Source organism: Ammodytes marinus (genome assembly GCF_949987685.1).
Source record: "Ammodytes marinus genome assembly, chromosome: 13".
Taxonomy (NCBI): Eukaryota; Metazoa; Chordata; class Actinopteri; order Uranoscopiformes; family Ammodytidae; genus Ammodytes; species Ammodytes marinus.
Window position 1 is genome coordinate 3,596,887 of NC_137217.1, and position 268,354 is coordinate 3,865,240.

General features: G+C 41.0%; 2 protein-coding genes across 2 annotated transcripts in view; both read right to left on the reverse strand.

Moving 5' to 3' along the window:
- LOC307259099 (single-minded homolog 1-A-like) overlaps window positions 1–312 on the reverse strand; it is a gene marked incomplete at both ends in the record, with an annotated part of 19,197 nt that extends 18,885 nt beyond the window's left edge. The window contains one exon of the mRNA XM_080038833.1: window positions 138–312. Coding sequence (XP_079894959.1) covers window positions 138–312 — 175 coding nt within the window. The remainder of the gene's footprint in view (window positions 1–137) is intronic.
- Window positions 313–8,078: 7,766 nt separating this feature from the next.
- On the reverse strand, window positions 8,079–210,911 carry ascc3 (activating signal cointegrator 1 complex subunit 3). The gene is made up of 42 exons (XM_080039406.1): window positions 210,852–210,911; window positions 209,753–209,896; window positions 201,628–201,778; window positions 199,334–199,908; window positions 195,160–195,277; window positions 174,281–174,485; window positions 171,652–171,787; window positions 171,004–171,129; window positions 149,986–150,189; window positions 148,104–148,244; window positions 123,864–124,028; window positions 113,777–113,953; window positions 112,729–112,800; window positions 108,636–108,770; window positions 93,161–93,352; window positions 89,722–89,946; window positions 86,196–86,315; window positions 84,772–84,936; window positions 83,174–83,260; window positions 82,089–82,262; window positions 80,006–80,231; window positions 79,114–79,268; window positions 76,356–76,454; window positions 75,504–75,672; window positions 66,074–66,294; window positions 58,019–58,104; window positions 57,736–57,902; window positions 56,342–56,487; window positions 50,687–50,807; window positions 49,056–49,198; window positions 42,607–42,744; window positions 41,602–41,722; window positions 40,879–41,011; window positions 39,589–39,714; window positions 32,008–32,119; window positions 31,487–31,621; window positions 23,277–23,501; window positions 13,544–13,695; window positions 12,736–12,886; window positions 10,413–10,619; window positions 9,786–9,961; window positions 8,079–8,912 (listed from the first exon to the last, which is right to left on the reverse strand). Exons 2-42 carry the CDS (start codon window positions 209,840–209,842, stop codon window positions 8,762–8,764), a joined length of 6,618 nt encoding a protein of 2,205 aa, XP_079895532.1. The 5' UTR covers window positions 209,843–209,896; window positions 210,852–210,911; the 3' UTR covers window positions 8,079–8,761.
- Between the last annotated feature and the right edge of the window lie 57,443 nt (window positions 210,912–268,354).

Genomic DNA, 268,354 nt, shown 5'->3' on the forward strand with positions numbered 1-268,354 from the left:
TTTCGTTGTATAAAATGCAATGCAAAATAAGGAATTCTATCTCTCCATCTAGTCTTCATTTAAAGGTTTTGAGAACTGTGTAGCAATCTATTTGTATTAATACCATACTATGTAGTCCAAAGGCGCACCAGTGTTACCTTCAGGGAAGACTATCCTCATCTTCAGGTAGCTGGTGGTGAGGCGGATGATGGAGGCTTTGTCCAGCTGTGAGGTGATGGCGGAGGGCAGCGGTAAGAGTTTGGCCAGTTCATAAAACTCACTGTTCTCCTTCTCCCGTCGCGTGCGGGCCGCGTTCTTCGATTTCTCCTTCATCTTTCCAATAACGCGTCCTCTCTTTAGTCAGAGCCCGTCCGTCTCATCGCTGTGTGTCTCCAGACATGGAAGTATATACCCCCTCTAAACTCCACAGCTGGGACCGGCGGCTGCGCATGGACACATTCCCATACCTCCAAGTGTTCCGGTGGTTTTGAGACGAAAAGGGTTCGGCTAATTCCTGGATGGATCTTTGAGTATTATAGGCCTATTTGTAGCGGCGGCGCTCTGGTCGGCCCATGGGATGGAGCGCTCAACGCACACTAGGGATCCATCAAGCCCGGTGTTAGTGTGGAGACATCGGGGGGCCTGTAGGATGGAAAAATGCATCAGTCTGGAACACTCACAATTACGCACAATTACCAGTGAGGGACATTTGTTGGAATCTTTTCAGACATTTAGTAGCTGTGTTTTTTTCATTTGTATAAATAACCTAGGCCTATTCTACAAACAGTAGGCCACATATCCACATCGCTTACCTCAGCGCAGAAACAACCGGCCCCTTTTTTAAAGTGTAGTCCAGGAACAGTGTGTGTACAAATCCCAGGCGCACAGTTCACATAATGTTGGATCCTCCTGTAGTGGTTTCAGGTCAAGCAAGCAGGTCCTCCAGAGCCTCCAAAGGGGCTGCGAGCTCCATGGCCCCGCCCACATGAGGAAGGTGCGCTCCTATTGGTCCATTGGATTGCTGTCTGTGATGACGCGCTCCATGGGGAACGGGGATAGGCTGATGGAGCATGTTCACCTCTGCCCCGAACTGGATCGTAAAGCCCCCTCACACGCTCTCGCTCTTTCTATGGAAGAACGCGTTCAGCAGCAGCGTTCATTCAAAGATGTGTCACATTGGAAGATTTATTGTGTCAACAAAAACTACCCAGTCAAGATTACCTCGAGGCCGTGCTTTAACAATATGCAGGGCTGCCTCATTAAGGCTTTATTATTGGCCTGGGTACTTGGCCCCGAGGACTTTACATTTTCATCATTTGTAAAACTGGTTTTGTTGCAACCAACAATCAAACCCAAATATGGGCTTAGAGTCGTCACAGAGCATTTAGTATTTGGCAGCACGTTTTGACCTTTTTCCAAAACAAAGTTATATGCGTGAACTCTGCTGTTAGAAAGTGTGCCAGGTCATATTTGAAAGGCGTATGGCTCTCTCTCTGTCTCTGACACACACACACACACACACACACGCACGCACACACACACGCAGGCGCGCGCGCACGCACACACACACACACACACACACACACACACACACACACATTTGTTAAGATGTTTTCGGTTGATTCTTGAAGAGTAAAGTGTGCCTCAAGCACAAAGCATCAATGATTGTCTGTGTTTACGCACCAAACGGGTTCGCTTTAATTTTGGTTCGATGTTTCTTCTAATAGGCTATAAGAAATACTTCTAATACAGCACTGCTGCTACAGCAAGCAAAGCGCATAGAATGTCTAGGCCCATTCTGAAGACACATCCAGGACTAATTGGCTACAGCGGCCAACAGCTTGGACAAGTCAACTTCCATCACTTCTAAAGGAAACATCACCGCGATCTGTTTCTATGTCGTCACAGTGACATAGCCTAGTAGTTTGTTCATATGTCATACTGATTGTTTCATGTCGACCTTTGCACAGTGATCATACCTGCATTATACTTCTCCAGTGTAATAGGCTCATAATAATAATTCTTATTGGAATTGTGTAACAGTTGTTATGCTGTTGCAAAGCCAGCTTTCATTGTAGGCTACAGTTTTTTCTCTCCAGCCCATACAGAACAGAGTTATAGTGGCAGAACGGGCTCTCTCTCTGTGCGCGCGCGCATGTGCTCTTGTGTGCGTGCATGTATGTGTGTGTGTGTGTGTGTGTGTGTGTGTGTGTGTGTGTGTGTGTGTGTGTGTGTGTGTGTGTGTGTGTGTGTGTGTGTGTGTGTGAGTGTGTGTGTGCGCGCGCAGTGCAGCAGTGAGCGCGGGCCGGGGCCAGTAATGGGATCCAGCCTGCGGTGAGCAAATCATCCGGGATGCTGTAGGCGCACGGAATGGTTGACGCTGGTTTAACCTTCGCTTCAACTGCGAACGCACTCACTGGTAATTAGGGCTGCGTCTGTGGAAAATATGATGAACGAAAATAGGCTACTCCATGTGATTTAGTCGAGTCAGAGCACAATGATCCTATGTAGATATATGGAGTGATCACAACAAGCTGATTGTACTGTCAGAAGATACAGGCTCCTTCACCGCTATCATATCAACCCATACAAGCAGAAATAACAAGTACTCTAACCAACTGTTCATTGCAGACATGTCAACGTGTGTTTCTGAGGTATAAATGTCGCCTCGAGGCCGGGGATCGGTTTGAACTGAAATACTTGATGTCACAATAGATAGTATAGGCTATAAAATGTCACACACAACGTTTCCTTACGCCCGCATGGCAGCTGGGGGAGATGACTTTGTACTTGGACGCCACTTTATAGAACTAATTATTTTTTATACTAAGACAGTATATTTATTTGATTATTAGCCTGGTAAGTGGTTATCGTATCCAAGGCTCCTACACACACACACACACGCACACGCACACGCACACGCACACACACACACACACACACACACACACACACACACACACACACACACACACACACACACACACACACACACACACACACACACACACACACACACACATACCCATTGTGCCTAGAACCCCACCAACCTACAGTACACGCTGGAATACTGTCTGTGCTGCACCAACAGTAGCCTACATTCGTTGATTGAGGCCAAGCTTACGTTTAAGTTAATTCAACAAATATTTATTTCATGTTCCCGATTTCTTTAGATGCCAATATTTATGAATGACTAAATTAATTGTCAAATGAATCCAGCATGTAAATAATCATAAGTTGCATCACTAGAATTCAATTTGTGAGAATATGTAGCAAGTGAGAATAGTATAACATTAAATATTACAGATATAAAAAAGAACTAGATTTTGAAACAGAGTCCTTCAAAACAGGACTTGTTAAATAAAATGAAATACAATGAGTAGGCCTGGCCTGAAGGCATGCAGCATATACGGTTTTTATTGTGTTTAAGTGGAGCATATTTCCGTAAAATTCATCCACTTGACACAACGTGATTGCCACATTCCAGTTTAAGACCTTCATTATTTCAGTGTGTTTTGCCTATATACATTTTGTACAGTTTGGATATTATCAAATGACCAACTGACCTTGCGCATACGGTCACATCTGATGCATTAAGAGTCTGCTGCTTCAAGGCAGGGTTATAGAAATACTGAGAAGTTTGAAGTGTCCACCCACCCACCTTACTCAACTCAGAATGTTCCACATCCACAGTAACAAACACTTTTCCAGGAGTAACAAAACACAAACTTATGAATAAATAAAAAATAAACCCATTAAAATATTTATATACTATCTATGTTTAAAACAAGCTTTAAAAAGAATAACTTTTCATTTTGTCCAGTGTCATTTCAACATAAGGGTAAACGTAAACATAACACTTTCTCTTCACACTGCCAAACACATTGACAAAATTCCATTACCATTATGTCAACATTAACCCTTAGGGCAAATACTTAGAAATTCTAAATTTCAACCACAGTGTTATTGGAGGATATAACAAGACTATATTTTCTTTTGCAATTTTTTTTTTAATATTTATGTCGCAAATCAAGGTCAACAGAATTACCATAGGGGAGAACAGGGGAATCTGAGGCATCGGGTAATGTGAGCCACCCCCTGTATCTAGGCAACGGAAAACATTTGCGGTCATGTGAGATATATGTTTTCAAGCCCCTCTCATTTCCCCATGGCCCTGAAAGAGAGGACCTCATGGTACTGTGGTAAGCATGTTTTTTTTCACCAAAATAGGTATTTTGCATGTAAAAGTACATTTTCGTGCTGTCAACTTAATCATCTGTTGTGCCAAAGCAAATGTATTCACGTAGAAAAACTTCTATCATACGTGTTGATGAACTACCAACATATGAAACCATGTAATGCTGATAACTGATGATTAGCCTGAAATGCTAAGAGAGGTAGTTTTTTCTCACATTGTGGTGGTGGGGGAAAGTGAGCCAAATACTGTGGGGGAAAGTGAGCCACTGTCTCACTTTCCCCCACCATGAGGCAAGGCAAGGCAAGGCAAGTTTATTTATATAGCACAATTCAGACACAAGGCCACTCAAAGTGCTTTACAGGGGCAAGATTAGAATACATAAAACATTATAAAACATTTAAAAGCGAATAAAAGAAGCAAATAAAATAAAAATTGCAGGTTAAAATGGAAACAAAAAAGTCTTCAGACTCGATTTAAAAGAACTGAGAGTTGCAGCAGACCTCAAGTTTTCTGGGAGTTTGTTCCAGATTGTTGGTGCATAATAACTAAAAGCTGCTTCTCCTTGTTTAGTCCTAAGTCTAGGGACTGTAAGTAGACCTGTCCCAGACGACCTAAGGGCTCTGGACGGTTCATAACGTATCAGCATATCAGTAATGTATTTTGGCCCTAAACCATTTAGTGCTTTATAAACCAACATCAGTATTTTGAAATCAATTCTTTGAGTGACAGGAAGCCAGTGTAAAGACCTCAGAACTGGGGTAATGTGATCCACTTTTTTGGTCCTAGTGAGGACTCGAGCAGCAGCGTTCTGAATTAGCTGAAGCTGTCTGATAGATTTTTTTGGAAGGCCAGCAAGGACACTGTTACAGTAGTCAAGTCTACTAAAGATAAATGCATGGATAAGTTTTTCTAAATCTTGCTGAGACATAAGCCCTTTAATTCTTGATGTTTTTTAGGTGGTAGTAGGCTGATTTATTAATTGATTTAATGTGTTTCTTGAAATTCAAGTCGGAGTCTACGATTACACCAAGATTTCTGGCTTGGGGTGTGGTTTCTAACATAACGGATGTAAGCTGTGCGCTGACTTTTAATTGTTCATCTTTGGCACCAAAGACAATTACTTCTTTGAGGCACAAGTTAAGTTTAGTCTTAAACATATTTTAATGTAATATTACATAACATATGTTTTATTTTAATGTCATGCACATTGTAGAAAAGCCATCATGCCAAGGAAATACACCAGGAAGACGACCTGGGGCAACCACACGGAAAGAGCACCTTCTCATCTTTCCCTGTAACCTTCAGGGCTGGAATGTAGAGTAGGCCTAGTTGTAGAGTATGACAGGCTGATGTTATAATCCAGTTGGGTCTTCTCCTGTGTTCTGAGTCCCAGGCTGTTCTCGCTGGTTCTGATTTTCCTACGCTTTGACCCCCAGACACTAGCTGGCTCTAAGGGTCCTGTGTTCAGACCCCCAGACTGTGTTCTAATCTAACTGGTTCTATCTTTCATTTGAATCTTATTAAAACCTTTTGAATTCTAATATGTTGTATTTGATTTTGTTCAGAGTTACTTTCAAGTGTTTAGAACATTTGCTTTGCTTAATTGATCAAACCCCATCATTATTTTACTAGTCCGACATTAGTTCTGGCATGTGTGGCTAGCTTTCAGGATTCTTACTGTTACAATATGTGTTGTTATGGTAGTTTCAGAGTGGAAAAAGTAAGTGGATCAGTTTACCCCACAGCTGGGGTAAAGCGAGCCACATGACAACTTTTTTTAAAACAATCATATTTTCACTGCCCTTTGTCTTGAAAAAATTCTGCCAATGCCCATTTCTAGGAAACATCCTGAATGAATGGGAAATGTGTAAATTTGAGTGATAAATAATTTTAGCTCCCTTAGAGGGGAGCAAATGTAAAAAGTGACTCAGATTACCCCGTTCTCCCCTATATGGTTCCTTGCCCGTTTAGGGTTAAAAAAAAAATCCCCAAAGTGTATATATAGAAAATACAAGAAAATACACTTATAAAGTAAAGGAACATTTATTTAGTGATATAAAACACATACATATATTTAGTGATACTAGAACTTGTCACAAGAATGTTTGTTACAATGTCTAGGCCAGTCATTTAGGCAGCTGCTTCATTGTACTTGATGAAGCAGTAGCACTCAGCAATGAGGCAAAGGTAGATCCTGCAGACCCTGCAGACTATTTGACCTCAAGTTTCCCCTACTGCTGCAGTACTTCAAGGTGTTGCAGTTGGTTTAGACAGGGGCATGGAACGGACAGGTTACACTGTACAGAATGATCTGGGGTGTGGCTGTGGTGTCCCTGGACAGGCGCAGGGACACCAACAGAGAGGCTGAGGCTGCCTGGAGATGCTGAGCTCCTTCAGGGGTAAGCTGTGAACCTCTTCTGGCTGCCGGAACACCTGTATCCTGAATTTCTTTAGTTACAGGCCATCCACACCAAGAGCCTTGCTGTCCCGCGTGTAGATGACCCCAGCATTTGTGAGGCTGTCATACATTGCAATTGTAGACAGCTGCTAAAGACGAGAGTTTTTGAGTCAATATCAAGTCCACTTTGTGTTCTTTTTTAAGGAAAACCGTAACAGTGAAGTGTAAATCTACTTGAAAACAAAGAATATCGACGTTTAAATTGTAAATATATATAATTTGATTGACCTAAATTGAAAATATAAATGAGTGAAAAATAGTATAAGTAATGGTGGTACCACTACTTTCTTCTCATAATTCAACCAGAACAATGAAATACATCACAAATATTGAATACCTTTATCAATTTTAGCAGTAATACCGCCCACAGCAAAAATAAATACCTAAATATGCCATTTAAGTATAATGTAAACTGTTGTAAAGTCTCAAAACTGTCCAAAATTGGGCGTATGGCTAAATATGGACATATGGTCACATGTCCAATTGTTAGGTGAATAAATATGGTGCCTCTATTTTTCATGTTAAAATTTCTACTAACACTACACAAACAACCCCTATCTCAACATCTAACACAGCTATTCAACCATATAATGTGTGAGTTTCAACAACTTACCTTTGTTAGTTTTCATGTTGGCCCCGTGAGCATGGAAGCTTGTACAGGCCGATCATGGTACTGCATGGACTTTTGTGGCACAAACACCAAACACCAAAGTTTGTCGAAGTCACTTGACTAACTGTGACATAGCCTGGTCTCTCCATATTGGCTGGGAGAAATATGTGTTAATAGATAGGTTTGGTGAGGCTTTTAATGTAGTCAACCTAAGTTACCATATATGGTTCCTCGCCCTATAAAGGGAGGATTCAAACTTGTTTTGGGATTCTTGACGGATTTATCTTCCACAACATGTCTTCTTTCATACTAGTTTAAATCAAAGGTCCAAAATGTACATTTAGGACTAAACCTTGTCTGTTTGCATCTTTATATTTCCATTATCTCAACATTAGTTTTTTTGCAATAATCTGAACCAAAAACATTACAAAATGCGTTGCTCATATGTTAATTGTCTGATTCATGATACATTTTGTTCTTAGAAACAAGCTGAAAATGCAGTTTTAACACCCATACGTAGTATTTTCATACATAGTATTTTTTTGAATCTATACAATTATCAAAGGATTTTCCCAAAACATGTTCTGTAAAAACTTTGGACTCTGATATGTTGCAAAAAATGAAATAAAGATTTTAACTCTGGCTTTATCCAACATCTAGATTCATTAAAGAGGTGCAAATGTACCCTTATCTGTATGTCTACCATGGCTTTAGTGTAGTTAGTAAGCAAAGATACTCTATGTGCTAATGTGTTGGTGGAAGCATTCACAGGACAAAAAGCACAAGGAGGATGAGGAAGTTGGTCTTTGAGTGAAAGAATGCTTTTATTTAGAAGCTGAACTTCTCAATCCAATGCGTTTACCAGCAGTAACACAAACTCACTGAAACACACTGTCAACATGTTCCACCATTGCTCCCCTGTAGAACTGTAAATCAATCACAATATTTTAGGATATGAACACCGTGTCAGGTTTAAACAGAAGTAGTCTGGTAGTGTCACTGTCTGCCGTGGACTGAACACACTGCTGCTCTCCCTCACAATCTTGTCAGCTGGGGACAGCTAGGAGGAGCTGACAGAGATTTTTTTCCCACGAGTTTTCAGATTTTTTCTGTATTTTTTTTGACACATTTCCTCCCTTTGGCAAATCCTTTGCTAAATGTCCAATGCGGCTGCAGCGGTTGTTATGAGATGCTTTGGTTCAGAGATCTCTGTGAGGCTCTATTTCTGTCCTATTGTTTCTGACGTTTTTTATTGTTTACTTCAGTAAGAGCTGAAAGTCACTGCCAATGTGAGACATGACTCATTAAAACAGAAGTACATAAGGATAGCTCATACAAAGTTTGTACAGCTAAAAAAGATTAAGGGAGATTTCAACACGTCATTGTAAAATAATCACTGGAATGCACTTGATGGTCACATTTCAGTGACACCTGACAGTCTAAAAGGTGGCAGAAAGGACTGTGCTGTAGATTGCTCACACTGCAGACTGCTGTATAATTGTTACGGTGGTGTGTCTCAGCGGCTGAGGGCTAGCTTAGCCACGGAGTCAGACACCTCTGTGTTGACCTGAGCAGAGATGCTAGGAGCCGTTACATTGAGGTGGATGTCGTACTGCTGGTCCAGGCCCAGGTAGCTGTCACTCATCAGGTACAGTGTGTAGATGCACCTGAAAGCACAAGGGAGAGATGGCTCAGCTAACCATGAGCATGGATACACAGGGCTGAAAGGAAAATAAAGTGGCTACATTTATTCCACACACAGTATACAAATATATATACAGCTCCAGAAAAAAAATTAAGAGACCAGTCTGGATTTTTCTTAAATCTTCACCTCTACCTAACTTAGTGAAAATGCTCTTAATGACAGAAAATGTATCGGAATTAGGTAGAAATGCTGTCAGTAGTATTATAAAACCAAAATGTTCATTCTACTCAAACATTATGCCTATACATAGTAAAACGAGAGACACTGAACATTTGGAGTGGGCTCTTATTTTTTTCCAGAGCTGTATATTGGGTACGGATATAAGCGAGCCTAACTGCTCTAAGCCGCTCCCATTTTCGGTACTCCTCCGTTGGGGTACCAGCCGCCTGAAAGGGTGCCGAAAAGGTGGAGCTACACACTGCCGTCCGTTGATTGGTCGAAAGAATCATATCCGCCGTGTGTAGTCACCTCGGCAAGAGTGAAGAGAGTCTTGTGTTTTGGCGAAAAATGTGAGCACAGCACTGTTTATTGTGTGGTGATTTTCCTCATCATTAAATTAATCTGTTAGTTTAACCCATATTCTGGCGGCGGCTATCGCAGTCCAGCCTAAACCCCGCCCTACCAGTAAGGGTAGGGTCGGCGGTGGAAACACCACAGAGATTCTTAAAAGCGAGCTGTCCCGCTCTGAGCCGATCCGACCCGACCCGCTCTACTTGGTGGAAACAAGGCATAACTCAATGATTGTGTCAGGCTAAGGGTGCAGTTCAACTTGTCTGACCCATCCCCTATATAAGGAGTGTACGGTGAAAGTGTGTGTGTATGTACGGCTGCTTACTTTCCAGTCTTCTCCGGTGTGTAGAAGGCCACAGACACAGCTGTGTGGTTGCGTACGTATCCCACCCTCTTGACAGCCAGCAGCTCCCTGCGATCCACCTCACCCATGACCAGGAACCAGCCCTCATCCTTGGGCTTGGTGAACCGCGGAGCCTGGGCCTTGCTGTCCTGCTTTCTCTGGACAAACGAACACACACACACACACACACACACACACACACACACACACACACACACACACACACACACACACACACACACACACACACACACACACACACACACACACACACACACACACACACACACACACACACACACACACACACAACGTGGTAAATAACCAAGTCCCAGCAAGCACACGGGAGCCTTAAGTGATTTTGTAAAGTTAATCTTTTGACCTGCTGCCCTTGACTACCAGTGTTTGAGCTAAGCTAACCTGGGCGAGCGACCTTTGCCCATTTCTATATTAAAAAATGCACACACAGTTACAAGAGCGGTTTTTGTCGCCTTTTAAGCCAGAAAATGAGTAAAAAATCTAAAAAAAACTCAATGTTGAACTATTCCTTTAGGGTAACTGTAAGTGAAGCCGATTTAACTGTCAGATCCTACTCTTCCACACACTGACCCTCTGTTGGCCCACGTTGACTCTTCTCAGTGCCACCTGCAGCACATACTCCTGGTCAGCGTGGACATCCATCCAGCTGCTGTCCTGTCTCAGGTTGAGTCCTCCTTGGGGCAGGGGCCGCTCTGTCTGCTGCTGGCTCTGCTGCCACCAGCCCTTCACACTCAGATGGACCTCCAGCACAGGCAGGCCACTCACAAAGGACCAGGCCTGAGCAGGGAGACAGGAGAGGGGGCAAGGGTTAGCAAGGGCATGCCCCCTTATGAAAAACATTTCTTACCACTGTTCAACATGGAAAGGATCACATATGATGGGATAGTTTGCCTGGCTCCACCTCAATGTTAAACACACTCCCTGTGTTCACTTCCCAATACTTCCTATTTAGTATGGTTGAAACACATTTAGGATGTCCCAATTATTATGGTCAGTTGCAGCATGATTAAAAATACCCGGATGCCCTACTACATCCGGTGGAGATTTTTAGTGTTGAAATCAGCATGCTATTTGGGTGATTCCGACCCACAATCCAGTGTTTGGAAGTGACGTCACATCGACGGAGCCTCTGTATGAATACAACCAGGTATGCAAATATACTGTATAAGCAAGAGGCAAGATCAAGGTGCAATGTTATGATGAAATAAATAAGTAAAGGTATGTCCCAACAGTATGCATACTGCATGCCATCTAGAGTATTTTTATGATCAGCAGTAGTACTGTATGTAGAATAGAAAAAAGTAAAGAGTATGCGATTTTGAACGCAGCCTTAAATAGAAACCAGACCAGTGGAAATGGAACGGATGCCAACTATCTCAGTTGGACTGAATATACTGTAATTTGCAGTCTGCAAACACGTGAATACGTCTAATATGAGACTGTTACGTACAAGATATCAGAGAAATACATAATGGAATGAGTCCAAGATTTATTTATTATAACTATGATTTCTTCCAGTCATTGGTGTGCACTTATCACTCAAATCAGCTTGTTGAGAAAGGCTTTTAGTTGGGGTCCATTTTGGGTTCACACTGGCAAATTCATCACAAGTGACAAACAGCAAATCATTCTGCACTGTACTGGCCCATGTGTGTGTTTTAAACATCTCAGTTGATGAGAACCAACGTATACATTAGTAACGAGAATACACACACTTTACCAAGTCACTGAGGTTACCAGATGATCATGCTCAAATACATAGATATGAGATACTTTAAGTAGTATTTTAGTGTTTGAATTGATGTCAAATCACACAGTAACCAGAGTTGGTCCTGTAGTTGGTCTGCCTTGAGTTCCTCACTATTGACAAGGAAGCGCTTTTTAGGTTTGCTATGGTCAGCTGTGCTACAGTAAGTCTCAGGAGCCACTTCAGGGTTTTTATGGAGAATTTATCATTTGGTTCATTAAACCCAAAACCTCCACCTTAGGGAAGACACAAGACATACAAAGATTAAAGGTATAGGGAGAATGACATACCTGATTGGTGTGTGGGTGTGTGTGTGTGTGTGTGTGTGTGTGTGTGTGTGTGTGTGTGTGTGTGTGAGAGAAAAAAGGCTCTCCGTATCACCCGGCAAAAGCTATTTATGTGAGGATTACTGTGACTGAGCCAGTCAGACAGGAACGCTGCTGCACATCTAATTATTTCATTATGACGGCTGCCTCTGTGTGTGTGTGTGTGTGTGGGGGGGGGGGGGGGCAGAGTGGGGGGGGGTACTGATTGGGTGAAAGCACAGGGCCTGCCTCTGTGCCCGGACACTCTCATTACTGCTCCAATTAGCACTTCAATTGGAGCTGTAAACCCTTTCAATGGGGCCGTAATTGGGGATCCTGGAGGTAACTGGGGGGGCGGCTGTGGCGAAGTGGATAGGGTGATGGACCCGCAACCATAGGGTCGGTGGCTCGATCCCCTGTCCCCCGCCACATGTCCAAGTGTCCCTGAGCAAGATGCTGCTATCGGTGTATGAAAGGGTGCTCTAGTTGTAAGTCGCTTTGGTTAAAAGCGTCTGCTAAATGACATGTAATTTAATGTGATGTTATGTAATGTAACTGGGGCCAGAGTAGCAAGACTGCCAATGGCACTTCACTGATAATGGTGTGTGTGTGTGTGTGTTTGTCAGATAGTGTTTGATCTCCATGCACTAAACATGTAAGAAGGCCTATTTTTAAGATCATTTAAAATATACAGTATTAAAGTGCTCGCAATTAAAAGTATTTTTTCCCGTTATTTTTTTATTCTGTATGAAACCAACATTCCCCCAAATCACATCGTTGAATGGCCTGTCATTAACCCCATAATGTGCTCTAGATGTAATCCTGTGTGTAATAATCTTACCTGTGAAATCTGACTGGGTGTGAGCTCTTGGCCGACGATAGAAGCGAACACACTCTGCTGTCCGTTGCAGGCGGCGATCAGCTCAGGGAGGCCTTCGATTGGCCCGTTGAAGCCTCCACGCTCGCCCCGCCCCTTCCTGTCTGACCACTTCCTGTGGAGTTAAGAAAATAGCTTATATAGGCTGTGTTCGTAAAGCCATACTAACGTCCTCCCTCCTACATACTCAACATGTATATACTCTATACTGTCAAATTAACAATCGATTGTGTATGCGAGGTTCGTAGAAACATTCACACTGAAGTATACTCAAGCAATAAAGAATTTCTTCTTCTTCTTAGAAGTTTCTGGCCGTTTAGACGCTGTTTAGCGTATTACCACCGATATTTTGTTAAAATGCCAATGAACTGAATTTTTTTTTTTTACCATCATGTGAAAATTTCATCTTGTTAAAACTTGGTATCGAAAAAAAGTATGGTTCAGGAACCGGTATGGGAGTGAAGGTATGGGTATGGAAAAGGGAAACTTGTTAACGCTGGCCAACCCTATCTTATGCTGCGTCCACACCAAACGCGACAACCGCGTGATAATCACCGCGGGACCTCACGTGAAAAATTTGCATGAGATTAATATTTTCAACTCACGCGAATTTTGCGTGTTCGCGCCGCGCCAAACGGACCATTCGCGCCGCGCGAGAAGCATTCGCGTCTATTTGCGTCTGTGCATTGACTTTGTATGCAAAGTGACCGCCCCTTCCGCCCCAAACGCGTTTGGTGTGGATGCAGCATTAGGCTGTGTGCTGTGTGTTCACCTGAAGAGGTAGAGATGTTGTTGCTCCACATGAGGCAGGGTCAGTAGTGAGGAGTCGTGCAGCCAGCGGCCCTGGATGATCATCTGGACCAGGTTACAGATCCCCAGGGCCGTCACCAGCCAGCCTTCATTAGCAGCTACATCCAGCATGGCCTAAGGGGAAGACAGTATGACATCAGAGATACACTATATTATCATATGCCGTCCCTAATTCACACTGCAAAAGACGTTTTGCTTTGTTTTTTCCCCCAGAAATAATTCATCACTTAACAAAATGGTAAATGGTAAATGTACTTGACTTACAGTATCTCACAAAAGTGAGTACACCCCTCACATTTCTTCAAATATTTCATTATATCTTTTCATGGGACAACACTGAATAAATGACACTTTGATACAATGTAAAGTAGCGTGTTTACAGCTTATATAACAGTGTAAATTTACTGTCCCCTCAAAATAACTCGACACACAGCCATTAATGTCTAAACTGCCGGTTACAAAAGTGAGTACACCCCTGAGTTAAAATGTCCAAATTGGGCCCAAAGTGTCAATATTTTGTGTGGCCACCATTATTTTCCAGCACTACCTTAACCCTCATGGGCATGGAGTTCACCAGAGCTTCACAGGTTGCCACTGGAATCCTCTTCCACTCATTCATGACAACATCATGGAGCTGGTGGATACTGGAGACCTTGCGCTCCTCCATCTCCTGTTTTAAGAAGCCCCAAAAATGCTCAATAGGGTTTAGGTCTGGGGACATGCTTGGCCAGTCCATAACCTTTACCCTCAGCTTCTTTAGCAAGCCAGTGGTCGTTCGGAGGGGTGTTTGGGGTCATTATCATGTTGCAGTACTGCCCTGCGGCTCAGTTTATGAAGGGAGGGGATCATGTTCTGCTTCAGTATGTCACAGTACATGTTAGCATTCAATGAACTGTAGTTCCCCACTGCTGGCAGCACTCATGCAGCCCCAGACCATGACACTCCAACCACCATGCTTGACTATAGGCAATACACACTTGTCTTTGTACTCCTCACCTGGTTGCCACCACACACACTTGACACCATCTGAACCAAATAAGTTTATCTTGGTCTCATCAGACCACAGGACATGGTTGCAGTGATCCATGTCCGTAGTCTGCTTGTCTTCAGCAAACTGTTTGTGGGCTTTCTTTTGCATCATCTTTAGAATAGGCTTCCTTCTGGGACGACAGCCATGCAGACCAGTATGATGCAGAGTGTGGCGTATGGTCTGAGCATTGACAGGTTGACCCCCAACCCCTTCAAGACCTGCAGCAATGCTGGCAGTATTCATACGTCTATTTTCCAAAGCCAACCTCTTGGTATGACGCTGAAAACGTGCACTCAACCTTCTTAAACTGGGCCGCAGGGCAGTATTGCAACATGATAATGACCCTAAACACACCTCCAAGACGACCAATGCCTTGCTAAAGAAGCTCAGGGTAAAGGTTATGGACTGGCCAAGCATGTCTCCAGCCATAAACCCTATTGAGCATCTTTGGGGCTTCTTAAAACGGGAGATGGAGGAGCGCAAGGTCTCTAATATCGACCAACTCTGTGATGTCGTCATGAATGGGTGGAAGAGGATTCCAGTGGGAACCTGTGAAGCTCTGGTGAACTCCATGCCCAAGAGGGTTAAGGTAGTGCTGGAAAATAATGGTGGCCACACAAAGTATTGACACTTTGGGCCCAATTTGGACATTTTTTCTTAGGGTGTACTCACTTTTGTTGCCTTCAGTTTAGACATTAATGGCTGTGTGTCGAGTTATTTTGAGGCGACAGTAAATTTACACTGTTATACAAGCTGTATACTGACTACTTTACATTATATCAAAGTGTCATTTCTTCAGTGTTGTCCCATGGAAAGATATAATGAAATATTTGAAGAAATGTGAGGGGTGTACTCACTTTTGTGAGATACTGTATATAGCGCTTTTTAGCTGATTTTCTCAGCCCCAAAGCCCTTTACATTTCTACCACATTCACCCATTCATACACACACAGACACCGATGGCAGTAGCTGCCATGTAAGGCGCACTCTGAACCATCAGGAGCAATGTGGGGTTCAGTGTCTTGCCCAGGAACACTTCGACATGTGGCGGGGAGACGGGGGATCGAACCTCTGACCCTGCACTCCAGTGGACGACCAACCTACCTACTTCGCCACTGCCGCCCAAAGACACAAGAGTCTCCAGTATGAGGCAAGCTGATACCACAGACCACAGATTTGTGATGTAGTGATTATGTGCACGTTCTAAGATACAGCTAAAATCAGAGCTTCCTCCATTTTCAAATCAGTACCTCCAACTTCACAGAGACTGCAGGTGTGATTAAGATGTCTGGACCTGGACAAGAGGACAGGACTACACATGTAAAGGCCAGGACACACCGGCCAGATAATCGCCGTCGTAGTGTCGGTAGGGGGTCGGGACACGAATCTGTTTGGTGTGTGCCGTGACGTCGGCCGACGTAGAGGTCGTCATGTTCAATCGGCGGCCGACTGTCTTTCATTTGGAGCAATTTGATTGGTGGAGGGCTAGCGAATCAGTGAAGCCCGGAAGTGAGGCGGGTAGCACAAACAGCTAACAACAGCTAGCCATCGTTTTAATGTGTTTGTTCGTTTCGTTTTGAGAGTACTCGCATGCATCAACCCTTGTTGACTGCTCGACACCATGCTCGACACTCTCTGCTAAAAATTGTGCTCTTATGGTCCATAAATATAAATACGTATTTCTATCTATGTTTATGCTCTATAGAGCTGTCCCATCATTTCCGGCTTTCGTATTTTTTCGGGCCACAATACAGATTAGCGCCGCCTGCTGTTGTGGAGACATTACGTCCCGTGCAAGCGCGTACGGAAAATAAGCAGTCGTCTCGGTGTGTTTTTTGGCCGCGACGGGAAGACTGGAGCTTCCTGAAACGGCGACTCCATTTTTTGGGTAGTCGGAACGAGTCGGACTGGTGTGTCCTCCTGGCCTTAACATGAAGGCTGTCTACAGGAAAGGACAGAGCAGACTCTACTTCATGGGGAAGCTTGGATCCTTCAATGTACAACAAGATGTTGTATATCTTAAACCAGTCTGTTGTGAATAGTGCAGTTTTCCATTCATCCATCCACCCAAGCATCCATCCACCCATCCATCCATCCATCAAATCATCCATTCGTCCATCCACCCATCCATCCATCCATCCATCCATCCATCCATCCATCCATCCATCCAACCATCCACCCAAGCATCCATTCATCTATCCATCCAAGCATCTATCCATCCATCCATCCATCCATCCATCCATCCATCCATCCATCCATCCATCCATCCATCCAACCAACCATCCATCCATCCATCCATCCATCCATCCAACCATCCACCCAAGCATCCATTCATCTATCCATCCAAGCATCTATCCATCCATCCATCCATCCAACCAACCAACCAACCAACCAACCAACCAACCAACCATCCATCCAACCATCCACCCAAGCATCCATTCATCTATCCATCCAACCATCCATCCATCCATCCATCCATCCATCCAACCATCCACCCAAGCATCCATTCATCTATCCATCCAACCATCCATCCATCCATCCATCCATCCATCCATCCATCCATCCATCCATCCATCCAAGCATCTATCCATCCATCCATCCAACCAACCATCCATCCATCCATCCATCCATCCAACCATCCACCCAAGCATCCATTCATCTATCCATCCATTCATCTATCCATCCAAGCATCTATCCATCCATCCATCCATCCATCCATCCAACCAACCAACCAACCATCCATCCAACCATCCACCCAAGCATCCATTCATCTATCCATCCAACCATCCATCCATCCATCCATCCATCCATCCAACCATCCACCCAAGCATCCATTCATCTATCCATCCAACTATCCATCCATCCATCCATCCAACCATCCACCCAAGCATCCATTCATCTATCCATCCAACCATCCATCCATCCATCCATCCATCCATCCATCCATCCATCCATCCATCCATCCATCCAAGCATCTATCCATCCATCCATCCAACCAACCATCCATCCATCCATCCATCCAACCATCCACCCAAGCATCCATTCATCTATCCATCCAACCATCCATCCATCCATCCATCCATCCATCCAACCAACCAACCAACCATCCATCCATCCATCCATCCATCCATCCATCCATCCATCCATTCATCCATCTGAGGGTATCTCCTAACACCCTGATTGGTCAATCCTTGTTTTAAAGTTGTTATGCAGTATGAGGTTACATCAGAGAGCAGAAGAGTACACTTCATTTCCTTGTCCTAACAACACGGATGAAGCTCAGTGATGTAGTAACTTCTTGTGTGTCATGACACCAAGCTAATCCAACTCCATTTTAGACTAAATGACTACATATGGTCAGCACTGGAAATATGAAGCCACGATGCTTTACAGTTACTGTAGGTGATTGAATGTAAACCATCATCACCATAGTGTTCACCAACGTTGATAGAAAGAACTAGACACATTGACTTCGCTCAGCTTATTCTGGTCATTTCAATGAAATGAAATGATTTCTGTCAGGTCTAAATGAACAAAAACAAGTCTCAAAAGGAGAGTCACATCCTAACCCTCTAACCCTAACCCTCTAACTCCTTTTAGAGTCCACACTCAAGGACAATAAAATAAAGCAACAACAACTGTATGTAAAAGCTTCAAGAAGACACAAGTTACTTCATGTAAATATCAAAAAGTAACAATAGGCATCTGATGCAGTTTGCAAGTTGACAGCAGGACGGAAACAAAGAGGATCAAATCATAAACTGAAAAGTGACTGTTAGAATTTGTCTAGCCTTTCAAAGAGGTTTGAGGTGGCTGAACACAGCACAGACCAGACCTAGCAAAGGTAATCAAAATGCTAATGTAGTAGCAATTAAGACTGATTTACATTTCTCCGTAGATGCTTAAGCAAATTGACGAGAGAGTGTGGCTGAAAGGACAGCGGTGCTCGGGCCTAACAGCAACAGATTGAAGTGATGAAAATCATGTTAACGTGGGAAGCTGCTCCAGTACAAAAGGAAAAACATTCACTCCGATAATGCAGAAATAATCTTGTTTTAAAAGCATACACTTGCCCTGTGTTCCAATACCCATACTTCCCTACTATTTAGTATGCCAGAAAAAGATTTAGGATGTCCCAATACATGCATGTCAATTGTAGTATGCTGTAAATAGATAAATGCCCCACAAACTCCAATAGCATTTGAGTATTGGTCTTTATTCTTAACATTTCTTGACATAATGAAAAAAATATCCTCTTTATCTTTTGTTTTTTCTCTCCCGTGGCCCTTAAACTCTTGTGTAATTTAGTATGTAGTGTAGTAAAAAGAAAGTATGTGAATTGGAACACAGCCTTGGTTTGTTTTTATCTAAATCTTAGCGTATAATAGTTACTTGGCATGGTTTCCTTCGAGTAGAGTTCTTCATGGGTCCCCTCAGTTCCTCCAAGGACCTGAGCCCAAACCCCAGTCAGACTGGGTCCACACATTGAATGAGTTCTAATGGGATTTCATTGCCACAGGGTCTTCGGTCTGTTTGGCAATATGTTTGACACCCCACAGGATCAGAGCTGTTACCACTAACTTCATTCACATGTGTGTGTTATCATACCAGATGAATAGCCCTGTTAGCTGTGTATTGGTGTGTACTGGTTACACACATTCATGCCCTAAACCTTCAGTTCTACCTCATGCTTAGGAGTGAGCTGTGTAGACCACACTCAAGGCTGTCTGTCTGTCCTCTTCCAGTTTTCCCTGGTGGAGACGAGACGGTGTGGATCAGGTCCTCTGGCAGTATCTGAAGTCCTCCTGCATCCACACTATTCACATTTCATATTTTAATTTAGTATTACCATGTAAACATCTGGTCAACGATTGACTCCTTTATGATGTTCTCTACTTGACATCTATTGCAGCATGTCCGTCCTGGGAGTGGGATCCCTTACTCTGTCAACTCTCCCTGAGGTTTCTCAATTTTTTAAATCGCGATAAAGGGTTTTTTACTGGGAGTTTTTTCTCAGCCGAGCTAAGGGTCTAAGAGCAGGGTGTCGTACTGTATGGAATGTAAAGCCCACTGAGGCAAATGTCTATTTGTGATATTGGGCTATACAAATAAAACTGATTTGATTTGATTTGAAAGACTGTGCAGATTAGCACAGTAAAGTGAAGGATTAGTAATACTCTGGTACTCCATTTGAAAACAGTCAATGTGAACCTGTCAATTCAAATGTTGTCCAGGGACAGATAGTCTGTCCAGCTATTGCATTCCCTACAATATGTGTAATGTAAGTCAAAACGAAAATATACATTAATCCAATAAAAAAGGCCGTAAAAGAAACTAAATAGCAGAACCATTTCAGTAAACGGTAGCAGCAGGACACCAGAGAAGTAACCACATCCATGAGCCATGCATTATCACTGCCAGATACACAGCATGGAAAATCACAAGCATATGTATGTACACACACACACACACACACACACACACACACACACACACACACACACACACACACACACACACACACACACACACACACACACACACACACACACACACACACACACACACACACACACACACACACACACACACACACAGCAAGTCTGAGCTGTGGCCAATGGCTAACAGGCGGTGAGACATGGTCTTAACTTCAAACAGTACATGCAGAGAAAACTGAAATTTAAAACACCAGATAGCATTTCACACCTTAGAAGCAAAGTAACCCGGATGGAAGATCTTTGATTGATAAAGTAATGGGGTTGTTGTTATCCATGTTACTGTCTAAGATAAGTTAAACCAGGGGCAAAGCACTGTGTTCTTTAATACCTTGTCTCCTGCTACCTTCCATATGAACAGTGAGCAGCACAGCCATTGTGCCTGCCAGACATAAACCTGGGTGTTAGATCTAAACTTCTAAGCATCATGTTATTTATGAGATGGATCGGCAAGTTCAACCACAAATCATCCACTAATCTTCAACATTCCCTTTATTCTGTGTGTCATCCATAGCACAGCAACACTTCACAAGATGTGCCCTTTTTTCATGTGCTGTACATTATCAGAATTGTGCATTATAATGTGAAACAGCCAATGAAATGCTTGTATTTCATGGTAACCCTGTGCAGGTGAACAGGTGTAAACCCCTTGGCCTTAGCTGTGCTAGGGAGGTGGTAATGAGTTGAAAGGATTGTGAAGTGATTGAAAAAGCTAATAAAAACTTTGATCTAGACACATATTTTTTGTAGTTTTTAAATTTTTGTATTCTGCTAAGCTTGATTAAATCAAACCAGGTAGACATTTGTCCATATAAGACATTTGACTTACTGAAAAAGGCTAAAGTCCACAAATTAGCAGTGAACAAATCCTACATTTCATTTTCCTTTATTTAACCTCGAAAGATCAATTGAGGGGTGACCCTCTTTTACAATGACGTCGAGTTTGTACAGATACACAATATACAATGAGAATACATAACAAGTTTACACACACACACACACACACACACACACACACACACACACACACACACACACACACACACACACACACACACACACACACACACACACACACACACACACACACACACACACACACAGACAACAACAATTTAAAACATTCAGATCAATTGAATGAGAGACATAATAGCCTAATTAAAACAGTTACAAGTGTAGAGGGGCTGATTCAAAATAATAATTTTAAATTGGTTAACAGTTATGAGTGTATTTATTTTAATTGTATGTTGTAGGCCGGGGGTCACTAACAGGCGGACCGCGGTCCGGGTCCGGACCCAGACGCCGTCCTATACGGACCCGGACCTGTAGTCAATCAATTATTTAAGTATTTAAAATTTTGACGGGGCGCTTCTATTTTGACCGGCGCAGCTTTTCTAGACTTTACGGTACTGGTTTAGCGAATCAGGAAATGCTTTCGAGTTAAGCCATCCCGCCTCCTGCTACTCAGGCAGCCAATCGAATCTGTGCATTCCCGGCTCAGGCTGGCTCACAGACAGAGACAGTGAGCTATCATGCGAGAGATGACAGAGAGAAGTGCAAGAATTACGAGAATTTCAGCGAAATAAGTCAGATTAGAGTGAGAAAGACAGCGGGAGGAGAGTGAGAGACAGCTTTCTCTCTCGCTCGCCCGCTCGCTCACCGGCTCCGTGTGTCGCGAGCGAGTTAACGAGCGATCAACAGCTGAGTTTTTTCCTATTATTTACTATCTATGGTTTTTTCCTCTTTTGTAAGACTGGTGAAAACCGGTCAAGGTGCAATCATGTGGACTCTCTATTACCCTGATGTAGACCTATGTGTGAATGACACAGACATAAGATTGACATAATCACCAATCGCCAGCAGCACTGCATCTACTGCCCACAACAGCAACAGGAAAAACATTATTTAAAAAAAAAATTGTATGTAGTTTCAATTATCTACATTTTAAGTTTTACATATTCTTAGTAATGGCAGAATTTATAAATACAGGTTAATTTTTTAGCAAAACATTTGGCAGTAGCCCCCACTAACATTAGCGAAAGCTAGTGGTCATCCGTCCCTCAGTCCAGTTATCTGGCTGCTAGCAAGTTATGTTGTTTTGTTAATTTTTCTATTCATCTTAACTATATTAAATGTTGACCTTTTCTTTTATTATTTTCCCCAGAATGCTCCGATTACATTCTAAAAACACACAAAAAAAATTACTGGGGGGGAAACCCCCAGACCCCCTACAGGGGTTTAGTTTCTGACATGTCACTTTTTCAGAGCTTTTCAAAATTGCAAAATAAAAATCCAGTATTAGACAAAGTGGGAGATTACTATGTTAAACAAACATAGTAGGTATAGTGAAGTTTAGAAATGATACATTGAAAATATTTCTCAAAATTATTTAATTTTTCAAAAATGAATTATATATTTTATCTTTATTTTAAGATTATTATTATATTTATTTTCACCATTTTATTTTTAAATGCAGCCCTTCTCTATGAAGAGATTAGTTTCAGTTGAGTCACTTAAATAATACATATATCTTCAGTATTATATATCTATAATTATTTAAAAGTGAGAATAAATATTGTTGAAATGTTTTTGAATTGTTCTTTCTATATTGATCTGACAGTCAGTTGTTAATTACATGCAGACGTTGATACAACTACTAGGCTACTTCACTATATATCACACTGAATCATAACGCAAGTTAGACATTATGATGTTCCGGACCTTTGCTTGAGGACATTTTCTCTAACTGGACCTATTTGAATTTTAGTTGAATACCCCTGTTGTAGGCTGTTCCAGGAGTCAGGGGCACTATGGCTAAAAGCGGTTTTACCAAGCTCAGACCGGGCATAGGGGACATATAACATGAGCATGTCAGTTGAGCGGGTTTGATAAAGCCCATCTGAAATAAGCAGCATTTCTGTCAAATATAGTGGTAGCTTTCCACTATAGCGTACAATTGAAAAGAAATACATTTTTTGGGCAAGCATTTATATATAAGGCAAAACTATTTTTTTCTGCTGGGCCCCACGGCAACAGTACAAGGCAGACTTCTGCTCCCCAAACTCCTCATAGTGACTGCGCTGATCAACACCTACATAAGGTAACACTTGCTGGTTTAGGTTTGCTCCATCAGAAGCAGTCAACACAGCTACACACACAGTGAATCCTACCTGACAGATTCGGATGGTGTTGTCGAGCGCTGTCTTGGTGTCGGTGCCGTAGTCGCTGCAGGGCAGCTGGGCGTGGCTGAAGTGTGCCTGCAGCAGCAGGTGTGTCTTGGTGTGTGCGCTGTCGTAGGAGTGGGGGTTGACCTGTAGGGGGAGCCCCTGGGCCAGCTGGCTGTTGAGCTGGTCCTCATTGTGTCTGACGGGCAGCTCAGCATACTCCTCTGCATCCTGACATTCAGACAAGTCAAACAGGAAGTCAATGGTTAATCCCATCATCTGTACTACTAACAGCTGCATTCACCTCCCCACCTCTTTCTGCTTTGTCCCTGGCTTGGAAACAGCTGTTCCCCTTTCTCCACAAAGACTGCCGGGAGGATTGTGACCAGACGTGATTAAGTTAAAAAAAAACAGCCCACCTGCTTATAAAAATCTACTAAGGGTTGGGATGATATTCTGAAATTCTTCAATTTCTTTGAAGTACATTTTTTAAGGCGAGACACGGCAGGCAGAAATATAGTAGCTTTGAGATATTTGCTTCAATAATAGTAAAAATGGGAAAAGGTCCAACATGTACATTTAGGTGTTTATGAGTGTCTGTTTGTGTCTGTATAGTTCTCCTTTACAACCATCTACAGCCATTATCTCAACATTTGTTGTTGTTGTTTTCAATACTCTGAACCATAATTGTCAACTTTTAAAGCACTTACATCAACTAAGCTTTCCATAATCATTCATGGCACTATTCTGAAGGTTACTACAGAAGGATTTGTTCGTATATCGTTAATTGTCTGTGCATTGTATTTTTGGTTTTATAAAATGACAAAAGGCTGTATCCAAAATCTGTTCTGTAAAAACTTTGGACACTTTTATGTTGCAGAAAATCAATTCATATTTTAAGTCTTTAACTAACATCTAGACATTTGTTTTTAAAGAGATGAAACATTTCAGATACTTAGTTAGATATTGTCAATTTTGCATATCTATTCATACATTTCTGAAAAAATTATATTACAAAAAATAATTGTTTTAATGTACGTAATCAATTGACAATGTTTCATAACGATATCTATACATTACAAATGTAACCCTATTCACCTACAGTATCTCACCTTTAGTGTAATAGGGCTTCACTAGGTAGATAACATTATGATTAACTGCCCATGGATCTGGCCTTTGTGCTGAGGCTGTGTGTTGAGCTTTGTTTGTGGCTTGTTACACGGGGAAGGAATGCAAAGACATGTATGGCTCCTCTGCTCTAATTCACTCCAGTTCAACTGTGGATAATGTAGTCCCATCAACAGGCATCGCTGAAGGCATTTGTCAAGAGCCTACACCCCCCTCCCCCCCCTGGCTTGAACCGGTAAGGCTCCATCCATCACTGACTGAGGCCAAGGTTTCAAACACCATGATATAAGAAAAGGACCTGAGAGGGTTGAGGGGCTGGGAGAAGGAATCATCTCTGAATGATGTATCTTTCAGCGTTGTTGTATCTGCATATGGATGTGCTGAAGAGAAGGACTATAGATCTTTAAGCAGACATAATCCAACATTTCCACACCTACAGTCAAGCCCGAAATTATTCATACCCCTGACAAATTTTGACTTTAAGTTACTTTTATTCAACCAACAAGTTTTTTTCTTGATTGGAAACGACACAGGCTTCTCCCAGAAGATAATAAGACCATGTACAAGAGGCATCATTGTGGAACATTTTTTTTCCAGCTTTTATTTACATTTGAACAAAAAGTGGCATGCCCAAAAGTATTCATACCCTTCTCAATAATCAATTTTAAAAGCCCTTATTGGCTATTACAGCAATCAAACGCTTCCTATAATTGCTGGCCAGCTTTTTGCATGTCTCCACTAGTATTTTTGCCCATTCATCTTTTGCAATGAGCTTCAACTCTTTCAGTTTGGAGGGTCTCACTGCTTTAGCTCCCTCCACTGATTCTGAATTGGATTGGATTGGAAAGTCAGGACTCTGGCTTGGCCACTGTAAAACGTTAATGTGTTTGTCCGCTAACCATTTCTTCACCACTTTTGCTTTAAAATAAAAGCTGAAAAATATTTTTTTCCACAATGATGCCTCTTGTTCATTGTCTTATTATCTTCTGGGAGAAGCCTGTGTCATTTCCAATCAAGAAAAAACTTGCTGGTTGGATAAAAGTAACTTTAAGTCAAAATTTGCCAGGGGTATGAATAATTTCGGGCTTGACTGTAACTCTCACTGTCTCTAGTAACATTTACCCACAACAGAGCAGGGACAAAGGCTATGGGAGAAAGGCTGGAGTATTAAAGCAGGGATTGGAAGGGAAAACAGGGGGTGTGCTGAAACCAGGTTTCTTAAGTGTAGTACAAGTACATTATTATGCTGCAATGGTTGATACTTAAAAGTTGTAAAATTGTTGGACTTTGTGAGGAAATATGTCGTTGCCCTCTCCTTTCCTCTGATTCCCTGATCTGGATAGATTCTGGTTGGTCAACGGTTACTGTGACCTACATTGTGAGGTCTCAGTGACCATGTGCCATAGTGTAGCTTCTTAGGAGCCTTACCTTCTTTAAAGCATTGCCCACCACCAGTGACAAACACAACAGAAAAATACAGAGACAAAGACAGACTTGTCTGGTGGTGTATCGCTCAGAAAGAGAAATGTAGGGGGAGGTAGGTGTAGCTCATTAGTGGGCAGTTGGGCACGCTACTGCAATTAGGGGAGGATGCCACTGGAGGAGCATGCCAGTGCTTTGTAGCTAACACAGGGGGAAATGGCTGGGGCAGGCTGGGGGTGACTGGCCTATTGTATGGCAGCTAGTTAGAGAGGGAGGGAGCCAGCCAGGCATAATATGCTTTGGTCTGCTTCCAACTACATGTGTGCAAAGGAGAGTGATGTTGACTGTCTGCTAGTAGCCCCCTCCCATCCATATGTTATCATTATTAAAGCTGGGTTCAAGCACTGCATGGACTTCCATGTGCCATATGGTGTAAAATAGAATGCTACAAAAATAAAAGCTAAACAACGTCTGTTAACATAAAGGTAATCCATATAGTGTGAAATAACAGCTTTAAATAGAGATTCTTTTGGCCACAACCTAATTGAGAGTAGAAGAACATGCTGTATTTCATGGGATGGGGAATCAACAAATAATGTATCCTATTCATTTTTTTTATATAGAAAGCCTGATATATCATATTCCTATATACCATAGAGCTCCATTGCTAACCAACATTAAAGGTGAAGTAAGCGATTTATTTATGTTAATATAAGTGTTAAATCGCTCTTTATTCATACAGTGATCACTTGTATAGTGTGCACATTTCATAAAGCCGATCGCTCAGTCAACTGCTCTGCATGTAATCGGCAAATAAACTTTTCGTGGATCCCACTAGTGATAACCAATAAGAAGAGAGAACACTACAAACCGGCACCCGTCTCACTGCTGGTACACGTGCAGAGCGACATATGGGTGAATGTGTATGCCCTACAATGGCGGAGCAGCTAAAAATCCTCCCCAATGTCTGTTTTGATGTTTTTTATCATGTTTTATCACACTTATGGATCTGAGATGATGCTAGATAACTCGCTGCTTGAAGACCGCAGTGCATTAATGTGGTGACGTGGGGACGAGGGAGGGGACTGCTAACTGCAGTCACTGACAGGAAGTTATCTAAACTGACCATTCCGCTTACTGAACCTTTAATAAACCCTAACTACAGCACAACGTGTGTTTACATTTGCCACTGAAAATAGACTAAAACATAACATTTCTAAGAATGATTAAAACTTACATTTAGTCAATGCCAGGGGAGAATACTGGTGTAACTATTTTTCCCCCCATATACCCTTACAATTTGTTTTCCAGTCCAGAAAAGCTAATAGACCCTTGATTTACTGAACACCAACAACAGTGCAATTGGGATCTAAATATCTTTGGAACCCATGTTTTTTTGGGCCCTTTTTTTTCCAAGTTTGAGAAATAGCACAAATAAAAAAATAGCACACCAGGCATGAAAGACCATTCAAACACACAGAGTTCACTCAGGACATCTGGCTCTACCAAATCAAGCTTTTATGCAGCAATTCCAAAGTGCAGTTGTTAGATGTTTAAAAAACACATGTCTTCAGCAGGAACTGTTGGCTTGACATGCAGGGTAGGGAAGTCAGAAAAGTACTGAGAGATGGACCAAAACACTGTTGGATTTTGGTCTATTCATTGGTTGTGCTGATACTATGAAAACATAAAATATCACCAGGCTAATCCTTTGACAACCCAGAGAGCACAGAACTCTGGATCAATACAGATTAAGGAATACATGTTGCATTGATTTCATTCAAATAAGTGCAGATTTTCATTAGGTAAAACAAATCTTATAGGGGAGAGTAGGGTGAGATGTGCCACTTTTTACTCAAAGTGACTTCAAAGTGAGGCCTTGACAGTAAAGTCTCCAACTCAAATATGTACATATATTTCAGGGTGTTGTGCATCCCTGGCAATAAAAACTTTGGATTTGGACTAAACTGTTTAAGAAATATAGCTTTCGGAAAGAAAGTTGTCTTGTGGCACAACTTGCCCCCGGTGTGGTGTAAGTTGTGCCACAAGAGAGAATACCATGGGGTAAATTGTGCCATTGATATATATCTCATAAACTGTAATGCAAGACAAATCCATAAGACAATTACTTATTTAAGGTTTATTTAAAGTAAATAAAGTAAATATTTTACAAAGATTGAAGGTCAATTTTCTTAAACAAGGCCTAGCAGATCTAGGTGGTTTTGCCTGCAAAGCTCACAATGACAAAGTCACCATCATCATCTTTCTTGCCATCTGAACTCTCATCAGTGGTGTGGTTAAGTGGAATGGAGATGACACTCTCTTCTGAGCTATTGTAGACAATCACTTTCTTTTGGTGACCAGCGTATACAGCCATGCCAATGGCACAACTCTCAGAAATTTACTTTGCACTAGCTGCTCTGCCCTTGTAGAACCAACTGCCACCTGGCATATGCGATTCCCTCTACATTTCTGCCTTTAAATCAAGGCTCAAAACCCATCTGTACACCCTGGTCTTTCCTCCCCATTAACTATATTACCTCTACACTACTAATTTTTGTTTATATGTGGATGTCTGGGCGTTATGTATTTTATTTTGGTTATTCTTATTTTAATTACATTTTTTACCTACTGAATGGTGAATGCACTATGTTCAGCACTTTGGACAGTGCAAACTGTTATAAATGTGCTTTTATAAATACATTTGACTGACTTACTTACTTATAACTCACCCCAGGCCTTCTGGCACAAATCACCCCAACCCCAGAATTTTGGATACTAAGCATGATGCAGCATTTTAGGGCTGACATCTTGCTAACTACTAGCCTGGCTCCGCCCGCCTACTTCCGGCCAAATTTAATTTTCCCTTCAGTAGTCAGTCTGGGTGTACAGTGCATTTCCCAGCTTTCGCCGGAGAATCTACAGTCGTCCAATCAGCGAACAGAGCGAGTGGCTGAGAACGATGACGTCGAAGTCGCGCTCCAGTTTCAGTTGAATGCTGCGTTCCTTTATACTCGGAAGAAGGAGATTTCCGACTTGATAGTTCCGAGTTCCGACCTGTCTGTGTTCCAGTGCATCTGCTCGCGAAAGTATGGACGCCTAAAACCTTTCTCGTCCAAATAACTAAACGTTAGGCTCTAACAAGTTACTGTTGCCAGGTACCGGTAGATTCATAGACTACAATATGTAGTGAAGTCGGAAATTTCCGAGTTCCCTGTCCAACTGGAACGCACCGTCAAAAGCGGCTCATGACACACGTGACGACCAAACGTGATGCGATTGGTTGGCTAATCCAGAGTGGCACTGGGCAGATCCAATAGTTTTAAACTTCGACAGACACCCGCCTCCAAGTGAGTGAACGTTTGCCAATTACAGCACTTCCAGACCTTCTGTACAAATGAAATGAAGTATGATGGTCTGGTTGGACCAGGCTAGCTAACTACAGTATATAGACACAAAGTGTAGCATACTAAAACACAAACACGTGTCAAATGTTTTCAAACGTGTCTATAATTGTTCAGACACAATAATCAAAACACCTTGATCATGGAAATTTTACTTTGAAAGGCAAAAAACTGTTTTTTGAGCTTAAATGTGCTTATATCTTATTCCATGTTTCTCCCTTCTTTACAGAATGAGTTAAATGGATGGCCCTTCTTAAATATGTGGTCACATTTCCAATTTCTTTTATGGTTTTCTAGAAACAAGGGGTGGCACAACATCCCCACCGGCACAATTCAGGCCACTCTCCCCTACAGCCCCGGAAAAAATTAAGAGACCAGTCTGGATTTTTCTTCAATCTCCATCTCTACATTACTTATTGAACATGCTCTAAATGACAATCTTTTTATGATGCATTTGATAGAAATGTTGTCAGTAGTTTATATTATAAAATCTAAATGTTCATTTAACTCAAACATATGCCTCTTAAGAGTAAAACAAGAGACACTGAACATTTGGAGTGGTCTCTTAATTTTTTCCAAACAAAACAATCCTAAACAGAAGTAACTAGTGTCAGTATCTTCAAACCTGACAAGACTTGGTTGGACCTTACACTTTTAGCAATTTGATTCTAGAAAAAAGTAAAGTTAATTTTAACTTTAAGAAGATCTGGCTTTAGAACTCAAAGGTTGCCAAAAACAAGATATATTTTTTCCAGTAGTCACTATGGATGATTACAAACAGCTGTATAAGCCCATTAGAAGGCAATGGTAAAAGTGTCATCCTCATCCCCCATAGTGAAAGGTGTGAAAGCACCATGTCTTGACCTTGCTGCTGGGATGAACCAGGTCAATTCAGGGAAGAGGGAGAGGTCAACAGATCACAGCTAAGCCCCAGACTGGAGAGAGGTAATGAAGCTCAGACAAAGGTGCTAATTTGATATGAGGGAGAAAAGTGTGTGCGTGTGTTGTGCGTGCGTGTGTTGTGCGTGTGTGTGTGTGTGTGTTTGTGCGTGTGTGTGCATGATGTCTCTGATAAATGGAAACAGCACACAGTTTGTACTTTCTTAAAACAATCAAAACTAAGTTCTTGTTCATATCCAACAACATTAATATGAAAAGTATTGTACTAAAAATAAGTGCAGTCTTATTTGTAATTTGCGCTTGTTAATTATGTATTTTTTGACAGCTATTTAATTGGAAAATACGGAATTCTAGCAAAAATATCCAAAGTCGAATGATTTTCCACTGCAAGAGCAAAAGTGAAAGAAAAAGTACAGACACTCTAAATCACCGACTGTGGACACAAAGACAGTAAATCCAGGTTTTTCTACAGCTAAAGGCGACTTAGATTGAAGACCGATTTGTAGTTATTTATTCTCCTTGTTTTTCTTTAATGCATTCAGTGTCTTGGTCATTTTGACCTGATGGTGAGGAGAGATGACCTAGTCAGCACAGTCAGGAATACATCTTCCCTGCGTTCCAATGCCCATACTACCACACTATTTAGTGTGTCAGAAAAAGATTTAGGATGTCCCAATACATGCACGTCAATTGATGTATGCTGAAAATACATAAATGCCCCACTAACTCCAATAGCATTTTGGAGTATTCGTCTTTATTCTTGACATTTCTCGACATAATGAAAAAAAAACTTCTTTATCTGATTTTTTTCTCTCCCGTGGCCCTAAAACTCTTCCGTTATTTAGTATGTAGTGTAGTAAAAAGAAAGAGTATGTGATTTGGAACGCAGGGAACGTGTGGATCTGGACCATTCTCTTTTTCTAGAGGGAGGTATTGTTAAAACACAATGACCCCATTACTGTATATCTGTCCACTCACAACACAATGAGTCCCCAGCATCATTTTAGTAAGGAAAAAACATGGAAAAAAAAGTTGTGGCATTGATAGGATGGACAAATGGTATATGGTGATAACTCATTTCCCCACTTAACCTGTCATTTTTATTTAATTAAAGCTTGTCTCCTAAATGCAGTTCTTTACATTTATTTGTTAATTTATTTTTATTTTTTATTTGTCTGCCTGTTTTTGCTCTTTGTCGTTCATTCAAAATCTAATGTCTAATCTTGATGTATTTGTATGACCCTGTTAAACACTTTGAATTGCCTTGTGTATGAATTGTGCTACAGAAAGGATCTTGCCTTGCCTAATTGGTAAGTGGTGAGACCAGCAGTTAGCTGTATATGTTCACAATGTGAAACTCACAGTGAGAACAGAGAGCAGGTCAGGGATGGGCAGCTCATCCCTCAGTCGCTCCTTAAAGGTGCGCACGGTCTGGTGCTTCAGGTAGTAGTAGGAGGCGATGCGACCATGAGTCAGTGGCTCAATGCTCCGATCGTCCTGCAAACAGTTACACACAAACAAACCATTAATATATATATTTATAAACATAATTATTCATATATGTGCATTATTATAGCTTTTTATCATATATACTGACATGTTAATAACATAATACTAACTATCCAAGCTAAATGGATCTGTTCAGGGGTAGGACTAGATAGGTTTTTTACTTCTTCCTACCCCCTTTCGAGCATGTAGAAAGTGTGTCTGATTTTTTTTTTGTTTCTTTTTTTTTTCATTTAGTTTTTTATTTATTCATCTATTACTATTTAAAACATGTATTGCTTGCATATTCGAAATAAAGACAATCAATCAATCACGTTCAACTCATTTGTGTCATGTTACAGACTAAAGGAGTTCATTTCAAAATAATATACACACACCTCTTTTATCTCTATGCAGTGAGAGCACTCCAAGTCCAGCAGGCTTTTCTCCACCAGGCCGGACAAGAACTTATTGACGGACTCGTGGCTGATATCTTCCAGGTTATAATAACTGCACAACACATGAGGGGAAGATGAAAATCAATCATGTCATAGTAGAAAATACAGAGCGAATCCTGTTTGTCAGTGTGTGTGTGTGTGTGTGTGTGTGTGTGTGTGTGTGTGTTAGTTCTATTCAAGTGGGAACTTGTGTTGTTTTTTACACGCTTCATGCTTTGCTTTTATCCCCTTCTGTCTACCATAACCTTGGGATAGGCAGGCTCAAGAAGATTTAAATAGTGTTGAACATATTGAAGATGTGCTGAGTGATGATTCAGAGAGTACAGGCAGACACATATGGTGCGGGTTAAACTCCACACTTGGCTGTGGTTAAATGCACACTACAAAGTAATCCCGGTTGAGGGGCCATGCAACCTAACATCATATTCTGCTTTTAGAAGAAGTGTTGAAGATGGCTCACGGAACAGTTTTAAAAATGAATGGAAATCTGTGTGAATCCGCAAAAATCGTTCACTAGAGCAAAACTATTGGTAAACATGATGATTTTACACACATATAAAGCTATAGTGCGTAACCTATGTCCCCCTCCCAATGAGGAATTCTGAGTTGTTACAAACACACTGTCGGCGCATCTAAATGAGCTAGGCCTTCGGTGATCGCGAACGGATTTGCACCAGTTTGTAAACGCTGCCATACTGAGAAATACAGAAAGGGCTTAGTGGAGCTGATAGGCTCAATCCACTTTGCGTCAACTCTTTTGACAATGGCTTTAATGTAACTGACATTCATTTATACAGAAAACTTCCGCACTGTAGCTTTAATTGGTAAAGTAAATCAACTGGGTTTGCCCTCATCTGTTGATGGAACTCAGTCGCTACAGAAATGACAGAACTGCTGATGTGAAGTAGTTGTAGACATGTATACATCACTCAGCATATTACAAGGACACTGTTACAAACTTCCATTTTCCATTTAGAAATCGTGTTAAAAAACCAGAATAATACACAACATGGGGATAAGAGACTTAACAAGGGGTTCTCTCTCCACCATTATGTAACACTAATATTGAAACCTTAGTGATGATGGAACGTCATTAGGACTTAATGGAGAACCCAGAGAACAATGGTAGGGTTAAATGGCTACTGTATCTAGGCCATTGTAACCAGCAACAATGGCTAGACACAGTAGCCATAACATTATCAACGGGTGTACAAGACTCTAACCGTTAAGAGTTTTGTACACCCTGTGATGTTCTGAAAATAAAAAGCTAAATGCCCAGCCCCTTGCCAGCAAATGATTCCCAGCTTGGACTTGTTATTATCTGAAATAAGACAACCAGTGGCTGAAATGGGTTCCATGCTCAGCTCTGGAAGTAAAGAGTTACCACATGAGGCTCAGCAGAAGGGCAATCAAAGACAATCTTCATTAGCTCACCATGCCAATATGTCTGCATGCTGTGAGTGAAGGAAACCAGGCCATGGCCATGGTGTGTTTGGAAAAAACCTGTGTCATTTTTGGAACACAAGTAATGTAAACTACGTCTTGGGTCAAGTTGGAGAACCTTTCATCACATCACATCATTGTGCCCCATGGTAGGGTCCTTTTTTTTAACCTTTATTTATACAGGTAAATTCCATTGAGACCGGAGACTCTATTGCAAGGGAGACCTGTTCCCATTCCCACGTTACCATTCACACACATTTATACACCTATAAGGTGGGTGAAGTGTCTTGCCCAAGGACACAACAACCATGACTCAAGTGGCAGGGCGGGAATCGAACCACCAACCCTTCAATCATTGGCCGACCCGCTCTACCCCTTTCTCTTCATCCAGCGCCACTGCTCATTATTCCTGTGTAACTGCTAATGTTCTACTGGTCTCTCTGTTGCTCTTGCACTCCAAGCTATAGCCTCACTTGTGAATAAGACTCAAAGAAAGCCCTGAATTTGGGCCAGCAATCTACTGTTATCCTGCAGCCTGCCAAAGCTTCACAAACAGGAGGCAATAACTGCGCCTTATCCCTTCACACATCACAACCATAGACAGTAAATAATATGGATGTAGCATCCAGGCTGACCTCAGTTATTCACACGGCATCCAATAATCCTGGTTTGTGCGCGTCGCCATTTTGTGAGGGGGAGGGAGATAGCTGACATATACCTCCGAGGCAAAGTGAGGGACAACGGGCGGAGAGCTGTCACTCAAGAGATCGCGCCAATACATTTTAACCTCCAAAAGAATAAAAACTAGCGTGGGCCAAAAAAATACACCCCCCTCAGTGTTGTCATTGAGATATGACCTAAACATACAGACTAAAATGGTTTCGTGGCCCAGGCTGTAAATAGGTTTAATAATGCTGTGAAAACGGCATGTTTAGAGATGGCTGTCTTCTGCTCCCAGCCCCCAGTGGCACTTCTGGTTACTACAGTTGTGGTCACTTCCTTATTGGATGCTGGTAAAAATCGCTGAGGTTGGGGCTTGATCACAACATACAGGCTCACATCATTCACAAACAGCACAGAAAAGGCTTTTGTGTACTCTGCCCCCACTGTGTGGAATACGCTGCAGAAAGACCTAGGACTTGTTGAATTCATTTCGTTGAATGCCTTAAAGTCGAAAATGAAGGAAATTGAGCTAGACTCTCTAAGATGTCGGTGTTTTTAATAGGTTTTTTTTCCTGGTTACAGAAATGGGTCTATTTAGGATTGTTGCAGTGTGAATTGATTTGCTTTATTTTTTAGTGCTATTTTAATTTTGTCCCTGTGTGTTTGTCTGTAACTGTTTGTCTGTAACTGTGGTTCATTGTGCTGCTGCCTGTCTTGGCCAGGTCACCTTTGAAAAAGAGATTTTTAATCTCAATAGGTTTTTTTCCTGGTTAAATAAAGGTTAAATTAAAAAAAACAGATGCAATCCACACCACTGCACCTGTATGCCCTTAAAATCACAAACTGGTCGCACAGTTGCACAATTTCAGAGGAACACTTGCGGGATTCTTGTTGTTCTGAGTTTGTTCTTGTTCTGAGTTTGTACCTTCATGGTTGAATGCACTTAATGGAAGTCGCTTTGGATAAAGCTAAATAAATCAGCTAAATAAAATGTAATGTAACACACTAGCTGAGAAGATGCTTGTATGCAGTCTGCATGCTTGTATCCATTCATGTCCATCACAGTATCAATGTGGTATGATAAAGTACTGTCTACTTTTCCTTAGGAAAGGCTAACACATTTTACACGACACTGAAAAATTGTCTACCCTTTTAGCATGTATTTTGGTAGTTAGTTACTTGATCTTTATTGTAATATATTTGGCAAGCTTACTAAGCGTATTATATTTTGTTAAACTTTGCTTGTGTTCTAGTATGTATCCCCCTTTTTTAATATGCTCCCTCTTGTTCAGATTAGCAGCTCAGTGAAAGAAATGGGTGTAAAATATGTTTTCTTCTGTTGAATGTGTATGTACATTCTGGGACAGTATGTTATGCTCAATAATTGGTGTAGTTATTGTAATTCAATGTTGGTTTAATGTTACATTGTTTTGGTGGTTGAAAAAAGAAAAAATACAATGAAATGAATATGGAATTTAAATGGGCTACATTACTCAATGAGCCGGGTGAAACAATTAAGGCCACAAACGGAACATGTTGCGAAAAAGGCAGAGCTTAAAGTTCTAAAGGGGAGGCTGTGGCGTAGTGGGTAGGGAGAGGTTCGATCCCCCGTCTCCCCGCCACATGCCGAAGTGTCCCTGGGCAAGACACTGAAGTCCAAATTGCTTGGCAGCAACTGCCATCGGTGTATGAGTGCGTGTATGAATGGGTGAATGTGGTGAGAAATGTAAAGCGCTTTGGGGCTGAGAAAATCGGCTATATAAGTCAAGTCCATTTACCATTTAAAGAAAAAGGATCATAACAGGGATGAATATCAACGTGACAGTTACATTAGGCATTTGGTAGAGGAGGAATAGTAGATACCAGGTCATTTTGCTAGTCGTCTGCATAATGCATGCATCCAAGGCCCAACTCTGACAGATCTCCCACTTCTTATATTATATCAACGCATAATGATCTATTCATGATCATTATAGATAATCATTTATTGTGCAGTTGGGGGGAGCGGCCATTAGAAATCCCTAGCCTCACTGTTTGAGCTGGAAGCAGCAGGTTGAGACATATTTAATGTGTGTTTAATGTTAAGCATTTATTTCATTCTCAATCACTCCACATGTTAACAGCACACAGAGTTGTGAGCGCTTGCATGTGTTTATTAGCCAACACATTTCACAGGTCTTTATCTTGGAGACGGGGCCGGCCCCTGATTAAGTCATGGCCATTAGCGTCATCACCATTAAGGGCTCCTGATGGCACAGAGAGCTGGCCCTGCACTACTTTATGACACCCACGGGACCAGGTGTCTGTTTTTATGGGCATTTATGTGTGTGCTGTAGGGGAATCAAAGAGTGAGAGTCAGTGGTGATGGATTAGCTGTCCACGTATAAAACACACAGCTGCATGGCCATAATGGTGAAAGGGGATCTGCACATTCAGAGGCAAAATGCTAAGACATCTAGTCCCATTTGATGTAACATGAAGCTGAATGTAAGGGGGCTCCAATATACAACTGTTGTAAAGAGCATGCAGTGAAGGCATCATTTCTATGTCATTCTGGAAACAAATCGTTTGTCCAATTGAATGGAAGGCCATAAAGCATAGAGATTTTAGCACATTTAGCAGCACCAAAACAAAGGCAAGGGTCTTTTTTTCCCTCTCTCTGGCTCTACCTCAAACAGGCCAGGCCTTAAGTAATGTGATGCAAACACTGTCAATATTGCTACTAGGGGTGTGAACGTTTACAAAAATTTCTAAACGGTTACGGTTAATCTTTTGTGTACACGTTTAAAGGGGGGGGGGGGGGTCGACGTAATTTTTTTTTGCCGATGCTGTTGGAGTGACAGTGTGCAGTGAGAAAGTCAGGCAGACAGATAGACAGAGGCAGAGAGGCCTTTATTTCAGCATTTTGCCTTTTGACTTCGAAGTGATCCTAACTGCCTAGTGATAATCTGTCATTAGACTGACTCCCGCTGATCGGACCAGCTGTTTGAGACAGAGATGAAAAGGAAAGTGAAACTGAAGGTGGAGCAGTTAAATAGTTCAATGAATAAATATTGTAACAAACACAATAATGTATTGTGTTATCTGCTTTAGTAGCACACAGTAGCTCACATCGCCCACCACTCCTTGAAAAAATGTAATTGTAATTTTCCAAACTAAAAAAAAAAAAAAAAAAAAAAACGGTTTTCGTTTATTGATTTTTCCTAAACGGTTATGATTTACCAAATGGTTACACATGTACATGTGCACATCCCTAATTGCTACACACCTTTATAGTATTTGTATTCTTTCTTTATAGGGGAGAGTGGCCTAAGTTGTGCCGGTGGGGAAGTTGTGCCACCCCTTGTTTCTAGTAAACGGTGGAAGAAATTGAAAATGTGACAACATATTTAAGAAGAGCCACCCATTTGACTCATCCTGTTAAGAAGGGAGACACAATGAATAAGATTAAAGCACATTTTTTTACTTTGCCTTTCAAAGTAAAATTTCCATGATCAAGGTTTTTTGATTATTGTGTCCGAACAATTATTGACACGTTTGAAAACATTTCACACATGTTTTAGTGCTTTAGTATGCTACACTTTGAGTCTATACAGTTAGCACGATGTCAGCCCTAAATTGCTGCATCATGCCTATTATCCAAAATTCTGGGGTTGGGGTGATTTGTGCCAAAGGGTCTAGGTGAGTTATAAGTAAGTAAGTAAGTAAGTAAGTAAGTAAGTAAGTAAGTAAGTAAGTAAGTAAGTAAGTAAGTAAGTAAGTAAGTAAGTAAGTAAGTAAGTAAGTAAGTAAGTAAGTAAGTAAGTAAGTAAGTAAGTAAGTAAGTAAGTAAGTAAAATGTATTTATAAAAGCACATTTATGACAGTTTGCACTGTCCAAAGTGCTGTACATAGTGCATTCAGTAGGTAAACAATGAAGGTAAAATAACATAAAAAAAAATAAAAGACATAAAGCCCATACATCCACAAATATAAACAAAGATAGTAGTGCAGAAGATAGTTAATGGGGAGGAAACACCAGGGTGTACAGATGGGTTTTGAGCCTTGATTTAAAGGCAGAAATGGAGGGGGAATCACATTTGTCAGGTAGCAGTCACAAGCACGGAGCAACTAGTGCGAAATACATTTCTAAGAGTTGTGCCAGTGGCATGGCTGTATACGCTGGTCACCAAAAAGAAAGTGATTGTCTAGAGTAGCTCAGAAGAGACTGACAACTCCATTCCACTTAATGACACCACTGATGAGAGTTCAGATGGCCAGAAAGATGATAATGGTGACTTTGTCATTGTGAGCTTTGCAGGCAAAACCACCTAGATCTGCTAGGCCTTGTTTAAGAAAATTGACCTTCAATCTTTGTAAAATATTTACTTTATTTACTTTAAATAAACCTTAAATAAGTAATTGTCTTATGGATTTGTCTTGCATTACAGTTTATGAGATATATATCAATGGCACAATTTACCCCATGGTATTCTCTCTTGTGGCACAACTTACACCACACCGGGGGCAAGTTGTGCCACAAGACAACTTTCTTTCCGAAAGCTATATTTCTTAAACAGTTTATTCCAGATCCAAAGTTTTTATTGCCAGGGATGCACAGCATCCTGAAATATATGTACATATTTGAGTTGGAGACATAACTGTCAAGGCCTCACTTTAAAATCACTTTGAGTAAAAAGTGGCACAACTTAGGCCCATAAATTATTGTGACCTCCGGATAGTGTTTCTGCTTTTTTTAACAAGTTATGTTGTGTTTATCAACCATTTGGCCCAAGCTGGGATGACAATCAAACACTTTCAAGCTCACAAAATCGTTTCATCCTAGCCTGAGAAAGGGCAGAAAGAGTGTTTTATGGTCTCAATGTCAAAACCTTGGTTGGGTCGCCAATCTGCAGCGTTCTTTGTGGCTGCTGGCTCTGAGCCAGGCTCTTTAGATCACCGTTAGCAGAGCCGTGGCTGTGTGTAGACACCTGAGCCTTTTTTTCAGGTAGTGGATGGTGAGTAGATATTAGCTGCTTTTGACAACAAGTGTTTTGGATTACAATTGCTTAGTATGCCTTTAATCCAAAATGAGTGTCAAGCTTCACAGACATGTACCAGTGCAGTACTATATACTGATAGGCCTCAGTACACTAGGCCTGATGGTACATGACATGTGGGTTGACAGCCGTGGCAAATACCAACAAGCTTGGAATGTTCTGGAATGGTCTCTTGTCTATGGAGCAGATGTTTGACTGAAGAACACAACCAGGGATGAGAGGGGAAGGCCAGTGTGGAATGTGTGCATGAGTGTGTGTGTGTGTTAGGGGGTTTTCTTTAGTTTTGATCTTCTGCTGATAGTAATGATATGTGGTGTGTGTGTGTGTGTGTGTGTGTGTGTGTGTGTGTGTGTGTCTGAGCAGCTTTAGTCCTAACCTGGGATTCATGACCAGCCGTCTGAAGAAGTAGGTCCAGGTGATGTAGTCTATGGCGTCCTGTTTGGAGGAGATGGTTCCTGCAGAGATCTCAGCGTTCAGATGGTCCGACAGCACACTGAGCAGGCTGCAGATAGAACACACAGTCACACAAATGTCAATTAAACATTGACATTTGGTTTCAATGGGCATTTGAGATTAGGGGGAGTAATAATCAGGACTCCATTTTTACATTTGAATTCTCAACACATTTCCATGGCTTTTCCATGACATCTTACCCAACGTCCATAACCTCACAGCTGTGTCATGTTCATGCTGCACATGTTTATCATTTTAACCACACCATAACACGTATACTTATTTTCATTTATTCTATTACATGTACAGTATCCTATTTTACATGTACAGTATCCTATTTTACTACAGTTATCGTCCCGACGTCACCACATTAATGCACTGCGGTCTTCAAGCAGAGAGTTATCTAGCATCATCTCAGATCCGTAAGTGTGATAAAACATGATTAAAAAACCATCAAAACAGACATTGGGAAGGATTTTTACCTGCTCCGCCATTGTAGGCGAATACACATTCACCCATCGGACGCTCGGACGTAGCGTTCTCTCTTCTGATTGCTTATCAGTAGTGGGAACCCCGAAAAGTTTATTTGCCGATTACATGCAGAGCAGGTGACTGAGAGATCGGCTTTATTAAACGCGCACACTATATTAGTGATCACTGTATGAATATAGAGCGATTTAACATTTATATTAACATAAATAAATCACTTACTTCACCTTTAAACAACCGATGAGGAACCTTTAAATGTATGTGAAATAGTCTGACTTCTCCTTTGATGAGATTCATACATGACCTGTAACAGTAGATTTGGTTCCATCTATTAAGATACTAAACTGGAACTTTGTCCCCCTCATGTGGTACCGCTGTCTCTTTCTTCTGCTACAACTCTTATCTCCCTCTGTCACACAAAGTCAAGCCAGTTTCCCTTTACCTCTGCTCTCATAACTGACAACAGTGTGCACCACAGATGTCAACTGACTGAATGCTAGGTCTTGTTTGAACTATTTGAAACGGCCAAATAAAAAGATGAAGGTCCATTAATGGTGTGTAGGAAAGTTGTCTAGCATACACAACAGTTTGAGGGGGGATTCTTTATGGTGCACCATAAAGTAGTATCTACACACAGATATACAACTATAAAGTTTGGTAAATGAGCCCCACTGTCTGAGACATGGTAATAGCATTAAGCATTAAAGCAGTAGACATGTGTTACCTGGACTCAACAGGGAACGGTTCGTAGAGGAACTTCTTGTAGAAATCCTTCTTGATGTCGTGGACCAGGATCACCGCTTTGCCCTGGTCATCAAACTGAGGCCGGCCGGCTCGCCCCATCATCTGCAGAACATCTACACACACACACAGACACACAGACACACACACACACACACAGACAGACACACACACAGGCACACGCAGACACACACACAGACAGACAGACACACACACAGGCACACGCAGACACACACACACACACACACACACACACACACATTACAAAACACTGTTTGTCCGTCCCATGTTCCATTATTCTTTGAGATTCTCCAGACAAATAGTTGTATTTGATGGTGCTTTTCATGGCACTTCAAGGTTCATCCAACATGATACAAAATCATAAAACATACAATAAACTCAGCACCAGTAATACATCATCAGCACAATCAACAATAAAACATGTGGTAAGCAACAGAGCATAGCTCAGAAATGACTCTTCTACTTCTCTAAGTTTAAATAAATCAATCAAGTGATGAGAAGTAAAGCCTTATATACAGTATAAACAGGTCGAGAAATTAACACAATTGATGGCTTAACATTTTTGTTTTACCATTCACGTTTAATAAGGGAGAATTTTTTAAATAATGAATTATTTTACATAATGTCAGATTAAAAAGCATGGTCAGTGCCACTGATAAACTAGCCAATGAACAGGACTGTGTACCTGTAATGGGGTAGTCCACATAGCGCCTGGTTTTGCCATCATAGTATTCGGTTCCCTTGACAACCACCAGGTGAGCGGGGAAGTTCACCCCCCAGGCCAGAGTGCTGGTGGCTATCAAAACCTGAGGAAGAAAAACACAAGAACTCACTGGAATGAAAGAACATAGGAGGAGACTTAAAGACCTACTTCACCGGTGGAAATATGACGGTGTATTGAACTCTGAGATCCTATGTAGTATAAATGTGCAAAACTGATAGAAATCGGTTAATCCTAGCCTGAGAAAAGACACAAAGAGTGTTTTATGGTCTCACTGTCTAAACCTACATTTTCCCTTGTGTGACATCAGACATGGTAAAATGTAGGGTTAGGATTAACAGGACAGCTGGGCCAAAGGAAGACTGAGGGAAGACTGAGGGAAGAAAAACCTAATTTATATTATATTATAATAGCAATTTTATAATGATAGAACGCAGGTTCCGTATGGGTGAAGTATTCCTTTAAATACAATGTATAAAGAAGGAAATTAATTAAACAAAAATAGTATAATATGAGTAGGTGTTGAGGAAAACACGGTTTTATTGGTGAACTGGTAATGTAAAGAGACAAGAGACTCTAAAACGAAGCGCTTCAGGCAGAGGCTGAAAAGAGGAGATTCAGCAATGGCACTGGTTTTGTCTAACACTACACCATGAGAACAGTTTCTAATCCAAACCCACATTACAATTTTGAACCTGAAAATGAGTATAACGTGACCTTTTAAATAGGGCAATGCATACACTTTCATTGTGTTGACTGGGTTGCCCACCTTGCCGAAAAAGTCATGACAATTATGCCACAAATTGATTTCAGAACAAACCTTTGACATTTAGATCAAGCACAAGGGTTAAGAGCATTTAAGCAGTATATCACTGATTAGTTATGCATTCAATCTATGTACAACTTATATTAGAAGTAACCAATTGTAGCCAGCAGGTATAGGTAGTCAGTAAAGGTGTGCGGTCGTACCTGGATCTTACTGTTGACAAACAGCTCCTCCACAGTCTTCCTGTCTCTGGCGTGAAGGCCTGCATGATGCATACCAATCCCAAAGGCTAGCGTTAGCTTCAGGTTGGAATCCCTCACTGTGTTGATGATATCCTCTATCTATAGACAGACCAATGACACACACAAATACAATGACTAAATGACAGAGCACAGGGCTGAAGACAGTTTAACATGGTTTGTCAGGTCAACTATGTCATATATAAAATGCATTTGACCTAAATGAATAGTTCACCATTTTAGAAAACATGATTATTTGCTTACTAGACAAGAGTGAGATGAAAACATTGATACCACTCTCATGTCTGTACAGCACAATACAAAGCTACAAACAGTTGCATCTTAGCTTAGCTTAGCATAAAGACTGGAAATAGATGGTCACAGCTAGCCAGGCTTTACCAGCACCTCAAAATGCCACTAATGAACACGTTCTATCAACTGGCATGGCTAACGTGTAGCTAAATAGAAGTATGGAAAGACTTTGTTGTGCTTTCTTTGTGAATGTCTGAATGTAGTGGACTTATTGTTCACCAGGAGCAGTAGCCTCCAGAAGTCTTCACTGAAAGCCAATCAGCATACTTCTTCTCCAAATGCCAAACTTTCCCTTCAAAGCATTACTGTTTGAAAAGGTTTGTTCTCATTATCAGAGCCCAAATAACCTCAGCATGAATAACAAATTATTGAATTGTGTTCTCTTAATGTCCCATTTAGTACAAATGTAAAATGAGTAATGAATAGCCAGGAACAACACCTCCATATTTGCATGGCTCTGCTCTGTTTCCAGTAGGATTGGGACATTTTGTCCTATACTTTACAGATGGAATGTCCTCGAGCTAACACAAAGGCAGAGCAAACAGGTAACGTCAGTGAAGCAGAGCTGCAGGAAGAGCAAAGAGAGATGGACACAGCAGTCTGCTTTAGGCAAACAACTATTTTTAGTGAGATAGCAGCTTACACCTAAAAGCAAATAGTCATTCACATAGAATGACTATTTGAATTCAATAAAAACTGTCTTATATATCATACTAATGCAGTGCCCATTCAGGGAGTGCCCTTTCTGTTGCTTGGACTTTGATGCACATCTATTTGCAATTTTACGGTAACAGCAAATGTTCTTCTTTTTGGGACTGGTACCATATAAGTACAGACAGACATGCAACACAGTCCGACTGGCTTGACCGGGTTTTCAAAGATTTTTACAGGACTGTTGATCCAAACACCTTGACTCTGCACTACCTTGGGTTCTCCCTCTCTACACTACCTTGGGTTCTCCCTCTCTGCTTTGGGTTCTCCCTCTCTGCCTCGGGTTCTCCATATCTACCTTGGGTTCTCCCTCTCTACACTACCTTGGGTTCTCCATCTCTACCTTGAGTTCTCACTCGGGTTCTCCATCTCTACCTTGGGTTCTCCCTCGGGTTCTCCATCTCTACCTTGGGTTCTCCCTCGGGTTCTCCATCTCTACCTTGGGTTCTCCCTCGGGTTCTCCATCTCTACCTTGGGTTCTACCTCTCTACCTTGGGTTCTCCCTCTCTACACTACCTTGGGCTCTCCATCTCTACCTTGAGTTCTCACTCGGGTTCTCCATCTCTACCTTGGGTTCTCCCTCGGGTTCTCCATCTCTACCTTGGGTTCTCCCTCGGATTCTCCATCTCTACCTTGGGTTCTACCTCTCTACCTTGGGTTCTCCCTCTCTACTCTACCTTGGGTTCTCCCTCTCTACACTACCTTGGGTTCTCCATCACTACCTTGGGTTCTCCCTCTCTACCTTGGGTTCTCCATCTCTACCTTGGGTTCTCCCTCGGGTTCTCCATCTCTACCTCGGGTTCTCCATCTCTGCCTTGGGTTCTCCCTCGGATCCTCCATCTATACCTTGGGTTCTACCTCTCTACCTTGGGTTCTCCCTCTCTACACTACCTTGGGTTCTCCCTCTCTACCTTGGGTTCTCCATCACTACCTTGGGTTCTCCCTCTCTACCTTGGGTTCTCCATCTCTACCTTGGGTTCTCCCTTGGGTTCTCCATGTCTACCTTGGGTTCTCACTCGGGTTCTCCCTCTCTACACTACCTTGGGTTCTCCCTCTCTACATTGGGTTCTCCATCACTACCTTGGGTTCTCCCTCTCTACCTTGGGTTCTCCATCTCTACCTTGGGTTCTCCCTCGGGTTCTCCATCTCTACCTTGGGTTCTCCCTCGGGTTCTCCATCTCTGCCTTGGGTTCTCCATCTCTGCCTTGGGTTCTCACTCGGGTTCTCCATCTCTGCCTTGGGTTCTCCCTCGGATTCTCCATCTCTACCTTGGGTTCTCCCTCTCTACCTTGGGTTCTCCCTCACTACCTTGGGTTCTCCCTCTCTACACTACCCTGGGTTCTTCCTCTCTACTCTACCTTGGGTTCTCCCTCTCTACACTACCTTGGGTTCTTCCTCTCTACTCTACCTTGGGTTCTCCCTCTCTACACTACCCTGGGTTCTTCCTCTCTACTCTACCTTAGGTTCTCCATCTCTACACTACCCTGGGTTCTTCCTCTCTACTCTACCTTGGGTTCTCCCTCTCTACACTACCCTGGGTTCTCCCTCTCTACACTACCTTGGGTTCTCCCTCTCTACTCTACCTTGGGTTCTCCCTCTCTACTCTACCTTGGGTTCTCCCTCTCTGCCTTGGGTTCTCCCTCTCTACCTTGGGTACTCCCTCTCTACCTTGGGTTCTCCCTCTCTACACTACCCTGGGTTATTCCTCTCTACTCTACCTTGGGTTCTCCCTCTCTACACTACCTTGGGTTCTAAGCAACACACCAGTCATGTGAAGTAGATTGGATGAACAGTTGGCCAAACTCAAACAAAATATAGGACTATATTTTGAAAAATGCATGCGTAGTATCAATGAAACAAACTAAAGTGCATCTTTCAAATATTCCAACTAATCAATTCAGAAATAGGATATATGAAAGAATATAAGAGAATGGAAGGGAAGAGTGAACATGAGCCCTGAGAGACGGAGCTGCGGTTTGAGGCAGTAAAGAAAGAGCTGTCAGGTCGTAGAGAGGGGGGGGTTGGAGCAGTGTGTGTGTGTGTGTGTGTGTGTGTGTGTGTGTGTGTGTGTGTGTGTGTCCCGCTGAGAGCCTGTCAGTCAAACAGCAGGGAGCTGAGCTGCTACACGGGCCAGTGCAGAGAGGCAGACAGACCTATTAGCATTGAGACAAGGGATATGCAGGGATCAGGACTTTCTATGGCTCCATGTGTATCACTCAAATATTTATAACATATTCTAGTTGAGTTATTAAATGCTATCCATGTAAACCAGTCGTACAGTATGATTAAAAGACGAAGAAGAAAAAAAAATTCACCAATTATTTCTGCCAAATGATGACAAAGTGAAGGCAATTTCATCTGGAAGATCAGCGCTCAACCTGTACGGAGCTATACGACAGTGAGTGTTACAAAAGACCTATGGCCCAGTGGCAACCATTCACAGCTTAGAGGGTGATGGCAATTGTTTTTTTGTCAATGTAAACTACAGTACATTATTTCCATGTCTCAAAAATACTGATTATAAATTCTCAATCTCCATGTTACACATTTAAATCCTCAAGGACTTAGAGTAAATGACTAACCTACCAACCACATGGTATTTCATACATCCTGTTGAAACACCATGTGAACCCCCCCCCCCCTCCAGGAGGAGGACACAGACCTTTTTTTCCCGGCACAAATTGGCTTAAATTTCATCTGTAATTACAGTAAAACCTTCCTGAGAAAATGAAGCATCAGCACAACTCAAGCAAGACCAAGAGGGAGAGCAAAAGGCAAAGGGTTTGGAATATGTGTGCGGCCTATACAGGCTGTGGAAGAACTTGGTGTTCACTTGTGCTATAGGGTTAGGGTTAGGGGTTAGGGTTATATGTGCATACCGCATGTACCCAAAGTGTATGTTTAGCTTCAAGACTATTTCTTGGGTTTTACGCTCTTTAAACTACATGTATTGTATTGGCCTCTTGCCAAACAAACGTGGGTGAGCTCCACTCAGTGTGCAGCTCAACACAGCCTGCCCATAACAGATGTAGCACTAAAGCTGCTCTGGCCACCTTTGTAAATTAGGGCTGTGTATTGGCAAGGACAATATGATATATCACGGTACATTGCGATACGATGCGTATATTCTACATAGTTCAATGAAAAGGTAAAAAAACGGAGCTGAAATACAAGCGGCTGTCTTTAGATCTGGGTGGTGTTAATACATCACATCACATTATATTGATAATTAAGTTCAAAAACTTTAATTCAAATTCAAAATCCAGTAATCTGAGGCAACTAGCCGTACTGCGATATCTACATGAGCGGAAGGGTTGGAGTTCACAACCTGTTTAAAACCAACCTATTTTTACCCACACTAAAATATCGATACTGGAGCTGAGGAATCGATACAGATATCATAAAAATAAATATCAGGACATATTGCCGTATGGTTATATTAGCACAGCCCTAGTGTCCATGTGGTAAAATGGTAAATGGACTTGACTTACAGTATCTCACAAAAGTGAGTACACCCCTCACATTTCTTCAAATATTTCATTATATCTTTTCATGGGACAACACTGAATAAATGACACTTTGATACAATGTAAAGTAGCGTGTTTACAGCTTATATAACAGTGTAAATTTACTGTCCCCTCAAAATAACTCGACACACAGCCATTAATGTCTAAACTGCCGGTTACAAAAGTGAGTACACCCCTGAGTTAAAATGTCCAAATTGGGCCCAAAGTGTCAATATTTTGTGTGGCCACCATTATTTTCCAGCACTACCTTAACCCTCATGGGCATGGAGTTCACCAGAGCTTCACAGGTTGCCACTGGAATCCTCTTCCACTCATTCATGACAACATCATGGAGCTGGTGGATACTGGAGACCTTGCGCTCCTCCATCTCCTGTTTTAAGAAGCCCCAAAAATGCTCAATAGGGTTTAGGTCTGGGGACATGCTTGGCCAGTCCATAACCTTTACCCTCAGCTTCTTTAGCAAGCCAGTGGTCGTTCGGAGGGGTGTTTGGGGTCATTATCATGTTGCAGTACTGCCCTGCGGCTCAGTTTATGAAGGGAGGGGATCATGTTCTGCTTCAGTATGTCACAGTACATGTTAGCATTCAATGAACTGTAGTTCCCCACTGCTGGCAGCACTCATGCAGCCCCAGACCATGACACTCCAACCACCATGCTTGACTATAGGCAATACACACTTGTCTTTGTACTCCTCACCTGGTTGCCACCACACACACTTGACACCATCTGAACCAAATAAGTTTATCTTGGTCTCATCAGACCACAGGACATGGTTGCAGTGATCCATGTCCGTAGTCTGCTTGTCTTCAGCAAACTGTTTGTGGGCTTTCTTTTGCATCATCTTTAGAATAGGCTTCCTTCTGGGACGACAGCCATGCAGACCAGTATGATGCAGAGTGTGGCGTATGGTCTGAGCATTGACAGGTTGACCCCCAACCCCTTCAAGACCTGCAGCAATGCTGGCAGTATTCATACGTCTATTTTCCAAAGCCAACCTCTTGGTATGACGCTGAAAACGTGCACTCAACCTTCTTAAACTGGGCCGCAGGGCAGTATTGCAACATGATAATGACCCTAAACACACCTCCAAGACGACCAATGCCTTGCTAAAGAAGCTCAGGGTAAAGGTTATGGACTGGCCAAGCATGTCTCCAGCCATAAACCCTATTGAGCATCTTTGGGGCTTCTTAAAACGGGAGATGGAGGAGCGCAAGGTCTCTAATATCGACCAACTCTGTGATGTCGTCATGAATGGGTGGAAGAGGATTCCAGTGGGAACCTGTGAAGCTCTGGTGAACTCCATGCCCAAGAGGGTTAAGGTAGTGCTGGAAAATAATGGTGGCCACACAAAGTATTGACACTTTGGGCCCAATTTGGACATTTTTTCTTAGGGTGTACTCACTTTTGTTGCCTTCAGTTTAGACATTAATGGCTGTGTGTCGAGTTATTTTGAGGCGACAGTAAATTTACACTGTTATACAAGCTGTATACTGACTACTTTACATTATATCAAAGTGTCATTTCTTCAGTGTTGTCCCATGGAAAGATATAATGAAATATTTGAAGAAATGTGAGGGGTGTACTCACTTTTGTGAGATACTGTATATAGCGCTTTTTGGCTGATTTTCTCAGCCCCAAAGCGCTTTACATTTCTTACTACATTCACCCATTCATACACACACTCATACACCGATGGCAGTAGCTGCAATGCAAGGCGCCCTCTGAAGCAATTCAGGGTTCAGGGTCTTGCCCAGGGAAACTTCGCCATGTGGCGGGTAGGTGGGGGATCAAACCTCCGACCCTGCACTCCAGAGGCGACCTCCCTACCCACTTTGCCACTGCCGCCCTGTGGTGTTAGCATACCTCTCTCTCGTCCTGGTGCAGCCACTGTTTGGGGTTGTCCTCTGTGGCCAGGTAAGCGATGAGGTCCAGGGCCGTCAGTCGGGTCTGCCGTCGGGATGACACAAAGATCAGAACGGGCTTGGCTGGGGAGTGGCTGCGTATCGCTGTGAAGAAGGTAAGCACAAAATAATGGCCATGTTTATTATTGAATTATTTGGGAGAAGGGAGTAATTTGCTCCAGTAAACACATGGCCACGTTTAAAAGAAGAGGTTGGTGTTATTCTACATTTTGTTATTACTGTTATAATACAAAAAAGGACTCAAACAAACAAGGTGATGCCTGTCACTCATGACATTGTGACTTCCATAGCCTCCATCTGTGGCTCAGTCCCAAACCAAATGGGATCCTATTGAAGATGTTGAACTTGTAACTTTGAGGTAAACACAGATTTGAAATATCTATCTATCTATCTATCTATCTGTCTGTCTGTCTGTCTGTCTGTCTGTCTGTCTGTCTGTCTGTCTGTCTGTCTGTCTGTCTGTCTGTCTGTCTGTCTGTCTGTCTGTCTGTCTGTCTGTCTGTCTGTCTGTCTGTCTACTGCATATTCTTCCATAAAGATGCAATGCATTTTAAAATAAGCAATTCACATCCAATAATGTCTGTGTCTCTTTATTCTTTTTGGATTCTGTACAATGATGTTCATTTCTGTAGGGATGGGGCCCATCCGATACAATATCAGTATCAGGTTCAATATGGCTGCAATCTACGTACGTAAAAATCTAAATTATTTAAACTATGAATTAAATTAAAATGTTCAACCACAGCTATGTGATAAAGCACATATTGATATTAGAATTTATCAATTCAAAAGTTGAGAGTTCTGATGTGCTTCTGTATTCAAACCGTTCAAAGCAGTTCAGATAATCCTATATACACTCAACAAAAATATAAACGCTTTTGTTTTTGCTCCCATTTTTCATGAGATGGACTTAAAGATCTAAAATTCATTCCAGATACACAATTGTACCATTTCTCTCAAACACTGTTCACAAATCTGTCTAAATGTGTGATAGTGAGCACTTCTGCTTTGCTGAGATAATCCATCCCACTTCACAGGTGTGCCACATCAAGATGCTGATCTGACATCATGATTAGTGCACAGGTGTGCCTTAGACTGTCCACAATAAAAGGCCACTCTGAAATGTGCATTTTTTTGCTTTATTGGGGGTCTGGGGACTCAGAACCAGTCAGTATCTCGTGTGACCACCATTTGCCTCATGCAGTGCAACACATATGGGACAGTATCGGTATCGGACGATATCCAAAAGCCAGATATCGGAATCAGATCAGACTGAAAATAGAGGATCGGTGCATTTCTAAATGTCTGTACAGGGATGTTCATTTTACATCAATGGTACAAGGATTGTTTATTCTGTTACAGTTTCTGGGATTGTCGGTTGCAGTATTCTATTGAATAGGCGGTAGAAGTAAAGGAAACAGACGTGATCACACTCAGCTCAGAAACCTACTCATACACTTTCTGTTGATTCATTTGAATTATGTTTTGAATTTATCACCAGTCTGTACAGGCATACATGTGCATAAAGCATGTGTACAATGAGCTGTATCTGTGTGGATGTGGAGCTCTTACCTTGGAAGGTAGGCTTGTTCATGGTGGCCATGCGGGGGCAGTAGTGTTGTCCTGGGAAACCGTGGATGTGAACCTCCAGCGGCACGGGGCGAACAGATGGACGGAAGTTAAACAAACCCACCTGTTAGACACAGAGAGAGAGAGAGAGAGAAGGAGGGAGGGGAGGAAGAGAGAAAAAAGAGAGAGAGATTTAATGTGAGCAGCTGGCAACATGGAGCCCCATCTGGCTGTAATGTAATGTGTGTGTGTGTGTGCGTGTATGATGCTGTCACTGAGGCCATCGCTTGCAGTACGTCGGGCTTGTTTAACCTTTGATGTGTCTGCTGGCTTTAGTGGTGTGATACGCTGATACAGTGCAGTGTGTGTGTGTGTGTACAACCATTATATTCTAAAGTGTGTTAATAGGATGTTGAAAGAATGTGCTGCATTATTTTGTGTGGTGTGCTGCTGTGTGTTGTGTGGAGGGGGGGGGGGGGGGGGGGGGGGCGCTGCTCTGGCTGTCAACACACACACATCTTTAAAGTCAAGATAATGGATTGTGGAAAGCTCAGTCCATACAGCCGCTCAACAGATTTATGGACGGCTGACAGTCTAACGCCAGCTCTTTACAGCTCTGGCAGCGGAGCAAAAAAGTCAAGCTAGCCAATTGTGAAATGTGTTTGTAATGGTGCAAATATAGGATTAATCCCTACAGAGTAGAATTTCATGTTGTAATGACCGGTAGCATTTGCCCCAGAGAGAGAGAGAGAGAGAGAGAGAGAGAGAGAGAGAGAGAGAGAGAGAGAGAGAGAGAGAGAGAGAGAGAGAGAGAGAGAGAGAGAGAGAGAGAGAGACAGAGAGAGACAGAGAGAGACAGAGAGAGAGAGATGGCTAATGTTGGCTGTAATGTTATATGTACATACTTACATTGTTATATATACATACTGTTCTGAATGTTCTCTTTTGATATTATCTGTATTATTTGTAATATTGTAATGCTTTGGCAATACTGTTTGTATACCACAAATGTCATGCCAATAAAGCTTTTTGAATTGAATTGAATAGAGAGAGAGAGAGAGAAATGGTGGTCACTGTTGGACAGGTGAGGTTGAGACAGAGATGCACTTTCTCCTATAATGTACAAAATGAGAGAGAGAGAGAAGGATAAGGAGACCGGGCACATCTTGCTGCCCAGTATGTATTTACATGCCACAACCTGAGGGACAGTGAATGATTGAGGCGCACACGCACGCACGCACGCACGCACGCACGCACGCACGCACGCACGCACGCACGCACGCACGCACGCACGCACGCACGCACGCACGCACGCACGCACGCACGCACGCACGCACGCACGCACGCACGCACACACACACGCACACACACACACACACACACACACACACACACACACACACACACACACACACACACACACACACACACACACACACACACACTTTAATATTCATACAGATGTAAATATGGTTCATATTGTTTTATTTTGACACATATTGTGTATTGTTTGAATATTGTTTGAATGTTTGGATTTATTTGATGCTTTGGCAGTATTGCTTTAAAAAAAAATACTTTCATGCCAATAAAGCCCATTTTGAATTTGAATTTGAGAGAAAAAAAGAGAGAGAGATAAAGAAGAAACCTGCTGTAATAATAGGAGTTATTACTAATATATTGGAGTGATAGTAGCTTTTCAGGAGGATAAATAAGTGTTAAGCATTTTATATATACGTATAGATATAGATATATATATATAGATATAAACTAAACTAGTAAACCCCTCACACTGTACAAGGATTGGGAAACATTTTACAAAAAGCAGAGTGTATGTCAAACACTTTGTATGTAAACTTGCATTCTGGTATGGTAACTATGCATACTAACACAGTACTGTATGTTCTCAATTTTGGTTTGCTTAACATTTCTTCTTCAAAGGCAGATAATTGCAGTGTGTGTGTACTGCGTGAACCTAACTTAGAAAAGCCAATTGGCACGCATGTTAATTAAACACAGTCCACAGTCACAGCATGTCATCACTTTGTGTTTGTCTACAACACGATCTTTACATTGCTTCACTTCATTTAGAACAGCCCCTTCCAAGACCCTTACTAGCACAGTCTGACACCATTCCTATCCCTGTCTTATCCTAAACATGTGTGACTGTCAGGAGTATGACAAGAGAACTGAACCCACCCAACCAGGGATTAACTGTGCTCCTCACTTAACAGTAACAGTGGGTGTTCTGACCTTAGCCATCTTAACTTGCAACACACACACACACACACACCAGGGATGGAAATTAACACCCGCCACACGCCAAATGCGGGTAGATTTGCGTGCTGGCGTGTAAATTGTGTCACTTCACCCGCCACTGTGTCGGGTAATACTTTCCAGTCAGGTCCGATCTAATTTGCATATTTAATACATTCGTCATGAACATGATGACAGGGCGCTACACAGTTCAACAGTTTCTTTTTGCCTTTCTAGTCGAACTGAACTACGGCGCGATCCGCTCCGCTAGGAAATACTATCTGCGAGTTAACGTGTGGAGGCATAAGTCGACAAATCAATCGACTTACTTTGCCCCCTTTTTTTCTTCCCACAGCAGAGGTTGAGGTGCTGAAAATAAAGTGAAAACTGCGCTTTTCCTTTAAGCAGCAGAGCTGCCGCCGTTGTTACAGTATTTGCATCAAAGCCCTAATGGTAATACAAATGAGATGCTTTATTTAAACGCTGTCCGTGCTTAGAGGTGATTTTAATTGTGTCGGCTGAAACAGAAACTAACGGAGGGATTCGGCTCACATACAGTCCCTTGAGTCGCGCAGTCAGTTTGCCGACATGGCTTTGTATTTAAGGCTCGAGACATACAATCAGATCGCATACAAACAGGGAAGCCTTTCCCATCGATATCGCTAACGGGGAGAATATCCCCGGTTATTATTTGAGCCTCAAACCACAGAGTTCTTCCCCGTGCGGTGGCTCGCGCACTCACTAGTGATCTCACGGTGAAACGCTGCTTTGCTCGGACGAAGGCATCGTGTGTTTCTAGATGATTTAACGTCATAGTCTCAGACGAGCGTTTAACATTATGCTGCATCTTTTGCACTGCACTGTTTTTTATCAACAGTGAAAAAATGGTCCCACACCGGACTCTTATGTGTAGCTGATTACATCATGCACGCACCTTGCAGAAGTGACGCTCCTGCAGCGCGCTCACGACCAGACGTGACACGGTGACATCTCCCATTAATAAAACGGCATAACTCCCTGATTTTCAGATTTCTATTTTTAAATTCGACTTGAGCGCAAGTGGAAAACCGGTCAATGTGTCGACACATTCACATCCCTAATGCATATGGAGAAAGTGATAAACAATATCAACATTTCATATCATTAACTAAAAAGAAAAAAGAAATCTAAAGGTAACTTCAACACTGTATTATAATTATTGACTAAATGATGAAAAAAAGGTGTCTGCAGGGCCAGTGAAAATATACAAGGGGCCAGTAAAACTCGGATCTATTGGCCAAGCGGGCCAGTTGGGAAAAAAAGTTGCATTGAACCCAGAGTATATATGGAGTTCAATTATACAATGTTTTGAAATAAAGATGGCGTGTATTGTGTATCATATATAGTAAGAGTGTACCATTTAATTTGCAGCTCAGTTCCTTGGTAGCACCTACTTACAGTACAAATGACTTCTGATGGAAAACATTTGTATGAAAAACACTTTCATTAGCTATTCTTACTATTGTATTGTTTAACATTAACGCATATATTAAAAAAGATATTGCGTATAAAAAGTGGCTGGTAAAAAAGATGAGTGGCTGGTAGATTTTTAAATCTACCTGCCACAGTGGCTGGTAGGCAAAAAAGTTAATTTCCATCCCTGACACACACACACACACACACACACACACACACACACACACACACACACACACACACACACACACACACACACACACACACACACACACACACACACACACACACACACACACACACACACACACACACACACACACACACACACACACACACACACACACACGCACACACACACGCACACACGCACACGCACACACACAGGTGAGATGAATGATCTTTCAGAACAGATTAAGAGCAGTGATATATGAATGTGTGAATGTCGATAGTTAGCCTGCTATCGGTGTATGGATGTGTGTGTGAATGGTAACGTGGGAAAGGAAAACAGGTCTCCCTTGCAAAAGAGTCTTCGGTCTCAATGGGATATACCTGTATAAATAAAGGTTAAAAAAAAAATATATATATAGGAATATAGGAGGAATGTGTCTCAAACACAGTAGGCATTCTTTTACTTGTACATCAAGTCTTAGTGCTCAGATCTTTTTTTTTCTATTCAAATGAAAATGACACAACCCACTTGCCCACAAAGCATTTATGCTAGTGGTTGTGATTTTGTCTCTGCTTTTACATCAAATAACGTATAAAACCAAAATGATCCAATTAAAACTAAGTATGTGGCAGATGGTGAATGATGCATTACGGGGCATTTTAAATGGTCTTGTGTGAGAAACAAAATGTATGAAACATTCTACAAAACATTTCTGATGCTGCACTTTGATTTTGCGGGACACATTTTTGCTCCGTTCGATGTGACGCCACTTCCGGTTGCGCACTGGATTGTGGGTCAGAATCGCCCCAAACAACATGCTGATTTCAACACTAAAAAAATGCCTACCGGATGTAGTAGGACATCTGGGTATTTTTTTAAATATGCTAAATCTGACCACAATAATTGGGACATCCTAAATCTTTTTATTTTTTTCGATCATACTAAATAGCCGGCTATTTTAGAATGGTTAAAGTATGGGGTATTGGAACACGGGTTTTTGTTTCATTTCCCTGCTCTTCTCTGCTACATGCTGACAGGCCAGTTCATCCATCCGCATCACTGCAGACATTCCTGATGATTAGAAACTAAGCAAGTACTCAGACTGCACACAATCACAGAGATAAACTGCAGCATTGACCCCAAGGCAAGAGTATCTCTTTATCTAAATTGCTATTATTATTATTATGATTATTATTATGATATATTATATGTTGAGGAAAGCATGAAATGAAGCATAAAAACACAGAGTTTGACACAGACTGTGGTTTTTGGCTTCATTGCAGCATTGTTCTTTTTTTACACGATGACAATCTGTCTGTTCCTGAAAGAAGAAGGCTTCTGAAGATGATCCTACTACCATCAGAGCTAAGCACACATGGTCAGAAGGTAACAGGAGAACACTGAGCCAAGTCTTTTTCAAACCATCTCTGTCAGGGTTGCAAAGGGGCCAAATAAATATCCGCTACATTTCCTGAGAATTTCCATGGGAAAAAAGCTGGGGAATTATGGGAAATGTATGAAACTTACCTGGAAAATGGAGGGTCATTTAAATGAACTGTTTCATTATCCAAATAAATAATACAATTTAAAACCCCCCAAAAAGTCCCAAAATTCTAAATAAAAAGAGCCCCCTTCTCACTGAATGTCATCCACAGGCTCAAATGTGTGGCTTCAATTAGTCTTGTGCTCTGGGCTCAATAGGCCAGGGTTGTAGGACACCCTCTGTGCATGTGTGTGTGCTGCTGTGTGTGTTGATGGGCAATGGTTGACCCTCTGACCTCTTTGATGCCCAGCCAGTCAGCCAGGTCTCGAGCGTTGGCCAGGGCGGTGGAGAGACCCACCACGCGCACACTCTTACTCGTGTGAGAGGAGATGAAGTTAGTCCTGGACACTATCACCTCCAACACTGGGCCCCTGTCCTCACCTGCAAAAACAATGGCACAGTCCAATCAAAAGGGAGTATGGAACCCTTCAATTTATCTTAAAATAAAATAAAATAAACACAAAATGAACAGTCACGTGTTTCTGCCTTCACACTGGTATGAGTTTTCTGACATAGAAAAAGTGGAATCTGAATCAATTTCTTCAGGGAACAAAGTTGAAGAACATTGGTGCAATCAAGATTAACATGGAAGAAGAAGAGCTTGTAGGATGAGGGGTGTAATACACGTAGGTTGCGTTCAGAATCGCATACTCTTTCTTTTTTCTATTCTACATACTACATCCGACGATAAAAATAATCTAGTTAGGATGCAGTAGGCATACTATTGGGACATACTTTTCTCTCTTATTTCATCATAACATTGCGCCTTGATCTTGCCTCTTGCTTTTATATCCGTCGCATCCCCGTTTGTTTTCATATGGAGGCTTCGTCGATGTTACGTCACTTCACGTGCGCACTGGATTGTGGGTCAGAATCACCCAAATAGGATGCACTTTTCAACACTAACAATCTTGGCCGCATGAAGTAGGACATCCGGGTACTTCTAACCATCCTAAATCTGGCCACAAGAATCGGGACATCCTAAATCTTTTTTCTACATACTATATAGTAGAAAGTATGCGATTCGGAACGCAACCATAGTCTGGTGCAGGTTTGCTGTGTCCCCGGGATCCCACTGGCTGTGTGTGCGTTGTGTTGCAGCATGGCATCAGTTTTGCTCCGTGCGCCCACGTCTGTCAACACTCACCGGCTCTGTTATCAAAGAGGACACGGCCAGCACCACCGGACAGCTGGAGTCGCGAGACAGAGGAGTTCCCGCGGTGATTAAAAGTGACGGGCAATCGCGCTAGATAACATGATTCTGCATGTGGTATTTACACAACATCAAACGCACGGAAGGTTATTGTTCCCATCAGAACGAGTGAAAGAACAGTGGACATGCTTGTATGTGTCTCTGTTTTGAGATTGTTACCTGCAGTGAACACCGAGTGTCTTATTCTGAAACTGTACAGGATGTTTTATTGTTTTGTCGGCGTCTGTGTTCCTGTCTCTCTCTGGATGTGTTCTGTACTAAATTGATGCAGAGCATAGACAGCGATCCTGACGTCAATGTATATGAGACTGTTCCCCTCGACCCAATACGTCCATGTGGCAACGGACACTTAAAAGAAAGTGTGAGTACAGGCCACTGGCGGAGGGGGCACGGTACGGGGTAACTGGGATCCTCACCCAGCAGGTGGATCTCATCGATGATCAGAATGGCCACTTTCTGAACATAGCTGCGGTTCTGCCAACTCCTGCTCACTCCATCCCACTTCTCTGGGGTGGTGACGATCAGGTCAGCAGCAGCTATGGCTCTCATGTCTGGGGTCACATCACCTGTCAGCTCCACAACACTACAGACACACAGACACAGACAGACACACACACACACACACACACACACACACAAAAATGTAATTGTGCTTCAACATATAGCATAACATAAGTGTGTGACGTTATCTTGACTTACTTCTTGCCCAGTTTCTCCTCTATCCTGACCTTCCAATCCTCTATCCTCTCTCTGACCAGGGCTTTGAGAGGGGCGATGTACACCACCTGAACACAGCAGCATACAACAACTCTCTATTAAAGCCTGTTCCTAGGCTGGATGCACAGTTGGAACTACAGTCAAAACCGAAATTATTCATACCCCTGGCAAATTTTGACTTAAAGTTACTTTTATGAAAGCAGCAAGCTTTTTCTTGATTGGAAATGACACAGGCTTCTCCCAGAAGATAATAACACGATGAACAAGAGGCATTATTGTGCATTATTAACATTTGAACAAAAAGTGGCATGTCCAAAATGATTCAAACCCTTCTCAATAATCAATAGAAAATCCTTTATTGGCTATTACAGCAATCAAACTCTTCCTATAATTGCTGGCCAGCTTTTTGCATGTCTCCACAGGTATTTTTGCCAATTCATCTTTAGCAATGAGCTCCAACTCTTTCAGGTTGGAGGTTCTTCTTGCCATCACCCTGATCTTTAGCTCCCTCCACAGATTCATAATTGGATTCAAGTCAGGTCTCTGGCTTGGCCACTTTAGAACGTTAATGTGTTTGTCAGCTAACCATTTCTTCACCATTTTTGTGTTTTGGGTCGTTGTCCTGCTGAAATGTCCACTGGTGCCCAAGGCCAAGTTTATCTACAGACTGCCTGATGTTGTTGAGAATCTTGATGTATTGCTCTTTTTTCATGGTGCCATTTACCGTGTGTCTGTCTTCCACACGTGCGTGACTGTTTACTCGGCACACGCCCACTCCAGAGATCGCCAACACCTCTCTTCCTCTGCACTCATCTCAGGTTACCATTCGAGTCTCCAGCACCCCCTACTGTCCACCTCCGGCATCACCATGTACACTATTGGTTACTTCACCTCCCCATATTGTTGCTGTTTGTGTGACTAACCCCACAAAACGTTCAAGAAACACTTGTCACTTTAATACAGCAAATTTCTCAAACCTGGTATCCATTCCCCTTCAGCCACAGTCTGCTGTAGTATATAGGGCTGACAATGCTTCGCATTCAAACACACTAAGTTTGGCCTTGTTAAACATCAGATCTTTGTCAGGAAAATCATTTTTAATTAATGATTTTATTACCAAGCACAATCTTGATTTTATGTTTTTAACTGAAACTTGGTTGGACCAAGACAACAGCTCAGCTGTTCTTATCGAGTCAACCCCCCCAAACTTCACTTTCATGAGTGAGGCCAGAGTTCATAGGAAAGGTGGTGGAGTTGCTATTTTATTTAATGAATCTCTACAATGCAAAAAGATGTCTTATGGAAATTTTGTTTCATTTGAATATGTGGCTCTCAAGTTAAATTCAGCCTCTCGAGCCATTTTTATTAATATCTACAGGCCACCAAAATACTGTGCAAGCTTTTTTGATGACTTTGCTGAACTGCTGTCTGTAATCTGCATTGAGTTTGACTGTGTATTAATCGTTGGTGATTTTAATATACATGTTGACAAGCCTGAGGACAGAAGTACTAAAGAACTGTGCTATGTCCTGGAACACTTTGGACTTTCCCAGCATGTGAACCGGCCTACACATAACAAAGGTCACACCCTGGACTTAATCATTTCAAAAGGTTTGGACATTGCAAAGGTTTCTGTAACTGATGTGGGTCTTTCCGACCATTCATGTTTGTTTTTTGAAAGTACAGTCACTATACACAAAGGCGACCAAACAAAAGTAATCAAGAAGCGGTGTATTACTGAAAACACCAGTGAGGAATTTGTTCAAGCATTTTCTCAGACTCCACTCATCCCCTGTATCTCAGTTAATGTGTTTGTGGATAACTTCAACTCAAAAATTACAAATATTATTGATGCCATTGCACCTACTAAGGTGAAGGCCGTCTCTGGTAAAAAAAAAACCCATGGAGAAATGCCCCGCAGGTCAGACTAGAAAAAAGAGAGTGCCGTAAAGCAGAACGTAGGTGGCGAAAATCAAATCTCAATGTTCATTATGACATCTTCAAAGGAAAACTTCGCACTTTTAACTCGGAACTGAGAAATGCAAGGCAGTCTTTTTCTCTGACATCATCACCAAAAACAAGAACAATGCACGTGCCCTATTTTCTACTGTTGACAGGCTCACAAACCCTCCTGTGTCAGTAGCATCTGAACTTCTCTCCACGAGGGCCTGCAATGAATTTGCCTCCTTCTTTACTGACAAAATTCATGAAATTAGACAAGCTGTCATCACATCAATACCGGTTTCAAGATATGTTTTATCCCTGTGCCCACTTGAAATCAATCCAAATGCCATGACAGAATTTTGTCTGATTAACCAGAAAAACCTGGAGGACATTATACAACACCTGAATTCCTCCTCCTGTTGCCTTGACATTCTACCCACAGGTTTCTTTAAAACAGTTTTTAGCTGTATGGCCTCAGATGTCCAAGAAATTGTCAACATGTCCCTTCGGACAGGTGTATTCCCACAGGCCCTGAAAACAGCAGTCATCAAGCCACTCCTAAAAAAGAACAACCTAGAAACATCAGTCATGAACAATTATAGGCCCATATCTAACCTGCCATTTTTAAGCAAGATCATTGAAAAAGCTGTCTATCAGCAGCTAAATAACTACATGGCAATGAACAACTGCTTTGATGTTTTCCAGTCAGGTTTTCGTCAACACCACAGCACTGAGACCGCTCTGGTTAAGGTCCTCAATGACATCCACTTAAACACAGACAGTGGCAAAAGCTCTGTATTAGTTTTATTGGATCTCAGTGCTGCGTTCGACACAGTTGACCACAGCATATTACTAGATCGACTAGCAAACTGGGTTGGACTTTCTGGAACTGTACTAAACTGGTTTGAATCATACTTAAAGGACAGAGACTACTATGTATCAATAGGCAATTTCACATCCGAGAGAACAAATATTACATGCGGGGTCCCCCAAGGTTCCATTCTTGGGCCTCTTCTGTTCAACATCTACATGCTCCCACTAGCTCAGATTATGAACAAGAACAAATTATGTTACCATAATTATGCAGACGACACACAAATTTACATAACCATATCACCAGGAGACTACAGTCCGATACAAGCACTGAGTAAGTGCATTGAACAAATCAATAACTGGATGTGCCAAAACTTTCTTCAATTAAACAAAGACAAAACTGAAGTAATTGTCTTTGGTAACAGGGATGAACAATTAAAAGTCAGCGCACAGCTTAAATCTGTTATGTTAGAAAGCACACACCAAGCTAGAAATCTTGGAGTAGTCATAGATTCAGACTTGAATTTCAAAAAACACATTAAATCAATTACTAAGTCAGCCTACTACCACCTTAAAAATATATCAAGAATTAAAGGGCTACTGTCTCAGCAGGACTTAGAAAAACTTGTCCATGCATTTATTTTTAGTAGACTTGACTACTGTAATAGTGTCTTTGCAGGCCTTCCTAAAAAGTCAACCAGACAGCTTCAGCTAATTCAAAACGCTGCTGCTCGAGTCCTCACTAGGACCAAAAAAGTGGATCACATTACCCCAGTTCTTAGGTCTTTACACTGGCTTCCTGTCACTCTAAGAATTGATTTTAAAATATTGATGTTGGTCTATAAAGCCCTAAATGGTTTAGGCCCCAAATACATCGCTGACCTGCTGATCCCATATAAACCAGTCAGAGCTCTCAGATCGTCTGACACTGGGCTACTGACAGTCCCCAGAGTAAGGACTAGACAGGGAGAGTCAGCCCTCAGTTTTAATGCACCAAAGCTCTGGAATAAACTTCCACGGGACTTGAGGTCCGCTTCAACACTCGGCTCTGTTAAATCAGGTCTGAAGACTTTACTGTTTCCGTTTTAACCTGTAATTTTACATTTTTATTTATTTTTATTCTTTTTAAACTTTTTAATTATTTTATGTTTTATTTATATTCATGTTTCTCATTCGCTTTTTTTTTAATGTATTTTTTTAATGTGTGCTCTATTCTTGATGTGTTTTTGTTTTTGCATCTGTAAAGCACCTTGAATGGCCTTGTGTCCGAAATGTGCTTTATAAATAAACTTGCCTTGCCTTACTGTGATTAGGTTCCCTGGTCCATTGGCTGAAAAAAAACCCCAAAGCATTAGGTTCCCACTACCATGTTTGACAGTGGGATGGTGTTCTTAGGGATGAGATGACAAATGTAGTAACCATTGTGGCCAAACAATTCAATTTAGTTTCATCTGACCATAAAACAGAAGACCAGGGGCCTCGTTTATAACGGTGTGCGTAGAAACCATCCTAAAACATTGCGTCCGCACAAAGCCAAAAATGTGCTGCGCAAAAAAAAAATTCAGATTTATAAAACTGTGCGGCGCACAGTTGCACGCAATCTTCCCTTTATAAATACCCACCTGCGGTGAATTGTGCGCGGACGATCTCCACCCCGTGTCCTCCCACTTCACCTCCCAGTTTCATCCCACAATCTACCATACATGGCGAATGCTAAATAGCTCCTGAATATGGTGATGCTCTTAATAAGCACAGCATTTTGACTGACATGAGGAAAAAAGGGAGGCAACCGGCCGCAAAGAAAGCGACTGGGAAGGAAGAAAGCCTGTGACGTGCGTGTGCTGCAGTAACTGGCACACAAACACACACGCGCGCGCTTATCACATATCATGCTTGGCACAGTCGTTAGTCTTTGTTAAGCAGTTTCGCCCACCTTTGTACTGTAGGCAATATCACGTATTAGCGTACCTGTAGTATGTAGCTTATATAAAATGGTGTGACAAGTGAAATAATGCCTATATTCTATTTGAGAGAATTGTTTATCTCCCGTGAGATCCACACATTTCCAACAACGTCAGATTATAGTTTAATCTTCCAGGGTGAATTGTTATGGGAAAGAGATGCGTGTAATGATTTGCTAAATTCATAACATGATTTTATCTAAAGAAATATACAGTTTTAATTAATAACTGTTGGGCTTAACTTTGTACAAAACTACTTTTTACACACCTCTTAAAATTTGCTCTCCCGCTGGCCACTCACGGAAACACCTCCCGACGTATAGGATATTATTATAGAGTAGCGCTATAAGATTCAACTTATAAAATATAACCAAAACATGTAGACCTAGGCTACTTGATAAGTAATTCAACCTACATCACAACTGCATGCCATAGACTACAGTAGCCATACATTCGCAACTATAGGTAGCCTAAGCTTATACATTTTATTGACAAAATTTTGGGTGCCAAGCATTTCACAGTCATTTGTCTGTGTTTTTCTGATGACTGAGCTTTATTTCATGGTGTTGCCATTGACTGTCGCTGATTCCCCGAGTCAGGAAAACCTTGCGGTAGCTCTACGCATGGTCGAAAGTTGGCGTGGGAATAGGCAGACTTCTCCGCAAAGAATGTTTTTATAAAGACCAACAATTGCCATCGCACATTTTGCTGCACATTTCTGCCCGTCTACGCAAGGTTTTTGTGCTCCGCGAGCTTTATAAATGAGGCCCCAGAAGTCTTCTTCTTTGTCCAGATGAGCATTTGCAAAGTCCAAGCGCGCTTTTGTGTGTCTTATCTGGAGAAGTGGCATCCTCCTTGTTCTGCGCCCAAGGAACCCAGCAGTGTGCAGTGTCCGTTGGATTGTCTGCCATGAAACTTTGCCTCCAGCAGAGCCAACATTAACCAGGATGTCCTTGGTGGTGATCCTGGGATTATTTTCCACCTCTCTCACTATCCTCCTGGCCAGTACAGGTGTAACGTTTGGCTTCCGACCACGTCCTCATAGGTTTCCCATCATGCGGAACTTCTTGTATTTTTTTAATAATACGACAACAACCCAAAACACAAAGCAAAAGTGGTGAAGAAATGGTTAGCGGACAAACACATTAACGTTTTACAGTGGCCCAGCCAGAGACCTGACTTGAATTCAATCGAGAATCTGTGGAGGGAGCTAAAAATCAGGGTTATGGCAAGAAGACCCTCCAACCTGAAAGAGTTGGAGCTCATTGCTAAAGAAGAATGCTCAAAAATACCAGTGGAGACATACTAAAAGCTGGTCAGCAATTATAGGAAGCGTTTGATTGCTGTAATAGCAAATAAAGGCTTTTCTATTGATTATTGAGAAGGGTATGAATCATTTTGGACATGCCACTTTTTGTTCAAATGTAAATACTAAAAGCTGAAAAATATTTTTTTTTACACAATGATGCCTCTTGTTCATCGTGTTATTATCTTCTGGGAGAAGCCTGTGTCATTTCCAATCAAGAAAAAGCTTGCTGGTTTCATAAAAGTAACTTTAAGTCAAAATTTGCCAGGGGTATGAATAATTTCGGTTTTGACTATACAGGTCCTTCTCATATAATTAGCATATTGTGATAAAGTTGATTATTTTCCATAATGTAATGATAATAATTGAACTTTCATATATTTTAGATTCATTGCACACCAACTGAAATATTTCAGGTCTTTTGTTGTTTTAATACTGATGATTTTGGCATACAGCTCATGAAAACCCCAAATTCCTATCTCAAAAAATTAGCATATTTCATCCGACCAATAAAAGAAAAGTGTTTTTAATACAAAAAAGTCAACCTTCAAATAATTATGTTCAGTTATGCACTTAATACTTGGTCGGGAATCCTTTCGCAGAAATGACTGCTTCAATGCGGCGTCGCATGGAGGCAATCAGCCTGTGGCACTGCTGAGGTGTTATGGAGGCCCAGGATGCTTCGATAGCGGCCTTAAGCTCATCCACAGTGTTGGGTCTGGTGTCTCTCAACTTCCTCTTCACAATATCCCACAGATTCTCTATGGGGTTCAGGTCAGGAGAGTTGGCAGGCCAATTGAGCACAGTAATACCATGGTCCAACCATTTACCAGTGGTTTTGGCACTGTGAGCAGGTGCCAGGTCTTGTTGAACAATGAAATCTTCATCTCCATAAAGCTTTTCAGCAGATGGAAGCATGAAGTGCTCCAAAATCTCCTGATAGCTAGCTGCATTGACCCTGCCTTTGATAAAACACAGTGGACCAACACCAGCAGCTGACATGGCACCCCAGACCATCACTGACTGTGGATACTTGACACTGGACTTCAGGCATTTTGGCATTTCCTTCTCCCCAGTCTTCCTCCAGACTCTGGCACCTTGATTTCCGAATGACATGCAAAATTTGCTTTCATCCGAAAAAAGTACTTTGGACCACTGAGCAACAGTCCAGTGCTGCTTCTCTGTAGCCCAGGTCAGGCGCTTCTGCCGCTGTTTCTGGTTCAAAAGTGGCTTGACCTGGGGAATGCGGCACCTGTAGCCCATTTCCTGCACACGCCTGTGCACGGTGGCTCTGGATGTTTCTACTCCAGACTCAGTCCACTGCTTCCGCAGGTCCCCCAAGGTCTGGAATCGGCCCTTCTCCACAATCCTCCTCAGGGTCCGGTCACCTCTTCTGGTTGTGCAGCGTTTTCTGCCACACTTTTTCCTTCCCACAGACTTCCCACTGAGGTGCCTTGATACAGCACTCTGGGAACAGCCTATTCGCTCAGAAATTTCTTTCTGTGTCTTACCCTCTTGCTTGAGGGTGTCAATGATGGCCTTCTGGACAGCAGTCAGGTCGGCAGTCTTACCCATGATTGCGGTTTTGAGCAATGAACCAGGCTGGGAGTTTTTAAAAGCCTCCGGAATCTTTTGCAGGTGTTTAGAGTTAATTAGTTGATTCAGATGATTAGGTTAAGAGCTCCTTTAGAGTACCTTTTCATGATATGCTAATTTTTTGAGATAGGAACTTGGGGTTTTCATGAGCTGTATGCCAAAATCATCAGTATTAAAACAACAAAAGACCTGAAATATTTCAGTTGGTGTGCAATGAATATAAAATATATGAAAGTTCAATTATTATCATTACATTATGGAAAATAATCAACTTTATCACAATATGCTAATTATATGAGAAGGACCTGTATTACTACAGCGTCCACTGTTGAAGCATCGCTATGAACTAAGATTCCAGGTGGTGGCTGCTATATATAAATACAGAGACAAGTCATCACATTGCCTTTAAACAAAGACCTTAGCGCCTGGGTACTCGTTGAAGACCCTGAACATAGCCATCTCTGCTGCGATGGTCTTGCCCGAGCCGGTGGGGGCTCCCAGCAGCACGTTGGTGTCGCTGTGGTAGAGCGTGTGGAAGATCTGGGTCTGGATGGGGTTGAAGTGAGTGAACTTATACAGGCTCTCGTACTCCGGCTTCCCCAGGGCAGTCACCGGCAACGGCTGCAAGTCCAGCAGCTCTGAAAGGGAACAACAGGTGAGAAGGTGAGAATGATTTATTTATTCTTTGTAGGGCCACATTAGTGTCTGTTGATGAAGTGTATTGTATGCCCTTTGTTTTAATTCTGCTTTTATCTGTTTTCAGCACTTTGTGTTTTTGAAAAGTGCTATACAGTGCTGTTTGAAAGTATGTAAACCCCTAGAGCATTTTGGAATTGTATTCAGTTTAACCATTAAATCGTTCATTTATATCAATACCAGTATTTTTTATATGAAATAACAGATCAACATTTTTATTTTCCGGAAATCAATTGTTAAAACAGATTAAAAAAATGATTTGCCAACTTCTGTATGTGCAAAAGTTTGTGAATTAATTATGGTTAAATAATTAGGGCTGTCAAGCGATTAAAAAAAATTATCTAATTAATTACAGGCTCTGTGATTAATTAATCTAAATTAATCGCATACTTTTATGACACTTTTATGCCTGTTTATAAACAGCTGTATAGCCTACTACAGTTTGTTTCTCTCTCTCTCTCTCTCTCTCTCTCTCTCTCTCTTTCTCTCTCTCTTTCTCTCTCTCTCCGTCTCTCGTAACTTCTGTCTCCTCCCCTCAACCAGGTTTCAACATGAAATTAAATTAGGAACTAGCGCCGAATTTTATCAAAAAAACAAGCAGACTAAATGACGACACATCTCCCACAACAGACAGCGCTGCACTGCCACAGATGCGCATAGCCTATGCCGATTCATTCCCCATTGTCGTACTCATAGGCAAAAATATTGACACACACACACACACACACACGGGGCGGGTGTCCGTTTATGCGGGAGACGAGACAGCTAGCAAACAAAATTGAGACACACGGAGGAAGATTGAGAGATACTGTTTTGAACCTACATTGTTGCACCCACTAAATCAATGCACAGACACTGCGGAGAATAAAGTAAGATGTCTTCCTACCTTCATGCTTATTTGCCCGAAGCATCCCATAAACCGACCATAGAGCCCTCGGCCCCTTTCCCCTGCTTCTCTCCCTTTTACCCGTGCGGGCCGTGTCTGCAAGCTACAGGTGCAGCAGCGCACCACTTTTGCACCGGGTCAAAGGGCGATTAATCTGCGTTAATTTTTTAAAATCGCGTTAATTTTTCTGTGATTAATTAATCGAAATTAACGCGTTAATTTGACAGCCCTATTAAATATAAATACAATTCCAAAAGACTCAAGGGGTTCACATACTTTCAAGCAGCACTGTATAAATGAGGTGTATTATTAGTGTAAGATCAAACTGGATTCATTTCAGAAAATACTTTTTGTGGCAGGCAAACATTCAAACATACTGTAGTATGTATGTCAAGAAGATGAAGTGAAGGGAAGCTCACTCATAAGCATGTTGAGGCTGAAGCTTTAGTCACACTACTCGTTTGTACTTCAGCAGTGTGAACTGGGCTGTGACACCTACCGTCCCATAAACCCTTAACCCGTACCTTTATTGTGCTTGTCGACTTGTTCTATTTGTTTGTGGTGTTATCATGTTGCTTATTATGCCAAGGTGGTTTTTGTACTAATCACACACTTCGCCCCCATACGGTACGGAGTGTGAGAGTAGCATTTTTTTAACCTGTCTTTCCCTGTTGTTCTCTTTATCCTTTCCTACTTTTAAGGGGCGCAGCGCACGCTAGACGACTCTTCAGTGTATCCCCTCCTGTCTCCCATGTTTGGTTACTGTCACTCTATGTCTCTTGGCGGGGTCTAACTGTAAACAGATTATCGTTGTTCTGAAACATGTGCAATGACAAAATAAAGCATCTTGAACTACAAAACATCTGATTCAAAAACTAAGTTCTCCTTTTGTTTTTAATATGGTTAATACTATGGAAACGGTTTTGAATCCACACATGTCAGCATAACTAAGTGCTAACAACCACAATATACAATATGTCAAAGATACTGTAAGTATTCTGAGGAACTGGCCCTATGAATACACATGTTCTAATGTGATTCATGCTCTTCCTATGTCTCCATTTAACTTTGAACACCAGATTTATTTTTGTTGTGTATAGAGGAACATGATAAAAAGACGTTTATATATATATATATATGTACGCTGGCCGTCCTGTAATTTGGTGTGCTCTTGCTGAGAAGGGAAACGTGGTCAGACATTAAAAACCCTGCTTCCTTTCTTACAGTGTGGAGGAGTGGATGGGTGGAGTATGGGAGGATGACATGCTTTTGTTCTCCAGTCTTCATGGGGCTGGTCTGGCTTGTCTGTTTAAGCAGCTAAGCCATTTGTGGTGGTGAGTGAGTCGCCATTTTGAAGCTGACTGGAAGTTATAGTTGGTGTTTTAAGGGAGTGTATTTGTTTATTTATGCCAGTGTTAGATGCCAGTTTAGTCAAAATATGGACAATTTATACTACAGAAAAAAAAGTCTCATGTTAATTGTTAACCTATTCAACGGCAGTGTTTGCCTTAAAGAACAGCTCTAATAACCGATACATAATGGAATTTATATACAGCTCTGGAAAAAATGAAAAGACCGCTCCAAATGTTCAGTGTGTCTCGTTTGACTATTTATAAGTTTATGTTTGAGTAGAATGAACATTTTGGTTTTATTCTATACACTATTGACAACATTTCTACCAAATTCCAATGCATTTTTTGTCACTAAGAGCATTTTCAATAAGTTATGTATAGCAGTTATTCTTGAGAACCGGGACAAAAGGCCGTCTTCCATATGTAACTGCTGTTATGTTTAAAAATAAAAATATTTAAAATTGTAGATGTTATTAGGGATTAAGAATAGAATGTCTGGAGCACAATTATCCCCTTAAATTTTATTTTATCTTTATTATGTCAAATATATGACACTTGTTATCTTCTCATGACGTCCAAAACAGTGTTTTTTTTTTTAATTTGCCGAAACATAGGGTTTGTATTTTTTCAACATTGCACCCTGTTTTGTCCCACTTCTCAAAAATCATTGATAGATGAAGATCTAAGAAAAATCCAGACTGGTCTCTTAATTTTTTCCGGAGCTGTAGCTGACTTGTTATAAAAGCCTCCCAATGATACGTCAGAGAAAAACACTTTTCATTTGAAGCAGCAGACGCAGAAAAAAACAATCAGATAACCCTGACCGGGACTATGGTATTATTTTAAGACATGAACAGATAATATAAACACACATCTTTTTTTTTTTTTTTTTTTTTTTTTTTTTATACTTTATTTTTCGTTTTATATATGAGCATAAAACAACAAACAAGCAAACAAAAGAGGGCTAGGACATGACAGTACACACATTTGGAAGCAGGTACAAAAAAGAAAAGCATAGGTGCAGTATACAATACAAATATTTCTCACATTGGAATGGAGTGAAATATAATCAGGAGTCTTTATGTTTGTAGCGATCCCATTTTTTCCAGTATTCCTCTCCTTTATCCTTTTGAAGCCGCAGCACAAAAGTCAAATTCTCCATTGCCTGGATAGAGTTTATAATGTTTGTTAAGAGTCTCATGGTAGGAGGATTCTTCTGGAGCCAGCATTTAGTAATTGCTTTTTTACTTGCAACCATGAAAATCTTCAGGAGGTAAGTGTCTCCTTTACTGAGACCTTCAGGGAGTTCTCCAAGATATAAACAGTTAAAAGAAAAGTCAAATATTATGTCCAGAGTCTCCACAATTAACTCTCTCACTTCCCTCCAAAAAGGTATAATACAAGGACAAGACCAAAAAACATGGACATAGTCTGCAGAAATCCCACCACACTCCCTCCAGCAGGAGACCTGCGTATCGCTAAATTTTGATGTCTGGTTAGGGGTAATAAAAAATCTTATCAAATTCTTCCAACAAAAATCTCGCCAGAAATAAGAGTTTGTGGAAGTGGATTGATTTTTCCAAATTTGAAGCCACGTTTCTTCTGGAATTACTATATTAGCTTCTTTTTCCCAGCGCTGTCTAATATAATCTGTTGAGTTTTTATTCAATAAAGTAAAGCTTTTGTATAGTTTTCCAGTGATACCTTTGGTACTTTTGGAATCATAAGCATCTATAAAAATTTGAATTATTTTCGAGGGTTCAGTTAAATTAGGGGTCTTCATTGATTTCAGAAAAAAGTGGCGGATCTGTAAGTAACGATAAAAATCTTCTTTACCCAACTCATAAGATTGACGCAAATCCTCAAAAGATTTTAGGTTTCCGTTCTTTATTATCCTACAGAAGGAGGTGATTCCTCGCTTAGTCCATTGTTTGTACCTATGGTCCTGTATAGCTGGAGGGAAGTGTGGATGGAATGCAGGCCAGCTCAACACTCCAATTTCTCTACAGAGCTGATATTTCTTTACTACATCTGACCACATTTTCAGAGAGAAACTAGTACAATGATTATGTAGCTGGTGAACATCATTAAACCTGCCAGGGCAACCCAGAACTGACTGGATAGGTATTTCAATTAAAGACAGCTCAATATCTTTCCACCTAGCTTCATAAGATGGGTTACACCAACATACAAGATACCTCAGCTGAGCTGACAGATAGTAATCTTTAAGACAAGGCAGGGCCATGCCACCCCTCTCCCCCGGCTGTTGTAATGTTGAGTATCTCACCCTTGGTCGTTTATTGCTCCAAATAAATCTTGAAAAATGTTTATCCCACTCTCTGAATTGTTTTGCAGGAATCTCTATTGGAAGTGCTGAAAATAAGTATAATAATCTTGGGAGAATATTCATTTTGATTGTCCGAATTTTACTGCCGAGGTCGAGGGGGAGCAAGCTCCACCTGCCCAGATCATCATATATTTTCTTATTTATCTGTTTATAATTAACATCATATAATTGTGAAAGGTCTTTAGTCAGTGAGACACCAAGATATTTAAGTTGTGATTGGTTCCAATTAAATTGGTGGCTGTCCATCAATTGCTTTGAGGGCGTAAAATGAAAGGTCAAGACTTGGGTTTTTTGCACGTTCAGTGTATAACCAGAATATTGCCCATATGTTCCCAGGATGTTCATAAGCAATGGGATACCAGATTCAGGATTTTTAATTGTGACAAGGACGTCGTCCGCATATAGAAAAATTTTGTTCTCTACACTTCCCACATCTATACCCTCCAGAGCAGTCTCTTCTCTGATAGCCTGGGCAAGGGGCTCGATAAAAAAATTAAAAAGTAGTGGACTTAATGGGCAACCTTGCCTACATCCTCGTTGTAGCATTATTTGATTCGAAAGGCTCCCATTAACTTTTATCCTCGCTGTTGGGGAGGAGTACAGCATTCTTATGCATTGTATAAATGAATCACTAAAACCAAATCTTTCCATAACTTGAAATAAGAAATCCCATCCTACCGAATCAAATGCCTTCTCGGCATCAAGGCTGAGAAGGACTGCGCTTGATGTTCCTTTTGAAATTTGATTAATAATGTTTAGGGCTCTTCTAATATTATCGTGTGTTTGCCTATTACTTATAAAACCTGTTTGGTCCTCATCTATCAAGGAAGGCATTATTGTGTTTAATCTTTTAGCCAATATAGCTGCGTACAGTTTATAGTCTATGTTTAAGACACTTATTGGTCTATACCCTTTGCAGTCCATTTTGTCTTTTCCCTCCTTTGGTATTACTGAAATAAATGCCTCGCTCCATGATGGCGGGAGAGCCCCACCCCTGAGAGTGTAGTTGAAAGAAGCCTTCAGTAAAGGAACCAAGAGTTTTTTCATGCACTTATACCACTCCGGAGGAAATCCGTCACAGCCTGGTGATTTATTGGCTCTAAGATTTGAGATTCCATTATCTATTTCCTCAGTTGAGATTTCACAAATTAACTCCTCGTTTTGATTTTTACCTATTGAGGGGAGATCTAAAGAAGAGAGAAATGTTTGGATTGTAAGTCTGTCTGATTTGTCTGGCTGTGTATATAGTAGTCTGTAATATTTTTCAAATGCACTCTGAATTTCCTCTAATTTAGTAGTTACCTTATTTGTGATAGGATCCCTAATTTTGTGAATTGAGTTTTCTGCTTGCTGTTTTCTAATTCTCCATGCAAGCATTTTAGACGCTTTAGGCCCAGCCTCATAATATCGCTGTTTCAAAAATTTCATTTTTTTTTCAATTTCCTCACTAAGAATTTTGTCTATCTCCTGCTTAACAGGCCTCATTTGCTCACGTAAAGAGGGGTCGTTGTTAGTAGTATGAAGTTGCTCAAGATTTTTTAATTGCTTCTGCAAGTCTGACAGCTTTTTATCTCTGATCTTTTTTAGCCTAGCACACTTAGCGATGATTTTTCCTCTAAGAAATGCTTTTGCTGCATCCCATAGAATTGCAGGACTGACTTCTCCATTATCATTATGTTCTAAATAAGTTTCTACTTCCTTGGCCATTTCAGTTTTAAATGAATTACTATTTAATAAACCAGTATTCAGCCTCCATAAAGTAGTTTTAGGATTTCTATCTAAAGTAAATTTCAAAGTTAAACCTGAGTGATCAGAAATATCTCTCTGTCCAATTGTGCAATCTTTCACCTTATGGAAATCTCTGCTAAACATGAAGATATAATCGATTCTAGAGTATATATTATGCCTTGCAGAGTAAAAGGTAAAATCAATATCGTGTTTGTGTAAATATCTCCAAATATCAATTAGTCCAAGGTCTTGCAGAATTTTATTTATTTGTTTTTCTAAGAGATTCTTTCTTCTCACTCGATTTGTTGTGTCTAATTTAGGATTAAGAAGTAAATTAAAGTCCCCTGCACATAGACATGTGCCACATGTTTCTGCAGCAATGAGGTTAAATACCTCCCTGAAGAAAGAGATGCTGCTACCAGGGGGTGCATATACGTTACACAGTGTAACTTCTTCCTGCTCTATTTTTCCCTTGACTAGAACAAATCTACCCTCTTTGTCTTTATGTTCTGCGATCAATTCAAAACAAACAGAATTCGGAATAAGAATGGCTACTCCCCTTTTCTTTCCTGTCCTGTGTGAGGAAAAAAAGGTATTTCTAAATCCAATTTTCTTAAATTTCTCATGTTCTATAGCAGACAGATGCGTTTCCTGCAGAAAAACTATATTAATTTTTTCTCGTTTCAACTTTGCAACTATTTTGCTCCTTTTGATGGGATTGTTTATGCCATTCACATTCCAAGACTGTATATTATAATACTGCATTCACATTAGTCACCATAAACATGTTTTCTTGTACCTTTAAGAATTCAGTCAAAGCCCTCACAACACAAGATATAACATTCACTGAACATGTGATAAACTTACAGAACAGGTCTTCCAGTTCGGAGGTTCTCTTGAAACCTCTTTAGGTTGAGGGGGGAATGCCACTAAGTGGGGCCCCTCAGCAGTACTTCGGAAATAAAATATGAGAAAATAAAACGCTGAAAAAAGTGGTGGCCTATTATGAAGGTCAGCTGCATCGAACCACTGCTATAATGACTTATATTTAAGGGAGGTCACAGGTTCCACATGAGTCTTTACTGTGCCTTTATGTTTATAGCTTATTTAGCTTATTGTAACATTCAATTAAGGTATTGATTGCTTAAGAACCATGAATTTACAGGTGGAGATAGATTAACATATCTCTATGAGGAAGGGGCGGAGAAAATTACTCATCCATTATTATGGCATCCTGGCTGGCTGGCCTCTGAAACACCTTCAGCTTCTCGCGTGCGGTCTCCTGGTAGTTATGCGCGTTCCCTGCTCGCCCAGTCCCTGCTGTACTCCACGGTAGAAGTTTGTTGATGGTCTCCACGGTGATGTCTTTGGATCTTCTTAACGATAGCGGACCCACTGTGAATCCACGTCTCTTTAAATCCTCCGCGGCATCCTCGGCGTTGCTGTACGTGACCGTGCCTGAATCGAAGTGCACGCGCATCCTCGTCAGCGGAGTTTGGAAGCGGATCCTTTTTTCTTTGAGCACTTTTTTGATGGGAGTGTACTCTTTCCTCCTCTGCTGTACATTCTCGGCGTAATCGTGGTCAAAGTACACTCGCTTTTCTTGAACACAGATGGGTTTCTTCCATGCAGCGTGGAGGATTTTCTCCTTAATATTAAACTGTAGGAACCGTAGCACTGTAGAGCGCGGGGGTGCGCCCGCAGGTGGCTGTGGGCCGAGCGACCTGTGTGCTCTCTCGATTCCCAGACTCCCCTCTCCGCGGAGGCCCACGTTGTCCCCCAGTTCAGTCAGAATCATATGTTCCACATACCGTAGCATAGAAGAGCCCTCTGCGTTTTCGGGGATGCCATAAATCCTTAAGTTGTTACGCCTTGAGCGCCCTTCCAAGTCCGTTATCTTCTCCTGGAGAAACTTTTGATTGTCAAGCAGTTGGATAAGAGTGTCTTTAACGCCAATGTCCCATTTCTCCTTCCCTGTCATGTTCTTCTCAATTTCTCCCAGTCGTTCCGCCACCTCCTCTATTTTGCCGGTAGCGGCACTCACTTGTTGGTTAATTTCGGTAGTCAGCTCGTTCAGTTGCTTTTTCATGTCTTCTTTAAAGCTTGTTCTTACTTGCGACAGTTCTTTTTTCATTTCTGATTTAAGATCCCGCATTCCAGCGGCTACCACCTCACTCACCACTCTCCTCAGGGAGCTGAGTGTGGCAGGTGCAGTCTCATCCTCCGTGTCGTCGCCATTTTCACTGCGAGTTTCGCTACTGCTAGCATTGCCGTTGTTTCGAGTTTCTCGGTCGGTTTGACTCTGAGACCTGTCTCCCTCCTTTTTCTTTTTACCCCCACCCATCATTCTTTGAGTTTAACTCACTTTAGCCGTGTTAAGAACTTGAATTACGGGGTATTATTTATGTCGATGCAGGAGCTCCTTTCTATGCTGCCATTCTAGTTGCCGGGCCACCGGAAGTCCATAAACACACATCTTAAACGGCATCTTCTTTCATTTGGATGTGTTTCTTCCAGTCCCAGAGTAGGCAGTGGCTCCTAACAATGGACTGCACCAACTGTAATGTAACGCTGTCAAACAGTCCACCAACTGGACAGACTAACAGACCTAGGATCAGTATCTTTACATTGTAGTCCAGAGATGGAGTCAAATCCCTGTTGTCATGTCCTAAACATATGTGTGTGTGTGTGTGTGTGTGTGTGTACCCGTATGTGTGTGTGTGTGTGTGTGTGTGTGTGTGTGTGTGTGTGTGTGTGTGTGTGTGTGTGTGTGTGTGTGTGTGTGTGTGTGAGTGTGTGTGTGTGTGTGTGTGTGTGTGTGTGTGTGAGTGTGTGTACCGGTGTGTGGGGGGTGTCTCTCTGGTAGGATGAGGTTCTGGAAGTTGATGATACACACTGCCTCTGCCCCCAGCCAGCGGTCAGACACTGCCTTGATGTAATACTGGGAGGGGAGAGGCTCAAAGATAGGGATGGTAAAGACTATGTGCTGGGGCTCCTCTGTCACCACCTGTATGGGTCGGATATACAGTACATTTGTTGACAAAATCAAACATTCTCCAGAATTGCTTACCCCAGCCCAGTCACCAGACATGAACATCATTGAGCATGTCTGGGGTAGAATGAAAGAGGAAGCATGGAAGACCAAACCAAAGAATCTTGATGAACTCTGGGAGGCATGTAAGACTGCTTTCTTTGCTATTCCTGATGACTTCATCAATAAATTGTATGAATCATTGTCGAACCGCATGGATGCAGTCCTTCAAGCTCATGGAAGTCATACAAGATATTAAATATGGATCTCACAGCACCACTACTTAATTCACTGATGTTATGCAACATATTTTTGTATTTGAAGTAAATTATTTGTTACATTTTCACATTACTCTCTGTAGGCGACAACACTTTTGTCCTGCCAACATCTGACCTTTCTGTGTTCATTAAATGATCAATATTTCTTCAGTGAAGCAAATTTATTTTAGTTTATTAAACATAATTTGGGAGGGTTTAAGCTTTCATAAGAGCCATTTTTTTAAAACCAATGGATTAATTAAAAGTCAGTTTATAAGCTGTTGTTTCTACAAAATTGATAAGTGAAAAGACTTTTGTCTGGGACTGTATGGTGGAAACAAGAAGACAGCAGTCCTCATGTAGTCTTTAAGGATCAAGCCCAGACCTAGGATCAGAACTGACCTGTTTCTTCTGCAGGAGGAAGTACTCAGAGTGGTAGATGTGATCGTTGATGGGATCCTCCACCCATAACCACCAGGGCTCACCCACTGACCCATGGACCTGAAACAACATCTCAATCAGACACTGTCCAACACACAGCTGCACTCATGTCACATGAATGATCAAAGGTTACATTAAGAAACAGAAAAACACACAAAACAAACAATTCAAAACTATACAAACTTACATATATATGTGTGCCTTTTTTTGTATAGAAACTGGTGTTTAATTAAACTATTAACAATCACCAACCACCATATAGTAAAGCTAGGCATGTGTAATAAAGGAATACTAGTGATTTCTGGGTTTCTGCTATATGTGTGCATTGGGCATGCTGCTTCCCACCGACTTCCCTTTTACCATAGACTATACCATAGTTAACACAGGCTTTATATATGTATGTCACTGAAGAATGCACCTTTTTGCTTATCAGTATCAATAGGCATTCAATCAATAGATTCAACATTTTCTCAACAGGCCCTTGACTATTGGCATTATCGTGTAAAATAACGTCTTTGGATCTTTTCTGTTTTGATTTAAATCATTTCACTTTAATTCATTTTGACCCCCAGGCAATAATCCAGTCCAGACAGGACATTTTTTTTTCCAAACACTGACAATTGGCGCCTCCCACCTTCCAATAGAAGGGGGGTAATTGAATAATTCCAATTTGTGGACATAAAAAGGTCAAATACTTGTATAATGGAAACATTACTTTTAAGGCCTATTTACAATACTGAACTTGCTGATTCCTGTACAATGCTATCTACCGTGAAGTCCCTATTCGGTCCTCGGCTCACCCATCCTGTTCCCAGCTCATTACTTTAGTTTCACTTTGATGTTACCTAAAACTGACTTCTATTCTAAAATGGTAAATGGACTACTGTAGACTTACTGTAGACAGCACTTTTTTTAGCCGATTTTCTCAGCCCAAAAGCGCTTTACAATTCTTACAACATTCACCCATTCATACACACACTCATACACGGATGGCAGTAGCTGCCATGCAAGGCACCCTCTGAACCATCGGGAGCAATTTGGGGTTCAGTGTCTTGCCCAGGGACACTTCGACATGTGGCGGGTAGGTGGGGGATCGAACCTCCGACCCTGGACTCCAGAAGCGACCTCCCTACCCACTTCACCACTGCCGCCGTATTCTACAAGTCAACTGATGTAGTCAACAGACTGCTCTAGAATAACTCAAGTATTCCTCTAAACTGCATAGATACACTACTGCTGTTTGTAAGTGAATGTTTTCATCATTCTCTGTACTGCCTCTCTCCTAGCAAGATAAAATACTTAAAGACAAGTTCGGTCTTCTTCATTTTCTTTATTTAGTAAAATGTTGCTAATAGAATCACTTGCCACAACATACTATATAATAGAAAATATGACCAATGAGTATTTTTAAATACAATATTCAACGTATCAACCTTCCAGAAAGCCCTGCCTTCTTAATCTTGAGATAAATCTTGGGATTGTTGACCACCTCATTTACTTGTAGTAGTAGTAGTAGTAATTTACTTGTAACTGTTTTTTATTATTTTAATTGCTGACTGTTTTTTTATCATTTTAATTTCTGTTTCTATGTTGTGTTCCATGTAATTTATTGCTGCCTCTTGGCCAGGACTCCCTTGAAAAAGAGGTGTTTAATCTCAATGGGACTTTCCTGGTTAAATAAAGAAAAATAAAAGAACAATAAAGAGTCCTCTCCGGTTGTGTGTGATAATGTGTGAGTGTGGTGTAGTTCCTGGGTGCCATCAGGCAGGCAGCTCATGTGTCACTACATGTGTCTGGGGCTGTGCAGCCGGATCAGGGCTTAAGCCAGAGCCTCCTCCATTACCTCTCTCCCATGATCGGAGCATGCATTGCTAATCGGACACAAACATTCATCTTCATATTCAGACCTCGCTACAATGAGCTTCCTGTTCCACTCAGATTCCTAGAACACAGACTAAAAGGACTAAAGCTTTCCCATGATCCTCTCTGGCCTGTCTGTCTGTCCGTCTGTCTGCACACTCATCCTGCGTTCCGAATCACATACTCTTTCTTTTTACTACACTACATACTAAAGTACAGAAGAGTTTTAGGGCCAGAGGAGAGAAAAAAATTCAGATAAGGAAGAATTTTTTCCAGTATGTCAAGAAATGTCAAGAATAAAGATGAATACTCCAAAATGCTATTGGAGTGAGTGGGGCATTAATGTATTTTCAGCATACTAAAATTGGGACATCCTAAATCTTTCTCTGGCGTATTAAATAGTATGGAAGTATGGGGATTGGAACGGAGGGTGAGATGGGACATGGGGGTTCCATGTTGGTTACCAGTATCCAGCCTGAGTCCAGACACCACACCTGCGCTCCAAACCCCCATGCTTTCTGCTAGTGACGCCACATCAACGGAGCCTCCGTATAAAAACAACTAGCGACGAGACGGATATATAAGCAAAGAGGCAGGATCAAGGGCACAATGTTATGATGAAATAAATCATTTTAAGTATGTCCTCTTTTTAGCATACTGAATGCAAACTAGAAAATGTTTATGATGTAGTAGGCTATGTAGAATGGAAAAAAAGTATGTGATTTGGAACGCAACCAACATCTTGTTTTAAAAGCCTTCAAAATAGGTTTATGGAATTGGACCCATTTAACCCTTTCTGGTATTGCATGGTGCCACTGAGGTGGCGTATTACAGTATATGTCATCCATCTTTAGTTTACCTGGTCATTCCAGCGAAAGTCTGGTGTGACGATGAGACGCACGCGCAGCACGGTGCGTGTGATTGGCTGGATGTTGGCCTCCATTAAGATGGAGGGGATCTGGTGCACACACTGTTTGACTGTTAAGCCCACGTTGACATGGTGCAGCATGTGACCTGGGAACAACACACACACTGGCATTAGCATGTGTTTACTTCCTGGATAGGTTTGATGCAGAGTATAGAGAGTACCGTATATTCCCAAATAAAAGGAAAGCTAAATTATACAGCCAGTCATTTCACAAGTACAGTAAGTTAGAAACTAAAAACAACGTTCAAGCAGATCTAGTTTTTTTTTAAAGAGATGCAAATTCACACATAATTAGTTAGGTATTGCTACATTTTGCACATTTATCCAAAACATTTCAGAAAAATTTGAATACAAAATAATTATTGTTTTGATGTTAGTTATCAACTGGTTTCACGATGATATCTCTAACATTTGACTCTAAATCAAATCAAATCAGTTTAATTTGTATAGCCCAATATCACAAATAGACATTTGCCTCAGTGGGCTTTACATTCCATACAGTATGACACCCTCTGCCCTTAGCTCGGCTGAGAAAAAACTCCCAGTAAAAAACCCTTTATCGGGATTAAAAAAAAATTAGAAACCTCAGGGAGAGTTGACAGAGTAAGGGATCCCTCTTCCAGGACGGATATACTGCAATATATGTCGTAAGTTCCCCTCTGTTCCCCTGCAATGTCTCCCCTTAAGGCAAATCACTTCCCCGGTTCCAGCAAAATCATTAACGGCATCTTCACACCCGCCATTTGGGGTTCATCATATCTGTATTTAAGTGTGCTTTGCGATCCTATCTCCACTAGAATGCAGCAAGTTTAGTTCTTTTTACCGATCTCGTCCTTCCTCATCTCCTTGAGCTTGTCCACGGTGAGCTTCTTCTCCTCCAGCTTGTTGAGCACCACGTGGCTCAGGTGGGTGAACTGGCGCAGAGGGCTGCAGAAGCCCCACAGACGCTTGTCTATCATCTTACACAGAGTCAGCAGTCTGTAGGTCATGGTGGGCCAGCGCTTCCTCAGGGCGATCTCAAACAACGCACGCACGATACGGGCCGAGTTCTGGAGAGAAAATGACAAAAGAACGATTATGATTCAAATTCAAAGCCAGGAATACATACTGTGGATAACACTGCTACATTTCGTTAGCCTTATAGCATAATTGCTGTAATCATATTTACTCTACTCTACTTTTACTCTACATCTACTCTATTCTACATCTACTTTACTCTACATCTACTTTTCGTTAGCCTAATAACATAATTGCCTAAGTCATATCTTAAGGGTTATAGAGTAGGGTAAAGTAGATGTAGAGTAGAGTAAATATGATTTAGGCAATTATGCTATGAGGCTAACAATGTGTGGACGGATGACTTTCCATTCCCCAAGACAGCAAGAAGTTGGAACCCCTTACATAAAACAACATAAAAGGTGGACTCAGCAATTCTGGAGAATGCCTTTTGACAAAATCACTTTTTGAAAAATTCAGTGTTGATACACAGCCTAGACTTTACCTGGTATGTAAACATGGGGTTTGTTTACAAGGGGGGCCCACCGTGCCAAGCAACATGCCCGTTTAAAGAGCCTAAGTTGTTTATTAACACTGAATTTTTTTTTATAGCACACACACAGCGAAGACAGGTATTCACTGATTCTGACAAAAAGTGATTTTGTTAACAAGCATTCTCCATAATTGCTGACTCTACCTCTTAGTTTAGGGTTCAAGTTGTTGCTGTAGGCTGTGTATTAACATTGGTTTTTTTTCGAGCGGCAAACAGTACAGACAGGTAGCGGATAGTGAGGAGATATTCACTGATTTTGACAATTTTTTATTTTTTTACAACAAGCATTCTCCAGAATCACGGACTGCAGCTTGTATGGTAGCAGCTTAAAACAGCGATGTTGGTTTGGTCCATATAGAGGTGATTGATCATGTGATAAGGATCAAGTCTGCTGGGTTTCACTGTGTCCAGGTTGGCCACAGCTGTGTGCACTGATGGATTGCTCCTGTCAGTCCTGAGAGGAGAGGGGTCAGGGCACAGGGCTGATCCCTGATCCACTGCCCCAGTGTGGGGCAGGTTAGGATTGATCAGGTCAGGTGTTAATGGGATCTGAATGCACTCTGGATCATTGAAATGTGTCTGGGGCTCAGCCTGTACTAGTGCGGAGAGAACACAAGCACCAGGACAGGTTCCTTGTTGGCACTAGATGTGTGTGAACTCTGATTTGACTCACTGATATGCTGTTTTATCTTTTTGTGTGTGTGTCTGTATGTATCCAATCCAACTTTATTTAAAAAAGCACATTTGAAAAACAACAGAGGTGAGCCAAAGTGCTGCACAGTCAAGAGATTAAAATAGTCACAATAACAGAACACACAATATTATTTTGAAAAAAGAAATAAAGGAAAATAAAATAAAAAAATCTGTAAAATCACAATGATATACACAGAGGAAAAACCGTATAAACTAATTGACAGTGTCCCTGCGTTCCGAATCGCATACTTTCTACTATTTAGTATGGTAGAAAAAAAGATTTAGTATGTCCCGATTCTTGTGGCCAGATTTAGGATGGTTAGAAAGACCCGGATGTCTACTACATCCGGCCAAGATTTTTTGTGTTGAAAACAGCATCCTATTTGGGCGATTCTGACCCATAATCCAGTGCGAATCTGAAGTGACGCCACATCAACGGAGCCTCCATATGAAAACAAACAGGGATGCGACGGAAATAAAGGCAAGATCAAGGCGCAATGTTATGATGAAATAAATAAGTAAAAGTATGTCACCAAGTGTATGCCTACTGCATCCTAACTACCGGTAGATTATTTTTATCGTTGGATGTAGTATGTAGAATAGAAAAAAGAAAGAGTATGCGATTCGGAACGCAGTGTGTGTGTGTGTGTCCCTGTCCCCTCACCTGAGCCACATAGGACAGGTCAGAGATGAGAGAGAAGCTGTCCACCTCTCCTCTGCTGATGTAGGTCTGCAGCAGGATGTTTATCTTGCCGTAGCTGTTCTCCACTCCGCCCGCAGCAGGCAGCTCACAGTTACACAACAACTGCTCCAGCTCCTCCAGCTCCTCATCACGCACCTGCACAGACAGACAGACAGACACAGACAGACAGACAGACAGACAGACAGACAGACAGACAGACAGACAGACAGACACACACACACTTTAAGACACTCATATTTACATTTTTCATAGAGTTTTTACTATTAGGAGTAAAAGCTCTAATCATTCAGACTAAACGATTGCTTTGCTATCTAGTTTGCTCATACAGGGGATCATGGGACAGGTTTATTTTCAGTCCCCAGAGTTAGGACTAAAGATGGGGAAGCAGCCTTTAGTTTTTATGCACCACATATCTGGAACAAACTCCCAGAAAAAACGTGTCAAATCAAATCTGAAGAATTTTTGGATGTTTCCCTTTTAACCTGTTATTATGATTATAATTTACTTTTGCTTGTTTTTTATTGTCTTTTATTTTTTAACAATTGGTCTTTGCCTGTATTTGCTCCTTGTTTTTTTCATCTCTTTTCTCGCAATTTCTAATGTCTAATCTTGATTTACTTGTATGCCCCTGTAAAGCACTCTGAATGACCCTGTGTATGAATTGTACTATAGTAATAAACCTGGCCTTGCCATACTTCAATAGGCTCATTCACCTAATTTAAACGTAAAGGAATACTTCACCCATACGGAACCAGCGTTCTATCATTATAAAATCACCATTATAATATCATGAATGAGGTTTTTCTTCCCTCAGTCTTTCCTCAGTCTTCCCTTGCCCCAGCTGTCCCGTTAATCCTAACCTGAGACCATAAAACATTCTTTCTGCCTTTTCTCTGGCTAGGATGAACCGATTTTTAAAATGCTTGCACATGTATACTACATAGAATCTCAGAGTTCAATACACCTTCATATTTCCACCAGGGAAGTAGTTCTTTAAGATAAGTCAGTGAGCCATTGTTGCAGCCTACACACGAGGTCCCTCTCACCTTGAGCTGTTCAAACTCTTCAGCCTTGGACACGATGCTGAGGATGTCTGCTTCTGTTCTCTGGGAGTTGAAGGACTCATTGAAGGTCTACACAGGAGGGAAGAGGGACATATAGACAAGAAGGTTAATGGAGCTACAATCAGCAGAAGGCTCACTCCGAGGGTCATCTAGTCACTCGACTACATCCCGACTGTTTGCTGTCTTGGCTCCAAAATGGTGGAACGAGCTCCCCATTAACATCAGATCAGCTGATAGTTTACACATCTTCCGCTGCAGCCTTAAAACACATCTCTTCAGACTGCACTTCGACATTAAAAAAAAAAAAAAAAAAAAAAAAAAAAATTGCGCTTAATACATCTCCGTGTGGCACTTTGTAGTTTGGTTTATTTGAAGCTATAGTACTTGCGGGATTCTTGTTGTTCTGAGTTTTCTGCCTTCATGGTTGAATGCACTTAATGGAAGTCGCTTTGGATAAAAGCAGCAGCTAAATGAAATGTAAAAAATCTAATGGAATGGGAAGACGCCAAAGGATGAGAAAATGAATGGCGTGAATGACTGAGATATCTGCAGTGAACACACAAGGTTTCTTTCATTTGCAAGGTTAAAATGATAACACATAACCCATTAAATACGTGCTAGCTGATGCATTGGGCTGGGATACTTGTTTTGACTCATAGTACAGGTATACAGGAATGTCTTAACTGTGTATTAACTGTGTTTGTGGTCTCGCCATCAGCTCTTAAACTATGCAATCAATACACCCTGGTTGTTTCTTCATTGGACAGCATTACATGACAGTAAAGAACAAAGTACAAACATGAAGCACTGATAGCCACACGACACTGACTTAAGACTTGATAACACACAGTGGACCAACACCAGCAGATGACATGGCACCACACATCATCACTGATCCAAATGAAATGCACAACAGGGGTGTTGGCACTGTGTGATTGAGCATATGACCCACTGATAATAGCTCTTGTATTTGCTGCGTTGCCCTGTTATAGTATCAGAGGGGCTCTGTTGTATTAACCGTGCTGCAGCGGTGCGTTCATTAACTCAGGACATGGGAGCTTCAGACTCAGTAGTACTGAGTTCAGACCTGTGTGCATTCCAGTACATCTGTTAGTTTTGAATAGTTTTTATCTTTTATATACAGTCTATGGTTTGTATAAGACATGGTCCTAGGTCCCACATTTTCAAAACTGATGAAAAGGTCTTTCTGCAAACTGTGTGTGCTGCCGTGTCTGAAGTTCCTGATTTTCCACGTGCAATTGAACGCAGCATGCATGCCTGGGCGAGTGTTGTCACTACCAGTGCCAACTGCTGTAGAGATACAGACTCTCTCTGTCTGTACTTCTCATAACTTCTGGTCACATAGTTGGATCAGAACACACAGAGAAAGCATTCTGCAGGTAAGATAATCTACTGACTTCATACAGTCAATAAGGTTCAGTAATGAAAGAAACTCTGGTCTGGAAGCGCCTGCAACTACATTTACATATACTAGAAAGGAGGGATAACAGCTTTGTAGTGATGTATGGTCTGGTATATGTACCTCTATGGTGTTGTATCTATAGAAGTGACTGGTTTACCTCTATGGTGTTGTATCTGATGTAGAAGTGACTGGCGGTGCGGCCCAGGTCAGTGGAGGCAAAGTAGCCTGTGCGCTCCTCAAAGCGGATCATCCTGGCTTTATCCAGCTTCCTGCCCGCTTCAACCACCAGCTCATTCCTGTACAGCAACAGGGACGGATCCATCTGGACACACAGGCAATGCTTAGTATGACAGCCCATTAAGTCTTAGTATGACAGCCCATTAAGTCTTAGTATGACAGGCCATTAAGTCCATTTCAAGAACATGGGATTACAATATTTAGACAAGTTAGTCAACAAGGTGCCTTTACTGACACTTTGCTTAAAGTCCAAAAGTCTTAGATAAATAATTATTCTAAAATGTCCATCAATGAACTCAAAATCATTGACTGTCAATCCACATCCCTTTTATATGATCTTATAAACTTACAACTGTATCTTGTCTGGCAGAAAAAACTTCAGAACTCTGGACATTTTTAACAAAATTCAGTAGGCTATTATTTATATTTAACAGGGTTGCAAAATTCCAGGAATTTTCAAAGTTGGAAACTTTCCATGGGAATTAACGGGAATTTGGGGAATAAACGGGAATTTACAAAATGTAAAGCAGCCCAAATGCACTACGGTAAATCATTCTAACTATGTTATGTCAGTCCTGGCAAACGTTCTAGAGTAAAAAGCTGTTTTTTCGACTAAGTTTTATAATATTTATGAACATTTAATTTCAAATTTATTGACACACCCAACTTGATATCATATATTGCTTTTTACTAGACCAAGTTTACAGAGACTTAAACAGTGATTTTAAATATAGTTGGGGAACATATATTTTAGCATAATCTTGACTAAAACAACCAGATTTCATGCAAGTACACTTGGCAAGCTGCACATAGCACACTGAGTACTGCAGGGGTACTGAGGCCACGCCCCCTATATGCACTGTGCATTCCTCCATCACATGGGGGGGTATTTTACTATATTTATTGAATGGGTTGGGTCAGACAGATGAGTAATATTTTACTCAACATTCATATTTTTGTTGTTCAGTGAAATTATAGTTTGTTCAAAAAACTATCGAAACTTGATAAACTTCTACTTTCAAATAAATCTGTTCAAATGTAATGTTTTTTATTGTATTAGTTTGCATGGATGTCTGCCTATGACCAAACATAATGTTTAGATGTATATTTGGATATGAAACAGATCATTTAAATGATCTCAATTTAGTTAATTCCTATAATTCCAAATTTTGAATATTCCCAAAGTTCCCGAACAAAAGTTCCCGTGGAATGTTTCTGAAAGTTTACCGGAAACTTTCCACCCACCCCTTTGCAACCCTAATATTTAATAATGATTGAAATAATATAAGCGGGGCTATGATCTTGGAAGGATAAACTGGCAGAATTACAATGGTGATAACCAACCTGATAAGCTTTGTGGTTGATGCCGTATGCCAGTGGGTTGGCCCTCATGCGGACATAGAGGTAGGTATAACTCAGCCACTTCACTGCCTCCTCCACATTGGTGACTGTCCCCAGAGCAACCTGAACACACACACAGAACAGAGAAACACTTCAATCACTGCAATCACTGGTCTCTGACACCATCTATTGGACACTGAAGGAAACTGCAGTCTCAACACAAACAGTCCCTGCGTTCCAGTCCCCATACTTTCTACTATTTAGTATGATAGAAAAAGATTTAGAATCTCCCTATTCTTGTGGTTGAGATTTTTTTGTGTTGAAATCAGCATGCTATTTGGGCAATTCTGACCCACAATCCAGTGTGGAAGTGACGTCACAATCGACAGAGTTTGTGTTTAAAAACAACTGGGGATGCGACGGATATAAAAGCAAGAGGCAAGATCAAGGAGAGTAAAAGTACTTCCCAATTGTAGCATACTGCATCCTAACTAGATTATTTTTATGATCAGATGTAGTATGCTAAATAGAAAAAAGAAAGAGTATGCGATTTGGAACGCAGCCCTCTCAGACTTCACAATGCTTTGCTGATGTAAACATGAGAAATAAAGAAATAATTATGAGTGGTGTGTAAAGAATAAAGGATGGTTATGTGATCAACAATTAGTTGGAAAATTAAAGCACCATTGTACTAGTCAAATGACTAATGCTGGGCTTACACTAGAGGACTATAAGACTTTGTAAAGACTGAAACCCTCTTACATCTAAAGACAATCAACTCACACCTGAAGACAACTAGTCATTAGTTTTCAGTCAGAGTGAGATTTTGAAAAGACACGGGATCTCATATTGCAAGACTACAATTAGATTCCTTTTGAGATTAATATTATTTCCGAAAACGCAATTGTGATTATTTAATAAAAAAAAGTTAATTCAATATTCAGAGCGGGGGTCTTCCTTTAGTTATTTGACTGTCTTTATTTGCTGATCTCGTCCCCCAATAACTTTAACTCCTAACCCTGAATTTGACGGTAAAGTGTTAAGGTTGAGCGGCTGTCAGCCTGGTTCTCCAGCCGAGACTGCCAGGAAAAAGTGTCCGAAATAAGTGCCTGCTCAGGCGGACACAGGTCGCGACTAATGCCGCTCCTCCTGCGTCGTGCTTGGTGCATGCGAGAATAATATTTCATCTGATGAATGACCAAATCATTACTTTTACCGGTGTTTCCCCCATAATATGTCTTAGTCAAGGGGGTCACTGGCCAGGGTCACAGGAGGCGCGGCGAAAATGTTGGGGGCACAATAGAAATAAACAACTGTTTATTTGAATACAGATGTGCAATTTTGTTTGCTATGTGCAGGTATAATTTTACAGACAGTACAAAACACAATTAAAGAAAACTTCTACTGTTTTGGTGCAATACTATGCAGACACACTAAATACAAATAGACCATACACTTGTGTAGGCACATCAAGTGCAAATTCAACTTTTTAAAGTTCCTTTATGGATGGGGGGCTGTGATTATTGTGGACAATAGGCCTACTGTGATGCGATAGCCTATAATTCATTAATGGTTATTATTAGCCTACTTGCTTGATTTCTTTTTAAATACAGGTCGTTTTGGATCATGTCTTTCCCAATTTAAAACATAAAAATAAAGCAGCATTGAAAATTCAGAAAATAAATCTTGTTGGCCTACACTAGCATGCTGTTCTACAAATAACTCAATAGTTGAAATAATAAATACAATGTGTTTTCCCCTTAAAATGTCTAAATGCATTTCAAAGACAGTAACAGTGTGGCACTTCTTTCAACTTACTGAAACTTGCAGGGGCCATCACTCTCATGTATTCATCAGACTTTTCTCTGCGCTGTCTGAGCTGATAGATAGTTTGTGTTGCCACAGTGATGTGGAGTCTTAAACTGTCCTAGCTTTGCCAGCACTTATTTCTGTACAGCTAAATATCCCCATAGAAACATCGCTGTGTTTATTTTTCGCCACCAGTTCAATTCAATGTCGGCTTGCTCCTGCTTACTCTCCCGCATACATGCCTTAGTCATGCGCAGGCCCCTGATCTCCTTGCAAGGGTCAGGGGCCTATCACGAGCCAGTCAATTATTTCTTTTTTTGGAATGTCATTGTTCAGGGCCTTCGAAGATTGGGGCCACACATTTAGCTTGTTAAAAAAATAAAAATAATGGGCCCCCCTCTGCCTTGGGCCCCCCCACGACTGTATCACTTTTCCCCCCAGTCCGTCGGCCCTGCGGATGACCACCATACACCAAACGACTGAGATTACGTGCGCACGCCACAACTCCAGCACGACTTCTGTGATTTCAGTCCGACATTGGAAGATTGTCTGCGACTCTCAAATCGCGTGAAAAGTCGTGTGGTGTAAGCCCAGCATTAGTCGACAGGGATAAAAAATCAATACAGATATAGACAGGTAATGCAGAGAGGCGGACATTCTGTTACCGACACAGGTCCGACACAGGACTTTGTGTAAAGTTTCAACCATTAATACATTCAATCTCTTGATCTCCACAACTTCCTTTTTTTCCAGAATAAAAATAAAAATAGAATTGAAGAAAAAGAAAAGCAAAACATTAAGGCCGTATCTCACTGGGCTGCGACTGTCTTGAAACGTTCGCGGAGGTCTCAATTTCGAGTCGCAGAGCCTCGCAGTCCTGTCGCTTGAATTTTGAACATGTTAAAAAAATGTGTGTGACAAATCTTCTCTCAAAATAGTCTCAGAGTGGTCACAGGTGTGTCGCACGTGTCGCAAATCCTTCTCAATTTAGCCACCACGAGTCAGAAAGTGAGAGAAGTGTGAGACAACTTTACGAGGGTTCGGCGACATATGAAACTAAATTGCGACTGATTTGAGACATAAATGAGACTGACACTCCGTTAGTGCGACACTCACCAGACGTTCACAAGACATAAATGCGAGCTCCAGGCAAGTTTTGCCCAGAACATTCACAAACGTGTCGTAAGTACCAACTCAGTGAGATTGCAAGTGAAAATTGTCGTAATTCGCATATTTTCTCGCAATTTTGTGTCTCCAACTTGTCGCAAACAGTCGCAGCCCAGTGAGATAAGGCTTTAGTACCTTTGGTGCCCAACCAGGCTTGTGTGGAGCTTTCATTCTTTTAATTGCTTTCTTTGAATACATTTCCTCGCCTCATTTAAAATAGTAAGTCTCAATGTCTAATTTTTTTGACCTGTATGTTATTATTTGTCTATTCTTTTTCATAAAATGTAGTTTTAGTTTTATTTTCTATTCTACATTTTATCGTTATTGAATTTTAACACACACACACACACACACACACACACACACACACACACACACACACACACACACACACACACACACACACACACACACACACACACACACACACACACACACACACTTCTCTTTCCATGTGAACAATACATTTCTTGTATTTTATGATGTATCGCTTTATATTTGTACGATCTGTGAAAAAAAATCAATAAAACTACTTTAAAGAAAGCCCACTGACCTCAGCATTGAGGTTGTCTGCCAGGCTGTCGAGGAACTGGCTCTCTATGGGGTTCTGCTGTGTGAGCAGGGTGAGGTAGTGGCTGAGCTTGTCATGTGTGGTGATGATGGTTCCCTCTCCGAACTTGTCAAACTGTGGCCGGCCCGCACGCCCAAAGATCTGCATCACATCCAGGATGCCCAGGTCCACCAGCGTACCGCGCTTTGCATCGTAGATCTGGGTTCCCTGTTAGAACACACAAGAAGAGCAAATAACTAAGCCTGAATCATGTATAGGGGAGAACAGGGTTAGTTGTCACATTCATTATATCTCGCCACAAGAAGGCGCTGTATCTGAAATTTTGGTATGGAAATGTCCAGAATTGGGCGTTAATTACTTCTTTATTACAAAAAGTTGGAAAATTTCAAGCCAACACCATAAGCTTCAATTTAATGTAGGAATGACTATTAAAATATGTTTTGGTGATGAGCAATTCACACTAAAGTAAAAAGTGTGCCTACCAACCCCGTTCTCCCCTACACAATGGTTAGTGTAGGAATAATAGGCATTCTAGATATCCTAAACTAGACTGAAACATTCTAACACACACACTGAGGCTACTGTTACTATATGTAATGTCAAGGTTACCATATTAAATAAGTTTGTGCATTTAATGTTATAGTTAGTGAAGGTATCATTCCTACCAGTGGCTTGATCATAGTTTTATGACAATACAGTTTGGATTTAGCATCTCAATATTGATATGATTAGTTGGTAAATAGAAACTTCTTCCTCTGTGCCACAGAGCGCCTCTGTTGTCCAAAAATATTAAAAAGATATCAGTGAGCAGGAGGTCTTTAGTCAGTTTTCTGGCTATAAACTTAACTTGAGTAAGAGCGAACTCTTTTCGATTAATAAAGAAGCTCTTAAACTTGATTATACAGCTCTCCCACTCAAAGTGATGACAGAGTTACCTTGGGGTATGTTTTACCAGAAATTTTAAAAACCTATTTAAATCGAACTTCCTCAAATTATTGGACCAGGCGAAGCAAATATTATCGAAGTGGTCTCCTCTGGCTTTCTCTCTTAAAGGCAGAATAAATTCAATTAAAATGACATTACTCCCAAAGTTCCTATATCTATTCCAATGTCTCCCCATCTTTCTCCCCAAATCCTTTTTTCAGGCCCTTGACTCTTTAATGATAAATTATATTTAGAATGGTAAACACCCTCGGTTACGGAAAGCTTTTCTTCAAAGACCCAAACAAACAGGCGGAATGGCCCTCCCTAATTTCTAATACTATTACTGGGCTGCTAATATCCGTTCTTTAGTGTATTGGGTGCATTTTCACCTTGACGACTCAGCCCCAGTCTGGGTAACAATGGAGTCCAGCGCTATTAGCCCATTGTCTCTATCTGCCCTCTTAAGCGCCGCACTTCCACTCTCTTCGGCTATTCCCAACAGTAGTCCCGTGATTAAGCACTCCCTTCGAATCTGGACCCAATTTAGGAAGAATTTTGGAATGCAGAATTTTTCACTTTTCAGCCCAATTGCAGCTAATCATTTGTTTACTCCCTCGACGGTGGATGGTGCATTCAAGATCTGGCATAAAAAAGGCTTAAAATGCATCGGTGATTTATTTATTAATGATCTATTTTTCCGATTTCTGCAAATCAGGCATTTTACGCAGAAGTTAATTCCCCAATTCCCTTATAAACCGCCAGCCAATCATGTCGATTTGTTTCTTTCTGTAAACCCCACATTAAAAGGCTCAATTTCTGTGTTTTTCAACCTTATTTCGAAGTTGCATAGCCCCTCATTAGCAGCTATAAGAACCCTGTGGGAGCAGGACCTAGGTTCTGCCTTCACAGATCACATGTGGGATTCAGTCCTGGATCGGATACACTCTACCTCCATGTGCCAGTAGTACATCGTATCCACATATCTAAAACTAAATTAGCTCGTATGTTCCCCGATGTAGACCCGACCTGTGATAGCTGTAAGAGCGCACCGGCATCACTCTTTCACATGTACTGGTTGTGTCCCACCTTGACTGAGTTCTGGACATCAGTTTTTCAAACAATTTCTGAAGTACTTCAGCATAAAATTGAGCCGAACCCTTTCACTTCAATTTTTGGCATTGCTCCAAATCCGGGCTTGCCTAAAGTGAAGCTGAAGGCACTGGCCTTCACCTCATTACTTGCTCGTAGGGTTATCTTACTCAAGTGGAAAGATCCTGCTCCTCCTTCCCACTCACATTGGATTAGAGACATTATTTCATGTATGAATTTAGAGAAAATACGTTATACTACCCAGGGATCCGAGAATAAATTTGACAGAATTTGGCGCCCCTTCCTAAATTATTTAAAAAAATCAACAACAACAATAGGAGAGCAGCTACCCCCTCCCCTCTTTTATTTAATTCAATTTTATTTCTTTATGTTTTTCGTTTCTTGGAGTGTGTATTTCGTTTCTGCCATTTCTAATGTTTTGTATTATTTTGTGTACTGACTTCTTAGGGCAGGATTGTGTGTGGTTGGGTGTGAGGGTGGGATGTGGGTGGGGTGTGTTCGGGGTAAAAAATGGGAAAAAAATGTTGTAACCCATTGTGCTGCAATTTCTTTGCAACTGACATTTAATAAAAAAACCTTTGAAAGAAAAGATATCAGTGAGCCACGTCATGTTTTTACCTATGGGAAACTTTTTAACACTTTAAGTTGAATTTATATTTTGTATAGTAAGTAAAATGTATTTATATAGCACTTTTCCCAGACAGGGTCCCAAAGTGCTTAGCAATGTGCATAGAAAATAAAAGCATAGTAAAAAACATGTCAAATGATAAAATCAATTTAAAAACTAAACTAAAAAAAACACAACAGATAAAATTAGCAACATGTTAAAGACAGAAGTTACCCAAATGCTAGCCTAAACAAGTGAGTCTTCAATTGACCCTGTCAGGGCAGTTACTTACTTGATTTAAAGGAATACTTCACCTATACAGAACCAGCGTTCTATCATTATGAAATCGCTGTTATAATATAATGAATGAGGTTTTTGTTCCCTCAGTCTTCCTTCAGTCTTCCCTTGGCCCAGCTGTCCTGTTAATCCTAACCCTACATTTTACCATGTGTGACATCACACATGGGAAAATGTTGGGTTAGACAGTGAGACCAAAAAACACTCTGTCTGCATTTTCTCAGGCTAGGATGAACTGATTTCTAAAAAAATTGCACTTTTATACTGCATAGGATCTTAGAGCTCAATACACCTTCTTATTTCCACCGGTGAAGTATGTCTTTAAGGAAATACAAAGCAAGACAACCGAAATGCAGAGAAAGAAAGAAAGAAAGAAAGAAAGAAAGAAAGAAAGAAAGAAAGAAAGAAAGAAAGAAAGAAAGCAAAGCAAAGCAAAGCAAAGCAAAGCAAAGCAAAGCAAAGACAGTGAAGGCTTGTCCTAACCTTGATGATGACAGCGTGTGCGGGCAGGTTGACTCCCCAGGCCAGCGTGGCAGTAGAGATGAGCACCTTGATGTAACCCCTGGAGAACATGCTCTCCATCAGGCTGCGGTCAGAGCGCAGCATGCCGGCATGGTGGATCCCAAAGCCTTCTGGGAACATCTCCTTCATCTCCTTGTTCCTGGAGCGCTGGATCTGAAGGACGGGAGAGAAATAAGTTAAAGGAATACTTCACCAATACTGAACCGGCGTTCTATCATTATAAAATCACTATAATAATATAATGAATGAGGTTTTTCTTCCCTCAGTCTTCCCTTGGCCCAGCTGTCCTGTTTATCCCTACCCTACGTGTGATGTCAGCTGAATCCAATATAAACAGCAGGCAAACTGGTGCACAACAACACTGTTGGAGTCTGTGTGGGAGCATGCAAGCCCAACACACACATCTTTTTTTCCGGAAAAGTACAAAGTTATATTGAGAAAAAGGTGAATACAGTTGTTAAAAACATTTTGGGAGGGGGCGCACTTGGTTTAGTGGTTAGAGCCCAGGGGCCGGTTTCCCAAAGCCTTCGTAGAGCCTTCTTAACGCTACGTCATTCGTAACCCCTACGTAGAGTTCCTACTTAACATTTCGCCTGTTTCCCGAAACGTTCTTTGCTACGAATCTCTTTCGTACGTCCTACGTTGGTAAGGTTGGTCTGGAGCGCCCGCAGAGCCTTCTTAGCTCTACCGTAGGGATGTTTCAGCTCTCATTTGTGTCATTTAACTAATAAATCTGACTGTATTTCATATCAAACCGACACAGCGATGACTGTATTAAATAACAAACTGTTAAAAACGATAACTGTATATAGCGTACATATCACATTTAAAGTAAGCTATATATGTTAGCAGAATACCATTCACTCTGATTCACAAAGTGTTCAAACTATAAGTAGCCTACATAGTCATCTAACTGACTTGACAATCAGCATTAACTGATTGGATGCGATGTCCGTCAATATGAAAATAGGCTACTTTATACGTGATACACTACAGCCTACAGTCGGATCGTTTTTATCAGTTTGATATTTAATACAGTCATCGCTGTGTCCCTTTGATATGAAATACAGTCAGATTTATAAGTTTAATGACAAGTGAAGTCCCTGCGATCGCTGTGGCATCGCCAGAGATAGGCTTGGCTACTACAGACCCCCACATATCCTTCCGTAAGCACCATGCGTAAAACGGACACGAGTGACATCCCTGTTGCGCATGGAACTGCCACAAGTCATTCATGAAGAAAATAATTGCTGGAAACAATCTTAATCTCCTCCGCTGTTTCTATATTTTTCTATAGCCTAGGCTACCTTTTTTAAATCAGTAGGCCTATAGGCTATGGTAATACGTTCGACCAAGGTTAACACTAGAACCATCGCATTGTGTTCCACACACTGCGGAGCTGTCAGCTGAGCCGGCTCAGCTGACAGCAGAGTGCGTCGGATTCTCCGCCTCAAAACATGTAAACGTGTGAAAAAATTAATGAATAATCAATTAAAGCTTACCTTAAAATAAGTGTGCCATGTTACTGTTTATTGTATTTAGGATTTTAGCTCATTTGGACGCTGTTTGGGCCGTCTGTTTTTATTGATATAGGCCATTGGCGATATTCTACTTTCAGTTTCCTTACTGACCCACCACGAAACGTGATTATTGTTCTTAAAGATACTTAGATTATAAAGCAAGAGGTGTTAAATAAATGTTTTGGCTTAGAAGGATTTCTAGTAATCTTTTATTCGCAAAGACTTGTCATGCAGCTTCGCATGAAATAAGCAGGAAATGGAAAATCGAACTCTGAGCCATCGATTTCAGCACTGGACAGCGCCGTGTACGAGCCACGTAGGGACTGTTTCTTAAGAAGACTCTTAAGAGACCGTTCGGGAACCACGACTACAGAGGTAAACAACTTTGGTAAGTCATAACGTAGGAGTCTTCGTAGCGCGCTAAGAGATGACGTTATCGGGAAACCGGCCCCAGTTTGTTCTCTGAATGTCATTCCCCTCTCTGCCCCATTTCATCTCTGTCTCTACAAACTGCCTGATAAAAAAAGAGCAAACAATTCCAAAACAGTATCTAAAAAGAACCATTTTGGGATATGAAATCCCAAATACCCTTTGAGTTGCAGCGAGTAAGAAAGATGTTACAATAAAGTGGATTCATGTAAAAATGCCCCAGTATAGGAATTGAGGCTGGACACTGTACCATAGCATATCTTGTTATGGAAAAGCTGACATACCTTCTGAGTCAAAGAATAAATATGCAATACCACACCGACTAAATAAACACCCAATTTAAAATATTTGTACGAATATTGAAATATTCCCAAACAACTAGTCGTGATTTCATTTTATTTCACTGTATTTTGAGGCTCAGTCCTCTTCACAGCAGACAAGGGTTCGAAAAAACAGCCCGGGTCGTTCTCTGCATGTCATTCCCCTCTTTGCCCAATTTCAACTCTGTGTTTCCAAAACCAGTCTAATCAAGTAAAAAAAAAATGCCAACAAAATAACCGTAAATAAAAAAAAAATTGGTGAGAAAAAAATGGAAATAAATGTGTTTGTGTGGCTTATGAGGTAACTCAACTAGCACAGGGTTTCTGGGGCGATAGTTCAGCCCCAATGTAAGCAACAACAACACGATAAGAACAACTCAACACAACGCAGTCTACAACCAGTCAGTGCTTCAGACAGGACAGATGAATCAGCATCTATTTGACAGGAGCGAAACATTCATGATCAGCTTCAAAGGGTGTTTGGGTGAACTGTAACAGAATGCAAAGAGGTTCACTCACTGTACAATCCTCACACACACACACACACACACACACCCCCACACCAACACACACAGTCAGATTGAGTTGTGTGCTGCTGCTGGTGACTGACAGTAGGGCCGTGACCTGGCTGGGCTGCAGGGTGAGTCCTCATCACAGGCCTTTATCTCTCTCTGTGGTGCATCTAAATAGAGGTCAGGCCTCCTGTGCACAGCAGAGAGAAAGCCCATTACTGCCAGCAGTTTGTATGCCTCACATACACTGTCTGCCTGAATGGTCGGGCGGTTGCAATAACTGTCTGGACTGATATGCAAAACCTTGTGGATAAAAGCTGGAGGACTGAAATGTTAAGTTCCCAGCAGTGAAGCAAAGGTACTAGTTTCTGACTGAAAATTAGGTAAAATTACACACACAAAAACATCCAGCCTTTATCATTATTTAATACCAGAAAAGTACCTGCTGTACCATTGCTGTCAGGTAATGTGAGCCACTTTTCATATATGCCTCAGCAAGGAATACAATTGCCGAACGGTGAAAGTCCAGTGGTGGGCAATGCTTTAAAGAAGGTAAAGCTCCTAAGAAGATACCATATGGTACAAGGTCACCGTGACCTTTGACCACCAACATCTATTCAGTTCATCTCTGAGTCAGAATTGAGCTTTGTGCAATTTTGAAGACAATCCCTCAAAGCGTTCTTGAGTTATTGCGTTCACAATACATTTTGACTTCCAGAATGTTATCAGTTTGTATGCTAATCAAAGTGTGAGTTTGTGCCAAATTTGAGGAAAATCCCCTCAAAGTGTTCATGAGGCATCAGGTCATAGTCACCTTGACCTTTGACCTCCAAAATCTAATCATTTCATTCATCTCTAGTTCATTCTTCATTTAGAGTGGACATGTGTGCAAAGTTTGAAGAAAATCCCTCAAAGCGTTCATGAGATACCACACTCACAAGGATGGTCCGTACGTACAGTCAGTTACCATGGCCGCTGGAGCTTTGAGACGTCCATTTGATTCTTTCAGATGAACCAACCCGTACAAATGGCTCAGTAGAACGAAAAGCAATCCTGTAATGCTACATGTACAGCCTACATACAGGCTAGAACACCAGGGTAAACTGTTGGCTGGTAGGGGAGTCCACATGCAGGGGCCTGGGGGTTGTGCACTGTGCTGGTAATTGAAATGCTATGGCTGAGGCATTGCTTTGAGAGTGTCAGACTGTGTTCCAGCCAATGCGCCCAGACTCTAATAGGAGGTGAGTCAGTGCTGATGTCTGTGCTGCCATGGCTTGATTTGAGATGGCAGTGACCTAAGCTCTTGATCAGGTCCCATTAGGCCCTGCAGTCAGCTCACTCCAGTCCACAGACAGCCAGATGCCAGCTCCACTCATCCATCTACCAGGCCTCTGTGACTATGTAAAAAAAACATCAGCTAACACTATAGGGATGGGACCTATTCCAATCCAATATCAGTATCAGCTCAGATATGGATGCAATCTCCTTACAGCTCTGGAAAAAATTAAGAGACCACTCCAAATATTCAGTGTCTCTTTTTATACTCTTTACAGTAGAGGCCTATGTTTGAGTAAAATGAAAATTTAGATTTTTTAATATAAACTACTGATAACATTTCTACCAAATTCACAATAAAAATATTGTCATTAAGAGCATTTTCAATAAGTAATGTAAAGATGAAGATTGAAAAAAACAATTCGGACTGGTCTCTTAATTTTTTTCCGGGGCTGTATTTGATATCGTCTGACTGACAACTCCGATTCCACATATCGATCCAAATTTCCATAGTCTGTTAATACATAATTTTTTTAAATTATTTTAACTATGAAAGAAAATTGAAGTTTTAAGACCATAGCTGTGTGATTTAGCACACGTTAAAAATGTAGCAATTCAAAAGTTGAGTTCTGATGTTCTTCTGTATTCAAACCGTTCAAAGCAGTTCAGATAAAACTTTATGTATTTTTCTATATTTTTCGCTCCTTTTAAATTAGAATTGCTGTGTTGTTTAGGCCTTCCTAACCCTATACATAACATTACCACCAACAAAACATATTACAAGGATTATGGTATGGGACAGTATCGGCCGATCCAAAACCCAGATATCAAAATCGGATCGTACTAGCAAATAGTGTATTGGTGCATCTTTAGCTAACACCAGAGCTGAATAAATAAACTATTCTAGAGGTTGTCAAGCCTTCTCTTAGGACCACTAAATACAGGAAGGCGCATAGCTACCAACCGCTTTTACATTTCTGAAAATGTAATTCTAACACTCATACAGTGTAGAGGGGAGGGGGGAAGGAAGCCTTTTAGAATAGCAGTTTATTTGTGTGGCAAATTACAGTTAAGTTGTACGTTGTGTTAATTCCAAAACATTTTAGCGGAAAGATATCCGAGCTCTTGGGTGAAGAGCGGGTAGATGGATGGATTCAGCCTCACAGCATCACAAAGCAATATGCTCTCATGATCAGAAGCATTCATTTACTTAGTTAAATTGAGGCATGATGGATGGTTGTTGATTTGATTAAAGAGCCCTTGTTAGTCATAATGTTTGGGCTGTTAATGCTGGATGGAGCTGGATAGAGAGTGGGAGGATGAGTTTCCCACTCACTCACTCTACTCCACTTTTCTATTCTGATCTCCTGATATTCCATTCTGTTTTTAGCTTCATATAGGGGATGATACTTCCTACTGAACTTACAGCTTATTATTACCAGCAGTAGGGTTCGGAGGTATTAAGGTATTACCGTATACCGGGGTGTTAAAAAATAGCAACGGTATTCCTTTAATTACCGTGGATACCGTCAAAAATAAATTTGGTGGTGTGTAATGCCTGGTGCATGTTTATAATAAATGCCTTAAGAGAGAGTGTGTGTGTGTGTGTGTGTGTGTGTGTGTGTGTGTGTGTGTGTGTGTTTGTGTGTGTGTGTGTGTGTGTGTCCATGTCCAGCAGGAGCACCAATGCCTGTGTTTGAAGATAGTATGCCTGTATAGTATCTTTATTATAATGATGCAGCTTAAAAAACCTTACAAGTAAATGACATGCGTTCTCTTTCCTCCTTTAAAATGTTAATTGTGATGTGTTCAAGTGCTGTCATTAAAAATGAGTATTTGGGCGGAGGTAGCGTCATAGTGATTAGTTCAATGTAATCTTGTAAAATGTAGCAATAAGAAGCCTACACCAAAAGGTTACACCATATCTAAAATTTGGGGAAAGTTTTAAAATGTATTAAAGAATGGATTTCGCCCAACCCTAACCAGCAGTAAAAAACGTTATCACATTTTTGACAATTTAGGATGCTGTGTTTCATGAGACGTCAGATGCAGTAAAAACGAGCTCAGTCATAGTTGATCTGATTTTGCATTAAGAGGTTGTTCTCTGCCACTGCCATTGTGTATCCGACACTTTGCTATCTACACAGTGTGCAACATTTTTAGGCAAGTTGTATTTTTGAGGATTCATTTTATTATTGAACAACTACAATGCTCTCGGTCAATCCAAAATGTTAAAGAACCTAGACCTGAATGTTTACGAAAGTAAAAGTGAGGTTTTTGTCTTTCTTATGAGAATATATATATGTTTTGCTATTATTAGGCAACTATTAGTGTGCAGAATTATTATGCAACCAAATAAAAAAACGAAAATTTTCCCATCTCACTTGTTTATTTTCATCTGTTAAAGTGAGAATAATAAAACAACTCAAAATGTACAAATAAAAATTTCTGACATGTCAAAAAAAAAAATCAGTGACCAATATAGCCACCCTTCTTTTCAATAACTGTCACAAGCCTTTCATTCATGGAGTCTGTCAAATATATATATATATAATAATATATGACACTTGTTATCTTCTCACGACGTCCAAAACAGTGTGTCCTCAGAGAAGGTTTCAATCTTTCATATGCAATAAAACCTATTAAAAGTTTACTTTAATGATTAAAAATAGCTGTTTTCATCAAAAGCAACACTAAATAATCTCTCATATCAATAAAAACAGTTTTTCTACAACAAATTCCTGTTTTATAAGGATTCTAAGTGGTGGGACAACTTTACTGTAAGTCAACACCGTCAGACATTTCATTATGTAAAATGTAATAAAATCAGGCGAAATAAGGGGGAGCTGTCACTTTGAAGGACCTCTTGTCAAATTCTACCTCTGCAGAGTACATTAGAGTCAGACATGCTCTGATAAGTGTTGTAGTTTTAGAATATTTTACATTCCGAATCTTGAAAGTCCTTTGTCACAACCATGATATGACAACACCGACTTACAATTTCTGAAGAAGTTATTTGAAATGTTTTGATCATTTTATTTTCCTGAAGTAGTTCATATTAGCACCTAACATCAACAGAAAAACCAAATGGCTACTTGATAAATTCCATTTGTTAAGAAACGTTAAATATGTCAACACCGTAAAACAGGAAATCAGACGGAGTTGACATCTGACGGTGGTGATAGGCCAATGACGGTAAAAAAAAAAGCTGGGAGGTTGTGTCAAAGCTTAGCTCAGTAGCTTAGTATATGTTGGATACAAACATGTAATTTAATTTGCCGAAACATAGGGTTTGTATTTTTTCAACATTGCACCCTGTTTTGTCCCACTTCTCAAGAATCATCTGATATACATGTTCAATCTCTCTTCCCCAGATTCTGTGCCTCTAACATGCTTTAGATACCTAATGAAGTAGACATTTTTGTTTTCTTGAATGTCATCTGTGTAACACTTTAGTTGACTGCAGCTGTATGGCTTTTTCTCATGTGTGATGACCATATAGACAAAGAATACTGAACCTCTTGTAGGCAGCAGCCCAATATTACATTGTAACATCTAGTGAAATAGTCTTTTTGAATATATTCTGAAGCATGTGAATGTGATACTGCAAGTCCTCTTAAAACCATGTACCAGCATTTCCTTTCAGTCTAAATATAAGCACTTCCTTATACTTAGCTCATAACATGGGCCTCTTTGTAACATATACCAAGAGGTGAGGGTACGGAAAGAAAGTTCTTCTTTTAGTCAGCACATTCATACATCCTTTACATAATCAGCAAACGCATCCAGTATACTGTATCCATCCCATCTTTTAGCAGATATGGAAGAATGCTATTTGGCTAGTTAGCACCTAAAAGGAAAGCCACAACTATCTCATAGCCTGAGAGCATGCTATGCTCTGTTACTGAGGCACCACATGATCTGCTTTCATTGACGTCAGTAGCAAAGTATCCGTTAGCAGATATACTGTCACAAATGAGCTGTAAAAACCTGCGTTTGAAATGCTTCCAGAGGACATTTAACACTGCAAAGGAGACGTTAGGGAGCTGTGGTATAAAAACTGAGTATAGCACACAGCCGACACATACAGTGAATAGGCAGGGTAAAGTTTAATACTTGGGAGTGTGATCCGATTGGCCACTCCAGCATGCCTACCCCATTATCCTTAACCATCACTGACTGATGCAGGGCCGTAGTGTGGATACACCGGCTGATGCTTTGGTTTTAGATGTCTTACACATGAGAGTCAGACATTATTACATTTGGAAGGTTCCACTTTAGCTCTTTTGATGTTTTGAATGAAACATCTCAACGAATGACAGTACAATGCTTTTCCAGTGTGTGTGAGTGTGTGTGTGCGTGTGCGTGTGCGTGTGTGTGGTGTGGTGTGTGCTGCGTGCATTTGCGTGGACTTCATCCCAAAAGTCAATGGCCCATAGTAGCCAACCAATTCTAAAAAGTGTTGACACTCCACTAGCTATATCATTCCTTTGTTCTTGAAAATAGAGGGTTTGCCCATCAGAACATTTACCACACCATAGTTGTCCGTTTCAATGCTGATGAAGAAGCATATTAAAAAGTTAAATGGACTTACTATAATGTACTACCATGATTACAAATACAAGGCCGCTGCCTGAGGCAATGGGACTGCAGATGAGCTCTTGTTTTCAGATATAGTAAGACCGGATGAAGAGGTGCATCACTTTTCTTTTACACTGTCCAACTAGAGCTTTGGAAAAAAAATGAAAGACACCAATCCGAATTTCTCTTTAAATCGGCATCACTACTAGCCTGGCATCGACCGCCTACCTACTTCCACCCAATTTTCATTTCCCTACAGTAGTCAGTCTGGGTCCGCGGTATATTCGCGGGTTTTCTCCTGTAGATTTTTTACCGGTCCAATCAGCGAACAGAGGGAGTGGCTGGGAACAATGACGTGCGCCAGTTTCAGTTGCCGAAGCCAGCGCATGACATACGTCACGACGAACGTTATGCGATTGGTTGGCAGATCCAGAGTGGCACTGGGCACATCCAATAGTTTTAAACATCAACAGACACCCGCCTTCTAGAGAGTCTAAGTTTTTAAATTGAGCGATTCCAGACCTTCTGTACAAATGAAATGAAGTACGATGGTCTGGTAGGAACAGGCTACATCACTACATCAATTGATGTAAATGTTCTGTGTGACAATAATTTCATTTAGCATTCGAGAGAAAAGCTGTCGGTAGTATAAAAATACTGACAACTATCCCATTATAAAATAAAGCTATACAAAATTAAAATAAATAATAATAATACAAATTTTACTCAAACACATACAAATATAGTAAAAACCAGAGACAGTGATCATTTGGAGTGGTCTCTTGCAGCAGCCATGTTGTGTGAAACTGTGTGTTGTGTCACTCCAACAGCACCGTTGTCATTCCTTTTTTCCCAGCAGCCTTTGAGTCTGCAGCTCATTGTTGTTGATGAGAGCTGTGTGGGGAGAGCAGGTTGGCACGGTGACAGCTTGTCACGGATATCTGACACAATCAAAAAGGAACTGCTTTGCTGGACTAGACTAGTTTTTAAAAATAGCAGCAAAATGAAAAAAGCCAAACAGAGACATTAATGAGCCCGGGCTGGTGTTACTGTGGAGTCCCTGGAGGCTTCAGCGGCAGCAAGCGCTGTGTGTCTGTCTTGTCAAACAAAATGACATAAAAGGCTGAACACATCTAAAAGAGCACGGATATATGGAGACTTTAAAACAGAGAGATATGTCCACAGGAGAAAACAGTGAAGGTCTATCATTAGCTGTGTTGTCTAAGTGTTGTTCTTAACAGTACATCATACCATATAAAGAACACCTTCCCTTATTCTATTGCATTCTTACTTTAAAGGTGCACTATGTAACTTTGGGTCGGAAAAAGGTAAACATTTCTTAGGTATATTGTTCTAACTGAATAAAAATTTTACTCCCAGGAACATTTGAACCCTTGGAACACGGTTTGAAGTTAGAAAGCTTCCTTACTGTTTCACTGTTGTTGTTTACAGCAGCAGGGCCCACATGTTTGGTTTACAAACATATTCTAGTCTTACGTTTGGTGCCAGGTTCCTCAAAATAACTTTGTTTTGGATTTATGATGACAGAATGATTCTAGACTAAGAATTACAGAGTATAGTAAATGTGTTTTGTAAACTAACTCCCAGGTTCTGCAAATGTAAACAAAACCCTCCACTCTGAAACTGCATAGTGCACCTTTAACAAGACAAATCTTTCAGACAGAATGCCATGGATGATCATTGGAAGATGTTTATTCTCAGCCCCACAATAAGCCATGCTAAGTCTGTAATATATGTGTGTGTGTGTAGTGTACTAGTGGGACCACACGGTGTCTCTTCACCTCCACAGTAGAGTTTCATTGTTTCATATTGTGAAGATTGGATGTCAAACAATGAGGGAGATGGGGAGGATGGTAGAGGGTAGGTGGTCAGAGTTGGAGCAATTGTATGTCAAAGAGGCTTTTGGACAGGGCTGTACGCTTATTTTTTTAGGTGGTAGCACTGGTGCTAGCAATCAAACAAATTCAGAAATTTTCTGTTTGCACACACGCTAACTTAACTGCGGTAATGTAAAGAGAGCAGAGAGCCGTGTCCTTCCGGTTATTACCGTTGGTGAAGTTTATTAGACGCTAGAATAGCACCCTGATTTTTAGTGTTGAAATCAACGGTTTAATCGGCAATTCTGACCCACAATCCTCTGCAGCGGAAGTTACTTCACATCAACTGAGCCTCTGGGTGAAAACATAGCGATGAGACAGCTATACACGCAAAAAGGCAATATCAAGGAGCCATGTTAGGATGAAATAAAAAAGTTAAAGTATGTCCCAATTGCATGCCTTCTGCATGTAAACAACGTACTTTTTAATATCAGCTGTAGTATGTAGAATAGTAAAAAAGAAATGTGCGATTTGAACGCGGGCACTATTTCTATGTTGTCTACTATGTTTGAGGAATGATTGAAAACAAAATAATTAAATCACGTTCAGCAAAATCAAACGTGGACACAATAATTGAACAATGTATTATTATTTCTATATGTTTGTTTGATTTATCCGAAAAATGAGAGTGGCTCAAATGTGGTTCCCTCAAGGGATACAGTGTCATGTGTAACTGCTTCATTTTCAGTGAAAACGCTGTAATTACACATTATGTTATTTTACCTGTGTTGTGTTGAAATTTGAACAGTATTTTCTCATTACGTTATTTTTTTTTATATGTTTCTGACCAAACTCATTTGATAATTCTATATTGTATTGTCCTTTTAATGAGCGAGCCCTCTTGTCAAAAATCAAAAACAATGTCATAGCATGATGTAATGTCTGTAATAAGTTAACTTTCCTGTGAGTGTTTTTTCTTGTTCTGACCCTTAGGCAATCTAATCAATGACCAATAACACTGTCCGGATGTTAATTGTATATTGTAATAGGGGCACTGTTGAAGCATCATTTTCACTCTTGGCCCCTCACGCCCACACACACGGCTCTATGTAATACATAATTTAAATGTGTACACAGATGATCAAAAGGCCAGTACTATGTTTGTGTAAAATAGCCTCTCTTGGATATTTTTTAATTATTTTACTCAACAAGCCTTTTAAAAATCACTGGCTGAACAAAAATATTTTTTTAACAAGAATTGATTGGAGTGGGTGCATTAAGATATCTAAAGCCTTATTGACAGCCTCTCCAGTCCCCCCAAAGAGCAAGCCAATTAAAAAACATTACGAGAGAGAGAGAGAGAAAAATATAGTGGAATCACTTCTGACTTTTTAAGCTGGATAAATAAAACTCCAAATGATATGACTGACCTCAGAGGGTGCTTTTATTCTACCGCATATGCTTATTGGAGATTAAAAAAAAATCACCTATAAATATTAATGTAGGGGGCAATTTGCAGAGTGCAAATAGGCAGTGCATTATCTCTGTGTGGGCTTAACGAGTGGAATCAGCCTGGTGCCTCTACCTTCACCAGAGCAGGGCAGAGCCACAAAGACCAAGTGCTAATGGAGCAGATAGTACTTATTGTGTTGGGACACATTCAGGAGAGTTAACAGTAAATTAATGCATAACTAGTGCATATACAGTACAATTAATTCATGTCAATGTTCATATAAAGGTATAGTGAGAACATTTGCACAGTTACTAAAACACACTGTTTCAAATACTTCCCTAGCTATAAAACACATTTTTAGTCCCTACTCCTTTGTCCCCTATTCGTAGCCTTAGAAAGCATGAAGAGCGATCCGGTTTGTACATATATCCTATTTAAATAGAGGGAGGATTACACGAGCATCCATCATGCCTCAGCCTTAAGGGAACCAAAGGAAAGGTTAGTACATTTGTCACTCTGCCTTCAGTTGCAGGTCATTTAAATATGGGAGCTGAGTGACCATGCTCTGGGGGGGAATATAGCTCCGCCCCTGTGTATTCTCACAGCACACACAACATTAATTACACACACACATGCACAATCAGTGTCCCGTGCTTATTCCTATATATACAGTGCTGTTTGAAAGTTTGTGAACCCCTTGAGCATTTTGGAATTTTATTGTGTTAACCATTATTAATTCATTTGTATCAATACCAGTATTTTTTATATGAAATAACAGATGTTTGTTTATCAATTCAACATTTTTATTTTCCAGAAATCAATTGTTAAAACAGATAAAACAAATTATTTACCAACTGTTGTATCTGCAAAAGTTTGTGAACCCTGAGCTGCATTGCTTAAATCGAGCAGGTAAAAACAATCAGGTGGGCCAAACTGATTGATGAAATAGACCAATGTAATGAGAGATCTTTAGGGAAGAAATTGGGTGGCACAAGGTAAAACAAAGAAAAAAACAAGTCAGTTTAGGCTCACCAAAGTGAACCCATACAGATCAGACGTGCTAAAAGGGGAAAGAAATCTCAGAGGATCTCAGGAATAGAGTTGTGATGCTGCACATTTGTCTGGGGATAGCTATAAATTCATATAAAAAAGTTTGATCTCCATCGGTCCACCGTGAGGCAAATCATCTACAATGGAGAGCTTTAAGAATGACTTAACATCTGCCTAGAAGTAGACTTCCTTCAAAAATATCCTCAAGCGCCACAAGAAAAGTGATTTTTCTGGTAAAAGCCAACCAAACATTACATTTGGAGATTTGCAGACCATTTGCCACAATCGTTCTTCACTTGGGAGAAGGTTCTCTTGGTGGCAGGCAGAGTTGCGTTTTTGCCCAAACATGGTGGTTTTGGTTATGACCAAACAGTTACATTTTGGACTAATCTGTCCACAGAATAAGACTTCAGGTATCTCCAGGTGCTCTCTGGCAAAGTTGTGACAAGCAGTTTTGTTCTTTTCTGAGAGCAGAGGCTTCTTCAGCAACCCTCCCTCCTTATTGTGGAACCATGCACATCTGTCCCAGATGCTGCAAGAGAGCTGCAAATCACTAATGTAATGTTTGGGCTGGCTTTGGCTAGGAAGTCCACTTCTAGACAGATGTTCAGTCACTCTTAAAGCTCTCCATTTGTAGATGATCTGCCTCACAGTGGACCGATGGAGCTCAAACTTTTTTTTAAATTAATTTATAGCTGTTCCTAGACAAATGTGGAGCATCACAACTCTATTCCTGAGATCCTCTGAGATTGTTTTCCCTTTTGGCATGTCTGACCTGTATAGGTTCACTTTGATGAGCCTAAACTGACCTGGTTTGATCTCTGTTTTATCTAGTGCCACCCAATTTCTTCCCTAAAGATCTCTCATTACATTGGTCTATTTCATCACTCGATTTGGCCCACCTGATTGTTTTTACCTGCTCGATTTAAGCAATGCAGCTCAGGGTTCACAAACTTTTGCAGATACAACAGTTGGAAAATAATTTGTTTTATCTCTTTTAACAATTGATTTCTGGAAAAGAAAAATGTTGAATTGATAAACAAACATCTGTTATTTCTAGGGCTGTCAAGCGATTACATTTTTTTTATCTAATTAATTACAGGCTCTGTGAATAATTAATCTAAATTAATGACACTTTTTTGCCTGTTTATAAACAGCTGTAGACTATTCTACAGTTTGTTTCTCTCTCACTCTCTCTCTCTCTCTCTCTCTCTCTGTCTCTCGTAGCTCGGGGCAAATTTTCTAGTTAAAACCACAAAAAAAACAGCAGGCTAAATGAAGACTGTCTATCTCCAAAACAGACAGCGCTGCACTGCCACAGCTGCGCCGACTCATTCGCCATCGTACTACTCAAAGCCAAAAATATTGAGACACACACACACACACACACACACACACAAGCAGCTAGCAAACGAAAGTGAGACACGGAGGAAGATTGAGAGATACTTGAGTTTTGAACCTACATTGTTGGCACCCACTAAATGAATAATTCACAGAACCTGCGGAGAATAAAATAAGCTGTCTTCTTACCTTCATGTTTATTTGCCCGAAACATCCCATAACACATCCATAGAGACCTCAGCCCCTTTGCCCTGCATCTTTCTTTACTGTTTAATCCCGTGCGGGCCGCATCCGCAAGCTGCGCTCTCGCCTCACCCCTTTTGCACCGGGTCAAAGGGCACTATAGAAGTGCGATTAATCTACGTAAAAAAATTTTAATCGCGTTAATTTTTCTGTAATTAATTAATCGAAATTAACGCGTTAATTTGACAGCCCTAGTTATTTCATATAAAAAATACTGGTATTCATATTTTCAGCATACTACAATTGACGTGAATGTATTGGGACATCCTAAATCATTTGCTGGCATACTAAATAGTAGGGAAGTATGGGTATTGGAATGCAGGGAATTTCTTTGCAAACCTAATGGCCTCTGGCTACTGTTTTTGCCTATTTGTGTCTGAATGATTATTTTTTTTAAACATAAGAACGTCATAACAGTTTGTCAACCAGCATCTCAGGGGCTGTTTATACGACAACACGAAACGGTGCATACGCGAAAATATTTTCGTGGATGCACCATCACTGTGATCAGCGGAGAGTGTCGTGCAGGGCTCAAATATAACACTCGCCAATTTAGTCTAAGCGATTAGTAAGTTATTGAGACCACCCGCCACTTTGTCTGGGGAAAGATTTGTGCTCTGCCGGTTTTTCTAGCAAAATAAACGTGTGTAGCTTCTATATGCCAGGGACACGGCTCTCTCTACATTAAAAAACACTATCCATAGTTCAGCGCGCAGCGGTTAAGTTACTGTTCAACAAAAGGAGCATTAAGGCTACGGCTAAATAATCATATACATAGTGGATATATTGATACATCCTGTTAAGAAGCTGAACAAATACGGTACTGACTTTTGCTTGTAAAAAGTTATTTAAACAGGTTGGAAGCTTTTGTTACCTGTTTGTCACACTGGCCGTAGTCTGGCCCGTGGTCTGGTTGAAAGTAGGATGTTTCTCCAGAGTTCTTTGCCATCTCGATGAGCCCCATGCCCGTCCTCACTGTGGCATTACGGGCATGGACAAACACCATCACCTGACATGGACAAAGATACAAAGTTATTTAGGTCTGGCTTTATCCCTTAAAGGTTCAGTAAGCGGAATGGTCCTTTTAGCCAACTTCCTGTCAGTTACTGCAGTTAGCAGTCCTCTCCCTCGTCCCTACGTCACCACATTAATGCAATGCGGTCTTCAAGCAGCGAGTTATCTAGCATCATCTCAGATCCATGAGTGTGATAAAACATGATAAAAACCATCAAAACATTGGGAAGGATTTTTACCTGCTCCGACATTGTAGGTGCATACACATTCACCCATGCGTCGCTCTACACGTGCACCGGCAGTGAGACGTGCCGGTTTGTAGCGTTCTCTCTTCTGATTGGTTATCAGTAGTGGGATCCTCGAAAAGTTTATTTGCCGATTACATGCAGAGGGAATGACTGAGAGATCGGCTTTATGAAACGCGCACACTATTTAAGTAATCACTGTATGAATAAAGAGCGATTTAACACTTATATTAACATAAATAAATCGCTTACTTCACCTTTAAGGTAATTTAATAAATTAGATCTCCCAAATTGAATGAATATATTTCACAGCAGTTGTAGTCAATCATGACTGCACATTTTATGCGAAGCCACATTGTACACTGAAGGATTAGTAAGAGATAAAAATATCCTAGATTTGAGAGGGGAAAAAATCCTTAATTGGCCTGTAAATAGCCATCAATGACCCTTGTAATTCTGTAACATTTAAGTAGGAACATATATTGTTAGACCACAAAATATTGCATGACTACACAGTAGCCATCTGTGTGTGTATACCCAAACACAGTGGGCACTGAGGAAGGCACTGCAGCACATCTTATTTGTTGAAGGTGTTTTTTCTCAGCCACCACTGTGTGGAAGCGTTGTCGACAGTAACCGCATGCTTCTCGGCTTATTAAACCGCTTTCTGGCAGCGTGCCTACTGACAGGAGGGCGCAGGGAAAAATCATAAAAGGGAAGATTTCATCCATCAGATTCTCCCAGATGAAATTAATATATGTCACAGCCACTTCGTGACAATTGAATACTGAATGCAGAGGAGGCCTCTCCTAACATACAAGCCAGGACTGGACCATTGAATCATTTCAACCACCAACATAGAACAGTAGTGAGGGGTGCAGCAGAATTAGGTTGGTTTACACGTTGTCCAGGGACAAGACAAGGCTCATATTTAAGGTGCACTATGCAGTTTCTATGCAGAGGGTTGTGTGTGTCTTTATATATATAGCCTACAGCAAGTTCACAAAACTAAAAATACGTATATTTCCTCTACATATAATTCTAAGTATTAAAACTAAATAACTAAAATACTCTTTCAGGAAGCTTTCTAAACCTCAGACAGTGTTCCAGGGATCCAGTTTTCCTGCGATGAAAGTTTGTGTATTCACTTATGAGATAAACCTTAGAAAATATTCACTTCTCTGACACACCCAAAGTTATATAGTGCACCTTTAAATGTGTACCTGAGTGAAGGGGGAAAAAGCAAACAAATAGTGTGTTCATGTGTGTGTGTGTGTGTGTGTGTGTGTGTGTATGTGTATGTGTGTGTGTGTGTGTTTGTGCACGCATACACTTGCAATAAAATTATGAAGATTGGATAACAAGCTGAATTCCTGTAGCAGATGGAAGCTAAACGCTAGCGTGTGAATCCTCCTTGCTCCCAGTAGGCCTACAGAGGCTGTAGAATGTGTAGAGGGGAACGCTTAGCACGATAAGGACTTCAGAGTATACACATTGCAGGTGTTCATTCCATAAGGTTCACTTCAATGCTTTTTTACCGAAGCACTTTCTATTCATAACCTTCAGTTCAGAGAAATATGTTGTATTTAACATATTATCCTGTATTCTGATGCTACACCTTTACTACACTAGGGATGTGAACAATGTGTCGATTCTCGGCTCGATTTTCGACTCGTGCCCAAGGCGACTCTAAAAATAGAAATCGGTAAATCGGGTGTTTTACTTTATTAGATGTTTTGGGGACATGTGAGACGTCCGTGATGCGAGTTCACGTGTGGTCACGAGCGCGCTGCAGGCGCTTCATTTCTGCAATGTGCGCGCATTAAATGTCCTGTGTGGGCCAACAGTGCAGTGCAACATATGCAGCATAAAGTTATAGCATTCATCTACGGCCGTGATGTTAAATCACCTTCACACAAAGCCTCCGCCCGGGCAAAGCAGCGAGTAGCGCTGTGACGGTGACGATCACCAGGAGACCTCGCAAGTAGCCTATGAGTGAATGAGCCGCCGTGCAGAAAAACTCTGTGGTTTGTTGAATAAAATGATAACCGGGGCTATCCTGCCCTTTAACGTTGTCTACGGGAACGGCATCCGCGATCTGTTTGTATGTCTCAAGTACACAGAGCCATTTCGGCAAGCTGACAGTGCGACTGAAGGGACTGTTGTTTCTGTTTTCAGCCGAGTTCACCTCCGACGCATGGACAGCGTTTTTAAAATTAAAGACTCTCATTTTATTATCAAAAAGGCTTTGATGCAGATGAAGTCTGAACACACACAGCGTGCGGCACCAGTGTTGTTTAAAGGAAAGCGCAGTTTATCAGCACCACAACTACGCTCTGCTGCCGCAAAAAAATGCACATTGCCTTTTTTTTTCTCTTTTCTAATGGCATAGTAAATCGATCGATTTGTCGATTCATGCCTCCGACACGTCGACACGCAAATAATGAATCGTTTAACATCCCTATACTACACCCGTGTATGTGTGTCTCAGGGCTTTCGCACACAGTCTGAAAAAATGTGGAGAATGCTTGATTTTAATCTGGCGTTTTAAGGTGATAACATGTTCTTGAAATCTGAACACATTCCTGGAAAATGCTGCATTATCCCCCACATTGATCTGTCTTAGGGACTGTCGATACAATACTCTTCAGTTTAGTTCATTTGTTTTTTCAATAACTTTTATTGTCTTGATCAAATTGACAATTCAAATAAAAGCATACAAAATGAGACTCAATAAAGCTTTAAGATATACTTGGTAGATAGAAGAAGTGGAAACCACTGAAACACTAAAAACAAGAGCTGTCAGCGTTTATAGCCTTAATCATGATGAATCAAAGTCTGAGCGTAACCCGTTAAGTTTTTAAAATGGCATTCATGGCGTGGCCCTGGACGCACACCTACAAGCCTCCACTGCAGCTCTCTGCTCTTCTGTTGATGATTGATGAATTATTTCTTTGTTGCTGTATTTTTTTAGGTAGACATTGTGTTTCCTCAGGCTCATTGCACCTTTTTGATTTGAAATCAATTCAAACATCAAGTTCATAAAAGTAACTTTGGTGGCATTCATTTGATTCCCAATGGAGATACACTGGTAAGAGTTGCTCTACATTGTTAAATTGGAATTTCAAACATGTTGCGTAATGCAAAATAATAGAATTTTTTAAACATGGGAAAACGGTTGTGACATCGAAAAGCTAGTTAATATTCCACTGAATTGATTTCTGAATTGACATTAGTTATCACTAACACAACAACACAAAGAGATAATCCCTGAGTTCCGAATCGCAAACTATCTACTATGTATTATGGTAGAAAAAAGATTTAGGATGTCCCCATTCTTGTGGCCAGATTTAGGATGGTTAGAAAGACCCGGATGTCTACTACATCCGGCCAAGATTTTTTGTGTTGAAAACAGCATCCTATTTGGGCGATTCTGACCCACAATCCAGTGCGAACCTGAAGTCACATCAACGGAGCCTCCATATGAAAACAAAAGGGGATGCAACAAATATAGAAGCAAGAGGCAAGATCAAGGCGCAATGTTATGATGAAATAAATAAGTAAAAGTATGTCCCAATAGTATGCCTACTGCATCCTAACTAGATTATTTTTTTTATCGTCGGATGTAATATGTAGAATAGAAAAAAAGAAAGAGTATGTGATTTGGAACGCAGGGAATGTGTATAATATGTAAAGAAGAGCCCTTACCTGATGACCAGCTTTAACCTGCTCCACAACTTTGTTGTAACACACCTCCTCCGTGTCATGCATCTGCTGGATCTGAACAAGAGCAAAAGTTGGCATTCAAATCTACATGGATTCCTCCAATGTTTGAACACTATAATAAAACTCCTAACTCTCGTGCATACAGTTGTAAGCTAATTAGTTAGTATACGTCAGCCATACTCAGGCTTCTTTAAACTAGCTTTTAATATTCTGCAACTAACCAATAATCACTAAATCTTTTTTTATTTAGCAATGAAAGTTTAAACGTAGAAAAACAAATGATGATGCTTTCAGAAACAGTGACAAGAAATGATGTAAAGATAGCAGCAACATCATAGCTGCTATAGCATACCTTATTTTGTTACATGAGAATTCAATTTATATAGGTTTATTTTCCTTATTCCTTAGCTTATGTGCATTTTGCACTGTTTATGGGCTCAATAATGATGTGGTTATTGTGAACAACCTGGAGAACTGAACTACGTGTGTGCATGTAAATTAAAGTATCCTATAGGTTTGTCAATACATTCACATTGTCTTTCTTTGTTTCTAGGGATGGTTACAATCCAATGTTCAATAGCAGGTCTGATATGGCTGTAATCTACTCATCAGATATCGGACCGACAACTATGATCCACGTACCCATCCAAATTCCACAGTGTGTCATTACATTTTTTTACTAGTGTTTTAAATATGAAATAAAATAAGATGTTAGCTAGCTATGTGATATACGACACGTTACATTTTTTTCTAGCAATTAAAAAGTTCAGTTATGATGTTCTTCTGTATTCAAAGCGTTCATGCAGTTCAGATAAACCTTTATACATTTGTGTATATTTTTTGCTCTTTTTAAAATTAGAATTGCTGTGTTGCTTAAGCCTTCCTACCCTTACACATAACATCACCACCAACAAAGAAAAATAATTATGATATTGGACAGTATCTGTATCGGCCAATATCCAAAAACCCAGATATCGAAATCGGATCGAACTGAAAAAAAGTTGAATCGGTGCGTCTTTGTTTAGTTTACCTTGTTAGTGCTTTTGATGCCCACAAAGGTCTGTCCCAGAGGCACCGGTCTGAAGCGTCCGTCGAAGTAAAAGAGGCCGATGTAGGGGTTGACGTGCAGGAAGGCGGCTACATCCAGGTAGTTAGGCAGGGTGGCTGACAGACCCAGGATCCTGATCATACTCTGGGTGGACTCCACCTAAATCATCAACAGACAACAGCACAGAGTTACAGTCACCATACAATCACTAATCACTGTTAAGCTGCTAACACACACAGAAAGTCAACACTTTGACTCAATGTGTCCACTGGATTATTACTTTTAAATATCTTTAAAACAGACTCATTTTTCCTCTGATAATCATATATTACCTTTAACAGCAAACGAGACCACCAGTGCAAAGAAAGCAGTTTTATATATAGTTTTTATTAATGCCTTTGGTCTGGTCGCACACCCAGTCCGATTTTCGGCTTGCACATGCAGGCTCTATGGTCACATATTCGTATTGGTCACAGATTTCAGTGCAGCGCAGCAACGCGATTTGAGAAGCCTATCCCTCCAGGTGAGGGAAGGGGAGCGGGAGCCTTGTTTGAGACAGTTGTTTGTCGTCATAATGAATGATAACGGGTCTGAACCATCAAAGAAAAAAAGAAAATTCAATGAAGAACAACTAAAAGCTAAATAAAAAAAAATACTACTGATTTTGTCCAAAGGGGCCGCCAGCCGCCAAAGTTCCTCGTAGCCACTCTGAGACCACCTAGATCGTACAACAGCAACTCATATTTCAGCTTGGTTTTTATATTTTCAATGAACCATGTGGAATATGTATCAATGTATGGTGATATATCATAGCATGAGTCATGTATTGTGATGCGTATGGTATGGTGAAGTCCTTGCCAACACCCAGCCCTACTGGTCATGGTTTTTAAGAATTGACCTTACGTGAGTAGAGCTGAACAGCTGACTCTCTAAGGAAGCAAGAGCGCAGCTGTGGTGGTGTCCTAAGACTAAAAATGACCTCTCCATCGCCCAATCCATTTAGAAGCATTTAGTAATCTAAAACTATTCAAAGACGATTAGTCTTTGAAACCCTAATACAGTATGTACACATAAAAGACAGCAGAAGCAGTGGTGGTACTGTTAGAAATTGTGTAGACAAAAGCTAGGAGTTTGAATTTGATGGTACAAAGGGAATTGTGTTCAGGAAACACACTTAAGTTTGTTAATTATAACTCATACAATTAGAATATCATGGAAAATGAATTGGAATTGAGGCAAGAATGTATGCAAAAGGGGCCCAAACCACCCCTTACCCTGTGGGTAAAAATAATTAAAGGGGGTGTGAGGGTGTGTGTGTGTGTGTGTGTGTGTGTGTGTGTGTGTGTGTGTGTGGAGGGGGGTGGTTGCCCTATCTGTGAGCCTCCTGCTGGATGTGACAGGGAAGATTGGTAAGGCCTTTAATGTGATGCAGTACCTGTCAAAGCATCCCATCTAGATAAGGTATTCCCTACCAGCAGACCGGGCCTGCACTACACATTCACACCAGCGCTCCTGTACCTCAGTACTGCACCTACAGAGAGTCTCCACACTTTGCTCTCTTACAAGTGTCTTTCACTTTGTGCTACTATGACTTTAACTGCTGATTGTCTGTACAAAATATCTTCAACAGGCAAGAGAAAGCAGTCATATATGAAGCTATGAAAGGCTGCTATTGTTAACATGTTGTTCAGCCCCTCTGGTCTTTCTGGCTCACCCACTCCCTCTAGAATATACATTTGAAATGGCTCTTGTCGTCAAAAGCATACATTTATATCTCACACATCAGTAGCATTAAAAGGTCAGAAAGTGCCAATCTCTGATGCAAATCTAAATGACTAGTGTATGTTGAATTCTGAGGATCATCTCACATTTTTATCTAATGCTATCGGGGATCTACGGAGCCCCTAAAGGGACATGGAGGAAAAAAATTTTTTTGGTAAAAAAAAAAAAAAAAAAAAATCAAACTCGAGATCTCGAGTTTGAAGTCAAGATCTCGAGTTTAAAGTCAAGATCTCGAGTTCAAAGTCGAGATCTCGACTTTGCCTTCAAACCTCTCTCACCGTCACCAATGGTCCATGCATCAAAGGCATATCAATTAATTTATGGGAAACCACACAACAGTGTCATGGAGGAGTACTTGGAGCATTCTTTTCTCACACTAACACCAAAATACAACCTATTTGGCCTAAATCTAACGTTTATTATGCACATTGGAGAGAAAAGTGACAATGATTCACTTCATTTTGGCGCACCATGGACCGAGAGCGGAGGTCTAATTGTCAACACACACACACACACACACACACACACACACACACACACACACACACACACACACACACACACACACACACACACACACACACACACACACACACACACACACACACACACACACACACACACACACACACACACACACACACACACACACACACACACACACACACACACACACACACACACACACACACACAATATGTAGACGGTATACATTTGACTATATCAAAACGTGAACGTTTCCAAGACACAATGCCGCCTACACTACACCTGAGGAGAACTCTGTTTGGCTGTATTGGCTGGTCTGATGAAGGCTATAATTTGCACCGGATTAGACTATGTCCGCGTTCTCCAGTGACTCCATATGATCGGATCTTGAAGCACTCACAATAGTGCAGGCAAAATATGAAATTCAACCGGATTATGCGAACTTTCTATTTTTCCTCACTTGGAGAGAGAAAAAGCGCTGTTCCTGTGCGCTCTGGCACTACACCAGCTGTGCCCGCCTTGAGCCTCAAACTGTGTCTTAATAGAAAAGATAACTGCAGGTCATATGACAAAACTAGCGATTGGACTAAGTTAGTAAAGCCTCATTCACACTTTCAGCCTTTCCCAGGAAGGGATCGTGTGTGAATAAAACACAGTCTGGACTACAATAATAATAATTAAATAAAAAAGCTAATTTTTTTCTCTTCCGTTCTGAGGGAAGCTTTCGTGCGTAAATGTGCCACACCGCTACATGCCTACATGTTTGTCTCTGTGTACAAATGAAACAATCGATCGCTGATTATAAAAACTAAATTAAACTAATAGTTTGAGGAGAGTCTGCACTGGTGATTTCTAATTATAGCAGAAATTCCTCTGCTGTGCGCTGGGGAGAAACAGCGCCTGATTTGTTTTGCCTCGCACACGGTCGAGAGAGATAAGAGGCTTCACCCGACGGCACATGTTATTCATCTATTGCACCCAAAAAATCACAAATTTTAACTAAACAGCAGCAAAACTGTGAGGATCGCGTGGCGCTGTCCAATGTGCAGATCTGGAGCAGAATAGTTACCAGCGTGTCTGTTTCTCCCCAGCGCACAGCAAAGGAAGTTCTGCTATAGGCTATTAAAAATACGCCAGTCCAGACTCTGTGTTTTATTCACACACGATCCCTTCCTGGGAAAGGCTTAATTAGGCTTTACTAACCTAGTCCGATCGCTAGTTTTGTCATATGACCTGCAGTTATCTTTTCTATTAAGACGCAGTTTGAGGCTCACGCCGGGCACAGGTGTAGTGCTGCCAGAGCGCACGGGAACAGCGCTTTTTCTCTCTCCAAGTGAAGAAAAATAGAAAGTTCGCATAATCCAATTGAATTTCATATTTTGCCTGCACTATTGTGAGTGCTTCAAGTTCCGATCATATGGAGTCACTGGAGAACGCGGACATAGTCTAATCCGGTGCAAATTACTCTTTGCGACTCATAATAGCCTTCATCAGACCAGCCAATACAGCCAAACAGAGTTCTCCTCAAGTGTAGGCGGCATTGTGTCTTGGAAACGTTCACGTTTTGATATAGTCAAATGTATACCGTCTACATATTGTGTGTGTGTGTGTGTGTGTGTGTGTGTGTGTGTGTGTGTGTGTGTGTGTGTGTGTTGACAATTAGACCTCCACTCTCTGTCCATGGTGCGCCAAAATGAAGTGAAGCATTGTCACTTTTCTCTCCAATGTGCATAATAAACGTTAGATTTAGGCCTAATAGGTTGTATTTTGGTGTTAGTGTGAGAAAAGAATGCTCCAAGTACTCCTCCATGACACTGTTGTGTGGTTTCCCATAAATTAATTGATATGCCTTTGATGCATGGACCATTGGTGACGGTGAGAGAGGTTTGAAGGCAAAGTCGAGATCTCGACTTTAAACTCGAGATCTCGACTTTAAACTCGAGATCTCGACTTTAAACTCGAGATCTCGACTTTAAACTCGAGATCTTTACTTCAAACTCGACATCTCGAGTTTGAACTCGAGATCTCGAGTTTGATTTTTTTTTTTTTTTTTTTTTTACCAAAAATTTTTTTTTCCTCCATGTCCCTTTAGGGGCTCCGTAGGGATCAGATCTGTAACAATCCTATCTAATATAAATTCCCACTGCATCATCAGTTGTGGTTTTAAAGTACTTTAACAAGGCTTATTTTCATATCTTCTTAGGGCAGCTTATCAACTTGTTGAGTAAGGGTATTTGTGTTGGATTTCTGGTTGGTTTTTAGGTGTAGGTTTCCAGGGGAAATGAGAACAGCCCTGTTTGGGTTGAAGAGTTGAAAATGCATAGTATTCAGTGGACAACACTATGAAAGGAAACTCTCCTTTTAGACCTATGCAAACTGAGCACTGTTGTCTACTAGGGAGAGCAGAAAAAATTGTGACAACACAATTCAGTCAGTATGCAAGGCTCACTGATGCATACCTGCATACTGCGTAGCTCAAAATGTAACCTAATGTTTTTTTTCCCTGGATGCCGCCAATAACCAGCACTTTTAGATATTGGCACATCAGGCATGCTGAATGCTTGTTGGCTCACTCACGTTGATGACAACCCCCTTCAGGTATGGAAATGTGGTATTAAACGTCAAGACATGTTTCCATACTCAATGCAGTATGGGGCATTTCGTTCTGTGCCAAAAACTTGTGGAACTTGATACCGAGCCCTATAACACAGCGATCTGAAAATGCTTCAAACCAGGATAATAAGACCTGACTTTGTAGTCATTTGGTCAGAAGACCAGAGCAACAAACAGGGGGGATGTAGCTCAGTGGGTAGGGTGGTCGACCCGCAACTTCAGGGTCAGTGGTTCGATCCCCCATCTCCCCGCCACATGTCCAAGTGTCCCTGGCACTTAACCCTAATTGCTCCCTGGCTATCTGTGTGATTGTGTGCTCCAGTTGTAAGTCGCTTTGGATAAAAGCGTCTGCTAAAATGACATGTAATGTAATGTAACAAACTAAAAGAGGCTCAAACTGTCTGTGGAGTAAGGCTAACTGCAGAGTTGGCGATACCACTCTGTTGGGTCATTCCTTTGAGCTTTACACACTGTCATTTAATCCATGGCTTATATTACACTATGATGAGTCCATTGTTAAGAAAGGGTGAAGGTTCGGCAGAAACATCAAATACCAATCGGTGGAATCTGCCTTTTGTTTAACACACTATGATCATCTTGTGGACATTAAAAATTGTAGTACGGAGCAACATTAAAGGCCTTTTTGTAATAAAGGTTAGAGGGACTTTATCTTGAATACAGTGCGTAATTGGTGGCAGTGCATCCAGGGCCAAGAATGTGTTAGTCAAAAGCAAAAGCTCTTTCAAGCAAAACATCAAAGTGATAGCTGGCTATGTCTTCAAAAGCATTTGCATAAAAAGAGGGACAAATATCATTTAGTTGACAGGGATTTCCATATTAATGTGTCTTGAATACGGGAACCTAAGAAGCAGTCTCAGAAGCAGCTACCCTTAATTATTTCAGTGCAATCAATTACAGCAGTCGGTCAGGTGTGAAGAGAATGGGACAGAGAGATGGAGGTATGTGGTGGGGGGAGGGGGGAGGGAGGGGCTGCCAGGCTCAGCATCGCATGTTGGAAGGGTGTGCCTAGAGCTGTTTACAAGATCTGACACACTAAACACACATACATGCTGCTTCTCCATACCTGCTTTCACAGTCTAGGCCTATCCAAAACACTGGGAGTACACACAAGAGCAGGGGTGTCCAAACTTTTGTTCAATGAGAGCCGATTACTGAAAAGTATACCAAGGGCCGGGCTACTCGGCAGAGGTGAAATATATAGAAATCAATGGAAATGTAGCAAAATCAATTAAATGTTAATACATTATGCTTGATAATTGAATATGCTCAATCAAGAACCATGTCAACTGGTCAGACAAAACTAAATGTGAAGCTTAAGCCTCTCAATTAATGGAAAAATGGCTCCCACATTTCACCGAATTTGTTCTTTCTTCTTCATAGAATTTACACTTTATTTGCGCCATATTATCTCATATCACATGACATTAACACACATGCAGTGTTGTTCTTACCAACTTTGAGATGTCATCATATTAAAGGTTTGGAAATTAGAAAAACTAATTCTATACATCAAATATGACTTTTGTGAATGAAAAAGACCAAACGGATAGAATATATTTCTATTAGGATTGTTCATGCAGTGCAGAACGTTCTTATTCAGTGCGCTAAGCCCTTCACTAAATGTTGCCGGTTGCTATAATCAGACATCCGTGTAGAAAAAAAGTAGCGCTGCAGTACAGTCAAAGCTCCAAATCTACCTACTACATTGATTCACTTCCCCTCTAAGAGTAAGATTGTATATGGCTTTGGTCTGAGCTACCCAAATATGGTGATTCTAGCCTTAAAATAGCATAAATGTAAGAAACATATGCCGTGGACCGACGGAGGTGATGGTGTGAATACTTGTGAATGCCTGGTGGTGCATGTCTGATGCAATGGGACAGACTACTGCAGGTTTCCAGGAGGTAACATCCAATGTGCACCATAGGAAGAATAGACAGTAACTGTATCTCCATTTGTTTCCCCTCATAAAGCCAATGACCCACTCAACAGGCAGCCCCGACTTCCCCTTTTTCTATAATCATATTTCATTGCTGGCAGCAAATCATCGTTTTAGTGTGGGATACTATTTGCAGATCAGTTATTAAAAAAGGGGCATGGTACCAATTGTGTGCGTCAAAGTAAAATGTAGCAGCTATTAGGACTATATTCAGGCGGTGAAAACTGTTGTGTAATGATTTCTGTGTTTTGAAGGGGCGCTCGTGGTTAGAGAGCCCCCCTCCATAGAGTCTCAGTCCTCTTCAAAGCAGACCCGGGTTAGAATCCAGCCCGGGTCGTTCTCTGTATATCATTCCTCTCTCTGCCCCATTTCATCATTGTCTCTCTGCACAATTAATAAAATCATTGAAAATGCAAAAAAACAATAATAATAATAATAATTGTTAGATTATTTTTCATTTGCATTTTTTCCACAATATCCGTTCCACTTAAAATGTGACCGCGACTAGAATTAGTCTGTTTAAATACTGTTTTGAGTCTCTGTTGTCTGCCCCCTACATTCGCACCAGAATCACGCAGACACTCAAGAAGTTATGTGAAATCAGAAATGTATTACTAGCGACAACAATTAAAACAAAAAAAACACGCTTTGGATAACTATTCGGCTTAATTATTTAGACATTACAGACAGAGCAGTCAATACAGAGACCACGCATTCCTGTCACATACTGTAGTTACATAGTACAGCTTTAAAACTAGAGATCTACTGTATAACAAAGTCTTTGTTCCAATGTGTGGAGTTTGGAAGAAGAGAGCATTTACCAGTTAAGGAGAGTCTGCAGATCTGCCATGACTATATGTCATTTAAAAAAAATGATGCTGTTTTATTTCCTTCAGCCAGAGTTCAGTAAGTCCATTGTGGCCGTCTTTTAAAGTTGCACAAGCATGCCCTCTTTCAGGGAGTATCCACTATATCCAACATTCTGCTTCGTTTACCTTTACAGCCCTAGTCACACTACCCACTCCGCCAAGTGTTTATTGACATGCTAATCCAGTACAGGTTTTTTTACATGTGCATTGTGCTGACAAACAGACAGACAGTGGAAAAAGGCTTCAAGCTGGTGCACTCACTGCAGCACAACCTCTGTAGGTGTTGAGGTGCACAGTCAGCCCTTCTTCAGTAATATCATCCAAACCTGCAGATAAATGGGCTGTGAACCGAGTAAACAGCGGTCACATGTAGCCACCGCTTTTCAATTACCTTGCAGGTTAACCCTGCTGTGAGGTGCACAGCCCAGCGACTCATCCCTGTTTCACTGGCCTTCCTCGCTCTGATCTCAGCCCTTTAGCTGCTATGTATTTTTAACAACTCCAGCATCAACACTATTCACATTTTACTTTAGTATTACCATGTAAACATCTGGTCAATGATTGACTCCTTTATGATTTTCTCTACATACATATTGCAGGATGTCCGTCTTGGGAGAGGGATCCCTTACTCTGTCAACTCTCACTGAGATTTAAAAAAAAAAATGTAATCCCGATAAAGGTTTTTTTTACTGGGAGTTTTTTCTCAGCTGAGCTAAGGGTCTAAGGGCAGGGTGTCATACTGTATGGAATATAAAGCCCACTGAGGCAAATGTCTCTTTGTGATATTGGGCTATACAAATAAAACTGATTTGATTTGATTTGAACATTTCTCATGATGATGACAAAAGTTGTATTTAATTTAAATGTGTTTTTTTTTACAAAGCTATAGGTGTGTTATTTTACACAGCTGTATGTTATGCAGTGGTACATTCTTTTACTTTTCTAACTTACACTTTAATTATGTCTCATTCTTGTCATCTCTTTATTTTGACGCTCAGGTCGTTTTGATTATTTCCTTTATAAGTTTGTAATCTCTTTCAATATAACTGTACATGTTTCCGGGTCAGGGGGATGTATTGTGAACCCTAATAGCGGCCAAGGATAGCCATAATTGTAACATAAGAGGCATGCATAGGGATGACTGTCCTTACAGAGTTGCTAAATGAACTGAAATCCTGTGGAATTATTTATTCATTATTTACTCATTTTACATCTCTTTGTTTTCCACATTCATTCATTTTCCTAACAGAGACATGACAGAAGGTCATCAGACTCGGGGTGTAGCAGCTCAGAAACAAAACAAGTTTGAACACAAAAGCGTCATTTACTGATAGGCAAGTTAGACAGAAGTCCCAAAAGCATTTGGTCAAAAGACAGGCACCATTCAAAACTAGGCAGAATGTCACATGAAGGGGACTGTGCAGAGATTCGAGGTCAGGCTTTTTTTTACATTCCCTAAATGTTGAGGTCCACTGGTTTAACCTGAAACAATGACGGAGGGTCAGAGTATATCGGTCTATGGGTCAGAAACGTTGAACGGTTATGTAACTATTGTGACATCATAGCAGCGGGACACAGTGTAGCCCGCTGATTAACTCAATAAAGAGGAAAAACGGCCCACAATAAACAAAGAGCTGAGCGCCGCCATTTTTCTCTAAACACAAGACTCTTCACTCTTCCCGAGCTGACTACAGACAGCGGTGTATCGCTCGCATGAAACGATGATTCTGTCGAGCAATCAACTGACTGCAGTGTATAGCTCCACCCCTTTTGGTACCCTTTGGGATGACTTGGTACCCTCAACGAAAGGGTGACAATATTAGGTGCATCACTGTTTGCCTATTTTGGATCCCTTCCCAAAGTTTTACAGTGGAAACGCAAATAACTGTGTCTCGTGCCACACCGCACCAAACCTGTACCGCTCAGTTAAAAAGAGGCTAAAGACATCTTCAAGCTCAACGTAATTTCACAGGGTGGTAATATGAGGATACTTTATAATGACGTGACTGGCACCAGATGCATGTATTGTATGTATTGTAGCAATCGAGCAGACATGGCCCACCATTGCAACACAGAGCTAGAGGGAATATCCTGCTAATGTAGCAAGGCAGCATGTATACTCACCTTCTTTGAATCAATATGTCTCTATTTTAACAATTAACATGTGGAACATCTGTTTAATCCTGAAACAAACATGGACAAACAAGATTTACCAAATGATTGTAAATGTTCTAATTATTGTGGACACACAGATCCAAGTACAACTGACAGAGACACTACTAATACTTGTCTGTATAAATGTGCTGGTAGCACCTTTAAGAGAGGACAGAGGGAAGTTAGGAGACAGTGTAGGACTGACCTGTCTGATGGTCCTGGCCACCAGGCTCTCCAGCACTGGTCCTCTGTCTTCATGGAGGAGATGAACTTCATCCAAGATCAGCAGGCGTACGATCTGAGACAGAGCCGAGTCTCCAACACTCTTCCTGGTCACAACATCCCACTTCTCTGGAGTGGTCACCAACATCTGGAGACAGGCAAAGAAAACATTAGGAATTACTAGGGCTGGGCAATTCATCCTAAATGAATCCAAACCCACATTCAGACCCTGGAATCCACTTAAACTTGCACATGTCAAGTCAAGTCAACTTTATTTATATAGCACATTTATAACAGCCGAGGCGGACCAAAGTGCTGTACAGTAAAATAAGTAAAATGCATTACATCAAAAACCATCATAAAGACACATAAAAGCAAGAATTAAAATGAAATTAAAACACAAAACAATAGTAAAAACTTCTAGTAGACACTGCTGTCGATTATTTTGATTTGGGCCCCGTTCAGCCCCTTTTTTTATTTTTATTTTTTTACTCTTAATCAGCAGTAATTTATTGACATTTTTGTATCTGACATTTATATTTTGATATTCGTTTACTAGAGTTTAAAATATATATATATATATATATATATATATATATATATATATATATATATATATATATATATATATATATATATATATATTTAATTTATCGTAATTGAGGCAAAATGTTAAATTAATCATGATATAGATTTCAGGTCGAACCGCCCAGTCCTTGGAGTTGGGGCTTAGAATCTTTTGGAATGCCACAATTTGATTTATATTCTGATTATTGAGGTCGAGAATAGATTCAAAATCCATTCTGGGTTCTTTTTGAGAGCCTCTACCCCAATTTAGTTGCACTTTGTGCAATGACAATAAAGAGATTCTGATTCTGAAAACGATTCCCGATTCATTTCAAAGGAGGGTTTCAGGATCTCCTCCAGTCCACCGTGTACTAAAAGGCGTTGTGGCAAATGTCCTATCTACCTATGTCGTCTTTAATGTGAAGCTTGTAATGCAGGTGATTTTGAGGCAAGTCAACATTACAGGCGACAGGAAAAATACATACATGAAAAAGATTTGAAAAAATTATGAATAGAATAAAATCGATTTTTTGCTAATTATGAATTGATATAAAAACGCAGAAGATGGCTTCCGGTTTGGACCTAAAATGGAGTAGTCGCAAGTCCTACGCGCTCCGTATTTTATATTGATATACATTGATTAGCCACAACATTTTATTATTCCGGCTGCACAACGAGGCAATTTTTCATACTGGAAAACTACCCATAAGTAGCCTGGCATTCCCAGACCTGCCACTAGGCACTACGCTCCATTGAAGCTTTATCAAGAAGACCAGAAATCTGGGCTCACGTTTCAATTGGTTCTATCTAATATGGGCGCGCCAGAGCCCTTTATATGGTACTCTGGGGAGGACGTAACCGGATGACGACAGTGACGTGCATGCGACATCGAAGCCGTGATAGTAAACATCAAAGATGGCTGCGGATATGTTGTGTGAGTTTGAGACTGCTTTGGCCTCGACCCTTTACGATTTGGAAGACGGCACTCAAATCTTTCATTAGCAAGTAAGTGGAATGTTCTGTTTTGCCGACCGACAACGGCAAACATTTAATTTAACAGTTTAACAGCTGTTCGCTAAACGAACGGGGCTTACGTCACCTTGTGCATCGCTCTGATTGGTTGTAGTGCTATCCAACTGCGTGCAGTGGCATTTGAAATGCACGAGTAGGAGCCGCCGCTTGAGTTGGAAATTACTATTGATCGTGGCCAGACCCTCTATCGTTCAAGATATCAGGGTCTGGATTTCCAGGCTAACCCATAAGCACAATGGCGACTAAAAGTCAGAAAAAAGCATCCAAAGCCGCAGTTCAGAGTTTGGCTAGCCCTGCACTCAGACAAACGCTCATGGCCGATGCTAATGCTAACGCTGCCGCGGCTGCCACCCGACCATCAACCCCACCGAGTCCTCCAGCAGAGCAGCCAACGGAGAGCGCTCTTCTAAAGCTGATAAAAGCCGAGATGGGCATTTCTCGTCAACAACTGGGTGATATAATCAAGAAGGAGATGGCTAGTCTCCACGCTGAAATTAAAGAAGACATAGAAGCCCTTCGGCAGGACACCAAAGCTGACATCGCCTCTCTAAAAACGGAATTCCGAACCGAGATGACATCTCTGCGCTCAGCACAGACCGAGACGGCCACCACTATACGGGATATCGAGGGCGCGCTCAACCGACATGATTCTAGCATTGCCGGGCTGGATAAAACCATATTGGATCTCAAACAAGAGGTGGGGAAACTGAAAGACCGGAATGATGACTTGGAGAACAGAAGCCACCGTCAAAATCTGAGGATTATTGGAATACCCGAGGGTGTTGAAAATGGAAAGCCCACTGCATTCATGGCTTCGTTTTTCGCCGGCGTTCTGGGCGACGAGATAACTGATCCTTTGGTGCTGGACCGCGCTCATAGATCCCTGGCTCTTAAACCCAAATCCGGCGACCGTCCCAGACCCATGATAGTGCGGCTGCACTACTACGCGGATAAGGAAAAGATTCTCCAAGTATCCAGGAATAAGGGTGAGCTCAAATTCAGAGGGGCAAGGGTGCATATATTCCCAGACATGAGCGCCGAGCTTAGCCGCCGTAGAGCGGCGTTTACCCCAGTCAAAGCCAAACTCAAAACTTAAATCCACCTCAAGTTAATATATTATTAAAGGAGCAATTGGAAAAACCTATGTTTAAGGAGGAAATTAGAGCAGCCCTTTACAGTATGCAGAATGCAAAAGCTCCAGGCCCTGACGGATTTACGTTAGAATTTTTAAAAAAACTTGGAGATAAATTATTGCCTATCTTGTTGTCAGTTTTTGAGGAGTCCTTTGTCGAAGGCCACCTTCCACCAACCCTTTGTCAGGCCTCTATTTCTGTTTTACTGAAAAAGAATAAGGATCCCCTGAATTGTGGGTCATTTCGTCCTATTTCGCTCCTGAATGTGGATTATAAATTGTTGGCTAAGGCCTTGGCTCACCGTCTAGAGATTATCCTCCCTTCGATTATTTCACCTGACCAAACTGGTTTTATTAAAAAACGCCTCTTTTTTTTTAATATTCGTTGACTTTTAAACATCATACATTCCACAGATGGTCAACACTTTCCCGAGGCAGTTATCTCTTTAGACGCTGAAAAGGCGTTCGATAGAGTGGAATGGGGTTACTTATTTTGGTGTCTAGACAAATTTGGTTTTGGTCCGAAATTATTTTCTTTGGAAAAATTGCTATATAACTCTCCAACTTCATCAGTGCGCACTAATAACACCAATTCCCAATTATTTCCATTACAATGCGGGACAAGGCAAGGATGCCCGATTTCCCCACTTTTATTTGCTATATAGCTATTGAGCCCCTTGCAATGGCAATACGCTCCTCTCCTGAGATTTGTGGTATTGTAAGAGGGGGTAAGGAACATAAAACTTAATTATATGCTGATGATCTGTTACTATATATAACTGATCCACAGAACACCTTACCCCATATTATGAAGTTATTAGGCCACTTCAGCAGCATTTCTGGGCATAAGATTAATGTTTCAAAAAGTGAGCTTTTTCCTGTCAACTCTGCCGCTAAGTCCATCTCCTTTAATTCCTGTCATTTTAAGGTGACATCTGACAGCTTCACCTACCTAGGGGTGGTTGTTACGCGTGGCTTTTTAAGCTTCATTTTGTTCCCCTTCTTGAGAGCTCTAAAATTGCCTTCAATAAATGGTCCATGCTTCCTCTCTCTTTTAATTAATCTAATTAAAATGAACATGTTGCCGAAATTCCTCTACCTTTTCCAAACTATACCAATCTTTATCAACAAATCTTTCTTTTCGCACCTAAATAAGATTATATCTGACTTTATTTGGAATAAGAAGCCACCCCGTATCCGTAGGGAATTTTTACAGAGAACAAGATCAATGGGTGGTATGGCATTACCACATTTCCAATTATACTATTGGGCAAGCAATTTAAGAGCTATGGCATATTGGCTTAAAAACTACATCGACAATGAGACTCCTGCCTGGGTTCAGATAGAGACCACTGCCTGTTTGCCATCGTCCCTCCCTGCTTTATTGTATTCTGCAATGCCTTTCACTCCAAGCTATGTTTTAAGTGCCCCCTTAGTACATCAGTCTTTACGTATATGGGCTCAAGTGCGAGGACACTTTGGTTGGCAGGCTGGCTCACTCTGGGCCCCGATTGCGTCTAATCATCGATTTGCCCCTTCATTTCATAATGACTATTTCTCGGCCTGGCAAAAGAAGGGTATTATTTCATTTAGAGATATGTACATAAAAGGTGTTTTTGCTTCATTCGAACAGCTCAAAACTAAATTCAATCTACGGAATGTACATTTCTTCAGTTATTTACAGGTTAGGGACAGGGCACGTAACAATACAGGAACATTCCCTACAATCCCCCAGCCTCAACCTATGGATAGTCTCTTCCCAGCAGACCCAGAGCTCAGGGGCACAATATCTGTTATACTGTATATCCAAAACTTTCTTCTGTGCAATCAGCGTCTCTGGATGCATTGAGAGCGGCGTGGCAGGCTGATCTGAATGTATAATTTACAGATGTTGAGTGGTCGAATGTTTTTTTTAAGAATACATTCTTCATCTATATGTGCCAGACATGGCTTGATCCAGTTTAAAGTGGCACACAGACTCCATCTCTCTATAGCCAGAATCTCAAAAATGTATCCATCAAGTGATAGTTCATGCAGATGTAAAAATTCACCTGCAACACTAGCTCATATGTTCTGGCTTTGCCCGAAACTCGTTAGTTACTGGTCCTCTATTTTTGACGCTCTATCCAAGATACTTAAGAGACCAATAGCTCCAAACCCTCTTACAGCCGTTTTTGGCATTCAATGTGACGGTGATCATCTTTTTAGAGCACAATCAAACTGTATTGCCTTTGTCACTCTTATAGCCAGTAGATTAATTTTACTTAATTGGAAGCAGGCTACTCCAACCTCCTTAAAACACTGGATTAGGGACACACTACAATTTCTGAAGCTTGAAAAGTTAAGATTTGCTTTAAAGGGTTCAAAGGACAATTTTAGCAATGTTTGGCAGCCTTTCATTACATATCTGCTTGACCAGCTCTAAGGATGTACAACATTTTTTTTTTCATTTGTATTTTACTATTGATCCCAATAACTCCAAACTGTGCACACACACTTTTTATTTTTTGTTGTCATTGTTTGTTTTATTGTTATTATAATAATCATTGATTATTGATTTATGTTTGTCTGTTTGTCTTTGGGGATAAAAAAAATTGTTACATTTGTAATATGATGTTTTGCTATATTGTGAAAAATCAATAAACAAAGTGGTAAAAAAAAAACGCAGTAGATGGGGATCTACATGAATCTATTATTTTCACCACTCCTATTAAGAATAGATCCTGTTTCTGTTCTACACCAAAGTAATACAACTGACCACAGAAAGCTAGAGAATAGATAAAAAAAACGGTTAGGGTTATATAATAATAATATGATATAATATATTTATATTAACATTGAAAGGAAACATTGTTTTTTCAATACAGTTAAAGAAAGACTAATCATCATGAACACTAGAACAAGAAGACAACTATAAACTAATCATGTCAATAAATGTTAATGCAACAAAACAGCGCCCCTTTTCATGTCATTGCCTTATTTATGACTACTGTCCACCAGTACATTTGTCATTTAAAAAGGCACAGTATACCCATTCATTTGTTATGTCAAGTTAATCTAAGTTATCTATTAAGTTCCTTCAACTCAATGCTAAATCCATGCAGTTGTTGACGATGCTAGCTAACAAATTTAACCTTGACCAAGTTTAGGGCTGTCCATAAATAGTGAGAGCGTTGTCTATTGACTGTGTTCAACAACCAGAATAAATGAACCGTGGAATAAGTATCCAATTTGCCATAAAAGTAAATCTGTAACCACTCTAAAACGTAAAGCAAATGAAAGTCCACACTCCATCCTTATAGTAAGTGTTCATTTCATTTCAAATACTTTCAAAATATTAAAGGGTTAGCACCCATAGATAGAGAATTGTCATGAGCTCAAAAAACAGCGAGCACCGAGTTATTTGACTTCAATATGATTTTAGTATGATAAGTATTTTAAAACAGGTCCTAATCGGGACATTGATAGGTATTTTGTCTTTAGATAACATACAAAGCCCTTCTCCCCTTTATCTTTCAGCTCATTCACAGCCATAATGTGTCCAAATCTCCATGTGTTGCCAGTACTAGCCATTAGCTACATTATTTATTTTATTTATTTCTATTTTTGTATTCTTCTTAAGACTTATACTCAAGTGAAGCAAAAACATTTCCTCGCGCTTGAGCATTGTTTATTTTCAAATTATAGTCACTCTTATAAGAATAAATAAATGAATAGAAGTTTTTTAAATACCCGACAATACATAACTAATGGTGTGTGAACAGTTTTGGCAACCTGTCCGTGGGTGTGCACATTGCTATTAGACTCTCTCTTTAAAAGCAGTTCATTAAATCTCTCTAGTTTGCATTTAACTCAATCTAATCAGCCATTAGAGAGCTGGCTTGCTCACAGAAAAAGAAGGCGCCTGCTCCTAATTGGAGCTACTGGTTAATCTAAATGGAGGCTCTGGCAAATGGAGCACAGGCCAAAGGGCTCGCTTAATTGCTTCACAAAACACACACACACACACACACACACACACACACACACACACACACACACACACACACACACACACACACACACACACACACACACACACACACACACACACACACACACACACACACACACACACACACACACACACACACACACACACACACACACACACACACACACACACACACACACAAGGAGATGGAGAGAAAACATGCCATTGTTTGGGCTGAATGGTGTTATCTTATCTAACTCTATTTATCAAGAGATTTCAGCAGGATTGAAGTCAATCATCTGAATCCACTGACTCTCAGTGTTTCATAGATGTTAATGTTCCTTAAAGGTGACAATTGAATCCAAGAGTGGGTTCATGAACCTGTACAGAAGATAGCCTGTAAACCCTCATCGCGTTCCCTCCTCTTGCCACTGTTCTTTTAACTTGTGCGTATTTATGGTCTTCATTAAATCTCAAGTCTCTGTTGCATTTTTGTAGCCTGGAAATCCAGACCCACGATCAATAGACCTTCCCAACTACAGAGGTGGCACCTACATGTGCATTTCAAATTCCACTGCACGCAATTGGATAACACTATCAGCATTAAACAAGGTGACGTATTAAGCCCTGTTTGTTTAGCGAACAGCGGGGTTAACTGGTAAATTAAACTTTTGCCGTGGTCGGTCGGCAAAACAGAGCATTCCTCTTTCTTGCTAGTGAAAGATTTGAGTGCCGTCCTCCAAAGTGTTAAGTGTCGAGGACAAAGCCGTTTCAAATTGGAACAACGTATCCACCATCTTTGTTGTTTATCATCACGGCTTCGATGGCGCATGCACAGCACTGTCGTCATTCGGTTACGTCCGCCCCAGAGCACCATATACAGGGCTCTGGCCCGCCCATATCAGATAGAACGATTTGATTGGCAACTCTGAATTTGACATAGTTAAAAGTAAGCGAAGTAAGCGATTTATTTATGGTAATATAAGTGTTAAATCGCTCTTTATTCATACAGTGATCACTTATATAGTGTGCGCGTTTCATAAAGCCGATCTCTCAGTCACTTGTTCTGCATGTAATCAGCAAATAAACTTTTCGGGGATCCCACTACTGATAACCAATCAGAAGAGAGAACGCTACAAACCGGCACCCGTCTCACTGTCGGCGCACGTGCAGAGCGACAGATGGGTGAATGTGTATGTGCCTACAATGGCGGAGCAGGTAAAATCCTTCCCAATGTCTGTTGTGATGGTTTTTATCATGTTTTATCACACTTATGGATATGAGATGATGCTAGATAACTTGCTGCTTGAAGACCGCAGTGTAGGGCTGGGCGATATGACCAAAATCTCATATCCCGATATAGGTCATTTCATATCCCGATAACGATACATTTATAGCATATTTCCTGTAAATTAACGTAATAAAAATGAAATATAAATGACACATTGAAATAAGTTATTTCTCTTATTACATTTTGAATTATATACTGGACAAATAAAAAGTATTTATATGTAAATATTTACAGCTTTTGGATTATTTTTTCCTTTTATTCAAACTCAAATTTTCAAGCATGCAACAAAGTAGAACATGCTCATGTTATCTGACCGTCCAACTTATTACTGTAGGCCTACTTACAACCTTAGTATTTTAGTCTGCAATAGCGCACTGTTCTCTACACCTTGTAATTTAGTGTATTTTCTTTTCTTTCTCTAAAATATCATAATTTCCAATTCAGTGCAAATAGCCCGCAATGTAAATGTTTTGGGAGACCTTCCTCCACGGCTTATTTCAGACTGTGTGGACTCACACTGTATGCCTGTGTGCCGGTGGTTGCTATATGGCACTGCTGCAGGTGAGGCTCCAGTTGCCCTTCGTAGCGAAAATTAAAGTTAAAATGAACGACTGGGAGCTGCCACTAATGTTCATGAAGCTTTTGGTGTGAGCGCAGGGTGACAAGTAGCTATTGGAAATGACAGGCTTTCTTTTCTGTTCTATCACCGAGGAGTAGTCCCACACGGAAGACAGGTACCAGTGACGGAAGTGCAGCGGGGCTAGCAAGCGCTGCTTTCCTGTGTGTGCTCCTCCATGAGCTTCAATGGATCGTGCCCAGACCAACAGGCTGAGCAAAATGAATTTGCCAGCGGCAGGTCTGGATTTCCAGGCTAGCTTTTTGTACATTAGGCATTAAACAAAACAGCAGAAGAGCCAAAGAAGAAAAGTGGTTCCAGAAATATTAAGAGCCAAGTTGCACCATTGTAGTTCAGTTATGATCAAGGTTCACTCACCCCTAATACCCACCAGAAGTATTTCGGCGGGGTGTGAAAAAAGGCTCTGATTTTATTCTATGCCGGTTGATGGCCAATACAAAGGTACTGAATACATATTTGTATCTACATTTTGCAATCTAGTATTCATTATTTCAGACCTCATCAGTTTAGGACGACTACAGTTCACTATATGTTTGGGTTTGAACATTGTAATTTAAATTTTGATGATGTTTTTATCTTATTTTATGACCCACTGATGGCAGGTTTACATTGATAAAGAATACTCACACAAGGACTCAGCACAGAAGGTTTGGCTGCAGCCTTTTGTTCTACGCTTTGAAACGTGCTGAGAAAAACAGGCCGTTAAGGACAGTCGCTTCAGGGTGCGTTCACGTGCTCGTACATTTGGACACACTCCCAAGACGCTTTTGGTGGGTTTTAAGGGGTTACAGTTACACGGTCGGGACAATATTCATAAATGATTCTTCATTTGTGGTCATAACTACTTTTCATGTTAATACATTAGTTGTCTGTATTACAGAAACTGAATGATTATTACTGTATTTTCATCAACGTTAAAATAGTCTATTAATTAAGGAAAAGAACAGAAAGATATAACACGCAATTCTAAAATTCCGAAGTGGATGACATTTTTGACATTACTCCTACTGCCTGGAGGTATGGAGGTGAATTTTCAAATTGTTTTCCCCTCGATTATTATGCTGAGACAGCCTGTTCAGCATGTTGGAGACAACCCTGACATTTCCTGCAGCAATTACAGGAAGTCTTGTTACAATATGATGACGTAGATGTGTGAGTTGTGGCATTTATCAAAGTAGATCATTTACACATACTGTATATTAGTTTTGTTTTATTTATGTTCATGATACTTTGGTATAGATACACTGGCTTGCTCAATGGTTGATCTATTATACCGTAGGCATACATTCTGTGCTATTTTTGCAATGGATTTTCCCAGTGTAGCTAAGGCTAGAAACAGTCAGGACCATGAGCAACTTTTATATTTTACTTTGTATAGGGTCAGCGGAAGGGATAATCTATTTAAAAGTCACATGTGCTGCTCATTTTTAAGGTTCAAAATTGTAATTTTTTTTGTTACTAGAAAAGCCCTTTATATTTCTCACAGTGCGATTGCTAAATCTCCTCTCTCAGCCTCTGTCTGACATGCACCATTTTAGATATTGACATTTTTTAAGCTGCGTCTTCCAAAGAGCCTATAGTCTGCACTGATTGCGGGTTTGAATATAACTGCCTGTTGGATTAAGGTGGCTCTGGGGGTTTGCTTATCCGTTGGAGGTAGTGCTAAGGAGCATGGCTTCTCCCCTTATGAATCATAATGGGATAGTTATCTGATTGGGGTTTTTGAACACGTTTTCAAGAAAGATTGGAAGTGGAGACAAACAGATGAGGGCTGTTTTTCTCGTACTTTGAGAGTCTCAAGTCATATAAGGGAGGGGACCCATATTAATGTTGGAGAAACATTAACAAGTGAAATGTGTAATGTACTGCTAAATCTCCCCTTTACATTGAACAGTTAGTTGATGAATGAATGTAGTGATGCTTTGTGTTCAGTGGTAGGGTCAGTACAGCCATGCTATATACAGACCATGACAGGATGTGCAAACTCTCAGCAAGTGCAAATGTAATTTACTCATATTGCTCTATGTCTTTCTGACAAGTGAAGAACTAAAACAAAATATTCTGGATGTTTACAGCGAGTGCCGGGACTTAAGATTTCCGTAACGGCTTATCATATTGGTAATTACATACAATAAGTTAAAGTTATATTCCGTAACATATCCATCTATTTTATTGACTGTTAAGTTACTGTCTATCAAATAGTGAGTTAAAAAAAATGGTGTTCAAAGGGGGCGCCCTTAGCTCAGTTGGTAGGGCGTCCCACCCGGGCCGGGCCCAGCAGCAGACCCGGGTTCGATTCCCGCCCGCGGTCGTTCTCTGCATGTCACTCCCCTCTCTGCCCCATTTCACCTATGTCTCTCTGCACTATCAATAAAGCATAAAAAAGCCCAAAAAAATATCTGTTAGTTTTTAGGTTTGTTTTTATCGTTTATATACAGTCTATGGTTTGTGTAAGACATGGTCCTAGGTCCCACATTTTCAAAACTGATGAAAAAGTCTTTCTGCAAACTGTGTGTGCTGCCGTGTCTGAAGTTCCTGATTTTCAACGTGCGATCAAACGCAGCATGCATGCCTGGGCGAGTGTCACTGTGCCGACAGTCTAGCAATACAGACTCTCTCTGTCTGTACTTCTCATAACTTCTGGGTCACAGAGTTGGATCAGAACACACAGAGAAAGCATTCTGCAGGTAAGAACTGACAATCTACTGACTTCATACAGTCAAGGTTCAGTAATGAAAGAAACTCTAGTCTGGAAGCGCCTGCAATTACATTTTACGCCCGCTAGAAACAACAACGCAACTCAAATGTAGCAGATTACAGGTTTGATATTAACTTAATTAACAACTTGTTCTTCTTTAAACTTTCTGTGACCAACAGCTTTGTTTTTTTAGAGTCTTTAATATACAAGGGCAAAAATTGGATAAAAGAAATCAGCAGCTATTTTAATTCATCTTCATATGACCGTACTTTACTAAGACGTTTGACACACTCTTTCTCTTCCTCCCTTCACAAGAACAGTGTATGTGACGCAGCTGCTCATTGGATGTCACTGACTCATATGGCCTGGAAGTCCCAGGATGCATCACACCTACCCGTACACTAGCATCCACACGCCAGCCTCTATCCAAACCCTGTCTGTTTCCATGGTGACCAATCACCACCATAGAGAGAGGAGGATGTGGGAGGAAGACTGAGGAAGGATGTTGGAAAAAAATATCTTTACCGGATTGGGATATGTGAGCAACTAACGGCAATCTGTAATGAAAATCTTCTCAATCCAGCATTGTCATGTACAACTGTGTGTGTGTGTGTGTGTGTGTGTGTGTGTGTGTGTGTGTGTGTGTGTGTGTGTGTGTGTGTGTGTGTGTGTGTGTGTGTGTGTGTGTGCGCAGATGTTTCTGCTTATGTTTAGTCACGAGAATACCACTCACAATTAGATAAATATGAGAAATCATTTAATTACAATTAGAACTGCTCTTTTTTCTTCTGTTAAGTGGATGCTCTTGGACATTAAAAGGAGTCAATAAAATGTAATAATAAATTAAAAAATGCAGGACAAATAAGTTATGGTAGACTGGTAGAGATACACAGCAATTAGGCTGTTGATGGTATTAACCCATAATGATTCTTATCTCTATTGCTGAATAGCCTAACCCTTTTTGCTGAGTTCCAACAAATTTTTTTATCATGAAAAAAATTGCTTCTAAGAACTAATGATCTTGCAAGAATAAACACATTTTCATAATTTGTGAGAGCTTGCATTTATTTTTTCAAATCCCCCACAATGTTCCTGCCAAAGTTAAAAAAGGATGCTCGCAATATGTATCAACCACTTCAGGCATATTCCCTACCCTACGTCCAGGCTTCTGAATCACTCCATTCATATTAGATTGTTTTCATATCATTCAAAAGGGTACAGCTTTATGCTCATTGTTTTGGTGAAGTAAGCGATTTATTCATGTTAATATAAGTGTTGAATCGCTCTTTATTCATACAGTGATCACTTATATAGTGTGCGCGTTTCATGAAGCCGATCTCTCAGTCACCTGCTCTGCATGTAATCGGCAAATAAACTTTTCGGGATCCCACTACTGGTAACCAATCAGAAGAGAGAACGCTACAAACCGGCACCCGTCTCACTGCCGGTGCACATGCAGAGCGACAGATGGGTGAATGTGTATGCGCCTACAGTGGCGGAGCAGGTAAAAATCCTTCCCAATGTCTGTTTTGATGGTTTTTATCATGTTTTATCACACTTTCGGATCTGAGATGATGCTAGATAACTCGCTGCTTGAAGACCACATCTGTGCCAGCTCTTACCACCTGGCATAAATAAATTCTAGGGGAAACACTGGTATAGATAACTCAACAGGTTTAATGCTAATTTGCTTTTGGCTTCAGAGACCTAGGCGAATGCCTGGCCAGTTAGTCAGCTTGACCATGCAGGAGTATATCTTGGCTCCCAAACACATTATCTGGATGGTTATGGTCAACTATGAGAGATTTCCATTTAGTACAATTTCAGTCGGACTAACATGGGGCAGCTGTGGCGAAGTGGGAAGGGTGGTCGGCCACTGGAGTGCACGGTCGCTGGTTCGATCCCCCGCCTCCCCGCCACATGCCGAAGTGTCCTTGGGCAAGACATTGAACCCCGAATTGCTCCCGAAAGTTAGCTTGCACCCTGCGTGGAAGCTGCTGCTATCGGTGTATGAATGTGTGATTAGGTGAATGTGTACAAAACAATGTAAAGCGCTTTGAGAAAAACCAGGGAAAAGCGCTATATAAGTGGAGTCCATTGACTTAACGCAATAAATCCAGCTTTCTAACTTCAAGTAAACGTACTGAATGAACTGTTCTTGTAAAAGTGTTGTATATCGACCCCTGATGAACGCCGCAGGACGATACGTGTCAGTGTAACTATAGATAGGCTCCTAATACAACATGGTTTGGCTAGAGATTTGATCCCTTCATATCCCATTTCCCATTTCTTCATACACCTTGAAAGTGGTCTAAGTACCTGGCAGGATCTCCACTCTGCCCATGTACATACATCAAAAGGCCATGATGAAAGAGGCAGTGACGCAGACTTTAGGGAGAGGCAGAAGACAGCCAAGGTTACAGTGCGGTGGCATCACACCGGCCTGTTTAAATGTGGACAGGCCCGTTCCACTCAAGCACTTGAGAGTTTAGACATACTGACACTCGCACAGTCAAATGGAGGGATGACAGAGAGAAAAGTGAATGAGGCTAAATGAAAAGGAAAGATTGAAAGTGCTGCAGAGCTGCAGTGAAAATCTGACCTTTATCATTCTCTTTGGGGAAATCTCTTCACATGACCTGATGGTAAAATGCAACTTTAAGACACCTTCAGATTAGCTGGAATTGGCCTCATTTCATAGGAATAAGCCTACACACACACACACCTATCCGCAAGCTTTTCATTTTCTCTATTAGTATTATAAGTGCCAATAGGCTTATAAACTTCGACTTCTAAGCAGTACGATCTCTAAAACTTCAATTCTTTTTGGATTTAGCAGATGTGCACGTTTCCACAACCGTCTCACTTTCAGATTGCAGTCTTTGAAGGGTGGATCTGCCAACCTCTGCTTCCCTCATTAACTATGTACTCACTTTGCAGCTTTCATTTCAGCTTCTTTAGCCTCATTGTATTACATCTATACTCTCTCTACAACAGAGGAGGAACTCCAGGGCTTCTCTCTGAGAAATGTTACTGCATCTACTGCACAGCGCTGAATTACTTGGAACAGTCAATTAACTACTCAAAAGATAATCAAAAAATATCATCGACACATTTGAAGAACTGAACATATTTGGTTATTTTTACTGATCGTTCTACATGGCATATTATTAATATGTAGGAGACTTAAAGAAATGTTTTACAAAAGAAAGGACAGTTGTGTATCCTGAAGTTTCCTTGATCAATAATTAAGTCGGCTGCACTACCATTCTTTAAGAGGTATTTGCCTAAATAAAGGATGGTGTGTTTTGTGTATGTTTTGGTATTGAACACAACCACGTTAGTAAGTCCATCAGTACTGATTCCCCAACCATCAGTACTGGTGTAGTGGTTAATGGCATTAGAATCCAGCCTGGGTCGTCCTCTGCATGTCATTCCCCTCTCTAACTCAATACATCTCTGTCTCTCCAAACTGTCAATAAAAGTATTAGTAATAAAAAAAATAAAAAAAAAATAAAAAAATCCATTGTCTTGCAACTCACAAAAACAATGTCCCCAAAATAATTAATTTCTTTATGATTTTTCTATGCCCTGTATTTTCCCTAAAAAAACTGGGGAAGGTTATTTTTAGCAAACGAAAATAAATAGTACATTTGGTTCTTTAGTGAGTATTGGGGGCAGGAGGAGGGTGTATATCAGGCTTTGATACACAAAATTGTTGTTAGTAGGATACAGTCATTGTTGATTTTGATTTGCACATGGGATTTGTTCACAATAAAAAAAAACATAGAATAGAAGATGACTTGCTGATTTAGAATGGTCATTCAATGGAATAAGCATTGAGTGCTTATTCTCAGCAAGCTGGAATGAATAAAGCACAGCAGAGCGATACATTCCTTGACATTGGCTGAAGACAACACTCTACTTTTTTGTTTTATATTTCAATTTTCACATGAAATAATGCAATTAAGAAGGTCCTGAATAATGTGTAAAATGTTGCTAGCTTTATGTTGCTTTAATGATTAACTTTAACAAAGTCTGTAGTACCGGAGCTAAAAAGTTAAAGGTGGAGTAAGCGATTTATTTATGTTAATAGGGGAGAGTGGCCTAAATTGTGCCGGTGGGGAAGTTGTGCCCCCCCTTGTTTCTAGAAAACCATAGAATAAATTGGAAATGTGACAACATATTTAAGAAGAGCCATCCATTTAACTCATCCTGTAAAGTAAATGTGCTTAAATGCACATTTAAGCTCAACAAACTGTTTTTTGCCTCTAAAAGTAAAATTTCGATGATCAAGGTGTTTGGATTATTGTGTCTGAATAATTATAGACTAGTTTGAAAACATTTGACACATGTTTTAATGCTTTAATATGCTACACTTTGTGTCTATATAGTTAGCACAATGTCAGCCCTAAACTGCTGCATCATGCTTATTATCCAAAATTCTGGGGTTGGGGTGATTTGTGCCAGAGGGCCTAGGTGAGTTATAAGTAAGTAAGTAAGTAAAATGTATTTATAAAAGCACATGTATAACAGTTTGCACGGTCCAAAGTGCTGTACATAGTGCATTCAGTACGTAAACAATGAAATAACAAAAATAAAAGACATAAAGCCCATACATCCACATATAAACAAAGATAGTAGTGCAGAGGTAAGATAGTTAATGGGGAGGAAAAACCAGGGTGTACAGATGGGTTTTGAGCCTTGATTTAAAGGCAGAAATGTAGGGGGAATCGCATATGCCAGGTGGCAGTTGGTTCTACAAGGGCGGAGCAGCTAGTGCAAAGTACATTTCTGAGAGTTGTGCCATTGTCATGGCTGTTTACGCTGGTCACCAAAAAGAAAGTGATCGTCTACAGTAGCTCAGAAGAGACTGACATCTCCATTCCACTTAACGAAATCACTGATGACAGTTCAGATGGCCAGAAAGATGATGATGGTGACTTTGTCATTGTGAGCTTTGCAGGTAAAACCATTAGATCTGCTAGGCCTTGTTTAAAGCTCACATATTATACACTTTTCTGTCAATATTCTATGGTCTTAGAGGTCCCTAATAGGTTTTTCTTTAGTTGTTTGCTGAAAAAACTGTTCAGATCATTTATTGTAGTATGCCTCTATACCCTGATGTTCAGCTAATCTCACGATGGCCTATTTTTTAAACCGAGCTGCAGCTCCCCTCGTAAATATACAATCTTTGAGCTGCCCCCGCCCCTCTCTGGAAGCGACGGGTCCATAGCCTGTAGTAGTAACCTGTCCACAGTGCCAGTACTGAATGTTAGCACGGAAGCTAACGGCTAAAAATATTACGAAAATCAGTGAAAAAATTAGCTTCAAAGTTAAACTTAAACTCTATTGCCTTCCTATGCTTTGTCTGGCTAAAAACGAGGCATTTTCAGACTGCTGTGGAGAATATAAAGAGCTTGTTATGGGCAAAATATCAATGCTTTTCCCGAAGCTAGCTCAGAAGCTAACGGCTAAAAATATCACGAAAATCAGTGAAAAAATTTGCTTCAAAGCTAGACTTCGACTCTATTACCTTCCTATGCTTTGTCTTGCTAAAACCGAGGCTTTGTCAGACTGCTGTGGGGAATATAAACAGCGTGTTATGAGCAAAAGCTGGTTGCTTGTCCCAAAGCTAATAGCTATACACCAGGCAGTCAAAAATACCAATAAAAACAATTATTTTTGTTTCAGCGTTTAAAAAAAAGCACAAGTAGCTTCCTATCCGTTGTGTTATTAAAAACGAGGCATTAATAGACTGCTGTGGTTAAGATAAATTAGTGGAGTATGAGCAAAAGCATTCTGTCGCTTAGCGGGGAAAGCAACATGGCTGTCGCTCGGAAAATTTTCGGGGCCGTGGACCAATAAGAAATGGGGGGCGGGGGGGGGGGGGGGTGGGGTTATCATACGGTGGACGTTTCTGGTTACTAATGTGAGGGGAAGCATAGACATATAAAGAAAATATGGGGATGTGGCTGTGCCGACTGTTACGTAATAGTCGGCGAGAATTCTATATTGGGGGGGAGGGGTGGGGGTTTCAGAAAGGGGGAGAGTGAGAAAAGGAGAGATTGTTATTTTTTTTATATTTTGGCAGTCTCTAGGCACACCGTGGACCCATGGATATGTTAGAACACATTTAAAAAGTGCATTTAGCATAATATGTGACCTTTAAGAAAATTGTCCTTCAATCTTTGTAAAATATTTACTTTATTTACTTTAAATACACCTTAAATAAGTAATTGTCTTGTGGATTTGTCTTGCATCACAGTTTATGAGATATATATCAATGGCACAATTCACCCCATGGTATTCTCTCCAACGGCACAACTTACACCAGACCGGAAGCTATATTTCGAAAGCTATATTTCTTCAACAGTTTATTCCAGATCCAAAGTTTTTATTGCCAGGGATGCACAACACCCTGAAATATATGTGCATATTTGAGTTGGAGACTTTACTGTCAAGGCCTCACTTTAAAGTCACTTTGAGTAAAAAGTGGCACAACTTAGGCCACTCTCCCCTAATATGCATATCCAGTATCAAATGAGCCAACCAAAATCTGTATCAAATCCCTCATTCGGTTTATCTTTTCAACCTTTACAAATAACTATAGTTATATTGACCTAACACTCTGGGGCCGGTTTCCCAAAGCCTTCGTAGAGCCTTCTTAACGCTACGTCATTCGTAACCCCTACGTAGAGTTCCTACTTAACGTTTCGCCTGTTTCCCGAAACGTTCTTTGCTACGAATCTCTTTCGTACGTCATACGTTGGTACGGTTGGTCTGGAGCGCCCTCGGAGCCTTCTTAGCTCTACCGTAGGGATGTTTCAGCTCTCATTTGTGTCATTTAACTAATAAATCTGACTGTATTTCATATCAAACGGACACAGCGATGACTGTATTAAATAACAAACTGTTAAAAACGATAACTATAGCGTACATATCACATTTAAAGTAAGCTATATATTTTATCAGAATACCATTCACTCTGATTCACAAAGTGTTCAAACTATAAGTACATAGTCATCTAACTGACTTGACAATCAGCATTAACTGATTGGATGCGATGTCCGTCAATATGAAAATACTTTATACGTGATACACTACAGCCTACAGTCGGATCGTTTTTATCAGTTTGATATTTAATACAGTCATCGCTGTGTCCCTTTGATATGAAATACAGTCAGATTTATAAGTTTAATGACAAGTGAAGTCCCTGCGATCGCTGTGGCATCGCCAGAGATAGGCTTGGCTACTACAGACCCCCACATATCCTTCCGTAAGCACCATGGGTAAAACTGACACGAGTGACATCCCTGTTAAGCATGGAACTGCCACAAGTCATTCATGAAGAAAATAATTGCTGGAAACAATCTTAATCTCCTCCGCTGTTTCTATATTTTTCTATAGCCTAGGCTACCTTTTTTAAATCAGTAGGCCTATAGGCTATGGTAATACGTTCGACCAAGGTTAACACTAGAACCATTGCGGAGCTGTCAGCTGAGCCGGCTCAGCTGACAGCAGAGTGCGTCGGATTCTCCGCCTCAAAACATGTAAACGTGTGAAAAAATTAATGAATAATCAATTAAAGCTTACCTTAAAATAAGTGTGCCATGTTACTGTTTATTGTATTTAGGATTTTAGCTCATTTGGACGCTGTTTGGGCTGTCTGTTTTTATTGATATAGGCCATAGGCGATATTATATCTACTTTCAGTTTCCTTACTGACCCACCACGAAACGTGATTATTGTTCTTAAAGATACTTATATTATAAAGCAAGAGGTGTTAAATAAATGTTTCGGCTTAGAAGGATTTCTAGTAATCTTTTATTCGCAAAGACTTGTCATGCAGCTTCGCATGAAATAAGCAGGAAATGGAAAATCGAACTCTGAGCAATTGATTTCAGCAGTGTACGTACGACGTATGGAGTGTTTCTCCTAAGAGACCGTTCGGGAACCACGACTACAGAGGTAAACAACTTTGGTAAGTCATAACGTAGGAGTCTTCGTAGCTCGCTAAGAGATGACGTTATCGGGAAACCGGCCCCTGATCTGTAATCAGCTTTGGTTATCTTCCCTTGCCAATGAAACAAAACAAAGGAAAACATTGAAGGTTTGTGAAAAGATTGGGTTGTTAGGCCACTCTCCCCTATAAGTGTTAAATCGCTCTTTATTCATACAGTCATCACTTATATAGTGTGCAAGTTTCAAAAAGCCGATCTCTCAGTCACTCGCTCTGCATGTAATTGGCAAAAAACTTTTCGGGGATCCCAAAACTGATATCCAATCAGAAGAGAGAACGCTACACACCGGCACCCGTCTCACTGCCGGTGCACATGTAGAACGTCAGATGGGTGAATGTTTATGCACCTACAATGGCGGAGCAGGTAAAATCCTTCCCAATGTCTGTTTTGATGGTTTTTATCATGTTTTATCACACTAACAGATCTGAGATGATGCTAGATAACTCGCTGCTTGAAGATCGCAGTGCATTAATGTGGTGACGTAGGGACGAGGGAGGGGACTGCTAACTGCAGTCACTGACAGGAAGTTAGCTAAACTGACCATTCCGCTTACTGAACCTTTACGTTATGAGCTTGCGTATAGATTGAAAACACAGGTTTCAATTGCTTGCCTCTTTCCTATTCTGATACAAACCATTTCCATCTCATCAAACGTGAAGAATTCCTTTTGTCTTTACTATAATGTAACCATGGTAACTACTAAGTGTAGGCAAAAGTGCTGCTTTGAACCTTGACTGAAATATATACGTCTACCTGTAATTCCACATAATGAGGAAAAATGAGGATGTCTGGCTACTTTCCTTGCCTACTGCATTGTGCATATTATGTTCAATGGACATGAATTGTTTTTTATGTTAAAAACGGCATTAATCCATCTTTATATTGTTATTTCATTTTTGGAACAAAATATTGGCAGGGCTACTGAGAGATACAGCTAGGTCAGACTGTCTGTGCAAATGTTTGCACATAACAGTAACACTGAAAGAAGGCTGACCTAATATCAACTAGGGTTGTGCCGAGGAGCATAGATGCCATGGCGCGGTCGTCAATAGTTTGTTTTCAGTCGATGCCATTTTATTTATTTATTTTCAGCCTGTGCTGTCGAGTGACTGAGTATGCAGTGGAGAGAAAGAGGGGAAGACAGAGACAGAGAGAGAGAGAGAGAGAGAGAGAGAGAGAGAGAGAGAGCGAGAGAGAGAGGGGAAGACAGAGAGAGAGAAAGAGGGGAAGACAGGGAGAGAGAGAAAAAAAGAGGGGAAGACAGACAGAGAGAGAGAGAGAGGTAGAGAGAGCTTTTGTTTTTTGACTTTTAAGTGATCACAGCTAATGATCTGACTTTAGACTGACTCCTGCTGTCGGCCGATCAGCTGATCCGACCAGCTGTTTGACAAGGAGATGAAAGCAAAGTCAAACTTAAGATGGAGCAGTTCAATATAAGTGAATACATTTTGTAACCCAACACTATAATGTGTTGTGTGACTTGCACTAGTAGCCTAGAGTAGCTCACACCCGCCCCATGTAATAATGTCCAAAGAGATGGGTGTACAGTAGTTCAAAGGGAGCAATCGCTCTCATGGCTATTTTGGCTTTCTACCAATGACATTTAAGCACAGTGATGGCTGTGTTAAACTTTAGCAGGTTGCCACAGATGGCTCTATTTAGGGTTGCGCACATTTTTTGAACATGTTCTAAATTACAGCGACACGACAGTGAGGTCCTGCGACTCACGCGAGGAAATCGAGAACCTCGGGGAACATTTCCAGACAGTTCGGAGACAATTTGTTCCCAAGAGTCGCATCCCAGTGAGATGGGGGGCTTATTAACCTGTAATTTGTATTTAAATGTTCTATTTCTATTCATTTGCTTTTAAATGTTTTATTTCTATTAATTCACTTTTCTAATGTGTATTATGTATTTTAATCTTGCCCCTGTAAAGCACTTTGAATGGCGTCGTGTCTGAATTGTGCTATAGAAATAAACTTGCCATGCCTTGCCTTATCAGGCCTGAAAAACAATATGGTCCACACCTAGTCTAGAGTCTAGTGACTACGTGTGGCAGCAGGACGGTGTTTGATTGGGTCCAAATAAACAACATTATGTGTGTTCACGTGATGAAAGAACATATCAGTCAGTACAACAGCGTGGCTCACTGCTGTGTTTGAATAGTGTTTGGACAACAAAAGGAGCTCAATGGCACAGAAGATACTCCGGATATAAAGCAGCAGTAAACAACAATGTCTGTAAAAATAATTCTCAAAGTTTGTTTTTATCTTTTTTTTTTGACAACAAGCATTCTCCAGAATCGCTGACTCCAACCTTTAGGTCATGCCAATGTTACGCAGGTATTTTTTTTTAAATATATTTTTTGGGTGCAGTGTTGAAATGGGGAGAGAAAAAGAGAGGTGGAAGACATGCATCAAACCTACTTGGCCTTCATAGTACGCGCTCTGGTGGGCCCCCATCTTACCCGGGTTTTAACCTGGTCTTGATTGCATTTCCTCCACCAAGGTCATTTGTGTCTTATGTTCGAGTCAGTGATACTTGCTGTTGGTAATAGCCTTGGCTGTATTGTGACAGGTGTGTTGGGTTTGTAGGTCACAAGAAAGCAACTGGAGGTGATTATCAAATACAATTCAGGTCAGTGTGAGTTGGCAACACAGCATCACGATTGCAGTGTTTCCCACTAATGTATCATTCCGTGGCGGGCCGCCACACTTTCATTTTGCCCCTCCACACTTTCATTTTTTATTTTTTTTTATATATGTATATTTTACTATTTAAAAAATATAGGCTACATGTATACATTTCATTTGCAATGCGCGAGTTTCACTTGGAAACAATAGCATTTGCGCATAAAAATCTTTAACGTGTGATTCGCGCTGTGATCTCAAGAAACAATATTTCCTTCAATCATGGACGTACTGTATTATCAAAGCGCCGCTTGAGGGATCGAGGCTTCAATCTCCCCGAGTCAATCAGCCCCTCCCCCTGCGGTGTCAACACGCGCTTTGACTGTATTGCCTTTGAACACTCTCATTTTTTCAAAGTAAACGCTTCGGACCCCGCGGGACACTCAGTTAAGAGCATCGAGGGGGCGCCGAGAGGCAGGGGCTGGGACAGACGGTAGCTCGCCTCGCGGCGGACCGTCAGCTCGATCCCGAGATCCAACTACGAGCTTTTTAACTGCAGCAACTTTAAGATACGCTATTGGAGCTGGAATTACCGCGGCTGCTGGCACCAGACTTGCCCTCCAATGGATCCTCGTTAAAGGATTTAAAGTGTACTCATTCCAATTACAGGGCCTCGAAAGAGTCCTGTATTGTTATTTTTCGTCACTACCTCCCCGAGTCGGGAGTGGGTAATTTGCGCGCCTGCTGCCTTTCCAGCAGAGCACCCTCTGCTGGAAAGAATATTGTGAGCTATCCTTTGTGATTGTAGTCACAGTTATTTGAGTACTAGTAATTCAACAATCTAATAAACCAAAAGGGCGCTTGTGTTCACTCTTTTGAACCACAGGTAACCACCACCTTTGCTTAATTTTTTTGATGGCTCAAATGTGTATCATAGAAAATTATTTATTCATTAACCATTGATAAGTGTGTTAAACTCCATCTTAATCACCATTTATATAGGAATAGTGTTCCTCAAAGTACACCAGATTGATGCATTTAACATTTAAAAGGTACAACATTTTCTTCCGGGGGAGCATACCCCCCGGACCCTCCTAGGGGGGGTCGGGGTCCGTCCCCCCCACACTTTCAAAAAATTCTGTGGGAAACACTGCGATTGCAATGCAACGTTACAATGAGATCAGTCAGAACTGCCTCCTCTCCCCTTATCATTGAAGCTAAGCGTACGTTTGTTTTCAAAAAGGGACCTAAATATGTTTTATGCATTATTTTATCTATTTATCCACATTCACCGTGGATAGGGCAACAGCGGAATAACTGTAAACCGGTGCATATTATAAAATAAGTAGTATTACAAAGTGAGATTTTTAGTTGTGGACATTCTTCTAAATTAAATCTTGTCAAGGAAAAGGTCTTTGATTAGATTATTCAAATTCAAACAAGAGGTTGTGGATAACCAATGCACTCCTTTTTGGTGAAGCAAATTATTAAATTGGGAATAATTGGGTTATTCTTAGTTGACTTGAAATTAAAGTTAAAGTAAAATTAAAACACATCTAGTTGGTCTTTTTTTAATGGGCAAGCTCATTAGTATAGTGTGTGGGCCCTTTTAACATTGTCTCCTTATTTGAAAGCAACTCTACATTCATAGCCCGTCTCTACTGGTAGGCCCTTGGTAACAATTGAATCAGACATCTAGAAGTTTTACAACCTAGTAATTGGCAGAATTGTGACTGATGCATTTTGGAGAGTAACCCTGTGTTCCAAATCTCATACTTCTTCTTTTTACTACACTACATACTAAAGTACAGAAGAGTTTTAGGGCCACAGGAGAGAAAAAAAAAATCAGATAAGGAAGATTTGTTTTTCATTATGTTGAGAAATGTCAAGAATAAAGACGAATACTCCAAAATACTATTGGAGTCAGTGGGGCATTTATGTATTTTTAGCATACTACAATTGACGTGCATGTATTGGGTCATCCTAAATCTTTTTCTGGCATACTAAATAGTAGGGAAGTATGGGTATTGGAACACAGGGCAAATGATTGGATGGGGATAAATGTCCCAATGCGATCCACTTGGGGGTGCTAGAGAATACTGTACATGTGTAGCAGAGGGTATTGGGAGGAGGAACTTTTTTTTTTTCGTCCAGCCCTTAGTTAGATCTTTTATTTATTGACATTGCATAGAACTTGAGGTGTGTGTGTGTGTGTGTGTGTGTGTGTGTGTGTGCGTACCTGTGTTCGTAGGATCTCCCCTTTGGAGAGCTGCATGTCTCCAGTCAGTTCTTTTACGCTGATGCCCAGTGGCTCCAGACGCTTACTGAAGTATTTAGTCATCTCAGCTGCCAGAGCCTTCATGGGAGCCACATACACTATCTAGAGAGACAGAGAGAGATTTTGAATTTGAATTGAGAGAGAGAGAGAGAGAGAGACAGAGACAAATTTTGAATTTGAATTGAGAGAGAGAGAGAGAGAGAGAGACAGAGAGAGAGACAGAGAGAGACATAGAGAGATTTTGAATTTGAATTGAGAGAGAGAGAGAGAGATTTTGAATTTAATTTGAATAGAGAGAGAGCGAAAGACAGAGGGAGGGAGAGAGAGAGAGAGAGAGAGAGAGAGAGACATAGAAGTACATAGGGGTAGGGCACACAAAGTGGTAGAGCGGGGAAGGTAGAAGACGGTGGCAGGGTAGAGTTAGACTGGAAGGACACTGTGTGTAGTGATAAATGAGAAAACACAGGCAGGATCATTTGTTCCCTGGCAACCAGCACAAATCACAATCTATAGAGAAATATGATGCCAGCCACTTGCATGGGTAAAGTTTAATGGTGATGTATGGAAAGTGTCTCATCGTCACTGGCTGGTACTGTGCATCAAAGTGTGTGCCTGTGCCTGTGCGTGCATGCGTGTGTGCCTTCATGAAAGAGAACAAAGCTTTTTGAATGTCTGAATTATTAATGTGTGTGTGTGTGTGTGTGTGTGTGTGTGTGTGTGTGTGTGTGTGTGTGTGTGTGTGTGTGTGTGTGTGTGTGTGTGTGTGTGTGTGTGTGTGTGTGTGTGTGTGTGTGTGTTAGGATTTGACACTTTTTGTGGGTTTATGAAGACATGAGTCAATATGTTTAGAATAAGCCAATCATCGTTGACTTTTGGGGCATTTATCTACAATAGCTACAAAAGCTACACAGCTGTCAAACATAGTAACCTAGCAAATACAGGTGCATTGTTATTCATTTATTTTATTTAAGTTATTAGTGTTATTTAGCATGTTAAGCCAATGCTTGAATGCTGTACGAAATATTTAGATAAATACTGGTACAGGTGAGGTTTGTGGTTAAACAATAAAACAGCCTGCACAAACCAAGCCATTTGGAGGAAACTAAAAGTAAATCCAGCTGTCCCTTGACATACAACTATCAGAAAGCTCCCCACCTAAACACTGTCTGAAATCTAAGCATCCAGAGCTCCAAGGAGCAGATCTTAATCTCTGCATGGGGTGTGTGGGGCTCTCAGCAAGGAGCATGCTTTATCTCTACTAAGCATATTGACAGACTCTCACTACACACATTGAGCACTTATTGTTGCAGACAGACATTCCTCAACATAACATAGACATTATTTTCAATTTAAACATGATTTTTGGCCTTACAGTGTAAGTCCAGTTTCTAAAAGAACCAGTGGCATAAGCGACCCCATATATGTAGAATCTAGATCTTTAGCTTCAAGGGATGTGTCTGTGTGTGTGTGTGTGTACTTGTGGCATCTTTGTGAGGACCAGCTTTTAACCATCCATGTGATGACATGTTGCCTGGTCCTCACTTCTTCAAAGACCTGTTTAAGGGTCAAGACTAGGTTATAAGGTTTGCGTTATAATTAGGTTTAGGTTAGGGTTAGCGATATGGTTGGGGTAAGGTAAGGGTGTGTGTGAGTGAGTGAGTGAGTGAGTGAGTGAGTGAGTGAGTGAGTGAGTGAGTGAGTGAGTGAGTGAGTGAGTGAGTGAGTGAGTGAGTGAGTGAGTGAGTGAGTGAGTGAGTGAGTGAGTGAGTGAGTGAGTGAGTGAGTGCGTGCGTGAGTGAGTGCATGTGTGCGTGAGTGAGTGCATGGGCGTGCCTGTGTGTACCTTGAAGTCGTCCTTCTTGATGACCCCCCCTGGTTGCACATGCTGGCGGATCTCGTGCAGCACAGCGAGCATGGCGATGTTGGTCTTTCCGGCCCCAGTGGGAGCACAGATCAGCAGGTTCTCGTTGGTGTTGTAGGCCGTCTCAAACACTATGGACTGGATCCTGTTCAGACGCTTCATGCCCTGGAACACCAGCTGACCAATCTGAGGACACATACAGACAGACAGGTTGGAACATCATTGCAAATGGTAACCATTTCATACTCAATGTGGGACAGCGCAATAGCACATCACAGTTAATCATATGTGGCACAGAGACGGTACACCTTGTGATATGACAGGAAATCTTGTTCTTGCAACTATATTTATTTATATATATATTAGGGCTGTCAAGCCATTAAAAAAATGTATCTAATTAATTACAGGCTCTGTGATTAATGAATCTAAATTAATCGCATACTTGTATGACACTTTTATGCCTGTTCATAAACAGCTGTATAGCCTACTACAGTTTGTTTCTCTCTCTCTCTCTCTCTCTCTCTCTCTCTCCGTCTCTCGTAACTTCTGTCTCCTCCCCTCAGCCAGGTTTCTACATGAAATAAAATTAGGAACTAGCGCAAAATTTTCTCAAAAAAACAAGCATGACTAAATGACGACTTTCCATCTCCCACAACAGACAGCGCTGCACTGCCACTATGCGCATAGCCTATGCCGATTAATTCACCATCGTCGTACTCATAGGCAAAAATATTGACACACACACACACACACACACACACACACACACACACACACACACACACACACACACAGGGCGGGTGTCCGTTTATGCGGGAGACGAGACAGCTAGCAAACAAAATTGAGACACACGGAGGAAGATTGAGAGATACTGTTTTGAACCTACATTGTTGCACCCACTAAATCAATAATGCACAGACACTGCGGAGAATAAAGTAAGATGTCTTCCTACCTTTATGCTTATTTGCCCGAAGCATCCCATAAACCGTCCATAGAGCCCTCGGCCCCTTTCCCCTGCTTCTCTCTTTACTTTTCTCCCTTTTACCCGTGCAGGCCGTGTCTGCAAGCTACAGGTGCAGCTGCGCACCACTTTTGCACCGGGTCAAAGGGCATTATAGAAGTGCGATTCATCTGCGTTAATTTTTTTTAATCGCGTTAATTTTTCTGTGATTAATTAATCTAAATTAACGCGTTAATTTGACAGCCCTAATATATATATATGACTCAAACATAGCTTAACCATGACCTGTGATACACTTCTTCAGTACACCGGCACCACTAGAAAAGACAAAATGTACCAGGTTTTACATTAAGGCTCATTGCATTTTTCTTAATGATTTTATAATAACATAAAAATATAAAAGGGGCATTGTCAATATTTTTGGAACGAAACAAAAATGGAGAGGAGTAACCAGTGTCATGGTAATTGTCAGTGAGTCAGTGACACAGCTCCACAACAGTATTGGTTGACCAGTTGCCCTTGACAACCAGATTTGGACTACTTTCAACTGTGCCACATTGGCAAGCGTATTTAGTTTGACCAAAACACAGTGAAGAAATGTCCTAGGCAGGGTGCTGCTGACATGAAATGTGTGATCAGTGACATGTGTCAGTGTGTAACGACACAGAAAGCGTTGCATCGAGAAGCGTGTGGGAGGAGAAAAAGTGTGTGGTCGGATCAGCTGTCAATCAAGCTGCCCTTGGTCTGCCTTCACTATGGCAACAGAGTGTGGGTGATGTCCCTCAATCTCTCACACACTGCCTCTGATAAGTAGAGACATGGCCGCCGTGAAGGACACACACAGACACATACTACAGGTGAATCATCTCCTTCCAACACAAGTCCGAGAAATAATGCTCATTGCCGATAGATCATAGATGGATAATTCAGGAAATACCATAAGAAGGGCCTTTCTATCTGAACTGCATGATTCAAACGCATCTTTATCAAATAATATGAAAAGAACAAACAAATAAATAATATGTAAAGTACTGCTGATGAGGACCCATCCAGTATGCAGAGTTATTGTCCAGAGAGGATGGCTCTGATATGCTTTCACATACAGAAATGGAATAGACCCATGGTCTAAAAAAACCAATATATACATATGTATACACTAAAGACAAACGCTACTTATAATAAAGCCAGGTAAAAGTGAATTTCAGAGGCCAATGTAGTAAATAAGTTGCAGTGGAATCTCATACTATAGAGGTCACTGTGGTTCCAGGTGTGTTTTTATACCTCTACCTAGTTTATTCCTATCATTTCAGCCACTCTCTTGCTTTCTCTGCGTTCCACTTCTTATCTCTCCCAGTAATGCTGGTTAAGGATGCCTTAAGCTTAGACAGCAGTATTACTTATTCAAAGATTCATTAGAAGTATGTCATCACTTTCCCTCTTCCCTCTTTCGATGCGCTCCAACACTCAGAGAAAGAAATAATGAAAGAGTGTGCGAGTCAGGCGAGGATATGCCTGGTGCTGTTCACAGCTTGGCCCCTGTAGCTGGGTAAGGAAGGAACAGGTAAATAATGCATCAAAGAGCCCACTTCATCAGAGTCCACTTAAGGTGGAATGAGTTTAAAGGGCAGCTGTGCTCTCAGCTGGGCACACTGATGTACAACATGGCTGTGTTGTGTTGCAAATAGACATATACCCTGCGTTCCAATCCCCTTACTTCCATATTATTTAGTATGACGGAAAAAGATTTAGGATGTCCCCCAATACATGCAAGTCAATTGTAGTATGCTGAAAATACATGAATGCCCCACTAACTCCAATAGCATTTTGGAGTATTCGTCTTTATTCTTGTCATTTCTCGACATAATAAAAACAAATCTTCCTTATCTGATTTGTTTTCCTCTCCTGTGGCCCTAAAACTCTTCTATACTTTAGTATGTAGTGTAGTGTAGTAAAAAGAAAAAGTATTTGATTTGGAACGCAGGGATAGTAATAACAACAGTATATTGTTATTCCTTACTTTTATATTCATATCCAGGACAGATTTGCACCCATCAAGTGTGTCACCACTTTTTCAAGACATTGCAACTGTGCTTCATGTAAATGTGTCGTTGTTATAGTTGACCCTTCTGAAATGTGGATCACCAGGAAGGAGAACAAGTTGTATACACTCTATGTATTGGTGCGATGTGTTCTTGGCAATATGATACCAAAGCAATTGCACTTGTTCAACTTTCACAGGAATTAGTATTTTTTTCATTATCCACTCCGCTCACTAGCCCTACTGAACAATGATGCAAACAAACTATTCATTTGTTAAGGGAAAAATAACTCCCACGATCCAATGGCATTTTTTCTTTAAGCACATAATTACTCTTAAGAAAAAAAAACTCATGAAACTACTTAAATCACAATATTGTTAAACAAGAAGTCTTTATTATCCTTAACTGTTATGGTACAATGGAAATATCTTCATTCAGGTCAGCCTTTCTGCTCTAGAACAGTGGGGTGAGACTCGGTCTTATGACGGTCTGATAGAAGTGTATAATGTCTAAGGCCTTTATAAATATAAATCAACTCTGTGTGGCCATACCACTTTGAAATATATCAGTTACACATGGAGCCAGTAGCTAAGTCACAATGGCAGGATTCGGGATGTTTACATGCATTTACAATTAAAATGATTCCAAATTGGGGTCCTTTGTCATGTAATAAATAGCAATTCCCCATTGTGCAGAAAAATGTATTTAAATTAGTTGTGAGCAGGACAGAAATGACTCACTGGGATTGTGTGGCTGATATATTAAAAAAGAGGAAAGTGATGTTGTATGCGCCATGCTCCCAATAGGAGACTCATGACTGGAGTGGTATTTGGAAACTTAACTAGACTATAAGTAGGTGAGATGCCATGCATAAGGTTAGTCTTGAGCCCTGGTTTTCTTTGATCTGTTTATGTGTGATTGATGCCACAATACGTTTTATTCCTTGAAGTATTTGGAGCTTTGTGTACCAGCTGCAAACAGAAATCAACCCAGTGTGAACAAAGGTCCAGCTCACCCGTTTGAACTTTTTGAGTGTAAGAATTTAAATGTAATGTATAGAAAAAAATACCTGCCAAAATATTATGTTAATGTTCCTTCTATGTTCAAACTGATTTTGCTTTTGAGGTCAAATAAGCCAAAAGTTATTGCTAAAACAGGTTCCTTTCTAAAAAGAAATGTTGTTATGATTTGATTGCTGTGCTGTGCTCCATGCCATGTGCTATGGCTGAGAGCCGTGAACAAATAAATGAATGAATGAATGAATGAATGAATGAAAAAATGCTAAATGAAGCGTACTCTCTAACTCCACATACACTGCCGCCACAAACAGCACATTGCCTATGACTAAACAAGTTAAGGTACAGTTTGGATGTTACTGAAGCACATGGTCTTCATAATGACTGCAATGCTTCTTCAACCCTTCTATGAACATAGTGGTGACTTCAGGCTCCTCCTGTCTACTAAATTATTTCCCCCTAGGCCAAGTCAACGGAGCTCCTACTTATAAATATTCATTTTTGAAATCATGGACCACTGAGCTCCATCCTATTTTTTGCAAGGCTTGTGCACACTCATTCCTGTGTCTCTGTGGTGACCACAGAGGCACAACAATCAACTTTAGCAGGCCTGGCCTCCTCATTTTGATTTATCGACTTTGTCTGCCTGTAACACAAAGCCAGTGTCCCCACACTCCTTAAACATGCTAATTTATGCAAATGTTATGCCTACACCCAGTATTCACCTTGGAGGTAAAGAAGCATCCATGTTCTAAATAGAAAAATGGTGCCATCATTTAATGATCTTTGGAAAATCTTCAGTGCTCTTTTAGTTTCTCCTTAAAACCTCTCTGGCTTCATTGTTATGGTAATGTATGCAAGCGCATCTTCCAATCGCAGATCCAGCTGTGCCTGCTCAAACTCGTCTCCAGGGTGTGATGCCAGTGTTGTTATCCAAACGGCAATGGACATTTTGCAGCAGTTAACATATAGGACCAAATCTTGCTTTGCCCAAACTTTTGCTTATCACGAAAAAACTAGCAGCCAGACAGTCTGTTAGTAAAAACTGTTTCTATTTCTGTCCAGATTTCCAGGGTTGTCAATGAGCTCTTCCACTACATGATGCAGGTATAAGAGGGACTCGTTATTTTCAGTATTCTTTGGGAACGAAAAAATAATAATTTGTCTATGTATTTAGAATATCAAATGGCAATGTATTCATATTACATATGATGTGAATCAAATGGGGGGGGGATCAAGGGGATTATCATGCAGTAAGACCTGTATGTGTTTAAAAGCTTGAAGAGTTCAGATAATCTGCAGTACAATGAGCAAATCCTGTAGCGTTTCTTAACATGTCTTCTTCTCTTTTTGCAGTTTAAAAAATTATAAATGAAAAAGAGTTAATAATAACTATAAGAGAGAAAGAAAACCTATCTTTCAAACCAATAGAGTTAATAGCAAGTAGCAATAAAACTAAAGTCACCAAAAACCAGCACTCTGTGTGTGTGTGTGTGTGTGTGTGTGTGTGTGTGTGTGTGTGTGTGTGTGTGTGTGTGTGTGTGTGTGTGTGTGTGTGTGTGTGTGTGTGTGTGTGTGTGTGTGTGTGTGTGTGTGTGTGTGTGTGTGTGTGTGTGTGTGTGTGTGTGTGTGTGTGTGTGTGGTGTGGTGTGGTGTGGTGTGTGGTGCGTGCGTGCGTGCGTGTAGTCTCTATGGTTCCATCCGATCGATAAAGGGTCTGTTTGATTTTCACCCACAATCCCAAAAATGTTTAGTTCCAATCAGCTTTACAACCAGTAAAGAGAAGCAACTCAAAACACCGCTCTAGGTCTGACCTCAGATCACCAGGTCAGATTTAAGTCATGTAAAGCTATTTCTGGGCCTTTATGCAATCAGGTTGATACTACATCACACAGCTGGTCATTCAGTCAGTGACTAGATCTTTCTAGTCACCATCACATTAAAAGGAAACAGTTCAACATTTGAAGCTTTTTGCCTTACTCCCCGGCTCAAGAAATGGCGACAGAAACCGTTCCTGTCTGCTTGTGGGGATTATCGAGTTATGTTGCGCTTTAAATTTCTAAACGTCCTGTCAAATTAGAATCCTTTATAGAAAAACAAGGCCTGTTTTGAGCCAGAGAGTCAAATTGGCATTACCTGGCAAGATGCCAAGTTTATTAAAGTTGACAGACAGGGTTGACACTTCTCCCCTCGGATACAGCATTAACCCTGCGTTCAGAATCGCATACTTTCTACTATTTAGTATGGTAGAAAAAAGTTTTAGGATGTCCCGATTCTTGTGGCCAGATTTAGGATGGTTAGAAGTACCCGTATGTCTACTACATCCGGCCAAGATTGTTAGTGTTGAAAACAGCATCATATTTGGCCGATTCTGACCCATAATCCAGTGTGCATGTGAAGTGACGTCACATCAACGGAGCCTCCATGTGAAAACAAACGGGGATGCGACAGATATAAAAGCAAGAGACAAGATCAAGGCGCGATGTTATGATGAAATAAATAAGTAAAAGTATGTCCCAATAGTATGCCTGCCTACTGCATCCTAACTAGATTATTTTTATCGTCGGATGTAGTAAGTAGAATAGAAAAAAGAAGAATGTGCGAATCGGAACGCAGGATAAGCGTAGGCCGCCAGTAGCTTTGTCTTTGTTACAATCAGATTTCTGAATCCATTCACCACAACCCACTGACAAAAAAACGGACCAGTTATGACAACCAACTTGCTCCTTTATTGCAAATCAATCCTCATCCCTTCAGTCCCCAATGTTGTTGTGCTACACAATCAACCCAAAGCATCCCCTTGTTTAGACCAGGGCCCCCAGCACTTATATAACAGTGGAGCAGAAAGCAATGCAGAGCCCAGTTGGCCAATATAGGACCATACACATCTGTGGTCAATCTTTTCAGCAGCAGGGTTAAATAAAGTTTTGGGATGAGAGCAGCTGGTAAGAGTCTGGGGGAAGAAGACATTTCTAAAAAGCCAGCTGGCTAGGAGCAGGACCCTGCATCGCTAAAAAAAACATGTTAGAAAGACGCTAAGTCAATGAGCGATCTCTGGCTGTGCATCAAAAGATATAAACTAACTAAATGTTATACTGATAGTAAAGTGAGGGATTTAGCGGTGTATGCTGTCTCTATAAAGTGTAAGCAGTACATACTACTGTGCATAAGGAGCCCCTCAGACCATCTTGGGCCCAACGCTGAGTGGGATGGAAGCTGACAGGCTCATTAACACAGCGGATACACAGCCTACGGCCATATGGGCAAAACTGGGAGGACTGGGAATACCTTGCCAATCCACCAGCCACTTAAAAACACACTAATTGGGACACCAATGTTGTGCATATCCATAAGCCTTCCTGTCGGTAAAGATTTAATAGTGAAACTGATATGGCCAATATATGTGTGTATACACAAGAAGCAGCTACCAGGTTTTTTAAATTTTCTTATGGCTGCTATTTTTTGTGTTATTGTGTGTGTTTACTGTATGAGTCACTACATGAGCTGCTAAACTAATTAAATTCCCCTGTGCATCGGTAATGGGGAAGCTAAGAGATATAATTGTTGTCATTTTCAAGCCATCCTTTTAATTACTTTCTGGTTCCATTTCATTCCATTTGAATTGACAGCCTGATCAACTTTTAATTGCCAGTTTTTTTTATAAACAGCTTATCAGCCTGCTCCAAGCCTGCATGCAGAGTACTAAATGGCCTGGCCAAGCACCTCGACAAAACACACACTTTCAAACACACACACACTTTCAAACACACATACACACACACATACAGCCTCTCAAACACGCACCACAAATCCCAAGGCCAAACCTATAGGTCCACATGCATGCTGAGCACACACATGCACACGGAGCCTCAGTACCAGATGCATAGTGTGGAGTTTGACAGAGTGAGATGCGGATGCAGCAAACAGGAGGACTATTCATTTCCCTACAAAGCAGCAGCAGCAGCAGGAGGAAGAAGAGGGGGAGAGGGAGAGCTGGGAGTGGAGGGAGAGAGAGCAAAGAGTGAGGTAATCCATCACTTCATCCATAAACACCTGGGGCCTCATTTATAAAGCTTGCGGCGCACAAAAACCTTGCGTAGACAGACAGAAATGTGCGGGAAAATGTGCGGTGACAAACGTTGGTATTCATAAAAACATTCTTTGCGGAGAAGTGTGCGTATTCCCACGCCAACTTTCGACCATGCGTAGAGCTACCGCAAGGTTTTCCTGACTCGGGGAATCAGCGAAACTCAATGGCAACACCACGAAATAAAGCTCAGTCATCAGAAAAACCCAGACAAATGATGCTTGGCACCCAATATATTTAGTCAATAAAATGTATAAGCTTACCTATAGTTGCGAATATATGGCTACTGTAGTATATGGCATGCAGTTGTGATGTAGGTTGAATTACTTATCAAGTAGCCTAGGTCTACATGTTTTGGTTATTTTATAAATTGAATCTTATAGCGCTACTCTATAATAATATCCTATACGCCGGGAGGTGTTTCCGTGAGTGGCCAGCGGGAGAGCAAATTTTAAGAGGTGTGTAAAAAGTAGTTTTGTACAAAGTTAAGCCCAACAGATATTAATTAAAACTGTATATTTTGTTAGATAAAATCATGTTATGAATTTAGCAAATCATTACACGCATCTCTTTCCCATAACAATTCACCCTGGAATATTAAACTATAATCTGACGTTGTTGGAAATGTGTGGATCTCACGGGAGATAAACAATGCTCTCGAATAGACTATAGGCATTATTTCACTTGTCAAACCATTTTATATAGGCATATAGTAATACAGGTACGCTACTACGTGATATTGCATACAGCACAAAGGTGGGCGAAACTGCTTTACAAAGACTATAACGACTGTGCCAATCATGATATGTGATAAGCGCGCGCGTGTGCGTTTGTGTGCCAGTTACTGCAGCACATGCACGTCACAGGCTTTCTTCCTTCCCAGTCGCTTTCTTTGTGGGCGGTTGCCTCCCTTTTTTCCTCATGTCAGTCAAAATTCCGTGCTTATTAAGAGCGTCATCATATTCAGGAGCTATTTAGCATTCGCCATGTATGGTAGATTGTGGGATGAAACTGGGAGGTGAGGCGCAGCACATTTTTGGCTTTGTGCGGACGCAATGTTTTAGGATAGTTTCTATGCACACCGTTATAAAAGAGGCCCCTGGTGAAGAGCCATGGTATACCCTTATCAAATCAAATATATACTGCAGCCCATACAACATCTCAATTCATTTGACAACATCATGAAAATAACTAAGGTAAAGCAAAAAAATATAGGGGAGAACGGGGTAATGTGAGACACTTTTTACATTTGCTCCCCTCTAAGGGAGCTAAAATTATTTATCAGTCAAATGTACACATTTCCCATTAACCCATTGATGACTATGGCAATCTAGGATGCATGTCCTTAATGCCTGAGGGTTTTCTGAAAAAATACTACGAATTGTCAACGTCTACCAAAACCTTAATATCTAAGCCTGTGTAGCACATAGAAACATGAAATAAAATACATTTAAAGGTTAAGGTTCACAGGTTTTATTTAAACATGCTCCCTTAGCGCTTATAAACCAACACAGTTTTCTAAAAATCGTCAAAATTAGATGGGGGAGAAGAAAAAAAGAATAAACAATATAAAATATTTAAAAATAATGTGCTAAATGAGGTTATAATCCTGCTTCCTTTTAGCATGGATAGTAGTGACTGAGTGTGCAGTGGAGGGATAAAGATAGACAGATATAGGAAGGAGGAGATAGCTTTATTTTATTATTTAGTTCAATTATCACTGGCATGGGGGCGCCCTTAGCTCAGCCCCCCATGGGCCTCGGCCAGCAGCGGACCCGGGTTCGATTCCGGCCCGCGGTCGTTCTCTGCATGTCACTCCCCTCTCTGCCCCATTTCAACTCTGTCTCTACACAAATATATATATCACTGGCACCATAAATCCGACTTCCCTGTACAACTGGAACGCAGACTGACTCTCGCTGTCGGGAGCCGATCAGCTGGTCCAAACGGCTGTATACCACGGAGATGAAAACAAAAATGAAACTTAACTATCGCATTACGTCTAGTGATTTGCAGACCTCTCTTGCAGCATCTGGCACAGATGTGCATGGTTCCACAATAAGGAGAACACACAGTCAACATGGCTTTCATGGGAGGGTTGCTGAAGAAGCCTCTGCTCTCAAAAAAGAACAAAACTGCTTGTCACAACTTTGTTTTTACCTGCTCGATTTAAGCAATGCAGCTCAGGGTTCACACACTTTTGCAGATACAACGGTTGGCAAATAATTTGTTTTATCTCTTTTAACAATTGATTTCTGGAAAAGAAAAATTTTGAATTGATAAAAAAACATCTGTTATTTCATATAAAAAATACTGGTATTAATATAAATCACTAGACGTAATGTTTGGGTTGGCTTTTAACTGAAAAATCACTTTTTTTGTGGTGCTTGTGGATATTTTTGAAGGAAGTCCACTTCTAGGCAGATGTTCAGTCACTCTTAAAGCTCTCCATTTGTAGATGATCTGCCTCATGGTGGACCTATGGAGCTCAAACTTTTTTTAAATTAATGTATAGCTGTCCCCAGACAAATGTGCAGCATCACATCTCTCTTCCTGAGATCCTCTGAGATTGTTTTCCCTTTTAGCATGTCTGACCTGTATGGGTTCAGTTTGGTGAGCCTAAACTGACTTGGTGTTTTCTTTGTTTTACCTTGTGCCACCCAATTTCTTCCATAAAGATCTCTCATTACATTGGTCTATTTCATCAATCAGTTTGGCCCACCTGATTGTTTTTACCTGCTCGATTTAAGCAATGCAGCTCAGGGTTCACAAACTTTTGCAGATACAACAGTTAGCAAATAATTTGTTTTATCTCTTTTAACAATTGATTTCTGGAAAATAAAAATGTTGAATTGATAAACAAACATCTGTTATTTCATATAAAAAATACTGGTATTGATAAAAATGTATTAATAATGGTTAAACACAATAAAATTCCAAAATGCTCAAGGGGTTCACAAACTTTCAAACTGCACTGCATTTCAATTACACACTGATAGAAACAATGCACACACCTGTTTCCAGTGGTTAAAGACCTACTTCACCGGTGGTAATATGAAGGTGTATTGAACTCTGAGATCCTATGTAGTATAAATGTGATTTTTTTTTTTTTTTTTAAATCGGTTGATCCTAGCCTGAGAAAAGGCAGAAAGAGTGTTTTATGGTCTCACTGTCTATCATTTTTACATCACAATGGTAAAAATGTAGGGTTAGGATTAACAGGACAGCTGGGCCAAGGGAAGACTGAGGGAAGAAAAACCTCCTTAATTATATAATAATAGCGATTTTATAATGATAGAACGCCGGTTCCGTATGGGTGAAGTATTCCTTTAACGGAGATTCGATTGTTTTACGATGCGCTTACATTTGAGATTCCTGCCACTCCATCTGACGGTATTGTAAAAAAGTCTTGAACCCTTGATATTTTTCAAAGAAGCCTTGAAGAGACTCAGAGCTTGTGTTTAGCAAGTCTAAGCAAACACACACACACACAGAGCCACAGTTGTGTGCTGTGTGGGGGGGGGGGGGGGGGGGACCACATCAAAACTGGATTAGGAAATGCAATCAAGGTGGATTAATTATGGATGGAGAGCTGTTCACTTCTGCCTCATCTTTGCAGGCCCATGCTTCTATACACTGAGTGCTTCCTGCATTGGAAAGGAGAGGGAAAGCTGTCAACAGCACAGATAATCAAAGCATGGTGCAGTGAGTGATGCTGGAAGCTACTAGATAACAGTACCACCTTTTTCTAGCATCCATTTCCCCACATGTTAAAACACATCAACTTATAATGGTTGATTTGAGTCCCAGGGACACTTCGACATGTGGCGGGTAGGCGGGGAATCGAACCAATAGAAATCATGTTGAGAAAGCAATGTTTTAAAAGACTATCATTGCATTACCATTATAAAACCACAGGGATCACTACAATCCATCCACTCCTAAATCATTATAGGTGGAGTCAGTGATTCTGGAGAATACTTGTTGTCAAATCACCTTCCCCCCCCCCCCAAAGTCAGTGAATATCTCCTCAACATGAACTACCTGATCACGCTAACAAATATCTGGTGTTATTATAGCACAGCCTAGGCTCTGTAAACTGGTATGTAAACAAGGGGTGTGAAAACAAATTGGCCCATAGTTAGCAACATGCCCATTAACAGAGCCTATAGGCTGTGTATTAACACTGGATTTTTTTTCAGTGCACAGGTAGAGGGTATTCACTGATTTTTAGAGAAAGAGATTTGACAACAAGCATTCTCCATAATTGTTGATTCCACATTTAATTCTTAAAGGGCACACTATGCAACATTTTAATGAAACGTTAATTATAGAGTCACACAAAAATAATCCCTCTCAATGATCACTTCTGCCCTACTAGAATATGTGGTGGTGTGTTTATCTTCACAGTTATTGTATGGGAAATATTTTCTCGGCACACATTCGGCCTCCAAATACCAATTGAACATGAGTTAAATGCCAAAGCATACATGAGGCTACTTATCAAACAAGGGGAATGATAGAGGTGGAATAGCCTTTGTTTAATGAGCATTTAAATGCATTTTTCAATAAAGGAAGGAGGTAAAATAAACAAGAAAACACCACTCTTCTGGGGTGGTGTTTCAGTCATTAACCTCAATTGAAAAAGCCAGTGTAGAAGCTAATGATAATGACTGAATGAAAACTGTCTTTTTTTTTGTTAAAAAAGAAAAAGCTCAGAGCAGCACAGTGGTGAATATGTCTGTAATGATTTGCCCACACAAAGGCTGCAGTAGCCTTCACACAGCGTATTGTATTCTACATTACATGAAGAAAAATATATGTAGGTTGGTGAAAGAAAGTGGAGAATAAATACGGAATACAAAGTGGAGGACTGGACAGGTAAAGACAGTAAAACGTTATTAAAACACAAACCTAGACTTGAAATCCAGACCTGCCGCTGGCAAATTACATTTGCTGCGCCTGTTGGCCTGGACACTCTCCATTGAAGCTCATTAAATATGTCAGAAAATTCTGAGCTACGTTTCAATTGGTTCTTTCTTATAAGGGCGGGCCAGAGCCCTATGTATGGGGCTCTGGGGCGGACGTAACCGGATGACGACAGTGCTGTGCGTGCGCCGTCGAAGCCGTGCTAGTAAACAACAGAGATAGCTGCGGATATGTTGTTTGAGTTTGAGATAGCTTTGGCCTCGACACTTAACGATTTGGAAGACGGCACTCAAATCTTTCATTAGCCAGAAATAGGAATGTTCTGTTTTGCCAACCAACCACGGCAAAAGTTTAATTTACCAGTTACCCTTATTATTTGCTAAACAAACGGGGCCTTGTTCATTGCTCTGATTGGTCGTAGTGCTATCCAATTGCATGCAATGGTATTTGAAATGCACGCGTATGCCACCCCTTGAGTTGGGAAGGTCAATTGATAGTGGCCAGACCCTATATCGTTCTAGATGAGGTTCTGGATTTCCATGCTAACACAAACCATGTATCTCTGCTAGAACCACATTTTTACCAAAACCGAGCTCCACTCATAACTGCTGCTCCTCCTACTCCTGCTCTCTGTCTACAGAATGTTTCCCTGTGGTGATGTGATGTGTCATCTCTCACAAGGGGCCTCATTTATCAAACTTGCATGGAAACTGGTGCAGATCTTGGCGCAAATATCATCCTACGGCAGGTATCACGTGGGATTTATCAAACTGTCGTACCTCGCCAATCTCAGCGTAAATAAATGCGGCGGCTGAAAACAATCGTAATTTGAATATCATGCCCCATATATTTTCTCAGTTTAGAGGCCTTGTCCACAGGTTTTACGACATGGATCTCGGTCTGAGCAAACACTCTGCATTAGTATGATTTGCTAACAATTGTCCGACAAAGTCATCGGCTACCCGGCACTGCAAGTCCATGCTGTTCACAAACTTGCGTACACGAGGTGAGAGCTGGCGTGAGATTTGAGCTAGCCTACACTCACGTCCAAATTGATAAATGCCGAGGTTTGCCTTGAAATGTGCGTACACCCACTTTTCTGGTCTGCGCATGGTTGATAAATGAGGCCCAATGTGTTTGAGGATATCCCTATCCATTAGTAAAGTTCACAGGATGTGCAATTGGTCAAGGGTTCATTTGAGATCCACTGTCCATTCTGCAGTCAGTATTATAAAGGTACATCAGCAATGCAGTGTAGAAGTGTACATTTCCCTCTGTGTTTGGTCCATCAGTACTAACTAAAGAGTGATACTTACTCTCACTCACAACATATTTATTCGGCTAAATTAGGAAAGCTTTTACCACGGTGGCAGGTGCAGGACGCCTAGACCCCTGATTCATTAGTTTAAAAAGCACCCTAATAAATTCCCCCACTTTGAATGTTTCACAGAGCTATTAAAAGGCATAGCACAGCCCCTGTTTTGCCATTACAGCATTCAATAAATGACAATGGGCACTCAGTGTAAACGGGGAAGAGGAGTGGTGGTGTCAGACTGTTTCAAAAGCCCTTTTCCCTAACAGCAACGTAAAGACTTATTAGGCATTGTGTTGTCGGCGCTTCAAGCAGGAGCCGGGAGCACTTTGTTTCTAAGAGTTGCCCGGGCTTAAGTTAATGAATAGAGCCGCTGCTTTTGACTGAGGCTAATTCACATCGCTCAGCACAAGCGCTTCCATATCAATCTATATCACTTACACAGGGACATAAGAGAATGGAGGATAAACAGCTGCTGGTGAGCTAGGAAGGGAGAGCGTGAGGGAGAAAAAACAGAAGAACCTTTTGGGGCGTAAGAGAATACAAAGATGATGGGGGAAATTATTTTAGTTTCAGTCTTCAAGGAGATTCTAAGGCAGTAGGGGAGAACGGGGTTATATGTCACACGGGTTGGTTGTCACAATCGTTATAGCTCGGAACCAGAAGGGGCTGTAAATATCCAGAATCGGGTCACAGTGTGTTAGAGTGTCTTTGATGGTAAATGTCTTTCTTTATTACAATAAGTTAGAAAAAAGTGAGGGTTGCACATTTCAAGCCAACACCCTATGCTTCAATTGAATGTAGGAATAACTATTGAAAGATGTTTAGGTGATGAGCAATTCTCACTAGAGTAAAAAGTGTGCCCACTAGCCCCGGTCTCCCCTACTTCAGAATACTCTAAATGTATGGTAAACAATGCAGAAGAACTGGTGTGGCATTAGTGACTTTTAAATATGGATGTTACAATGGGAACCAGTCAGCGCTGGGCATGCAATGGTGCATTTACTTAATTAGAACACAGGCATGGGGTAACGTTTTTCTCTATTACATTGTCCAAGGCTATTTTACAGTAACACTTTGGGGAATAATGTCAGATCTCAATGTGTTATAAGGCTTTAACCGACTCAAATGAGATTTTTCTTTAATACAAAGATTTAACAATTTTTTTTCCTTTTGTTCAGTTCAGCCGCAAAGTAAACGCCTATATTAGCCTACATGAGTCTCATGCATTACCTGTGTTTTAAAGGCCCTCCTTTATCATGTGTGATGTGAAATCATCATATTTCACTTATGAATCAAATTCAGAATCATGAAAAACACAAACGTATTGTTCATTTTCAGTTAACTGTAATGAAGCCTTAAAACATTCTTCAATATTGGATTTTCATTATTAGGCCTTAGAATAAACCCACAGTATCTATCTCACTATCTCAACAAAAAATGGCAATTATGTTTTCACTTCAGGCAACCAAAACATGACTGCCAGTAAATTAAATTCCTTAGATTCTTCAACTGGGATCCTGAATCCCCGACACTACTCATGCATGGCATATTCAATAAAGCTCTAAACAGCTCCTTCTACACATTGATAAGGTATGTTCCTTGTTTCTAGGACATTGACTTGTTACGACATCATTGAATCCCTGGAAGAATCCACCTTGAAAAGAAAATCTCCACTTAACACAGAGAAGCAAAGCAAACCCTTTTTTTACAAACTATTTTCCAGGCTGCTTAAGATGTGAGTCAGATTAGAGTTTCCTCCACTCGGCTTCACACTGCACACTTCTTTTAACTTGCCAAAGTTTCAAGCACTAGTTGGAATGCAGCCATGGAGCCGTCATTACCACACTGCTATCTATAGAAACAAAATGCTGTTGGACTGTCAAACACAAACCTTTCTTTAGACACGTCCCTATTATTTATGAAAGGCTTCACAGCAGGGCTGCACGCTTATTTTTTTAGGTGGTAGCACTGGTGCTAGCAAGCAAAAAAAATCAGTAGCACAAAAATAAATTCAGTAGCACACAAAGTATGATCGAAAACTTGCATAACCTTAACCCATGCATTTCGCTCTAATTACCTTTTAGCCTGTCATCTTGGTCTCATTTGAAATTCTCAATTAATGTCATATCCTAGTGTGTGCAGTAATAATTGTAGAAAAATTAATAGGGGTGCACTGATTGTAATTTAGACAAAATAATCTAACCTGCCAATTGCAATTTTTTGCTGATTCAGAAATATTTCTCCCCATAAAATTAATATCTATATATTTTTTGTATATACATATCATTATTATATTCATAATAATAAACATTTTTGTTAAATGTCCTTCTGTTAATTAAAACCTAACTTTAAAACATATAGCCTATTAAATAAATAAGTATACATATTGGTACAATTTAGGATAGGTTAAATAGGTTGTTGTGAATGTGTTGGGAGTAGTTCTTCAGTGGCTTATCAGTTATTTCAAACTTTGTTTAAATAGACTACTGTTGTTGACTGCTCTCTGCAGCTGAAGCAGTTGATTTTCAAGCTAGCGCACTGCAGGGCTGTGAAGTGCGAACTTCCTGTTCTTACCGGCTTCATAAAAGTCAACTCACGTTTGGCTAGTAACATGCTTTTAATGTGAAGGCGCACAGGAAATGTTCTGTTTACACACGCGCTAACTTAACTGCGTGCCGTCTCCTTCCGGTTATTACCGTTGGTGAAGTGTATTAGACTCTAGGTCCCGAGCACACATCTTTCACCAGCCAAAGTGGAGGGTGGACTCAATAACTTACTTGCCTAAGACTACATTTACCCGAATTTGGAGAGTGTTAATGTAGCAGTGTTGTGCAGCACTCCTCTGTGTCTCAAACAGACAGCATTTGCTCATTAGCACTCGTGCGAGTGTACTTGTATTCATCATCGCACGTGATCAATTTCAGTAGCAAATGCGATCAAAACTGTCGCACTGTACAGCCCTGTCACAGCCAGATGAATCAGAGATCACCCTGATGATGGGGGATTGAAATTGACAGGCATTTAAAAGACCTCAGAACACACACACACTGTGCACACGCACACCTGAGCCAGTATCAGAAACTGTGAGAACAACAAGAGCAACCACGTAAATGTGATTAAACCATGCGCCTATCAATTTGTCATGGCACACACTTCCATCCCCAAACAGTCAATTACACACACACACACACACACACTAGCACAAACACGCACCAAAGCTGGACCTGTTCTTATTATGATGTACATTAGCATGAGTGACAGGAAGGTTAAGAGAGGCGAGCGGTTACACTATAGTCTCCTGAAGTGTGACAAAATACTTCTAGTGAGGTTTATGGGTGATGGTTCTTTAGTGGCTGCATTAACAAAGAGGGCCAGATTCAGAGAGAGAGAGAGAGAGAGAGGTGATGACATTTTGCACGGTTGCATCTTCACTACTGATGCAGTGATGATGGATTACCAATGCCACCTGCGCTAGACAGGATGGGAGCAGAGACAGTGATGTGTGTGTGTGGAGCGTTTGAGGACTGGACTGCTCATGCTGAACTCTCCTGTCTTTCAAGCCCTATACCGCCCACTATTACAGGCCGGCTGGGGTTCTGCTTTAAGGCTGCCAGAGACCAGAGAGGGAATATGTGCACCAGTATATATATATGAGTGTGGGTTTGTCAGTCAAGGTGTCAGTCAGACTGATCGGTCATTGTGTCAGCTGACAGCCGGCTGAGAGCTACAGCACTTCCATTAAGAAGGGAACATCACTCACTGGGCCATTACTGCACCATTCACTGCCATGGAGGATAACAGGGGCTATACATATACACAGCCACTCTCCTGGCAGCTCAACACACCTGTTGTGTTCAGACAGATTTACTTTTAAATGCCAAGACTTTGTCAGCTTTGTGATATGCAAAGCTGGCAGAGTAATACAGTGCAGGTGGTTTGACTGCTATAATAGTTGATCTAAGGCTGTCAGCGTTAAGGGGTTAATCGTGATGGAACTAAGTTGGAGAATGGCGTTGTATTTTTCTTTTGAATCTGGTTAATTGCGTGCTGCTATTTCTTCCCCTGGACAGACCCTTAACTGTCTCTGATAAGTTGAACTCATGGACGTATTCACTCCTTTCAATGTGTGTGTGCTTCCACTGTCGGCACTGCAGCAAATACACAAGGCTTCTAGTTGAGCTTTTTGCCTAAAGCACCGAGCATCAGTTCAATCACTTTAGCACAGAAACAGACAAGCAGGACGGGCAGTCACACCCAAAACAACATTAAAACATCAGGTACATTTTCAACGTCATAATGTGCAGCCAGAGCCAGGCCTGGACTCAACCAGTGTATTCCAAATCAGTGCTCATTGAACTCCTTTGCAGTTCGGCCTTTAATTTAAAAAAATATATTGTTTGACAGAGCAGAACCAACTCCTTTATGCTCTGGAACTGGGAACTGCTTAGTCAAGGGGCCGGAGGGGGGATTATCCTTGACCAACCAGACCAACTAGAACTTAGTGACCGCCATATTCAAAAACAATGATCCTACTGAAACGTAATGCAAACCAGTAGAACCAGCTGTGAACCGGTGCTAGCACTGGCCCGGAATTGGAACCCGGTTCTCCTTGGTGGAAAAGGGGGAATTGAGGCCTTATGTGGCACAGAGAAAAAGGCTTGGGCTCATTCACTAACAAATGATCTTTCATCATGTACTATTTTGCATTAAGCCTAATAACCAGATCAGTCAAAGTTTCAAGCTAAATCAGCATAATAGAAAATAGCTCAACATTTTGGAAAGTATGCTTGTTCATTTACTTGCCAAGATTGCTGTACAATAAAGCCACTGCTATATATATATATACAATCATATGAAAAAGTTTGGGAACCCCTCTCAGCCGGCATTATAATTGACTCTGCTTTCAGAGTCAAAATATAAAAGTGGTATGTCTTTAATTTACCAGGAACAGCTAAGTACTGGGATGTTTTCCAAACAAAGATTTTTTGAAAAGCAGTATTTGGTTGTATGAAATAAAATAAAATGTGAAAAACTGGCTGTGCAAAAATATGGGTACCCTTGTGGTTTTGTTGATTTTAATGCCTGTAACAGCATGTAAAACTGATGAATTTAAACACAAAGTTGGTTGGATTATGTTGTTAAGCCTTGAACCTCATAGAAATGTCTGTTTAATCATGAGAAAATGTATTTTAGGTGCCTAAATGCAAGTTGCACTTCTCTTTGACTCTCTGCTGAAGTGAGACAGAATGGGATCATCAAAACTGCTCCCAAAAGATCTTAAAAACAAAGATTATTCATTATCATGGTTTAGGGGAAGGCTACAAGAAGCTTTCCCAAAGGTTTCAATTGTCAATTTCCACTGTAAGGAACGTTGTCAGGGAATGGAAGGACACAGGCACAGTTGCAGTTAAACCCAGGTCTAGCAGACCAAGAAAAGTACAAGAGCGGCATATGCGGCGGATTGTGAGAATGGTTGCACACAACCCAAAGATCACCTCCAAAGACCTGCAAGAACATCTGGCTGCAGATTGTGTATCTGTACATGGTTCAACAAATCAGTGCAATTTGCACCAAAACATCTGTATGGCCAGGTGATGACAAGGAAGCCCTTTCTGCGCCCACGCCACAGATACAGTTGCATGGAGTATGCAAAAGCTCATTTAGACAAGCCAGATTCATATTGGAAGAAAATGCTTTGGACTGATGAGACAAAAATTAAGTTATTTGGTCTTTATAAAAAGCAGATGTTTTGGTGCAAATTGCGCTGAATTGTTGAACGATGTACAGATACACAATCTGCAGCCAGATGTTCTTGCAGGTCTTTGGAGGTGATCTGTGGGTTGTGTGCAACCATTCTCACAATCCTCCACCTATGCCGCTCCTGTTTTTTTCTTGGTCTGCCATGCCTGGGTTTAACTGCCACTGTGCCTGTGTCCTTCCATTTCCTGACAACGTTCCCTACAGTCGAAATTGACAATTGAAACCTTTGGGAAAGCTTCTTGTAGCCTTCCCCTAAACCATGACAATGAACAATCTTTGTTTTTCAGATCTTTTGGGAGCTGTTTTGATGATCCCATTCTGTCTCACTTCAGCAGAGAGTCAAAGAGAAGTGCAACTTGCATTTAGGCACCTAAAATACATTTTCTCATGATTAAACAGACATTTCTATGAGGTTCAAGGCTTAACATAATCCGACCAACTTTGTGTTTAAAGTCATCAGTTTTACATGCTGTTACAGGCATTAAAATTAACAAAACCACAAGGGTACCCACATTTTTGCACAGCCAGTTTTTCACATTTTATTTTATTTCATACAACCAAATACTGCTTTTCAAAAAATCTTTGTTTGGAAAACATCCCAGTACTTAGCTGTTCCTGGTAAATTAAAGACATACCACTTTTATATTTTTTTTGTGAAAGCAGAGTCAATTATAATGCCGGCTGAGAGGGGTTCCCAAACTTTTTCATATGACTGTATATACATACTAAAAAACCTTCTACCAGCACCTCAAACTTTACCTTTTAATTATCAATTGTTTGTTTGTTTGTTTGTTTGTTTGTTGTAACACAAACGGACAAAAAAACAGAAACATCAAGACAACACGACTTCGGAGATGTCAGTCAGTCACACACACCCCCCCACACACTCCTACCTCATCCAGCTCAGAGATGTAGACAGCTTTCTCTTCAAAGCCAAGAGGCATGGGTTCGTTGGGTGGGATCTCCACCTCTTCATACATCTTGATGTTCTCTCTGCGGATTCCCTCGGGTAGCAGCAACTGAATGTCACAGGTGCATGCAAACACACACACACACACACACACACACACACACACACACACACAAAGAAAAAAAAACACAAATGACCTCAAAGACTCAAAAACAACATACCTGGGTTTGAAAGTACACTGGAAAACTTTGAAGGATTTCCAAAGTCACAAAATAGTATAGATATTGAAATGAAACTATTAAAATTCAGCTATATTTGTCCAGAAAGCGATTTTTGAATCCCTATATCAAACAAACTGTCACACGATTGAATGAGTACATGTTACATGAACATACCAAATTATATAAATAATGTGTAATGTAATGTAATAATAGACAGTAGCCCCTTTTGCACAGAGATTACGTCATATTAACAGATTAGATGACGTGGTGACACCGTTGTGGTCCCACATTTCACTAATGTAAATAGAAAAGGAGAATTCTACCTCTTCAACTTGGAAGACTTCAATTGTGTTACTATTTTGAAGGTAAAAAGATACATCACACGGTGTGCATAAAAAGTGGAGCCTCACCCTGGCTCCTCCGACGAAGGCAGGTGCTTTGGTGGCCTCTGCATAGCAGTCGTAGACATTGGGATATCGAATACGTTCATACACCCTCTCTCTGCTGAGGACAGGCTCACGTCGGGCTGTCAACAGGGCCTGCTCTCTGTTAAACACAACACAAGATATATGGAACATGAACAAAAAAACAGAACCCTAAATTGCTCCCGATAGATAGCTTGCACGTGTATGAATGTGTGGTCCAGTTGTAAGTCGCGTTGGATAAAAACGTCTGCTAAATGACATGTAACTTAAAGGTGCTTCAAGATCAACTGAATGAAGGGCGGGGGGTGGTGTAGTGGCTAGAGGCTCAGGCCTCGCAGCAGACCCTGGTTCAAATCCGACCTGTGGTCAGTTCTCTGCGTGTCATTCCCCGTCTTTGACCCATTTCAACTCTGTCCCTCCAAAGCTGTCTAATTAAGTTTTTAAAAAATCCGAAAAATTATCTTAACCCATTGATGACTATGGCAATCTAGGATGCATGTCCTTAATGCCTGAGGGTTTTCTGAAAAAATAGTATGAATTGTAAAGTCTACCAAAACCTTAATATCTAGGCCTGTGTATCACATAGAAACATGAAATAAAATACATTTAAAAAGTTAAGGTTCACAGGTTTTATTTAAACATGCTCCCTTAGCGCTTACAAACCAACTTTTTTTTCTAAAAATCGTCAAAATTAGATGGGGGAGAAAACAATTAATAAATTATATAAAATATTTAAAAATAATGTGCTAAACGAGGTTATAATCCTGCTTCCTTTTAGCATGGATAGTAGTGACGGAGTGTGCAGTGGAGGGATAAAGATAGACAGATATAGGAAGGAGAAGATAGCTTTATTTTATTATTTAGTTCAGTTATCACTAGGGGTGGGAAAAAAAATCGATTTTCCGATTAATATCGATTCTCTCTCGAACGATTCTGAATCGATTCAGAAAAGTTAATAATCGATTTTTTTTTTTAATAATTTTTTTTTTTTTTTTTTTGTAAATACTAATACTTCCTGCGCCATTGCGCATGCACACTACACATGTGCGAGTTGTTTCCAAAGTGGCTTCAAAAGGGCTGAGAGCAGCAAACCCATCACTTGCACAGGCTTTATCTCTGCTGAATTCCAAGCCATACTTTTTGTACAATGTGTTGAAATGACATAGAAAATAGATAATAGAATAGAAATCCTATAGAAACATGATTTACGAGATTAGAAATAAAATAAAACTGAATCGGTTTAGTTTTTACATACTTCCATATTGTGTTGAAAGCTGCATTGATTATTGCACTGTTCATAGAAAGTCATATTTGTGACAAGAAAAGCTTTTCTCTTAATACAATATTAGAGAAGGTAATTCATCTGTTGATTGTCTTTAATGATCATCACAAAAGTAGGAAGTGATTAGCAAACTCTGAGTAGCAAACTCAGATGTGCATATAAATATATTTTTGAAATTCACACATGGGTATGTACATAAAAAATGTTTTGCATTGAGATGCATTGAAAATCAATTTTGAATCGAATCGTTGACCTCTGAATCGGAATCGAATCGAATCGTGAGGTGCCAAGAGATTCCCACCCCTAGTTATCACTGGCACCATAAATCCGACTTCCCAGTACAACTGGAACGCAGACTTTGAGTTGGAGCAGCAAAATATAGCCTAAATTCATAAATATTGTTAATAGATAGATGCAATGTGTTGTGTGATTTTCGTCAGTAGCCTATAGTAGACCTTGATTCTGCGCTCCGAACGCCACTAACTGTTCTGTAATACACTATCGCCGACACAGCTGGCGTATTTTTTTTATTATTATTTATTAATAATTTTTTTGATTGGCGTGATTTTCGGCAAACCACACATTTTTTGGGTGGTCACATGGTCTTAAAAAATCAACAAAACCCACCTCATGTGTATTTGAACCAATGATGGTGCATTCTATGTTGCGCACGCCATGAAAATTAGATAAAGTAACAATGCTGCGCGAAGCAGCATCAGGCAGGAGATACAATGTGGCATCGCGCAGCAGCCGTCATCAATGGGTTAAAAAAAAATGAACTGAATGAAAAAGACAAATCCAGAATCTTCTGTCAAAGTAAAGTATGAATAAACAGTGATGTCATTTCAACACAATCTGTGCGCACACAGTCCTCCTATCCATCCACATTTCTGTTGGAGAAATCAATAGTGCAGTTGATCATTTAAATGAAGGAGGCCCAGGTGTGTGAGGCATTATGTTCTTTTTTCCTAAAGTAGCTTACCTCTCTCTCTCCGCTAATCTTTTTTCCCTTCACACTATAGGCTTGGATTTGGCCATGCTAACTTTTTTAATTAAACAGATCGCTGCTCGGTTTTTTCATCTGAGAAAAAAATTTAACTTTCAGAAAAAATCCTCTACAAAAAAAAATAAAAAATGAAATGTGACAAGCTGCTGTGCTTTTCTTATTTTTTTACTTTGTAAAAGCCCCCGCCAAGCTGTCATGAAAAATTCAGAAGTGTGTCGGTTTGTGGTGCTGATACCTAAGATACACAAGAGGGGATGGACAGATAGAGAACAAAGGAAGATGGAGGGTAGAGTAGAAAGAAAGTTTGGAGTGTTGTTGATATATACCGCTGGGCTCTCATCTCTCGGGGGTCAAAGGTCAGGCCGGCGGCGTCTGAGAAGTCACCCTCCTCTGTCCCTTTGCCTTTCTTCCTCTCTCTCTTCTCCTCCCTGCGGTAGAGCTTCATCATCTGTTTCTCCTGCTCTGACTGGATGATCACCTGGCAGCCGAACGCCGGCTTGGTCACCTCGCCGTCGGCTTTTCGGCTCACACCTGGAGGAAATACACAAACACAGAGAGAGAAAAAAAAAACAAGTTAAGGAGCGACCACATCAAAAGGTTTTTTTTTTCCCCTGGAACTGGATTTAACCCATTGATGACTATTGCAATCTAGGATGCATGTCCTTAATGCCTGAGGGTTTTCTGAAAAAATTGTATGAATTGTCAAGTCTACCAAAACCTTAATATCTAAGCCTGTGTAGCACATAGAAACATGAAATAAAATACATTTAAAAGGTAAGGTTCACAGGTTTTATTTAAACATGCTCCCTTAGCGCTTACAAACCAACACATTTTTCTAAAAATCGTCAAAATTAGATGGGGGAGAAAAAAAAAGAATAAATAATATAAAATATTTTAAAATAATGTGCTAAATGAGGTTATAATCCTGCTTCCTTTTAGCATGGATAGTAGTGACTGAGTGTGTAGTGGAGGGATAAAGATAGACAGATATAGGAAGGAGAAGATAGCTTTATTTTATTATTTAGTTCAGTTATCACTGGCACCATAAATCCGACTTCCCAGTACAACTGGAACGCAGACTGACTCCGGCTGTCGGGAGCCGATCAGCTGGTCCAAACGGCTGTATACCACGGAGATGAAAACGAAACTGAAACTTAACTATCGCCTGGCTGGGCTGAATTTGAGTTGGAGCAGCAAAATATAGCCTAAATTCATAAATATTGTTAATAAATAGATGCAATGGCCCTCATTTATCAATCTTGCGTAGACCAGAAAAATGGGTGTACGTACATTTCCACGCAAATCTCGGCATTTATCAATATGGACGTGAGCGTAGGGTACGCTCAAATCCCACGCCAGCTCTCAGCTCGTGTACACAAATTTGAAAACAGCTTGGACTCGCAGTGCAGGCTGTGCCGGGTAGCCGATGACTTTGTTGGACACTTATTAGAAGATAATACAAATGCAGTGCAAATAAGACCGAAATAAAGATATTAATCACTTAAAAATGAGCAGCTTATGTGCAACTGAGTAGGAGAGCTGATTCAATAGTGCGCACACCGGCTGCATGGGACTGCGTAAGGGCAGTCTCCGTCTTGGAGCAGCTGGGGGGACACTGAGGCACGGGGGCTGCATTCATTCAAAATGTTAGCCTAAGTATTAAATATGTAGGCTAGTAGACATACACTGCTCTTTATGATACAAAAAATACACGGCACACCATTCAGCTTAACATTTTATTTATTTGACGCATTTGTAGATGTTAGTTCCTCTTTTAATGTGTCATTAATGCTAAAGCGAGCGATTTATTTCCACCGTTAACCGGCACGTTGTTCCTATCTGCTGGTGGAGCAGGACGGTGGGCGCTCTCACAGCTGATCGCTGCCGGGTCGGCTTGTGCAGCTGACGGCTGGGCTGACCACTCGTGCCAAGCGCATGCTGTCATACAGTAAAACGCTAAATGTGTTATTTTTAGTTTTTAAAACCCTTTTGAATAGTGCTATCTAAAAGGGCCAATACATTCCAATCATTCAAATCTCTGCAGACGTGTATTTATTTTATGGGGACCATTATCGGACAGTTGGTGCATCTTTTTCTCCTCCACCACTTATATTATGCCCGCAGCCCCGCACCCCCAGTTGGTTGCATTTCAGAACAGCAACACGCTTTTTTAGTGGCGATTTTGAGTCAACACCAACGCTGTTGACCGCAGCAGTTATTTCCTTCCTAACTGCTGCCTTCTGTCGTTCTTTGATGCTGCTTGTAGGCTAATGCTCCGAAATGAAACTCTTTTTTTTTCTACTTTCGCTGTTATTCTGTCAATTTCTACTTCAGGGAAGTGCCGTATTGCGCATATCCATGTCGTAAAACCTCTGGGCGAGGCCTCTAAACTGAGAAAATATAGGGGCGTGATACGCTCGTTTAATTTCATCCGCCGCATTTATCAATAATGGCCTGGCGTACGGTGAGATTGGCGAGATACGCCTGTTTGATAAATACCACGCGACACCTGGCGTAGGGAGGTATTTGCGCCAGAATCTGCACCAGTTTCCACGCAAAATTGATAAATGAGGGCCAATGTGTTGTGTGATTTTCGTCAGTAGCCTATAGTAGACCTTGATTCTGCGCTCCGAACGCCACTAACTGTTCTGTAATACACTATCGCCGACACAGCTGGCGTATTTTTTTTATTATTATTTATTTATTAATTTTTTGATTGGCGTGATTTTCGGCAAACCACACATTTTTTGGGTGGTCACGTGGTCTTAAAAAAATCAACAAAACCCACCTCATGTGTATTTGAACCAATGACGGTGCATTCTATGTTGCGCACGCCATGAAAATTAGATAAAGTAACAATGCTGCGTGACGCAGCATCAGGCAGGAGATACAATGTGGCATCACGCAGCAGCCGTCATCAATGGGTTAAAGACTCTCCCTGTGTTCCAATCCCCATACTTCCCTACTATTTAGTATGCCAGAAAAAGATTTAGGAGGTCCCAATACATGCACGTCAATTGTAGCATGCTGAAAATACCTAGATGCCCCACTAACTTCGATAGCATTTTGGAGTATTCGTCTTTATTCGACATTTCTCGACATAATTTTAAAAAAAATCTTCCTTATCTGATTTGTTTTTCTCTCCTGTGTCCCTAAAACTCTTCTGTACTTTATTATGTAGTGTAGTAAAAAGAAAAAGTATGTGATTTGGAACGCAGGGTATGTTTCTTTGTATGGGTGTCCCATGGAAGCAAACACCGGTTATCAGAAGATTTATTGTTTAGAGATGGAGTAAAACGTGTTCCATACAATTTAGTCGGAAAATAAATCCAAAATACAGAAGGTCATACAGTACAATGCAAACATCAATGCAAACATCATGCTAACGTGATTGTAATGCACAATATTAGCTGTACCAAGAGTCTGTGACATTACACTCATTTCCCATTGAAACAAGACTTTTAGTTTGGTGGTTTTGTTTCAACAATACTTGCATTCACCACTAAGGGTTGAACAATACAATAATGTCAATGTTCAGGAAGTATCTGCTCACATAGTATTCCCTTTGAACAAAAAACAATGACTTCTATTGTAGCCTAGAATACTCTAACTATGAGGACAATGTAGAACATCTTGTCAATGTGGACTCAGAGTCCACATCTAGCCAAGTACAGTCCAAATGAGCCTAACTGTTCTTGTGCTTCCCCTATTATCAAGTATACTTCATTAGACGACTTGTGTAGGTTATCAGTCAGCCTTAAAACTTGTACAATTGTTTGTCCGAGGACTGCTATCATCCCAGGAAGAACAGTCTTATCTCCGTATGCAGTGGCTAATTTTTATATTGGACAGTACAGCAAAGCTGTCTCTGTGGAGTTAAACAACGGTTGTGTTCCAAATCGCATACTTTCTACTATATAGTATGTAGAAAAAAGATTTAGGATGTCCCGATTCTTGTGGCCAGATTTAGGATGGTTAGAAGTACCCGGATGTCCTACTTCATGCGGCCAAGATTGTTAGTGTTGAAAAGTGCATCCTATTTGGGCGATTCTGACCCACAATCCAACGACGAAGCCTCCATATGAAAACAAACGGGGATGCGACGGATATAAAAGCAAGAGGCAAGATCATGGCGCAATGTTATGATGAAATAAGAGAGTAAAGTATGTCCCAATAGTATGCCTACTGCATCCTAACGAGTATGCGATTCGGAACGCAACCATAGTGTGGGGTTTAATTAGATAATGTTTTGTTTTACTTTTTTAATATTCATTACAGATTAGATAACATGCATATCTTTGGTCTGCATCTCACTGACAATTAGGTTTTCAAGGTCCAATATCAGCTTACGGTTCACTATTTGGAGTCAGGGGTCTAACCTGCACAGTTTTAACTCCTAAGTACACATGTCTGATCTTCTAAGGTACGTGCATCTGTCTGTCTGTCTGTTTGTCTGTCTGTCTTTCTGTCTTGCAGTTAATTTCAGTGTTGGAGAGCTGTGGCCTCATTCTGTTAAATGAACATGTGGTGCATCTCATATAGAATTTCACTGAAAAAGTGAAACTTTCATTCATTTTAGATTCATTAAACACAAAATGAACGATTCTATGTCTTTTTTTTTTTTTTTTTTTTTTTTTTGATTACATGTTACTGCTCATGAAAATCAAGAATTATCCAGCATCACAACATATTAGAATCTTACATCAAAAAATAATTTATAATAAAGAAATTAATTCTGAAGGGCATGTTCATTAATCTATTCAATACTTGGTCGGGAACCTAATTCGGTTTGAATTATGCAGATGACATGGTACCCCAAATTTCACTTGGAAATCAAGATCCCAGAGTCTGGAGGCAAAATACAGTGGCTTGCAAAAGTATTCATACCCCTTGAAATGTTCTACATTTTGTCACGTTACAACCACATACGTACATTTATTTTATTGGGATTTTATGTGAAACACCAACACAAAGTGGCACATCATTGCAGGCCCGGTTCTAGAAAGTCAGACTTGGGGGGGCCCGTAGAAATTTTGGGGGGGCACACTGGGCAGGGAGACCGAAGATGCGAGCGCGCGCAGAGCGCGCGAGCCGAAATTTTTTGCCCTTGTAAGATCTCTGCGTCTGCTTTTTGGCACATTTACTGTGAATTGTGTAGAACACAATATGCAAATAAACGTTGAGTGTTGCTGTGTGGGAAATTTGATTATTGCATGTTTTTTTTCTCCAAAATGTTTATGAATAACATATAATATACATTATATACAACATAATGTGTATATATATAAAATAAATGATTGTGATGTAAGTGTTTTATTGGCTAATTTTATTTGATGCCTCAAATGGTGAATTAAATAGGCCTACTTCCTATTAGTCAATGCATTGTGTGTCTGAATGTGTTCTCAACAGGATAATGCAGAACTGATTTAAAAAAAAATACACTTGGTTAACAGCAGCCAACAGTAGCCAGCTAATCTATATTTTACAGTAGGCAATTTAAATCATGTGTGTGTTTGTGTGTCCAACAGGACAAATGCAGAACAGATTATTATTTTTTTTTTTATTTAGTTAACAGCATTCAACAGCAGCCAGCTGATCAATATTAATTTAACAGTAGGCTATTTCAATCATATATATGTGTGTGTGGACCCAATTAATTTTATTTGACATTTTCTTGGACAGCGAACGAAATTTTCCGTCCGATAGTGGGTCGGGAAAAAACCCAGACCCACTATCGAAAAAAAAAAAAAAAAAAAAAAAAAAAAATCTCAAATTTTGGTTGGGGGGGCACAGCTCACATCTGGGGGGGCACGGCCCCCCCTGGCCCCTGGCTACCGCCGGCCCTGCATCATTGTGAAGTGGAATGAAAATTAAACAAGGTTTTACATTTTTTTTATAAATAAAAAACTGAAAAGTGTCACGTGCAAAAGTATTTAGCCCCCTGAGTCACTGCTTCTGTAGATGTGCAAAGCTGTAGAGAAATTCTCCAATAGATTTGCAGCTGTAATGGCAGCGATAGGTGGTTCTACAAAGCATTGACTCGGGGCTGAATACTTTTGCAAGCCACACTTTTCAGTTTTTTATCTATAAAAAAAAATTAAAACCACGTTTAATTTTCATTCCACTTCACAATGTTTCGCCACTTTGTGTTGGTGTATCACATAAAATCCCAATAAAATAAATGTGTGTGGTTGTAACGTGACAAAATGTGGAACATTTCAAGGGGTATGAATACTTTTGCAAGCCACTGTATCTAAAGCTGACTCAGGTCAAATGTCAAGTTTCAACAGTCAGTGATGATTTGTCTGCTGCTGTTGGTCCACTGTGTTTTATCAAGTCTAAAGTCAACACAGCTGTCTACCAGGAGATTTTAGAGCACTTCATGTGACTATCTGCTCACAAGCTTTATGGAGATGACTATTTCCTTTTCCAGCAAGAATTGACACCTGTCCACAATGTCAAAACCACTAGTAACTGGTTGGCTGACAGTGGTATTACTGTGCTTGATTGGCCAGACAACTCTCCTGACCTGAACTCCATAGGAGAATCTATAGAGTATTGTCAAGAGGAAAATGATACACACCAGATCCAACAATGCAGACGAGCTGAAGGCCGCTATCAAAGCAACCTGGGCTTCCATAACACCTCAGCAGTGCTACTGACTGATCGTCACCATGCCATGTCGCATTAATGCAATAATCCATGCTAAATAAGATCCCACAGCTGTCATGATCTATACTTTTAGGGACTTGATAGCGTAGCATAGAATTAGCCACTCCTGCTACAGACAGCGTGAAACATTATTTCTCTATAGATAAACAACCAAACAGTTGGTTTTTTCATGTGAGATAAGAGCACGGGGTCAGCCCCAAAGTGACAATATTCCAGCGATAATCTTGATAAGCCTTTAGCCCTGTGATATCAGATGCAGGTGGTGCATTTCACGGGTTAATGTTCCCGATGGCAGCCTCCTTGTTTGAGGCACAACAGCTCAATAAAAGGCAGAATTGCTCTTGAAAACAGATGAGATCTGATGATTGCACCTCGGCCCGGGCTGATTGACTGAATGATTTCTTCTTTATCTCATCTTAGGCGTCCCTACCTGCTAACACAGCCCTCCCATCTGGTTCAAGCAGCTCTCCTCTTCCTGTCACTCTAACCCTCCCTCTCTCCCATTAGCGCTAACTCTGTCACCCTCTATGCACCAATTCCTCTGTCTAAAGCATTCCCCATCCTTTACTCTCTCTCTCTCTCTCTCTCTCTCTCTTTCTCGGAGCTATTGTGTGCCTTGTTATGCGTCTCCAACAGTGATTGCCTCCAAATCTCCAGGATTTTCATTTCCACAAGCAACCATGGTGCCACTACCACCGTGACGAGCATCGCTGAGATAGATAGTGTTTGTTTTTACAAGAGGGTTTAAAATCAGTATAGGATTTTTTAATAAAGGTTTTTTTTAGAGTCAACATAAAGCACGAATTGTAAAAAAAAAAAAGATTTATATTGTTAACTTTTATCATTTGCTTCCCACAGAAAATATGTTAGTGAATGTGGTGTACTTTTCACAAGAGAGATTCAAAATCAAATGTAATTTTTCATTCTTGTAAACCTACATAATTACAATGTGTTTAATGTGGTGTTATATACATAAACATAAGAAAAAAGACCGAACATATTTCTGCCATCACAAATTCATACAAAGCCAGCTCTCCCCATAGTTCTGTCTTCTGATTGTGTGGTTTAATATCTTCAACATGTAGCTGTAACCCCAATTTAAACTACAGTGTAGTGTGAAAGTTTGTGAACCCCTTGAGCCTTTTGCAATTTTATTTATTTTAACCATTATTAATTCATTTTTATCAATACCAGTATTTTTTATATGAAATAACAGCTGTTTGTTTATTAATTCAACATTTTTCTTTTCCAGAAATCAACTGTTAAAACAGATAAAACAAATTATTTGACAAATGTATCTGCAAAAGTTTGTGAACCCTGAGCTGCATTGCTTAAATCGAGCAAGGTAAACACAATCAGGTGGGCCAAATCGAGTGATTAAATAGACCAATGTAATGAGAGATCTTTAGGGAAGAAATTGGGCGGCACTAGATAAAACAAAGATAAAACCAGGTCAGTTTAGGCCCACCAAACTGAACCCATACAGGTCAGACATGCTCAAAGGGGAAACAATCTCAGAGGATCTCAGGAATAGAGTTTTGATGTTGCACATTTGTCTGGGGACAGCTATAAATTCATATAAAAAAGTTTGGGCTCCATCGGTCCACCGTGAGGCAAATCATCTACAAATGGAGAGCTTTAAGAGTGACTTAACATCTGCCTAGAAGTGGACTTCCTTCAACAATATCCTCAAGCGCCACAAGAAAAGGGATTTTTCAGGTAAAAGCCAACCCAAACATTACATCTGGAGATTTGCAGACCATTTGCCACCACCGTTCTTCACTTGGGAGAAGGTTCTCTTGGTGGTAGGCAGAGTTGCGTTTTTGCCCAAACATGGCGGTTTTGGTTGTGAGTTCAATTTTGGACAAATCTGTCCACAGAAAAGACTTCAGTTATCTCCAGGTGCTCTCTGGCAAAGTTGTGACAAGCACTTTGGTTCTTTTTTGAGAGCAGAGGCTTCTTCAGCAACCCTCCCTTGAAAGCCATGTTGACTTATTCTTATTCACATTGTGGAACCATGCACATCTGTCCCAGATGCTGGGCCCGGCCCGGGAGGGAGACGCCTTACCAACTGAGCTAAAGGTGCCACCACTTATGGATATTTTTGAAGGAAGTCTACTTCTAGGCAGATATTCAGTCACTCTTAAAGCTCTCCATTTGTAGATGATTTGCCTCACGGTGGACCGATGGAGCTCAAACTTTTTTTTTATTAATTTATAGCTGTCCCCAGACAAATGTGCAGCATCACAACTCTATTCCTGAGATCCTCTGAGATTTTTTGCGCTTTTAGCATGTCTGACCTGTATGGGTTCACTTTGGTGAGCCTAAACTGACCTGGTTTGATCTCTGTGTTATCTAGTGCCGCCCAATTTCTTCCCTAAAGATCTCTCACTACATTGGTCCATTTCATCACTCAATTTGGCCCATCTGATTGTGTTTACCTGCTCCATTCAAGCAATGCAGCTCAGGGTTCACAAACTTTTGCAGATACAACATTTGTCAAATAATTTGTTTTATCTGTTTTAACAGTTGATTTCTGGAAAAGAAAAATGTTGAATTGATAAAAAAAACATCTGTTATTTCATATAAAAAATACTGGTATTGATAAAAATGAATCAATAATGGTTAAAATAAATAAAATTCCAAAAGGCTCAGGGGGTTCACAAACTTTCACACAGCACTGTATATCATCGTGGAAAGAGAAGTGTTTGAAGAACATTGAACTTAAATTATGTTCGCAATGAAAATACAGATATGCATTTTTAACAATGTATATAAGATATTTAGGGGAGAACGAGGGAATGTGAGAGATCGGGTAATGTGAGACACCCCCTGTATCTAGGCAACCTCATGGTGCTGTTGCAAGCATGTTTTTTTTCACAATTTTTTTTTTTTTGCATGTAAAAGTAAATGTTCTTGCTGTCAACTTAACCCATTGATGACTATGGCAATCTAGGATGCAGATATAGGAAGGAGAAGATAGCTTTATTTTATTATTTAGTTCAGTTATCACTGGCACCATAAATCCGACTTCCCAGTACAACTGGAACGCAGACTGACTCCGGCTGTCGGGAGCCGATCAGCTGGTCCAAACGGCTGTATACCACGGAGATGAAAACGAAACTGAAACTTAACTATCGCCTGGCTGGGCTGAATTTGAGTTGGAGCAGCAAAATATAGCCTAAATTCATAAATATTGTTAATAAATAGATGCAATGTGTTGTGTAATTTTTGTCAGTAGCCTATAGTAGACCTAGATTCTGCGCTCCGAACGCCACTAACTGTTCTGTAATACACTATCGCCGACACAGCTGGCGTATTTTTTTATTATTATTTATTTATGAATTTTTTGATTGGCGTGATTTTCGGCAAACCACACATTTTTTGGGTGGTCACGTGGTCTTAAAAAATCAACAAAACCCACCTCATGTGTATTTGAATCAATGACGGTGCATTCTATGTTGCGCACGCCATGAAAATTAGATAAAGTAACAATGCTGCGTGACGCAGCATCAGGCAGGAGATACAATGTGGCATCGCGCAGCAGCCGTCATCAATGGGTTAATCGATTGTTGTGCCAAAGCAAATTGATTCAGGTAGAAAAACTTATATCATATATGTTGATGAACTACCAACATATGAAACCATGTGATGATGATAACTGAAGATTAGCCTGAATTGCTGAGAAAGGTAGTTTTTTTGTGGCAGTGGGTTAAAGTGAGACAAATGCTGTGGGGTAAAGTGAGACAGTGTCTGTGCACTCTTTTAATGAATCCATTGTATTTAAGGTAGCAAGGAGACTAGTTTGAATAAGACAAAAGACAATGCGGGCCGGAGATGGGAGTTGAATGATTGAAGGGGTGTCAGCAAGGGCATTTTTTGGCACGTATGTATGTGGGGGACAGGAGAGTGACCTTTAACATCAATCTCAGTAATACAGTATATCACAAAAGTGAGTACACTTCTCACATTTCTTCAAATATTTCATTATATCTTTCCATGGGACATCACTGAATAAATGACACTTTGATACAATGTAAAGTCAGTGTACAGTAGGGCTGTGCCAAAAAATCGAAACATCGATATATCGCGATGCTTAGTTTCGCAATATCAGTATCGATTTTTATAACAAAATCAATATTTTTTTATTAATTTTTTTAGGATTTTTTATTTTGTTTTGCTTTTCAAGGCTTTATTGACAGTGCAGAGATACAGATATAAAATGGGGCAGAGAGGGAATGAAATGCAGAGAACAACCATGGGTCAGATTCAAACCCATGTCTGCTGTCAGGCCTAAGCCTCTAGGATACTGACTATTGAAGTTAAATCAGTTTTGTTTATAAGAACACTTAAGATTCACTGTGTCACAAAAGCACACTGATGTGTTTTCATTTTCATTGTGTCCTGTACAGTTAGTACAAGAGTGAATTGGATTTGTTATTTTGATGTTATGGCAGTTGCAGCAGTGTTTGATAATTTGTCAAAACCAAAAAAAAGGAAGAAAATAGTAAAGGAAGTTGTGAATGAAATAGTTTTGACTTCATTTGTCTGTGCAATTATCAATATATTGTGCTGTTATGTTTGACAAGGCAACTTGTTTATGGAATATCGCAATATATCGTGATATATCAAGATACGTGATATATCGTGATATATTGTATCGTGACCAGTGTATCGTGATACGTATCGTATCGCGAAGTCCTTGACGATACCCAGCCCTAGCGTACAGCTTGTATAATAGTGTAAATTTACTGTCCCCTCAAAATAACTCGACACACAGCCATTAATGTCTAAACTGCCGGCAACAAAAGTGAGTACACCCCTAAGTGAAAATGTCCAAATTGGGCCCAAAGTGTCAATATTTTGTGTTGCCACCATTATTTTCCAGCACTGCCTTAACCCTCTTGGGCATGGAGTTCACCAGAGCTTCACAGGTTGCCACTGGAATCCTCTTACACCCATTCATGACAGCATCACGGAGCTGGTGGATATTAGAGACCTTGCGCTCCTCCACCTTCCGTTTGAGGATGTCCCAAAGATGCTCAATAGGTCTGGAGACATGCTTGGTCTGGAGACATGCTTGGCCAGTCCATAACCTTTACCCTCAGCTTCTTTAACAAGGCAGTGGTCGTCCTGGAGGTGTGTTTGGGGTCGTTATCATGTTGCAATACTGCCCTGCAGCCCAGTTTACGAAGGTTGAGTGCACATGCTCAGCGTCATATCCAGAGGTTGGCTTTGGAAAATTGACGTATGAGTGCTGCCAGCATTGAAGCTTGAAGGGGTGGGGGGTCAGCCTGTCAGTGCTCAGACCATACGCCGCACTCTGCATCATACTGGTCTGCATGGCTGTTGTCCCAGAAGGAAGCCTATTCTAAAGATGATGCACAAGAAACCCCACAAAAAGTGTGCTGAAGACAAGCAGACTACGGACATGGATGACTGTAACCCTGTCCTGTGGACCAAGATAAACTTATTTGGTTCAGATGGTGTTAAGAGTGTGGGGCAGCAACCAGGTGAGGAGTACAAAGAAAAGTGTGTCTTGCCTATAGTCAAGCATGGTGGTTGGAGTGTCATCGTCTGGGGCTAAATGAGTGCTGCCAGCACTGGGGAACTACAGTTCATTGAATGCCAACATGTACTGTGCCATACTGAAGCAGAGCATGATCCCCTCCTTTCGGGAACCGGGCTGCAGGGCAGTACTGCAACATGATAACGACCCCAAACACACCTCCAAGACGACCACTGCCTTGCTACAGAAGCTGAGGGTAAAGGTGATGGACTGGCCAAACATGTCTCCAAACCCGAACCCTATTGAACATCTTTGGGGCTTCTTAAAACGGGAGATGGAGGAGCGCAAGGTCTCTAATATCCAACAGCTCCGTGATGTTGTCATGAATGACTGGAAGAGGATTCCAGTGGCAACCTGTGAAGCTCTGGTGATCTCCATGCCCAAAAAGGTTAAGGCAGTGCTGGAAAATAACTGTGGAAACATAAAATATTGACACTTTGGGCCCAATTTGGACATTTTTGCTTAGGGGTGTACTCCCTTTTGTTGCCAGCACTTTAGACATTAATGGCTGTGTGTCGAGTTATTTTGAGGGTACAGTAAATTTACACTGTTATATAAGCTGTACACTGACTACTTTACATTATATCAAAGTGTCATTTCTTCAGTGTTGTCCCATGAAAAGATATAATGAAATATTTGAAGAAATGTGAGGGTTGTACTCACTTTTGTGAGATACTGTATATCTTTATTCAATGAATGATCCCAATAAAACAAATGCAGAAAAATATTGATCAAAGACGCAAAAGATGGAAAATGACAGGTGGGTCTAGTCCCGTGTTCTGAGTCCCAGGCTGTGTTCTAATCTAACTGGTTGTATCTGTTATTTGAATGTTAATTATTGAATATGAATTATATGTTGTATTTGATCAGAGTTACTTTCAAGTGTTTAGAAAATGTTTTGCCTAATTGACCAAACCCCATGATTATGTTACTAGTCCGACATTAGTTTTGGAATATGTGGTTTTCAAGCTAGCTGTCAGGATTCTAACTGTTAAATCATGTGTTGTTATGTTAGTTTCAGAAAAGTAAGTGGATCAGTTTATCCCCTTGATTTCTCTGGTCTGTCTCAGTGTACCCCTAAGCTGGGGTAAAGTGAGACACAAGACAACTTTTTTTAAACAATCATATTTTCACTGCCCTTTGTCCTGAATCAATTCTGATAATGTCCATTGCTAGGAAACACCCTGAATTAATGGAAAATGTGTACATTTTACTGAGAAATCATTTTAGCTCGCTTAGAGGGGAGCAAATGTAAAAAGTGTCTCACATTCCCCCATTCTCCCCTACAATGTAATTGTACTTTTAATCTTGCCCCTGTAAAGCACTTTGAATGGCCTTGTGTCTGAATTGTGCTATATAAATAAACTTGCCTTGCCTCGCCTTGCCTTTTACTTAACACATGTTCAAAACTTTTTGGATGCATGGACACTTCATATTCCACTACCTCTATCATCCATTGAAATGTAGAGCGCCAAAGCAATCTGTTCTTTGATAAACATGTCTGTGCCAAGCTACAAAAGGCAATTTAAAGCTAATCAGCAGGAGACAGGCATCCACAATAAATCCCACTCTTCCTGATGGCACGCAAATAGTGGAACATTTAATCAGCCTTTTTTAACCCTCAGTCGTCAAGGCAACGCTAATCTCAAAAGCTGTCTGGCAAGTGAAATTTGGAACTGCTGATCACACTGTTTCTTCACAATTGGAGGAGCATCGGCTGAGGTTTCAAGCACCATATAGTGTGTTTTTATTTACTCTGAAATATAATAAACACATTGACATTGCTGCATTTTGTATGGTTTTAGTTTTGTTTCAAATTGGTAGGTGAGTGATGACAGTCAACACCCGGAGCCTAAACCCCAGGACATCATATATAAAACACACCAAATTATCAGATTTGCTTATCCTCAAAGAGTATGAAAGTGTTAAGTCAATGAGGCAATAGAAATATCAATAGGAGAGTTTCCAAACAGCTGAAGGTATGTTTATCTTTTCAGCATATATATCAGTGATTTGAGAAGTGGGACAAAACAGGGTGCAATGTTGAAAAAATACAAACCCTATGTTTCGGCAAATTAAATTACATGTTTGTATCCAACATATACTAAGCTACTGAGCTAAGCTTTGACACAACCTCCCAGCTTTTGTTTTTTTCACCGTCATTGGCCTATCACCACCGTCAGATGTCAACTCCGTCAGATTTCCTGTTTTACGGTGTTGACATATTTAACGTTTCTTAAACATAAATGGAATTTATCTAGTAGCCATTTGTTTTTTCTGTTGATGTTAGGTGCTAGTATGAACTACTTCAGGAAAATAAAATTATCAAAAAATGTCATGTAGGTGCTGACATATCATGGTTGTGACACAGAACTTTCAAGATTAGGAATGTAAAATATTCTAAAACTACAACACTTATCAGAGCTTGTCTGACTGTAATGTACTCTGCAGAGGTAGAATTTGACAAGAGGTCCTTCAAAGTGAAAGCTGCCCCTTATTTCCCCTGATTTTATTACAATTTACATAATTAAATGTCTGACGATGTTGACTTATAGTAAAGTTGTCCCACCACTTAGAATCCTTCTAAAACATGAATGTGTTGTAGAAAAACTGTTTTTATTGATATGAGAGATTTTTTAGTGTTGCTTTTGATGAAAAAAGCTATCTTTAATCATTAAAGTACATTTTTAATAGGTTTTATTGCATATGAAAGATTGAAACCTTCTCTGAGGACACATTGTTTTTGACGTTGTGAGAAGATAACAAGTGTCATATATTTGACATAATAATGATCAAATTCAATTTAAGGGGATAATTGTGCTCCAGACATTCTACTCTTAATCCCTAATAACATCTACAATTTTAAATATTTTTAGTTTTAAACATAACAGCAGTTACATATGGAAGACGGCCTTTTGTCCCGGTTCTCAAGAATCACTGATATGCTAATATTCAAAGTGGTTTAATAAAGATCCCTTAAAAAAAGGACCTGGCTGTTGTGAGCACTTTTCCAGTAGCCTACTTTCTAGCAGTTTCTACTGCCTCCTGGTATGTGAAGTCAGACACCTCTGGTCCATTGATTGAGATCCACATAAGATGTCTAGCAAGCAGAGCTAATGTTAGCATCCTCGTCCGCACTTCATGACGGAGCAGAGGAGAGAGCAGCAAAGCAACGCAGTAGTAGACACTACGTGAACAATAATTACATGAATATAAGAAGTATTTTTATTAGATGAAATAGCACCAGATATGAAAATAAACTGTAGATAGATGACTTCTGTTGTTATTTCACACAAAAATCGGCCCGCCCCCCCAAGACAATGGTAGGGGAAACACTGTTAAAATAAATAACCTCAGCTTTAAGGTGCCCCGGGAGAGCTAGCCACAACCAGTGTGAGCCTATTCTACACCAAGATCTGTGCCTATTTGGGCTTAAGCTTAACCATTCACGTGGCAGACTTATTCTCTATTAGTATGGCATGATATTCTATTATTTCTCTTATTCATGAGAGGTATTAAACCAGAGACAGAAATAGAGAGCTTGGCCCACGAGGGAGGCTTTAGTCTGGTCTTCATCATTCCAGGTAGATGGCATAAGAGACGTGAAAGAAATAATGAAGAATTGAGTTGAAGTGAAAAGGCCAATCTTAAAGGTAATAGCCTTTCAGAGGATTGAGCCATTGCGCTGCCGTCTAGAAAATAAGAATGCTACACACTTCAAACAACATATTGAGACGCTAACCATGATAAGCAGTGGGGGCTTTTCATGTCAAAGCTAGTCTCTGTAGATTTCATAAAATATATCTGTATTTCAACTTAAACTATAAGTGTAAGTTAATGAAAGTCATCTAGACCATTGGTTGCCATAACAAAAAATCCAGGTGGGGCTAAGAATTTGAAACAATAAAGCCAATTGCATTAAACTGTACAACAGCCTATTGTACAGTGTCATGCAATTGTCATAAATATCATCTGTGGATGATCTGTGAGATTGTGTCTTGTTCGCTGATGTGCCTTGGCCACCAAAGGTAATGAAGGGGAGGGGTGTGACCGTGGCCTTATTAAACACAGGCAGATCATCAGCCAGATTATGATTGTCCATGGGAGTGATGGTTTTCCTGTAACTGGTGATGCTCTGAAGGCTTGTTCAGTATTAGACAAAGGGTTCTCCACGAGTTGTCAGGGTTTTGCTACGATCCCCTTTTGCCTGTTTTCTGGCCTGGTTGTACAGAATTATGTAGGCCTATACCCCACTTCTTTTGGCCCCCTTCTGTCGCATGACAAAGCTGCATGAGCTGTGCGGCAGGGTTTGTTGATATGTGTGCAAAAATATTTAAGACCCTTCTAAACCTGATATGAGCGTGTCACTGAGTTGATCCAGGTATGTAGCTGAAGGCTCAAAAACACTCCAATCAGTGCAAGTCAAAGCAGCCCTGGAAGTCGTTGTTCAGTATCCCAACAGATTTGACTTTGGGTCTACAAGTTTGGAGAACATGAACCATACAGTGGTCAGAGGATCCCAAAGTTCAGCACTAAAAGCAGAGCGACAGGCGTTCTTTAAAATGGTGCAGCAATGGTCCATTGTGTTTTCATCCCCTGGTGCAACACTTTGTGTGCTATGGTGTATTTGAACAGTTTGTGGTTTGAGGTTGTTTGCTCTGTTGAAGATCCCAAGAACAATAAGCGGGGAGACTGGCCATGCGTTCCAATCCCCATACTTCCCTACTGTATAGTATGCCAGAAAAAGATTTAGGATGTCCCAATACATGCAGGTTAATTGTAGTATGCTGAAAATACATAAATGCCCCACTAACTCCAATAGCACATTTGAGTATTCGTCCTTATTCTTGACATTTCTCGACATATGGAAGAAAAAAAACTTCCTTATCTGATTTTTTTTCACTCCTTTGGCCCTAAAACTCTTCTGTACTTTAGTATGTAGTGTAGTAAAAAGAAGGAGTATGTGATTTGGAACACAGGGTGGATGTTCTAATTATCCGGTCAGCCAGATGTTGTAATGCCTCGATAACACAGGCCGGATGTAAGCACGGAGCAGTATAGGAGGAACACTGGGAAGAATAGAAGGGTTTACAGTCATTCTCTATGCGAAGACCGCATGCTATGTTTAACACTGTTACATCTGCAAACCGATCTACTATATGTTGAGGCCTTTCTTCATTTACCCAGATAGCTCTGTGACGTAGTGCACTCGGAGGAGTTTGAATCTTTGTTGTGTAGTATGAACAGAAAAAGTATCAGTACTAGGGCTGTCAAGCGATTAAAAAAATTAATCTAATTAATTACAGGCTCTGTGATTAATTAATCTAAATTAATCGCATACTTTTATGACACTTTTATACCTGTTTATAAACAGCTGTATAGCCTACTACAGTTTCTCTCTCTCTCTCTCTCTCTCTCTCTCTCTCTCTCTCTCTCTCTCTCTCTCTCTCTCTCTCTCTCTCTCTCTCTCTCTCTCTCTCTCTCTCTCTCTCTCTCTCTCTCTCTCTCTCTCTCTCTCTCTCTCTCTCTCTCTCTCTCTCTCTCTCTCTCTCTCTCTCTCTCTCTCTCTCTCTCTCTCTCTCTCTCTCTCTCTCTCTCTCTCTCTCTCTCGTAACTTCTGTCTCCACAACAGACAGCGCTGCACTGTCACAGATGCTTATGCCGATTCATTCACCATCGTCGTACTCATAGGCAAAAATATTGACACACACACACACACACACACACACACACACACACACACACACACACACACACACACACACACACACACACACACACACACACACACACACACACACACACACACACACACACACACACACACACACACACACACACACACACACACACACACACACACACACACACACACACACACACACACACACACACACACACACACACGTTTACGCGGACGACGAGACGCTAGCAAACAAAATTGAGACACGGGGAGAAAGATTGAGAGATACTGTTTTGAACCTAGCCTACATTGTTGCACCCACTAAATCAATAATGCACAGACACTGGCTGCGGAGAATAAAGTAATATGTCTTCCTACCTTCATGCTTATTAAACCGTCCATAGAGCCCTCGGCCCCCTGCTTCTCTCTTTACTTTTCTCCCTTTCACCCGCGCGGGCTGTGTCTGCTTCAGGTGCAGCTCGGTGCAGCTACGCACCACTTTTGCACCGGGTCAAAGGGCATTATAGAAGTGCGATTAATCTGCGTTAATTTTTTTAATCGCGTTAATTTTTCTGTGATTAATTAATCGAAATTAACGCGTTAATTTGACAGCCCTAATCAGTACTATTAAAAATTCAAGTTTTCAAATACTGCTGAAGACTGCAGAGCCTGGCTTCTTTTTTTTCAAAATTAAAAAAAAAAAAAACTATTTTAGAGTTCTACTTAGTGAACTGGGGGGCTCATGATATGACCAACTCAAAAGATATTTCTCCGTTTGCAGTTGTCGGGAGGTGCGTGTGCCCCCTCGTTTGAACTTTTGGAAGAAAATTTTCTACAATCCAGCCAAAATACTACTTTGAACCTGAATATGAGGATTATATGTGACCTTCAATCAAATCAAATACAAAAGACATACAGTTATCTGCTCTAGGTAAACACTCCTGCAGTGTTGAATGCTTGTGAAGATGATAGGACAGATAGACAGATTGTTTGCTAATTATTGGTAAGGGGCTAAACAAAAAAAGATGCGCTCCTCTCAAACAGAAATCTGAATGTCAGTCGGAACAAATTGGAATGAAATGATACTTCATTCTGGCCATCAGGATAGACACTCCCTATAGGTAAGTCATTGTATATAAGAAGGTATTCTTAATGACTTGCTTGGTTAAATGAAATAAATAAAAATACAAGATTAAGAATTATTCCACACTAGTTGTAGTAAATGTTACAAATTACTTCTGACAATAAAAAAAAATGCATTAGCGGTATCGCCTAGAGCAGTGGTGTCAAACATACGGCCCGCCGAATGCTAGTGTAGGACTACAAGATTTATTTCCTAATTTTCAATGCTGCTTTATTTTTATGTTTTAAATTGGGAAAAACTTATTCCAAAACGATAAATATGTCCCTGTACATATTAAACAAAATTGCACAACTGTAAGGTCAGTGTCTGTGATGTTTTTAAATCGTTTAGACGCAGGTTGCTTTTGACTGCCTCGGGAGAACTGCGGATAGATTGTCCAGGAGCGGTTTGAAGCAATCTATGCAATTTGCGTTTTAATTGTTTTAAACTGTTTTAATCATTTATCCCTACCTGGCGGTCCGCTCTGTGGCGTCGCTGTTGGCGTCTGTGTTTCGCTGCCCGGCCGGTCCTGGCTCTGGGTGTGCCGGTGGCGGATGCGCCGCGCCCTTTGTGCTCGGTGCCTCTGGCCTTGCCTCATTGGCTGGGCATGGCCGGTCCGGCGGGCCTGGGGGTTTCGGCTGTGGTTGCTCCTCGTGGCAGCGGTGCATTCCCTATTCTATACTGTCTATTCTCTATCTATGGCCCCGGACCTCCTCGGGACTAGTGCCGCACTGGGGCTTGCTCTCTGGGGGCAGGGTGCTGGGGGGCTGGCTGGGTCTGGGTCTAACCCTGTTAATTGTGTTCATATTGTTTAACATTGTTAATAGTGTTATTAATAACAGTCTGAGCAGCTGCCTCGGTCTCAGTTTGTCTGGGCCTGAGTACCGGTTTCTCCTCCCACTGAAAAATTGTCCTGCCGACGCAAAACGCATACCTGATACCATTTCTCTAACATTTGTGCTCCTCTGTCCATCTTACATGATTGGCTGAGCGATGCCCCGGGGGTTCTCTCCCTCTGTCTACCAAGCACTCTCCATGCTACTCGACTGACTCCGAGTTCTGTGCGGAAACAGCTGTCCTAGGAACGGATGCTCCCCGCCTGCTATTGCCTCACATCAACCCTGATTCACCGTCCATCAGGATAGTACTCTTTCTACTTGCATGCTTGTTCAATCTTTAAATTCATTTTTGCTTTGCTCACTGGTTGCCTGTCTGTCCTCTTCCAATTTTCCCTGGTGGTGACGAGATGGTGTGGATCTGGTCCCCCCTCTGGCAACATCTGAGAATGGATCATCAACACAGAAGATGTTGCAGTGGTTAAGGACGCCACCTGAAGACGTGGGATGTAATCCTGGCGCTTCAAACCTTAGTTTTCCCTGGTGGAGACAAGACGGTGTGGATCCGGTCCCCCCTCTGGCAGCATCTGAAGTCTTCCTGCAGCCACACTATTCGCACTTTACTTTAGTATTACCATGTAAACATCTGGTCATTGATCAAATTCAGTGATTTTTCTCTACTTATGACATCTATTGCAGTATGTCCGTCCTGGGAGAGGGATCCTTTACTTTGTCGACTCTCCCTGAGATTTCTTTAAAAAAAAATGTAATCCCGGTAAATGGTTTTTTTACTTGGAGTTTTTTCTCAGCCAAGCTAAGGGTGTAAGGGCAGGGTGTCATATTGTATCATATTGTATGGAATGTAAAACCCACTGAGACAAATGTCTATTTGTGATTTTGGGCTATACAAATAAAACTGATTTGATTTTTGATTTGATTTGAGTGTCTGTTGTATTTTTGTATTCAAATAAACAGTTGTTTATTTCATTAGTGCCTAGTGGCATCTTTGAGCAAAATACCCCCAAAAATGTTGCTGCGGCGCTGGGCCAGCAGCAACCTTTACTAAGACATTTCCTGGGGGATACAGAGATCCCTTGTGATCCGTGATAATGTAGGTTACAAATGTAGGCTGAGTGATAAAGCATATTACTTCAGTACTTTAAAGAACTTCAGTCTGTGTGTCTGTACAGGTCAAATATATCTATTTTTTGTTTCCTTTCATCAACCTTAAAATCAATTGGTATTTATGGACTGTTTTCAAATAGTCAATCCAAGTAGAGGTCTTGCGTAGCTGTAGCATGGCGATGAGCAGGTTGTCTCACCTGGTGGGTTTGCGGTCCTGTCAGGTGGCATGGTGAGGAGAGAGTTGACGATGGCCGCCCTCCTCTGGAGCAGAGTGGAGATCATCTCCAGCCCCTCTGGGCCCAGCAGCTCAAACAGCTGGGAGGAAGGGAGGGAGGGAGGGAGGGAAGAAGGGGGTGAGAAGCAGGACTAGCCACAAGCTAAAAACACACTCGCCTACAGCAGCAGCACATAACAACTCTTCAAACACATCCAAACCTAGAGATGCACCACACCACCATGTTTCAATCAGATCTCTCTTCCGATATCTGGGTGTTGTATATGGTCCAATAGCGATACCGTCTGATATCATAATTATTCTGCATGTCTTTATTGGTGGTGATGTTATGTGTAAGGTTAGGAAGGAAATATAAATATACAAAAAATTTAAATTCATAAAAGTACCGCAGTGAACGGTTGGATTACAGAAGATATCAACTTTTTAATTGCTAAATTATTTTCAATGTGTGCTCTATCACATAGCTATGGTCTTAGACGTACAATATTTTCATATTTTCCGACGCTAGGGGGGCTCACGATGAAAACAATAACAAAAGACGAGTTTGATGATGTCATAACGTTGCATGGGATCATGGCAGATTGTGTCTTCATCCATTGCAAACTATCAAGTAGCCTTCACACTGTGACTGAAAACTAAGCGCGATAGACACAAAGTCCCCACATATGATCAAGCTTGTTGTGGAAGTGTACACGGACATGGCCATGGTGTCTGGACTAATGTCAGCCTCAGGAGGCGCAGACAGTTGGGTGTTTCGCTAATGCTACCGGCGCTAACATCTTTTCATTCCTCCAATAATCACCTACTGTCCTCTCCATTGCCCCACATTTTTTTTATGTATTTATCACATCCTTTTCCATCAAATTTTCATTATTTTAATTATTTATGTACTTTGTCTCCTTATTTTCTAATGTTTATTTGTTGTAAATATGATTTGATTGTGATTATTGACAGGGGTGGAACTCTTGTACAAGCCCATTGGGCTCTGTTCCCTACTTGCACCATTAATGTTAATGTGTGCTAAATATATAAACTAAACTAAATCTAACATGGTTAACTTGGCTAAAGCACAACCGGTAGCTGAACACAAGCAAAAGACACATCATCAGGAAGCCCACGCTATTCGCTCACTCTCCACACTCCTTCTTATCAAGATTATTTTTTTTAAAATGTAGGCTGAGCTCATGTGAGGTTGTTACCATAAACATTAGCGGCTGGCATTTTCCACTTCACATCTTCCAATGTAACGTAAGTTCGCTGTTTATTGGCAGCCGGTGTAAGCTCTCTGTATCTCAATGATCTTTGCTTATGTTGACATGTTACTTACTTCTTCTGAATTTAAAAAATATATGTAAACATTTGTAATGTTTTAGTACGCTAACTCAAAAATACATATAACATTGGTTACTTCATTTTGTGAAGTTTAAATGCAAAATCGTCACATTTTTAAAATGTCATAGTTAAAATAATAAAAATTTAAATATTAAAAACAGGCCACAGGATTTGGATCAGTACATGGATAGGAGTGGTGAGACCGATATCCGATACGTAGATTAATGTAGAGCCATATCGGAACTGAATATTGGATCAGATCGGCGCTATCCCTAATCCAGACACGTACATATACATCCTATGGCTCACAAACACACCAAAAACACACTTCTATTGCCAAGGCTGGGCACCTGTTAATTACCATCCACCTGGTACAGAATATGCTCTGCTGCTTAGCCTCCCAAACATGGCCACCTGGCACTTAGCAAGAGACAGAAAAACAACAACAACAAACCCTGTACTCGGCAGCAGCAGCAGCAGCAGCACACAATTAAAAACCATAGTGGAGACCAGGCTGCACACACAGTCATCAATATATCTGACAGACAGAAGTTGGAAGTGATGATGAAGTTTATAACCTGTAAAACAATGCAGTATCGTTTCCCTTTCCCTTTGTAGGGTCTGTTTGGAGGATGGCGGTATTGCTAGCTCTTTCAGTAAGCAGCACAGCAGGGAAGTTAAAACAACAGGCGCATTGATGTCAGCTCAACTGCCTTCTGTATGTGGATTATCTTTGTTTTCCCTCATTATCACTTTTTATATCTGGTATAAAATGTATATTTGTGTTTCACCACACAGTAGGGTTATGCCGATTGGCAGATTGGATTTTGATGGAATCGGTCTATCAATGGTTTATTTTAACCTTTTGCTATTATTTTAAGATTTTTTTTTGGCATTTTTATGCTTTATTGATAGTGTAGAGACAGAGTTGAAATGGGGCAGAGAGGGGAGTGACATGCAGAGAACGACCGCGGGCCGGAATCGAACCCGGGTCCGCTGCTGGCCGAGGCCCATGGGGGGGACGCCCTACCAACTGAGCTAAGGGCGCCCCCTCCTTTTGCTATTTGAGTGACAGTGTGCAGTGGAAAGTTGTCAGTACAGTAGCAAAGGCCAGTAGTAGAGGTTAATAAATGCTCCTGGCTAGCTAGTATAGTTACTATCAATATACATAATAATAGTTTAGTATATTTGAAAAGCTGCTCATGTGTACAGGTTGTCAGATACAAGTCTGTTTTGATGGAGTAAGATGGGTAAAGAAATGTGATTAATGAACCTATCCCTGCCAAAGGACTCCTTTCTTGTCACTGCAGGTTTCATTATTGTGAGGCTACTTGAATGTGCCAATGAGAAACTGCCTTCCCCAATCAGCTAGCACATTATGGCTTTCCACTGCACCAGCCCGTCTTGGAGCTCAGTGACTGCTACAGAATGTCAGAAGCCCAGGGTCAGCCATGGAAAATAATAAGAAGCAGGTTCTCTCTCCATTCAGTCAGCTTTAATGGCACTGAGTGCAGAGCCTCTGAACATTATCGCTGCCTTTGGAGTCACACAAAGGAAGGGGCACGGAAAGTCTGCAGCTGTGCTCGAACACACACACACACACACACACACACACACACACACACACACACACACACACACACACACACACACACACACACACACACACACACACACACACACACACACACACACACACACACACACACACACACACACACACACACACACACACACACACACACACAGTTGGCATTCCACATTTACAGGTGTTAGTGGGAGTGTTCGTCTAAATGTCAACAACGTGAGAAACATTGGAACTAACTGTAACCAGCTGAAGTTGAACAATTCTGCTTGTGTGGTGAAGCAGTTCAATGAAAGATAGAGATAGAGAGAGACAGTGAGAGAGAGAGAGAAAGAGAGACAGAGACATAGAGAGGGAGACATAGAGAGCGAGAGGGATACTGCAAGGGAGCTATAGTATACAGACAATAGAAATGCCTATGTAAATGTAATATGATATGTATTATATATTCCCTGTCCGTGATGTGGAGACAGACAGATCAAAGCAGAAGGGATCTCATTCTTTTAAGCTTAATAATATCTATGGTTACCTCCAGGTACAGTAGCAGTCACCTCTGCTGAAACTCTACTTTCCAATATTACATTTGACTCAACTATATTGTAAAATAAAGACTCTAAAATATTTTCAAATGAATGCAGTTGTTGTTTAAATACAACAAATCTATTACTTTCTCTGAATTTTATGTTGACTTTAGTTAAATGCCATGCACGTGTTTCAAATTACATTTGAATGGGGTGAGGACAAAAGGGAATGGTTTGGCAGACTGGAGGAAGAGCCTACAACTAGTGGCTCCCTTTCTTATCATTGAGTTGAGAACCCATAGAAAAGTACTTTAGGTCTGAGCATTTTATTCTCTCCATGTATGGTAGATTACTATGACATGGAACACACGCCTCAGCCGAAGACTTTCAAACACCGACGCAATGTTTTTCAATAAAAAAAAAATAATAATAATCTATTTCAATCATTTTCCAACTTCTAACGTGCTAAAATGTTATTACAAAAATGACAAAAAGCTACACCCGAGTGTACGTCCTGTAAATCCTGTATGAGAATTTGATTGTATATATTATTTTAGTCAATTTTAGAGAAAAAAAAAAACAGCTAGGGAACTTCACTACGCATATTTTTTACTGCTTTAACCTTCGTATTATCATTGGCAAAAAAACTGTTTTTCAGACTCAATCTTATAGACTGTATTCCCCCAGTGAACACCTACCTCGTTCTGCAGCTCGTCGTTGCTCTTGTGGGAGGCCAGCATCTCAAAGAGAGAGGTGCACAGCTCCTCGGGGCTGGAGGAGATCATGTTGCCTCCGTCCAGGTATCTCTCCACCTCTGTTCTGAGGATGGCTCCGTCCACAGAGCTGCTCCCTGAAGCGGAGGCCTCTCCCTCGCCGGCTGCCTTCCTCCCACTCTGCTGGAGGAAGTTGATGAAGTCCAGGCTCACGTCCTCCTCCTGTACGGCAGAGCAGGGCAGCTCTTCTAGCGGGTCCAGGGTGTAGCAGTCGTAGGAGAAGGCGATGTTGCGTCCGAAAGCGGAGCCCTGTTGTTGGGGGTTGTTGTTGTGACGTGATCCCTGGGTCTGGATGAAGTCCTCCACATGGGACTCCCCCAGAGCGGCCACCAGCCCAGACACACAGGCGAAGGAGGCGTCGGCCGCCGAGGACGGGAAGAGTCCGAACATCTGTTTGATGGCCCGGGTCTCCTCCGTGCCCACATGGTCCTTGTTGTGGAAGGTCTCGAACAGAAAGACGCCGGCGCTCTCAATGGCCTCCTGGCATTGGTCAGCTCCCACTGTTAAAGAGAAGAACAGATTAACACTTTGTGGCATTTTGGCATTAACCTTCTACACAATCAACAATATTACTATATAGAAGTAGTGGTAGATATGATCAGATGTATTACTTAGATTTAGGTACTCCACTACAATATCATTGTTAATGCTTTCCAAGGAAAAATAAGAAGAAAAATATTGATTTACAACATTTTATATGACAAAGTAACCTTTGAAAAGTAAAATGAAATCTATAAATTCATCAATAAAATCATATATTATGTATTGTTAATCAATCTATAACCATTGGGTCCCCTCTTGGTATTGAGTAACTTGCCTGACAAAAAGCAGAAATGAAAGTGAAAACAGATGAAAAGGATTCAAACCAATTCAAATGGTCTAAAAGTATCAGACGTAAAAGAGCGACTTCCTATTGGGATTCAGTCACATTGGCTGATGGCAGGAGCAACACAACAACACATAACTTTATACTGACTGGTGGGAGGGACAGAAAGATACTGCAATGAATGATAAAAGCAAAGCAAATGAAACGATCACAGGCTTTTTGTAAGAGCCATTTATCCTTTTCTTTGTTTACTTTCATTGTTTGGTAAATGAAATGCACAACTTGACCGCCTGGTGGCAGGACTGTACCGGATGCAAGGTTACTAATTAGGCGTAGCAGAGACGCCAGGTGCTTGTATGCTGAGAGGCAAAACAGTTTGCGACGGTGCTTATGGAGCTTACAGGTAACCAGTGAATTTAAGTTGTATGTTCAAACCTCTAACCTTCAGATGTGTTGGTGAATAAACGAAGCATCATAAACTCTAAAGGAACAAGTGGACATTCGTAAGTTTTAACTGTAATCTAGAGGCTACGGCACGCGTCAGTAACACCGCCCGACATGCGTGGCTAACTGGGAAGCCGCTACAATACTTTTCGTGATGGAGCTCCAGAATTGACTCATGACGTTCAACTCACACTCTACAGCATGTACAGATCACCAGGTCTCAAACACCTGTTTCCACTCCTGGGCTAAATCTAAGTCTATTTTCATTTGGCAGGGGGGGTATTTCCAAATCCTGTGCCAATAGTGTCTGTCCATTCTCGTCGTGAATACATCATAATTCTAGAATTGGCGCAGTGATGGTGGCTGCCTTCTTTTAGTGGCTACCATCTTTGAGGGATTTGTATTTGTTTTATGCAATTGGTTATGCCTCTTCTTTATTTTCTGGGATAAAGTATTAGCTTTTTAAACTGATTGATGGTGTCCGCTGCGATTTCTTCTTAGAGCACAGCACTGAAATACAACATTTAAAAATTCAACAGCAACTTTATATCCAGAAAACAATATCTGTGTTACTCCACAGACCTCCCTGAACTATATTCAAAGGGACTATTTTTTTGGTAGAAAGAATTTGTAATGTTTTTTTGAATTTTTTATTATTTTCTGTGATTTGGTCATTGGGATAAATTGTCCTTTTCAGTTGGATTTTTATTAAATTGATAATGTTTAAACAATCATTTCCAACCCTGGTCAACCCAACAGCCTTAATCATTTAAGAGAATTTCACAATGCGTGAACATCTATCAAAATCTATTTTAACAAGCAGTCTAAAAACACAAATAACAAATCTGTCATTTTGTTAAAGTGTCTTAATCACTGGAACACAAACACGTTTAAAAAAAATAAGATTGAAAGACATTCCAGTGAATGTGAGGCCGGGGGAGTTAATTACCAATGTGTTTAGCTGCCAGAAGGAGGCTCTTCAGCTCCTGATTGGCAGTGTGCAGCTTAACTTTATCCTGATGCTCGGTGCACAAATGGACAATCTTCTGCCAGGTCAGGCCCTCTTTGGCAAACAGCTCTCTCCTCTTCAGACGCTTGGCCTAACGCGAGCCACAGGGAGAAACACAATTAGATTTTTAAAGAGATAGGAACAATCATCACAGCCGCATTTATAATTGCCCATATACCCTTGGATAAGACTCAATCTAACCCCGACAGGCTGTGAATACATTGTGCATACTGTATATATGGTAAGTCATGTGTGGTTGGTATAACTGATATAGTCAAGTTCATCCCAAATAATATAAAGGACAAGGAGCATAGACATTTCTGTAAATGTGCCAGTGTTAGCCAGCCAGTAAACAGCTTCAGAAATACAGGATCCTACATTTGACATATTGAAAATCAATAGTAACTTTTCATGAGACCTTCAATGCCTGGTAAACAGTCAAGTCCTTAAAAGACAAGTGTGGCTTTCTGTAATCTAAAATAAACCTGATGAAATCACCTATAGGTGCTTAGACAGACATTCATTGTATCGAAAGGGACACACATTCGCATCTGACAACAACATGAACACAACACACATGTGGTCAGAAATCATCCACCTGCCATCCAGAAGGATTTGTTTTTTTTAAGAACAATTTCTGATCAGTGATCCCACATTAGCATTATTTCTAAGCATAACGACATGGCCATAGATTACAATGAAGTAAGTTTGTTTTAAACATTGATTGAATGTCCAATGTATTCTTTTTATTGTAGGTTCTAAAGCCTGGAACCACTTGTGCTTATTGAGACTAAATGCATTGGCTAAACCAAATGCTTTTCTAGCAAAAAAGTGCAAAAATAAAACAGCATCCACTGCGCCAAGATTCAGACGATTGTTCTTTCTATACAATGAACCCTGCTGCGCTGAATGAGCGTTCGCTAGGAGCAGTCCGTGTGAATCCACAGGATTCTCATTGTCTGGTGCTATAGGTGTGGCAATGAGTAGGTCTTGGTTCTCCTGGGAAAGAAAGCTCATTTTCCTGATGACTCCTCCCATTCAGATTCTAGTCTGTTCATTGTGCCTGATGAAAGATTAACCGTGGTGCAGGCGGGGATCTGCCCAACTCCAGACCAGTACTAACCTCTTCTAAGTATAAAGAAAGCACATGTACAAGCATACAAGTGTGCAAATTGTACTAATCAGTGCAAAATCTTCTCCACCCACACATATATTCAGTTTTTTTTTAACTCACATCCTACCCATTTTCTTTTAGCAATGCAAACAACTCCAAATGTGGCACTGCATTTGCAGGCAATACATATTCAGTGGAACACCCCTAGAATGTGTCTGATGGACACAGTGTGGGTATAACAATAGCCAAAAAAAAGCAGATAGTGGCAGCATATGGCGGTCACTGTGAATGCTGCTGGAAGGGAGGCCATAAAATAAATAAATAAATATATAAGTGCTTTGACATAAAAGTGGGCGCCAAAAAGCACATAGCTGTAAAGAGACAGTGTGTGTGCCCCGGGCAGGAGAGAGGAACACAGGAGCTCACCACCCTTGATGAGAAAGTGAATGAGCAGTGATGGAGGCAGATGGTTCAACATAAACTTAATTGGTAGACAGAACCTTTCAAAACACTGTTACACACTGTGCTTAACAATAAAAACCAACACACATTTTAAACACAGAACATACACAAAGCCATGAAGATACAGCATGAAGACATATATGATATATAACAATCATATCTGCCAGACTGAGGCATCCAAAAACATCAATCAATGTAACAAATAATTTGTCCTATACTGTTTACTTTATCATTTATGAGAATACGCTCCATCACATGAAATAATTGTTACATCATTACAGAACCTATATTTGAATGGTTCTTGTATAGTTACACATATCTCCATTTGTCTGAATGATCCCAAATTAATTATTAATCAGTCTTTCAAATTAATAGTTCACTCTTTGTATGAGTCTGATTACACAATTGACTATCATTGTTTCCTTTACAGGGTCAGATGCCCTGTTTAGAATTGTATTTTATTCAATTGACAATTGTATTTAATGCAGTAAGGAAAGGTGTTTTTAACTAGTAGTTCCCACACCAAGATGTCAGGACTTTGACATTGTGACTGTGGGTCCATTTCGGACCCTGTTTTCTGATACTACTCTTTCCATCCATAATAAAAACATTGGTATATTTCCCTGTGGAGGTCAAATGGTTAACTTGGAAAGAGCCATACAGAATGCCAGCTTTGTCATCAAATATACAACCAACATGTGAAAACCCCAGGAATTGCTTGCAGACAGAGTTGGTGAGTTGATGCCAAAGATGGACACCAGGGGCCTATTGCATAAAAGTGGAATTAAGATATCCAGGATGATTGATAAAGGCAGCCTTGACAAAGTCTAGCCTGGGCACTTTGGATTAGTCAGTTGCATAAACACCAATCCAGGATGAAAAGGGGCTGCTTTGTCAAGCCAGGTGTAAGTAATTATGTTAAGTGCCAGCCCACAGCTTTCAGAGGTAGACCCAGAGATCGAACACAGATTTACTGATGGAAAAATGGAAAAGATGGCCCATTTTTCCACAATGCAGTGTTAATTTCGTAGACTAAGACTATGACAAAAAATATTCGTCTACGAACCTTTTTCACGGACGTAAACTAAATAAAAACTAAATAAAAAGGCAGATGTGATGACGAAGACTGAGACTAATTTAACTGACACTATAGTCTACGAATAGGAACTAGACGAAACTGTTAGGGCGGGACGATTGGAGAAGAGATCCAATCAGAACTACTCTTTTTGTGGGACAAGTTGGGAAGAAATCCAATCAGTGCAAAGCAGCGAATTCAACCCTGTGTCGGTGAAAATCGACGGGAGACCGCGCAAGTGTGAGCGGGTGGAGTGAGCCGCTGTGCTGAAAAACTCTGCGGTATGATGGACAAAAATGATAGTCAGGGATATCCTGCCCGTTAACGATGTCTAGGGGAACGGCTAAGTTCCGCGATCTGTTTGTAGTAGGCTCTGTCTCGAGTTTGAATACACAGAGCCATGTGAAACTGCCACCTCCGTCCGTTAGTTTCTGTTTTTAAGTTACAATCAACTCCGACGCATGGACAGCGTTCAATTAAAACCTCTAATTGTATTATCAAAAAGGCTTTGATGCAAAAGAAGTCCGAACACACACAGCGGCAGCAGTGTTGCTTAAAGGAGGGCGCAGTTGCTCAAATTTATCAGCACCTCAACTGCGTGCTGCTGCTGCCCAGGGGCGGCCTTAACGATCTCGGGGCCCGTTTCAAAACCTAGTGTGGGGCCCCCCACTTTTTTAAAATATTTTCTTTATTTTATTTTTTTTTTATAAATAATGCTTGTGCATGCTCCCCGCAAAAAGAAAAAAGATTGTGGAATCCAGTTGGTTCATAGACAGATCATGAGATAATGGACCCCCGGGCACAGGCTCTTAAAGCCCCCCCTCCCCCCTATCCAGTCAGGTACACTGATTTTATGTGAGATTTTTACTAATGAAATAGAATACATGTTTTGTATTACAACCATTAAATCTGTGTCTGTATTGCATATTCAAACCTTAATACCATTCAATGAAGAAAAACACTTAGTCGACGAAGTCCGCTGTAGATTTAGTCAAACTAAAATCTGCTTATATTTAGTAGACTAGACTAGACTAAGACTAAAATATTTTAGATGACTAGAATAGGACTAAGACTAAATGGTGTGATATTCAAAAGACTAAGACTAAATCAGAATTTGCTGCCAAAATTAACACTGCCACAATGCCTTGCTAGTTTAAACCGTAAGTCAGGGGGCAGTTAATTTCATACAGCAGATGTAGGTTGCGTTCCGAATCGCATACTTTCTACTATATAGTATGTAGAAAAAAGATTTAGGATGTCCCGATTCTTGTGGCCAGATTTAGGATGGTTAGAAGTACCCGGATGTCCTACTTCATGCGGCCAAGATTGTTAGTGTTGAAAACTGCATCCGATTTGGGCGATTCTGACCCACAATCCAGTGCGCACGTGAAGTGACGTCACATCGACGAAGCCTCCATATGTAAGCAAACGGGGATGAGACGGATATAAAAGCAAGAGGCAAGATCAAGGCGCAATGTTATGATGAAATAAGAGAGTAAAGTATGTCCCAATAGTATGCCTACTGCATCCTAACTAGATTATTTTTATCGTCGGATGTAGTATGTAGAATAGAAAAAATAAAGAGTATGCGATTCGGAACGCAACTGTATTCTCTGCCAACTGATCTTGATGTCCCTGCATTGTTTTATGATAAAATAGTTGACAGTGAGCAGTCTGCAGGTGCATTTAAAAAATAGAATATCATGGAAAGTCCATTCAAAAAGTGAAACTTTCATAGCCTGGAAATCCAGACCCTGATATCTTGAACGATAGAGGGTCTGGCCACGATCAATAGTAATTTCCAACTCAAGGGGCGGCTCCTACTCGTGCATTTCAAATGCCACTGCACGCAGTTGGATAGCACTACAACCAATCAGAGCGATGCACAAGGTGACGTAAGCCCCGTTCGTTTAGCGAACAGCTGTTAAACTGTTAAATTAAACGTTTGCCGTGGTCGGTCGGCAAAACAGAACATTCCACTTACTTGTTAATGAAAGATTTGAGTGCCGTCTTCCAAATCGTAAAGGGTCGAGGCCAAAGCAGTCTCAAACTCACACAACATATCCGCAGCCATCTTTGATGTTTACTATCACGGCTTCGACGTCGCATGCACGTCACTGTCGTCATCCGGTTACGTCCTCCCCAGAGTACCATATAAAGGGCTTTGGCGCGCCCATATTAGATAGAACCAATTGAAACGTGAGCCCGGATTTCTGGTCTTTTTGAAAAACCGTCAACGGAGAGTGTCCAGACCAATGTTGGGAATAACGCCGTTTAAAATAACGGCGTTAGGTAACGCCGTTCTTTTTTCAGTAACGGGGTAATCTAACTAATTACTTTTTCCGTCGTTACAACGCCGTTATCGTTACTGAACGTTAAATGCTGTGCGTTACTATGAATTGATTGAATAAACTGTGTAATCCGAACGCACCCCTGGCTCCATACTACACAAACTGCTAGTGAGGAGACCGGTGTGTTTTAAGTTGTTTTATTCAGTGTGGATGACATAACTGTCAGTTAGCGCCGTCACATCAGTCAGCCGGAGCGCCTGTTTAGTGAAGTTTCTTTTTCTTTCTCTCTCTGTTGTGTGAGCGTGTACCGTACGTTGCCGCAGTAACCACCTATCAATCCACGGTTGAAACGTGCTCTCCCTGAGTTTGTTTGCGTCTCCCTTGTGAGTAAGTGCATGGAGTTTCCCGATTTCTATAAATTATAATTTATGCACGTTATTAAACGGCCGCGATTCGCCGGTTGCAACAGCTGTTTAGCGTGTCATCACGAGACGAATATTGCTACTGTTATTTTCCTGGGATCTGTATGCTGCTGTGCATGTTAAAGAAGGAAATAAACATAGGATAAATCCTTACTCCTCCTCTCATCGTCTCATGCTTCATTCTGACGTTTTTGGCCTTAAGTGGTGTTTTAGCCGACACCCCTGAAGTGAATCCAGTGATATAGCAGATCAGCACGGTACATTCAGCAGTTTCCTCTACTACTTTTGTTGAGAATAAAATACTTGAAGTGCAGGATAAACCTATTGCTGTCTGTTGATGTGCAATAAATATTGAAGGTTATGTAGCCTACAAGTAGGCCTACCTGTCTGTTCTACTCATTTCAACTGACTTGTGAAAACTGCTCAGAAAAATCCAAATGTGTTGACATATAGGCCTAGCAACTTTTTTTTTTTTTACAGTAGGCAAATAGTTACTTTCCCTGGTAATTAGTTACTTCTATTATAAAGTAATTCAGTTACTAACTCAGTTACTTTTTGGAACAAGTAGTGAGTAACTATAACTAATTACTTTTTTAAAGTAACGTTCCCAACACTGGTCCAGACCAACAGGCGCAGCAAATTTAACTGCCAGCGCCTAGTGGCAGGTCTGGGAATGCCAGGCTAAAACTTTCATGGATTCATTACTCAAAGTGAAATATGTCAGGCCTTTTTTTTGGATGATTGATTGATCATGGAATAAAAAATCCAGTATTTCAAAATATTAGAATATTGCATACAACCAATCAGAAAAAGGATTTTTATAATACAGAAATGTCGACCTTCTGAAAAGTATGTTTATTCTAGATTAATTTCACTTAATATGTACCGAATCTAGAATATATTTAAAGCGGCTACGAGTAACATTTAAATATCTTTTAAACAGCCTCATGTTTCCTCTGATAATCATAAATTACCTTTAACAGCAAACGAGACCATCAGTGCAAAGAAAGACGTTTTTATATAGTTTTATTACTGCTTTTGGTCTGGTCGCACACCCCGTCCGATTTTCGGTTCGCTCGTGCAGGCTGTATGGTCACATATCCGTATTGGTCGCAGATTTCAGTGTGGCGCTGCAACACGATTTGAGAAGCCTATCCCTCCAGGTGAGGGAAGGGGAGCAGGAGCCTTGTTTGAGACAGTTATTTGTCGTCATAATGACTGAACGGGGCTGAACCATCAAAGAAAAAAAAGAGAATGCAATGAAGAAAAGCTAAAAGGGAGAGTGATATAGGCTACGGGCGGGACGAGGGCGTTACCAAGCAACGTGTATACAATTTCACGAGAGCGAAACTAGACTGCAGTGTTTACTCCTAAATGAATGGTACTATTGGTACTAACACAAAGTTCGCTTTGCTTCACCATCATCAGATTATTATTATGTCATTATTTACATCAACAACACAAACGCATTACCTTATCGTGATCCATACTAACTGCCGTCTCTCGTTCATTCGCTTTCTATGAGGACACGTAATCTTTCAGCTCCGTGAGAGAGAGTAGTTAGGTGACGCTGCTGCATCAACTCATTGCAATCAGGTGTGTGTAGCACTGACTGGCATTAGTTGATGCAGTGTCAAAACCACTCTCACGGAGCCGAAAAGAGTCCTCACACTTTCAACACACGGACATGCACTATATTGCGCCCTTCTCAGTTCACACTCGCACGCCTGGCACGAGCTAGAAAACAGCTTTGCGACAGCGGGCGTCGTAAAAATACTACCGCTTTTGTCCAAAGGGGACGCCAACATGCCATGTTACTCGTAGTGGCTTTAAGTTTCACTTTTTTAATTAAATTACAGAAAAAAGAATATACCTCGATATAGTTATAAGTACAAAGTTAATTTATTTGACCCACATTTGCAACGTCATCTGCCATCGATAATCAATTGTATAAATATAGCCCGCAATATGAACAGACTATCACATAAATTATTATACTTTTTATCATTTCATCTTAATCTAATTATAATTAAGTTAATTATAAATGGTCCAGGTTAAATAAATAAAAAAGAAGAACTATTTAACTAAATGACAATGTAGTCTTTTATGTGGTACCTTAAAACAGGCTAATAAATAAAAATAAAGCAGTACACAGAAGATCATGGAATAACTGTTAAACACCTTGATTTCAGATCGGAGTGACAGCTGACTGAGCCAATCAGGCAACAGAATAAGTGTATGACCAGGCTAAACGTAAAGGATAAATCTCCATGGTAATTTATGTCCCTCCGCTTTTATGCAACCGGATCGAGGCTAACTCAAGCCAGGATAACCGAAATATCCTGGGTTAATCCCTTACCTTGGTTTTATGCAACAGGCCCCAGAAATAGACTAGTTTGTGTTTTGTTGTCAAAAGCCCAAAACCAATGATGAATGGACCCGTCTGACAGGTAGTGTGTGTGATGTGTATCACATCCTCATGTATCTTGTATCGTTGTGCCATTAAGCTCCATTGTTGTTTTACAACTACTTAAAATGTACCGTCAGATGTTGCCGCTTTAACATTAGACACAAAAGTAGAATTTAGACTAAAACTGTGAAACTACTGAAACACATCTCTTGTTCTGGTTTTGCTTTACATAGCCTACAACACAATTGAACATTCTATTGACAATAGGCTACTAGTTTGCATTGGCCTCACCTTCAGATCATACAGCTGTCCAGTCACGTCCTCCTTCTTGCTGACGGAGGAGAAGGAGCGGAGTGCACCTGTGAGCCGCGGAGGAGCCATTCTTCTCTGATGCTCTCCTCCATACACTGATCCACAGCTTGTTTATCTGACTGACTGACACAAGACAGATACAAATAGTGTGTGAGCTTCTGTTTGATAAGTAGTATAATTTCAGTTGCATGAGGGTTACATGACATCCATGCTAAACCTGTGTAGTAAAAGTGTTTTTGACCAAACTTTGTTAGAAAATGAAATAAACACATTTATTTTAGGTGTCCCAGATAACGCAATTTTACAACAATGCAATTGGAAGGCAGCTATGGTATCTTCATGGGGTTGTCTGTTAATGGTAGGCTACAGAACGTCCAAATAGCCTACACGTTGAACTCCATTAAGAAACTGCCTGTTTAAAGATGCCTTGCTAAAAAAGAGAATCACACACATAACGTAGGACATTATCAAACAATGGAAGACATCGTTTGGGGTCTTTTGGTGTATTCGGCATAACAATAAACCCCATTGAAACACCTAAAAGCAGCTTAATATTGTCAGTGTAAAAGTGTATCTGCAAGAAAGTAATGTTATGTTGACTGGAGAGTGACTGGTCTATCGGTTATAAACGTCAACTTATTAGACTGTTTGGTCTGTAAGGTGTGCTCCGAATTGAACACTGGACACTAGTCTGTCAAATCGTCCAAAACCCGAAATAAGCTTATGCAACGTTTTAGCTCATTTTATAACGTCTCGTTACCCAACTTGTATATAGAGACAGGCATTTACACACCACCAGAGCGAACGTGCTAAAAGTAATGTGTATTAACATACAAACGATAGGTTTCCTACGCCACTTTACTAGGATTCAAACATAACTAAATGAAAGATGGTAAATAACGTTGTGTTATGTAGCCTATAAGTGTCTGTGTTGCTAGCTAGTGTAGCTTGTCAGCCTGGTTAACCACCTCCCCAGCCGTATTAGCTTTAACACTGTGAAGAACTGTCCATATGAAACGCACAGCGATCAATGTGAACTTAATTAGGGAATGTAAATCTTCATATTATCCATAGGTACCTTCCGAAGTGCCTTGAAGAAGGGGCTGTCAACAAACGCGTGTGAGTAGCCTAACCGGCAGATGAGGTTGTGAGCTAGGAACTATGGGTATTGTAGTTTTTTTGAAGACATACGTATGTCTTGACTACGTTATCCATACTATCTATGATTTATACACAGTGAGTAGCCTAATGTACGTCACAGTGGGTTTGCTTTTCATATTTAAACCACCGGGGTGAGATTCGCCTCATAACCGGGGTGAGATTGGTTTCATATTCGACATTCGTCTATTTTCCGGGGTTGTAACTGTAATAGCGTCACGAAAACAACACAAATTTCCTCCAGAATGGTATTATTATGTACAGAAGACTAAGACTGACATTTCACAGGCTCGACCAACTCACCAAAATCAGCGAGTCTCGCGAAAGATCAAAGAAACCGCGCCGAATATAGTGTTTAGTGCCACACGGCAGCGGACTGCTTAGGGACCGTCGCAAAAGTGCAACGTCTTTTTTCTATTCTTAATAACTCACTGGAAATTCATCCTATCAACACCAAACCACTTCTGTTGTGTTTATGAACTCATTTTGTAGTTACCACAACCCTTTGTTTTAAAGAAAAGCCTTTGATTTTTTTTTAAAAGGGAAAATTATTCAGTGTGTATATTGCATGGATATTTAAGGCAATTTTTTCAATAGCTCACAGTTTTTTATAGCTATCAACACCAAACCAACTCTGATGTGTTCAAGAACTCACTGTGGAGTTCCCACAGCCCTTAATTTTCAAGAAAAAACTTTTAATTTTTTTTTGAAAGGCAAAATAAGTCACATCATATATTTAATCCATATTTAAGGCTCTTTTTTTCAATAGCTCACTGGTCTTTATAGCTATCAACACCAAACCAACTCTGGTGTGTTCATGGACTCACTGTGGAGTTCCCACAGCCCTTAATTTTCAAGAAAAAACTTTTAATTTTTTTTTGAAAGGCAAAATAAGTCACATCATATATTTAATCCATATTTAAGGCTCTTTTTTTTCAATAGCTCACTGGTTGTTATAGCTATCAACACCAAACCAACTCTGGTGTATTCATGGACTCACTCTGGAGTTCCCACAGCCCTTAATTTTCAAGAAAAAACTTTTAATTTTTTTTTGAAAGGCAAAATAAGTCACATCATATATTTAATCCATATTTAAGGCTCTTTTTTCAATAGCTCACTGGTTGTTATAGCTATCAACACCAAACCAACTCTGGTGTGTTTATGGACTCACTGTGGAGTTCCCACAGCCCTTAATTTTCAAGAAAAAACTTTAAAAATGTTTTGAAAGGCAAAAGAAGTCAGATCATATATTTAATCCATATTTAAGGCTCTTTTTTTCAATAGCTCACTGGTTGTTATAGCTATCAACACCAAACCAACTCTGGTGTGTTCATGGACTCACTGTGGAGTTCCCACAGCCCTTAATTTTCAAGAAAAAACTTTTAAATTTTTTTTGAAAGGCAAAATAAGTCACATCATATATTTAATCCATATTTAAGGCTCTTTTTTTTCAATAGCTCACTGGTTGTTATAGCTATCAACACCAAACCAACTCTGGTGTATTCATGGACTCACTGTGGAGTTCCCACAGCCCTTAATTTTCAAGAAAAAACTTTTTTTTTTTTTTTGAAAGGCAAAATAAGTCACATCATATATTTAATCCATATTTAAGGCTCTTTTTTTCAATAGCTCACTGGTCTTTATAGCTATCAACACCAAACCAACTCTGGTGTGTTCATGGACTCACTGTGGAGTTCCCACAGCCCTTAATTTTCAAGAAAAAACTTTAAAAATGTTTTGAAAGGCAAAAGAAGTCAGATCATATATTTAATCCATATTTAAGGCTCTTTTTTTCAATAGCTCACTGGTTGTTATAGCTATCAACACCAAACCAACTCTGGTGTGTTTATGGACTCACTGTGGAGTTCCCACAGCCCTTAATTTTCAAGAAAAAACTTTAAAAATGTTTTGAAAGGCAAAAGAAGTCAGATCATATATTTAATCCATATTTAAGGCTCTTTTTTCAATAGCTCACTGGTTGTTATAGCTATCAACACCAAACCAACTCTGGTGTGTTTATGGACTCACTGTGGAGTTCCCACAGCCCTTAATTTTCAAGAAAAACGTTAAAAATGTTTTGAAAGGCTAAAGAAGTCAGATCATATATTTAATCCATATTTAAGGCTCTTTTTTCAATAGCTCACTGGTTGTTATAGCTATCAACACCAAACCAACTCTGGTGTGTTTATGGACTCACTGTGGAGTTCCCACAGCCCTTAATTTTCAAGAAAAAACTTTAAAAATGTTTTGAAAGGCAAAAGAAGTCAGATCATATATTTAATCCATATTTAAGGCTCTTTTTTTCAATAGCTCACTGGTTGTTATAGCTATCAACACCAAACCAACTCTGGTGTGTTCATGGACTCACTGTGGAGTTCCCACAGCCCTTAATTTTCAAGAAAAAACTTTTTTTTTTTTTTTGAAAGGCAAAATAAGTCACATCATATATTTAATCCATATTTAAGGCTCTTTTTTCAATAGCTCACTGGTTGTTATAGCTATCAACACCAAACCAACTCTGGTGTGTTTATGGACTCACTGTGGAGTTCCCACAGCCCTTAATTTTCAAGAAAAAACTTTAAAAATGTTTTGAAAGGCAAAAGAAGTCAGATCATATATTTAATCCATATTTAAGGCTCTTTTTTCAATAGCTCACTGGTTGTTATAGCTATCAACACCAAACCAACTCTGGTGTGTTTATGGACTCACTGTGGAGTTCCCACAGCCCTTAATTTTCAAGAAAAACGTTAAAAATGTTTTGAAAGGCTAAAGAAGTCAGATCATATATTTAATCCATATTTAAGGCTCTTTTTTCAATAGCTCACTGGTTGTTATAGCTATCAACACCAAACCAACTCTGGTGTGTTCATGGACTCACTGTGGAGTTCCCACAGCCCTTAATTTTCAAGAAAAAACTTTTTAAAAAAAGTTAAAGGCAAAAGGAGTCCGATCATATATTTAATTTCTGGAGGCCGGCCTCGGCCAGGAAGAGGACGATGGAACCCTCCTGGAGGCCGGCAGAGGCGAAGGCAACAAACCCCTTCTGGAGGCCGGCGGCGACGACCCACAGGTAGCCGGCATCGGCGAAGGCCCACAGGTAGCCGGCATTGACGAGGACGGACCTCCGCAGGAGACCGGCGAAGGCAGAACCACTCAGGCGGCCGGCCACGGTGAAGGCAGGCCCCCGGAGGAAGGCAGGGCAGAGGGCGGTCCCCCTCAGGCAGGAGCGAAGGGCGGTCCCCCTCAGACAGGAGCGACGGGCGGTCCCCCTCAGACAGGAACAGGGGGCAAGATCCCTCGAGCAGGGGGTAAGACCTCTCAGGCAGGAACAGGGGGCTGGGCCCCTTGAGCAGGGGGCGAGACCCCTCAGGCAGGAACAGGGGGCTGGGCCCCTCGGGCAGGAGCGAAGGGCGGTCCCCCTCGGGCAGGAGCGAAGGATGGTCCCCCTCGGGCAGGAGCAGGGGGCGATCCCCCTCAGGAAGGCGAAGTGGCCGGTCCCCCTCTGGAAGGCGAAGACAGCAAGCCTCCCCTGGCAGGCCCGGAGGGTGGGCCCCCTCACGATAACGTGGAGTGGGCTCAGGAACTAGACAGTGCTAGCGTGCTAGTGGCTAGCGTGCTGGGGCAGGTGTCTAGCGTGCTGGTTGCTGGGGCCCGGGACCTGAAGCTTGTTGCTGGAAGCCTGGGGCTGGAGCTTGTTGCTGGAAGCCTGGGGCTGGAGCTTTCTGCTGGAAGCCTGGGGCTGGAGCTTGCTGCTGGAGCTTGTTGCTGGAGGCCGGAGGCTGAAGCTTGCTGCTGGAGGCCGGAGACAACTCGGGAGCTGGAGAGCATTGTGGAAACTGCTGGTAATCCAAACTCACCACCCCCACTCTGATAGTCCTTAAGGCAGGAGGAGGCTGGTAGCTGGGACCCGGGGGCTGTGGCTGGAAGCAGGGAACCGGGGTCAGAGGCTGGAGGCTGGAGCGTGGAGGCTTGGGACGGTCGCAAAAGTCCGGTGGCAGTGGCATGTAGCTCTCAGGCCAAAAAACGGTGGGGTTGAGAAGCTCGACTGCCCACTCGGGTAAGGCGTCCTCCAACTCGGGCTTAGCAGCGACAGTCTTGTATGTACGCCCCAGCACATGCCCCTGCTCCTTCCTACTGGGAATTGTAGTGGGAAATATTGCATATGATATATATATCTCTGGACTCAGATGTTAGAATGCTTACTTGGCCATTGTTTGTATGGACTTATGGGTGTGGTTGAGAGTATCGCATGGACAGCCACGCCTATGGTTAATTTATGCACAATTACTCTGTCTGTTCTATTGTCCTATGCTAAACTCCTCCTATGGTTAAGTTATGTACAATTAGTCTGTCTGCCTGCCTGAAGCAATGTGCTTAAATATCCCTCTCTCCTACGAAACGGGGTTCACTCTTGCAAACACATTCCCTGTGTTTTGGATTAGTGGCCTCTCGGCGGAGATCCTTGCTGTATGATTAAATAAAATCTAATGCTACTATTAACGTATCACTATTGCTTAACTTTCTCATTACAGAATGTTCTCCCAGCCGTCCATGGCACTGATAATAAAAAATAGCATGTCCTCCAACTCACGGCAAAAAAGAGTGTCTGCTGGGTCCAATTTTGGTCTGTGCATTCTGTTATGGTGAGGTAGGCAGGCAGGCAAGTAGGACCCAAACGCAGACGTTAAAAAGAAAAAAGGTAATTTATTGCTCCACAAAAAATACAAAAAAAACTCAGGACGGCCAAAAGGCAAAGGGCAAAAAGGCAAAAGACAGGTAACATGGGTAACACAGAAGACGAGACTCACCAACACGCAACAGGACAAACCATAACATTTTATGATGTATTGTTGTATATTTTAATGAATGTGTGCAAATGAAATAAAGTCAATTAACACACAATAAGTGGTTTGGTGCTGAAATGTTGAAATACAAGTGAGTCATTAAAAAATAAACACCTTAAGTAAGAATCAAATTTACAAACTGATTACTTATTCCGTTTAAAACTCTTGTAAAGGTTTTTCTGAAAACCAAACAGGTGTGGAAACTGAGCAATTGAGCTGTTCAAAAATAAAAGCCTTACATATGAATGCAAAATATGCACTGACTACTGATGCCTTACATTTTTTTAAAGGTTTTTCTTGAAAATAAAGGGCTGTGGGAACTCCACAATGAGTTAATGAACACATCAAATGTGGTTTGGTGTTGATATCTATAATTACCAGTGAGCTATTACAAAATAAAGGCCTTAAAGATGAATGCAATATACAGTATGCACTGACTACTTATGCATTTAAAATAATTGAAATGTTTTATTTTAAATAAAAGGTTGTGGGAACTCTACAATGACTTTGTGAACACATCAGAAGCAGTTTGGTGTTGATATCTACTAAAACAAGGGAGCTATTACAAAAATAAAAGCCTATATATGAACCCAATATACGCACTGACTACTTTTACCTTTAAAAAAAATTGAAAAGGTTTTTCTTGAAAATAAAGGGTGGGAACTCCACAGTGAGTTCATGAACACATCACAGTTGGTTTGGTGTCGATAACTATAAAAACCAGTGAGCTATTGAAAAAAGAGCCTTAAATATGGATTAAATATATGATCTGACTTCTTTTGCCTTTCAAAAAAAAAATAAAGTTTTTTCTTGAAAATTAAGGGCTGTGGGAACTCCACAGTGAGTCCATGAACACACCAGAGTTGGTTTGGTGTTGATAGCTATAACAACCAGTGAGCTATTGAAAAAAGAGCCTTAAATATGGATTAAATATATGATCTGACTTCTTTAGCCTTTCAAAACATTTTTAACGTTTTTCTTGAAAATTAAGGGCTGTGGGAACTCCACAGTGAGTCCATAAACACACCAGAGTTGGTTTGGTGTTGATAGCTATAACAACCAGTGAGCTATTGAAAAAAGAGCCTTAAATATGGATTAAATATATGATGTGACTTATTTTGCCTTTCAAAAAAAAATTAAAAGTTTTTTCTTGAAAATTAAGGGCTGTGGGAACTCCAGAGTGAGTCCATGAATACACCAGAGTTGGTTTGGTGTTGATAGCTATAACAACCAGTGAGCTATTGAAAAAAAAGAGCCTTAAATATGGATTAAATATATGATGTGACTTATTTTGCCTTTCAAAAAAAAATTAAAAGTTTTTTCTTGAAAATTAAGGGCTGTGGGAACTCCACAGTGAGTCCATGAACACACCAGAGTTGGTTTGGTGTTGATAGCTATAACAACCAGTGAGCTATTGAAAAAAGAGCCTTAAATATGGATTAAATATATGATCTGACTTCTTTTGCCTTTCAAAACATTTTTAAAGTTTTTTCTTGAAAATTAAGGGCTGTGGGAACTCCACAGTGAGTCCATAAACACACCAGAGTTGGTTTGGTGTTGATAGCTATAACAACCAGTGAGCTATTGAAAAAAGAGCCTTAAATATGGATTAAATATATGATGTGACTTATTTTGCCTTTCAAAAAAATTTTTTTAAAGTTTTTTCTTGAAAATTAAGGGCTGTGGGAACTCCACAGTGAGTCCATAAACACACCAGAGTTGGTTTGGTGTTGATAGCTATAACAACCAGTGAGCTATTGAAAAAAGAGCCTTAAATATGGATTAAATATATGATGTGACTTATTTTGCCTTTCAAAAAAAAATTAAAAGTTTTTTCTTGAAAATTAAGGGCTGTGGGAACTCCAGAGTGAGTCCATGAATACACCAGAGTTGGTTTGGTGTTGATAGCTATAACAACCAGTGAGCTATTGAAAAAAGAGCCTTAAATATGGATTAAATATATGATGTGACTTATTTTGCCTTTCAAAAAAAAAAAAAAAGTTTTTTCTTGAAAATTAAGGGCTGTGGGAACTCCACAGTGAGTCCATGAATACACCAGAGTTGGTTTGGTGTTGATAGCTATAACAACCAGTGAGCTATTGAAAAAAAAGAGCCTTAAATATGGATTAAATATATGATGTGACTTATTTTGCCTTTCAAAAAAAAATTAAAAGTTTTTTCTTGAAAATTAAGGGCTGTGGGAACTCCACAGTGAGTCCATGAACACACCAGAGTTGGTTTGGTGTTGATAGCTATAAAGACCAGTGAGCTATTGAAAAAAAGAGCCTTAAATATGGATTAAATATATGATGTGACTTATTTTGCCTTTCAAAAAAAAATTAAAAGTTTTTTCTTGAAAATTAAGGGCTGTGGGAACTCCACAGTGAGTTCTTGAACACATCAGAGTTGGTTTGGTGTTGATAGCTATAAAAAACTGTGAGCTATTGAAAAAATTGCCTTAAATATCCATGCAATATACACACTGAATAATTTTCCCTTTTAAAAAAAAATCAAAGGCTTTTCTTTAAAACAAAGGGTTGTGGTAACTACAAAATGAGTTCATAAACACAACAGAAGTGGTTTGGTGTTGATAGGATGAATTTCCAGTGAGTTATTAAGAATAGAAAAAAGACGTTGCACTTTTGCGACGGTCCCTAAGCAGTCCGCTGCCGTGTGGCACTAAACACTATATTCGGCGCGGTTTCTTTGATCTTTCGCGAGACTCGCTGATTTTGGTGAGTTGGTCGAGCCTGTGAAATGTCAGTCTTAGTCTTCTGTACATAATAATACCATTCTGGAGGAAATTTGTGTTGTTTTCGTGACGCTATTACAGTTACAACCCCGGAAAATAGACGAATGTCGAATATGAAACCAATTTCACCACGCCATTTAAACCGGCGTACACCGACACCAATGTAGTGACAGTCTGTAGCCTTCTCAAACTAAAAGAGGGTAGCCTACACTGCTGTAGGAAATAGGAATTGGCCGTATATTGATGCGACCAGAAGCGGATCATGTGTTGAGGTCTCCAGTCTGCTCCCGTGTTGTGGAGTTGTTTGCCACCAGCCATAAGGTGGCTGACTCCACCTAGAAGTCAGAGTGCCCCGGTATAAATTACGAGCAAACCCCAAAAACTATGTGTCCGAATTTCTCTTTCATGTTTTTCTATAACTTTGTACAATCTTAAATATAACCTTGTGAAAACAACAGCATGTTTCTTGCAGCCTACTGAAAGGCAAATAGGCGAATAGGCTACAAAAATCAATAGCCTAGAATTATTAAATCGGTACAAATAGAAACAGATTGTATTGAAACAGAACAAATAGTTAAAGGTAACAGTGCATGTGGGATAATAACATGGATTAGTTGTATTTTAACTGCAAACAATTCATGGCATTTGAAATTATGATACATTTTATTGTAAGCATTTTTATCGCTACGGTTGTCATTAAACGATTGATTGTCAACATTCAATTCAATATGAAAAAAACTAGAAAAATCCATGAAAAGATAGGTTATAGGCATATAAAACTGACTGACGACTTGAGTTGGTTTAAAAGAGTCTGACAAGCAGATAAACATGCACTGTACCATGCAGTGCCCACGAAATTTTGGCAGCATCAAAGTATAGCCTACACACAAACACAAAATATAAAAATAGTAAAAAATAGTGAAAGGCAGTAGTGCAATGTACACATTAACATAAATAGATAATATGTACAGTGTTTACCAATAATTGCACATTGTGTGTGTGTGTGTGTGTGTGTGTGTGTGTGTGTGTGTGTGTGTGTGTGTGTGTGTGTGTGTGTGTGTGTGTGTGTGTGTGTGTGTGTGTGTGTGTGTGTGTGTGTTTTTGTGTGTGTATGTGTGTGTCAGTGCCCACTTGTGTTCAGTACAGTGATGGCGTGTGGGAAGAAGTTGTTTCTGAGTCTGTTTTGTTCTGCTTGCAAATAAACTTGATTGACTTGGATTGTGTTTGTTTGTTGGTGGTTCTAACGATGGATTGTTATACCAGGACATATTATTATAACATTATTCTGCAAGCCTACAATTCTTTTAGCACCCAATGTGTTGAGCGACTTCTTTTCAACAAGTAGGCCTATTGCCACAAATTTGCATGCATGAATTCTTCTTTGGATATTATTTAATGGAAGGCCAAATTTTCTACTTACAGTGGCTTGCGAAAGTATTCATACCCCTTGAGATTTTCCACATTTTGTCACATTACAACCACACACGTACATTTATTTTATTGGGATTGTATGTGATGGACCAACACACAGTGGTGCATCATTGTGAAGTGGAATGAAAATGAAACATGTTTTTTAATTTTTCTTATGAATAATATGGACAGCAATCATTCTCCAGAATCGCTGACTCCACCTTTGCATTACAACAAGTACAGTATATTGTTCTAATCACAAAGTCAGTGGTCAAATGTAGTTTCCCATGCTTTACGTCTTTTCATGTTGGATTTTGCCATACAGTGAAGGGAAAAGCAGCCTGCCATATGCACCCAATCAGACATCACATAGTGTAACTTTAACCTTTGAAGAAGGTGTCACATCTGCTCTCTCTTTGCTTGATTCCTCTTCATGCTTTATCCTCATGGCCAGGCCCAAATCACCCCCACCACTCCATGCACGGTATGCATGAGTGCTGTCCACTGAAGTCTGGCTACGCCGCAAGAGAACTCTGCTTCAGAGAGTAGTGAGAGAATGATTCACTGACTGCCTCTCTCTCTCTCTCTCTCTCTCCCGCTCTATCTCTATCCATTACACACACTATTTCTCACACACACACACACACACACACACACACACACACACACACACAACAACAACAACAACAACAACAACACACCAACAGCAACATGTCCCTGGATCCACGCTAAAGGGCATGGCTTGTAAAATACAATGCATCAGTTTGAGTTTTATTCATGTGAATTTCTCATGTTCGACTTGTCATCCCTGATATTGTTGTATCCAACATAAACCACATCCCAATCGGACATTCTGTGGATGACATTACCATGGGCAAAGGCAAAGTAATGTGAACCAAACTGCAAAGAAAAGCACTAGATCTTTGAGGCAAACACATTTCATATATATATATATATATATATATATATATATATATATATATATATATATATAGAATAGCATACAGCACTAACAAACAAACAAAAGTTAATAGGCCCAGCAATTAATGTTAAATTAAGAAAATGAAAGTTAATTAGGCTTGAAAATAGCTAAAGAGAAATGATGTATTTTTTAATCATAGTACATGTAACAGGGTTTTCCACTGGTCATTTCATTGGACTTATAATCGTGATACACACTTTTATCTAAAAGGTGTCATTATTCACTGGGCAGGGTTTCTCTTTGGATCAGGGAAATGCAAACTGTATGAAATACACTTTTTGAATGTTGTTTTTCAATACTGCTCTGTGTCTGACTCCCAAAGTATGAGAACATCCACAGTCTCTCCTTTTCTCCACCTCCCTGAAATTTCCAAATCAAATGTCCCTCTCATTATGTTGTCATACGCCCCACCCCCTACTTACCAACCTAACCTAGCACCATGCCTCCACCTGTGATAGACATAAATAGGCCTAAAGAGACAGGCTTTAAAACTGAGCCTTTCAGACAGAAAGTGAAAAGAAGACATTCACTGTGATGAATATAAAAAAAAGTTTTGGACACGACACCATGAAAACACCCAAATTACAATGTTGAACCTTAGCATGAGCAAAATGTCACTCTTAAAACCAATCCAAATGTTCCCTTTGATATGAAAACATCGGGAATAAGTTGCTATGCTCAGGCCCACATGATGGTTGTCTTTTTCTTTAAAGATTATTTTGGGCATTTTCAAGCTTCATTAGACAGCACAGAGTTGAAATGGGGAGGCAGAGAGAGAGGGGGATGACCTGCAGTAAAGGTCCACGGGTCGGATTTGAACCAGTGACCACTGCACCGAAGGCCGGAGCCAATATGGTACGCACTCTATCCACTACACCACCGGAGCACCCCCAACACATGATTGTTGTCTGATCGCTTTGCAAACATGGGATCTTTTGTTTTGTCCAAAGAGCAGATGTACCAACCCCTTTCCTTAGTGCTACTTCACTACAAACGTTGTGCACCACCATTCAGATTGAATGTCATGTCAGCTGGGACCTTGTTTGACGGTGACCTTTCAATATGCAACCAATTGACAGTTGACAGCTGTCCACGCAATAATGTAAAACATCACCACTCCAAAATCACACCACTCAGGAGGAAGACTCAAATGAGGATAGCTTCCATAGAAATGGTGTTGTGGTTTGGTGTCTTGCCTAACAACACGAGGGGAGTGCACTAAAATATCTGATTCCAACCCATGGTTATCATATCCAGTAGTTGTACAGTGCTTGTTAACAGTCTTGTTGCTATACCAGAATAAGTCCAACAACAACAACATGAACAATACATTTTTTTTTTTTTCCATGTGCACAAAATCTACTGGTGTAAATAATTTACAGTCTACTCTTCAGAGATTGTAAGGTACGGGCAGACTGGGTGCAACAGCATCTAACTGAGAAGCAATTTCAGGCTCTCAACATAAGCGATAAAAAGAGCTCCTCGCTATGTCTGGTGACATAAGGGGGCCATTTGTTTTTGTCAGAAGGCTGCTCAGCACCCTGCTAATGTGCTTCCAGGATGCTGCTAGCGGCTTCTCCCTTAAGGCGCAAATCCATCCTAATTATTCACGCTCTGAAGTGGAGCTCCGCGGTGGAGACCTTCTCCAATGGTGCAGCCAACGTCACATACATCTTAATACTCACACCACCCTGAAAAACCTCAGCCAATCTGCCAACAACTCTGGGTAGACCCACAACATAGTGTGTGTGTGTGTGTGTGTGTGTGTGTGTGTGTGTGTTCATTTTGAGCCTCTTACCTACATTCTTTCTTTCACATATTACCAATGCATACATTTGTTTCCACTCTCATGTCCCTATATTTTAACTTCCACAAATACGTGGACTTTACATTCACACTGGTGCTGTTTTGTGTTATATTGAGAAACGTTTTGTTAATATTACATTACATTTATCTAGCTGATACATTTATCATAACTCCCAACAAATGCATTCACGCATGTGAGAAATTGCAAGCATCATGTACAGCCACGGAAAATGTAAGAGACCAGTCTGGATTTTTCTTAAATCTTCATCTATACATTACTTAATGGAAATGCTCTTAATAACAAATTTTATTGTGAATTTGGTAGAAATGTTGTCAGAAGTTTATATCATAAAACCAAAAGGTTCGCTTTACTCAAACATATGCCTTTAAATAGTAAAACGAGAGACACTTGGGGTGGTCTCTTAATTTTTTCCAGAGCTGTTTTTTTCCCTCTATAAATGAGGTAGACACAATTATAGAAACAGCTCTCACTCACAAAGTAAGATCAAAGTAAGTACAGGTAGAATGATATTCTTTCTTTATTCTCCCTATCTTTACCTGTGCTGGTCTGGAGTCTGCTTTAATCAAGCTAAGTCTGCAAGTAGAACCTTGTGATCACATTGTCTTGTTCACTATGCTGTTAAGAACATTTAAAAAAATCCCAGTTAAATTCAGTGGCGACATGGCAGAAATTAAGTATGTTAAAGTAACCAATATTTGTGTTTAAGATAAATAAGAGGCAGAAAGTAAATTGTGGCTTGCATGGCAAATGTTTGTGTTAAAGTGACATAACAAGTGTGTGTGTGTGTGTGTGTGTGTGTGTGTGTGTGTGTGTGTGTGTGTGTGTGTGTGTGTGTGTGTGTGTGTGTGTGTGTGTGTGTGTGTGTGTGTGTGTGTGTGTGTGTGTGTGTGTGTGTGTGTGTGTGTGTGTGTGTGTGAGTTTATGATAGCAGGTTGGCTCTCATTCTCTCTGACTCTGGACTGCCGGTATTTTGTTGGCAGCTTGTTCAAAAGAATGAGGTCTGAATTATTCACAAATTATTTTTAAATTCATAACAATGATTGTTTTTCCCCCACTCCTGGAATCTATAGTTTCCAAATGAATCCTCTGATGGTGAAATTGATATAACTTGATGATATTTTAGAATACTAAATTTGAATCAATCAATTTTTGATAGAACTTAATTTGACAATCGAGTACAGTCAAATAATACGAAAGGAAGGCGATGTCATATGTCTCGGTGTGCCAAAGCTTTGTGAGAAAGAGAAACGCAGTCAGACTGTGGCTGTTCAAAAACACAGGTAAAAAGGCATTCTTAAATTAGCTCACTCACAATGGATGGACATTTCAACAAAATAAACAGATCCTCAGCCTTTCAAAATGGAATATGAATTACAACCGCAATTCCCAAACAGTTGGGACGTTATGTCAAATGTGAATAAAACAGAATATGATCATTCCCTAAATAGTTTTTGTAAATATATACACAAATATACAATTTGAGAATTGCAACCCGTTTAAAAAAAAGTTGGGACAGGGGGCATTTAAAGATTGGGAAAGCTTTAGAATGTTTAAAAAAACTGTAAAGCTGGGAACACACCACACTGGCCGCGCGGCGAGATTACATACAAAGTCAATGTGGCCGGGGCTTGCGCCGGGGCTTGCGCGGCTCGTGGCCGCGCCTCATGAGAGGCGCGTGAATCGGGAGCGCGGCCATTAGCGGCGCATAGAAATTGTGTCATCGAAGGAGCGTGAATCGAAGGCTTGTGCGGCGAGCACGGCGCCGCAGAAAAAGATGAAATTTTTCATCTTTTTCTGCAGCGCCGCCGGGCACCGCGCCTCCACAGCCAATCAGCGTTGAGATTGCCCGGTGGCGGTGGTCTGCAAGACGAGGTGGGCGTGTGGAGTGAGGACATCGGGCTTCCAATACATTCTGCAAATATGTGTAGGCTATTTTGCATCTGTTTAGCTGTTGGTTGTACTTTAGCCAAGGTAGCACCGGTTAGCATAGTGAAACTCACCAAGCTGTGTGCTGTTCCTGAGGATAATATACCCAAACTTGACGGCGGTGTCCGTGTGGAATTCCAATATAGTGCAGCGAAGAACCGGTGTTGTCCTCCGTCAGCCGGCACACTTTCACTTTCAGGTAGGCTGATGTTTGCCTTTATTTTAGCCGCTGAGCACACACTGCTGTTGTTATTGTTTAGATATGTTGCTGAATTGCTGTTAATGTGTGTGTATTTGCGATCGGGGTGCGTCTTCATGCTGTTTGAATGTTATTTGTGACATGACTGCCGCTGGTTACACAGTGAACCTACATCTGTATTTTTTGGCACAGCTGGACCATGCTGTTGTTGTTGCACCATAAGTGTGACGGGTCTGATTTCGGCGTCGGCGTCAGGAATATATGGCCCAATATGATCAAGCGGCGAGCCTCTTTCGATCACGCGGCCAACCGCCGCAGGCGGCCAATGCGGTGTGTTCCCAGCTTAACGGTTGGGTCTGGAGGACACAGGCGCGGAGACAGTATAAGTAAAAGATGATTTATTTCAGGAGTAACCAGCAGGGTGTTAGGACCGTGATCCGGGGAGGGAAACTGGCTGGCATGGGGGTCCAGGGAGAGAGCAACGGGGCAAGTCCAGGGGGCTGAGTGGAAGCAGGCTAGAGCAGGCAGGCAGGAGGGGTCCGAGGAGTGGTGCTGGAGAGCTAGGGCTGGAGCTGGTGGCTGGAGTCAGGCCGGGAGAACTGTGGCAGAGAAACAGGGGTTAACCAGGAAGAAATGCAAAAAGTGGACTCGTAAACAGGTGCGCAAGAGAGAGAACTGACTGTATGAAAACAGAAGCTACAATCTGGCAGTGTCTGGAAGGTAGGCCCGGGTATATGTAGAGCAGTTGATGATGATTGAAGGCAGCTGTGGATGTTGGTGATTGACTCCAGCACACCTGGCTCCACCCCTACAATTAGACCAGCACAAAGACAAGGGTGAAAGGGAAAACACACACAAGGCCAAGGGGCCCAAGCGGGATCATGACAAAAACCAGTTTGGAACATTACTCACACTTGTCCTTACCTGTGGATATGTGCAGTGCAACCATATGTCAATGTTGGGATGTGTGTGTGGGTCGAATTTTGTGAGGATCACAGGCAAATATTTGATAAGCAATCTTGTCCATGTACAACATATTAGAAATTGCATGTGGCAAAACTGCCTTACATCCGGCATCGAGTGATGATCAACACGGATTTACCATGTATGGTAATGCTGCTACACGCTCTGGCCTGTCACCGGCAGTGAGACGGGTCCCGGTTTGTAGCGTTCTCTCTTCTGATTGGTAAACAGTAGTGGGATCCCCGAAAAGTTTATTTGCCGATTACATGCAGAGCGAGTGACTGAGAGAATGGCTTTATGAAACGCGCACACTAGTGATCACTGTATGAAAAAAGAGCGATTTAACACTTATATTAACATAAATAAATCGCTTACTTCACCTTTAACTCCATGCTTATCTTTCTGATAGTTCATCAAACATATTTTACCCATAATGCACCATAAAAGCAGACAGAGCACTTAGATGTCACCGAGTTTGTGATTTAATAGTAATATGCTGCTCAGGAGAAATCGGGTTTCATTTTTTAAGATAATGATTTTGTCAAAGACTAAATGAACAGATGTACAGTCATATGAAAAAGTTTGGGAACCCCTCTCAGCCGGCATTATAATTGACTCTGCTTTCACACAAAAAAGATAAAAGTGGTATATCTTTAATTTACCAGGAACAGCTAAGTACTGGGATGTTTTCCAAACAAATATTTTTTGAAAAGCAGTATTTAGTTTTATGAAATTAAATTAAATGTGAAAAACTGGCAGTGCAAAAATATGGGAACCCTTGTGGTCTTGCTGATTTTAATGCCTGTAACAGCATGTAAAACTGAGGACTTTAAACACAAAATTGGTTGGATTATGTTGTTAAGCCTTGAACCTCATATAAAGGTCTGTTTAATCATGATAAAAGGTATTTTAGGTGCCTAAATGCAAGTTCCACTTCTCTTTGACTCTCTGCAGAAGTGAGACAGAATGCGATCATCAAAACAGCTCCCAAAAGATCTTAAAAACAAAGATTATGCATTGTCATGGTTTAGGGCAGTGGTATTCACTATTTTTTTCAGGAGAGCCGCACTGACAGGACAAAGTCAGCAGGAGAGCCATTTTTGCTGCAAAGTATCAAAAGCTATAAATCCAGTCATACATAAGCACGCCTGCTTATTAATATGTAATTCTTGAACCAGTGTTTCCCACAGTATTTTGTGAAACTGAGGGAACCCAGTCCTTAGGGGGGTCCGGGGGCATGCTCCCCCGGAAGAAAATTTGGTACCTTTTAACCCAGAATGCATCAATCTGGTGCACTTTTGGAGGAAAATTAAGAGTTGTGTGACTGTGTACTATTATCTGGAATAATATGGAGACACTGGGTCACATAACATGGAAGCTATTGAAGAATAAATTATTATCCTACTTTTTATTCAAATATTTGTTAAAAAAAATGTATGAATGACATATAATCAATCAAAGTGGGTGTGTTCATATAATACCCCCCTGGAATACTTTTGTTTACCTTTCAAAGGTAAATGCATCAATCTGGTGCACTATGAGAGGAAAATTAAGAGGCTAATTCAACTGTGTCCTATGTGAGCTGTTTAGCAGCCTATTATTTTTCTGGAATAATTCAGAGACATTGGGAACCCTGCCTGATCAAAGTGAACATACAATATGCAGTTTAGCCAAAACACTTAATTTTCCTCTTTTGTGGAGCTTTTCATCTGTCCACCTGGTGCCCAACTGGTTATGAATAGACATCTATCAATGTACCAGTAACCAGCATGAAATGTTGAAATCGCATCCAAGCTAGCATTGTTGCGGTACCGTGCGTGTGGTTGCCAGGTTGTTAAGTGTTCTCCAATTTAAATGTCCAACTTAGCGATATGAAACGAGATCTATTTTTTTGCAAATGATTTAATATATTCCATGTTCGTGAGCATACCTGTGATAGACAGTATCATGCATAACATATTTTTATTGACCATGAGTTAGTTTTTTCCCCCACAGCCCAATCTATCCAAGAGCACATTCTCCCTTGTAATGCATGAAAACCGCAAATCTGGCAACCCCGCTGTCAGTCAGCGTACGGCTGAGCAAGTTTAAATATATTATTTTCTAGTCTGTATTTCCACCTTGTAATGCCGTTGTTGACTTATTCCTTTATTACTTATTTGTATGAGAGCAGCCACGTTAGTTTAACAGGTTTGATGTTATAGATCTGCTTGTTTTTAATGGTTTTATGAAATATCTGTATTAACTGCATGATCATATCACAGTATTTTTTTATTGCCATGCGAGCCGCACATAGAAGCTTGGCGAGCCGCATGCGGCTCGCGAGCCGCGCTATGAGTAACGCTGGTTTAGGGGAAGGCTACAAGAAGCTTTCCCAAAGGTTTCAATTGTCAATTTCTACTGTAAGGAACGTTGTCAGGGAATGGAAGGACACAGGCACAGTTGCAGTTAAACCCAGGTCTAGCAGACCAAGAAAAGTACAAGAGCGGCATATGCGGCGGATTGTGAGAATGGTTGCACACAACCCAAAGATCACCTCCAAAGACCTGCAAGAACATCTGGCTGCAGATTGTGCATCTGTACATGGTTCAACAATTCAGTGCAATTTGCACCAAATCATCTGTATGGCCGGGTGATGAGAAGGAAGCCCTTTCTGCGCCCACGCCACAGATACAGTTGCATGGAGTATGCAAAAGCTCATTTAGACAAGCCAGCTTCATATTGGAAGAAAATGCTTTGGACTGATGAGACAAAAATTAAGTTATTTGGTCTTTATAAAAAGCAGATGTTTTGGTGCAAATTGCGCTGAATTGTTGAACGATGTACAGATACACAATCTGCAGCCAGATGTTCTTGCAGGTCTTTGGAGGTGATCTGTGGGTTGTGTGCAACCATTCTCACAATCCTCCACCTATGCCGCTCCTGTTTTTTTCTTGGTCTGCCATGCCTGGGTTTAACTGCCACTATGCCTGTGTCCTTCCATTTCCTGACAACGTTCCCTACAGTCGAAATTGACAATTGAAACCTTTGGGAAAGCTTCTTGTAGCCTTCCCCTAAACCATGACAATGAATAATCTTTGTTTTTCAGATATTTTGGGAGCTGTTTTGATGATCGCATTCTGTCTCACTTCTGCAGAGAGTCAAAGAGAAGTGCAACTTGCATTTAGGCACCTAAAATACATTTTCTCATGATTAAACAGACCTTTATATGAGGTTCAAGGCTTAACAACATAATCCAACCAACTTTGTGTTTAAAGTCATCAGTTTTACATGCTGTTACAGGCATTAAAATCAACAAAACCACAAGGGTTCCTATATTTTTGCACAGCCAGTTTTTCACATTTTATTTTATTTCATACAACCAAATACTGCTTTTCAAAAAATCTTTGTTTGGAAAACATCCCAGTACTTAGCTGTTCCTGGTAAATTAAAGACATACCACTTTTATATTTTTTTTGTGAAAGCAGAGTCAATTATAATGCCAGCTGAGAGGGGTTCCCAAACTTTTTCATATGACTGTATATAAGCCAGTGAGCAGCCCCATACACCACTACACTGAGAAACTGCATCCATCAATGGGCACAATTGCTTTCTTTGGCACGGTTCAGGTTATAGACATACTCCATCTCCTCCACACACACAGATAGAGCCGTCATATACTATCTACTGCAGGCTGGACAACCAACACAACATTGCCTGATACTGGCATGGATGTTAACAGAATTGGACAGACCTATAGCCACATGTGAGTTATTAATCAATTCAAAATTAAACAAATAAGTTATATCGCTCATGTATGTTCAACATATAAGTTAATAGCATTCCAAATGCTCCGTTTTGTATGGTGAAACCCACATATTATTATTATTATTATTATAATCAGGAACCAGTCCCAGCCCTCCGAATGTTCTCTGCCTTTCTTGGTCTCAGAGGCCACAAAACCCCCTTCTTGGCTCATGTTTATGGCAAAATGATGTTGATGCACATCAATTGCATGAAAAGGCATAGAGGTATGACATCTTTTTTTAAATACTTCATTTATGGTTTTCTTTTTAGAGAACACACACACACACACGCACACACGCACACGCACACGCACACACACACACACACACACACACGCACACGCACACACACACACACACACACACACACACACACACACACACACACACACACACACAAACAAACTGAAAAAAGGAACACAATAGCAAAAGACAAATAAAAATAAACAACTAAAATGGTACTCTACTTAACAGGTTTGTAAGGACTTCCAATGACTTTGTTTAAACTATAGGCAAATGTTAAACAGAAGATAAAAAGTCAATGAGGTGTCATGTAGGTCCCTTCAGTACTGTTATGGAAAGGCTGCCATATCTGTTTAAACTTCTCTGCTTTCCCTAAATCTCATTTCAAATGTTCTACATATATAAAAGGAGCCAGGTATCAAAACAGGGGGCTATCTCTTTATTCCAAACCTTAAGAATCATTTATTTAGCGATCACCATCCCATACTGGATCAAGAGCATTCCAATGACTTCAAGTCTCTAGTTGTACAACCAGCCTAGAATGGCTGTTTCTGTGTTGGGATGGAGGATGTGGCCATAGACATCTTAAAAACATGAAACACGCTTGACTAGAAATTGTGGAGTCTGGAACAGAACCAAAACATATGAGCCATATTGGTCTTACAAGAGCATTACATTTTGGAATGTGGTGATGGCTTTTCAATCTCATGAAATTGCCTCAGCTTTGGACTCCGATGGGGCCAAACAGCTTGTAATCCTGGTGGTGCAGGTTCCAATTGAACTGTCATCATTATCATCATTATCATCAAATCGTTAGCCTCATGGCATAATTGCCTAAATCATATCTACTCTACTTTTACTCTACATCTACTCTATTCTACTCTACTCTACATCTACTTTACCTTACTCTATAACCCTTCAAATATGACTTAGGCAATTATGCTATTAGGCTAATGAAAAGTAGATGTAGAGGAGAGTAGATGTAGAATAGAGTAGATGTAGAGTTAAAGCAGAGTAGAGTAAATATGATTTAGGCAATTATGCTATGAGGCTAACGACATATAACCTTGTTTTTTTCCTGCCAATAAGGTTGATGTTTTTTTTATGAATATTGCGTGTGGCATATTATACAGTAAACCCCACAAACAACTAGACAGGTGTTAAAGTAGAGAAAAAAAAATGAACAAATGAAACATGCAAAATGCTGCCTTCATACAACACAAGTGTATCCTTCCACAAAATAGTTTCCATGACTCGAATTAAAACGTAAATGGAGAGAAGCAATATTTTGACAGTCACTGTTGCAAAATGAGCATTGAAATGTATTGTGAAAGCAGCTTATAACTCAGTTTTAAAACAATTAAAAAAAACGTATTTTTTTTTTTTAAGATATTTTTTGGGCATTTTTATGCTTTATTTGATAGTGCAGAGAGACAGAGGTGAAATGGGGCAGAGAGGGGAGTGACATGCAGAGAACGACCGCGGGTGAGAATCGAGCCCGGGTCTGCTGCTGGGCCCGGCCCGGGAGGGGGACGCCCTACCAACTGAGCTAAAGGCGCGCCCCCCCCCCCCCCAAAAAAAAGAAGAAGAAAAAAAAAACGTCTTTATTATAATTTCTAGCCAAATAAATGTGAAAGGGAGGAACATGACTAGACTATTCACAAACCGAGTGCCACAGGCCTACTTGACACTTTTGGTAAGGTTAGACATTTGGACCTCAAGAGTCTGATATACAGTCCCCTACAATAGTATTGGAACAGTGAGGCCAATTCCTTTATTTTTGCTGTAGACTGGAAACATTTGGGTTTGACACGAAGCGATGAATATGAGACAATAGCTCAACATTTCAGCTTTCATTTCCAGGTATTCACATCTGGATCTGATACACAACTTAGAAGATAGCATTGTTGTGGTCACAGCAGCCCGCTGTGTGTTCCTCGTCTGTATCTGCCACTCCCCCTGTCTGTCTCACTTCACACCTGGTCCTCATCTGCAATCACGCTCACCTGGTCTTCACCTCCAATCAACTCCCCTTCATAACCCGTGGATTCCTTGCTGTTGGCGCCGGATCGTCCTATGCGCTACCGTGTATCCGGACCACTCTCTCCAGCTTCCCGGCTTTGGTCTCCCCCTGGCTCCCTCACCCACTACCTGCTTCCCCTCACCATATATATAATAAACCTTTTTTTATATAAATCCTACTTCGTCTCTGTCTGCTCTTGGGTCCAGCATCGTAACCATAACAGAACGATCCGGCCAAGATGGACCCAGCGGACATCGGAAACATTCGTGGAGCTCTCGCCGCCCAAGGCACTCAGGTGGCGGAGCACAGCCAAGCTCTCCGGGACGCTATGGAGGCTTTTAAGAATCTCGCTACCCGAGTCACACAGATGGGTGACCAATTGGACTTACTGGTACCTCCCACCACAGCGCCTCCACTACCAGCGGCACCCCCGCCTGCTCTCACTTCCCCGTTACACCTGCCACGAGCTCGTGAGCCATTTATCCCTGCGCCAGAGCGCTATGCTGGGGACATGGGTACGTGCAGAGACTTTTTGATTCAGTGTTTCCTAGTTTTCAGTCAGCAGCCTCTCACCTATCCCACAGAAAAGGCTAAGATCGCTTACATTATGGGGTCACTTAAGGGTAATGCACTAGCGTGGGCTTCAGCATTATGGGACAGTGATTCCCCAGCTAATGACAATTTTGACCTTTTTGTAGCAGAGATGAGGAAAGTGTTTGACCATCCAGTAGAGGGAGGGGACGCCGCCAAGCGGCTTATTTCTTTACGTCAGGGCTCCCGCAGTGTAGCTGAGTTCTCCGTTGAGTTCAGGACCTATGCAGCCAGGTCAGGCTGGAACGACAAGTCACTACGTGGGCTTTTTCTTTCCGGTCTCAGTGAGACAATCAAGGATGAGCTGGCTACTAGGGAGGAAGCTGACACTCTCGATGAAATAATTTCCCTCTCTATCCGGCTGGATAATCGCCTACGCGAGCGGCGTAGGGAGAAGGCGGGCAGCTCCGTGCCTCCGGTTTTCGCTGCTTCCTGTTCCCCACTCTTCCCTAAGACTGCCCTCTCTGCCCCCGTGACGCGTGCTGTCACTGAAGAGGAGCCCATGCAGCTGGGTCGCACACGTCTCACCCAGGCAGAGCGGCTTCATCGGATTAAGACCGGAGTGTGTCTGTACTGTGCGCTGCCCGGGCATCTCATCTCCACCTGTCCGTCACTGCCAAAAGACAGGGCTCGGCAGTGAGGCTCGGGGCCCTGCTGAGCCACGCCCCCTCCGTCCCCGATTCTCACTGTTCTCGCTCACTGCTGGATGCCACTCTCCTGTCCCTCGGGCATTCCTTTCCTGTGTCAGCCCTGGTGGATTCTGGAGCGGATGAGAACTTCATTGATGCGGGCTTCGCGTCTCAGGTTGGCATTAAATTGGAACAATTACCCTCTCCCTTAAATGCTAACGCCTTAGACGGCCGTCACCTGGCCCTTATTACCCACCGTACTAAGCCCCTTGAATTAATTGTTTCTGGCAATCACCACGAGATACTTCAGTTTCATGTCATCCTGTCTCCCCTCACTCCCCTGGTGCTGGGGTACCCCTGGCTCAAGCTTCACAATCCCCAATTTGACTGGTCTTCTGGCAAGGTGGTGAGTTGGAGCACGTTTTGTCATTCCACCTGCTTACAGTCTGCCCTGTCTCCGGCAGTGGGAGATGTTCTCTTGCCCAAGGAACCTCCCAACCTCTCCTTGGTTCCCCAAATTTATCATGACCTGGGAGAGGTATTTAGTAAGTGTCGTGCGCTCACCCTGCCTCCTCATCGCCCCTATGACTGTGCCATTGATCTCCTCCCCGGCGCCCCTTTGCCCAGTAGTCGCCTTTATAACTTGTCCCGTCCTGAGAGGGAGGCCATGGAGAAGTACATTAAGGATTCTCTTTCGGCTGGCCTCATGAGACCCTCCTCTTCTCCTGTTGGTGCAGGTTTCTTTTTTGTGGCCAAAAAGGACAAGTCACTTCGCCCATGCATTGATTTCAGGGGTCTCAATAACATTACTGTGAAGAACAAGTATGCGTTGCCCCTCATCAGTTCCGCATTCGAGCCACTGCAGGGCGCCACAGTCTTCTCCAAATTGGACCTACGTAATGCCTATCATCTGGTGCGCATCCGTGAAGGCGATGAGTGGAAGACGGCCTTTAACACCCCCCTCGGCCATTTTGAGTATCTCGTCATGCCTTTCGGCCTAACTAATGCCCCTGCTGTGTTCCAGAACCTGGTTAACGACGTCCTCCGGGACTTTCTCAACCGCTCAGTTTTTGTCTATTTAGACGACATCCTGATTTTTTCCCGCAATCTGAAGGAACACGTCCAGCATGTCCGGCAAGTTCTTCAACGGCTGTTGGAGAACAAGCTATATGTGAAGGCCGAGAAGTGTGAGTTCAGTGTCACCTCTGTATCCTTCCTGGGGTTCATCATTGAGAGCGGGCAAGTGAGGACCTGCCCCGAGAAGGTCATTGCAGTGACTGACTGGCCCATCCCCGATTCCCGCAAGAAACTGCAGCAGTTTCTGGGGTTTGCCAATTTTTACCGGAGGTTCATCCGTGACTACAGCAGGGTGGCAGCCCCTCTCACTCATCTCACCTCCCCTGCCCGCCCTTTTGCCTGGACGCCTGAAGCGGAGGCTGCCTTCTCTAGGCTTAAGGAGCTTTTTTCGTCTGCCCCCATTCTCATCCAACCGGATCCCTCCAGGCAGTTCATTGTGGAGGTTGATGGATCTGACACTGGGGTGGGGGCGGTCCTGTCCCAGCGCTCGGCCTCTGATGAGAAAATTCACCCCTGCGCTTTTTTCTCTCGCCGGCTGGTTCCTGCTGAGCGGAATTATGATGTGGGTAACAGAGAGCTGCTGGCAGTGAGACTGGCGTTGGAGGAATGGCGGCACTGGCTTGAGGGGTCAGAACAGCCGTTCGTGGTATGGACTGACCACAAGAATTTGTCTTACATCCAGACAGCCAAGCGATTGAATTCCCGCCAAGCCCGGTGGTCCCTGTTTTTTGGGCGTTTCAATTTCTCCCTCACCTACCGGCCCGGTTCCCGCAACGTCAAACCAGACGCCCTCTCCCGCCAGTTTGGCACTGTGGACACACCGGGTCCCCCTGACACCATCCTCTCTCCTTCCTGTCTCAGGGTGGCTGCGGTTACCTGGGAGATAGAGTCCCTCATCCGGGAGGCCCAAATCACTGAACCAGACCCGGGCAACGGCCCTCCTAACCGCCTCTTTGTCCCCAGTTCGGTGCGCTCCCAGGTTCTGGTGTGGGGTCACACATCGCGTTTTGCCTGTCACCCTGGCGTGGGTCGCACCCTGTCACTCCTTAAGAGGTACTTTTGGTGGCCAGCGATGGACGCTGACACCCGGGCTTTCGTGCTGGCCTGCACGGTTTGTGCTCGGGCCAAGTCCTCCCATCAACCCCCTGCTGGCCTGCTTCGCCCGCTTCCTGTTCCTGGTCGGCCCTGGTCTCACATTGGCCTGGATTTCGTCACTGGTCTTCCCCCCTCTAATGGCCATACAGTCATCCTCACAGTTGTGGATAGGTTCTCTAAGGCTGTTCATTTCATTGCCCTCCCAAAGCTCCCCTCTGCCACCGAGACTGCCCAGCTGCTCGTGCAGCATGTGTTCCGCCTCCACGGGATTCCCACGGACCTCGTCTCCGACCGCGGCCCGCAATTCATCTCCCAGGTGTGGAAAGCCTTCTGCCGTGCGCTGGGGGCCTCTGTCAGCCTGTCATCAGGGTACCAGCCGCAGACTAATGGGCAGGCGGAGAGAGCGAATCAGGATCTTGGAACCGCGCTGCGTTGTGTGGCTGCCCGCAACCCCTCTGCCTGGAGCGACCATCTCTCTTGGATCGAGTATGCCCACAACTCCATGTCCTGTGCAGCCACCGGCATGTCCCCGTTTGAATGTTCCCTGGGGTACCAACCGCCCTTGTTTCCGGCTCAGGAGGACGACATCTCCGTTCCCTCAGTACAGCACCATCTCCGCCGCTGCCGCAGGGTGTGGAAGGGCGCGCGCACCGCTCTGCTGCGCTCCGCTGAGCAGAACCGGCGCACGGCTGATCGCCACCGGGCTCCCGCTCCTGCCTATCGGGTGGGTCAGCAGGTGTGGTTGTCCTCCAAGGACCTTCCCTTACAGACTGGCTCTAAGAAGTTAACCCCTCGTTTTGTGGGGCCCTTCCCTATTGTCTCCGTCATCAACCCCTCTGCGGTCACACTCAAGCTGCCCCCAGCCATGCACGTCCACCCAACCTTCCATGTCTCTCGTCTAAAGCCAGTCTCCACCAGCCCTCTCTCCCCCCCGGCCGTTGCCCCCCCTCCTCCCCGGGTGATTGACAACCACCCAGCATACACCGTCCGGCGGTTGCTGGACATTCGGCGTCGGGGCAGAGGGCATCAGTACCTCGTGGATTGGGAGGGTTACGGTCCTGAGGAAAGGAGCTGGGTTTCGCGGGGTCTCATTCTCGACCCCTCCCTCATCCGGGATTTCCATCTGGCTCATCCAGAGAAGCTTAGGCCGCCTGGAGGCGTCCATTGAGGGGAGGGTACTGTTGTGGTCACAGCAGCCCGCTGTGTGTTCCTCGTCTGTATCTGCCACTCCCCCTGTCTGTCTCACTTCACACCTGGTCCTCATCTGCAATCACGCTCACCTGGTCTTCACCTCCAATCAACTCCCCTTCATAACCCGTGGATTCCTTGCTGTTGGCGCCGGATCGTCCTATGCGCTACCGTGTATCCGGACCACTCTCTCCAGCTTCCCGGCTTTGGTCTCCCCCTGGCTCCCTCACCCACTACCTGCTTCCCCTCACCATATATATAATAAACCTTTTTTTATATAAATCCTACTTCGTCTCTGTCTGCTCTTGGGTCCAGCATCGTAACCATAACAAGCATTTTTTGAAAAGGAACGCTACATTTTTAGGCGAGCAGAAGTATTGGAACAGATAGACTTTAAATAAATTAAAGTGAATAAACCGTAATATTTTCTCACAAATCCTTTGCTTGCAATAACCGCATCAAGCCTGTGACCCATTGACATCACCAAACTTTTGCATTCTTCTTTTGTGATGCTTTTCCAGGCTTTCACCGCAGCCTCATTCAGTTGCTGTTTGTTTTGGGGGGTTACTCCCTTCGGTCTCCTTTTTAGCAGGTAACATGCATGCTCTATAGCGTTTAAGTCTGGAGATTGACTTAGCCAGTCTAAAATCTTCCATTTCTTGCCCCTGATGAACTCCTTTGTTGTTTTTGGACCATTATCTTGCTGCATGATGAAGGATCTTCCAATCAGCTTGGTTGCATCTTTCTTTAAATTGGCAGATACAATGTTCCTGTAGACTTCTGAGTTCATTTTGCTGTTGCCATCATGTGTTACTGTGTTGTTGTCAAGATGAACCTTTACCAAAGTGATGGAAAGGCTAAAGTTTAGAGAAAGAAAGAATCTGCTCATGATCCCATGATAAGGAAAAGATGCAAGCAAACTGATTGGAAGATCCTCTATCATGCAGCAAGATAATGACCCAAAACACAACAAAGGAGTTAATCAGGGGCAAGAAGTGGAAGGTTATAGACTGGCCAAGTCAATCTCCAGACTTAAACCCTATAGAGCATGCATTTTACCTGCCAAAGAGGAGACTTAAGAGAGTAACCCCCTAACACAAACAACAACTGAAAGCCTGGAAAAGCACCACAAAAGAAGAATGCAAAAGTTTGGTGATGTCAATGGCTTGATTGATTGTGACAAATAAATGGTTTTATTCACTTTAATTTATTTAAAGTCTATCTGTTCCAATACTTCTGCTCGCCTAAAAATGTGGTGTTCCTTTACAAAAAATTCTATCTTCTAAGTTGTGTATCGGATCCTAATGTTAATACCTGGAAATGAAAGCTGAAATGTTGATCTATTGTCTCATATTCATCTTTTGGTGTCAAACCCAAATGTTTCCAGTCTACAGCAAAAATAAAGGAATTGGCCGCACCGTTCCAATACTATTGGAGGGGACTGTATGTGTATGAACATCTATAGAAGAAATTCAGTAGCATTTCCATGCGGGAACACTACAGAAGGTCAGGTACTCACCAGAAACAGAGTACAGCAGAGTTGGTTTGGAGTTTCAGTTCCTGCTCATAGTTTCTGCGGTGGAAAAGGGCCTACAGTGTCACATGCCTTCTGTCCATGGTCACATCTGTCATGTCAGTGCATTGTAATCTTTTTAGAACTGTAATATTTTTTTTAACCTTTATTTATACAGGTAAATCCCATTGAGAGCGGAGACTCTTTTGCAAGGGAGACCTGTTTCCATTCCCACATTACCATTCACACTTGCCTTGATTCACAGATAGCAAGCTTACTATCGACATTCACACAAGGCAAGGTGGGTTAAGTGTGTTGCCCAAGGACAGAACAACCATGACACAAGTGGCAGGGCGGGGATTGAACCGCCAACCCTTCGAACATTGGCCGACCCGCTCTACCACCTGAGCCACAGTCGCCCCAAAGGGACTTTGAAGTAGGTATAGAACACCTGCTATTGAGGTGAGAGTATCCTCTTCCAGTGGGGAATGAGTGAAGTGCACTCTGGGGTTCCATCAGTGCATTGAATGTGATACCAAATGATGCTAGAAAAGCCACACACTAGAATTGGTTAATGGATTAAATACACGCTATTTCCCTGTGAGTTTCCATTACAGAGGTGTTGTAGTTATACTTTAAATCTTAGTTAGGTGAATGAAATGACACAAAGAAATATCTACAAAGAAAAACAGAATATGTACCAGAGGTCTTTTTGAGGGGCAGTGTTAGGCTTATTATTACAGTGGCACTGAGCTGAAGATATTTGTGGAAGTTTCAAGTGGTGGCTATTCCTAGAGAAACATTAAGCCCTGGATGCCATAATCTTGAAAGGATAATCACAGGGTGACATGCTGTGCATTTGTCAGAAGGATTTCTTTGAGCAGTATGTGGCTAATTCAAACTCTCAAAAGAGCCCATAGAACATGGATAAATGGAATAAGAAAATAAATAAAAAATGGAGGTCTGGAGACTATGGTCAGTGAGGGGAAAACAGTGTCGGACAAGAGGAGGAGAGATTACTACAGGACATTGTACAGTATGTACTCAACTTTCTTTCTTTTTTGCAATTGGTATGGCCACATATGGCAGGAATATGTAGATGTAAGGTACAGCAATTCAGTAGGTTTTCACTCCTTACTTGATAGGCTCTAGTTGTGTAAGATGCACCTGGGTGTGGTAGGCTAGTTGTACACATGGACTGACCATGACAAGCGTTCCAATTCTGGCACTGTGCTTTTATTTCATCCGTGCTTGTTCACTGCGTAGGGCTGAACACAGCTTCATGTAACGTAAGGAGCGATTGCACAGGCTTTAATCAATAGACTTTAATCCCTTTTCTGCTTGCCCCTTGTCCCCAGTTTAGTCTCCCAGCTAAATACACTGTGACTCTCATCTCAGTGTCCTTCAAGGCCCTGTCTCTCTGAGCTGCGTACCTATTGGCCAACAAACACATTCCCTGTCTTTCAATCCCCATAATATCTACTATTAAGTATGGTAGAAAAAAAGATTTAGGAAGTCCCAATTCTAGTGGTCAGATTTAGCATGCCTTAAAAATACCCAGATACCCTATTACATCCGGTGGGGATGCTATTTGGACAATTCTGACCCACATTGCAATGTGCATCGGAAGTGGCGTCACATCGACGGAGCCTCCGAGTGAAAACAACCAGCGATGAGACAGATATAAAAGAAAGAGACAGGATCAAGGTGCAATGTTATGATGAAGTAAATAAGTAAAAGTATGTCCCGATTGTAGCATACTGCATGCTCACTAGATTTATTTTTATGATCAGCTGTAGTATGTAGAATAGAAAAAAGAAAGCATGCAATTTGGAACGCAGGGTGGGTTTTTTTCTCATTCTTCCCTGGTCTGAGCCCTCTTTCTCTGTAACACTGCTGGGTGTCCTCCTGTTTATCCTCAGGCAGCTGCTCTGTAGTCTCTGTTCTCTGTCTTAGCCGTGTGAGGTCCACGTAGCATTTAGTTAAAAGGACACTTCAGATGCAGTTAGTGTGCTGTTTAGCTGCAGTCTGCCTGGCCTGCTGTCTGTACCCACACAGTTTACTTGTTGTGACTTGTTGTGGCCGGAGTTAACTTCTACAGCTAACCTGGCTTTGCTTTCATATCAAAGTTTGAATATATAAACTTACTCTGTGTTCCAAATCTCATACTGTTTCTTTTTACTACACTACATACTAAAGTACAGAAGAGTTTTAGGGCCACATGATAAAAAAAAAAATCAGATAAGGAAGATTTATTTTCATTATGTCAAGAAATGTCAAGAATAAAGACGAATACTGCAAAATACTATTGGAGTTAGTGGGGCATTTATGTATTTTCAGCATACTACAATTGACAAGCATGTATTGGGACATCCTAAATCTTTTTCTAGCGTACTAAATAGTAGGGAAGTATGGGTATTGGAATGCAGGGATTATTTTCCGTGGTTGGGAAATGCTTGATGCAGATGGTGCAAATTCCTATTGTAGCTAATAGCTTCCTGCCTACAGTATGTATAAAGGAAAAGGTCTGTCAACCATTTATTACCAAATGAAAATTCCCAAAGAGGCTGTTACTACACACTTTCCAAACATATATGGTGTAACCAGTTAGTATTGGTGTGTCACAGATATTATGTATACAGTAAATTGCATGCTGTATGCAGATACTTGAAATATCAAATTGAAATTTCTTGAAGCTTAAAATGTGGTTTGAAATCTGAAGTGTTTCCCCATAACATTACATTCTCCTGACTGAATAAGCATGAGTACAAGTTAGAGTTCTGTTGAAAAGAAATGCCATTATTATACCTCTTGAGAGTTTAAAGGCAGACTACGCAAATTAATAAAACACATGATCATACATGGGTTAAAAATGCCAGAATTAGCCAAAAGGCTATTTTCATCTGTTGTCCCCTGACATCAATGTTAAAAGAAAATACAATTAAACAACATAAAAAAACAACATAAACAGGAGGGAACCCCAGAGCACAACACAGGGCATCACAGAACAGACAGAACTGACTAACCAAGGTAAAACAACACAACAAAAAATAAAAACATAGTGTGTTGACCACGTTCACAACAAATTATTTTAGTGCTGAAATGTATATGTATTGATCAACCATTGTTTTAACTGCTTAGTAAGCGATTTGTATATGTTTAGTTCTCTGATATGTTGTGGGATTGAATTCCATTCCCTTGCACTTTTGACGGACCAGGCTGACTGACTAAAAGTGCTTTTTCACAACGGAATAACACAATCACCCCTTGACGAACCCCTTGTGAAACGATCAGTACCTGTTCTTCTACTGATGTACTCAGCAAGTGATGGTGGAGCTGGATTGTGAGTGACCTTAAAAACCAAGCACACATTGAAATATTTGTGTGACTCTATCATTTATTTTTTCATTTAAATGTTGCATATACTGTATGTCAACCATTAACCATGGATGTACTGAATGAACTGAATATTGAACTCAAACATGGTCTCCTCTCATTTGAAAGAAAATTGCTCACTGTGCTCACAAACAAGCTAAGAAAAGTTCTTGAGCCTCCAAGTCTGCATTCATGTTGTGTTGTGTTGAGTTGTGCACCCCCACTGCACATGTGCATTAGTGTGTAGTATTAGTATACTTTGGGTGACGTCATGTCCACATGAAAGACAGACTGCAAAACCCTTTTTCTGTCCACCACGATGTTAAAATCAATCCTATAGTACACGCCCTTGGTCCGGGCCAACATACTGACATCCTTGTGTTTGATGTCCCAATGTATCTCAGAGTGTGTCTCCCATCAGTGCAGATAAACAGCCCTTCCTCTTCACATGAGTTCACTTGATGGCATCTTGATGAGCTAGCAGAGCCGCTCTTTAACACAGGCTCCACTTATTGGCATGGTGACTACATTAAGGGAGATATTCACTTCACTCTATAATCTTGAAGTGGTAGCACACGCAGCAGCATTTCTAATTAGTGTTGTGGGTCAGCTAATTATAAATCAGCACAAACCTTTGATTCCTCACAAATGAGAGGGAGGGCCAAATAAAGACAGCAGGTAACGCTGGTAACAGCATCTTTCTTCTTCATTCCTTCTGTGTCCCTCTATTCAACCTTTTCCCACATCTCCTCTCGCTCTCTATCTCTCTCTCTCTCTCTCTCTCTCTCTCTCTCTCTCTCTCTCTCTCTCTCTGTGTTCCCTCTCTCTGTCACATTTCATCCCCACGGCTGCTTGACACAAAGTGCGGCTGGTGTGTGTGTGTGGTTGATCTGCTGTGGTATTTAGAAGGCTGATGTCAGATGCATGGCAGTGGCTCTATCTCATTAAGATGTAGCAGCGGCGGCGCCAGGACCTGAAACCTCCAGTGGAGAGCACAGCAGCAGTAATTGGTAATCTGGAGAGGGAAGGGGCCAGTCATCCCTGTGCTAGCTGCATGACCTCTCCCTTGCTGCTGGATGTCGGCTATATGTATGTAGAACCGCTACTACACAATGGCTTTGATACACCCAGCCAAACATTGTGCTTGACAAGGGGCCTGGCTATGCAACTAAAGCTGTTACTGTCAAGAACAAGGTTTCAACCAGTAAGGACTTTTCATGGTCTATAGATATACAAATCACTTGAAACTGTGTCCTCAGATATTTTGTGACTATTGAAATGTATTGAATTGCCTTGCTTTAAATATAGAGGAGTTCATTGTTCAAAGGTAGAAAAGCATACAAAAGACTCAAATGTGTGGATGTCCTTAGCAGAACAACTCAAGTGGAACCTATTTATTCAAATGTGTGAAATGACCTAGTCTCCTCAAAGGCAACTTCTTATTTTCTCTTATAAATCACAAAATGGAACTAACACTTACTGTAATCCAAATGATATGGCTTTAAAGTATTTCTGTGTGGCAGGTCAATCTGACCCAATTCTTCTTTTCAATTGCATAAAATGTTGGTTCCTGGTTTCCCTCATTGATGCCTTGACATGAACACAGATATTTCTAAATGAACATTTCCCTCGTCCATTTGCCAGAAAAAAATGCTTATGATATTTTATCTGATTATTTGTGAGTAAATGTGGGGCAGTGCAGATCAACATGACCCACAACATAATGATTTAAAAAAAGAAAAAAGCGTTTTGTTTTTATTTCTTCTGTTTTTTGACGAAGGCATCTCTCAATACCCTCCATTTTGATTTTGCAAAGATCATCTTAAACAGAGAAGAGAGAAAGATTATTAAAATAATCTCACATGTAATTTATCTTTTTTTTTTTACTTATTCCCTCACAGGTACTTGGCTTCCAGGGACTCGCTGATCAGCCGGGTATTCAGTTATGGCCTGGGCCACAGAACAGAGTCCAACTCTGTCCATATGGTGTGTGCAGCCATAAAGAAATATACTGATGGAGACGCTCTTACCCAAGCCCACCCCAGACACTTGGAGGAAGGTGGCACAACGTTTCTGGGAGGAATGGAACTTTTCAAATTGCCTGGGAGCCCTTGATGGGAAACACATAGTGAAATATGTTTTCCATTCTGCTGTTGGCACTTGTAGATGCAGAGACCTGATTCAGGTGCATTCAGGTGGGTGACTTAGGGAGAGCAAGTGAAGGACGGGGCATATGCAGCATCTGACCTGGGGAGAGGGATGGAGACTGGAACGCTGCATGTGCCACAGAGAACATCTCTGCCTGGTGCATCCTTGTTTTGTTGTTTTGATGTTATGATTTATGTCTTAATGTAAATTAAATGTATGTATTGTTATGTGTGGCAGGGCGCCCCTGACTAAGAGTCATCAGTGGCTCTCCCCTGTTTAAAAAAGGATAAATAAAAAAACATTTGTTCTTCACCCTTTCGCATTATTTACAAGTGTGTATCACCCCCCTGTGAGAAGGTCATGAAAGCAAGGTAGATTGTAAGTACAAGATATTCACCACAGTAGACTTGGACTATATTTCATGGATCATTTTATAGCAAAGCACAAGGCTTTTTCAGTTATGTTCTTCACTTTAAGAAATGTCAAGTAACCTCATTAACTAAGGGTTAAATTAAATATGAATGAACTTTAAAATGTATTTATCGAATTGCTGAAAGATTATATATACTGTATATATAAACTCAGAATGGGGAAGAGAGATGGTTTAAAGCTGGGGTGGAGGATTTGGGGAGAAAATGGCAGTTGGGATAGAGATTCTAATTCAAATACCTCAACCGCTCCACTTGTTCTCTTTGGTCCCTCCCCTATGGTCCCTCCCTGACACGCTCTACACCATCAAGGTCGTGCCAAAGTGAATGGACAGTCCCAACAGCCAATAAGAACAAAGAATCAGAGCCTCACTCTGATTGGTCGAAGTGTACAGCTCATGTTAACTTTGACCAATCAGAAATCATATACCCCAGCTTTCAGTGACTTTGAACATGGCATGGTTGATGGTGCACGGCAGGATGGATCCATACTTTCATGTTGTTTACGCGTAACTCTGAACCTACCATCTGAGCTTTGCAACTGAAATCGAGACTCATCAGACCAGGCATGATTTTCCCATCTTATATTGTCCAATTTTGGTGAACCTGTGCAAATTGTAGCCCCAGTTTCCTGTTTTTAGCTGACAGGAGTAGAACCCGGTGGGGTCTTCTGCTGCTGTAGCCCATCTGCTTCAAGGTTGGACGTGTTCTGCTTTCAGAGATGGTATTCTGCCTACCCTGGTTGTAACGAGTGGTTATTTGAGTTACTGTTGCCTTTCTACCATCTCGAACCAGTATGCCCATCCTCCACTGACCTCTGACTTCAACAAGGCATTCTCGTCCACACAACTGCCGCTCACTGGATATTTTTAATTTTTCGGACCATTCTCTGTAAACCCTAGAGATGGTTGGGAGTGAAAATCCCAGTAAATCAGCAGTTTCTGAAATACTCAGAACAGCCCGTCTGGCACCCTCAACATTGCCATGTTCAAAGTCACTTAAAACCTCTTTCTTCCCCATTCTGTTGCTCGGTTTTACCTTCAATAAGTTGTCCTGTCCAGGGGCCAGTTTCCCGATAACGTCATCTCTTAGCGCGCTACGAAGACTCCTACGTTATGACTTACCAAAGTTGTTTACCTCTGTAGTCGTGGTTCCCGAACGGTCTCTTAGGAGTCTTCTTAAGAAACAGTCCCTACGTGGCTCGTACACGGCGCTGTCCAGTGCTGAAATCGATGGCTCAGAGTTCGATTTTCCATTTCCTGCTTATTTCATGCGAAGCTGCATGACAAGTCTTTGCGAATAAAAGATTACTAGAAATCCTTCTAAGCCGAAACATTTATTTAACACCTCTTGCTTTATAATCTAAGTATCTTTAAGAACAATAATCACGTTTCGTGGTGGGTCAGTAAGGAAACTGAAAGTAGAATATCGCCAATGGCCTATATCAATAAAAACAGACGGCCCAAACAGCGTCCAAATGAGCTAAAATCCTAAATACAATAAACAGTAACATGGCACACTTATTTTAAGGTAAGCTTTAATTGATTATTCATTAATTTTTTCACACGTTTACATGTTTTGAGGCGGAGAATCCGACGCACACTGCGGAGCTGTCAGCTGAGCCGGCTCAGCTGACAGCTCTGCAGTGTGTGGAACACAATGCGATGGTTCTAGTGTTAACCTTGGTCGAACGTATTACCATAGCCTATAGGTCTACTGATTTAAAAAAGGTAGCCTAGGCTATAGAAAAATATAGAATCAGCGGAGGAGATTAAGATTGTTTCCAGCAATTATTTTCTTCATGAATGACTTGTGGCAGTTCCATGCGCAACAGGGATGTCACTCGTGTCCGTTTTACGCATGGTGCTTACGGAAGGATATGTGGGGGTCTGTAGTAGCCAAGCCTATCTCTGGCGATGCCACAGCGATCGCAGGGACTTCACTTGTCATTAAACTTATACATCTGACTGTATTTCATATCAAAGGGACACAGCGATGACTGTATTAAATATCAAACTGATAAAAACGATCCGACTGTAGGCTGTAGTGTATCACGTATAAAGTAGCCTATTTTCATATTGACGGACATCGCATCCAATCAGTTAATGCTGATTGTCAAGTCAGTTAGATGACTATGTAGGCTACTTATAGTTTGAACACTTTGTGAATGAGAGTGAATGGTATTCTGCTAACATATATAGCTTACTTTAAATGTGATATGTACGCTATATACAGTTATCGTTTTTAACAGTTTGTTATTTAATACAGTCATCGCTGTGTCCGTTTGATATGAAATACAGTCAGATTTATTAGTTAAATGACACAAATGAGAGCTGAAACATCCCTACGGTAGAGCTAAGAAGGCTCTGCGGGCGCTCCAGACCAACCTTACCAACGTAGGACGTACGAAAGAGATTCGTAGCAAAGAACGTTTCGGGAAACAGGCGAAATGTTAAGTAGGAACTCTACGTAGGGGTTACGAATGACGTAGCGTTAAGAAGGCTCTACGAAGGCTTTGGGAAACCGGCCCCAGGTCTACATGCCTAAATGCATTGAGTTGCTTCCATGTGATTGGCTGATACGTTATATGTGTTAACAAGAAATGTAACCGCTGTACCTAATAAAGTAGCTGGTGAGTGTAGATTTATTATAAATACTGTATATGCCTTTATTAGGAGTGTCACGATTCTCCAAATCATCGATTCGATTTGATTTCCGATTTTAAGGTCACAATTTGATTCTGGATTATATTTGTATGCACTGATTGCTGTGCCATTTGTCTATAATAGTCTAGGATCATTGATTGTAATTACTAATTTAATTTTTTAATTCTTATTTCAAAAGTTGGTCAGCTGGTGCCAAGATTTTTAGTGTTGAAAACATCCTATTTGGGCGATTCTGACCCATAATCCAGTGTGCATGTGAAGTGACGTCACATCCATATGAAAACAAACGGGATGCGACGGATATAAAAGCAAGAGGCAAGATCAAGGCGCAATGTTATGATGAAATTAAAAAGTAAAAGTATGTCCCAATTGTAGCATAATGCATCCTGACTAGATTTGTTATACCGTCAGAAGTAGTATGTAGAATAGAAAAAATAGAAAGAGTATGCGATTCGGAACGCAGGGTGTTTACATTGCACGCCTCACCTGTGCCACGGCCAGGAAGAGAGGGAAAGTTGATGGCAAAGCTGTCACGTTTTGTCTTTTTAGCTAGGCTGTAATAGCCCTGTGATGAGAGGCTATATAACAGACTTAATAGGGTTCTCAAAATGGATAACATAACTACACACGACATGACTATATCATTTGCATTTTATCAATATTGACTGAAAATGGCCTAATAAGTAAGTCACCATCCACTCCAACAACTCCTGATAGGTGTTCCAAAACATTTCCTTTTTTAATGTTGTCCGTACAAAAAGGATGAGCTGTGTCATTAATTATTCTGTTGTTTTCCACATCGATGATCATCGACTGTGTTCGCAAAAGCCCTACTAACGTCCTACTCCTACTAATTTTGACGTCAATTTGAGTGTGTTGTGGTTGTGTAAGCGAGAAATGCCCGGATGTGTACTTACTTCTGGGAAGATTTTGTGTATGGATCGATAGGTTACTTTTCCTACTCAACCGCCCCACAATGCATTGCATCCTTTAAAACGACACAAAGTTTTTCTTTTTATTCTTTATTGCTTCTGTAAACTGTCCGACGAACCTCGCTTACACAATCGTTCATTAAGTAGACAGTATGTAGTACATGTTGAGTATGTAGGAGGGAGGACGTTAGTTGGCTGTTTCAAACACAGCCATCTTCTCCTTGTCCATGGTTTGCACCTCACAATGTCTCTTGACCTTTAACCTATTGCCCTGTTGACCCTAGGCCTGGCTCCGCCCAGTATGACGTTTGGTTGATGTAGTTAGGAGAAATACAATCTGTCGTCAACATGGGGTGTCTTATTTTGAAAATTAACCGGATGTTTTATTTTTGTCGGCGCCTGTGTTTCTGTCTCTCTTGTTCTGTTCTAAATTGATGCGGCGAGCTCCGGCATCCAGCAGAAATAGAAGTTGTGTGTATTTGTATGCACACTGACTAAAGTCAAACCTCTCAGCTCTGCTGCAGAGGACAGAGAGCAGGCACACAGAATGCAGCATATTGAAATCATGACGTTCAGTAAATATTGAATGCAACTACGGGGGTGTAGTTGTTAGAGCAATCCCCCATAGAGCCTCAGTCCTCTTCACAGCAGACTTGCGTTAGAATAACCCTAGAATTATCTTCTATAACCCATTTCATCTCTCTCTCCACACTATCAAATAAAGCATTGAAAACCCCCAAAAATAATATTAAAAAAAGAGCATTGAATACAATTATAAAAAGGAATGTTTGATTTTTTGTAGTTAATGTTTGCATAGCAGAACTTTGAGCAGCTCTCAGATCAGCCGTCAGACTATTGCAGCAGCTGAGAGCAACTACGGACACTTTCACACCTGCCTTGTTTATTCTGGATCAGTCCAGCCCCGGAGCGTTTGCCCCCTGCTTGCGGTTGGTCCGTGCAGGTGTGAGCACAGCAGCACACACACTCTGGGATGGGCCAAAACTAAGCTTACAGAGTCCACCAGACATCCGTAATTTTGACACCCTTTCCACTTTCAAGTCCCATCTCAAAACACATCTTTTTAAACTAGCAAATTCCGTCTATTTGATGTTTATCACCCACTTCATCCACAAATCGTTAGCCTCATAGCATAATTGCCTAAATCATATTTACTCTACTTTTACTCTACATGTACTCTATTCTACATCTACTCCACTCTACATCTACTTTTCGTTAGCCTAATAGCATAATTGCCTAAGTCATATTTTAAGGGTTATAGAGTAAGGTGAAGTTGATGTAGAGTAGAGTAGATGCAGAATAAAGGAGATGTAGAGTAAAAGTGGAGTAGAGTAAATGTGATTTAGGCAATTATGCTATGAGGCTAATGAAATGTTTTTGTTGTTGTTTTTCTGTCTTTCTGTCTTTTGCTGTATTTTTGTTTTCGCTTCATGGAACTATCTTGTTATATGTTTCTAAAAAAAAAAAAAAAGTGGCCCATTGCAGGAACATACAAGGGGCAGTTTGTTGGTGAGGACATATATACTCCATCCTCCATCCGACCCAAATGCAGGAAGCATTGTGCCTATTTGAGATTAAACCAGTTTCCATAGCCGGCTGATTAATGTGTGCCTCCTCCCAGAACTGTCTTCATAAGCGCCTTCAGCAACTCCAAAACATCGACGCATTATTTTCTAGCCGTGCCGTATTTTCAAACTGTATCGTTTTGCCTAAAGAAATAGATGCAAACAATATATTCAAAATGATTAAAGGTGGGGTAATCGATTCTCTAGAATGTTTGTTGACAAAATCACTTTTTGTCAAATCAGTGAATATCTTCTCAAATTGTGCTCCCTGTCTGTACTCTGACTGAAATAAAAATGGTTGCCAATACACAGCCTAGGCTCTAGGAAATGGTATGTAAACAAAGGGAATGTAAACACATTTTTGGAAAAAAGGTTTTGTCAAGACTGACTTTCGCCACCTTTAAATGACAACCAGAGACTTCCCTAGGATTGCAAAGTGGCATATTCATTTATCTTGGGAACAGAATGGTGTCTTCTCTACTCTTAGGCCCGGGACACAAATCCAGCGTCTACTGCGCGTCTGCATCTGACTTTTTTTTTTCAGTGACAGTGTTAACACACTTACAGCTCCACACATCCAACCTCCAACACCCTGCCGATGCCCGTTGGAGGCATGTCTGCAGCGACGCTCCCCTTTACCTCAGGAGGTGGAGCCTTTTTATTTTTTGTCTGAGAGACGCGCGTGTAGCAATGAATAACGTAATAACGGCTCATAATGTAATAACGGCTCATAACGTAATCATTTAAATGTAATAAAAGTTCATTGTGTAATAATCGGCTCATAATGTAATAAAATCATGGACACATAACGTAATAAGGCCTTTGCGCATAATGTAATAACTTATTACGTTAAGAGAATTATTGACAGCGCTCATAATGTAATAACGGCTCATAACGTAATAATAGCTCATATAGTGAGTAAAGTGTTGCATTATCATAATTTGCAAAGCTGCAGGTAAAGCACTTGGAGAAAAATGTGTGAAACCAAGTATTTAATAGTAATTTAATTCTCACATTTTATTGATGTATAAAGTTGGAAAATCTAAAAAGTCAATACTTTTGGGCCTGTACTTAACTAGAAAATCCCGCAGAGATTTTAAAAGTACAGGCCCTCCGGTACTGACCACCAGCCCAGCAATAGCAACGCGCTCAAAACGCTTTGCCCAACCGCCGCTGCGCTCTTTCCGAAGACGGGTCCCAAGTTGGGGCCGATCGGAAAGATTCCGTCTTGGCTATCTCACTAAAACTGTATACACATGTGTATGTCTGTCCCCTTAGGCTGTGTACACAATTTGATGATGATAGGTTGGAAATCCATAAAGTAGATGTCAAGTGACTGTATTTCTGTTTATGAAAATAGGAAAAAAACTAAATCATGACTGACCCCTTTGATCCATGAGGCTTTATTGTGGAGCACCATGAGCTGTACATGTGTAAGAAAATTCAAGTCATTTAGAGTCAGAGGGTGAGGGGCCTGTCAAACATTGCATTTCTGAGCTATGGTTTTGGCATTTGTGGCTCCCCCTATGGATTCATCTCGAAAAGCTTTGGGGGACATGCTACCACACGTCTGCACATATCCAGCAAGTTTTATGATGATAGGACCCCGCTGCTTTGTAAACGTTTTGGTCAATGACGGCCATGTTTCTAAAGATATCCTTCTAATCTTTCACAAACATCTGTATCTCATTCCCTCGGTGCTTCATGATCGATTTGGTGTTGATTGCATAGAATTTGAGAAAGTTGTGGTTAAAAACCTGTTTTTCATTTCATTTCTATGCGGCTAAAATGATTTATCAGTCGAATTTACACATTTCCCATTAATTCAGGATGTTTCCTAGTAATCAAAATGATCATAATTTATTCAGGAAGAACGGCAGTGAAAATATGATTGTTTTAAAAAAAAAGTTGTCTTGTGTCTCACTTTACCCCAGCTAAGGGGTAAACTGAGACATACCAGAGAAATCAAGGGGGTACACTGATCCACTTACTTTTTCCACTCTGAAACTACCATAACAACAAATGTTGTAAGAAGGAATCCTGACAGCTAGCTTGTAAACCACATATTCCAGAACTAATGTCGGACTTGTAATAGAATCATGGGGTTTGGTCAATTAAGCACATTTTGTTTCCAACCACTTCAAAGTAACTCTGATCAAATACAACATAGAAATCATAATGTTTTAATTAACATTCAAATGACCGATAAAACCAATTAGATTAAAACACAGTCTGGGGGTCAGAACACAGGACCCTTTGAGCCAGAAAGTGTCTGGGGGTCAGAGCAAAGGACAATCATAACCAGCTAGAACAGCCTGGGCCTCAGAACACAGGACTAGACCCACCTGTCATTTTCCATCTTTTGAGTATTTTTTTTGTTTTGTTGCATTTGTTTTATTGGGATCATTCATTGAATTAAAACAAATTACTTTACTCAGAGTCCATTGATGTTTAAGGTCACTCTCCTGTCCCCCACATACATACCTGCCAAACCATGCCCTTGTTGATTCCCCTTCAACCACTTAACCCCGACCCCCAGCCCACATTGTCTTTTGTCTTATTCAAACTAGTCTCCTTGCAACCTTAAATATAATGGATTAATTAAAATAGGCCACAGACACTGTCTCACTTTACCCCACAGCATTTTTCTCACTTTACCCCACCGCCACAGTTTGAGAAAAAAACTAACTCTTTTAGCAATTGAGGCTTATCTTCAGTTAGCATCATCACATGGTTTCATATGTTGGTAGTTCATCAACATGTGTCATAGAAGTTTTTCTACCTGAATCAATTTGCTTTGGCACAACAGTTAATTAAGTTGACAGCAAGAAAATCTTCTTTTACCAGCAAAAACAAAAAAATTGTGCTTAGCTATAACGGCACCAGGAGGCTGTGTATAAAAATGCCGATAATAGCTTGAAATAGGTCCTATCATGCTGGATATGTGCTTAACACGTGTGGTAGCATGTCCCCTAAGACATTTTGAGCCAAACCCATAGGGGATGCCACAAATGCGAAAACCATAGCTCAGAAATGCAATGTTTGACAGGCCACGCCCCTCACCCTCTGACTCTGATTGACTTGAAATTCCTTACACATGTACAGCTCATGGTGCACCATAAAGCTCTGCTTTTCACTTTTTTGATTTTCCAACTTTATACATCAATTAAATGTGAGAATTCAATTTCTATTAAATAATACTTGGTTTTCACTCATTTAGTTTTACTGCACTGAAGCCCATGCCCTTTGCTTTACTTGCAGCTTTATTTAAGAGGTAAAATTATGATAATGCAACACTTTACTCACTATATGAGCTATTATTACATTATGAACCGTTATTACATTATGAGCGCTGTCAATAATTCTCTTAACGTAATAAGTTATTACATTATGTGCAAAGGCCTTATTACGTTATGTGTCCATGATTTTATTACATTATGAGCCGATTATTACACAATGAACTTTTATTACATTTAAATTTTTACGTTATGAACCGTTATTACATTATGAGCCGTTATTACATTATTGGTTGCTACACGCGCGTCTCTCTCAGGTCTCTCTGCTTTAACTGACAGAGAAATACTCTGTTGACAGTCTTATTGACTTCATACTAGCAGCATTCACTGCAGTTTCACCATTTCCTGGTGTGTCCCTTTCAAAATAAAACTTCCCACAAGCGAAAGTAGCAGGGAGGAGCTCTAACCCTTCTGTTTACAAAACAATACCAACAAATGTTACTATGTAAAATACAGCCAGAGAGAGGAGGACTGTGCAGATAAACACTCCACCACGTATTATAGTGGGGCAGAAGTGATCATTGAGAGGGATTATTTTTGTAGGATTCTATCATTTATTTTTTCATTAAAATGTTGCATAGTATGCCTTTAAGAGATGCAAAACATTAAAGAATGCTAAAAGATGGAAACAAAAAAATGAAAGAATACCATACTAAGCATGTTGATGTAGGTATCATTGTAGGGTTTACTGGAAGATATATCATTTTATAACCACCATCATTATTCTTTTTGATTCATAACAAAATGCCATAAGCGATCTGATATATCTGTATCTGTCTATGTTCCAAATATACTGCAACATTTTAGCATTACATATCGTCACTGTTGGGGCAGAAACCTTGTATGTCCAAAACGGTCATTTTTCAGGAAATAAAAGAAAACCTGTATTTTTAATACAATGTATTTTTATAACACTGCTGTAACCATCGGTGTATGAGTGTGTGTATGAATGGGTGAATGTGGTAAGATATGTAAAGCGCTTTGGGGCTGAGAAAATCGGCTAGAAAGCGCTATATAAGTCAAGTCCATTTACCATTTAACATTCTCACAGACAAGCCATGCAGTTTTCCGAACACACACCTTTTAAAATGCAGGTCTGTGTTTGATTTGTAAAAGAACAAAAGCGTTTAACTCACGTGAGGAGATTGTTAGCAAGACACTCATCAGTTGAAATCCAACCCCCCCCCCCCCACCCTCCCAAAGCATGATCTATTTGTCTGCCTATCCTTCGCTGATTTGCCTCTAATGAGAGTGTTGTGTTCCTGAAATGACATAAAGCAATCCCCCTTAAAAACATTTGATGTCTGCAATCAACCACAAAAGATTGTGTTTCCCACAACCTGCAATTTGACATAATTATTTTGGGCGAAAGGAGGCGGGTTGTAAGGTCGCGTGTTGAGAGGGCGGCTGAGTAAAGCCTTTCAACCTGATTTTCTCTCAGGCAATTCTTTTTCTTCTAAAGCGCTGGTTATTCTCCTGTTATCATCGCCAACACTGAGCCCCATGCCTCATTACTAACTACAAGAGAGGACACACACCACAGAGTACATATAAAGATATATCTATTTGTATGCCTATGTGGGGGTCCAATTTACTTGAACTTCAAATGAATTTTTATTTAAGACTTTCAATCTGTAACAGAGGTAACGTGTTACAATAGCACCGGGAAACCTATGTAGGATACTCAATAAAAGGTGCTCTGAGGAACTATTATTTTTTTGTTCATTCTAGCGCCCCCTTTGTCCAAAAGCGGTAGTGTTTGTACTACGCCAGCTGTTGTTCCTAGGTGAGCGTACTCATGACAAAGGCATTTAGAAAAACTATATAAAAATAGCACTGATGGTCTCGTTTGCTGTTACATGTAATTTTGTCAGAAGAAAAAATTTCAGAAATATTAAAAAGTTATTCGTAGCGCCTTTAAAATGGATTTGTGCGTGTATGGATGTCTGTTGTATATGGCTGGTGCCAGTTAAATAACTTTTAATGATGCACACACCTGTCTGCCGAGCTGAATTAAGTCAGGTCTGTCAAGGCCGAATTCCACCGGCTGCGTCTCCGGTCCTTCTCCGCTCCAGCACGGCAGAAACAGTAATACAATTAAGAGCAGTCAGTGGGTGAGTTTCCACCACGTCCGGTGCACCGTCTCTCTGCTCCGCTGCTGCTCCAGCTCTCCGGTGAAATACGCACTGCTTCTATTTCTGCCGGATGCCTGAGCTCACCGCATCAATTTAGCACAGAACACTTCGAGATAGACAGGAACACAGGCGCCGACAAAACAATAAAACCTCCGGTTAATTTTCAAAATAAGACACTCGGTGTTCACTGCAGGTGACATTCTCAAAACAGAGACACATACAAGCATGTCCACTGTTCTTTTACTCGTTCGGATGGGAACAATAACCTTCAGTGCGTTCGTTGTTGTGTAAATACCATATAGGAGAATCATATTATCAAGAGCGATCGCCCGTCACTTTTATTACCGCGGGAACTCCTCGTTCTCGCGACTCCAGCTGTTCAGCGGAGCTGGCCGTGCCTGCTTTGAAAACGGAGCCGGTGGGTATTGACGGACGTGGGCGCACGGAGCAAAACCGTTGGACACCGCACGCGCAGCCAGTGGAATTCCGGGGTCACGCTCTGGCTGCGTCTCCACCGCCAACAAGCCAGTGTTCAGGGATGCAAACAGGTGAGGGGTCAACAAAGTGAGTAGGCCTACATACCGGCGACTCGTTGGGCGTGCGTCGACACGACATATGTTTATCGTAACGTCAAGTGTTTTCACCGTAAAGACTATAGCAGGGGTATCAAACTCACTTTCACAAAGGGCCACTCCACGAAATGAGAATCGAACTAAAATGAAATGAAACGAAACGAAACGAAAATAAAAACAACATTTCTAGGTATACCTGCGTACATACAGGGCAGGAGCATAGGCTGGATTTCGTTTCAGCATTTTGGGTGACAAATTATAGGCAGGGGTATGGGGGTGTTCCCCCGGAAAATTTTTAGTGTCAAATATTTAATTTCCTGCATTCTGGTGGATGTTTATACACCAATCTGTGCCTTTTCTGCAGCAAATTATGGTGGAAATGTCTATTTTTCTGTAAAGGAAAAAATACAACAATCAGGTTCCTGGTGAAAACAATATAATGGAATATAATGAATTAAGGCTCTCAGGCACTCAAAACATATCACATGTTTTTTTTGTCCCCCCACACCCCCCTCAAAACAAAAACTCCTTGGATTTGCATGAAACACACAAGTGACCCATTTGGTCGTCAAAAAAGTGAGTCTCACTTAGAACGTGAGCTGTTTGCATTCCTGAGTGTTGTGTAAAGGGTAGTGTTGGCGGCACCAACGATAGCGATAGCCGCCGCAAGCATCAGGGTCAGAGCATGGAGCTGTGGAATGACTGTGGTCAAGCCAGAAGTCTCTGGTCTTTGCTTGGTCAAGAGCCTCAGCTGGCTTATTTTAGAACCCTACCCAACTTTTAATCATGGAAACGCAAATAAAAGCGGTCTGAGCCGAGCAGCATCGCTCTGTGGAAACAAGGCTTCAGAACAAAAGGACCTATAGCACAGTAGTGTACTGGCTCTGTGTTACTGTCTTGAGCTGGAAGTGGATCAAATGAGCCTGTGCTTACACTGATGGCCCAGCATCTCCTCTGCTAATGCATGGCACCTGTACATTTTAATAAACATTAGACTGTATTAAAACATGGCACCCATTTATATGAAAGCTGCTCAGTGGCGCAGGGAAACATCGTGGATAGAATTTCTTCCGCATCATGGTAGCCCCGCCTAGCCCTCATGACGTTTCATGACGTAGCGAATGTAGAAATATTCTCGTTCTCCAGCATTATAAGATAGAGGTCTGAGCGAGCACAGTCACATTGTTTACCGACCATAGGCGTATAAGTCACTAACCCCCTGATGGTTCTCACTCCGTTGTTGTAAAGTAATATAGTGGTTAATAAGTTCTAAACGTAGATTCCTCCTTCCATCTGGGCAACAATGATTAGCTAATGTAGGCTAAACCAACTAGTGGGCTAGCGCTGTTTGATAGCGTGTGCTGCTGGGTAGTGAGCAACGTTCTTAAATCAACCATCAACGGCACTGATGTCAGGTTGTTTACCTTTTCACAATATGAAGGGTAGTTTGCTTCCTCCTCACGCACACGCACATGCGCACACACACACACACACACACACACACACACACACACACACACACACACAAGGGGTTAGTGTTGTTTGAAAATGTAATTAAATATACTGTATTTCATGATGATTATCATGAAACCAAAAAAACATGGTTGGCTGAAGCCCTGGAAGACTGCTACGTATGCATTGTGATGTCAGTGTTCTCATCACCTGAAGGAGACCTTACACTGCAAGACAAAATCCTTCGAAGAATTAGCGCATAGCCACATACTGTAGTGTTAGTTCCGCACCGCAATGCTCAGTGGAAACAAGGCATTAGAAGGACACATAACAGACTGTTTCAAAGGAGGGAGGAAGTGTCAGGTGTGACTGTGTGTCCTTGTCAAAGTGTTCATATGGCTGGAGGTAGGGCGGGACACACTCTGAGCAGAGCTGGATGGAGTGGGGAAGGTTACTGACATGACAGCTGACAGCAGCAGAGAGAAGGGACTTTGATGGCAACAAGATGATCACTTACATTGAAATTGTGTTAGGAGGGGAATCTCTTTATGGGCAGTATGGACAAGACAAATAATTTAAAAAAAAAACTAACAGTACACTATATCAGTCCATCCACTTGTTTCATTCTCCTTTTCTCCGTTCTCAAATGCTGTACTCAGTAGGCCGGGGACAACAACAAAGGCTTTTATTATACGGTAAACCACTAGCTATCAGCATATCAAAACGATGTGGGAGGCTATATTCAGATTGACTTGACAGTTATTTGTGCAGTGACATTGAGAATCCCTCCAGAGAAACAAAGACACAGTTGTTTACCTCTCAGTACTGGAGCTGATTTGTATGGTGACAGAGTATTGGTTTCCCTCACTGATGGGCTATAAAAGCCCCCAGTGTTGGGGACAGTATACGGGGTAGCCGAGAGCACAGACTCCATCAGGATTTTACTGTTAGATATTGGAACAGTCAGCAAGGACAGGCCGCATTCCAAGGACAAACAGTGGACACTTTTGATGTGTCGGACGAGCCAGGTAGGGGAGACCGGGGCTAGTAGGCACACTTTTTACTCTAGTGAGTATTGCCTAAACATCTTTCAATAGTCATTCCTACATTAAATTGAAGCTTAATGTGTTGGCTTGAAATGTGTATCCCTCACTTTTTCCAACTTATTGTAATAAAGAAGAAATTAATCATCAAAGACACCCTTACACATTGTGACAACCAACCCGTGTGACATATAACCCCGTTCTCCCCTATACACACTCTTTACATGAGATACAAGGGGAAACAGGTTCAGGTCTGCATTAAAGGTGGAGTCAGCCATTTTTGGAGAATGTTTGTTGACAAATCACTTTTTGTCAAAATCAGTAAATATCTCCTCACAGTCTGCTATCTGTCTGTACTGTGCATGCGCTGAAAAACTGGCTATGTGGACTGGTGTGTAAACTAACTAAGCAGCAGGCCCGCTTGGTTTATATTCCCTTGGTTCACATACCAGTTCACAGAGCCTAGGCTGTGTGTATTAACACCAGGTTTCTTTTTACAGCTCACACACAGTACGGACAGGTAGCAGATTTGAGGAGATATTCATATTCTAACTGGATTCAATGACGTGAGGCAAAAAAAAAATATATATATAATAAATAACGGTGCACTGTAAATATCCCTGCAGTTATATGTGAATATTTCATGATAAACCAGCATGCATGATTCTTGTTCATTCAAATGTACCTACTACAGCTAAATGAGGTTGCCGTAGTTACTGAAAATTGCTCCTTAAGACTGTATTAAAGGAATACTTCACCCATACGGAACCGGCGTTCTATCATTATAAAATCACCATTATAATATAATGAATTAGGTTTTTCTTCCCTGAGTCTTCCCTCAGTCTTATGTTAGACAGTGAGACCGTAAAACACTCTTTCTGCCTTTTCTCAGGCTAGGATGAACCAATTTAAATTTTTATACTAAATAGGATCTCAGTGTTCAATACACCTTCATATTCCAACCGGTGAAGTAGGTCTTTAAGTGAATCAACATAATCCACTTATCAGTAAACTTATCAGTATGACCTGTTCTATGAATTTGTATCTTTACTTGAAGAAGAAATGTTGCATTGTTGAGACCCTTTGTAATTCTGGGTGTATTCACACTGAGAAAGTCCTCTAGTTCACTTGCTTTGGTCCAGACCAAATAGAATTTAGATTGTTTTTGTTTGGTGTTGTCCACTTTCATATTGCCCCTTTCTGTAAGTGAATCAGCATTAAGAAGCAAAACCACACGTGATCTGAGGTCATTCATTCATTGGCCAGAAAGCCAGCATTATAACCCCGCCGAAAAATTAAATAAAAGAACGTCTGACGAACGTATCCTGAGTGATTGGCTAAATTTATTTTCTGTCATGCTGTCTAGGGGACAGCATTTTTTTTGCAGAGAGACAGAGAAACAAGAGCAAATGATTCACTGAGGTTTGCATTTAATTAAAAAAAAATTTAAACTGTAAACATAGTTAAGGTGGTGTTTTTTTATTATTATAGGCCAATATGCCTTCTGTGATGCGATAACCAATAATTAATTAATGTTATTATTAGTCTACTTGCTTGATTTCTTTTTAAATAGCCTACAGAGACACTTGGAGACACATGTGGACATTTATTTAATGCAAATCGCGGCCTTTCGCGCGGATATGACCATACACAAGCACACATCGCGCTTGCTAGCACTTACATTTTTTTATTTTTTTTGTGGAAATCAAGGCAGCCCGCGCCCCCCTGACAACTCAGGGGGGCGCGCCCCACCATTTGAGAAGCACTGGGCTGAAATATAGTTGATGTGCCTTTTTCCCACTGCTCAATATAACCTTTTTGCTTTGTCCTCTCTATCTCTCTCCCTCTTTCAACCTACACCTAAACACATACACGCTCATTCTCACATATTTTAATGTTCAAGTCCACGTGTCGGCCATTTAATTACTAACCCTTAGTATGTGTGGTGCCGACTGGTGAGGCAGCTGGCCTTTAAACGTGTGCATACCTAGTCTTCAGAAGTAACTGGACCCTTTTACCTTGACATATTGCATGGATATGCCTGATTCCCTGGATATTGATTGTGAATAATTTTTTTTGCTGGAAAACAGAAAATAGAAATGCCTCATTTAACTCATTTAATCAAATATGATTCAAAGCAGTTTAGCTGTAGAGGTCAATCATTTCATCTCGTATCTGCCTGCTGCAATGTCTAGAAGTTCAATTCACAGAGCTTATAGCTGGATCCCATTACAGAGACCGCATCCTTGGAAGGACGCGGTCTTGCGGTCTATGAAGGCTATAGCCTATGAAGGCCGATTCGAAGGCCGGTTCCAAGGCCAACGAGCGTTGTTAAATGAGACAGTCTCCGCAGGTCTCCGTTTCGCTCTGTTTACGAGCATTTCCGGTTTGCGTAACAAGCCGTTACCTTGCGTGATGACTCGCCGCTCCTGTGATGCCTAGCAACCCTGATTGCTGCCAACGGAAACAGCCTTGTCAACGTAGGAAAAAAGAAAAAGAAGTTGCCTACCAGACGAAAAGAAAAAAAAAAGTTAAGAAGATGGAGCAACACGTTGCTGTTTTGTTATTTTTTATTTTATTGTATGCCATCTCTGAAAAAAACGCAATGAATCTTGGGATATGTTGGGCCGTGAAGGATACATCTGATGCAGCCTTCAAAACCGTGAAACGAAGGCTGCATTTCTCGGCCGCATATGAGGAGCCTTGCAAGGAGCCTTGCAAATGGAACAACCTTTGCGCGCCGCTATGACGCAATCGGTCTTCAAATGCAGCCTTCGTAGACCGCAACCCCTGTATTGAGATTCACCCTGTGTCAGCTAATAATGGCATGTGACGATCCCAGCTTTATTTAGGGGTCTGTTTACTTAAAATATCAAAAAACAACTCTAAACTAACAGTCCCTGGCGGAATAAAGTGTACTGGACAGGCTATGAAACACAATGATTCTATTTCTATATGGACCTTCCAGCTGTAGGAGTTTTTAAAGCAATTATAGGAGTACTTTGACAGGGGCCGTGGACCGCAGCGGAATATATTAAAAATGACCCTTTTAAGCTCGACACTTGATGGCTTTTACATGTCAGCGTGTCAGCTGCAGAGAGAGAACTAGCTCTAGCAGGAACATAGTGGGATCAGAAATGATGCTGAAAAAAAAGGCAAGGCGATAAGAGCTCTTGACTGACTTAATTCCTCTCTGTAAATACACACACACATAAAACCAGCAGCATTTCATGTCTCCACTACAACACACAGTGAGACATAGAGGAACAATACAACTGAAGGCAGAAAGAGGGGATAGTAAAGTGTTGAATGAGGCACAATCATAGCAACATTTTAGATCATTTGGATAATAAGTGTGTGTCAGATTTTGTGTGGTTACGTCTATTTAATACAGAAGAGTATTAGGGCCACAGGAGAGAGAGAGCTAACAATTAGAGGAATTATTCTTTGTATTCATAATGCACTTCCAGCATAAAGTGGAAGTACAATTTTGAGATTAGACTAGGTAGTTTCAGACTGCGATAAAGCTGGAAATATGTTGACAGATTCAAACTTCCCCGGTTGAATAACTCATTATGTAAAAACATTATAAAAACACAAACGATACATATTTACTACATCTTAATGTTGACCGAAATGAGACGTCCTCTGCGCTCCACTCATAACTCGTTGCACTGTATCAGAGTGAAGGGATTGAATATGAATTGCTTGTTGGTGTTGCACTTATTATTAGACGGTGCGTCTAGGTTACATAGGGTGAATCTCAATACAGGGGTTGCGGTCTACGAAGGCTGCATTTGAAGACCGATTGCGTCATAGCGGCGCGCAAAGGTTGTTCCATTTGCAAGGCTCCTTGCAAGGCTCCTCATATGCGGCCGGAAAATGCAGCCTTCGTTTCACGGTTTTGAAGGCTGCATCAGATGTATCCTTCGCAGCACAACATATCCCATGATTCATTGCGTTTTTTCAGTGATGGCATACAATAAAATAAAAAATAACAAAACAGCAACGTGTTGCTCCATCTTCTTAACTTTTATCTTCCTTTCTTTTTTTCTTGTACTTTTTTTTCTTTTCGTCTGGTAGGCAACTTCTTTTTCTTTTTTCCTCTGTTGACAAGGCTGTTTCCGTTGGCAGCAATCAGGGTTGCTAGGCAGCACAGGAGCGGCGAATCGTCACGCAAGGTAACGGCTTGTTGCGCAAACCGGAAATGCTCGTAAACGGAGACCTGCGGAGACCGTCCCGTTTAACAACGCTCGTTCGGCCCTGGTTCGGCCTTCGAATCGGCCTTCATAGGCTATAGCCTTCATAGACCGCGAGACCGCGTCCTACCAAGGACCCGGTCTCTGTAATGGGATACAGCTATAGAGAGCGATCTGTCATTAGTCTAGCCTAGAAGAAATCTGGTTGAATGAGGGTGAAGCCCATTGTCTGACTTTACCCCTAGTCTCCACCAAAAGCGTATCGCGAGTATGTCGAAATTTCCGCACCACTGGAGCGGCTGTCTTTACCCTTTTCTCAGCACGTTTTAAAGCTTAGAACAACGAGGCAGCAGCCAAACTTTCTGTGCTGAGAGTAGTTTTCCTTGTGGGAGTATTCCTTATCAGTTTATCCATCAACACTGCTGCAATCAACCGCGATAAAGGAGATAACCTGCCATCAGTGGGTCATAAAATAAGATAAAAATATGATCAAAGTTTAAATAACAATGTTCAAACCCAAACATATAGTGAACTGTAGTCGTCCTAAACTGATGAGGTCTGAAATAATGAATACTGGGTTGCAAAATGTAGATACACATATGTATTCAGTACCTTTGTATTGGCCATCAACCTGGTGTTTATGTGCGTATCGTTGAACCAATAGGATTGAAGTTTAAAAAACACTTCAGGTGGTGTTAACGCACGTGAGCAGCTGACGCTCTCGCCTCACAGGGCTGGTGGGGACAATAGAACAAACCCAAACGCTTCTGGTGGAGACTATAGGGCTCACTGTATGACGATAGCAAAGATGCATTGTTTGTGTTTTAATAATGTTGCTCTTATGAGTTATGGACAATGTTAAAGGCTGTCAACATCAACATTGTATTTCCTCTTTATTCTCAAAGCGCATCATGAAAAAAATATATATTCCTCTTTTTCTCTCCTGTTGCATAAGACGGGAGTTACTCTTCAGTCACAGCCCAATGTATTCACCTGTGTTAGGCCTACATGTAGGACTTCTTGCTAATCAAAAAGACAGTGCTAATCTGGTGTACAGTCTGTGAAGTGAAAATAATAAAAATGTGTTTTATTCACTTGTGCCCCATGGGTCTAACCTGAGGAGGGATGATCATTTTCCATGCAGTTCCATGCTTCATGCAGATGAATACTCAGAGCGGTGAAGTTTTTTCAGGTTCTTAGCACTTGAGTTGTCTCATTCTCCTGGTACCTGTGGACTTTCCTGTGGGGGCTCTGCATGCTTTCTCCACACAGTTTAAAAACATGCAGGTCAGTGTGATGTTGATGTGGCCTACATTATTCTCACATAATGCAATGCATTATGGGAAATGGAGGTGGTCCTTACTCACAGCTGTAAAACCCTACATGGTGTCAACAATAATCTGAACCTTTACTGAAGTAGAAGTCTCAAATGTATTCAAAATGAAATTATAGAAGTCGTATCTGTAGTAGTCTCGCACAACCAGAACAAACTACAGCTAGTAGTTGTATGGTCTGAAACCAAGTTATATCTTTTTGAGTATAGGGGGGAAAACTGGGCTGGCCAGTTTTCATTTATTTAAACCAATCACAAGTGTCTTGGGCTGAGCTAAGCCCAGGAAGCTGCAACGTGTCCTTTCAAAACACTTTGTCATTGTTGTAACTCACCTGGTGCGTGATGGAATAAGGCAGTCTTCACAGAAGCTAATGTATGACGTCACAGCCTCTGTGTATTCATCCAGACTAGAGCTGCAACGATTAATCGACGAATCGATTATTAATCGATTATTAAAATAATCGGCAACTATTTTGATAATCGTTTAGAGTAATTTTTTAATAAAACATTTCCAAATTCTCTGATTTCAGCTTCTCAAATGTGAATATTTTCTGGTTTCTTTAATCCTATTATGACAGTAAACTGAAATATCTGTGTGTTTTGGACATAACAATACATTTGAGGATGTCAACATGGGCTTTGGAAAATTGATCAACATTTTTCACCATTTTCTGACATTTTACAGACCAAAACACTAATTAATCGAGAACATAATCGACAGATTAATCGATTATCAAAATAATCGTTAGTTACAGCCCTAATCCAGACTATTGGTGGCAGTCCTGAAAGCATCCCAGTCTGTACAGTCTGAACATGCCTGCAGGTTCCCCACCGCTGTACTAGTCCACTGCTTTGACGTCTTCACAACAGGTTAGCAGAGCTTTAGTTTCTGCCTGTATGAAGGAATCAGGTGGACCAAGAGGTGGCCGGAGAGGCCCAGTGCAGCGCGGGGGATAGCGTGATATGCACCACTGACTGTGGTGTGGCAGTGATCCAGAATATTGTTCTCTCTGGTCGGGCATTTAATGAACTGTTTGAATGTGGGTAGTTCATGGCTGAGGTTACCTTTGTTAAAGTCACCAAGCACCATCACCAAAGAGTCCGGGTTAGCACGCTCCACACTCAGTATCTGGTCGGCTAACATGCGCTGCGCCTCCTGCACGTTAGCATGCAGTGGGATGTAAACACCGACCAGAATGAATGAGTGAAACTCACGGGGGGAGTGGAAGGGTTTGCAGTCTATTATGAGTGTTTCCGGAATATGTGCTGTAGAATCACTGTCACGTCATTACACCAGCCACTTTAAGTGTAAACACAGATACCTCCACCTTTAGTTTTGCCGAAAAAAAAGTTGGTCACATGACACCTGTATATTCTCTTCAGTTGAAGCCCAAATGGAATATGTAAGAATGTCTTTAACAATTAAAAATGTTGTCTCAAGTGGCCCTTATACTCTTCCTTAGTTTACAGGGACTGCTCCAATACATTATGTATGGTTAGAAGTGTCAGACGCCTCATAACATTGTCTCAAAGCTCAGACATCCTCAGAGCTGATTGTACATAGTGTTTTTATTTCCTAGACCATCAAATTCAGTTTGAATTTCCAGTGAATTCTAAATTAACATTTGCTCATAGCAATGACACAACACTCTAGCTGACTGTCAGGTCAGAATACACCATGCAGATGCTCTCAATGGCCTTAAGGCGCCAATGAAGCACCATGTTTGACATTGAAAATTGACCTTTTGTCTCTGATTTTGGACTTTAAGGCAAGACAGTACACAGCAGGCACAAAAAATAGTTTTTTTCTGAAAATGCATTGTTAAGACGTAGTATTTTTTGATTTATAAAATAAAAGGGCTGTATCCAAAATCTGTTCTGTAAAATCTTTGGACTTTATTCATTTCCAAAGTCGAAAAAAAGATTTTAAGCCTGACATTATCCACCATTTAGATTTTAGAGATGCAAATGTAGCCTACACAGATATAGTTTTTCATGAATTTGCACATTTAATGAAAAGTTTCAGAAAAAAATTTGATACAATAAAAAAAATTAGTTTTAATGTACTGTAAGTAATCAACTGTCAAAGCTTCACGATGATACAGTATATATAAGTTATGAATTTAACCCTATTCAGCTGCAGTGTCTCGCCTCGTGGTTGATATGAAGAGACCACTCCAAATGTTCAGTGTCTCTCGTCTGACTATTTATAGGCATATGTTTGAGTAGAATGAACATTTTGGTTTTATTCTATAAACTACTGACAGCATTCCTACCAAATTCCAATAATTATTTTTTTTGTCATTTTTGAGCATTTTCAATAAGTTATGTAGAGATGAAGATTTAAGAAAAATCCAGACTGGTCTCTTAATTTTTTCCAGAGCTGTATATGTTTCCAATCAGCTTGACTCATTATTGATCAGTGCTCTTGACAAAACATCACCAATTCCAAATGACACCATCTGTAAACTATGTTTTCTTCTATCATCTCATGTGAACTGGGGGTTTGGTCCCTCTGTATGCCCCATGGCTTAGCGCAGCAGAGGTTGCTGGATCACAGAGATGTCATTGACCATTTATTTGTAGCCCAATTTAACTTTTCGTGTGTGTGTGTGTGTGTGTGTGTGTGTGTAGGGGGTTGGTGGGGAGGGACTGATCAAAGCTCCCTTTCATTTCAGCTGCAGACCGTGGCCTCAGATCAGGTCTCCATGACTGCAGGGATAGGGCTCCTTCCTTGGTCACTAAAATGTAAAATCTTGTTGGAGTTCTCCGTTTTCAGACAGCCTCCCTCGTTTATTAACCATCCTGCCTTTTGATAGGCTCTATATACTCCAACAAAAATGAGGAGTGTGTTCATGTTGAATGACAATTTCAAAAAATAATGTTGTTTTTCTATATTAAAGGTGCTCCAAGGAACTTTCAGTTTGTGTTCATTCTAGCACTCCCTTTGGACAAAAGCGGTATTTATTTTTTACTATGCCAGCTGTTGTTCCTGGGTGAGCGTACCTATGACAATGACACAGGCATTTAGAAAAACTATATTAAAAAAAGCATTATTTGCACTGATGGTCTCGTTTGCTGTTACGTGTAAGTTTAGATCATCAGAACAACTTTAACAAGTACATTTTTAAGGAAATGATAGAAGGTGACTTTGCAACACACAGGGGATCATTTCTGTGGTTTTTAAGCAAATCGAGATTTTAGTAAAAGACAATATCTTGTCTCACTAAAATATACGGTCACTTGCTTCTCTAAACACATTTCCACTGGCTCTAATATAAGGAAAAAGAGAGTAAGATGTTGTGACCAGACGTGGACTCATACCGATAACCAAAGGTAGGCAATGGCCTTGGGCCCCAAGCTATCAAGGGGCCCATCAAATCATAAAGAAATGGTTGAGATGTTTTTTTAATGTTTAAATGTTGTTCATTTCTTTGGTCTTCCTAATTATCCATATGCAGAAATGCACTAAATGTAAATGTATAAAGGCTTGGTGTTGCTTGTTTATTGTCTTCTGTTTTCTGTCTTGTGTTAAAGGAGGAAGATAACACACAAGACAGAGGCACAGTATGGAGACACAAATAAATATACATAGTGGTTGAATGTGAATTGGAAAAATCGTAATTTGATGCTTTGGCAACAGTGTTTTTGAGATGTTTATGACATTTGAAGAATATTCATAACATATACAGTACAGTAGGTCTTTTGAGAAAAAATCAATGAAAAAGGAAGGCATGTAGAGGGCTCCATGCATGTATTTGCCTTGTACCGCAAAAGGACAAAATCCTCCCCTGGTTTTAACAAACATTGCTCTGCAAAATGCTCCAGGATTAGACTGAATTCACACATTGGTATTAGGCCTCTACATCACTCAGTCAGTGACGGCCACTCCAGTCTGACTAAACTCAAACAAAATCAGTAGGAAAGACCTGCCGTGAATTTGGATTTCCTTTGCATAATAGTCACTTTTAATTTAATATATTTATCTAAATACATTTTTTTCTCGATTCATGTACCCTCTATTTCCTAATATGTTGACAAGTGAGACGTGGCCAAAACCGCAGCATAAAAACTTGCAACAAAACCGATTCTACAATGTACAGTTATAATGGACATTTAATATTAAAGAACTGACTACTTTTTTTTATTACAGCTTTAACTTTCAGCTTTGAATGACTTCAGCATACAAACACACAACAACAATGTATAGAAAACTGCTGCTTCTCTCAAATACAAAGGCCTCGGTGAAAAGTACACATGATACATATAACTGATAGTTTAATAAGGCTGTACAGTTGTAACTCCATATCTTGATTGAAAATACTGAATATGAGTGATTGGAATTTTATGGGTGAACTGATGTGTATTAAAAGGTACGGTGGCCCTTAGAGCTCACATCACTGCAACTTAAGAAAACACATGCACAAAGATAAAACACAAGCCAATTAACACATGCGCAGCATTTAGGAAACGCGCTGCAAAGACCACAACACAACACATTAGAAAAAAGAGCTGCAGATAGTCCACAACACATCTGATTAGTTACTGATGGAGTAACCATTCATTCATGGCCGAGTCCTCCATGAGTCCTATTAACTCAGGAAGAACTGGGCATTAGTTAAGGCATAAGTTAAGTTAAGCAGCATTAAGTGTTTTCTTAAGTTGCAGTGCTGTGATCTCTCAGGGCCACCGTAGGTTTCCTATACATGTACCTTAAGCAGTGGGATATAGTCTGTATATGATATCATTATCTTTTGACAAGAAATCAGCAAGAAAGTCAATTCTCTCCATGAACTGGGGGTGAATGTCTGCTGTCAAAGATGGTAAATGAAGTGTCCTGTGTAGAGTAATCCAGATTGGTGGAGGAACAACAAAGATACTAAAGATTCTTACTGTAAATAACCATATTCATAAGCAGAATTGGTCGATTTAGTTGATAGTTGGAACAGCTGTCCCTCTTAGTTCTGTCATGTTTGGAACTACAACATTAGTAGAGAGCTCTGCAGATGTGATGTTGTTAAGTTAAAGAAGTCTCATTTTTTTAGTCTTTGCAAAACAAATGTGAGTGTTTTAAGATATAACATGATTGATGGTAATGTTAGGGGTTTGCATTTGGTAAACTTAAGACCTGGCCTTACAGAGGCTCTTCATTTTTGGCTCATACTTTATGGATCTATGAAAGGTAACTTTGGTTATTATACCAAACCACAAGC

What these genes read in the sequence shown, in the direction of transcription:
- ascc3 (XM_080039406.1), bottom strand. Translation starts at nt 209,842, where the DNA reads ATGGCTCCTCCGCGGCTCACAGGTGCACTCCGCTCCTTCTCCTCCGTC. An exon ending in GACAGCTGTATGATCTGAAG is followed by an intron (nt 201,779 to 209,752) that starts GTGAGGCCAATG and finishes GGCTCGCGTTAG; the next exon opens with GCCAAGCGTCTGAAGAGGAG. An exon ending in CAACATCTCTACCTCTTCAG is followed by an intron (nt 12,887 to 13,543) that starts GTGAACACACAG and finishes TTAACTCCACAG; the next exon opens with GAAGTGGTCAGACAGGAAGG.